The sequence below is a fragment of the Alligator mississippiensis genome, chromosome 5 (genome assembly GCF_030867095.1).
Source record: "Alligator mississippiensis isolate rAllMis1 chromosome 5, rAllMis1, whole genome shotgun sequence".
Taxonomy (NCBI): Eukaryota; Metazoa; Chordata; order Crocodylia; family Alligatoridae; genus Alligator; species Alligator mississippiensis.
Window position 1 is genome coordinate 209,800,768 of NC_081828.1, and position 288,358 is coordinate 210,089,125.

The following is a 288,358-nucleotide window of genomic DNA, read 5'->3' on the forward strand; positions in this document are numbered from 1 at the left end:
CAGCCTCCTAGTCCCAACCAGCTCTCCAGGCCAGAAATTTAGACAAATCTTCTCCGGTCACTCAGCGGTCCCCTTCCAGGACCCTCCCTCCATCTGGGGCAGAAGAGGTGTTTTGGTAGCTGCACATGCAAAATGTCAGGCTCACCACCAAGAGCTGGGATCCCAACCACCTGCTGGAGCCCAGGAGACAGCGGCAGCAGGGAATGGTTGTGGCAGAAATCTGCTCTCTGGCTTGTCACCATCCTACCCCCAGAGCTTGCCAGCTTGATGAGAAAGCACCCAAGTGTGCCTAGTCAGGAGGCAGCTTTTACCCTGAGTATAGTTAGCCATCGGCATGGTGGACCCTTGTATCCATACTACAGGCATGAAGGGAACAGGGAAACTGCAGGAGTTGTGGAAGTGACACAGGGAAAGCAGATCTGCAGGAAAGATGAGGCCAAGACTCCCATTTCAGGTTCAGATTTCAAAGTCCTACTAATCAGAGAGGGGGAATGATAGGTGTCTCCGGTGGGTCTGAGTTTATGCCTGGCTCTGGGCTGGTGTCAACAACTGCCCCAGTGGTAAGCAGGCACCTGCTCATTCAGTGCAGGGCGTTCAAGGCAGCTGGATGTGATGCTAGGCACACCTATCTGAAGTGGTGTGTGTTAATCACATGAGTGTGATGAAGTCTAAAACCCTAGCATCACTGGATATTTTTGTCACCCTTCACTGGATAGTGAACTCAACCAAGTGGTCATCGCTATCTTCCAGGTTACTGTGTACCCGCAAGTCTCCCACGAGATCATCCCCTGTTGCTAGGACCAGGTCTAGCAGGGCACTACCCCTGGTAGGACAGGACACCATCTGGGTTAGGGGAAGGTCCTGCACACAGTGTAAGAACCTCCTCAAGCGGCTTGTTTTCACCGCCTGTTCCTCCCAGCTGATATCCAGGTAATTTAGGTCCCCCATGACCACTGCTTCCCTTGCCTGCATGGCATCTGAAAGCTGCTTGGAGAATACCTTGTCTAGCTCATCATCCTGGTGAGGAGGTCTGTAGTAGACCCCATTACCAAGTCCTTCTCCCCTGGCCTCCCCCTGGATCCTGACCCACAATGCCTCAGTATTCCCCACCTCCACTCCTGCCTTGATGACAGAAGATGTGTACTGCTCCCTAACATAGAGAGCTACACCCCCTCCTTTTCTCCCCGCTCTGTCTCGCCTATATAACCTGTACCCCTCAATGTCTACCACCCAGTCATGCATCAAATCCCACCATGTTTCAGTTAAGCCGACTAGGTCATACTGCGTGCTAGCAAGCAGGAGTGTGAGTTCCTCCTGCTTATTCCCCATACTCCTGGCATTTGTGTAAAGACATTTTAGCCCCCCAATGGGTGCTCTTGGTGTCCCTTTTCCTTGATGGCACGTGTTTCCCTTAGTGCTTACCTGGTTAGGTCCAGTGCCTTGTTTGTGGCTTTCCAACCCTGGGTTCACATCAACCACTGGTTCCCCATCCCCCGTCGAGCCTATTTTAAAGCTCTTTGGAGGAGATCAGCCAACCTGCAGGAGAACAGATGCTTACCTCTAGGAGAGAGATGAAGATCGTCCCATCCTTCTCCCTGGAAGTGCTGGTCATGGTTGCAGAATCCAAGACCCTCCTGAAGACACCATCTCTGGAGCCGCCGGTTGACTTCCCTGATATGGGCATCCTGGTGTCTCCGGCTGCTGCCAACTGGAAGGATGAAGGAGAATACCACCTGTGCCCCTGACTTTCTGAAGCTGACCCCCAGCTCATGGAAGTCCTTCATGATGCAGTCAGGACTACTCCCAGCCACATCATTAGTGCCCACATGGACAAGGACAAGGGGTAGTAGTCGGAGGGCTTGATGAGTCTAGGAAGCCTTGATTTAGCGCCAGAGCTGGTTTTCATCCAGCATGCTTCTGCGGAAGTCGGGAGTTAGTTATGTGCAAGTCAGACGGGTTCCTGTTGTGGCTGCTGAGTTGATGCACACAGCTGAGCTGGCTGGTGACAGGACTTGCACACACACGCCCACATGCACACATCCACACACACATCTTTCGGTAGCATCCTGCATTCTTGTAAGGGAGGAAGGCTTTTCTGCTGCTCTGCCAACCAGCTGTCCACAGCACAAGCATATGCCTTTGCTTTTAAGTGTAGCAGGCTGACCTTTCAGAGCTTGGGTTGAGTCCCAGGCTTGAGATCCTGCTGTTTTGATTGGCGGAGCCCATCCACCATTCAGGAGGCAGCAGGAGAAATAAAGGCACGCCCCTTTCCTGAGGGGAGGGGGAGAAGAGCTCCTCTGGACCTGATTGAAGACTGCAAACTTTCAGGTCTGGAAGACTTCAGGGGCGGAGCCTGGAGCGTATAAAAGGAGCCACATGGAGGGGCAGATGTGGCAAGGGACTCAAGAAGAGCAGAGCCAAGGAAAGCTGGGGAGCTCTCCTCCTGCAGGCAATAGGCCCAAGGCTCTTGAAGCTGCCACTGGAGAAGCAGCCTTAGGAGTGACGAGAGACTGCTCGGGCTGTTGATGGTGCACAGGGACGGTGCACGGAGACCCGGCTCTGGGAGTGGTGTGAGACCCCATCAAGCTGCACCCTGCCCACCGCCACCAGAGGGAGTGGGAGTAATTGGGCCCTTGGGTCCCACAGGGGAAGACATTTGGGGAGGGCAAACCCAGAGAAGCGGCTGGGTGAGCACACTCACCCCCCCCCGCCTAGTCAAGACCCAAAGGGGAGGGGCCCCTGGTGCTTCCTGGACACCCCCCTAAGGGACACCCCCCCAAGGGACCCCATTGGAAGGAGGACTATCTCTTGCCATGGGTCAAGGACTATATTAAGGAAATAGATGTTATTAATAATATTGTTCAGGTTTGCACCTTATATTTTGCAATTGAAATGTTCTATTGTGATGTTGTAAATAGTGTAATTTAGGGCTGGACCTTGGTTATTGGTTAATGTTCACTGTAAATAAACATAAAACTAAATACCATATGCATATATGTATATTATAACTCAATACATTGTATATAGTTAAGAACTTTGGGCTTGTGCTAACTCTATAAAGGAAAGATGGATCTGCTCGAAATTCTGGCATCCCTCTCACAGCACCCCCTCCTGCCTACCCACCCATCCAAGTGAGAATAGAGCACACCCTTGGGCGTACCCGGGTTACATAAGCAATAGTTGCTCTGGAGGATGAGCCATGTTCTTCCCCTTCCTCCTTTCCACAGCACGGAGTAGAGCCTGGCACATGGTGCCAAATCAAGTTGAAACCACTGAGAGCTGGGAGCTCTCCTGCTAGAGAGCCGATGCTCATGGAGGCAGAGACAATCACTCATGAACCAGCCCCAGGTCAACTTAGTCCTGGAAACGTCAGTCTCAAAATAGACCCATCTTGATAACCCTCTTCGCAGCTCTGCGTGGAGCTGCTTTGTATGGCCCTTTCATGGCAAGAGGCCACTGGATTATTATGCTCCATGGATGCATTCGCATCACGGTTACTCAGTATTGGGTGGATGGGAGGGCTTGGGCTGAGCTGAATGGGTGCAAGTGTAACTTGCTGTTTTCACAAGGTTATCACGTATCTAGTCATAGAATCATAGAAGTCGGGTCGGAAGGGACCTTGTAGATCTTCAAGTCTGACCCCCTGCCTGGGCAAGAGGAAAACTGGGCTCAAATGACCCCAGCCAGGTAGGCATCGAGCCACCTCTTAAAGACCCCCAGGGTAGGAGCCAGCACCACTTCCCTCGGAAGTTGGTTCCAGATCCTAGCCGCCCTGACTGTGAAGTAGTTCTTACGGATGTCTAATCTAAACCTACTCTCCAACAACTTGTGGCTGTTATTCCTTGTTATTCCGGGGGGGGGGGGGCGCTGGGGGAAACAAGGTCTCCCCCAAGCCCTTCTTGTTCCTCCTAGTGAGTTTATAGATGGTCACAAGGTCCCCGCTCAGCCTTCTCTTGTGAAGGCTGAACAAGTTCAGGTCCCATAGCCTCTCACTGTAGGATCTGCCCTGCTGTCCCCAGATCATGCGGGTGGCCCTCCTCTGGACCATCTCCATGTTGTCCACATCCCTTTGAAGTGGGGTGCCCAGAACTGGACACAGTACTCCAGCTGTGGCCTGACCAGTGTCGCGTAGAGGGGGAGGATCACCTCCTTAGCCCTACTTGAGATGCACCTGTGGATGCACGATAAGGTCCGGTTAGCCCTGCCGACCGTGACCTCGCATTGTCAGCCCATGTTCATCTTGGAGTCAGTAATGACTCCAAGATGATTCAGGAGGGGGAACTGCAGAAGACACCAAAGCAGGGACCTTCAGCCTCTCAGAGACCTTTGCACAGCATTGACTGGACCTTCTCCAACAAACTGTCCTCACAGTCCCTTCACCTCTGTTTCCCCGAGATGTTCCCCTTTTACCGCCTCCTCTGCTGTGGCCCCCTCCATCCTTTGCCTCACTGTCTCCTCTCTCTTTCTATCCAGCTGGTCCCCCTAAATAAGCACATAAAATCCTGTTTGGTCTCTAGCCCGTACTGTAATAAACATGATTAATATAAAATGGGTCTGGTTCTATTTACTCATCTCAAGCACTCTACAGGGACTAGGTTCATTAATATTTACAAAGAGTTTTTTGATCCCTAGGCTTCTAGGATGATTTGCCTTCAGCAGGCTCCAAATTATTATTCTATAGTAAAATGCACAGCAACTAAATTCTCAGTTTTGGATGCTGGTCAGTCTACATCTCCAGGTCTCTGGCTTGCATTCCCTCCCTCAGCCCCGGTGTCAAAGGTTTCTTTTAGCTTAGACATTCCTGGGTAATGATTTCTGGCTAGAAGACTCTTTTCATGACAAATGCAGCAATTCTTGTTCATTATAAACTGCCCTTGGCGCACACGATATTAACTGCTCTTATTCAAGCGCTGACTTTGTTGCCTATATAGCTCTCCAGCATGAGCAGAACAAACCCACAGAAAGGACTTCAAGGAAGATAAATTGCATTTTGGGCTGATGTCCCATGTTGTGTGTGGACATGCAACCCCCATATTGCTTTCTGTAAGAGCAGGGATATTACCTTGGCCAATTCTATCACCATATTTTGCTTAAAAATTCCCATATCATATGCAGCTGAAAAAAACCTGACTGCTTTTTTCAGTAGTAAAAGAAGAAAAACTAAAGAACAAAACTACTCTTTTTCCTAAAGGTCACTGCCCGCAACAATGGAGCGCTGCCATACATTTAGCCTGAGCCCAACCTATCCATAAAGCCTGCTCCTTTGCATTACTACGCAGGGCAGCATATTCCCAAGAGCGGTTTTCAACCACAACTGTTGCACTAAATCTTTCCAGCAAAAACTGCTTTTTGCTGTTGCATTTAATCTTTCCAGCAATACTCCTGGCATGGATGCCTATGAGCAACCCTGGGAAAGCTGGTGGGTTTTAGAAATGAGCATGCTTGTCCAGCCTCTGCTTTTGTGGGGTCCCAAAGCAGCTTGAGCATGGGCTTTCCCGAGGCATTTGCTTCTGAAGTTCTGCGCAGGGAGGGCGGCACAGAATAGACCTAGGACAGGGATACTGCTGCGAGGTTTGGCAAATTCAGGGATCTACCTACTGAGGAACCAAAGTGAATGTGAAAAGCCTCTCGCTAGAAGTGGGAGTTTGTCACAACTTAGTGATCTATTAAAGGTGGACCAGCCGGTGAACCCAGCAAGTGAATTTTGCCCCTGGTACACTTGGACAGTTTACTCGCTCGGCTCTCACCCCCTCCCCTGCTAGCTTTTCTCCTCTCTTGTTTCTCATACGCTCACTCAGCATCACCCCCATTTATTCCCCCTTGTGGGACTGCTGGAGACTGACTGGGTTCCCCACTGAGTGCTATACCTCACCCCTGGTAGATCATTTCCCGGTAAGTCCTAAGGGGTGGGCTGAGGAGGAGGATGGTCTTGGGTTTGTAGCATTGAATGGGGACTCAGGAGACCTGTTTTATTTACCAGGTTAGGCACAGGTTTTTGGTGTGATGTTGCACAAGTCCCTTCGGTTTGCACTTCCCCCCACCTGTTAAATGGAGATGACACTGCTTTTTGTGCCACCCTTGCTTCTTCAGATAGAGAGCTTGCAGGGGCAGGAACAGTCTCTTCCTATGTGCAACCCCAGGCACCACCAGGCTCTGACTTCGGTGGGATGCTTCACTGCAGAGAGTTGCCAGGAGGTTGTTTCCTCCTTGGCATCCTCGGAGATTCCCCTTTTCGTTACACGGGAGAGCAAACTTCCAGCCCCTCTGGGATCAGCCTGGTGTCAGGGGCTGCATTGCTCTAATAAGAAGCACCTCTCCAATACATACTTCATTACATGGCATGTCAGGTGAGCAGACCACGTATCCTCCCAGCAAATCAACTTACTATTCCCCATGCAGAAAATGCACTCATTTAGTCAATGGTCCATCTCCCAGGAGAGGCATGCTTCAAAAATGGTAGAACAAGACATATGATGTATTTAATCCACTATCCTGATGCTAAGGACAACTCCCATATATTGCAACACCAAGCTATGCCTGGTAGCTCTCCTCTTCAACCATTGACCCAGTCTGGATGTCACTGATAGTTTGAGACCTGCTCGTACCACAACACAGCAGGATGGACCGGGTTGTCAAACTGTCTCAATCATAGAAAAATAAGGCTGAAAATGACCTTGAGAGATCCATTAGTCCAACCCCCTGTTCAGAGCAGGATCGGCCGCATCTAAATCATCTTAGCCAAGTGTTTGTTTAACCTGCTTTTAATGCCCAAGGATGGACACAACCTCTCCAAGTAATTTGCTCCAATGCTCAGCTACCCTCATAGTAAGAAACTTCTTCCTAACATCCAATTTATATTTCCCTCATTAAAAAAATACCATTATTTCTTGTCCTGACCACGGCAGCCAAAGAGACTAGACTAACTTGCCATGGTACTGTGCTACTAACACACAAGATGTCATCATTTCAGACTTCCTGGTACACACAGAAAAGGAGAAGGTATGGCTGGTCCCTCTCCCACGTCCTCTTCAGCTAAACCTCGCACCTCACAAAGTAGGGATGGAGTTTGCTACATACTAAACTGTAATCCCAGATTAGGAACTGAACTTCCTGGAGTGGCCAATTCCCAGTGTCTGGTCAGTCAGAGAAAGCTACTGCCCACCAGGCTTTTGGGCACAGGGGTGGGGACAGGAAAGGCAGAAATAGTGAGGAGTACCCCATCCGTGTGATTTCTCATAACCTAGAGAGACAGTATATCCATGGTATAGATTCTGATACTGATGCAAATCTGGAGTAACACCAGCTAAGTAAGCCTGGAATTGATATCTGAATTTGCATCTGTAGGGTTTTTTAAGTAAGAAGACATTATGGGATAGGAACAGATGCACAAGGCTAGGCGTGGGCATGCTCTCCTGTTCTTTACTGCTGACTCCCTCGGTCACCCTGACCCTTTCCTCACCACTGACTTTTAATATTTAATTGCAGGTTTGCTGGGAGACTTTGCCCACCTGGTTCCTATAACCAAAGGGAAAGGGAAGGAATAAGGACTCTGATATGTGGTACGGGAGAGCCGCGAGAAGCGTATGAGATGGCACACAGGCTCAGAAAAGTGCACTAGCAAGTAAGTGACTTAATGCTGAATCCTCCCCAAAACTATTGCCTTGTGACAGGGTGGGTCAGAGCTAGCTGCATACGTCCGTCCTAATAATTTCCACTCATCCCAGGCAGCTGGAAGCTGCGTTGCAGATTTTGGGAAAGAGTTCAGACTGTCCAAAGAGACAGAGCTTAAACAAGCACCGCTCAATGGGACTGACTGCAAGCATGTGTTTAAATCATGCTGCTTTGTTTTCTGAACCAAGGACTAAATCCATGCTCATCACCACAACATGGGAGTGCACATGACCGCTCCTACATACTGTCCTGTAGAATAGCACAGTATATATGTACCGTCCCCTCCTACCCCCTGCTGACTTTGCTCAAATCAGGTGTACAGAGGTGTCACGGAAGGTAGAGTTTGTTCTTTACAGCATAAATGGTTGCATGGAGTAAGCAAATGAAGAAGATCCAATTTGCTTTGTGAACACTTCCCCCAGGCATGTAGGTATTGATTTTGTTTCTCTGTTTTGAAGGCAGCAGACAGAGAACATGGCAAGCGCTGACAAGCTGAGGCAGCCTCCGTCCTTTCATACAGCACTTGGTTCTCCGCAAAGCGGGCCAGACCACAGAGCTTCACGGTCTCTAAGAAACTCTGTTTCTGTCTCCAAGCTAGTAGCCAGGTGAGCAACTAGGTTCCACAGGTCCTTAACTATTTCATAGTATCCACGTATTGAGATCCGCATTGACTGCATGAAAAATCATCCGTCCCACACTCTGGGCAGTGTTGACAAACTCTTAAAAACACAGTGGATGCCAAACAAACTCTCAGCAGAGATTATGGCCTATAATGTCCTAAATGGCCTAAAGCAAGCCCACTTAAGGGATGCGCTCTCTCCCTGGGCCACTCTACAAGAGCTATGGTCAGCAGAAGCACCCAAGAGGTGCTTCAGCTTCAAAGAAAAGGGAGAGCTGGGAAGACAGTGAGAATCTCTGTGAGAACTCAGAAATATCGGGAATTTGGTAACCTAAGGGCATACTGCAAAAGTCATCTGTTTGAGAGGGTATTTGTGCTTCCCACAAGGGTAGAGAGTTGCTGCAGAGAAGTGATTGCTTTAGTGCTGCTGCGATTTCATTGACCAGTAATGGTGCCCTAGGGCAGCTCGAATCTTAAGGATGCATTTTTGCATTAGGGTCAATCTATACAAATACACCAGCAAGTGAAGGCCTGGAGAACTTAACCCTCACAGCAGTCCAGATCCAGCTAAAATGTGAAACACCAGCAGAGCCCTGTCCATGCTTAGCATGGAGCATGGGTGCCTATTCATCACAGACAAAAATCTTATCCAGTATTAGGTAGAACTAAATCTACAAGGTTTATACAGCAGACCAGGGCCTTCTCTTTGGAAGGTCTTTCTAATCTTATAGACTGATGATTTATAGTATCAGACTCTTCCCTCTGACACTCACTTGAAACTGCCCTGAAAGGCAATATGAGTTATAGGCGCATCCCTGAGGCCAGCCTGCACCACAAAGGGTCCTCGACCGTCCTTCTGTAAGGCTGTACCCACACGTTTTCCTGTAAGATTTATACATTCCTCCAGAACAAAGATTTAAGATCGTCACATGCATGCGTCCCTAAACTATTGCTTGCAATCTCCTTCAGAAGGGGCTCATTATCCTGGTGCTAGTTCCCATGTACCCTCTTCTCGTCCCCCACTTTCAACATGGGGAGACAGTACTCGTCTGGCATGTTCAGTGGCACAGCATATCAATCCTAAGAGTGAGATAGAGCCTGAGGAGCAGCCAAAGGAAGGATGGGATGAGGCTTTCAAGCCTGAAAAACATGGGGAGATAGACAACAACTGAGATGGACAACGCAGACAGGGAAGAATGCAGTGAAGAACATCTAGTGAGTGGTGGTAGTCACTTCAGCTCTATTATTTTACGACATATTTAGAATAACAGTCAGCTGCTAATACTTGCAGGACAATCAATCAAACAAAATAACCATTCAATTTATCTTGCTAAAAAAAAAAAAAGACCAGGAATAGATGTGGAGTATTTGAATATGTCATTTGAATATGTCAAGTGGGGATAACTGGGACCCTGAAGGCACACAAGCTACCTAGCATACCAAAAGCACAGTTAAAAAGTGACTTGATCCATCTGTAAGCCCCTCTCTGTAGAGAAGATATCTGAGGAATTTAATCTATCAGACAAAGGCATTGCGCAAACCGGGGTGGGAGAAGTGTGGGAAAGTCCGACTCAAAATTAAGCATTATTTTTAATGGCCAGAGTAACTACACATCAGAGGAGCGTACCAAGAGCTGCAGTGAAACCTCTACCTCTCAATGTTGTTAAATCAAAATGAAATTGTCTTTACAACTGGTTCAACTGCAAATTGCTTGGTTCAGGGGAGGAAAGCCTGGGGAAAATCTACAGCCTTACTTTAGGCAGGAGGCCAGACTGAACAACCATCCCTTGTGGGCTTTAAATCAAGGGAGTGACATTTCCGACACACTTCAAGAATAATAATCTCGTTTGGCCAAATTCAGATCTATCCCCACGTCCAAAATTTAGATCCAGATCAGAAGTAGATTTTTAGTGAAACCAAAGGATTCAAATGGCCCCCAAGAGCTTTGCAAAACATCTGGGATTCTTCTTTAGGTAAAAAAAAATATTGTAATGCTTGAATGCGCTATCTGGAAAGGGGGTGAAGCATCATCTTCTGTCTCTCGTGTAGATATCAAAATTTACTGGATCATGAAAGTGGCACATCAACGCAAGAGAATCACAAGGTGAGTCCAAATTGACTTATGCAAGATAGATGGAAGCTGACATCCTTTGTCATCTTAATAAATAGTGAGGAAACCAAGCCATGTGTAGGAATCAGCAAGTGGTCTGAAGAAGACTCAGGGCAGGGCAGGTATCATTGGCCAGACTGTCTCAGTGCATCAGTAGGAACTGAACTGAGAATCAGAGCAAAGACACGAAGCACACCCCGCAGCATTCGGCTCGTGTATGCTGAGCCACTCGGGGCTGTTTTCAAGCCTTTTATTCTGCTTACTTGTTGGTCTCTGGTAAGCCAGAGCAGGAGCCAGGAGAGCAATCATTTTGGGGAGAGCAGTCCCAGAGTCAAGAGCATAGGTGCCAAGTATGTGGGGGCCTGTGAGCTCTGGCCCCCCTAACCACCCATCTCTAAGTGGGCAGGACAGTCCTGAAATGGGAACATCAAATCCCAGTCCCAGGCTGCATGACTCCAGGCCAGCATTTGTCCCAGATTCCCAGTATTGTGCAGGAATCCGGGTTTTCTGTTCACTGCGGAAAAAAGTGGGAAATAGTGGGTTTTCCCTTGCAAGCTGGCAGCGCTGCAGACTACAAGGGACTGCAGGAGCGGGACACAGGGGACACTGTGTATATGTGTGTGTGCGCACACATGCACGTGGCCAGGAAAGTAGCCCCAGGCAGTGGTGGAGAGCAGCTCCCCCAGCTGCCTGCAGGTAAGTCAATGGCAGGGCAGGGTAGATGAGTCAGCCACAGCGAGGAAGAGAGTGGGGCAGGGGTGCTGCCCAGGCAGGGCGGTGCATGAGGCCCAGGGCCAAGGTGAAGAGCAAGACAGAGCTCAGAGGGTGGGACAGGGGGGCTGGCCGCCTACTGAGGAGGGGGGCATGGGACCCATGTGCCCCCCAGATTTGTGCACAGGGCAGGGATGGATGCAGGCTGCCTGCTGCTCCCTCTGGGAGCCCTGCACTGGCTGCTGGCAGCCCACGTGCACCCCTCGCCTCCCCCCACCGCAGGCTCTGCTCAGCTCTGCTGCAGCCCTGCCATGGAGAGAAGAGGGGGGGTATCATCGTAGGACCACCCCCACCCCAGCAAAAAAACCGTTGGCTCCTATGGCCAGGAGGAAGGCTGTGCAGACAAGTCCTTCCAAGTCTAGGAGGTAACATAAGTACTTTCTTGAAACAGAGAGAGGGAAAGGGGGTGGGCTTGGGGACCGTGTTGCACAATTGCAGTGGGTTCCCTGCAGACAGAATTGTGTCGAGTAGAGAATAAACCTCTTGACGGATCTCTTTTAGAGGATGGCGAGAAACCGTCTACTGCACAACGAACAGGATCCTCTGGGGGCAAAAGCTGCGGTACCTGAAGGCCCCACCAGCAATGTCTGCAGGAGCAGGTCCAGCACCACCCACCACGCCAGTCCCACTCCAGTGAATACCAGGAGGCGGCAGACCAGCTCTGATGCCAGCAGAGTCACTCCCATTCCCCAACTTCTGCCTGTCTCTTCTGACCCGCTCCTCACAAGCTCTTCCAGTGGCAGGTTTAGGAAAACCAAAACCGAGTCCAGCACACAGACAACCCTCCAGCCTCTGGCCAAGGGGGCTAAACGCTGGACAGAACTGCCCTTCTCTTCACCCCAGAGCAGCAGGAGGAGACCGCAGAGGAGTCCTGCCACGTCCACAGCAGGGGCTTCGGCCACCAAGGTTGGTGAACTCTCTTCTCCCATACCCCAAAGCCTGGTTGCTTTTGGGATTAGGGCCAGTTTGGTGCTGGTGAACTCAGCGGTGAAAAGCCCCCTGATTTCAATGGGGTCAGTGTGGGAATGGCAAGGAGAGCTGAGAAGAGGGCATCGCTTCTGGTGGGTGTGTATTGCTGTGAGACCGGAGGCTCAGCAGGGTAGGCTTACCTGTAATCCTTGGGTTTGGCTTAGAGGCAAACAGCTGATCTTGAAGCAGGCTGCGCTGGACTCCCGAAAACCTGGTTCTCACCGCTCACCTGCTAATGACAGACACAGCACCAGCTTCCCAGCATGCACTGGGCTTCCACTGGGCCAAAGTCTGCCACCTGCACACACCAGCTCCATCAGTAGCCTCCCTGCACTCAGTGAAGCTACCCCAGCAAAGCGTACTAATTAATGTGAGTAATTAATGTGGCAGAATCTGGCCCTCTATTAGTAGCTGATGGGTCACGACGGGGGGCAAATTGTCTGAATGTTAATGCCAATACACACAACCAGTTCACACCATGGACTGGAATCAGGGAACATCCACTTGTGAGAGTAGTCTCACCTAGTCTCACCTAAACTAGACTGTTTGTGCCCATCTCTCCAGAGTGCACAAAACCAGCCTGTGCAGGAGACTCCTCCTTCCTAATCTAGGCCCCTGCCCTTCCTTGCTCTCAAATGCACTTCTGCTTGAAGCCAATAGTGATTTAAAACCAGGAATGATCAAGAGCAAGGGTGTGAGCCCCAACCTCTATGAATTGTGTTGCTAATTGTCCAGGAAACACCAGTGAACTGGAGTTGCAAAGGGTTGGCTTGTGCACAGCAACATGCAAAAATGGCCCTGTGAGCTGGTCTCAGCTCTGCAGTGCTTATCAGAGCACAGTATACATGACAGAAATGTAAATTGAAGGGGCTGATAGGAATAGACATCTCTAGAGGAGAAGAGGTAGAACTTCTCCCCCCTGTGAGCTACACAGAGCAGATAAACACAGCGCGGTGCCTAGGTCATTACCATGGGGGGAGAATATTGATCAGGGTACTGCTGCAAAAAGCCCTTTTTTGACTGCACTTGGACGAGTAGGCAACCCAAGGGCAGGGTATAATTCTCCTGATTGCTGCACCACAGGGAGGATATGATTACCTGGCTAAGGAAGCAGCCAAGGGCCACAAATCATAGAATCATAGCAGTCAGGTTGGAAGGGACCTTGTAGATCTTCAAGTCCGACCCCCTGCCTGGGCAGGAGGAAAACTGGGCTCAAATGACCCCAGCCAGGTAGGCATCAAGCCGCTTCTTAAAGACCCCCAGGGTAGGAGCCAGCACCACTTCCCTTGGAAGTTGGTTCCAGATCCTAGCCGCCCTGACTGTGAAGTAGTTCTTACGGATGTCTAATCTAAACCTACTCTCCAACAACTTGTGGCCGTTATTCCTTGTTATCCCGGGGGGCGCTAGGGGAAACAAGGTCTCCCCCAAACCCTTCTGGTCCCCCCTAGTGAGTTTATAGATGGTTACCAGGTCCCCCCTCAACCTTTTCTTGTGAAGGCTGAACAGGTTCAGGTCCCGTAGCCTCTCACTGTAGGGTCTGTCCTGCTGTCCCCGGACCATGCGGGTGGCCCTCCTCTGGACCCTCTCAATGTTGTCCACATCCCTTTGAAGTGGGGTGCCCAGAACTGGACACAGTACTCCAGCTGCGGCCTGACCAGTGTCGCGTAGAGGGGGAGGATCACCTCCTTGGCCCTACTTGAGATGCACCTGTGGATGCACGATAGGGTCCGGTTAGCCCCGCCGACCGTGACCTCGCATTGTCGGCCCATGTTCATCTTGGAGTCAATGATGACTCCAAGATCCCTTTCTGCCTCCGTGCTCTCAAGATGGGAGTTTCCCATCTTATAAGTGTGCTGCCGGTTACTACTGCCCACGTGCAGCACCCTGCACTTGTCAGTATTGAAACGCATCCTGTTTTTGTTAGCCCACCCCTGCAACCTATCCAGGTCTTGCTGCAGTCTTTCCCTCCCTACTAGCATGCCCACCTCACCCCAAATTTTGGTATCATCAGCAAATTTGAACAGGTTGCTTTTCACCCCATCGTCCAAATCACTGATAAAGAAATTGAACGCTGCGGGCTGTTCACTTCCCCAAGGATTATGCCAGCCCATGGGGGGGCACATGACCCTGGTACCCACCCCAGTGGCAGGGGAGGGGGGGTCCCCAGGGCAACAGGTGCCACTTCCCTGTGCCCCCCCCAAAAAGAGCTCCGAGTCCCCCCCCAGCTCAGCTCAGCTCATGGCCCGGCTTCCTCCCCAGCCTCCATCGTCTTCATCATCAACCTTTTTGATACAAAGGTTGTATCAGAAACATGAGCTCTGAAAGTTATGGGGACAGATTGAAGAAAAATGAACAGGTTAGCCTAAGTCAGAAAGAAGACACTTAAGGCAACCTTAAAGTTTAGCAAAATTATGAGAAGGGTGGAAGGCAGATAGAAAAATACAACTCCTCATTGCAAATGGCCTAAACAAGAAGAGATGCAATCTCAGGGCTTGTCAACACTGCTGCAGCTGTGGGTCCTGATACCATGAGGACTAGACCCCATCTTGCATACATCCCTACCTGAGCCTACAGGCATGCTCCAAACCCCAAAATACATGAGCGAGGCTGCTGCAGGCTCATCCTTCCACGCCCGCTCCAGTTCAGAGGATGCTCTGGGTAAGGCCCAGTCAGGTCCCCCCTGCCGCAGAGCTAGACCCCACTATTGCACTGCTGCAGACAAGCCCTCAAAGGACTGGTTTTGGAGAGCTTTACTCCCGTGGAATTGTACCTTCATCTCAGACCCTCTAGGGCAGAGGTGGCCAACCCACGGTATGCCTGCCATAAATGGCAGAGGCAGCCTGTGTGCATGGCATATGGCACATCAGGGAAGGGGCAGGGAACACAGCAGCACCTAGGGTAGGGAGCAGGAAGCAGAACAACAGATCAGACAGAGAGCAGAAAACAGGAAACAGAAAGCAGAGCAGTAGAACAGGCAGGAGAAGGGGATCAGAATGGCCCTCAAGAAGTGCTAATCCTGCCAAAAAGGGATCTAGATGCCTACCTCGCAGGCACCTTACTCACTAAATGAATCGAACGTCTCCTAGAGCAAGGCACTGCTCATAGGAGTAAGAGGGACATAGTCAAAACCAAGATCAGAGGTAAATAGTGGACTTGTGAGACAACTGAAACTTAGAGGGTTCTGGGACTTTCTTTAGTGAAGCCTCAATGGGCGCCTGTACACACCACAGGTTTCAATCCTCATTAAATTAAATAGGTTTATAAAATTTAAAGTTGTTTATTTTGGAGCATTGCATCTATGTTTGCACACACTAGGTTTTTGAATTAAGCTGGGTCCCTGGCAGCAGGAGAGCAGGATAGTCCAGTGCTGCCCCCCTGGCCTGGGGTCCTCCACCCACCCCATGTCCACGCAGCTGTGGAAGCAGGGAAACTGCAAACCACACAAGAAAAAACAAGTGAAGCAATTAGAAAGCAAGTCAAAGGGGTGAACTACAAAAAAGTCACAGCGCCATCTGGTGGACAAAGAGGCCCATTACATGTCTTTGAGTACCTTTTGTGTTTGCACGCATCAAATCCATGGACGGGACGCTTTAATTCCCGGCAAGCCAAACTAAACTACACCCAAAAAGTTTTAGTTCAATGCACTGGAAAGACTTTTAAAGAGCCTGGAAAACCCGCTTGTGTAAATAGTCATGCAGTTGTAGCGCAAGAAAGGGCAAAAAACGTGACATGTACAAAGGCCCAATAATGGCAACAGTTTAGAGTCCAGCCCATGGCACAGGAGCACTGCCTGAAATCAGGGGATTGTCACAGCTTCATGGAAGACATGCAGTCTCCATAGTATAAAGCAATGCAGACAGGAATAAGACAGACCAAACCTAATAGAAGGACTATCACGGCCACAACAACATGGAGAGGGGAGGAGATGCTCCTTGATCCTATTGCCTTCTGTCCATCAGCATTCCCATCATCTCTTTATGGAAATACAACTGTTTGACCAGCAGCTCACAGACTTTCTCATTCCCACACAGGAAGGGAAGCTCTCTCAGAAGACAGAGTCGATGACCCTCACCCTGCCGGACCCGGCTTCTGACTCAGCCACACTCAGGAGCTGTGAGTCTGATTTATTTTGGTGACTGAGCGATTACTCCTCCTCGGCCTCAAATTGCAACTACCACAAAAGCAGGGCCATCTCCAGGGACTGGGCAAACCTGCTGATGCCATTGAAAGCAATGGGATTGCTTGAGGGTACCCAAAAGCAGAGTTCAATTAGGGTCGCTTTTGCCAGCACTGCTGGCAGCTTGCATAGTGAGAGGATGTAGTGAGATGGTACTGTCTTTCCCTACAGGGAGAGGGACTGGGCAGATACCTCTACTGAAGAAGACAAAAGAAAAGGAAAAACATACTTAGCAAATGAGATTTGGTGCGGATTATCCCCACACCCATAAATCAGATATAAATCTGTCATTTAAGTGATCTGTCATAGACCCAGGCAAGTTTCTAGCCTCTTACAACTACACAACTACCACCTCAGTTCAGAATGGAGGACATTGAGGTACCATTACTCTTACGGGCATAGCTCATGATCAGCAGGGATGGGAAGTCAAAGGAGCTGGCTCCTGCGTCAGGCCCAAGGCTGTTAGAGTGCACTGACCTTCCCAATCCTGCTGGCCTAATGGTTAAAAATAACTGGTCTCAAAAGAGATGGCAGCATGTCCATGTTTAGCTTGGCTAGATTTGCACTGCATTGGAGATGAGTAATTTCTTCATGCTACACAGCTCACTGGGAGGTTTATTTTGCACATAAATAATGCTTGGGTTACAGCACTCTTGGCTCAAATCCATTGTACAGCTTGCATGGAGGATGAATCAGACTCGGTCATGACTGGCTTTAGATAATCTACGTGTGCGTTCTTAGTGAGATGATATTGGTAGAACGAGAGCTGCTTGGCAATTTTTCAATGAACCAGGTATTCAGCAGAAAAAGCCAATGCATCAAAACCAAACTTTTCTCAGCAAATAGTGGATTTCAACAAAATGATTGTTGAAAAGGTTTCTTGGGTCCGGAATAAAATATGAATGAGAAAGAGAGACTCTCCCAGCACTGGAGAGCCAATAGTGTGCTAATTATGGTACTTTCTTGGGGTGCAGGAGACCTTAGCTTGAGTCTCTGCTCTGCCAGTTTTGGAAGGCAACTTGCACCTGAGATCTCTCACGCTTGGGCAAATGCCCTCAGCAGCCAACTACTGGGTATTTGAGGTTGGTGTCTATTCCCTCCTCTCCCACCTCAAAAAAAATTAAAGGGTAATTGTCTGAGAGAGCTATTTTGAAAGCTGGAAGAAATCACTATCACATCTTGCTAAGGAGAAGCTACAGTCTTGGGACACAGTACTAGCTTACCCTTAATTTTTCAATGGCAGATAGAGGAACAAAGCTCATCATCATCTGGCTGACGAATGGTGATATACTACCAGTCTTAATGTTAAATAGCCAAGTACCTTCCATGCAGAATTCACAGCAAAAGTAAAATCCCTGTTGGATCTAATGAATGCCATTAGGTCTCTGGCACTTCTTCCTTTAGGGGGTCAGGCCTTTGTTTGGGAAAAGGGGTTTTTGGGGGTGCTCTGTTGGGCAGGATTTGGACTGCAAGCATCACACATGGTAGAAGGCTTGTCTCAAAGAAGACATCCAACGTCTCCTCAGGATAGTCAGACTCCAGGTTGCCTTGATCAGTTCTGTGAGGAGATAGCACCATAGCTGGGTGCCTGCCCCAGGTCCCACACCTTGGGCTGTGTGCCCTGCACTGTCCCAGAAGAGTGCACTGATATCACTGCCTCACTCTACGGTAGTAGCACCATTGTACACCATGAGTGACAAATCCCATATTGGCTTTCCACATCTCACATAGACCACTTCAAATATCACCAGTGGGCTCTAATGAAGGAACACAGAAACTGGTGATGCAATAGCTATCACTGTTAGTAATGGAAAATTGGGGAAATGGAGTATACCGGACGGTTTGGAGTAGCATGGAGTTAAGCCAGGCCAGATCTTTGGTACAGTTTTTACTCATTCAGGAGAACTACTCTACATACCTCCCTCAGGGACACAGCAACACTGGAGGTTTCTGCTGATAGGCATTGCACTTTCAAATACACTCACACCAGCACGACCATCCATCAGATGCACATACGGCATCGTAGTACCTGTTGTTTCATTACTCTACAAACCTACAACACATCTACACTGCCCCAGGACTAGCATGGCAGTGCCTGCAAGAAGCACCCCCTGCCCACACACTCCCACTCTGTCCACACCAAAGCCTAGACATGAGGAAGTGTAGCACAGCCCTGAGCATATGCCCAGAGCCACACTCAGGCTCTCTGCCTAAAGAAAGCTTACAGTCCTAGTATGGCTGGAGGGGACCTCAGGAGGTCATCTCTAGTCCAACCCTCTGCTCAAGGCAGGATCACCTCAGCTTCTTGGTCTAGGGCTATATCTATACCATCTACACTTCCTTATTTCCAGGCTTTGGCAGGAACAAGTGAATAGGCTAGCAGTGTGGCTATATCCTTAGTTTCCAGCCTGTTTCTTGGCTTCACTCAGAAAGAGAAATCTGGATAGAAAATAGCAAGCCTCAGCTTTACAAGATGGCTAGACCGTCACTAGTCAGGAACAGTCGATGCAAGGACTCTTTGGACCAAAGACTTACTGTAGTTGGCAGGGGCATTTTCAAGCAAGCTGTTCTGCTCCACACGTACTACCCCCAATTGACAGCATATAGCCACATCCATGTGGCACAGGGGTGGGTGAATCAGAATCGCTGAGGGAAGGAAGCAAATGCAGAAGGGCAGAGGCGTCATTTGGATTGGTCCAAGAGAGTACAAATTAAACAAAAGTCTTGGTTGCCCCACGATCCACGCCAATGTAACTGGTCTTTACATTAGCGTGAAAAAAGTACACACGTGACATATAGCTCTCCTCTAACATAACTTATTAGAATCTGGTGTAAAATTAACACAGGGAAAAATCAACGCAGGAGAAAGCAAAAATACAACTACAGCAGTCCAAGTTACCCCAGTGTAAGTGATGAGTATCCAGGGGTACCATCCTGGAGTGGGTGTTTGCTTGTGGCAATCAGGATGTCTATTCCCCCAATGCCCAATGTCAAGGTACTCTAATAGTACCTACTGCATGCTGCCACCCTGAGAGAGCTGGTCATTTGTCCACTCCAGAGTTTGGGATAATTTACATTGGTGTCAGTGGCAGCGGCAGTCCCTTGGTCCAAGGTTGACAGTCTTGCAGTAGATAGGGAAGTCATCAGTGAGTCCAGAGATGGCTGAAGTGGCCAATCTGAGATCTGTATATTTGACTGCAAATACTGCAGACAGTTTCAGCAGGAAGGAGTGGATCCTGGTGATATCAGGTCACAGCTTCTTTCCCTTTTTTCTCTCTCTCACTTGTCTGCCACCATAATGAGCAAGTTTGCTCAGAATGGTTCATGCCTTCTCATACTTGATTTTGGAGATGTCCCAAGGCAGCATTGGCAGATTTTACCCACTGTTGAATATCATCATCTATGCTTACTTTTTGGGAAAGGCGACTACGCAGGTGGGGAAATTCTTAACGCTCTCCAAAGACTGCCTGCCTTCTAATTGCAATATGTGGGGGAGCGGCTGGCTGGTTCGGGGTAGGCTGGTAAAGTATCTTGGTTCTCATGAGGCTGGCAGTGAGTCCAAGTATTTCATACACTTCACAGAAGCAGTTGAGAGAAACCTGGAGCTCCACAATTGGGTGGGAGCACACAGCACAATTCTCAGGATACTTAAGCTCTGTAACGGAGGTGTTGGTTATCTTGGATATGGATATCTTGGAACGTAACTGGTTGATGTTAAAGAGATTCCTGTCCATGACTTGAGATGGAAGTCTATCAGCAATTAGATGTGGAATAGCCATGATATAAGTGGAAAAAGTGTTGGTGCAATGATGCATCCTTGCTGGACTCCAGTTTGAATGGGGAAGGGGTCTGTTTCCAAGCCATTGCTTAGGATGACTGTTGTCATACCATCACAAAAAAGTCTGATGAGAGTAGCAAATTTTGGCAGGCATACAAATGTTATCAGGATTTTTTGCAGGGCCTCTTCAAAGGCCTTAGTCAGGTCAGTGAAGGCCGTGTAAAGATTTCTGTGGTGCTCATGGCTCATCTTCTGCAAAGATCATGCCTAGTGTACCTCTGAATGATCTGAAACTACATTGGGGATCAAGTAAAACATACTCTGTGAGAAGAATGAGTCTAGTGAAGAGAACGCAGGCAAAAATCTTACCAACTATACTCAAATGATGTAATTTATAGCAGCATAAACCTGTTGTGTGTGTAGGAGTAAAGGAAGATTTAGACTAACCATAGCCACAGAGTTGGTCGGCCACTTTAAGCTAAAATCAGGCAGAAGTGGCACCTTAAAGGCTAACCAGGTCAGAGAAGCATGGACTTTTGCAAACAACAACCTCTTTCGTCGGATGCTGTGAATGGTATGAGTGTTTGTGCATTAGTAGCATTGACAACAGAGGTTGTTGCCTACAAAACTCATACCTCTCTGAGCCAGTTAGTCCCTAAGGTGCCACTCTGCACTGCCTTCTGCCTGACTAATGATAAGGAACACTTTCAAAACAGTGAAGCCTGTGAGATCTTGAAATACTTTCCCAAAGGAAATGGTGGGAAGCCACTTGTTCGAGTCATTTAAAATTAGACTGGATAATACACTGGAGAATAGTCTGCAGGTGCAGACACTTAGTTTAAGGAGATATAGAAACCCTGCATTTACTCCTGCCTGAAACCTTGACAACGTGAGAGAAGATGAATAGCAGACAGGAAAGCAAAGAGGCTAGCAAGGCACTGGCATGTGTGTGCAAAAAAAACCCCCCTTAACAGACCACAAAAGTACACAAAGGCACACAGAGACACACAATTATTGCCACTGTTCACCATTTTAGCTGAAGAGAAAGGCAGGATGCTACCCCCGTGTAGTGCGAAGATTAAACTGGTGTCTGACATGACTACAAATTACAGCTCGTTCAGCTAGACTCTCAAATACTTTTCACATCTTTCTTCCTCATTTGGCTTCAATTTACAAATGTGCCTACGGGAAATTTTCAAAACTCGGAGGACAGAGAGAGTCTATGCAGATAATAGAGATAGATTAGACATTTCTTTCCCTATCATAAGATTCACAAATCCTTAGCCCAGTAATACGGGGGGGATGTATCATATTAAAAACCCAGCAATTGTTGTTTTTTTATATTTGCTACTTTAAAGCATGATTATTAAAGCAGCCAGATTGTGTCTTCTCCCAAGGTGGTAGGTTCGATGTGACTGGAAGATAGTAGGTTTGGTGTGACCCACAGAATGGCACGCTGTGCCCATAAACTTGTCCAACTATACAGCTGGTCCAACAAGAGATATCACCAAAAGAAAAAGGTCTTGCTTCTTCTGCAGAGCTCGCAGTTTACTCTGCGAGGGGCTCCAGTGCCATCTAGCGGCAACTTGGCTTTTCCCTTCAATCCAACCCCTCAGGTTGCAGGTTTTAAACTTGTACAAAACAACCGTTGCATGGAGAATTAGCTCGGTCTCAAGGGGAGGGAGCCCCGTGTCCCGCTCCAGCAGGTGAAGGTGCAGCACTGCCAGGCTGGGAGGATGCATCTCAGTCATTTTAGCAAGGTAGGAGGGAAAGGGGACTGGGACTGAGGCTCCAAAATGTGGAGAGATGAAAAATGAGAAACCTTTGAGGGAATTTCCAAACCACCACCAGGGACACAGTCCGCGCTTAACTCCAGCCCCACTGAGAAACATATGGGGCGGGTTCAGTGTAGTGATGAGAAAAATGATGTGCATAATCTCCTCAGCCGGCATAAAGCAGCACAGAGCCACTGAAGATGGTGGAACAATGCTGTTTCACACCACCAATAGGTCTGGCCCATGTGCATTTAAAAATGTTTTTAAAAAACTCTGTACTTGTATTATAAGTAGCTCTTTACATTGAATATAGCTCTGACACTGGCAATAATGCAGACTATTACAATGGCAATGATCCAGAAAAATTCACTGTAGTTTCTTCAGCTCCTTTGTGTAAATGTGACAAGAGAAAATTGAATGTGAACGCTCCTCTAACTAGTCAGTACGTCTGGCTTTCAGGGCTCTACAGTCAGGCAGGTCTATTTTTAAGTCTAGGATCCAGGTGCCCATTGAGGACATACCACTCTATCCTGTGAAAAGTTTAATAGAGGCTCCCAAACCCCAGCATGAGACCCAGCCTGACCTTCAGGTTCCTGGTCCTCATCCATAAGCCAGAAGAAACTCCCGGCGAACATGTCACTGAGGGCACTGGCAGATGAACTAGGTACCGCAAGGGAAAAGGTTGTGGGGGAAAGATTGCTCTTACCTATGGAAGATGTAAGCTAGGCCATGGTAGCCCACCCTATAATAAAGAAGGTGTAAGCTATTGCAGGTTAGCTTTCATCTACCATACGTTAACAGCAGGCACACAGGCAGTCTCCACGGGAGGTACTGTCATGCTGGAAATCCTCATCCCCTGTCAGCATAAGGTAACTAGTTTGAGTGACCCCGTCTTGAAGCTCCCACTAGGGTGAGTATTTCATCCAGTACTCTTAAATATGAATCAACCTTGATCTAGAGAGGCAAAGCAGGCCCTGTTGCCTGACCCGCTCTGGCAGGTACCCCAACCTGGCCCTCTCCCACCCCAGGCTCTCTTGGATGAAGGTTTCCCCAAGGACTCTTCCTTGAAAAAGCAGCTTGCTGGCCTTGCTGGGAGGCACCTGACTAGTCACATGCGCTGCCCTGTTCAGAAAGGTGAATATCCTCAGTCCTACAGGGCCAGATTCAGCTTCACCTATTGCTGATGTTATCCCTCGGTCCCTTTACTTTCAATGCCCCAGCTAAGAGAGGAAGAGCTAATCAGAAATCGGGTGGAACAGGAGGTAGTGAAGAATCTGGCCCTCCTTTGCAGGGCTGCTAGTTGCAATCGGAGTACCTCTGATCAGAGTTACGATCAGAGCACCTGGCTGCTGTCTACTGCTGCCATGAGAAACCCATTGCCCTCTATGCATCTGTACACACACACGCACGTGCACACACACCACAGTTACTGCATGCCAGTGACGGGCTCCATCCTTGATCTCCTATCCTTCCTGTGTTGAACGGCTTTCCATCATCTCCGCATACCTGCTAGATGAATAAGAGACTGCGCTGCCGTATGCCCTTGATGCTCCCAAGCCAGCCTGTCACTCCCTTTACTGACTCTTGCCTTTTACGAAGTGTGTGAATAATCCAGTTAGCTGAGCTGGTAAACATATGACAACCCCTGCCGTCTCCACTTCCATGACTCAGACCCTGGCTGGTAATCAATGAAGTGCACATTACATGCTTAATCACATCCCTTTGCCTCTCTCTTCTGGATATTTAAGGTACTCAGTGTGCAAGTATTTGATAAGCCCCTACTCCTGCTGAACCGTGTCTTGCTCAGCGACCACCTCTGGCCTGGCACACAATGTCTCCTTGACGTGGCGGATGAATGACTATGGTCTTTATACTATATTTTGTCTGGGGCTCTCTATGCAAGTAGCCAGATCTTAGCCCATTCTGAGCTAACTTTCTTCCCTAATTCTAATTTCTTGAAGGAATCATTAAACAGATCATCGGGAGGGGCCATGCTCTCTTGAAGCACAGGTTTGAACCAAAGTCCTGGCTCTCCGCAAGTGGCTGGTAATGTGATGCTTACGTACGTATTTAAAGCACTGGCCCAAATTGTTGAGGGAGAGTATCCGAGGCATTTCACAAAGCATAGCAGGGGAGGAGAAACACACAGGAGTCTTAGCACAGTCACAGATTGTGAGCAGCTCAGGGAGAAAAAGTGAGATCTGCAGGTGATTAGGGCCTTGGAACAGAAAAGACAGGGTGTCAATCAATCAGAGACCCAAATCTGCCCTCACACGCTCAATACAATGAACCTACAAGCTCTGCTTCCCATTTATGATACTATAGTGCCAACAGGCTCCAGCGGAGATGTAGGCCTGTACAAATACAGGACAGAGAGACAGTCATTGCTCCAAAATGTTTATGCTCTAAGTAGTTAATAGCAAAATGCAGAACTGAGACCCAAAGAGATAACGAGACTTGTCCAGCATCAAAGAGGAAATCCATAGCACATCTGGGCACCGAGTGGAGAGTACTTAAATTGCAACCAAAGCTTTCATCACAAGAGCTTGGGACATCCGCCTCCTCCAAGCCGCTTCCTCCTGCTCATCTTTTAGCTCTCACTGATGCTGGGTTTCTTACCTACACTTCTAGTTGCACCAGGCAATGAGTAAGCCTACCTCTTCTTACATTTCCTCAGCCACAAAGTTCTTCCAACTGAGACTTGCTTCAGACGTCCGCAGAACGTACGTGGAGCAAAGGGAGTCTGGGCGAGTACAAAGAGTCTCACAATACAAGAACTAGGGGTCCCAAAGTTAAACTAGTAGGTAGTAAGTTCAAAACTAACAAAGGAAGCTCTTTTTCACACAGCGTGTCCTTAAAGTGTGCAACTCGTCGCTACCAGATGTTGTAGACACTGATAGTTCAGCTAAATTAAAAAAGGGATTGGACACATTTTTGGAGGAAAGGGGCATCAGTAGCTATTGAACATGAGAATTAGGGATTCAGCCTCTGAATCAGAACTTCCTAGACCCTGAATGCTGGAGGCTGCAAGTGAGACAGGAACCACGGGAAAAAAAACCCTGGTCATACCTAGTTCACTCTCCCTTTTAGCATCCACCCTCTGCCCGTGTGTGACACAGGAAACTGGGCTAGATGGACCTATGGTCTAACTCAGTAAATGGCAGTTAAAGAGGTCTAAGCTAGTGGCAGTGGATCTGACTGAGCCAGCACTCGTGAATATGGCCCATGGGCAGAACAAGGCTTTTAAGAGTGGACTGTTAAAGTAGATGTTATCCCCCCACTCCCTTTAGCTCCTACTCTCCTAGCTGGGGAATCAAAGTAATCGGGACTGCATAGGATTAGAGTCATCATCATCATCATCATTACCATCTCTGGCCAACGCATCAAAGCACAGCACCCACACAGAGCACCTCCCTGGGTGTATCATGGCAGTGGAAGGGTAGGAATTTCTTCCTGGCCTCAGCTAGGGACCGTCCTGCGCTAGGCACATGGTTTGTTGGCCCTGTGTTTCTATCCCAGCCAGGGTAACAACACATGCCATTGCTATGGTTTACACAAATAGCCCTTTCCTGCAGCCTCTGAAGTACAGAGCAAAATTATAGGGCAAAAAATCTACAATCGTTAAAAGCAATGTTGTTGCGGTTTTTAATCTGTGGAGCTCACTATCACATGATATTACTCAATGGAGAGGACAGCCCAGTTAGTCTTCTCTGGACCATTCCTTAGCCTGTTTTCTTCTCTCTCATCTCCTCATGCTTTTCTCTCTTCCAAACCTAAGGTGTGCTAGAAAAAAAATGTGCATTGCGTTCAGAGCTAATTACAACTCTGATTATTTTAGTGAATACCCATCACCTTTCCTTACTTCCAACATAGCAAAAACCTCATGGCCGCAGAATAAGATGCAGGTGGTCAGAGCCTAAGGACGAGAGGATGACTCAGGAAAATGCCCTTTCCCCGCCGCACGGTGCTTGGAAGGCATACAGCTCCCCATACTGAATTACCACGGGGATGTCCTGAATGAATAAACCTATCGGCATTGCAAAGTCCGATACCCAGCTAAGGCCTGAGACCTCCCCCCGACCCTTCCCCCAGCCCATAGTTGCAGGAACTCATGATTGACTCAGCCTGATGGAATAGCTACTAGCATGGCCCCTAAATATAGACCGTTTGGTTCATCGTCTTAACATAGCTCGGCGCGCTGTGATAAAATCAGCTGTCAGAGCCTGGGCTGAGGCAGAGCAAGGATCAAGAGAGACACGGTGGAGCAGGGCTCCTTCCTAGGATACTCTAAGGGCTGCTGGGTTGTGATTTCCAACACCGACAGATTTCCTCTGGGACTTTCTGCAGGAAAGACACAAGTCAGGAACACCTGGTAAGTCCTCTTTGGCTGGATAGCTTGGTTAGATTTGAATGATGATTTGCATGTCTCTGAATGATATACCACCAGAAAGGGCCTGAACTCAAAACCCATCAGCCGATGGGTACTCAGTCTCTCCTAGGCTGAAGCTCAATGAGTTTGCTGCCATCTAAGAAATGAATCTTGCCAGCCTGATGCCCTTTCCCTAGGGCAGGCTGAGTCTTGCTGCACCATCCCGTTGTATTTTCTGTCTGGTTCAGCAGAATTTTGGCTTAAGCATTTGGGGAGGCTACTGGAAATGGAGAGAGGGCTTTATACATGGGTGACAAAAAGCATCCTTGCTCCCCCTATGATCAAACCACCAAAGTTGTCAGGCCATTTTAAATTCACTGGGACACACCCTCGGCTATAGTCACTTCACCAGAGCTGTACCGATTTCCAGAAGGTGAAAGTTTGGTCTGTTGTAGCAGTTGAAGCAGGTATAGCATTCACAGTACAGTACCAGCTGGCCAGATGTGTGGTGGAGAGGGCCACGGGGATAGCACCTTAGTGCTTGGAAGAGATGGGGGAGCCCGAGCGGTCACAACAAGGGGCAGTGACTTCTTTTTTCATGTTCATGTGGCATTTGCAGACGGGGAAGGATGAGGTGGGTCTTGCAGGAACTGATGTCCTTTAGGAAGAAAAGTCCGACTAGAGCTTGCTAAACATGGAAACTGCCCCCCTCCCACCCACCATCTTGTTACCCCTAGACTTTCGAAAATAATGAAGGAAGTGTTTGTGCGTCCATGCATCATTCATGGGGCTTCCTCTGGGGAGGTGCACGGCACCTATCTGAAACCGTGGGGAACAGTGGTTGCCCAGCACCCTTCAGGATCAGGCCTATAATTTAGGACTTTGGGAAATCCTTTTAGCAGTGCTGTTTAGTTGTGCAGCCCAGGAAGGGCCTATAGAAAGGCCCAGAAACCTTTCTAACCCATAGCAATAATAGTGTACATCCTGGCACTGCTGAATCTATTGCATTTTATGTATTCTGCCTCATTTGCACCAGAGATGTGGACATTTTATCTAATAGATGGGGCAGAGCACTGAGTTGGGAGTTTTAGGGTCCACTTTCAATTGTGCCACTGAGCAAGTGGGTGACCTTGAGCAAATCACTTAAAGATTTTTGCTCTCAGCCAACATAAACCAGCATAACTCCATGGATTTCCATCAGCTGAAGGGTTTGTCTATGTGTTGCCCTAAAGGAGGTTAAAATGCTGCTAAAACTGCAGGCAAGTAGTCTGAAACCCTGAGGTGGAAAGCGCTGGTGAAATGCAAAGCACGTGCTCATTCATTTATTCTTGGGTTGTTCCTATTGTTTCCTTCTGGATACACCCAGTGAGCTCCAGCCATCACCTGGGAGGACAGCAAAGCTGTTTTTCCTTCCTAGCCATTGCCCTAAAAACTCTTATTAAACAGCTTCAGGCTCCTTTTCAGTAGAAAAAGCAAAACTAGGGAGAGTCCATATGTTAGAAATGCCAGTTAAAAAAGGGAAAAACAAAGTTAGAAAACTTTCTAAAGCATCTACTACTCACCGCTGTCAGACATCAGACACAGAGCTGCATGGCCCTACGTCTGACCCAGTATGGCACTTCTTACACCCTTCAGAGAAAAGGCTACCAGACCCAACACAAAGTAGTGGGCAACCCTTTACCCTAACTAAATAAGAGCAAGAGAAATGATAGGGCATGTGTGTAACATGCCTATTCATGCCCGTAAATGTCTTGGACTATTCATTATATCCAAGGAAATGAAACAAAATAATCTTGAGGTGATAATACAGTAGTAAAAAGGTTTGTCTACACATAAAAGCCGCACTGGTGTAAGTGTACTGCTTTAGCTAATCCCTGGCCAGAGGATTATATTCCTTACTCAACTCGCTTGCTCCTGTATGGGAGGAGGAATAAGATGAAGTAGTACTACACACCTTCAGACCACTAGAAATGCAACCATACTGAAGGTGCAGAGGCATAATTACATTGGCAAATAGCCAGGCATAATTAATTATACTAGTACAAAATGTGTGTAGGTCAAGACACAGGCACATGCAGGTACCTGGCAGGGGGGCTGGTAATGCTGTTTTCACCCCACCAGTGTTATCCTCTTTAGCTCACCCTCTCTCAGTGAAGGAAGGGAATGCCTTTCAAGTTCAAGGAAATGCTCCAAGCAGATACCCCATAGCTCCAGCTACTAAATGGGGCCTCATTCGCTGATGATTCCCTCGGTACCATTGCCTCATTCCTGGTCTCGAGTGCTTTTTACCTGGCATGAAGCAGGGTCTCTTTCTTTCCTCACTCAGAGCTGGGTCTCACAGAAGATGTTTCTTAGTGTTTTTCCAGCCAGGTGCTCTCAAAACTACATTGAGAGCAGCTCGCTTTTAAAAAGGGCAAATCCATTCTGGATAGGTAGCAGCTGAGGTGTGTGTATGCATCTTTAGTCTCAACCACCTTCTGCATCAGCCTCCTCATAATGCAGAATACCCTTGACACTGATTCTTGTTGGGCTGGAAATCATGTCTTCCATGTACAGCGCCTAGTGCAATGAATAATGTTGTGTGCAGGAATCATCCTCAACAGGTTTCAGTGTGCGCGCTGGAAATGGTGCAACAAAAATAACTCTGTTGTCCAAAGCTGCATACTAACACTTCCTCTGAATGGCAGAAAAGTTTGGGTCTGGACCCTGAAATGACAACTTGTGCCTTGGGCTCTTACACTCTTGACAGAAAAACACAGTATTTTTCCTTCTTCTCTTTAAAAGTCGACCCTTCTTTTCTGCACCTCTGAGATCCATTCACTCTGTTTGAAGGAGCCAACACTTCTTCAGATTGAATGGGAAATGCTAGTGGTTGCTTTTTTAGGAGGCTACTGGGCTTTTTCTTCCAACAGGGTTTTCCAAAGAAGAAGTAAGATCTCTTAGCCTTGATTCATTAAGAGCTTTACATAATCTATGTTAGAATTTACCACCACCCTGTTAATAGGAAGCCATGAAACAAGTGGTTGTGAATTCCCTGGTTGGTGATGGTCAGCGATAGCACGGCAGAAAATCCCCACTTGGCTAAATTATACGGTCAACAGCATCAAAGCAAATATAGGAAATCGGGTCTTTGCTCAGCTTGAGTTCACCAAGGCACCATCCAAGGGAAAGCTGTGAATGCAGTAGGATGAAAGTCCCTTCTAAACAAAGCTCATTCCCCACAGCCAGACTGATCCTGAATTGACCCTGAACTGGTTTCAGCTGCCTGCCCCGTCACAGACTGCCTGTTTGACCTTGGGGGAATCACTTAATCTGCCCCTCAGTTCCCCTTCTTGACGATGGGGATAATACCCCTTTCCCTCACCCGCTGCCTCATCTACTGAGATGGTGAGTCCTATGGGCAGGGATTGAATCTCTTCATCTGTATGTACAGCCCCTGGCACAAAAAAAGTTTTGATCTTTCCTAAGGAGGGAAGCGCGAGACTAACAGTTAGTGGGTTAGGCATTGAGGTGATAAATAAGGCAGGAAAACACAGAGCAAAAGGGACCATTCAAATGACATCCATATGGCTCACTTGCAATCACGCTGTAGATTACAATTCCATTTATAAAGCTTGAATGAAGAGCCATTGCACGAGTGCTACAAACACAGAAATACAAGTGAGAGAGGGTTATAAAGTGATCAGAAGAAAGTGGTAGAGGCAAGTACAGGCCACGGTTACAAGCAGCCTGTCAAACTCTCTAATAACTTATTAGCCCTCTGGGAGAATATCTGTGAACCATTATTAAGCCTTTCTATAAGGAGAAGCTGAGTATAAAGCGGGACCCGACTGTGAGTCTGCAGCTAAATCTGCATCCTGCTTCGTCCAGCCCAGTAATATGGCGAAATGCTTGGGAGGTTTCCCTGGGGGTATTCACAGTCTCTTCCACCGCCCTTTACAGGAAGCCTCCTCCTCCACCCGGCAGTGCCACCAACAGCTGTTCCTTGGGAAACCTTCCTGGCATTTTTGCACCAAAATAGAGTCTGCACATTCCACCCAGCCTGTCTTTCTGCAATGACTAAAAATAACAGCCCAGTGCCTCAGAGTGGCCCTGGTATCTGTCCAAGCTCTGTCTGCAGTGGTATTAAATTGTGAGGTGTCACCTGCAGAGAACTATCGGATTAAAGGTAAACAGCCAAGATCTTTCACAAGTGGCTCGTGATGTCCCGTGTTTCAATGCGGGGGCACCCAACCTGAGACATCTTATGGGGTCCTAATTTTCACAAGTCAAACCTTCATCATGTCCCCTTTGAAAATCTTGGCCCTAGACATATACTTGTTTCACAAGTAACTCGCTAAAAATGAAGCGTATTTTAAAACCGAATTTCCTTTTAACTTCCTTTTATTGGCTGGGTGGGCATTTCACTCCATTCTTGCACTTTAAAGTCAGAGCCACGTTCCACATTCAGGTGTTAGCCCTGTGCTTCAATGTGGTTCTCGCGGCTGCCACATCTGCTGGGCAAACATCTCCAGAGAAGACGAGCAGATTTAAACCTTGCATTGTCAGCTGTTTGTGTGTATGACTGAGCCTAGTTAGCCCAAACTGAGATTGGGCACATGCCATACAAACACATCAAGGCGACTGTCCTAAACCATATGCATTTGCAAGCTGAAAACAGTGTTACCAATCCACACTAAATGATTACTAAAGATTCCCTTAATGTCCCATTTATAGCAGTCATGCAAGTTCCTGGCTGGGATGATGTAGTTGGGGCTGGTCCTGCTTTGAGCAGGGGGGTGGACTAGATGTGACCTCCTGAGGTCCCTTCCAACTCTCATTTTCTATGACTCTATGATAAAGGCACATTTCTAAATGGGCACACTTCTAGCCTGTTTTGCTGTAAAACAAAAGCATGAAACTGTGACTTGACTGCATTCCTAAGGGTCGAAAACCCAGAAAGCAAATTAGAAAACACGGCATGGGTTATTTTTTCTTTAAATCCCATCATTTTAAGCCATTGTTATGATTTTCTGAAACTGGAGTCATCATTTTTTAATGTCTGGAGCTGACAACACTGAACTATCCCATGAGGCTGGCTGATCCTTAGAAAGAAGGGAGCTTGAAAAGCAGATCCCAACCACACTTTGCAGCATTGAATGTTAGGAAAAACGATGGCGTTTGTAAGTGAAGCAAAAATATTATGCAGGAGCAAGAAAGGATAATTGAAAAGCTTCCCAGCATCATTGTTCTGGATCCTTTTTTGACCATGGCTTCACTAGAAGCAGATCTTTCATCCCTGCCAACACATCCACCCTTTTTTCCTCATGCTGGAAAACTCAGCCCGGAGCCCTGTAATGTTTTTTATCCTGCGCCCTGGTTGCAAGCAGGCAGGCAAAGCTGAAAAAGCTGAAAATGCACTTTTTTAGCCACTGAGAGGGATGAACAGAAGCTGCCTGTACTCGCCCCAGCTACGGACAATCTGCCTTTCGCACCACTGGAAGCTGGACGGCGTTCTCCGCTCATCCCAGAGGGACAGGCTTTCAACCCAGCCTGCTCAGGAAAGGAGAACCATTCAGTCTGTCTAGTTGGCCTCTGACCTTCCTCCTAACCCACCCCTCTGCCTTCCACATATTTCCTAGCCACCGCAGGGACAAAAGGTCTCCAAGTAGCAGCTGTGAAGGTGTTGGACCTGGACAGACTGCCAAGAATGCCGCCCGGGCTTGGGGCTGAACGTAGCCTTGTTGACCTCCGCTAGAACAGATGGGATCAAGGCAGTGACGGCAGCACAATGGCCCATCGGAGCACAGGACAGGGGAAGAGATTTGAACATGTCACCATTGAGTTAGCAGAGCCAATGAGTGCCTGGGCCCCGGATTAAGCTGCCACCCCGGTTTCCTCTCCGGCTATTATTAGTGCTTACCCAGCTATGTGCATTCCACAAGAGCAGCCACACGAGTGGCGCCAGCCGTTCGCGGGCCTTTTGTCAGAGGGCTGATGAGCTCCCCGTGAAGCAGGGGGGAGGGGAGGAGGCCAGTGTGATTCAGTACAAGGGACTTTAATTTCTAATGGCAGACACATGATCCATTATAACGAGGAGGGGTGGAGGGAGGGAGCGGAGCAAGTTGTGACACCGATGCACCCATAGGAGTGCTTGTGTCGCAGCTCGGAAGTGACTCCATCCGCCGGAGGTTGAGGGTGAGTTTCCACCGTTTGCTCACCACCAAGGCCAATATATAGCAGGGCATAAGGCAAGACACCTGGACGTGCAGGTGGGAGAGGGAAAGGATGTGGCAGGATGCCCGTCTGTGCTACAAACATAGACACACTGTAGGGATCTGAGCCAGCAATTAGACTTACTGCCGCCTCCGGAGAATCCCATAGTTTATAGAGAAGGGATACAAGGGATTCCTGGTAGCAAATCCAGCCAGCCTAGGACACTGAGACACTATCCTGCCTCTTCTGTGACATTTCAATTACCCGGTCGCTTCAGCCGTTTAAAGACAAAGTGCTAGGAAATACAGCAGGGACAGCGGTCCTGCCTCAGCAGGCAGATAAAAGCCAGCTCTTTTCCATCTGGCAGGGGAAATACCATGATCACCACGGTGGTTTTCCCAGGGACAGAAAATAACCACTTTTCTGGCACGGGGTAGTATCTGTGGAGGTAATATATAGTTAACCTCCCACTTTCATTTCCAATGGGAAGATCTTGGCTTTACGCTCGCTTTAGGGAAATGGGAGACTCCTCCCTAGCTGGCTCCTGTGGCCGTACAGCTGAGGGCATCCGAACCCCAACCTCCGGGCTTGGGCCTGCACATAGGATGCCACCAAATGATTTGGAAACATCTGAAGCCCCAGGTGGGGGTGGAAGATGTTTGCCGGTAGTAGGGCCATACTTGAATGACTCATGGATTTGGAATTGATTTGGCTGATTTGATTTTCCTTAGGAAAAAAAACAACAACTCTGGTTTCCATGCTCCTGTGAAATAGCAAGACAGATCCCTTTGCTCTGAGTAATCCCTCTCCTATCCAGCTGAGAAAGGTACAATTTGTGTCCACACATGACGCACGGTGCTGGGGCAGCTGGCACAACCAGGGGACAGAATAGCCCACCTGTGAGAATAGCCATCTGCTGCAACAAATCTACATAAGGTAGCTGCTTGGCATCGATGGGATCTGCCTTCCTTCCCAAGTGTCTCACAGTTCAAAATAGTGGATTTATTCTTGTTAGAACCAAATTGAGAATGAGCTATCTAATGGCACCCTCACTTCTCAGCACACGTCAGATCCTATAGCAAGCCTACGTACAGCCACTGCTATCAGCATGGCTAGCGGGGGCTTCACAGGGTGACACAAAGGGCTTTTTGCTTAGCAGCTGTGTTTGTTCAGTGCAGATGATTTCAGGAGCAAAGTGATGACATGCTGCTGGCCAGCCACCCCAGAAAGACCGGGTGCTGAGCCTGCAGCTTCTTTTTTAAATAGATGATTCAGTCATTCGGTAGCTCACTGGGGATGGCGGTCTAGCAAAAGTCCCAGCAAGAGAGGTGATGGACTCCAACAGGTGGGTGGCATTGTTTCCTACTGGACATAATGGTTTAAATAGAATGCAAAGCTAATCCGCGGGGCTGCCGTCTTTGTAAGACAAGCTTTTTTTTTCTCAGAGGCTAAAAGAAGGTTATGCTTTCCCTTCGCTTGGGTTTTGGCTGTTGCATCTAGCCCAGCTATTCTCACTCAGACTGTTCTTAGGACAAAGAGGGAGGAAGGACAGAGCCCTTCGCATTCAGAGTTATGCTGTGCTTACCTTTTCCCTCTGCACCTCAGATGAGTCTCCGGTCATGCGCTAGTGGGACCTTCCTGAGAAAATGGTGTAGTCTCCTCCAGAAGGCTAGTTGTAGGTTGTAGGCATGGTGTAAAGTGGTTGAATTCTGGAATGAGGTTTCAAGATTTTGGTAAGGTTTCGGCAAGGGTGGCCAAAACTTGCAAAGGGCTTCCAAGGGAGGTGGTGCTCTCCCCTACCTCGGGGGTCTGCAAGAGGAGGCTGGATAGGCATCTGGCTGGGGTCGTTTGACCCCAGCACTCCTTCCTGCCCAGGGCAGGGGTTCGGACTCGATGATCTGTTGAGGTCCCTTCCAACCCTAACATCTATGAATCTATGAAATATCGTTTCTGTGCCTTCTGCACCTGAGTGGCATTGAAAACTTTACCAGGGAATACAAAGGATTGTAAGTTTTGACCCAGCAGGTAAAAACATAGCTTTCTCAAGTTTGGTGTTTGGCAGATGTCTGGGTTCCTGCTAATAATGAGAGATTTTGCAGAGCAAGCACTACACTCAGCTTGACTTTAACCACGGAGTTGACCATACAAGTACAGCATGGGCCAGCGCCACCACTGGTGTCCTTTACCTGACTGCAGGGGAGTGAGGCAAGGGACAAATTTTGGTTCTTTCTTCTGAACCTTTCCAGTTTGCTGCTTCTGTTAATCAAGACAAGCTTCACAAACTGGAACCTGTGTGTGTTAACTGACACCAGACGAGCTCCTGGTACCCTAGGAGAGGCTTTGGTTTTGGTTGCAATGTGCAGATCAGTTTTGCATTAGTGAAGATGACAGGCTAAATTACTGGCTGCTGGGCAGAGTGGGCGCTGCGCAGGTTCCCTGCAGATCCGCTTCACGGGCACCACTCAGCCCTGCCATGCAGTCCACTGCCAGGGCATCAGGGACCTTTCCTCGGGACTGCTCCAGCCTGCGGCCCCCCTGCTATTTCAATGCCAGACCTCTATTGAACTGAAGCTACCAGCCATGCTGGAGATGCTACCAAGCTAGGGGACAATGCATGTGTTGGTGTTCGATCTTAAAATTTCAGTTTCGTGGATTCAGTCTTAAAATACTTAACCAGATCCGGGGGGCCCTGGGAGTCCAGATGGCTGGCTTGACTCTCCTCCTGCATTTTTTTTTCTTAGGCAAAACTCCCAGTGGAAGTTCTCCTAGTTGGGGCCGTAGGATACAGCCTTTTTCTAAATTAGCCCGTGAAGATGCCTTCATGATCAGGGTATCGGGTTTAAAATCCCTAGACTGTCTGGGGCCAGGAACAATCATATGGTCACGTTTGTGTTGGTGGGAATCAGATAATACCAGGCTGGATGCGCATCAAGGCCATTGTAATAAATAAAATACATTCCAGCAGGGTCTGTCAGGTCTTTCATCTCTCAAAGGGAGACAAATTGCACAAACTTTGCCTAGCCTTTTCAGATCAGACATTAACAGTCAGTCTCATGTGCTTTGGGTCAGACAATGTGTAATATCTATAAGTTTGGGCCCAGCAGCCTCAGCCAAAATATTCCCTGACACCAAAGAGGTGGCCGCATTTCAATATTATGATGCGTGTACTGTTTGTGAAGGGCTCCGGCACTGTCTAAATGTCAAATATTATTCATCCTATGCAGTGCTGTTTAAGAATTGCAAAATCACTGCAGCCCATCTTTCTGGTCACTGGAATGAACTCTTGTTCCTTAAGTACATGGGTTCTTATCTATAATTAGCAATTTACAGGGTAACTGCTAAGCATTTTGTCACGCAAAGCTCTGCGTAATTGCATACTTTCCGTGCTTTCAGAGCACACAGTTCATGCTGCTGTTTTTAACTCCCTCTTTTGAAGGCCTGCTATTTTGTGAAAAGCGATAAGCAAACATCAGCCTTGCAAATACCATGTGCTGTAACGTTAAAAAAAGAGAGACAGTAAATGAGTAAATGATAGGGCGGGACTTCACTGAAAGGCCCATATCTAATTATATCTATTAAAAGAGCAGCCCACCAGGCTTCCCTTTTAGCGGATGGAAATGCTTTGTGACACATTTGGGTTCAGAAAGTTTGCCATGTGCTATCGATGGGAATAAATCATTTGTGCTATGCAAAGGATGTAATCTATTGTAAATCGCAACCAAGCTGTAGCAATCATGTTATCTATGTAAAACCTTTCCCTCTGGGGTCTCCTTTTTGTGCTGGTTTGCTCGGCCTCTAACACAATGGGGTTCAGACCCAGGACTGGAGCTCGGAGATGCTCCCACAAAACAAACAGCACATTATGTCAGGGCACCTAGGCACAAACCCAGGGTAACTAATGGGCGTGCAGTGCAGACAGACCATCTGTTGCCGGGCTTCAAGTTTCCATCCACACCTTTTCCCAGCCTGCTTGAATTTAACATTTGTATCCATAATCCTGACTCAGTCCGTGCCCCCTAGAACAACTGGCTGCCTTAAACGATTGGCAGTGAAGCAGTTCGCAATCTTGCCGTTCCTATTGTTGTTGGGAGCCCCATTGTCCGTACCCCACTGAGACGCACGTGGAGCGTTTCCATCCCTGAGAGCGACTTTTCTAAGCCATGCACTAAGCAACACACAGATAGCACTGCAGTAAACTGAGGCATACTGGAGAGGTTGCCTGTGCAACCAAAAGGGCTAGAAACTTGCTGGAAACTTTTTTCCCTAATCAAGAAGCTGCCAGAGCTGTCGGGTTATTGCTGGCTTGTAATATCGACCAGCTGCTGCTCAATCAGCCTCCTGTTCCTACCACTTGATCCATTTATTCTGGGACTCTCCAAGCCACTTTGAAATTTAGTGGGATTGGATCACCTCATTCCATACAACTGAGGGAACCTTCTTGGTATTCAGGTCCAGCTCCCTGCAATCACAACCCGATCATATAACCCCGCTCACAATGGTTTGCCCTCATTGCTCCTGTTGAAAGGTTGTTCCAGAAGCTCACGCTGTGATGGTTACAAACCTCCTTCTAATTCACAGTCTAAATGTATCCCCTGGGGCTCTGTAAGAGATTCCAGCCTTCCTAGGTATTGCAATGACAAGCAGAACAAGTCGGATAAAACTGGGATTTCCTATTGGCCAATAAGTGTTTTTTTTATGAGAAAACGTCCTGCAGCTAATTCAGTGCTTGTCTGTGCTCCATTCTTATATGATATGACTATAACAAAGAAGTGCTTAGCATACCAGGGCACACATTGTATTTCATTTAACAAGTGCCAGAAGCTAAATCCTTTGTCCCAAGGGTAGTCCATGGCCATCGCTTGTAAGTCAACACTGGACAACGGAAAATATACGCCATAGCTCAAGCCATGGGAAGTCACAGGGGGTGTTAACAGCCATCCTAGTGGTCTCTTCTGCCCTTAAAAATCTATGAAACTCAGTGCCTTCTTCACATTGCCTTACCCATCTCACCATGCCCACATGGCAAAATGCTGCATGTGCTTACATGGAAAAGCAGTACCAAGAGAGCACTTTAAGTGTTCTCCTGCAGGCTGTTAAGTCCTGTCTTCCTCCCGTATCCCTGTGACTCCTGGCAAACCCAGGTAGATTGAGTCCTCATTTCTGGCTGCTTTCCCAGGCATCCCAACTCCTTTTTTCCACTGACAATCCAGGGCATCTGTAGAAGCAGCTGGCACCAAGGACAATAAACCACCTGACGTGGCACCTCTCAGGGGAGCATCCACAAGCATCTGGAACGATCGTGGTCTGAGACCCACGCTGCTTTTGTTTGGGGGAAGCTGTCACCAGTTTATAGCACCGCACAGCACATGCTGTCGGGTGTTTTCCCTAAAGCTGCAGTGGCCGGACAGGTGTCATAACGTGAAGATATCAGCTTTTACAGTTTTCAAAAAGCTCTCACAAGCTCTCACAACATTTTCTAGCTCTCACAGTGTTAAAGAAAAGCTTGAAATGAACACTTAAATGTTCAAAACTCAGGCAAATTAAAAAAAAAAACAAACTACCCCAGCATTTATCATCTGCAAAAAATAGCATGATTTTTAAGCCAATCTCATGTTTTTTCAAGGCCTGTCTCAGTGCTTCTGGTTGGCCCCTCTACCTAATGAATAAAGATTATTCATATTTGTGCAGCCCTTAAATATGGCATTTGCCTCTACAAACCAAATCAACATTTACTGCACTGCAGTGGTTGGATTTATGGGCATATTTCCTCTATGCCAGTTCAAGCAGAAACCATTGCAACTACTGCAGTAAATTCATTAAATACATGTAAATACTACTGCAGATATGGTGGGATATGAGCAGAGAAGCCAATAAATAAAAGGAGAACCTGGGCACACTTTACTATGGATCTGTCCTGCTTTTTCAGCATTGACGGAAGAAATAAAATCCGTGTGTGAACATCTATCCGTATGTGTTTATAGACAGGCAATGTAAAGGGTGGGAAGTAGCGGATTTCAATGTCCTGATTGGCCATTTGGAGTATTATTATTAGTACTACTGCTAGTACCCATATTATATACTACTACGACTACTAGTAGTAGTCCTGCTACTAATAATGATGGCCCATCCTGTCCAGAAAGGCACTGGCCACATGAAAGACAGGCAGCTCAATAGCCACGCTTGTTGGCATACAGAGGGGGTGTCTCAAACAGCACCTGGTTGGCTTTCCCATTGCCAGCTGGGATCTCCCCTTTCTCTTTGGTGACCTCTTGTCTTTAGGATCAGCCCCTTAGCTCTGCACACATGCACTGGGCAGAGAGCAGCGATCAAAGAAAAAGCAGCCGGTCAAGGACCGGTTAAAGGAGAGGGTTACTGCTCACCGACTGTGCAATTGCCAGTAAGCAAGAGTGGGAACGCGGTTAGCAAATGCCGGGGGTAAGCCCTGATAGCTGAATGAGGAGACCAGCTATATCTCATCATGGAGGAAGGATGGTTTTGTGGTAAAAGGAATAGCCCAAGACACAGGCTTATTTCACAGCTCTGCTTCCGATTTCCCGTGTGACCGTGCCTCAGTTCCCCATCTGGAAAGCAAGGCATGCAATACCCTCCCGACCTCAGGGGGCAGATGTGAAGATGAATGAACGAATTGCTGGGTCATAAAAGGAGAAGAGGGGGGAACTGGTTGAAGTTAAAAGTGAATAAGTTTCATTTCCGGGTACCTTCTCGTCCCTGGAAATTGAACTTCATTGTGCAAGTGGCATCACCATAACCTGGTGAGGGGCGAGAAAAAGTGCCCCTGGCTGCCTCCCTCTCCTGGCCTAGAGCAAGCAGTGACCCATTCTTGGGGCGGCAACTTTTTGCCCTGACCCCTAGTATAACTAAGGGTGGGGGGGTCACTGGGGCACCAGTCCCAGGCACCAAGTGAGGAGGAGAAGGGGGCACAAAAAATAGCCGCCACCATTGTGGCCCTCCCAGCTGCCAGCAGCCCAGCTGCAGCCTCTGCCCTGCTCACTGCCACTGCCCCGAGTGCAGAAATGCCCAATTATGCCCCTGCTTCACAGCCCAGTTCCCTCAGCCACCGTGCAGCAGGGAGCCCAGCTGTGGAGGGAACTGGTCCTGGTCCAGGAACTGGGGGGAGCATCGGCCCATCATTTGCCTTGCTTGTGCTTCAGGCCGGTTGCCTGCCTGTCCCGTGGCACACTGGCACGGATCTCAACGCACACGTCTGTCTCTGTTTCAGATGAGAGGACCTGGACATTTCTAGACGGGTCAGACAACTCCAGCCACATACCTCCGCAAGGGCAAGGGAGAGTGAAGGAGCTGACGGCTCGCTATCTGTCTCGGACAGCTGCCCCCGCTGCTCACAGAGGCCTGGCACAGCCTGTAAGTAGCTCATGCTTTGCATTCCTCGCCTGCCTGTGAGTCACCAAAAACATCCAAGCAATGTCCTCTCAGCAAAGGGCTGCAGCCAGGGCAGAGGGAATGTGTGAATTTGATGGGAATGTGGAGGAAGATGGGATCAACCCTCCTACAAATCACCCAGTTTCTCCTGCCGAAGAGCAGCCAAGCCAATTAATTCCTCATATATGCACATGCAAATCCACTGGCAAACACTTATATATTATATATACATGCATGCCAAGATTATATATGTATGTATAGAATACATATCCCTGATCGCATGCTCGTGCACACACACACATGCTATATATTCATATATATACTACATATACACATGCACTTAATTCTAGATGTTTTCTTTTTTTCTTTTTTTAAGTGCAGCATCTACCTACTTCCAGCATCTGCATTTCCCTTGCATTTTCACCTGCACTTCATCTATCTGGCTCTGGTCCATGAACAGTTGTGCCCCCTTGCTGCATACAATGAAGTCACTGCCATGCCCCACCCAGATGTGACAAACAAGGTGCCACCCTGCCCTGCTTTTTGCCTAGCCCAAAAAGAGTGATCCTTGGACCCTGTTGTCCGATGCCGCTCGGTTTAATCTACAGCAAAACTCCAGCAGACTACAAAGGAGGCAGGAGCTCAAGGCAGCGTGATATAAATATGGTTGATTGTGCTGGGCACTGAAGCTTGTAAAAGGTGGCAGCCAAAGGTCAGATCCTAATGGATCTGTTCCCATTGACTTCAGTGGGAGTTGTGACATAAACTGGGAATAAATCAGTTCCAGGATAGAAGGAAAAGAGTGTCTGTGACATTTCATGGGACTCTTTTTCCATCAAATCTTTATCAAGATGCGATCAAGCAATACAGCGAGGCCTGAGAGCACTGTACAGTGAACACAGCAGCGCGCACAAACCATTGCCCTCCGTAAAAGCAGGGCGAGGGGAACCTACACATGCACACAAGCAGGGTTTGGTCTCAGGTGGAGGCCTCTGAAGTCCCTTTCTCATAAGCATTCAAGGCAACAAATAGCGTCAAGCTGTGGGTAAAAAGATGAGTGTGTCAAAGACAATAATGGCTGGAGTGCTGGTCTCTTAATACTAACACGGCATTTAACTCCCTGTTCTGCTCTTGGGCCTCACTCCTGCTACTGCCCCAGCATATCGTGGTGACTTTGCCCGGTCACCTCAATAAAGCATGTTCGGGCTCCCCTGAAACTCTGCACTTGCATACGGGATATCACACCTGTCCGGGCAATGAGCTGGGAAACTTCCAAAAATGTTTCACATATTAGACACTCCTTTTGTGTTTGTAATGTCAGCATTTGGACTTTTCAATCACAGAGTACCATTTTCAAAGGTATTCCTAGTTGTTTTTTTTAACAATAAAGCTCTGCTAAAAATCCTCAAAACATCCTATTGCAAGGGGGGCGGTGGGGTGGCGGTATTTAATTCAACCTGAAACACCTTTTTTTCTGTTTCCCAAAACTTTTGAAACATTTCCATTTTAAGTCAACCTGAAAACAAATTGTTTTTCCATTTTAGAGACATCCCAATGAACCAGAAGGATAAGCTATTTTCAGTGTTCAACTTGTCCTCAACAGAATCTTTGGGTTTTAATTTTAATGGCTTCTTTCAGGTTTTCTGCCTGAAAAAGTAACTCTAAAATAAGACACCCAATATAAGACCACACAGGACATATGTTAGCATATATCATTATGTTTAATTGCCGTTTGTGCCTTTTTTCAGCATACCACAAAGGCTAGCATCATTCGTTCTCCTGACAGCCAGAAAGCAAGCAAGGTATGAAATGCTAAAAACATGTGTGGTCACCTAACCAAATATTTGTGTACTTGCACACAGTGTGATTTAACACCTAGCACATGGCAATGAGTAATGGTGTCGCGCTGAATCTGGAGGTCTGACTCCCCAGTGATCTAATTTCCAAGTTGTTTGCTGTGTTTGAAATAACCTTGCATTAAAATGGTCCAGTCACTTAAAAATACGTTGGTTCACAAGAAGCTGCACCTTTTCTGCAATTTGCTGTGAAATATAATGACCGCGGGGTTTCTTTTGTTGCTTTATTACTAATGTTCAGCCCAGATTTTGTTTTAAACTGCAACTATTTATGTTTAACTGAATGGAGTTATATTGCACATAGCTGATCTCAAGCCAAAAAAGTTAAAATGTCTTCCAAACATAATACTAGATGCTTGCAAAGAGTCAGCAGCTCTGATTGTACTGGGATCATCACTAGCTAGTAGGCCTCCAGTGGTTTCCACACAGCTATATACATATGTGGTCTTCATTGTTCAGTGGCTGAGTGTTGCCTGGTCAGTGGGTCCTCTCCCACTGGATTACCAGGAGACTGCATGGGCTTTCTTCTGAATTCCTGACACGGCCTTCATTCCCCAGACGCCATGCAGACACCACCCTGCACATCTGGGAGATAACTCAATGGGGTGTTAACTCCCTGCTTGCTGCTATTTGACAAGGCCCTACTAATATTATCCCAATGGTTGTCCTTCCTTGCTAACATTGCCCAGACTATCTCTGTTGCACTTTAGCTGAATTTAACCACGGGAATGTTAGTGTCTAAGAGCCTGGATCGAGAGACTTTCCTTGACACATGTATTGCTTTGCGAACCGATTTAACCACGTAAGCGTTTGCAGTGGTGTGATGCTTTTGAGTGTTGTGTGCTGCTGAAGCCAAGATATGGAATTAATATTCAGTAGACGCATGGGTTTTCCCGGCTTTTTTATTTATTTATTTTTGCTGTTGTCACTACTAATGGCCACCGGTCTGAATGGGGAGAGACGATGCTGACATTTAAACTGTTTCCCTAAAGATGGCAGAGGCTCAGAGCCAGAAGTCAGCTAAGGTGAATGGCAAGAAAACAGAAGAGGGCTTACCTCCTCCTGCCACCCAAGACACCCTTCAGGTCTCCGCTTCCCCCACGGGGAGCCAAGATCCAAACCCCCTACCTCCACCTCCTACAAAGGAGTCCTTATCCAAGTTTTACCAGCAGCGCCAAGTGAATGAGCTGAAGAGGCTGTACAGACACATGCATCCTGAGCTGAGGAAGAACCTGGAGGAAGCTGTGACAGAAGACCTGGCAGAAATGCTCCACACTGAAGATCCCAACACACAGGCCTCAGTGAATCAGGACACAGTAGCCCCTAGTGACGTCCAGTCCATGCGCTGGATCTTTGAAAACTGGACACTGGACTCTATAGGGGATCATGAGGGCACCAAGAAGCTAGCCGACGAGGAGACGAGGAGCGGGGACGTGAAAAGTACATCCATGAGGTTTGAGAGTCAGGCACTCAATGGGGACAAGTCATGTGCATCGATCAAAGTAGCAGAGACGGGACAGGCTAAAGGGGATGTGCGGACCGCCCGATGGCTGTTTGAAACCCAGCCACTGGACTCGTTAAACAAACTGTATACCGAGGAGGCAGACGTGCAGGAGGCAGTCCTCAAGGAGCCTGTTCAGAAAGGAGATGTGAAAGGTGCTGCACAGCTCTTTGAAACCCACTCCTTGGATGCCCTGGGACGTTGCTACTCCATGGAGGAGCAGAGTATCCTGCAGCTCAAGTCAGAAATGCAGGAGCAGAAAGGTGACGTCAAAAAAACCATCAAGCTCTTCCAGACTGAACCACTCTGCGCAATCAGGGACAAAACTGGGAACATTCACGAGATCAAATCTGTCTGCAGAGAAGAAATCCAGAGTAATGCCGTCAGGACAGCCCGCTGGCTATTTGAGACCCAGCCACTGGATACCATCAATAAGGACACCTCTAAAGTGCAAATTATCCGGGGGATTTCATTAGAAGAGGCAGGAAAGCCAGATGTCAGTGGAGCAAGGTGGATATTTGAAACTCAGCCTCTAGATGCCATCCGAGAGCTGACGGTGGAAGAAGAGGCTTTCAAAGCATCCATGGATTTTGTCCCAGGGGCGGATGTCAGTAAGCAGAGACTGCTCTTTGAGACTCAGGCCCTTGCTTCTCTCAAAGGAGAAGCCTCCGACAGTGGTCCAGCCAAAGAAGAAGTTGTCGGCGGTGACGTGAAATCAACACTCTGGCTATTTGAAACCCAGCCCATGGAGACCCTGAAAGATAATTTTGAAGTGGGGCATTTAAAGAAAGTGAACCTTTCAGAAGAGGAGAGAGGAGATGTGAAGCAGAGGAAGCACATCTTTGAGACCTGTCCCCTGGGTAGCATCTCCAAGGCATCCTCAGAAGAGGTCTCCGCCACCAATGTACAAGAGGTGGTGAAAGGAGACGTGAAATCATTCAAAACCTTGTTTGAGACTCTCCCTTTAGACAGCATTAAGCAGGCTGATGCTGAACCTGTCACCAAAGAGAAAGAGGAGATCCCAGCTGGGAACGTCAAAGCCACCCAGGTGCTGTTTGAGACAACCCCTCTGTATGCTATCAAGGACAGCTTGGGCAATTTCCACCAGATCACCTCCGTCAGCAGAGAGCAAGTCATAAGCGGTGATGTCAAGAACTACAAATGGATGTTTGAAACCAGACCTCTAGACCAGTTTGATGAAAGCACCAAGAAGGTGGATATCATTAGAGGGATCACCAAGCAGGAGGTGATGGCTGGGGATGTCAAAACAGCCAAGTGGCTCTTTGAAACCCAGCCCATGGATGTCATCCACACCCAGGTGAACCAAGGAGAAGAGCACTCATCGGTGAAAAGGGAGGTGTCCCAGAAGGGCGATGTGAAGACCTGCAGGTGGCTATTTGAGACACAGCCGATAGACACGCTGTATGAGAAAACAGAGAAGAAGCAGGAAGAGGATGGCTCTGTACCACAGGCCAACGTCAAGTCATACACGTGGATGTTTGAGACCCAATCCCTGGACTCCCTGAAAGGCCAGGAGGAACAGTATCTGCAGGTCAGCAAAGCATACTGCCAGGATGACTTACAAGGGGTTGATGTCAAAACTGTTAGCCACCTATTTGAGACTGAACCCCTGGTCAGTGATGCCTCCGGCGAGCATGACTCAAAGAAGCCTATCAGGTATTCCAGCCGTGTGGAGATACAGTCTGGGGAAGTGTCCAGGGTGAAGGAGTTCTTTGAAACCAAGCCCTTGGATACAGCGGATACACCGACTGCGGCCGTGAAAAAGAGCGATGTGCCCACAGCTGAGAACATCGAGGCTGGATCGGTGCACAAGTTCACCTGGCTCTTTGAGAACTGCCCAATGGATGCTATAAAGGACAACACTGAGGGCATCCAGGAAATCCCTCCAGAGAAGGATATCAAGGGCGGAGATGTGGGAGGCAAGAGGTTCGTTTTTGAGACCTACTCCCTCAACCAGATCCATGACGAGGTGGACGAAACAGAGATCAAGAGGATCCAGCAGGAGACTATGAGCAAAGCGAGTGTCAAGTCCTACACCATGCTGTTTGAGAGCCAGCCACTGTATGCCATTCAGGACAAGGATGGGGACTACCATGAAGTCACATCAGTGAAGAAGGAGGAGATCATGAAAGGTGATGTGAAAGGTGCCCGGTGGCTGTTTGAAACCAAGCCACTGAACCAGATCAAGAAGGAAGAGGAAGTGTTTGTTATTCGGGCTGTCACCCAAGAGGACATCAAGAAAGGGGACATCCAGGCTGCCCGATGGAGGTTTGAGACGGAGCCCCTTGATTCCTTCTCCCGTGGGAAGCGACCTGTGGTCAGGACAGTAGATGATGTGCAGAAAGGAGATGTCCAGTCCAACAAGCAGCTTTTTGAGTCTCAGCAAGTGAGCCAAAAGAAGTATGTGCGGATGGTCAGCGTCAGTGATGTCCAGCAAGGTGACGTGAGGACCTCCACCTGGCTCTTTGAGAACCAGCCCATTGATTCTCTGAAGGGGGAGCCTGACGGCAGCACCATCAGCACTGTGCAGAGAGAAGACAGTCAGAAAGGGGACGTCAAGCGCTGCACCTGGCTCTTTGAAACTCAGCCCATGGATAGCCTCAAAGACTCAGAAGTTTCTGCCCGCCCAGATGCCCCAGAAGCTATCCCATGTGCTGACGTGAAGAGCACAACGTGGCTATTTGAGACGACCCCCTTGGACAAACTCAGCTCTACTATACATGGAGAAGAAACAGAGGTGAGAGAGAGAACTGTGAGGGAAACTTTGCAAACCCTCTGCACCTGCCAAGCCATCCAGCATGGTGGGATCCTCATAGAAGCCAATGATGCAGAGAGCGTGAGGATGGCAAAGTACCAGCTCAGCAGCCCGGGCACTCCAGAGATCCAAAAAGAAGAGACTGTGAAAGGCAATTTGCAACGGATCATCTTGCAGCTGCTGTACCAGACCAAAGTAGAGGCCCAGGGGGTGCTGGTGGAGGAGGATAAGGAGGGCAAGATTAAAGTCAGCCCACTGCAGCTACTAGATCCAAGCAAAGCCCATAAAAGCGCAGAGGACTTGAGTGATGATGTGACAAAGGTTCTCCATGACCTCCCTAGCCAAGACATCTCCATCAAAAAGGGAATGGTCATTCAAGAGATGAAGACGGGGTCAAGGAAGATGACCATCTACTCCCTCCTGCACCACTCTGTTCAGCAGGAGGTTGTCAAAGGGGATGTGAAGTCAACCATCGGAAACCTGCTGGCTTCCTCACAAGAGCAGAGGACAGCAGCGACCATCAGACGGGAAGACAATGAGAAGGGAAATGTCCAACTGTACACCAGTTGCATTGAGAAGGGAGACCTGGACTATCTAAAGACCCTGCAGCATAAGTCAGAGTTTGAGTCCCTTGTCCAATCCCAAGCTGAACAGGAACCAGCTGAACCTATCCCAAGAGACACGCAGGGGGCTAAGACACATGTCTTGCAAGAAGAAGAACGAGCAGAGAAAGCAATTGCAGATGTTGTCACAGGGGATGTGAAGAGGGCTACGAAAGTGCTCATGTGTGAAGGAGTAAGTAAAGAGGGCACGTTAGAGAGAGAAGCAACGGATGCAGGTGCCGCAAGCTCCACTGTGCAGTGTCTTGGGAAGCCCCTAAGCCTGCCCACAGTGGTGGAAAAGAAAGATACTAAGCGTGGGGAACTTAAGGTGACCATCAAGTCACTTCGAAAGAGTAAGGATGGTAGTGAGAAGGTGGAGAAGGAAGAATCGGTCATAGAGGGAGCCAAGGTTGCGCTGCAGGAAGAAGCCTCTGCTGAAGCGATGGCTCAGAAAGATGAGGCGGCCAAGGCAAGCCAGTGTCTGGTGGTGGGGCAGCCCAGCCAAATGACAGCAGACGGACAAGAGCAGGCTCTTGGAAGTGATCTTCAGGCCGCCATGCAGAGTCTGAGGCTGGCCACAGCCGAGGCGAAAAGCATTCAGCACCATGTCCAGAGCAAGCTCCACAAGAGCAGTGAGGAAGTCCACATGGCCTCCAAGCAGCAGGCCGTCAACACGCAGAAGAAAGTGACCCTCCAGTCAACGGTACGCAAGCAGGACTGTACCGCCACCCAGCAATGTCAAGCTCGCAGTGCCACCACCACCACCACCACCAAAGTCCACAAGGCCTCCAAGTCCCAGTCAAGCGTGTCACAGAAGAGCATGACGTCCCACAAAAAGGTCAGTGCTTCTGAGGAAGTACGGGGAGAACAGCAGTTGAGCCAGGAAAGTCAAGTTATGCCTAGTGCAGATGTTAGCATTAAGGATGGCCTTTATACTGCCAAGCCAGTGAAAACCTATGTAAATCCTTTCCTTGAGTCTGATTACAAAGAGCAAGCAGTGCAAGAAGAAAGAGAGCAAGATGTTATGATCAGAGGTGATGTAAAGACAGCTATCAGAGCACTGCAAAGTGCTGCGGCAGAACAGAGACCGGTAGAGAAGGAGGATGTTGTTCGAGGTAACTTAAAGGCCACGCTTCAGTCACTGGAAAAGTCTAATGTTAATGTCTCCAAAGGGGATTTTAAAGCTGCTATGATATACAGAAATGCAGGGCAGTCGTATACCACATGTAAAAAGAAAAATGAGGCTCCTGCGGTTAGTAACGAGGCAGCGGGAGTGGCTTCGGGGTCGCAGCCAGATACTGACTTTCCTCCTCCTCCTCCTCCTCCAGCTGCTGTGATGAAAACAGAGCATTGCCCACCCTCAACCAAAGCACCAGAAGCAGCCCCTCTACCACCAGCCAGCAAGGACGAAGGCCTGGAAGGTCCTGCACCCACACACAGCTCTCTGCCACAGACCCTTGCTCCCATCTCCACCCAAGCCAGTAATCAGAGCCCCCCAGGCAAGCCAGAGACTCTCCCCAAACCACAAATTACTGCCCCACCACGGAAGAAACCAGTCCCACCTCCAAAACCTGAGCGTCTCTTACAAGAGGCACGTTCACACCATGATAGCAACAGCAAAGGGAGGTTGACCAAGCCAGTCCCACCCCCGCGGCCTCCTAAACCCCCAGGCCTAGGCAAGCTAAGCAGACCACCCATGGATGAGGCAAAGGGCACATGTGATGCAGAGGTATCAGAGCAATCAGGTTGTGGGGAACATCCGACAAAACGCTGTACTCCACCGTCACCAGTAGTCAGCACTGCCAAGGCAAAGGACCAGACCTGTGAGACAGCAACACCAAAAGGCATTGCTAAAACACCTCTTCAGATAGCAGAGGAAAGGTACAAGGCAAGCAAGGAAGAACAGGGCAAGGTGGAGTCCAAGCATTCGAAGACATCAGAACCACTTAAAAATGAAGTGTCCGTTTCTGAATTGGAGCAGACAAACGAGAAAGCAGCAGTCCTGCAGGGCATTCAGGGATGCACGGACACTTGTAGCCCAGAGAACGGGTGCATATTCGCATCCAAACCAGGCTGTCTGGGTGGATCTCAGGCAGCTCTTGCTCACTCCGAAGGTCAGAGTAAGTCAAATGTATCTCCGAATGGTCAAGCCACCCTTCCAAGGAAAGGAGCTGCCTCACCCAAGGCAGAAAATGCAAGTGTGCCTAATGCTTACGAGTCATGGGACAATCAGAGCCATATCCGGAAAACGAATCAGAAGAGAGCAGAAGGGAAATCAGCATTTGCCCATCAGCAGGTGACTGAGCAACAGCAGGTGAACAGCAGACGGCCGAGACCATGTGAAGTGGAGACGGAGCAGCTTGCAGAGGAGAAGCCAGTGGTGGTCATGCGAGAGAAGCCCGGCCGGGAAACGGAGGATGAACGGCGCAAGCGGCTGTCTGTTCACAAGGAGGAGATCATGAAGGGCAACGTGAAGGAGGCCATGGAGATCTTTGAGAACCTGCGGCGGCAGGAGGAGCTGCAGGAGATCCTGACGCGGGTGAGGGAGTTCGAAGAGGAGACGTGCAAGGTGGACGTAAAGGCCCTGAGGAGTTTCTTTGAGGACGTCCCCGAGTGGGTGGTTCGGCACAAGTCTCGCCAGCCGAAGCAGCCACCGCAGCACAAGGCTGAGAAGGTCGAGCCAGCGGTGAAGGAGGACTCCGACAGCGTCTCCTCGGTGGAGCTGGCTTTCGAAGACCTGGAGAGAGCAAGCGCTGAGATCATCCACCTGAAGGAGCAGACGCTCGCCAGGCTGCTGGACATTGAGGAGGCCATCAGGAAAGCTCTCTACTCAGTCTCCAGCCTGAAGTCCGAATCAGACATAGCTGGGCTCTCTGGCCTCTTCAAGGAGTCTCTGGGGAATGCCCAGAGCCCCGCTACTAGCAACAACATCCGCAAAATCAGCATTGTGTCCAGCAAATCCAGGCAAGAAAAAACAGGACAGGAGACGTCAAACGCAGCCTCGGCAGGAAGTGCAAAGGCAACAGAAAAGACTGAGGTGTCCAAGGCCGAGTTAGCGGTCCCCAGCTTGGTTCAGCCCCGTGTGAGTTCTCCCTCCTCTCCTTCCTATATCTCCATCGCATCTGCTGCCAGAAAGCCTGCAGAGTCTCCCAGGGCAGCGCACGCTGCCTGGGATCTGCCCTCTCCGGACGTTCCTGACACCCAAGACAAAAGGGATCCCTTTTCTCTGGACAGATCTAGCTCATTAGTCCACAAATCAGGGGGGGCAGGTGGATGTGACCTAGCTCCAGTGGAGAACGAACAGGAGCCCATCCAAATGAAGGCAGGAATGAGCTCAATTAGACAGCACTCTCTTGGCAACCCAGAGCACCAGAGCAGTAGCACCAGTGACAAAGAAAAGTGCTCACTGGACACATCCAAGGGCAACTGCCATGGTGCGCTCAAGGGAGGCCTTTCTGATTTCAATCCTCAGGCTCCCCTGATTGTCTCCAGCCCACAAAACCCAAAGAGGCAGAAGAGCATCTTGGAACTGCAGACCGGGCCTAATGGATCCAAGCTCTACGGGGCCACCAGAACCGTGACGGAGCAGTACGAGGAGGTGGATCAGTTTGGAAACAAAATCATCACTTCGTCTACCACCGTCACCAAGCAAGCGGAGACCCAAACTTCCACCATGTGCGACGTTGTCTCTCCCCCCCACTACGAGGTCACCGCCTCGCCTCTGCTACGGAGGTATCTGCGCAGCCCAGGGGAAGAATTTCACTCCAACGGCAGCCTTCAGGACCCCGGAGTGGTCTTTGTCACTTTTGGTAACTCCAAACCCAAAAAATAGGCATCCTGGAATAGCAGGAGGTGCGAACTGTGTACAACACACCCAACAAATACATCACACAGGCAGGAACTTTCCAAGTCTTATGAGCCATGCAAGGACATTATCCTAGTGTTTGTGTATGGGAGGGGCATCTGGATTTAGCTTTTGGGACAAACGGCATCCATCTGAGCAACCCTACCGACTCAGCATCAACCTGCATCCAAAGACCTGACACTCTGATAGAAACACGAGTGTGAAAATTAGCTAATTGTAAATGGTGGTTTGTTCCCTTCTGAACAGTATTTCCAGGAGCATCCGTGGCCTCCCTGAACACAGGCAGAAGACGGGAGGATTAGAGCCAGCTAAAGGAGCCACTCATTGGAAGCAGACTAGTTTTTCCCGCCTTGCCCTCGTCTTCCCAATATCAGTGATGATTTCCCAATAAGCATATTTTATTCCACATACTACACACACATACAGGTTGAGGGTGGGTTGGATTAGTTTTCTCTTATTTGCTAAAAAAAAGAACATTCTCAAAGTGTTTGTGTGCTAAGCAGAAACTTTTACAGGGAAAGGATTTAATGCTACCTAAAACTGTTTAAATCAGGATTTCCAGATTAATCAGTATCATTCCCCTTAAAAGGATATAAAGAACAATGCTGTGGTTAAGACTGGATTAAATAAGCCAAAATAGATGGTTTTTTGCTTTCCTTTCTTTCTTTTTTAGACTTGTAATTTATTATTCATTATATACAAAACTGTATCTTAGACTCCAAACTTTCTTAAGTGTTTAACGTTTAAAAACATTTTCAAACTTTGTAAAGCTTTTTTTTTTTCTTTTTACAATTACTTTTGTTTTGTACATTCTCAACTCAAGATTTTAGATACTTTGTGGCTTTTTTTTTTTAATTTTTATTGCTGCATTCTGAAGGTAAACATTGCCTCCAAAAAGACTTTGGTCTGTGTGATTTTGTTTTGCCGTGCGTTGGATTCATTTCAGAGAATTCAGAAATCGTATTTTAATGAGCCAGTTTAGCCTGTCATATTTGAGTGTCGACATTTGGATCGTCTCTGCAATTGCTTCCTCTTTTGTAACTATCATTTTTGACAATTCAAAGGAAAAAAATACTTTTCCCCTACATTTTGACCACTTCTAAAAATATCCTTAAAAAGACAGTAAAATTAGCAAAGAAGGTGTCTAAGGTTTGATGAATTAATGAGTTTAATTAGATCTAATTTGAGATTTGTTCCTATGGTACTGGAGCAATTACTCGTAGGGCATTTCATAGTTCTCTTGGCTGGTCAGTGCCCCGGTCTGAGCACCTGCCTTGGCTCAGTCGTGCCCACACTAGCGTGGCACTTACCTATGACACTTTGTTACTCATTGCACTGTGAGCCGCACAAATATTGATCACCTTAGTGCTAGTTTGCAATCACACCTTCAATTTAAGCAGCACATCGGTGGGGAGTGGCTACACCCTAATGGGGCAGAAGTAGGGTTATGTGGATCAAGAGATAATCCTGCCTTAGAGTGGCGTAACTTTGAACTGCATAATAAGTGCTTTAAGCCACTTGAAAGGTGTTAATGTGTGGACAATCCAGGGGTTAAGAGCTCCAGGAGCCACCCAGAATTAATGTGTAACAAGGACTTTGGGGGTATAGCCCATCATTTTCTATGTTTCAATAAAATGAGCTTCTTTTCTAGTAGACCGTGGGAAGAATTGTTTGTCTTTCTGGATATACAGTGTGTGATGGCATTGGAAGATTATCAATATGTGAACGGTTCAGGATGCCTCTCAAGGCAAATTATTTGGGCTGACACCCAGGTTGTAAACAGCATTTGTACTTTAGCCGATATTCCTGGCCAAGCCAGCTAGCCCGCATGTGAAGTACCCCACATTCAGGCCAGATTACTCTGTATGGGGACAGGAGCAGGGTCAAGGAGGTCATCCTAGCAACAGCCGGAGTTTACTTTACAGTGAACAGAAGCCCTTCGAGATCTGGACAGGCCTTTCAGACCTTGAGTCCAGTCCAGTCATGTAGGAATAAGCAGGCTCCATACATGTGCCACTACTTATTAGGCAACACAGAGCTAACTGCTGAAGGCCGGCAGCAAATTACCATATTTACATGCACACCGCTCACAGCCTTTCCCCCAGAACCAGCCTTCCAAGTTTGGGGTGCATGTCTTCCGCAGGAAAGCTGATATTTCTGCCTTGAAGGGCAGCCATGGCATTTCTATTCAGGCAGAGAGAGGTAAGGTAATTTCATGGGTCGTTAGAATCTACTTGATTTCTACTAATTGCTCTTTACTCAAAATGTGTTAACAACACCTCTCCTTTATAATGGTCATGATGTTCCATTAATCAAAGTAGCTTTCTTCATTTTCGCTTCCCCAAAACAAGGTGCAGGTCTTATTTGGGGTGCTTCCATGTGAGAAAATACAGTACTTCCTCTCTCACAGAGCATGGAGGAAGCAAAAGTACTGCACCCTGGGAGAAGTATCTATGCTTCGTGGGATTATACCTGGGAAAGGGACAGCCAATGCAGCTGCCTTTGATTTAGGGCTGAGTTTAAAGTCACAATTGAGCCTGTAATCTGGAAAGGAGAAGAACAAGTGAGTTTTTCTCCAGGTATATGAGATCATGAAGGATCTGTTAAAAATTTAACCACTCTATAAAACAGAAGGACCTTGATTCTGTTCCTGGTTCTGCCCTTAGTCTTTCGGGTGACCTTGGGCAAGTCACTTTACCACTCAGTGCCTCAGTTTCCCCTTCTGTAAAGTGGAAATGAGAATTCTGACCTCGCTTGCGGAGTTACTGATGAAAAGTGCTGTCGAACAGGTATGTGTTACTGCTCTCCTTTCTGCTTCATTACCTCTGGCAGGGAGGGGTTCAGCTCCACTCAGGATTAAAACCCAGCAACCTTGTAATAAATAAAAGAAAATATTTATTTCTGCAGTGTGTAATTAAACCTGTGGCACCTACTGGCTCAGGAAATCCAGCTGAGTTCAAGTAGGTGTGCTTTAAAAAGACGGGGTAGTTTTTGCTACTAAGTGGCAACTAAGGTAAAGAGAGAAGGCTAAAATCAGCACTTATGCTGGTTGGCTGTGGGGAAGCCAGGAAGAAACTCTTGGAGCACTAAAGCCCTGGAAGGAGGCCTAACACTTTGTACATCATTCTCAAGTGACCCTGCCAGAGGTCAGATGTAGAAATCAGAGGCCGTTTGTAGATGACACTTTAAAGAGAATTTAAAGGGGGTTAAATGCCTTTTGCACCACTTTAATGGCATTGCTGTTTGCACATTCGGTGGCATAGTGCATATTAATTCCAGCTGCTGTAGCATGTTCGGCAGTGTAATGCACCTTAAATGACTTTAGGATGCAGCAAATGACTTAGGGGCGCTGCAAAGTAAAACACGTCCTAGGAGTTTTAGTTTCCTACCCTACAGCCGCAGAGGAAAGCACCCGGCTGTGTGTGGCTCAGGAGCTGCGCAGGCAGACCATGCAGGCAGCCCAGCAGCAGCCTGGGAAGGCAAGCTCCATGGAAGGGGGAAAAAAAATGGCAAGCCTGATCTTTATTTTTTCTCTCCCCCCCCGGAGCCTGCCTGCCTTCCTGAGCTGCGCAGGGGCCCGGTGCTTCCCTCCGTGGCTGCGGTGACCCCTGGGACTGCCCAAGCCACTGTGGGGGGTGGGGGATGCTGCCCCAAAGGGAAGTACCAACCCACCCCCCCAGACAGCTCAGGGACCACTCTGCCTGACAGCAGCAAACTCTCCCTTCCCCACCGCTGGAGAGACAGGTAAGTATCAGGCTCTGACACAGATGTAGGCAAGGTTTACTTCATCCTAAACTGAAGTGGTGTTTTTAAAAAAACACCACTTCAATTTCGGGAGAATTAAACCCCCGTGTCATCCACAAGCGGCCAGAGACAGCCTTGCCTACGTTTCTCTGACACATAAGGCAGGCCCTTTCAGAAGGAGCATGGAGAATGAACCAAGTGGAACTTGTCCATCCCTCGGATAAAAGGCGCACACCGCAAAGAGTGACTCCACAAACTTGCAAGATACAGAATTGGGCCCTGGACCGTGTTACATTTAAGCTGATAGTGAGATAGCCAAGAGACATCATCAGCAATGTAGGCAGCACAATGGTTTCAATTCTGGCCAGAGCCCAGAAGAGTAGGGATACACTAAAAAATAAAGCAATAGGCAAAAACACCTGACACCATGAGAGCCACTTTGCACGGACTATATCTGGCGGGGATTAAAATAATAGTCAAGCACGGCAGAACTTCAGGAATCATTTTGTTTAGGATCAATTCCACAAGCAAGGCAATGGGGTTTGCTTCCAATTCTGCTTTTGAGTTGATTTGGGTTTTTTTTAGAATTACCATCAAAAATATTTCCACCACTACTTTTCTAATCCCTGATTGATGCAGGTGTTAATTTGTTTCAGGTTACCCGGAATTCTTCTTTCTTTTATTTAATGTAAAAGATAAGTGCAACGATTCTTTAGGAAACGGTGCATCAGGTTGTAATGGTTCCACGGGACTGCAAATAAACCCAAATATCTAGCCCTGCCAGCACTTAAAATAATGATCTTCTTATTTGTATTTCTCTTTTCCAGGATGTTTAAACGCCTCAAAGATCCATTTATGAGGCTGAAATAATTTGAGATGTAATTCTTTCATGGTATTTCCATTATCCAGGAACTAAAATACCATAAGGAGACAGATGTTGTATTATTTCAGCTCCATACATGGCCCCTTGAAGCACTGAAACAAATATAAATTGAGGTATCAGTATGTGCCTTTTGCTTGCAACCCTGCAAAAACACTGGTATTTTTTTTTTCTTTTTTCTCTCAAATCCCAAGTGTGCTTGTGAATTATTTGGGGCCTCTGGATACAACATATCATATTGTTTATATGTCCCAGCATCCCTGCTCTCCCTTCATATGCATTTGCAACCTGCAGAGAGGTAATCATGATAAATGTCATTTTATGGCCTGCTTGCAAGTACAAAATCAATGGGAGAATTAAAGGAGGTAATGTGTCAAACTTGGTATTCAGGGACCCAGAATGAGTCACTTGACTGTGTCTCTTCATATGATATTATAGCCACGAAACAACCAAAGCCTGGTGGAAGAAAGGGGCAGGCTGAATTGCTGGGGTTTATTCCCAGAGTGGCTGTAATATGTTCAGAGAACGCCACGTCACCCATCGATAAGCTATTCCTGTCATCCCTAGAAACACTGGCGGACCTTCTTCTACCTGAGCTTTGAACTTCTCAAGCATTATGTCCCATTACCATCTCACTATGTCTTAGCTGGAGTTTTGTGGTCTCTGAAGTAGGTTTGGGCCAAGAAAAGAGGTTTTGAATCAGGCTCTGGGCCCCAAACTCAGATCTTTTTGCTCTGCTCTGAGTTCTGTAAGCCTTTGGAAAGCTGTACGTGCACATCCGATAAGAACCGACATGCCCCAGATCATTAAGATGCTGGACCAGCTTCATGAGAGAAGGCGTCTGAATGCCCCAGAAACCATGCTGAACATCATTTCCCACTGAATGCATTTGCTTCAGTCAAAAGGCCCGATTTGAACATAACCTATCAACTTAACACCAGCTCTTGCTCACAGGCCGCTGGCATTTCTCTTATGGTGACTGGAAGAGGCCATAGTAGCAGAAAATTAAAACAACCAACCATTCACTGAATCTCCCCATTCAAAGGCAAGATGGTCCTTTAATAATAGAAAATATTGGCTAGCAAAATGATACCACACTTCATCTTAACCAACAGGCCAGTGCACTTGCACCCTAGCAAGCTATAAAAGCTTTGCATAATTATATGACATCTCATTAGTTTTCTCTGTTAATTTTTCCCAGTAAATGTAACGGTGAAGAGCAGTATCTTAGCTCTGTTACTCCATGTTGTGCTCAGGCCAGTCCTTCAAACCAAAATCTCTATTATGTGTACTTTTCCTGATGTCCCGCAACCTCTGTGATCAACAATTTACTGAAAAATTACAGCTACTTGCTTTCCTTTAATCATATTTAGTCTTGTTGCTCAAAAAATGGTTGAAGAACATGAATCGTGATTATAGTACCTGAACTGCTTAGTAATGCTTTTCATCTTCCCTCTATTTCAGTTGTATGCAAAGCACACACGCTTTACTAAACCTGTGCAGGGGAGGATTCACACAAGGTATAACTGGCAGGGTTCGCACCCTGGGACAGCAGAGAATAGCTGCTGCTATGAATGGCAGGTGCCGGTACAGCTAGCAACTACGGGGTTACCGAGACAAATCCCAGATGTGCCCCCCTCCTGCACCTGCCACTGATTGCCGTCCTAAGCAACTTCAAATGCTTAATTTGGAAGTGATGAAAAGTAACTTCAGGGAAATGAGACGGTCTCTATGCAGGGTGGCCCTAATCTGCTCTGTGCTGGCTATGCTGATACTTCTCCTGCTGTGGCAGGAGGGGTGGGCAGAAATGCAGTTAACAAAGGGATTCCTGCCCCTGCTTCGCCAGAGCCTTGAGCCCCATTGTTCCCATTCTGGTGTCCCTATGCCGCTGGATTCACAGGACACACCTAGGGTCATTAGCTACTGCATGTCACCTCAAGCCACCCATTTCCTCCGATACCTGGCTGTCTGCAACAGAAGCCCAAAAACACATGCACATGGTCACTCCGTTCTCTTTAGCATATCCATTTGGCCTGAAGCAGCTGCAAACTTTTCCCCAAATAATTTTTTTTTAATGTTCCTTCCCCAGTTGGACAATGTGTATTGGGCATGAGCTCAAACCAGCCTCAGATGGATGCTCTGAGTTTGGGAAGCGTCATTGTTGGAGCCCAGGTGCTATAATTTTTTTAAAAACAGACACTCTAATTAAAGTGCCAGGAGCATCTCGTGTATCAGCGTCCCCATGGTTAAAAATGGTGGCAGGGTCATTTTAACTAAAGCTCATTTGATGAGCTTTAGTTAAAGCACCCCCACCGCCATTTTTAACTGCAGGTAAACTGATACACGAGACGCTGGAGTCTGCTGGAGCAAGGTAATTATCACTCTGCCAGACTTGATTAATCAAATCTGCTCCACACTGGAATTACAGCGCATCGGAGCAGCCTCGCTGCTCATGTATAGGCGCCTACAGAGATTAAATAGATACCATATTTAGCTGCATATTATATGCACCTTTCCACCAAAAATAAACACTTCAAAACTGGAGTGCATGTCTTTAGTAGGGAAGCTGATTTTTTTTTCTTGGCTGGAAGAGAAGCCAAGGGGAATAGAATAGGAGCTAGGATGCCACATTTCCTGGACAGTCTATGGTTCCAGTAGGACTTACTCTAGGTCACACAATTGGCCTTGACTCTGAAAAAAATATTTTTTTTCCCCTACGTTTTGCTTTCTGAAAGCAAAGTGTGCATCTTATTTGGGGATATTGCTAATGCTCTGTGTTTCCTAGTCATAACGGATGGCTAATTTCAAACAGCTCTCCTTCACCTCTTATGGTTCTCCACTAATTATTCTGATAGCATCCCTAACATGACAACTTTTCTGTGCTTTGTGTCTGTAGTGCACAAGCTGCAAGTTGGGGCTGAGATTCCCCTCTCTAAAAGTTGTTTTTTTCCCCATCTGAGCTCTGCTAGTATTTTCAGCTATAGGTACCCACCTCTCACCCATGCTTTTCTGAAGCCCAGGGTCCTTACTTTTCTGCTCTCCATCCTTCCTTTTCTCAGGATCCTGAACTCAATCATCTCATGGTTGCTGGTGTCCAAATTGCCATCCACTACTACATTCCCCACCAATTCTTCCCTGTTTTTGAGCAGCAGGTCAAGAAGAGCATGGTCCCTAGTTGGCCTCTCCAACACTTGCACTAGGAAGTTGTTCCCAACATTCCCCAAAAGCTTCCTGGATTGCCTATGCATTGCTGTATTGTCCTCCCAGAAGGTGTCAGGGTGTCTCCAGCATCATACTGGAGCTCTGAGCAATCATATGGCTCTTTTACATAAAGTGCAAGTCACCCTCCTCCTCTTCTCCCCTGCCTGTCCTTCCTGAACAGTTTGCACCCATCCATGACGGTGCTACAGTCCTGCGAGCTATCCCTTTGTGTTTCATCAAGAGGCAAGGATTTCTTTGGATGATACCATACGTTGGCCCAACTGTATAGTTGGGATTGAGTTAGACAAGCTTTTGATGCAAAACATTTTTCTTCTGGTCCCTTCAGGTGGTCTGATAAAAGATGTCACCCAAAAGAATCGTTGCCTCTCGCAGTTCCTGGACTATCACAGCTCAACATCATTCAAACACCACCACTGTATTTCATCAGCATTATCTATGTGATGGCAAGACCATCATGCTCCAGTAACTTGCTCCTAGTCATTTTTATCACACCCCTTTCTACTTGCTAAAGTCTCATCTTTGGAAATGTTCGAGCTCTTTGATATGGTACTGATCACAACCCTGCATCCTAGCAATGTATAATAAAGGAAAACACAAGGATAGTCACAAACTCACTTTTGGCTTTTAATTTAAACCATATAACATATAGCGATATACCTGAGTTGATTTACTGGTTTACAAAAATTGCTATTATCTAGTTCTACTCTCTGGGTGCATGTACATGTGCATTTAAGCACAACTAAATTTAATGTGCATTAAGCAATTTTTGGTAGGTGTCTACATGTGCAGGGACTTCGCACTAAAGTTAGTGCCATGTGCCCCTAGTGGCTGGGCAGACCTAGCACTAAAGTTAGTGCCAGGTCACGTCTACATGTGCATTAATGCACTTTAACTAATCGTGCCTAAATTCGATCCCTGCAAATGCATTTGCAGGGATCGAATTTAGGAGCAATTAGCCTAATTTTGCCATTTTTAATGTGAATTAAGGCCACGTACATGTAGATGTGCACCCATAATGCACATTAAATTAGGCTAATGCGCATTAACGCATCTCATGTAGACACTTCCTCTGTGAAGACCTACAGAACTAATGGGAATTAATGCATCAGTGGGCATGGGCAATACAGAATTGGCTAGGATTTTTTGTTAAATTATTCACAAATTTGTCAATCAACATCTCTGTCCCTCCGAAAGTTTCCAAATTGTAAAGACAGGCTGAAGAACCTCTCAGTCTGGCTGTCCTGTGCCTCCAGTCATCCAGCAATAGGCAAGTTTGACATTCCCTGATATTTTCAAAGTAAAGCAGGAGATTTTTAAAAGTCTAGGTACTTTTAGACATTAGTTACAAATGAAAAGCACAATATTTTTCCCCTTAGCATGTCATCTCTAAAGGCATGTTGTGAGTGTAGTAATGGAACCGTTCTTTAAAATGCCTGGAGTGATGTCAACATAAAAATGTGGCTGTTGACCTGTTCCAAGTAAGGGCAGAAAGTATACTCATCTCAGTCTCTTGCAGGCTCCCTAGGAAATTGTGTCCAAAGCTGCAAGCAGACCTGTAAATGCACTGGATATAGAGACTGAGTGATCAGAGAGCAACAGCAAAACACACGGCTAAAGAAATGGAATGGCTTTCAGGAAGAAAAATCAGATTGACGTTCATTTGACCAATGGCTGTTGGTTAAGTCAGCGAAGCAAACGAGATGAATTGGTTTCCAGTGTGGTCAGGGGATGATCTCATCTCCACCACTTTGTGGCCTGTGCCCCTGGAAAATTAAACTGGCCAAGCTTACAAAAGGATTCATCAAGGTTAGATACGTAGAACTGGGTCACTTTGAAAACTAGATCCAGTGATCTACCCACACGGCTGTAAGCTTCAAAGACATCCCGCTTGCTTAACCATGCAAACAACTCATGGCTATTTCTGCAGCTGAGCTACAGCCTGTGCTTCTTTGCTGACACACTCTCACACTCACTCTGTCGCGCTCTCTCACACTTGCACTCTCCAGAATCAAATTGGCTAGGGCATTCATACCACAGTGATTCGCTGCAACTATTCCCATGACTTGGTATTAGCTGAATCCCATCACATTGGGAAATGCGGCCTACAAGAAAACACGCTGGATGATCAGACCAGGCAGATTACTGTAGCTAGTAGAACATTAACATTTACATTTGCTGCCTTTTCTGGTCTGAGCTGCCCAGTTTCTGTGAGCATCTCTAGGGACATTGCTTCCAAAGACCTCCATAGGTTTGCTCATCCAGTGAAGAGTTTACAGGATAGTCTTTCTTGTCTCAGTTTGCCTAATTTCATAAAGGGGCAAAGGCCCAGTGCAAGTCTTCTGTTCTGCAAACCCATTCCTGTTTGGACCCCAGACTCTGATCCTATACATGATGGCAGATGCCTTGGATCAATCCTGAGTTTGAAGCTTTTAGAAAAGTGACATTAATCTTCATTTTAAAATGGCAAGGAAGTGAAACTCCTGGAGCAAGTTTAGCAAAGCTATGCTACCTATTACATTTTGGTTTAATTGACTTTGGTTTCTTCTTTGCCATTTCAGTCCATGATGAAGGAAGTATGTTCCTCCTGCCTTCAGCCTGTCTATTCTATGGAGCGAGTGGTTGTTGATCGGGCCCTTCTGCACAGCTCATGTTTCACCTGCAAGGTCTGCGGGAAAGAGCTCAGGTAAGTAGTAAGACCTGGTGCCACTTTCTCTTGAGACAACTCAGAGTGGCTTACAGCATAAATGGTCCTCCTTTAGCAGTGCCAACAAGGAACATCTCTGCAGTGGGCGTAAACAGAAGAACAATGTCTCGGACATGATTGCTCTCCCCATCACTAGGGCTTGAAGCCTTCCAATTGTGAATATGCGGTGCTAGGACTCTCTGAACCAAGACTCATGGGCTGGGGCAGAAGAAGCTGAGGCCGGAAGAAGCTGCATCCCTCCCAGGTCCCACTCCACATCCTAAAGGAAACCTGCATGGGATTTAGCACATTGTTGATTAATTTGAGACACTGTTCAGTATAGCCCTATAGTGAAGCAAACACAGTAAGCTTCTTGTTCCTCTAGTGGAGGCCTTTTATGAGTCAGTCTACCCACTATTAGTATCTTCTTCTGTACTTGTCTCTAATTAGATGCAGTATAGACAGGGAATGGGGCACAGAAAGGCTGGAAGCCAGGAGTGGAGCACCTGGGTAAACCCTGAGCACAGTCCTGCAGAGGGAGGTGGCATAAGAGACAGCTTCACCTCAGCTCCTGATGCTCAGCAGAGCTTCTGGGGTCAGGATAAAGATGCACTGGGGTTGAGCTAAAGACTTATAAACATGGATAATTGGTCTGGAGGGGTTGGAAGGAGGCCCAGAGGGACACCCCTAAGTAGAGGTGTAGACATACACAGACTTTCCTCGAGACTGTCTCCCCTTAGGATGGTCCAAAAATTCATTGTAAAGGAGCTGTTTTATTACTGACTTGAATATACTTCTGAGATGGAAACTGGCAACCAACCAGCACACAATGCACTATAAAGTGAGAGGACATGTTGACCTGGAACATCAAGGACAAAGTCCTGGGACCCTTAACAAAAGTAACAGGACATCCATTTCTAAATGTCTCTCACACACACCCCGCAGGTTGCACGAGGTTCAGTTTATTGATTTAGAGACCTCATTATTAAGGACAATAGAGGCCATTGTGATGGCATGGCCTGACCTCATGAATGACTGGTCATAAGATTTTACCCAGCAATTTCTTCATCAAGCCCATGACCTGTGGTTGAGCTAGAGGTTATCTTTTAGAAAGGCTCAGCTGAGTGACTTCAAGCAAGGAAGACTCCACCTATGTGCCTTATTAAACAGCGTGCAGTTTACTGTGCATAAGAGACTTAGAAATGAATGCTTTGTGGAATCACTAGGGGTTTGAACCAGAGTGCCTAGGTATTTCATTAGCCACAAAGGTAGCCCCATCAGCTCTGAGCAAGACTCGCTGAGAGTTTGCTCTGAGATTGTCCTCATTCCCAAAGGAAAATGTGTGTCAATCAAATGCAACTCCCTAACAATACAGTGAAGATGCCCAGGGCAGATTGTCCTTCACTGCCAGGGATCACATATGTTGTTCCAGATTCTCTTTCACTCCTTGCTGTTCTTCCTACTCAGCGTTACTCAGAAGTGTTGATATGCCTTGTTATGATGTTAGGCCACATTCAGCCCAACCCAAGATGTCTGGAGAAGATAATACAAAGAGCAGTTTTTCCTGCCTGCAACCTTTGCAGATGCCAAACACAGTCTTGGCAAAGACAAGAGACATCTAACCACCCCGGGGCCCTTAGACTCCCTGAAGAAGAGTCCAAATGGCATCATACTCTTGACCACATCATGTTAGTTGGTGCTGGTGCAAGATACTTTACAGACTCCGGATTAATTTGCACGAGGAGGAATGAAGTTTGTTGGAAGTCTCCTTCCCTCCATAAATCCACGCTTGCCGCTTAATGACACAGTGCGTGCCAAAGGCAAACTGCATGTATTGATCTTTGGGGGTGTTTTGAAGATCAAGGGGAAAGCATCATCCATAGTAGGGATGATCCTGTAATATCCAAATATGAGAAGGGAGAGAGACCCTAAATGTATGCACCCGGGAAGGCAACAGAATCGCTCCTATGCTTTAGTCAAGTCACTCGGTGTCGCTCGCAGTTGCAGTTTGGTCGTCCCCTACGTGAAATGAAATTCTGGACCGGGCGCCCCGTGTTCCCCTTCTCCCCTTACAGGCCAGGCTCCATGATCAGATGACATCTCCCCATGCTATCTCTTCATTGTGAAGGGAGTTGGTCACAACATGGGAGTCCCTGGAAGTAATGAATAGATCAGTGGTTTTCAACCTTTTAAGACTCAAGGCACCCCTTGGAAAATGTCAGCTCTTAGTTTTCACTTGTTTTTTGACTATGGAGAAATAACAGAACAATTCTTCTGTTGCAAAGAACTCAGAAAGGCCGCAGTGGGTCAGAATGGTTTTGATATCATGGAGTCCTATTGGAAATCTTCACGGTTATCTTGTGAATCATGTGTAAATGTTTGCACATCTAACAGTGCTATTATTGTATGGCACCCTATGGTATCTTTAAAACAGGGGTGGGCAAAATGCGGCCTGTGGGCCAAATGCAGCCAGCCAGGCCATTCTATCTGGCCCGCGGGACCCTTAAAAAAATTAGAAAATTAATATTTATCTGCCCCTGACTGCCTGTCATGCGTCCCTCGATGGCTTGCCAAAACTCAGTAAGTGGCCCTCAACCCAAAATAATGGCCTGCCCCTGCTTTAAACGGATCCCAAAGCATCCTGGCGTACTGCAGCACGTTGGTTGAAAATCACTGGTATAAAGGGAGGTGGTGTCTGAGAGCAGAGCCTGGCCCAGGAGGAGAAAGGGGCCATGAGAAAACTAAACTACAGCTCCCATGAGACACTTCTGTGGGTAATGGGACTGATTTATTTTATTTTTTACATGTTTACTGATCATTAAAAAAAAAAAAAAATCAAACCTTTCTAAAGTCAACAGATGTTTTTCTGGAAGTTTTGTTTAATTGAAAATCAAAATTTTCCATCCAAAACAATGTTGATGGGGATTTTTCCATCCATGCTAATAATAGGCCTTTTCATGCCAAAGAGTATTTAACTGCTCTGCTTGATGTATGTTTTGCAGCCTGCATAATTACACTGCCCTCCACGGTGCGCTCTACTGCAAAGGCCATTGCAAGCTGCTTGCCAACGCTAGAGGAGGAAATGAGAAGGAAAGATTCGTTTACAGACATAAACACCAGCCACGGCAGGCAATGGTAACAGTCGGTCGAAGGTCAGAGCCCCAGAGCAGATATAATAGAGCTGGAGAAGAGACAGTGGAGAGATCATTTGAGTCCCATTCAGAGCTCAGCTTGGAGCCAGCTGGCCAAATGAAAGGACCCAAGAGTGAATTTGCCTCCTTGAGACACCAGCTCGAAACTAGCTGGCCACCCTTGGGAAAAGCAGACAGAAGCATCCACAAACCTAGGAAGAGCGAATGGCTCTGGGAAAAGACTGCATTGAACTGGCGAAGCCCGGAGGCACCAGAGGGAAAATCCATTGCAGATACAGCAGCGAGAAAGCAACCAAACCAGCTACCTAGCATCGCCGTTTCGGAGAGGGAAGAGCATGGGCCCCCCTGGAGCAAAGCGGGAAACCTGAGGGGCAGTAACAAGAAGATGGGGTGTGTGGATAGAAATGTGCCCAGACATCTCGAAGGGAAGCAAGGGAGCAGAGTATCAGAGAAGGTGGCTGTCTTCCAGCAGGGCAAAGCCAAACCAAAGGAGAGGAGTGCTCCCGCTGTTTCGCCTTCAGCACTGCAACCTGTGAAACCACCGGTTCACGGCTCATCCGTCTCCCGGTCCAAGGCGCTGGGAGCCACTAAGGGCACCAGCTGGGCCTCTGCAATACCTCTCGAGGCTGGTGCTCTCTCTGCAGCAGAGCTTGCTCCTACAGGTAACAAGCTTCATGTCCCAGGGTCCGGCGAGGGGGTCTTTTACGCAGGACCTGCAACTCTGAGCAGTCGGGGCACCAGACCACTTCCCCGAGCGACAGGGAATTTGCCAGAGCAGCCACCATCCACCGTATCTACCCCACAGGACAGGCAGCACCCCCAAGAAGGGAGAGGCGGTAAGTCGGCTGCTCATGTAGCAGGAGAGGCTGAAGCAGGCAGCATCAAAACCATGCCACCATGCGGAGGTACCCACCACCCAAGCAGAGCTGAGGGCTCTCTTTCCTCCTGTTTTGGAGCCCAGACGTACGTAGCTGAGCATGATGCTGTCCAAAGTAACGAAGCTTCATGCCTCTCCGAGGAACCAGCAACACCTCACACAGAGGTCAGCTCACTCGAGCCTGAAATTTCGGTTCAGTTGTACCAGGCAGCTGAGCAGGTCAATGAGGATTCAGAGACGGACAACCAAGAGCTCCCTGGAGTGCTTATGCCAAGACCTTCCGAGACAAACTTGCAAGGATCTAGGGAAAACGTGTTGGCTGGAATTAAAAGCAGCGAGCCAGAGGTTGAGAACAAAATGCAGCCAGAGAGCACATCAGAGTCCTACAAGATCCTGAAATATAGTCCTGGGCATAGATCTCAGGAAAGGAAACCAGAAGAAAGAGCCATTTCTCCATCTGGACAGGCACAGGTTACAGGGGATGAGACTGCACCCTGCCCACAAGCGGCAGAATCTCAATACACGTGCGGCCCGCTAACAGACAGCCTGCAAGGGGATGCTTTGCCAGGTCATACTGCATTGTCTGCTAAGGACATTTCAGAGCCAGTGGACACACATCCAAAAGCAGTCAGTGCAACGGGGGACTCGCATGACAAGACAACTGGAAAAGAAGAAACAACACTCAAGTTACGGGGTCCAGATGATATGCGAGGGGGCATCCTTCTTGTTTCTGAGCCACCCAGCAAGATGCTTGAACCTTTGTCATCGAAGGAATCATCAGAGAAACCTGAATATCATTTAGCTGGAAATGGTATTGTGGGTGTGAAACCTCAGTATGAAGGCAAGTCACGCTTACCTGCTAGTGCTCCCCAAACCAAAGACACCGGAAATGGAGAGCCTGGGAAAGAGACACCAGCAAAAGCTTCCAGTGTGGGGAAAAATCACTTTGCTAGGCTTTTTGCTTCTGAAAATAAAAGTAGCACCCCAAGGAAAGAGCTAAAAGGAAGAAAGAAACCCACAAAGCCCCAGTCTGCCTTGGCCACATTATTTGGCTATTGCTCAGATAAAGAATGGAATCAAAAGGGAATTCTCACCCCAAAACCCTCACCAAAGCTTTCAGAGGAAAAAAATGATGGAGAATCACGGTCACAGATCACCAACTCAGCCTCATCAAGCCAAAAGGCCTCCAAGGATGAGGCTGTAGCTCCCATTGGAAGAGCAGTGGCAATTTCCAAAAATACAAAGCAAAATTCAGGGGCCCATGTGGGATCTGGGCAAAGAAAGAGTCCTCCACATTTAAGCAGCACTGAGGTCTTAGAGTCCCAGGTGCTCTTGTCGATGCCTGGTGAAAGCAGTCCAGCCAGCACTGGAAATGTTGATGAGGTCCCTGGGCTTGGAGTTGAAAGCCAACCTGATTTCAACACGCAGTCTCTACAACAGCATGGTGATAGCTATCTGCCTGCAGTTTGGTTGGCAGCATCTCAGAAAGGAGCTCCAGAAACCTTGGAGGGCAGAGCTAGCCTTTTACAGTCTCCTCTGGCACCAATTGCCCCAGATGACACTAGCCTAAGTCTCACCAGCTAAGGAAGTCTCCATGACACATGTCTACATGAAAAACAAAACCTAACGGGCTTGGGTGATCGAGACTTGGCACTAAAGGATGAAACCGTTCCTTCGTCGAACCACTTAAAGGAATTGTGTAAGGAATCTGAGCTTCACTTAGAAAGCAGGGATCTTTTAGAGCCCAATAATCTCTTGTTGCCTGTAGCAGACAGCAGTTCAACAAGCATAAGCACAAATGTTCCTGGCATCGATGACACAGATGTCCAGTTCCCACCTAAAAGAGCCCTGCAAAATTCACAAGATAAGGAACAACCGTCTTTCAGCATAAGCACCTCAGGACTGCACAAGGAAAATCCAGGGCAAAAACATGACCTAGCGGAGGAGGGTCAAATTATTCAACTTACTGGTGAAATTCAGAGCTCCCATCTGCTACAACAGCTTGATCTGCAGCCCCAACTCCAGAAGGATGCATGGGATCCCTTTGGACTGAGGTTCAATGCTGGAGAACCCATTACTGACCCTTTGCTTTCTTGGGGAGCCAACTTGCAACCACCGTCCACATCAACTCCTGAGCCCTTTAACGACCACATCTTGGAGATGCAGGATGCCGAGATGACAGCAGCAGCAGCACTCCTGCAAGCTTCAGTGATGGTAGAAAAAAGCAAACCAGCATCAGATCTCCCTTAGGACTGCGTGACATCCTGCCCTATGGTGAATGATAGTTTCAAAACCAGAGACTTTCATATGGATGTGGACCGCTGGTTGAAAACACTGGCATGTCCAACGCAGTTTAGCTGACATAGGAAACATTCTGCTTCTTGAAATGAGATCACAAAATCTACCCACAAGATGCCATAAGCATCAAATTTGAATTCAATTGTGCACATGATGATTTTTGGAGGCATGGGGAGATTTCACGGTAGGACCTAAGGGTATGTTTTTATATCTCAAACTCCTCCTCCACCACCCACTGATCACAGCTGGTACCCTTGTCAGCAGTCTCCAAAGAGACTGGCCACAGAAACCAGCCAAATTTTCTCTCACTGTACATGTGTGTGCACATGCATGTGTGTGTGTGTGTAGAAGCAGGGGAGAGGGTCTCCGCACTCGAGCATACTGCCATGCTTCCCCAGAGGAAGTCGGCTAGGTTGTGGTCTCTGCAGTTGGGGGGAAAGGTTTTCCATGCCCACGGAGAGCCATCCAGCAAGCTTTCATGATCAACTAGTTCAGACAGACACTAGAAATCAGAAGCAGAAAGGTATATTGTCGCTACAAAACCTTATCAAATAGTGGCTAAGGAAATGCACAGCTGAAGGATGAAGCAGGATTTCAGATAGCTTTGCACGGCCTGTAATAATCCAACTCAGCTGATATCCTGTGCTCCTAGCTTGCAAAGCACTTTACCGAGCAGGCCAGTACCATCAACCCCATACTACAAATGGGGAAACTCGGCTGGAAAGAGGTGAAGGGACTCACTGGTGGTCACTCAGCAGGCCAGTGTCAGAGCTGGGGACAGAGCCCAGGCTTCCCTGAGCCTACACCGATTCCCTCTGCACAGTATTGCCCCACCTGCCACCTCTTGCTGCTGCCACAATAGAAATGCTGAAGTAATTACCTTAAAAAGTTATATTGGCAATGGAAATTTTGTGAAGCATAATGCCTGGCACCAAAGCACACACACTCCTGTCCCCAAACCCCACTCGGTGCAGATCCTCACGCCTTTCTAATCAACCTCCTGAGAAAATGGCATGAAGATGTTAAAGCAAGAACAAACCAGACAACACTGAGATGATATTGGTGCTATCAGACCTGCTTCCTTTCCTTCCTCGTGACAAGGTATTCGACAGCATTCACAGATGCGGTGCAATCAGGCCGTGCCGCAAGGCCTTTTGCTGTGGCCTCAAACTTGCAACCTCTGAGCTGTCAACCATGCCCCTTAGCACCCACACCGCCCAGCCCCCATCAGACCCGCTGAAGATATAAAGCTGTTTAATGAGCATCTCTGCCATGAACCAGCATGTCAGAGCCCTTTGCAGAGGGCATCTTAAACCAATATAGGTCAGAGGACAAGGCAGAAGTACTGTAAAGTGATGCGACTCCACTAGGCTTAGGATTCTCCTCTGTCCTCTGGAAGTACTTTTACAGACACCATCACCAGGGTCCCAGGTCGTCATCCACACAAGGCCTATGTGAGCACATGGGCATGCACTGGTGTGACTGGCCTCAATTTTGTATGTCAAAGTATCTTTGCACCACCCTGAATCTGGACTTCCCCAGGGGCTGGAGTAGATCCCAGTGTGGTACAGGCAGCCCCCGCAAGCCTGGTACAGCAGCTTCCCCAAATCTCAACAGTGACAGTGCTGCAATATGCAGCTTCATCCCCAGTGAGCCCCCTGCAACAGCAGCCCCATCTCCAGCTCAACCCACCCACCCACCGGGGACACTTGGAAGACACCCTGACATCACTGAGCCTGGGAAATTCTCCCCCTGCCAAATCAGGGGATTTTAGTGCATGTCTACACCCTTACTCAGGGCCACCATCAAGCCCCTCCATGCCAACCCTCTATACCAGAAATCCCTAACCTCAACCCCGCAGGAGCAGTCGAACCGGACCTAGCTGTCCTTACATGGCAATGTGAGGATACTTACAGAGCCCGTGCCCTGCTCTGCTCAATTCACCACCTGGAGAGACCAAAACGGGGGTGTGGACCAGACGCCAGCACGGGTCTGATCTTAAAGGCCTACTTCTAACCCACACCCTATATTATACAACCAGACCCAAACCTGCAACTTGCATTAGCAACAACTTCTTACCTGCAGACCGACCCAACCTGCTTTAGGCAAACCCATGACCTGACCCAAATTCTGTTCAAATGCTGACGGACCCAGGGGAAAAAAAAACACATGCTTTCCTGGAAGATGCAGCACGTTAGTTCATCCCGGTTCTGCAGCATCTATACAGATTGGGCACTTCAGTGGGGCTTTTTGGCGCCGCGGAGGTGGCACATCCTGATCTATCTTTTGTTTGATCTCCTTGGCAGACATTCATCCTTCTTTGTTTGGTCTCATTCATGCTGCTTCTTCCACTAAAGTGCTTTTTTTCCCATAGATTTCATAGACATTAGGGCTGGAAGGGACCTCTGGAGATCATCGAGTCCAGCCCCCTGCCCCAAGGGCTGGAAGTCAGCTGGGGTCAAAGGATCCCAGCAAGATAAGCGTCCAAATGCTTCTTAAAGGAGTCTGGAGTAGGTGCTTGCACCATCTGTCACCTTTTCACACCTGTCAGCAGCCAGTGGTGAGATCTCCATTCCGACCTGATTGTAACCCAAAAATCAAATTTCAGACCCACACCCAAACTGCAAAATGTGAAGTAGTTCACATTCCCACCCAAACCCTACTCACTTTGCAGGTCACCCGTGGGTACCTGACCCAATGCAGGACTCCAGTGTGGATCTCCTCCTCCGTGACTTGCTCAAGGTAACGCGGGAAGTCAGCACTGGAGTCAGCAGACAGCTCTGACCATAAAATGAGCTTTCCTCTCAAAGAAACAGCTGCTCTGACAAACGTGGCACTAGCCCTTCAGTTTGCTTCTTTCTCCTTTCCACTTATGTTTTATTGTTACACCAGAGTGACTTACGATTCGCACAACTCTACCCGGCCTCGATCTGCACCAAAAATCAACACGCATCACTAGTTTAACAGTGACAGTGACTTTTCATCCTCAACTTCAAGATTCATGGCAAAGATCAACTAATCCAGCTTTGCAAAAGCACCAGGAACAGTTACTATCCTAAGCAACCACACACTTAGCACAAGAATGATGATAGCAATAAGCTAAGGAAATAAATAACATACCCCTGGCAAGCAAAGATTTGCAACCTAGAGAGAGCATGGAGTCTCTGTCGCTGGAAGTTTATGCACGTCTGGGATGGTTTAGACAGGTATGATCCTGCCCTGAGCAAGGGGGTGAGCTAGATGATCTCCTGAGGTCCTTTTCATCTCTCTTTTTCTCTGGGTCTGTAATCTTTGTAATAGGCAAAGCCCAACATTAGACTCCCTGGGACGAGCACAGACATTTGTGCCACTGCTATTTGTCCCTGGGGAATGCCCATGCCACAAGCACTCTGGTGTCCATGCTTGCTGGCCCCAGCAGCCTTACCTTGGCTCCCGGGGGTCTCTGGGAGCTGCAGCCACAGAGAGTGGATCTGGCTGGCCAGGCTCCACTTTTGGGCAGCGCACACTGCTGCCCCGTGCGCCACCCCAGTTTTTTTTATTGTGAGGTTTTTTTACTCCAGGAGATCCTAGCGTCAAAAAACACCCATGCTGCAAAATAGCAGTGCAGGGGACGCTTGCCGGTGCGGTGTGTGGCACTGCAGACGGGTCTGCGGCACTGCATACCACACGTCTGCACTCGTCTGGATGCACCCCCTTAATCCACAGGGCATAGAAACTTTGAAAGTACCCATTAAAGGATCAAAGTGAGAAGGCAGTCACAAGAGCTACCGTAAATAGAAAGCAAGCACCTGAGATGGTGAGTAATAGCTTTACTCAGCAGTAAATGAGAGTCAAAAACAGGGGTGTGTCTGAATAAAGCATCCTCCTCATAGTTCACATCTATTACAATCAAAGCCGTGTCTGTTCTCTACCGTGAGAAATGCTACACCGTTCCTGGGCAGGGAAAGGAGAGGAAGATGGGGAAAGTAACAGCTTTTGGCCAACAGCCCAGTCCGATAGGGACCCCTAGAAAAGATTAAGGCACTTTTTGTGGGGCACCAGCCTATTCCTTGGGAGATATTGGTTCAGTTCCCTCCTCCACAACAGACATACTTGGTCCTGCGACAAGCTCCCATTTGTTACAATGGGGCAAAGAGCTCCCCTCTTGAGATAGGAAGCTCTAAGAAAATAAATTCATCCAAGGCTGCTAGCTGCTTGGATATTCTGCAATAATAGATGTGCGCCCTTGTCTGTTTAGGTGATGTTGTATTATGCTCATTCAACAAGCATGTGTCGTCCCACCTTTTTCACCCCTTTACTAATCTTAACAAAGGTCCAGATGTACAGAGGGGATTAGGAGCCCAGCATAGGCACTGAGTGTTTGCAGGCTTTGCACACATGCCTCTGACAGGAGACAACAGGTGAAGAGATTAATAGTTGAAATATCCTTCCTGCCACAGTGAGATCAGCCAGGAGAGTCTTGTCGAACTGTGCAGGAAATATTGATAGCAGAGGGAAAATCTGCCTTTCTAATTTAAAAGACCAAAGCCATAAAAAAATACTTGGAAAAGCTACCCAGGGGCCAGTTCAGCCCTGTAGAAATCTATTTACTGATCCTCATTGAATGATTTCACCAGCTCAGATTACCCTAGCCTAATAGTTTCTTATCCCTCTGAAGTCTTTTACTGTGCATGTGTCTGTTTTATATTTATTAAGGGGTTGGCACTTAAGAGACCTAAATCCAATTGCAGTTGATCTTTCTCTCCAAAACTCTGTAGCGTTCAGGTCTGGAATATGTGCATCAATACTTTTACCAAGGGAGACACCCTGAGCACCCCCAGATCTCGGGCTCATTTCTAGTCACTTTATAACAGACAGTATATAATGCTTCTTCAAGGTAATACCAGGCACTGTTTGCTGCTCCCCTTACCAGACAGAACGGTAAATCTGTGAACTCAACAGGGAGAAAGGACAACTCAACATGTGCCAGTTGCCTCGTCTGCTTTGGAAAATTCCCAGTGAACATTACTCCATAGGAAAAAAAAAAAAAGACTTTGCTGTACACCCCAGAGTGGCCACAAACCTTATTTCCTTCCTCTGGACAAAGTAATCACAAACTGGAAGGGATCCAAAAGGTACGAATGACCAACTAGAGGCCTAGAGGGACCTCAAGAGATGCTTCTCATTCAGCTCAAGGGACATCCTGGCTGGGAGCCCCTGGACAACTGTCCAGGATCAGTGCAGTGATTTCCTCCAGCTCTGAAAGAGGGAATCGCGTGCTGCCGAACACAGTCCGCTCTCTTCCCAGTCATCCCAGAGGCAGTCCAGGGCATGGAGGAGAGGGGAGCGCCCGAGACTGCAGCAATGAGGGTTCAGTGGTGAAGCCCTAGCTGGGTAGTTTCTCCCACGGTCCTTCTGAGTCTTGGGTCGGGTCATGAGACAGCCCCTTCCCATGAAGCTGTAAGGTGGGGCAATGCAGGCGAGGAATAGGGACCCCTGAAGATGGATGGTGGGAGAGGTAAGAACAGGCATCTCTAGCACTTGGGAGCATCCTTCAAGGTTCAAGTGGCCCTTCAGGAGTCTAGCCTGGCTGTGGAAAGGCTTTGATGATGAACCTCATGGTTGCCCCAATTTGCCAGTTTTTCCCAAACTTCATAAGCCTCCATCCTCAGAGGAAGGGGCTATGAGGACCACCAAGTTCTCAGCTCATAACCCAGCCCAGGAGTGAAAAGAGCCTTGAACAGCCCGGTGGCCTGGCTAAATCAGTGCTCCCTGCAGCCTTCCTCGGCACTGGCCAGGGCCTTTGTAGCCTGCACCTTGGCATGGGTCCCTCGGGGAGTGTGCCCTTCTGGACTGCCAGGGTTTATCATCTCCCAGCTGGCCCTGCCTGAAGAGTTACACTTTAACTGCTCAGGCTAACTGAATGGGCTCATGTTCACATGCACATGTGTGTTAGCCCTCACATGAATACCTAGGCACCAGCTGAGCTTAAGGCTCACGCAGCAACTTGGCATCACATGTAATAATTCAGCAAGGCTCCGCAGCAGAAGGCCCTTCCTCCCAGACTACTCGCCGTGCTTCCTCCTGGATGTGAACTGCCCATCCCTGACACTCCTCAGGCACGGCACAACCAAAACCCCCAGCAGCCCTTCTGGCTAAACCTCAGCGTCTCCACTCTGTCCTCATCCTTGACTTTCTTCTTCAGCCCTGCTAAGCTCTCCCGCACAGTATGCACCGCATGTACATGCACACACACGCTCACACACACTTGACTTCCCCCTCAGATGAGAGTCAGGCCTGACTGCACCCTGTGCTTCTGGAGAGACGGATCCCAGTACAATCCCCTGCTGCCCCAGCAAATGTCTTCAGGGCCGCTGGGTGCAGCCTAGTAAGAAATGCCTTCGACTCCTTTGTACCCTTGGTTACACATCCAGCCCTTTTGCACCCTTGAGCACCTAGGGTGTAAAACCACAAGACAACATCATTCTCCTGGTCTTCCTGGTCCAGTCAAATCCCCAGCAAGCTGTAAAGCTCATGGGATCCCCAGCCAACCATCCAGATCAAACCAATAGAGACACGTGAGAGTGAGCGACTGCAGCAACCTCTAGTCCCCCTGAGGTAGTAGGATGCTGAATTAAGACTCCAATGATAGGGTCTGCCACAGCCTTTCTGTGCGACTTTGGGCAAGTCCCTTCACCTCTCTCTCTGCATCCTTTTTTTCTATGTCTGTCTGCGCTATACTACCTGTTTGTACAGCACCTAGCACTGGGAGGGCCTGATAACCTATAACTACTGCAGAAAAGCTCAGTAGGCTCCAAATCCTACTGTGGCGCTCATGCTCCCAATACACAACTGCCAACCCCAGCCCCCGCTCCCAACTTCACAAACCCCATTAAACACGGCCAGCACGTGCAAATCTCCCACCAAGCATGCATGTGCCAGACGTGTGCACGTATTTCTGCCACCATTTGCAATCCTCAGCTTGACAGTGGTAAATACTATTGATATGATGTAGAGACTGTCAGTAAGATGGAAGAACAATTGATATTCCAACATACTCGGATAATTTTTATTTATAAAACAAGCTGAATCCAAGAAGCTGGTAGTAGGTGTTCACAATTGTCCATAATTAGTCCATGATTTCCCCTCTTCCAAGGCCTGCACACGTTCGTCCTTCCCCTCACTCTCTTACACAAAGGCTTGAGGGAAAAGGGGGGCCCTTGAGGTCAGACAACACCTGGCATGAGAGCACTCATCCATACATCTCCTGACAGATGGCAACATGGCATCACCCTCCACCAATGGACCCCGTGCACTAGAGTTCACTGGCCACAAGGGATGCCTTGCAGGCCCCAGTCCCAGGAAGCAGGTGAGGTTGAACCTGCACCCCCATGTTGATGTTCTTCCATCGCATCTGATTCAGTTTAGCCACAAAATAAGCAGAAAACTCGTCACAAGGGAAAACTGCCAACAGGGGCTTCACAGGGGGCCCTGATGAAGCAAAATTGAGTCTTCTTTGAGTTTAGGCAATGGCAGCGCGACTGGCACCGAGCTGCAGGTGGTCAAGCAAAGAACAGGAGGGCTGCCTCTGCTCCAAGCTTTGCCCAGAGCAAGTGACTGGTCTGACCAGGCGGTCTGTGAAGGTGCAGCACAGGGAGGGGAGTGGCTTTTCTTCACTGTGAAGATAAATCACAAGCCCATCCGTAACAGTGAGGGGCACTGTACGAACAAGCAAACAGAACCCAATATCCAACCAGATCATCACTCGAGCGGGATACGGTCTCTCCAGAGACCTCAAGTTCCAAACAACTCATTGATTTCCTTGGAGATTCAAATTAAACTGGTCCTGATGATTGCAGAACATCTTGAGCAGGAAAAAAATTGCCGTGTGAAGGGAAACGCTTCTTTCCAGCACCGTCCTGCACACAAGGTGTCTCCAAAAGTTTTCAGTTGCTCCTGCAACAAACCGCTGGCTCTTTCTTCTTACTTGGGTAGCTCGGAGCGAGACAAAAGGGGCAGGGTTTTGAAGCTCCGGTGGAGAAGAGAAGGAATGAGAGATGAAAAGACTTACTAGATGATCTAGCAACATGCATCCCCCTGTTCGTTTCCTTCTGCTCCATCCAGTTCAGATATACATATTGCAAGCAATGCATTGACTTTGCAAGGCTATTCCACAATTGAATAGGTCTCATGCCTGGGAAGGGTTTCCAGAGGTGGCGCAGGTGCTGACAGACGAGAGGGAAGGGAAGGGAAGACTCAAGTATTCTGCTCTAACTTCTGATTTTTTTCCTGTAGGTGATTAACTTCTATTTTCTCCATATCAGACTATTCTGTCCAATACTCACTAAACAAAAGGGACAACATGTAGTGTGTATTAGGGAACACTAGAGGGGGCTTGGAGGAGACAAATGGGGGAAAAAAAGAAGTCAAGACCTAGTGAAGGAAGAAGGAAAATCCCCTGACTCCTTGTGGATCTCACACCCCCGACAGCACTGGTTGGTCTTTGATTCCTCTGGATCTGATAATGGCTCGCGGCTTCCTCTAGAAGCGCGTGGTCTTTGTGCCTTCCACCTCTTGGCTGTCCTCTTTTTGTTTGAAGTGCCCATTAATACTAGCATCGTCGCTGGACCTAATAAAAAGAAATAGGGTTAGATACAGCAAAAGGCCCCTTGTCTTTGAGCATACTTGAAGCACAAGATGCCTCTCCCAGGGCTACCAAGGGCTTGTACACTTTCTCTCAGTCGCTGTGCTGCTCTCCCATCCCTTTACCACCGTGGAAGGAGACTAAGTGCGGATCCAGGGGGGTGCACCAGTGCACTTGCACCCACCTTTGATTCTTGCTCCACCCAAAGTTTAACATGAACTTCCTGGCAGCGTTTCTCATCAGGCAGCACTGAGGGAATCACTTGACTTCATGGCTTATGAGAATCACCTGATTCCTTCTCAACTCTTCATTCAGGTCTTAATGACCCTGTCCCCGTTGTAATGGTCTTGATGTTGCACCAACCAAGCTACTCTTTGTTCTGCAGTTCTGCTGTCTGTTAGCTGCTCCTGGTAATGAACCTCCTATTTCCCAGCCCTGCAGTTTGTTTGCAATTCATTTCAATGAATTTATATTTGCTTTTGCTTCAATCTTAAACTGAATATTACAGCTGTAGGCCCCTCGCATATTAGTAAAGCTTCTAGCTCATTTTTAACTAGAGAAAAACCCGTGTTGTTTTATACGGGACGATGAATGTCACCCTCTGCGTGCCCCTTTTCAAAATTTTAGACCCACCCATAGAGCAGCCTCATTTTTCATCCCCAAATGTCATTACAGCCCCTTCTGCTTTCTTCCCCCTACCTGGCAAGGACTCCCTCCCTCAGCCCTACAGCCAGATAGCTCAACTCTTCCAGCATTGATCCCTTTTGAGCTGCCCCCTAGGATGCGACAGCCCCTGGCATCGTCCTGAACCTCCGTGCACTTTGTGCATCATATACTACATGTCGGGCCTTGGCGTGCCTTGAATTACACTGAAGAGGGAAGCAAGGAAGCTGTCACCATTTATCAGAAGGGCAAAGCAGGAGGGGGACAGGAGCGACTGCGGATACACGGCAAGGACCCACCACTGGTTCTCCATGGGCTCCTCGGTGCCGTCCCGAAGTTCTTTCCCACGTGTCTCTGGAAGCAGGCAGCAGAGGATTCCCCCAATCACCGGCGTGCTTCCAAATATTGCCATAGGGATCACGGAGTTGTAGGTGCTCAAGAGAGCAATCAGAGGGGAGATGATGCCACCAAGTCTGGCTGACATTGAACACAGCCCTACCCCGGTCTGCCTAGTAAGGGAACAAGGCATGAAGGGAATGAGGAGGATGCACTAGACGGGTTGCTGATGGCTTTGTCTCCAGTGGTCCCAAGCCCTGCTCTGCTCTACAGCTTGTGGGATATTGGTGGCCAAAGGCAGGTGTTTCCCAAAATCATTAACTGGAAGGAACAGAATTAAGGGGCAGAGGGGGAGGACAACTTACTAATGACAAAATCCTTTGGAGCTAAATAGCCAGCTGAGTGCCTGGGCTAGCCAGAAGCGCTGCCTCTCGGACAGGAGAGGACAGAAGTGATCACTCAATCTGAGACATTGCTTCAATCCAAAACCATTAATCCACCACATTAACACAGATGATCTCTCTCCATCTGGGTATGTCCAAAGCCCCCATCTCCAAAGCACTCGACTATGGGGGTCAAATTCATCCACCAGATTCTAGGTTGGCAATGGATCAGTGCTCACATCGCACCAACCGCCAATACCTGGCTCACACCAGGGAAACTAATGAGCCTCCAGGCCAACCAAATTCTGCGAGTTTTTCAAGGAACCTGGTGTCATTGTTGCTGACCACCCAGATGTCATACAATCCTATGGCTTTCATGCCATTTGGCCTCTACTCCAAAACTTACAACTTAATGTTGAGGGTTTGTTGGCTGCCAAGCAAAGCCTAATCATTGTTCTTGCTACTTTAGGAACTGCACGTGGAGGCTGAGCTCAGGAATTACAGACACACTGACCAACCAGATCCTCAAATAAAAGTGGAGGCTGACACCTGTGCATCCTAGCAGTGGGGAAAAGATGAGACTACTGCACAGGCTCTGTGGTTGCTCAGAAGTTTTCTGATAGAGCTAATTGTAACAGATGGGGAAATGTTTTTTTCCAGAAGGGCTTCATCCAAACCCTCTGCAATCATGTCAAAATGACCTTATTTTTTGTACTTTTTGAGCCAACATGAAGTTTCCTAAAAATTGCCCTTAACAGACAAATGAAAAACACGCACCCACTGATGACAAAGACACAAGTCTCATCCTTGCATTCAGCCCAGTCACCTAAGTGGAGCACATAAAAAGTGGAAACAAAGAGAGATCACCAAAGACAAATATACCTCCTCTGCTCGCGCTTGTAGGGAGGCAGTTAGACGGGCCAAAGCTACCATGGAGCTGAGGATGGCATCCCAAGTAAAGGATAACAAAAAATTGTTTTTTAGATATATAGGGAGTAAAAGGAAGGCCCAGGGAGGAATAGGACCACTGCTAAATGGGCAGAAACAATTGGTGACAGATAGAGGGGACAAGGCTGAACTCCTCAACGAGTTCTTTGCCTCGGTGTTCCTAAGCGAGGGGCACGACAAGTCTCTCACTGGGGTTGTAGAGAGGCAGCAGCAAGGCGCCAGACTGCCATGCGTAGACCCTGAGATGGTGTAGAGTCACTTGGAAGAACTGGATGCCTTTCAGTCGGCAGGCCCGGATGAGCTCCATCCGAGGGTGCTGAAGGCACTGGCCGACATCATTGCAGAGCCACTGGCGGGAATATTTGAACGCTCGTGGCGCACGGGCCAAGTCCCGGAGGACTGGAAAAGGGCCAATGTGGTCCCCATTTTCAAGAAGGGGAGGAAGGAGGACCCGGGCAACTATAGGCCGGTCAGTCTCACCTCCATCCTTGGCAAAATCTTTGAAAAAATTATCAAGGCTCACATTTGCGAGAGCCCGGCAGGACAAATTATGCTGAGGGGAAATCAGCACGGGTTCATAGCAGGCAGATCGTGCCTGACCAACCTAGTCTCTTTTTATGACCAGGTTACGAAACACCTGGACACAGGAGGAGGGGTGGATGTCGTATACTTAGACTTCAGGAAGGCCTTTGATACAGTATCCCACCCCATACTGGTGAACAAGTTAAGAGGCTGTGACTTGGATGACTACACAGTCCGGTGGGTGGCGAATTGGCTAGAGGGTCACACCCGAAGAGTCGTGGTGGATGGGTCGGTATCGACCTGGAAGGGTGTGGGCAGTGGGGTCCCACAGGGCTCGGTCCTTGGACCGATACTCTTTAATGTCTTCATCAGTGACTTGGACGAGGGAGTGAAGTGTACTCTGTCCAAGTTTGCAGATGACACAAAGCTGTGGGGAGAAGTGGACACGCCGGAGGGCAGGGAACGGCTGCAAGCAGACCTGGACAGGTTGGACAAGTGGGCAGAAAACAACAGGATGCAGTTCAACAAGGAGAAATGCAAAATGCTGCACCTAGGGAGGAAGAATGTCCAGCACACCTACAGCCTAGGGAATGACCTGCTGGGTGGCACAGAGGTGGAAAGGGATCTTGGAGTCCTAGTGGACTCCAAGATGAACATGAGCCGGCAGTGTGACGAAGCCATCAGAAAAGCCAATGGCACTTTATCGTGCATCAGCATATGTGTGACGAATAGGTCCAAGGAGGTGATACTTCCCCTCTATCGGGCGCTGGTCAGACCGCAGTTGGAGTACTGCATGCAATTCTGGGCGCCACACTTCAAGAGGGATGTGGATAACCTGGAGAGGGTCCAGAGAAGGGCCACTCGTATGGTCAAGGGCCTGCAGACCAAGCCCTACGAGGAGAGACTAGAGAACCTGGACCTTTTCAGCCTCTGCAAGAGAAGGTTGAGAGGCGACCTTGTGGCTGCCTATAAGTTCATCACGGGGGCACAGAAGGGAATTGGTGAGGTTTTATTCACCAAGGCGCCCCCGGGGGTTACAAGAAATAATGGCCACAAGCTAGCAGAGAGCAGATTTAGATTGGACATTAGGAAGAACTTCTTCACAGTTCGAGTGGCCAGGGTCTGGAACGGGCTCCCAAGGGAGGTGGTGCTCTCCCCTACCCTGGGGGTCTTCAAAAGGAGGTTAGATAAGTATCTAGCTGGGGTCATCTAGACCCAGCACTCTTTCCTGCCTATGCAGGGGGTCGGACTCGATGATCTATTGAGGTTCCTTCCGACCCTAACATCTATGAATCTATGAATCTATGGAAGTGAGGGCACCAGAGCAAAATCAAAAGATCCTGTTTTGTCTCACCTGACCACAGTGGGAAACAGCTCCGCAGAATACACATAAGAGACAGAAAAAGAGGCTGCAATGGAAAACTTCCCAATGACAGCCAGCGACGTGGTCACCACCGGCAAATCTGGGGGCAGAAAGAGATGGTGTTCTAACAAGTGTATGGAAATAGGAGTCTTATTACCCAGACAGTAAAGTTATTTATCAGAGCCCAATAAGTGTGTACCAGGAGCTCCACAAAAGCCTCACCTCCCATGGGCATCACCTTGACCCCTTTCAGAGGGCAGTTCTTCCCTGGAAAGCCACCCTGTAGAAGTAATCTCTCAAAACTTCATGTTCTTCCTGCTTCATTAATTTTGAGATCAAACACATTCCCAGCACAAAGGCCTTTCCCCCTAATAGCCAGCACTACACTGTCCCTTTGGTTTCTGTCTGCCAAGCTGGGTGCTATTGTGCTAACCATTATAACCAGTGATTGAAGGTTCTGCACACCAAACAATGCCCTTGGTGACCCCTGTGCAATGAAGGACTTAATCTGATGGAAAGCCTGCAAGTCTGCTGGTGATGCATGAGCCGCATTAGAGTCCTGCTTCTGGCCCTCCAGCTGCCATGGGTCAGGAGAGCTACCAGGAGAGAAATCTTATTGCTGACAGTGAAGGCAGCAGACAGAACTTGGAAAGCAGGCAGGGAGCACATCCCTCGAGTAAGAAAGCATCTATTTTACACAGTGACCTGTCAGTAAAACCAGACTTGGGGAAGCTCCACAGTTTCCAGCACAGTTCTACTCCACTTCCAATTAAAGACCAACCTTTATTAGCTGATCAATCAGTTCTGTCCCCTGCAGGATTTGCTCAAGATCAGTTATGATCAGTTATACCCAAAGAGTGACTTGCCCAGAGGAAGTCCAGGGAGTTACACCAGCAGATGACTTTGGTGGTGTTGCAATGGAGCTGAAATGAGCTCATAAGGCTTATGACAGAGTTTTGCAGGAGGTAAATGACAGCTAAGCCACTTGCTTCAATGGACTCGCAGTGTAAGCTGGGTACAACACTGCCAGAGGTGACTCTGATAGTCCAGTTCACGATGCCCCCTTTGCTTAATTAATACAGGGCTTTTCAGATGTTTGACTCTGCTAGTAGGCAATGTTTTCAGGTGGCAGGCTGGAACAACTCTGTTCAAGTCTGACTTTGGCCAGCAGTGGGACTCAGTGCTATTGCTGCCACACTTCTCCCTGCCACCTGACCATGACGTAGGTGAAGCTCCCAGCTGCCAAACACAGCCAAAGCCCCCCAGCTTCATGGGATGGATCCAATGGCTCTTCAAGCTGACCCCCTCTTCTCATCTCATCTACCTAGCCAGGGTCCAACAGGCAAGTCTTTGTGCCTGCTCCTATAGACTAGGGACAGAAGTTACACAAAGTGGTTTAAGTCATAAGAAACTTGCTTAAACCTGTAACAGAACAGAAGCTAAGTGCAGATAAACCAGTTTTAAATGGCTGAAACTGGTTTAAGATAAAGTTGGTTAAATGTAGTATCCGACTTAACTCATTTGGGTCAAACCAGTTTATGAAGCTTCTGTCCCAGACCCCTTCCTGGTTCAAGTTAAAGCAGAGTCCCCCGGCATCCCAGTATGCTTTCCAGCCTTGGGCTGGGCTGTGCTGTCTGTTCCAGCAGAAAAGGGTTGGTGGTAGGGCAGGGACTGCCCCCCAGGAAAACCCCAGCTGGGGTCTGGGGTGAGGGAGTGGGGGATAAACCCAGCTTCCCCCGAGTACAAAGCTGCCCTGCTGCTAAACTTACTAAAACTTACTGCTGGCTGCAACTGTGGACTACAAATCCCAGAGGTACCTGGAAGCAGGAAGAGGAAATGATGAGCAACCCTGGAGAGTCCTGCTGTTGTGATTCTGGACTGCAAATCCCAGAGACCTTGGGGGCAGCAGAAAGAGGAAGCAAACATACAGCCCAAGCTGGCTGTGTGTCAGAGAGGTGTGTTCTAGTGCCCTCCGGCTTCTGGCCTGAGCCACTGCAGGCATGTGGCTGCATTCCCCGAATCAAAAGTAAATGGAGGTCCAGTTTTTTCTCAATTTAATCTGTAGCTTAGACTAACCTGCAAAGACTGAATCAATTAAGCCTCAGGTTTTTTGACTGTCTGTACTTAGCCCTAGGGTGCAAGTCTAGATGAAACAAACACGAGTCGCACCTACGTGTCTCCGTCTTTGGAAACCTGCTGGTGTAGAAATATATTTAAGAAGCATTTTTTTTTAATCTCTTCACCTAGATTTTCTACAGGATACTGACCCCCTGCCAGCACCTCAGAAAGGAGGCAGCAAAGACAGTGAAGACAGAGATTAAAAACAAAAGGGAAACGCACAAAAAAGAAGAGGGGGCTGGCCCTCTAAAACACCCCTTTAGCCAGGCAAGAAAGCAGCCGAGGAAGGCAGGGCTGTTCGGGGGAGCCCTTCGGAAGGCCAGATGGATTTTAAAGGGCCAGGAATATAATTAAGAAGAAAGTAGCACTAAGGAAATTCAGTCTGTCTGGAATGAAACCACTTGTCCATTTGTCCCCAGAACAGGCCGCAGACATCTGGAGTAAGGGGCTGAGGGAAGTCCCCATTCAGCTCAGCTATGGATGGAAAAGAGCTGGAGCGTAAAGCCAAGTGCCTGGGGCTTGTGCATGGCATATAACAGGTAGGCAGGGTGGGAGGTAATGAGGAAGGCCCTGTACCTTTCGGGATGCCGGTGACGATCAAGCACATAATCCCACCCAGTAGCAGGCAGCCGCTCTGGGATTTCTTCCTCCCAAACCACTGCATCAGGTAGATGCAGCTGAAGCGAGCTGGTATCTCGACAGCCCCAAACACGAGCTGCGTCAGGTAGATGTCCAGGCCAAAATTCCCTATGTTGAGGCTCAGTCCATAGTACACAAGGCTGTTCACAAACCTGCAAGCCAAGCAGAGCACAGCAGGTTTATCTCCAGGAGGGTTGTTAGCTTGTTCCATGGGGAGGAGAAGCAATCCCTAACCACAGCTGTAGCAGCAATTAATTAGCCACTGTTAATTAGCCATCCAGCTGGGATCAGAGAGATGAGGAGGGTTAAAAACAGTCAGGAAAGGGCTCGAGGGAGGCTGCTAAGAGAAATCAGGCAGTGCCGGAGATGGTGCTTTTGGTTCAACAGGCAACTGTCTGAATCACCACCAGATCAGCCTGACAGTAATACTCCTCAAGGCACCTGTAAGAGACAGTTACTCTCTCCACTTCATAGATGGGAAACTAAGGCAGAGAGAAATGAAGACTGTTTCCACAGCACAATGTAGCGCCCCGCAGGCATCATTAAGCTACCTCTAACCAGGCTGGAGCATTGCTCAGGTAATCCACCTCACTTAGGAGCAGGCAGAGTCCTGACACAGAAATACTGTGTCCACTACCCAACCCAGCTCAGATACCTCTAAAGAGCATATGGACATACCCGAAGTGACTTGGGTAAATGTAACATGGAGAGTTTTTGGCAGAGTTGGAAACCAAACCTCAGTTGTTTAGCCCCCATCCAGTGCAAAAACCATACTGCCAGCCTTCCTGTCTATTCCTTTTAAAAGACACATTCTTTAATCTCCCAGTGTAGTACATTTGCTCACCAATTTCTTAGGAAGAAAGGACAACCCAGATATTAACCATAGGAAAGTAGGGCTGGAAGACACCTCATAAAGTCATCTAATCCAGCCCCCTGCTCAAGGCAGGATCATCCCTGATTAAACCGTGCCAGCCACTATGGGGGTATAAGCCATATACCCACAACCCCTGCTTTTTTTTTTTTTAAATAGTTGATATAAAATGTAGTAAGATCTGGACAACTTACCAAGCAACTGACATAATTAAAGTGACTTTTCTCAGATGCCGCTTCCTGAAGAGATCCAGAATATTCCCAGACTTGGACTTCTTTTCAGGGGTCAGCTTCAAAATTCCCAAACAAGAAGGTGAACATACAGAACAGAGCCCACCAGCCCAAGCTCACTCTTTAGGAAGTCAATGGAAAAACTTCCACTGACCAAAGGGACAGAATAAACTGAGCTGTTCACTGTTATGAAGTAGGAGGGTTTGGTGACTACCAGGGCTTTGAGAGCAGCTTCTGGAGCAGTAGCCAACACAGCACAGCACATCACAGGAGCATTAGACACTCTTTCAGAGCTTTCTACCAAGGAAAATGTTTTGTGATGTCCATAGCAATGAATAAGGCCTTGAATTAGATGATCCATGCTGCAGCACAGCTCGTGCGCAGCACAAAGCATGTTTTAAACATTATTAAAGGCTGATATCTGATAGCTTAAAATGGTATTTAAAGGTTTGCTTTTGGGGAATTGGCTTATAGGTATAGGTACATGTATATGCACTAGAATGGTTCAGGATGAGCAGCAGGGGTTAACTGATTTTTAAAAGCCTGGGTCACACGCACACAGTTTCACACAGCCTTTGAAACAGGCTGTCTAATACAGCAAGGCCAATGGATATACACACAGTCTGGGAAACTGGGGGCATGTACCACACTGTTCCATAACATGAGATGAGGTGGCACCAGCTCGCAAGGCCAAAAAGGGGGGCCTATGATTCCTGTTTTTGGAAGGGTGTGCACGTGATGGGCCTGGAACGTGTTGACAACACAGGATGTGGACAGTGTGATGACAACACAGAGAGACCAATCAGTGATAGCCATGGATGGGGAATCATCAGGAGGGAAGGAGAATACAAATGCAAAGACTTGAGAGTAACAAAGGGGTCCTGCCTGGGTCCCTCCTCCCCAAGAGAGTCCCCCAGGAGCAGTCCCCAAGTGCACCACGGACAGAGGGCATGCCACCAACCCATCTCATCCAACCCACTGGGAGGAGGGGGGCGGCCTCAGCAATTGTTATCACTGTGTATCGATAAATTTGCCTATTATCAAATGGAAAGGTTGTGGTCAATCTAAGAATGGGTCACCGCCTGGAACAAGGCATCTGGGTCCTAAATCCAGAGCCAAAAAATGGTGCACAACGTGGGGCTCAGGACTCTGACTCAGGAATGATTAACACCTTAGTGCCCATTACCTCATCAAGCAGTTCTGGTGGGATGGTACGTTTATTCATAACTGCCGCCTTTTGAAACAGTTTTTTTGCTTCCTTTATCCTCCCTTTTGCCATGAGCCATCGAGCAGATTCAGGAAAGACCCTAGGAGGCATATGAGATCTTCGGTCTTGGTTATCAGCCTTCTTATTACACACTCAACTTCATCTATTTGGTATCTTCCATGCTGCTACAGGAGCTCTGATGGCATGTATGTGTGAATGGAGACCATGAGGGGTCAGGGGAGATGTGGTCCAACCAGGGAGCCTGGTCTCAACCCACGTGGGTTCTTTGTTATCAACCCTCTTGTAACACGCTAGACTTCATCAATTTGATGTCTTCCATGCTACTATAGGAGCTCTGATGTCAAGCGTGTGAAAATGGAAATATGCTTAGCTTGGTGGGTATTTGTGGGTTGCTCTGGTTCAAGAGAAGTGTTAATACGGTAACAAGGGGCAAAATTTAGGCTCCAACATCTACATTTAAGCACCCAAATAAAAGCCTTTCCAGATATTGAGGATCTTGAGCACCCAGAAGCTTCACTCAATGCAGAAACTTTAACACTGTCAGGTCTTTCCTGGGAAACTCAATTCTTTCACAAGGGGATGACTCCACTCTGGAGCACACATATAGCCCCTTTCCACACACAGCACTGCTGTGCCCAGAAGGAGCACTCTGCCAGATACACACTTACCATATGTAGAAGAAAAGAGCAAACACGGGAGCAGACCCAGCAATCTGCAGCATCCTCCAGTTGCGAATGCCATAAGCCAAGCCAGCCAAAATCATCTGTCCAAAGGCAAACCAGCAGTGGGAAATTATCACCGCATGCGGCCGATAGGAGATGCCAACCCATTCAGTGGCTAGAAATTTGAATACAGATTAAGTCAGGACTGTTGAAAAGACTTCGCTGCTACTCTGAGTGAGGTCAGCTTTTTGTGAGGACAGTGGTCTTGCAGGAGAAAACAGAATTAGCAGTCAGGAATCTTGGGTTCAAGCTGTCATGTCATAGGACCACAGGAAAGTAGGGCTGGAAGAGACATCACAAGGCCATCTAGTCCAGCCCCTTGCTCAAGGCAGGATCATCCCTGACTAAACCAGCCAAGTGTCAGTTCAACCTGCTTAAAAATTTCCAGGAATGGAGATTTCAGACCTTCTCTATGTAGTCCGTTCCAGTGCCTGACCACCCTCATACTCAGAGAGTCCCTCCTAATCACCAGCCTAAGTTTCCCCTGCTGCAGCTTGGGGCCATTGTTTCTAGTCCTGTCCCTTATGGCCTCAAAGAAAAGCCCTTCTCCATCCTCTCTATAATCTTTATATCATCTATATAAAAGTATTTGAAGACTTATCAAATCTACCCTCAGTCTTCTCTTTCCCAGACTAAATAACCCTAGGTCTTTTGGCCTTTCCTCAAAAGCGATGCTTCCCAGTCCTCTAATCAGTTTGTTGCATCAACTGGACAAGCCAAGTAACACTGTCTGAGGCTTTCAAAATGAGCCTGTGGTCTGGGGCATTTGGATGCTCAGCTGGAGGCACCTTGAAAGGGTCTGATTTTCATTGGATGAGTTCCCAGTGCTTCCTAGAAAATCCAGTCCCATTACACTCTTGTAGAGTACCAAAGATCCCTCATTGTCTTTGAATATCTCAGCCTCAACTCACTCATCTGTAAAGTGGATGTAATAATCCCCTACTTTTCCCTCTCAACACAAGCCTTGGTTAAATAGCCTTTGTGGGCCACCAGTAAGGAACACCACACAGATGAAAAATCACAGGGCTTTTCCAGGGAAAAGGAACATAAAGACCATTTTACTCTGAGACATTCACTTGATAGGAAATAATGGCATTGAATTTTTATCCATGGGGCCTCTTCCATTGCTTTCCATAAGGCCATGCATTGCGGGGAGCTAAACCTCCTAAGAGTGAAGGGATCTTACCTAAGGCGAGAGTGCCGATGGCGACTCCTGACAGAGCAGCGCCTATAGCCCATCTCAAGGCCACATAGACATAGAAATTTGGCGCAAAGGCTGTTCCGATGCCAAACGCTCCTTGTATGAGCAAGCAAACCAGTGTTGTGGGACGACGACCAATGCTGGGGGTAGAAAGAAAGAGGTCAAACTCTGGGGCCACTGCCGGCTCTCCCCACTAATGCAGCAAGCCAGACACCCAGATACTGAGGCAACGGTGAGCCACGCAGGAAGCTGGATGGATGTAAACCATGGATCGATACCGTCCAGAAAGAAGCCTTCACATGCTATCGCAGAAGAATCAGCAAAGTTCTTTCAGATTGACTGATGAAAAGTGTTGCATAAGTACCCGGCGCTCAACACACAATGTGTATTCAACTCACTAGTCACTTGAGAACATCTTGGACGGTGTCACCTTAAAACCCAGGGACAGTAAGCATTTGGATGGAAAGCCCTTAGCCCATCTACTTACTACAGTAGGGGATATTCATAGATTCATAGATGTTAGATGTTAGGGTCGGAAGGGACCTCAATAGATCATCGAGTCCGACCCCCTGCATAAGCAGGAAAGAGTGCTGGGTCTAGATGACCCCAGCTAGATGCTCATCTAACCTCCTCTTGAAGACCCCCAGGGCAGGGGAGAGCACCACCTCCCTTGGGAGCCCGTTTCAGACCTTGGCCACTCGAACTGTGAAGAAGTTCTTCCTAATGTCCAATCTAAATCTGCTCTCTGCTAGCGTGTGGCCATTGTTTCTTGTAACCCCCGGGGGCGCCTTGGTGAATAAATACTCACCAATTCCCTTCTGTGCCCTGTGATGAACTTATAGGCAGCCACAAGGTCGCCTCTCAACCTTCTCTTGCGGAGGCTGAAAAGGTCCAGTTTCTCTAGTCTCTCCTCGTAGGGCTTGGTCTGCAGGCCCTTGACCATACGAGTGGCCCTTCTCTGGACCCTCTCCAGGTTATCCGCATCCTTCTTGAAGTGTGGCACCCAGAATTGCACGCAGTACTCCAACTGCGGTCTGACCAGCACCCGATAGAGGGGAAGTATCACCTCCTTGGACCTATTCGTCATGCATCTGCTGATGCACGATAAAGTGCCATTGGCTTTTCTGATGGCTTCGTCACACTGCCGGCTCATGTTCATCTTGGAGTCCACTAGGACTCCAAGATCCCTTTCCACCTCTGTGCCACCCAGCAGGTCATTCCCTAGGCTGTAGGTGTGCTGGACATTTTTCCACCCTAGGTGCAGCACTTTGCATTTCTCCTTGTTGAACTGCATCCTGTTGTTTTCTGCCCACTTGTCCAGCCTATCCAGGTCTGCCTGCAGCTGTTCCCTGCCCTCCGGCGTGTCCACTTCTCCCCATAGCTTTGTGTCATCTGCAAACTTGGACAGAGTACATTTCACTCCCACGTCCAAGTCACTGATGAAGACATTAAAGAGTATCGGTCCAAGGACCGAGCCCTGCGGGACCTCACTGCCCACACCTTTCCAGGTCGAGACCGACCCATCTACCACGACTCTTTGGGTGCGACCCTCTAGCCAATTCGCCACCCACCGGACTGTGCAGTCATCCACATCACAGCCTCTTAGCTTGTTCATATGAACGAGAATGAGGAGATACAACCATTGTGTGGACCCCCTTAAAATACCCGTCAAGAAAAAAGAGGTAAAAAAAGGGGCAAACAGATTTCTAAACAGACCCAAGAGACACCCAGCAGCTATTTAGGGAGAGACTAGCATAACAGACTCACACCCCCACTATCGAGAACATGGGGCAGAATCAAAAAGGAGCTTGCAACTTCGTTCATAATTACACAGCCGCCACCAGATGTATGTTAAGTTCTTCCCACTTTAGACATCCCCCCTGCATTTTTGTATCCGTCTTAGGGACGCTCCGCAGTTTGCTCCAGGGGCTAATTTTTATTGTGTGAAGTGATCCGCAAGCAATAAATAATAATGCCATCATTACATTTCACAGCTCCATATTAATACACAACAAAGGGCCAAAGCAGCATGGGCCATTACCCAGGGCTTTCCCTACTATTGTTGTAGCTAGAGGAGCTCCTGTTGTGACCTAGGGACCCCGGGTCAGTGCAACACAGAGACAGTCCCTTCTCCAAAGATCTTACGCTCTAAATATAAGACAAGCCAGCAGGGAGATGCCTAAGCACCAACACATTTTGGCCCCAACCATAAATTTTGGATATACTTCGTTATTGCCTTCTGGGGGTTATAATCCACTGTTGTTTTCTGACCAAGCTGTCCAGCCGCAGGGCGTTTCATCTCCTCAACAGTGGAGAGCATGATGTGTCAAGGGAGTTGTGGTCTAACCAGAGAGCCTGGCCTCAAAAAGCAAAAAGGAGGCACGAGGCCCTCCAACTGCAGCTCCCATGAGGTATCATGGCAGCATTATTAAATCCAGTTGCTTATGTTTCCATCTGAAATTTTTCCGGACTGAAATCCCATCTCCCTCCTCCCCACCATATAAAACACTTCCTTGGAAATTTTCCTTTCACTGTCAACTCTCTCCACAGAAATATCTCCATCGCCATATTTGACCAGCTTTCATTATAAGCAGCCACGCAGAGGTCTGAGTCACATGCCCAGGTTTACACCGCACTTCACCTGAGGCTCTGGCGTCCTGAGGACGCTGTCTCCTGCCTCTGTCCTGCAACCGTCCCAGCCCCTGTACAATGCTCCCCAAGCAGGCTTCTGCTGTTGGCCTTGCACAAGTCCATCATCCCATGTTCCTTACCTGTCACTTAATGAACCAAAGGTGAAAGCCCCAATGAGAAGTCCCAGCATGAAAATGGACTGGGAGATGTCCGTTTGCTCTTTTCTGTCGCACACCAGGTCAAACTGAAGGAAAGAAACACATTTCAAAGGGCTGTTTATGGATGGCTGAATTCACGACCTGCCGGCAGCACAAGCATTCCTAGAGAGAACGGGCAAGCTAGGTAAACTGTCCTCCAAACCCAAACCACCTGGCGTTGGTGGTTGCCAGTAGACAAGGGTTACTCCAGTCTCAAATGTGTTTGTGGATAGTACTGGTCAGAGGTCTTCCTCCCAGGGCAGGGAGGAAGCCTGTCTTCCTCCAAGGGCAGACCCCATATATCCCATGAAACCACCCCACTGTCTAAAGGATTTCACGGTCAGGAGGGTTTTCCAGGTGCTGAAGCTCCAAAAATTCATCCCGATACCCTGACACAGTGTCCCCATTGACTGGTCCTCTCCCCTCTCAAAATTAGACCTCTTCAGGCCAATGTGGAACAAGTCACACTTTGTAGCTCATCACCAAGCTATTCGCGTTTTGCTTTTTTATTCTTTCCTTCATACATTACACCACTTTCATACTCCTGATCCTTGTCCCTTGCTTGTCCTGGAGTTTCCTCCATCTTGTTAATGTGGCAACAAGAAGAGCTCGCGAAAAAGCAGGAGCACCACTCTGCAAATGTTTTGGAAACCCTTTTTTTTGGAAGTTTTCAAAAACAACTACTTATTTATCCAAAGTTAGCTGTGCCCTTCTGGGACCTAAGCTAGCGGATTTAAAGGTAGCTCGGGTATGCCAACATGTGCTGCAGTCACAGTGGTGACACTACTGAAGACAGACCTACAGAGAGAACTATCATCTCCCAGCTCCATGATGTGATGCTTCTGCATACCCAAGTACATCTATGACATCTAAACACCCATGTCCACTCTCACTCTCAAATGACTTCCAACTCTTTTTCCCAGTAGTCTAGGTGCATTGAACATGTATGCATATTTCTTGCTAGCTGGGGCTAAGAGGGCTTAATTACATCATTATTTATAGAATCATGAGCCCATCAATTGAGCCGGTGGGTGCACTTGCATCTTTAACAACATCCTTAAACATAAAAGATATCATAGCATATGGTCTACATTGACAGCAATCAACAAGACTTTTCAGATAGAAAATCTCAATAAGAGGATGCAGAAGGAGACAAAATCTAACACACTCCATGGCTAATTAAAGCCTTCATATACAAAGATCTCTAAGAAAAGGAATGGCTCCACTCATAATAGACTATAGGCAACCCCCACTTAGCGCTCTTAATTGGTTCCCGAAAAACAGAGCATTAAGCAGAAATAGTGTCAAGCGAAACCAAAAGTTTTGGAAAAACCAAGATGGCGACCGCAAGCGTTATAACGAAACTCGCCGAGCGCTAAGAGGAATCAGGTATCGATGTAAAACAAGCGAAATAGCGCTAAGCAAAACAGCGTTCAGCGGGGGTGCCTGTACTTCAAGCCAGATGTGTGATCCCAAACCTGTGACTTCCTAACAGTGGTGGGTGAATCTTCATTCTTTGAAAACCTCTTATAATGAAAAGCTGAATTAGAGCAGGAAGGGGGGTTCCTAAAGATCTGGATTCGTGTAGGTGCCCATTTAGAGGTACCTAGAAGAGTATGTCAAATGTCGGTAGTGATTCACACGGTGCTCCAGAGGGCTTTGCGGAGTCCAGTTCAAACACCGCGCTAGAATCCATAGTCCTGGTTTACACTTCTCAAAGAACAAAACCAGTGGCACTCTCTATAGAGGACCACGATGGGCCCAACAACTGCATTATATCAGAAGTCTGAAGTCAGAAAAAAGGCAGGGACTAATAGAGAGGCACGAGTTTTTATAGGCACCAGTCTACCTCATCAGATGCCATAAATGGACAGGAAGAAAAAGAAGATTTTACACGGAAGGAATAAAGGATAAAGAGTTTCAGATTGGTCCCTGCCCTGAGGAGCATCACAAAGGGGAAGGCGAGTTGGACTTTGCTATCATCAGTCAGTGCTAGAAGGCATAACAGCATGGAGAAGGTCATCGCTAGACACAAGGGGCACATCTACTTGTGCTATGAAATGTGCCTGAATAAACTCCAGCATAGTTCATGGCAGGGAGGCCTGGGGATCAGCATGCCAACCCGGAGCTGCTTCACCCCAGCTGCGTGTGCTGCGGAGGGGCTGGTTAGGGCACAAGGGGTATTTTTACACATGCAAGCGCTGCAGTGCCAGGCACTTTAAAAGCACCCAGTGCTGCGACGCACGCAGTTGTAGAAGCTGTGAAATGCATGTCAGTGCTGAGCAAATGGTGGCGGTGTGTTTTTGAACTAAAACATCTCAGAGGTACTTTCATTCAAAATCACGCCGTGGCTATTACCTGCACGCTGCTACAACTGCACGCGGCACAGCACAGTTCACCTCGGCTCACGTGTGGAGCAGACTCAATTAATCAAGGGTGCTCTGAAGCGGCATATCTCCAGCGTGTCACGGGGGAAAAAAATGTGTATAAATGCCCAAGGGTCTACAAATGCAGGGGCTGCCTGCCAGCTAGCCCCGCATTGTAGCACCTCATGCCGCACTCAGCCCCAGTCACTGTCTACATGTGCGTTTGAGCGCATGCAAGTACTCAGCTGTAGGACAGTACTTGTGTCAGGCAGTGCTATCCTATGGCAGAGTTAATTAGTTTACTGAGGTCTAATAACGCCTTATGCGTAGATAGTGATGCTCTACTGTGGAGCTAATTAATCACCTCTGCAGTAAAGCACACATGTAGATGCACCCAAGTAGGCTCACCCACAGCCCCAGACTTAGTTGAAACCTTCCCTGTCATCAACTTCAATGGGTGTGCAGTCAGAACCAGCATACCTTGTGCTGGGAACTGCCTCGACCAGTCACCAGTGGAGACCTTTGTTAATGAGACACGTCTTCCACGGCAAACCCTCACCAGTTAGTCCAGAAAGTTTGCAGTTATGATAAAAAGCACAAGTAAAAAATAGACGCTTGTTTGCAGACGGGCTAATGAATAGAATCAGCAGGGTTTTAATTATTTTGCACATGCCTCTTTCCAACAAAATATGCCCCCCACCCCTCCTGAAATTGGACTTCCTGCCAAATTATCAAGTGTTTTGCACAAAGCAGCTGTTTCTTATGCAACACAACGCTTTCAATAAACTGACATTTGCAAAGACAATGGACTTAGAATGGTATTGAAGAAAATACTAAAGAGACTAGGATCCCTTTCCAGCTCTGCAAAATGGAAATACTTCAACACTGGTCACAAAACCATTTTCCAGCCTGCTTTATTAGTTGGTAATAAGTGTGAGGATGGGAAGCTTTCCATTAACTTCAGTCACACTGGAATGAGGGAGCTTTCAGTATTTAACCCTGTATGTAATTGTAGTTTCTGGTTTGGGTGAAAAATAGGTACCAAAACATCCCAAGACAAGCAGTTCTCAGGATATTCATGCCTGCTTTCTACATCCAAGTGTCTCAGATAAACATGAGAGATACAATAAGAGTCAGAGCAAGACTCCTCCCAACTGGATGCTTCTCCCAAATGATATTTTCATTCTTCAACCATCTTTAAAGGCTGCTTGTTTGTCAACAAGGCAAATTCCAGATTTTAATTAGAAAAGGGTGTGACAATATACAATTTTCTAACTATTATTACATGCGTTTCCTGTTAGAAAAGTGCTGTAGATCTACTATGGACATCACGAGCGTACAAGAAAGCATATAACAATGACAAAAGCCCTAAAAAAATATTGGGACAATTTTCAGAAGGCTGTGGCTGGTGTCTCTTGTTTTATTAAAGCCCGTTGTACTCCCCTCAGTGATGTGGTTTGAGAAATCTCCTTTCATTTCCAAACACATCCCTCCATGGAGACAAGGAGCAACAAAACCCTTGACAGTTTATGAAAAGCCTTAGAAGACACAGGTTTTGTCACAGAAATCGCGGGCATGTGAACACACAACCTTATTCCTCACTGGGCTTGGACAAGGTCAGGATGCAGGCTGGAAAACTGGAACTGGCTCCGGTCCTTTCCACCTCTCGGAGGTCTTTATAAAGCCTCTCTCACCAGAAGCAGGGGAGCGCTTCACAGTCAGTAATGTAGTTATCTTCACACCACAGCTATAGGGTAGGACAGAGCTGTTTTACCTATTTTACAGATGGGAAAATGAAGAACAGAGAAGCTAAATGCCTCACCCAAGGGCAAGAAAAGAGCTGTGATATAGAAGAATATAGACTCATCTCTCCCCCAACCTAAGCCTGAGCTCAAACTATTGGTATAACCTTGCATGTCTTTACCTGGCTGCACTTACTCTGCAAGCAGAGGGCTGGTCCAGACATATAATGTGGGAAGGATACACCTGAGGCTGTCCTCTCTCACCCTTCCCCTCTCCTGCCCCAACCCCATACCTTCTGGGCTCAGCATAAGGCCATGTGCAGGAGCAGCAGCAAGCAGCAGCCAGGCAATGTATGTCACAAAGTGCAAGGTGTTAAAGGGAATTGTAGTTCTCTAGGGGAGCAGTGGTGTTTGGCAGCAAAAAAAAATGGGGTGAAAGTCTCCCTGCAGCAGTAAAGTGCATGCTGGGAGGGCAAAAGACAAATATTGATGTTGGCAGGAAAAAACGGGGTTAATTCTGCCCCTTGCAGCAGCAAACTCCACTGCCACTCTACAAAAGTGTGATTCGCAGACAGCCTTGAACTCTATGACACATTCTCTGCTCCCTGCAGCTGGAAAGTGCAGATGGAGAGAGGGACAGGAGGGCAAGGCACCTCTTTTCAGGTCCTTCTAGTGCTCCCCCACAACGCTTAAGAGGTGCCTGGGGCATGTGCTCCACCCACCCATGCAACATTACACTACTGGCCTGGTCTATCCCCAGCTACTTGCAAAAGGTCAGCTAAAATCCGAAATAAACAACTGAATGAAGCTAAATCAAAGGAAAGAAGTTAGCATTGCTGTAAAATGATTTACAAGACAGTAAAACTTTCCCAGGTAGACAACCCCCAATGCGCACCCTCTTCATATCAGAGAGTGATATTTCTCAGCAGTAAAGGTAGCGTCCAAATTCAGTTACACACACCTCAGTCTGCAGGGTTGGATTTTGTTCTGCAGGATAAGTCCAGCCACCTCAGCTCTTCTCAGTAGCATTCAGTCCATAGTCTAGGATGGAGTCAACATCCCAGTCCATGGGCATGAGCACCCCTAGGGAGAGTCTGCTCTTCTTGGGTCAGGGTTGGGTTGGCTCCAGCTCATGTTACAGTGATGAAGCACATTTATCACCATGAACACTTGGCAAAAAATGGGGAATGTAATTTAAAAAAGCTGGGAGGCAGAAGAGCAGCACCAGCCAGTTTTTTAAATCACCCTAAATCTCTGATAGCTTTTAAAAACTCTGAAAAGTCTGCCATGGTGGCTTTCCCTTGAGCCAGGCTGCACTATGGCATTTGGCTGTGTTAATCACATGGTATAAAATTAATATTAAAGTGCAACGATTGCTCAGAAAAATAATCAGCTAAGAGAAGAAGAAAAATATCAGGGGGTGTTCTCCTGTCAACCTCATCAGTAGTACATTTTAGTCTGCAAGGAAGTATTTTGTAACCTGCCTAAGTACTTTGCAAAGTCCCTACCTGCATTCATCCATACAGGTTCTTCAATGTCCCCACAGGCAATAATGCCAGGCAACAAGTGTTTACCTTATCCTGATTTCAAAAGTCTTTTAAGGGCAAAGCAGATGCCTGCCAGGGAGCACTGGTTGATAATGATGAAGTAAAAGAGCAACTTAACCACTCATCTAGGGGACTTGGGAGACACAGGTTGAAGGCCAGACCCTCATATTTGAGTCCCTATCATTAATTTCTTTAGTAGTTAGGTCTAAATACTTTTAAACATCAGACCCTTCAACTCTTGGGGTCTCAGTTCCCATTTTCAAAACAGAGAGAACTATCCTACTTCTCAGGTGCTGGGAGGCCAAACCATGAAAGGTCACGAAGTGATCAGATGCTGTGGTCATGAGTCCACCCTGTCTGGTAGATAACCTGAACTCTGAGAGACAGGTAAGAGATGAGTCTTGGGTAGATCTGAATTGAAAAAATACTGCTAAAGCCCCAGAGCAGCTATGAAAATCTTTCTGAAGAAGGAGGGAAGGGTATAAAGGATTTTATTTATACAAATTAAAACACTTTCCAGTCATTATCCAGCCAGGGGAGGTCTTTATTTCTGGGTCTTCTGCTGGGGATGGGCCTAAGAGGGCGACTGAGGCCATGCACTGAAAAGTAACTAAGGGCATGTCTACATGAGATGCGTTAATACGCATTAACCTAAGCTAATGCACATTACGGATGCATGTCTACATGTGTGCACGCTTAATGCACATTAACATAAGCTAATTGCACCTAAATTTGATACCTGAAAATGCAGGTAGTTAAAGTGCATTAACACACATGTAGATGTGGCCCAACACTAACTTTAGTGCCAGGTCTGCCCAGCCACTAGGAGGCCAGCCTGAGCCCAACCCCAGAGCTTCTGCCTGGCTGTCACTCATGGCTTCAATTTAGGACTAAAGTTAGTCCCAAGTGCTGGCAGCCATGTGGCTGGAGGCTGGAGCTCCCCCCCAGTGGCCACAAGGACACATGGCAGGACTGGAAGGACTTGGGACTAACTTTATCTCCAAGTCCTTGCACGTGTAGACACCTGCCAAAAATCACTTAATGCACATTAGCTTAATGCACATTAAATTTAGTCACACTTATTTGCACATATAGATGTGCCCTAAGTGTGGCACTGAGCTCTATAATACCCTCTTTTCAAGTAAAAACGATTCAGTTTCTTTCCCCCACCCCTCTGTCTCATCCCTGCATCACACACCAGCTGAGTTTCTTCAGCCACGTGCAATACCGGTTAGTTCTGAAATAGTTAAGGAGCTCCTGGAGGAGCTGGATGGGTACAAGTCAGCAGGCCCGGATGACCTCCATCCACGGCTGCTGAAAGAATTGGCCAGTGTCATAGCTGAGCCACTGGCACGGCTGTTTGAGCACTCATGGTGCTCCTGCCAGGTCCCTGAGGACTGGAGAAGAGCCAATGTGGTGCCCATTTTCAAGAAAGGGAGAAGGGATGAGTCGGGTAACTTTAGACCAGTCAGTCTTACCTCTATTCCTGGGAAAATGCTAGAGAAAATAATCAAAGAACACATTTGTGCAGGCCCAGCAGGGGAAACGATGCTGAGGGGAAACCAGCACGGGTTTGTCACAGGTAGATCCTGCCTGACAAACCTTGTAGCCTTCTATGACCAGGTCACACACTGCCTGGACACGGGAGCCAAGGCTGATGTCATCTTCCTGGACTTTAGGAAGGCCTTTGACACAGTTTTGCACCCTACCCTCATTGGGAAGCTAGCAGACTGCGGAGTGGATGCCTACACAGTCACATGGGTGGTCAGCTGGCTTAGGGACCGCGCCCAGAGAGTGGTGGTAGATGGTTCCTTCTCGGCCTGGAGGGAGGTGGGAAGCGGGATTCCACAGTGTTCAGTCCTCGGACCGATATTATTCAATATCTTCATCAGCAATTTGGACGAGGGCGTGGAGAGCACCCTCTCCAAGTTCACTGATGATACCAAGTTACTGGGCAAAGTTAGTACACCGGAGGGCAGGGAGCAGATTCAGGCTGACCTGGATGGGTTGGATCAATGGGCAGAGAGAAATAGGATACAATTTAATAAAGATAAATGTAAGGTACTCCACCTGGGAAGGAGGAACCCCCAGCACACCTATAGGTTGGGGAGTGTCTCCTTCTCAGCAGCTCAGAGGCAGAGAGGGATCTTGGAGTCATAATTAACTCCAAGATGAACGTGAGTCGGCAGTGTAACGAGGCCATCAACAAGGCCAATTGCACCTTGTCATGCATTAGCAGGTGCATGACTAATAGATCAAAGGAGGTGATGCCCCCTCTGTGTGGCACTGGTCAGGCCACAGTTGGAGTACTGTTTCCAGTTTTGGGCGCCGCACTTCAAGAGGGACGCGGGGAATCTGGAGAGGGTCCAGAGGAGGGCCACTCGCATGATTAGTGGCCTTCGTGATAGACCCTGCGGTGGGAGGTTGAGAGAACTGAATCTCTTCAGCCTTCACAAGAGACGGGTGAGGGGAGATCTTGTGGCCGCCTATAAATTTATTAGGGGAGGTCAACGGGGAATAGGGGAAGTGCTGTTTACTAAGGCGCCCCAGGGAGTGACTAGGAATAACGGGTGTAAACTAGTTGACAGTGGATTTAGGTTAGATATTAGGAAGAAATTTTTCACAGTAAGGGTGGCCAGGATCTGGAACGGGCTTCCAAGACAGGTGGTGCTATCACCTAACTTGGAGGTCTTCAAGAGGAGGCTAGATAGTCACCTGGCTGGGGTCATCTGACCTCGGTCCTCTTTCCTGCCAGGGGCAGCGGGTCGGACACGATGATCCATTGTGGTCCCTTGCGACTCTACAGTCTATGAATCAATGAATACCTCCAGCTAGAGGGACTCTACTATCCCACTCCTACTGCATTAACTGCCTTTTAGCAATACATTGCCGGTGGGGGTTTAGGATCTTGTCTGCTCACTTCAGTGTCCACAAAGGGGAGGGAAACCAAAGGCCAAGTGATTTTACTGCAAACAGCTCACCACTGCTTCCCAAGAAATTAAGCCTAGGAGTTACTGGTAGGGGTACGAGATACCGCAGCTGTTCTGAAGCACAGGAAAAGAACACAAAAGAGTGACAAACTCCAGATGACAGTGTATAGGGGACCTCAGAAGTATTACATACCACCTCTCCCATTGAAGCTGCAGCAACTGGTTTACTTGCAAAGTTAAACATGGACCCTGCCCCTTAGAAAACAAGAGTCAAAGCCTGGATGTAGTGAATGTTTTACAGCTTTGCACTTTTCCTCCCTCTATAAGCCCCCCTCAGTATCCTCCATCCTTCTTTCTACGACTAGGGAGGAGAAAGGAGAAGGAAAAACCTATCAAGTTGGAAAGAGAAAGAGAAAAAATTGGACCTTTACATTTTATAAGCCCTAGCACACCCCCTCTCTACTGCTGGGTGACTCTGAACAGCTGAGCATAACATTAGCTGCCAGAGAAACTACTACAGGTTGCAGTCAACATGAAAATGATGAACATGGCTCGGCACCAAGTTGCTTGTTGAAAAGTTCAAGGTTCGGCTGATTGGGCTGAGATGATGCAAGCAGGAGAAGCACATTACAAGCAAAGCCTCCCACGTAGCTTAGCTTATGACCACAGGGTGCACTGAGAACACGCTCAGACCCTGGTTGGACTATGGCCCACCAACAAGGCCTTGTCCTCTTTGGCTGCCAGGACTCATGGCAATAGGCGACTGCCACAGTGCATGCCCTGCCAGGCACTCCCGACAGCCCCCCTCCACAGCAGCACTGGCCACTGCCCCTGAGTCAGTCCCCATACACTTGATCCTGTAACCAAGGGTGCTAGGCTAGATGACTATATTATGCTTCAGTTATGCAAAGCCCCATGGATTGCATAAAGATGCAATTCTTAGGAGCACTACGTTAGCATGTTTCTCCTATACACCGCACCCACCTTAGCTCCAGTCCCATTTGACAACTCCTAACTTGCTCTATCCACAGAAGTCGGTGGACTTTAGTCAACATTAGTGCTACTGTACTGAAGCAGTCAGGTTGTAGGAGGGACAAAAGAAGGTTTACAAACCTTAGTTATGAGCGTTTCTTCGGAGGACAAATATACCCAGCCATCTCGGCACTTCTCCGTGGAATTCAGCCCATAGCGCCGGATGGAGTCAAGATCCCAGTCCACTGGAGTATACATGTAACATTCCTCATACGAGCCTTGCGTGTTGCGAGGAATAGTTACATTCAACTGCTCTTCCTTGGTCAGGTTTGGATTAATTTCCAGGATCCAACTTGTATCGCAGTGGTGAGGCACATGCTGAACCATGAAAATCTGGCTAAACAGGTGGAAAGAAAGGCTAGGGCATGCGAGAGAAATCAGCACCACTAACCATTTCTGAAACCGCCCACAGTCACCAGCAGCTTTTAAAACTTCTGCAGTGTCTGTCATCTTGAGCTTGGTCTGTGGCTGGACTGTCCTGCAATCCCCTTTCATACAGGTGGGAATTAATGTTTAAACACAAAGCACACTCCACTGAAGTACATGGGAGTGGCAAGAAGATAATTTTTCATCAGGACCTGTGCTATTCAACCCTACTGCATGATTGTTTTACATTTCACAGACACAGCGTGTAACGTATTAATCACCTTTTACCTGAAAAAAATAGGCAAGGGACATTCCCTTTGCATGGCAGCATCAGAGATCACAAGTTCAGAAGAGAGGACCTGGTGACTACTGGTGTCGACAACATTGCTACATGACCCGGGATAAGATGTTGAGGACAATTTTCAAAACAACCTCCAGTTCGGGGTACCCAAGTGCTGATGCCTAAGTTTCTAAGGTGAGGACTCAGACGCCGCATGTTACATTATCAGGAATGTTGAATCAAGCTGGTTTCGGTGAAGTCAGGCCCAGACCGAGTGACCACGCTTCTAAAACCCAGGTTCAAAACCCTGCTCTGCAAGATCTTGACCAAGTCTGATGAGTTTCCCACCTGATGCCAGCAGTGTCCTATCCTATCTCATGGGATACTACAGGTTCCAGATACTAGAAGATTGCGGCCTATGAGAAAGACTAAACACCAGAGTGGTGGATCCAGACCCTGTGAGTCTCAAATATGAGCATCCACAATATAGAAATCAGTTCAGTAAATGTGAGGCTTCAGCTATCGGTGTCCACCTCAATAAAGCATGTATAACATGTATCCAGCCCAGCAAGTTGCAACCAAATGGGGCAGAATAAAATTGTCAAGACTAAGGAACTCCTGTGATACAAGAAGCCCCGTTTTCCTCAAACACTTGGGCATCTCTTCAGGATTTTATTAGCTAGTAAATGCAAAGCGTACTATTAGGCCTAGGAAATAACTTGTTTCCTTCCTCTAAAAACTGAATCTTCCAACAGTTTGAAACTTGGCTGGAATGAATGTATCTCTGGTGCAGTCTTTATATAGGAGAAAGTTATTTTTAAATTAACAATGGGGGGAAAGAGTTTGGCATGGACTCACATGGCAACTACATTTGTAGAAGCAAAATGGAAATGGTTATTTTGAAACAAAGCCTTGCTCGACTTTTTGGTTTCAACAGTAGAGGCTTGTTCAAACTGACTTAAAGCTGTTCACTGAAGTAACGTTTCTAATCTTCCAGATGGCGTACATTATCACGGAGGCTCTCCAAACACGAAGAGGTACCCACAGTGTCCCAATAAGAAAAGAGGTGCAGTCTTATGTAGAAATCCTTCCCCCTACCCAACACTGCAGCATGTCAAGCGGAGTAGTTCTCAGAACCTGACCAGTCAGACCAGTCCAAATGACCAGGGCACAGCACTGGGAGAACGGGCACATGCCCTAGGACCTGCCAAACAGGCCATATGTTGTAACGCTAGTCTTTGGATGTGAATAAGTGCAATTTTGCACATGCATCTGGGCTAGGGACAGACATTACACATAAACCGGTTTAAGTGATCAGAAACTGATTTAAACCTGTAGCAGAACATAAGTTCAGTGCATATAAAGCAGTTTCAAAAGGACCAAAACTGGTTTGAGATAAACTAGGTTGAATGTAGTATCAGACTTAACTGATTGAGCTCAAACCTGTTTATGCAATTTCTGTCCCAGAGCCCTTCCTGGTTTCAGTTAAACCAAAGTCCCCCAGCATCCCAGCATGCTCTCTGGGCTGGGGTCTCAGCTCCACCAGAGCAGGGCTGGCCAGAGCAGAGCAGGGACACACAGGAACAGGCAGGGGTGGGGGGTCTGGCCAGACGCTGGCCCCAGGAGGGAGCAGGGAAGAAGTTTATTCCCTGCATCCCTCCCCCGTCCCACCAGCACAGACCCGCACTTCTCTGCTGACTGCTCCAGTAGTGGGGGCATGGCCAGTCCCAGCAGTAGCCTGAGCTGAACTGGCCAGGAAGAGGTTTAATTCCCCTCTCCCTGTCCCACCGACAGCAACCCAAGCTAGGGTCCACCAGGCACTCCCCCCTCGCTGCTGCAGCAATGGAGCCAAGCATAGCCAGATACCAGTTGGCATAGCTCCTAAGGCAGAGGGGGCAGGGAGGGGGATTCCCCCCTGTACCTCTGGGGGACCACAGCCAGGATCTGCCTGCCCTGACTGCTGTGGGGCAAGCAGTGGAATAGACCCCCTCCTGCCCGCTCCAATGGAGGGAGGGAGAAATAACTACCCTCCTTTCCTCCTCACCTAAGCAGCCCTGCCAGCTGGCCTCTGGCTGCATCCCTGCCCAGCTGCTGGAGCAACGAGGGGACAGGGCTCTTGATGGGGGCAGCAGCCCCTATCATGGTGTCCAGGCAGCACCATCCTCTTGCCGGCGGGGGGCCACTCTGTGAGGCAGGCATTCCCCCACTGGGAAGGGGCTCACGCTCTGGGAAACTATGACAGGGACTGCTGCCCGTCACGGTCACTCCCCGCTTGCTGTTCCATCAGCCAGACGGGAGCGGGGCTGGATGCCAGCCAGCAGATAGCCATGGGGGTGGGGGAGCAGGGTTATTCCCCTGTCTGCCCCCAGGGCACCGCAGCTGGATCTGCCCGTCCCAACCCCCACTGCTGTCGCCTCTTGCTCCATGCTCGGGGCAAGCAGCAAAATAAGTCCCCTCCACTGGATGCTGAAGGGAAGGGACGCCAGAGGGAGGGGGCATGAGGGCGGCTTATTCCACTGCTTACCCTGGACACAGAGCAAGCGGCAGTGGGGGGTAGGACTCCGCTGTGGTGTCCCAGGGGCATTGGGGGTGAAGGGAGAAATAACCATGGGGGTGGAAGGGCTATGCCAGCCAACCAGCCCCACCACTGCAGCAGCAAGAGGGGGTGCCCGGTGGACCCTGACATGGATCCCTGCCAGTGGGACAGGGAGAAGGGAATGAAACCCCTCCCTGGCTAGTTTACTTCAGGCCAGGGATTTTTAACCATTTTTAATCAAAGTAGCCCCAGCGGCTGGATTTGGGGGGGGGGGGGTGCACACGCAGCCAAACATGGGGGGAGGGGAGAAGGGTGCCACAGGGCCAAACAGGGAGGAGGGAGGCTGGGACAGAGCGCCACACCTCCCAGGGCTGAGGTGGAGCGGGGAAGCTCACTGTGGCACCCCTATGTGGGGCAGGAAAGGTCACCAAGGCTGGTGCCCTCATTTCGTTTCGAAGCTGTTTCAAAGCCTTTGTTTCATTTCGATTTCATTGTTTTGAGCTCAAAATAAGTCAAAACAGCTTTGAAATGAAACACCCAGCGAAATTTTGCACAGCGCTAGTGCCAGGCCGGGCTACATTCAACCTGCTTCCGAAGCACAGAACAGTGAGCGCCACTCAAGGCAATCCTTTCCATTACAACTCTATGGCCGTAATTCATTCCAGAAGCTCAATACCTGCACCTTCATGGGATGCACATGCATACCTTAAGCTACCCTACAATCACATTAAGGTTTCGAAGTATACCTTGGACTCATAACTAGTTAAAGGCTTACCTGTACTAGAAAACTAGTTTTTGCTGGCCTTGCATGTGACAGCAGAGAGAACCCTGCAGGAGAAGGGGCTCTGGTTATTCAATGCCAGTCTAAGTCATCGCACCTTGACAGTTGAAATTAATGGCTACCAGAGCTGGAAGACTCAACAGCAGACTAAGATGTGCTGCCTTATACACTTTATGATACAGCAAACTTGGTCCAAACCTGGGTGTGGTGCAAGTGGAAGACACATTTCAGCACACAGTAGCAGTTTAAGACACATTTATGCCTTGGGTGTACCGTAGCTGGTGTCATCCAGCTATATGTAGCAGCAGACAGAGAGACGAGGTGGGAGCAGTTTGCCCTGGAAGCACGTGCAGGCTGGAGATTGCAGAGGACGCAGTAACTACGACTCAGATGCCTCCTCCAGGTGGTAACGTTCTGGTGCCAGAGTCGCTCCAACTTTGGGCCAGGGGCACCGAGTGGAAGGAGTGTAGTTACAGCTCCCCACAAGCTCTGGCATGAACAGCTCTGCCTGGTCCTAGACCCCATGGAAGAACAGTGGTGGCTGATGCACACTAGCCATACCGTTGTGCAGAAAGAGAAGACCCACGGGACCCGATACCAATCCAGGCTGGAGATCTCACAAGGAAGCTACAGCCAACAGCCCTACCCCATGGCTGAGATGATCTAGTTGGGGACAATCTGCTTTGAGCAGGGGGCTGGACTAGAGGGGGTCTCTTCCAACACTAGTTTTCTGATCCCATTCACCTAGGTTAGCACTTTCTTGACCAAGTGAGAGATTGTAAGTGCACCCATTACCCTCCTGGTGGGGTGAGAGAGGGGATGTTTCCTGACCTGGTACATTTTCATGCCACCTCAAGGACTGCAAGAATTGCAAGGTGGCTGCGCACCCGCTACCAGAGCAGCTTGGGGAACAGAACCCAAGCACGGACCAGCCCGCTTGCCTTGAGTTGAGCAGTCACCTCTTTGTCGCTTTCCTTCCATCTTGGTCTATTTAGCCAGCAAGCTGCTTGAAGCACCAATATTATTTCTGCCCATGGATCTGTACAGTGCCTGACACAATGGGGCGAGGGTGAGAAATGGTACAAGGCAGATGTAGAGATGAGTTTGTCCAAATGAAAAATGACCCCAGCGGACAAGACAGCACAGCTGGAAGGTTGCTCAAGCCAATGTCCCAGGGAGCTCAGTATGCTGGAGCAAAGCCTTAGGGTCTGATAAAACAAACGTGAATGAGCTCCTCACAGATAAGGAAAGCTAAAAGGAATGCCCTCTTTTCCCCAAGGGCTTCATACCTCCATTTTATAACACCACTTTCAAACAGAGCTAGTTAATTTAAATCCTCCGCCTTCCCAACCTGCTAGAACCAACTCCCCGTCGGATTCTAGCACAGCACAATAGCGTATACTGGACCCTTCAAAGCCAAGCATAAGATGGTCCTCAGAAATGCTAAGAGCCAAATTCTGCAGTGCAAGGCTCAGGGCCCCTTGGACCTGGGAGTCAAACCATTTGAAAAGACCAGGAAGGGGATTCTCTGGGGTGCCCGCAAGTCCCTGTTGTGATGCAAGGGGTGGGCGGACCTGGGGAGCGAAAAAGCCCATCGGTATACACGGGGTTGACCTGGGGAGTGAAAAAGCCCATCGGCATCCATGGGGTTGACCTGGGGACCGACAATCCCCATAGGCTCAGGGCCCCTTGGACCTGGGAGTCAAACCATTTGAAAAGGCCATGGAGGGGATTCTCTTTTGTCTTCTTTGTAATCATACTTTGAAAAATTACTGATTTTCCAAACTTCAAGGAACAAAAACAAAACCAAACCAAAAAAGCAACCCGCCCGCCCCCATCTCTACCCCGAGATGAAGCGGTATGTCCAAGGAACTGGATTCTAGTTGGAGCCCCAGGGTTTGCAAAACCAGACCAACACTAGGAAGTCAACTGCCATGTCTGCTCCGTAACAGAGCAATATCCCTGTTATTCAAGCCTTAATTTTCTGCTCACTAGGTATTTAATGCAAGAGGGTGATAACATGAGGTTTATCTATCCATAGGCAGGTACGACAGGACACTGTTAAAAATTGACTGGTTACACAAGGCTGCCCAGGCGCTCTGTTTAACCAGCGTCAAGTCACAGTGTAAACTATGACACAATACTAGTTACGGATGACAACGGCTGTGGTGGATAATCGTAACAACTTTAAACTGTTACAATAAGATTTTTATTGACCGGCTGTCAAGATTGCCACCTTCCTGGCAATCATGCATTCAAACAAGACCTTTCACAGCAGACATCTACCGCTTTTGCAGTTGATCACGCTGGAACAATTGTCAGCGGAGACCCCTGCCATTAGGGGCTAAAGAGGATGGATTACATGATTAAATGTAGCTGTACATAGTATGGTACAAACAACCTGGCTGCTGCATGCTTCACAATAGGAGGATTTTACAGAAAGGAGAGACTGAGGGAACTGGGCTTATTTAGTCTGCAACAGAGAAGACCGAGGGGGGATTTAATAGCAGCCTTTAACTACCTAAAGGGGGGCTGCAAAGAGGATGGAGCTGGGCTGTTCTCGGTGCTGGCAGATGACAGGAGCAAGTTGCAGCAAGGGATGTTTAGGTTGGATATTAGGAAAAACTCTCAGTAGGAGGGTGGTGAAGCACAGGAACAGGTTACCTAGAAAGCTGGCAGAATCTCCATCCTGGGAGGTGTTTAAGGCCCAGCTGGGATGGGATGATCTAGCTGGAGATGGTCCTGCTTCGAGCAGGGGGTTGGACTAGTTCACCTCCTGAGGACCCTTCCAGCCCTCATTTTCTGATTATATGATTAAATTTTAGGCAAAGTCAAGACTAAAGGGAAGCCCTCACACATTCCTCAGTCAGATCTCTACCGTGGAGGGGGCCAAACAGTGTTTTAAGGCAGAAACAGAACAGAGATGGCTCGTGAAAGTACTCTGCAGGCTTCGAATAGTGTGAACATTGAGAACATGCTGCAAGTTGGGATTTAAAGTACCCTTGATTGAGGGAGGGAGATGAGAGACGTGCACAACTGCATAGCACTTAACATGGAGCTAGCTGTTATGGCTAGGACTGGACACCCCCAGGTAGCCTGCAAGTCTAGGCTGGATTGCAGATGTGAAGCCTTCATGCAAGGGTACATCCTTCCCCAGCCACCTCCAGTGAAGGTTCAGGAAGGAGAAAGCATACTCCGATGCAAACTGGAGTGTAGCTATCCGGTGGAATCCCATTACCCAAGACTGCCGCGTACCTCAGCTCCGAGACCAATGCCCAAGCCAACTTCTCTGGAGATAAAATGGCACCTCGCTCATGGCAATGGACAATTTGTTCTTTATTGATTAAAAATTAGAGATACATGCAGTAAAATACAAAGTCAAATCAAGAAAAAAAAGGCGGAATATTTTACATCTTTCATTATAATCTACAATACACCAAAGTTGTGAAGAGGAACCTGTTTCATTAATAGAGCATTATCCTTAGAGTATCGACTAAATTAAAAAAAAAAATATTGCCTGCTTCTAGGTTTGGAATTTAGCAAAAAAGCCTAAATCCATTTGTGACGTTAGGAAAAAAAAATCTTTTTAAATGAACAGCATTGGCACTTACTTTAATTACCTCAGAAAACAAAATAATCTAGCACTGTAGTATCCCAAGCAAAATGTTGGGTCACTACCAAGAAAAAGGTCTAGAGATCTAATATCAAATACACTAGAGTTGCTTTTTTTCTTTATTCATTTAGAAAGAAAGGGGGGGAAAGGAGACCGAGGGGTCAGTGTGAACTCGTGCTCTTTACTAGTCTTAGATCGAGGTGGGGCAGGATTCATTTAATAAATAGATACTGCATTGTTTCATTTGAGCAGTTTGACTCCTACATCTCTCAGCACCAGTGCGCAAATGAACAATGAGGTATGCATGGCATGCAGGCATAAGTAAAGTAATACTGTACCAAGACTATTTGGTCTCCATATTCCAAGTAGCTCTTGCCCACTGGGCTTCATGGAAGTGTAGTTTGCAGCCTGCTCTTCCAAAGCCAACAAGTACTTAAAAGAGAAGCCATTCGGGTGCTGTGTATCACACAAAAGGCGGCGAAAGTGCCGGAACTTGTAACACGCACACACACATGCACGCGCACACTCGAGCCCCAAACTAGCCACCCGTTATTCTGCAGAAATCTGTGCCGTGTGCTTTCCACTCCGGTGATAGGTCTCAAGCTCAGAATCTGGAGGCTGATGGGGGAGGAAGGGGTCTCTCTCACCCTCTTCCCCTCACCCCATGCCGATGCCCTCCCCTTTGCACTTAGGAAGTAACAGGGTTGTGCTTAACTGGTAGTGCCAGTTGGGAGATCTCCGATTTTAAACTACAGGTTAAAGAAACAAGTGCAGTATAAAAAACCATGCAAAATTTAAGAAGCTTCCATAGCTGCTCATAGAGAAAATATATAAATATATATTGTTCAGTAGAAGACTTGGAAATAAAAAAAGTCCTAATTGAACCCAGTTGTCCCATTTTTAACACTTCATTTCTGTATGGTTTGCAATGGATGGAAAGAGAAATACATTTCCATAGCTGTGTTAAATTACAGGCTTACAGTTTCATTGTATAAAACACTTCTAAGCCAAGAGCAGATACAAAGGCCAAATGTGAAACAGTAGGAAGAAGGGGGGGGGAAAAAAAAAAAGATCAATACCATTTATTATTCACATATTGCATTACAAGTGTCTCTTTTTAAACTCAAAGTATAATTTATATTATTTATGTAGAAATTCAAATTCAAAACACCACATACAAAGAAAAACCTAAATGCGAGTTAACGTGGTTTCGGCAACATCCTGATCAAAACTTGGCCGCTTGGATTGAGAAGTGATCTGAAAACCCAAGCAATTAGTGCAGGAGGGACGCAAGGTCCAGAGATTGCTTGCCTAGTACTATTCTACTGGCAGTTTTTATTGCTGTAAAAACCAGAACAAGGATGGTTCCACATGTACCTGTTTGCAAAGAACACGGAAGTGCATGGAGGATTCTCATCATCAAGCAAAAGGTATTATGTTTTAAAGAATAAATTCAACACGCATGCTTTCCAAATGCTGAGTGGTATGGATTTTCTTTTCCCCTGTCACGTTTTGGTATTATTGATCACCTGCAAGATCAGCCTGTGGAGAGCGCTGCCTCGCAGCTCTGCTTTAAGAAGGATTCTACAGCCTCACACGTAGTCCAAGGACACCCTCTGAGCGAGAACCAGCATGTGGGAAATTAAGATGATCTGCCCCATGCCATATATGACGCTAATGTGGAACAAAGCAAAGAAAGAAAAATTAAGGCTATCAGCAGTTTACAAAGGGGCAGAAGAACTGATGTTTGCTCCCAGGACACTGATTTCAAGGAACCTCTCAACAGCGCGATTACAAAAAAGGAAAATGTTAGCCCTCTTACAGTTAAGGCTCGGCTCACTTTCTTAGGCACCAGCATTCAGACCAGCTGGGTTGCAACAACACAACCGGCCAGAAGCCAGATTTCTAGCATCCCAAATGACCAACCAACATTTACACTGGTATTTCAAATGCAAAGAGAAGCAGGTCTAACAGCAACATAAAAAGTCCCTTCAGTGTTAAGCGTGTGCAAAGATAGCAAAGGACACACAAGAAACCGCATGTCGGCAAACATGGAGGCTAGCTAATTAGAGCAGTGGAACCCCTGTTTCGTACTCAGTAGTATTTTCTTTTTCTTTCCTTTAAAGTAAGGCAATAATAAAATGAACACGCAGGCAATGAAGTGTTGGATCTGCACGTCTGAGATGAAGGAGATTCAAACACGGACAAGAGTGGTTTACAAAAGCTGTAAACGGCATTGGTAATTTCAGGAAGGTTTGCGATCCTGTTTAGGAAAACTGTTAAAGCTCCTAGAAAGGGGGCTGCAGTTCAATTCTTTGGCAGTAGTGGTTTGTTTGTTTTTTTAGGCCAACAGAAGCATTAGAAATATGCACATGTGGATTCTCAGTAGGGAAACTGCCTGGCGCTGTAGTTTAGCTGATGCTGAGCTGTGCAAATCCTATAAGTTTGCCATCATCAGGAATATCAGAGCCTTCGACGCCAGATGCCTGGAGCACAATGGGGGAGAAAGTTGAAGAGTATTATGTTATCCATTATTTATAGCACGATAAAGCATGTTAGAGTCTGGGGAGGGAGCAAGGACAGGGAAGCCCTAGGATGTATTCAGCAGATGGCAGTATTTACATTTAAATATGTGCATCTTCTGGTGCTGAAGAGCTGGGACAGTTTTGCCAGGGCTCACTCACTATGCAGCTAATGTTTTAATTGGGGTGAAACATGCAGCCAGTACTCCTAACAATCCCCTGTATTTAGTGGCTCACCTTCACACTTTCATCAACACCCTTTCTTCCCCCCCCACATTAGCCATTCTGGATTTCATCACCTCTTTGCAAGAATCCTTCGTTGTTGCCTTTGTAGGAAAATCAAGGGCGTTCCTAAACCCCAAAACCCCTCTTCACTTGGCCTTTCTTACTCTCTCTTCTATCTCAACACGAAATAGCCAGTAACCTCCCCATCTCCTCTTGTACAGGAGCCCACAGCACCTCTAAATCCACCTCCTTGGCCAAAACCTTTCTGATCTGCCTGGACACGTGGCTTTTTCCTGAGCAGATAACACCAACATAATATTTCAATGCTCCTAGTCACTAGGATGAGGGAAGTTTGCCATTAAATGTGTATACACGTAAACAACAATTTGCTTAATAAGGGAGCGGGAATAAATACCAGTCTGAAAGTGACGGATCTGTTTGCCTGGGGCTCTTCCACGATTTTCTGCAAATTAGCTGCAACTGAAAGCACACACAACCACAGGCAGGCGTTAGGACAGTCAAGGTTAAAAACAGCCCTCATTCTTATCCGAATAGACCAGGGGTTTCAAACATACACAGTCCACAAACTAGTGCTACCTGGCCCGCGGGGCTTTTGGACGGGTCAAGATTTCAGTGGCAGGGTTAGTAGGGGTGGGGGTTGCTGCTGAAATCGGAAGTACAGAGCCCCACTGGGGATGCGTGACGACAGCAGAGGGCAAGTGATGGCTGCATTAACCTCCACAGCTCCCTGACCCCACTCAGAGCAGGGGCCAGATCCGGCTCAGGAGTGGTGATCTGGATCCAGTGTCGGGGGCCAACCAATATGACACCCCTGCACTGAATCCTTGTTTCTTCAATCTTACTCATACTAAGCAAGCTTTAAAGATACAAGGGCTGGTGTATGAGATAGAGTCCCATAACTATGCCAAGGAATTGCCTCATTTACATCTTTCATTTGTACAACTGTTGTGGCTCAACTCTGAAAAGCAGTATCCTTCTGAGGGGGCAGTTTTGTGCCCATTTGGGGTATTGAGTTGTCTGAACTGTACCCGTAACTTGGGCTAATGTCTCACTGCCAGTATTTCCAGATGCTGGGGTCTGGGGCTGGTGGTTCAGAACTAAAACAGTGGACTGATAATATTCACCAACAACCATTAGGGGTTAAGCGAAGCCACTTTTTCCTCCCTAGTGACACTAGCAACTGTTTTGAGCTCAAGTTCCTATAAACGAATGGTGTCCAAACCCCGGCTTACTTTTATCTGTCCTGAAGTTATAATACAAAGACCATTTTCTCCAATATTTTGTCTGAACAGGTTATGGTCTTTGAGAGCCATGGAGCTCAAATCTGCCCAGTGGCAAAATTCCTTTGGAAGTAACACTGAGCACAGAATAGGGAACAGAACAATTGCAAGAGAAGCTTTCCCGGAGGCCTTCTGCTTTCCCTAGCCTCTCTCTTCTCCACATGCAAAGATGGCCCAAGACAGAGAAACATTACAGGAACACTTGTAATTAATTACCTATGACTAGATCTCTGCCATCCACAAGACCAGCCGAGATGAGTTCCTGGGACACACCGTCTGCAGTATCTGTCAGGGGCAAAGTTAAGAACCATTCAGTTCACTGTACAACAGGTCTTGAACACCATATACTGAGTCAGACAAGAGGAGTACAACTACATCACTAAAAACAAGTTTCTCACTAAGCCATACGAAGTAGGAGGCAAACATCTGGAAAGAAGCTATGGTCTCTAGTTAAAGGAATGGCAAATATTACAATTTATGCAAGACAGACATGATAAACATTAGTTATGTGAAGACTGTTTCACCAAGTTACATTTTCTAGGTTGCTAATGAAAGCTTTATAATTTAAAAATCCTAAAACATGTATGTCAGAAGAAAAATTTGTGGCATCAGAGAAGCTAGAAAAGTCACTATCTGGTCATATTATGAAACAACAGCAATGAGTCTGGCTTCATTTCTAACCCGAACCTGGAACAGTTTAAGACACACAAAGCAGGCTTGACTGTCAGCCCGGCGACCGACTGACACGTGTAGCAGTTGATGAGTCCTGCAAGCCCCGAGGCCGAGAGCTTTCCTTTTCCCAGACATGGTCTGCAGCTGCAAATGTTTACCAATCTCCTGGGCAGCACAGATATGAGTAACTGCATCTACCCCAGTTCCAATTAACAAGGAACAAGCCTTCATACAGTGCAAAACAGCTAGCAAAGCAGACTACATCTTGCCTTGGAAAGGTGAGAACAGCTAATCCAGGCTGTTCAGCACAAACTAGCTGAGATTTGGAACACACAGTGCTTTTAATGTAGAAATCAACTGTATTTGGCAAAAAAAAGTTTCACCATTAAATGGCTGCCCAAATTACCCACAGGTGTCCGAAGCAGATAACACTGTAATGGTAGGTATTCAGGCAAGTTCAAGGTCATTGCAAGAGTTCAGTCAATGTGCCCCTTGCCCCTCAAACCTAGGAGGCAGATAGGTATTATTTTACCCCATTTCAATTATCCTGGGGTCTTATGGGAACACCCAGAACTGTCAAGCTTGAGGGAGGTAGCCTAGCAGCCTGCAAAGTCAGTATTGAGGCACAAGAAACCCCAATGGCTCACGTTATAGTGGTTTTATCTGCGATAAGGAGGCAACTGCCCCGGAGAACACCAGTGCCAAGACATTTCAGGGGTGTGGGTTGTAGCAGCGTTGGTCTAAGGACATAGGCAGATAAGGTTCTTTGAGTAAATCTGATATATCTTTTATTAGACCAACTCAAATAGTTGGAAAAATTCTTCTTTGCAAGCTTTTGGGTATAATTACCCTTTGTCAGGCTAAGGACACATCTGCAGTTGGTCTGTGTTCTTCCTGGATGGACTGAATAGTAAAGAAGCCAGAGGCTGGTATTCATTCCACCTTGATCCAAACAGGCCGACTGCTTGACCACATGGTCAAACGCTGTGCTGGGTTTTTACTGAGGGTCAAACTTTCATGGTTTTACAAGAAGAGATTTACTTTAAAAGCATGTTCCTTTTCCGTATCATGGATGTCTGGATATAAAGTATGCTTTTAACAAAGGTGGGCTCCACCTTCCCATCTACTCACCTCTCCCTGGGGTAAACTCAAACCGAATGTCGTTGAGTTCTTTCTTTGAATTTCTATGGAAAGAACAGAGCATTACAAGAATAAGGCATGGAAGCAGACGTTATGCAGAGCTCATTCCAGACTGCTGAGGGGCTCTGAAGTCCAGTTAAAAGGCTTCTCTTTCAAGATTCAGCTTTTAAAAAATGGTAAATGGATGTTTTCATTTCAAAAGATGCCAGCTACCTTTATCCAAAACCTTGAAGCACACAACCCCTGCAGAGGGTGGGGTGGTCATCTCCTCCTCCCTGAGCCCTGCCAAGCTCCGACACAGCCAGAGCTTCTCTCCTGTATCTGAACCTATTCATGTGGGCAAGGGAATCATCCTTGGAGTCTATCCTTGTGAGGTAAGGAAGTACCCCCCATTTTGTAGGAAAGGAACTGAAGCACAGAGATTAAACCATCTGCTTGATGCTGTCACCAAGTTTGTGCGAGGGTTAGATCTCAGAGACCACATTTCTCCCAGCTGCCTCTCAGGAGGCAAAGGAGGTTCTTTACTGATGTTGTTAATATTGCCAATTTATTTCGTGTTTTAAGTAGGTCTTTCATGTTCCCAGAGCTCTAGAGGGGCTCCATCTACATTAGGGGAGGAAGCTATAAATAAGGTGATATTGTCATCTGCTGAACTGGAGAAAGGTTTTGTTTTTCAGGCTTACCAGAATTATATAGTCATGTTTGGATAAGCCAAACAGAGCAGTTTAATTACTCCATGTCGGGTCTCTTGAGCAAACTGCTGGCAGCTACTCACGCGAGTCCCAACAGGGCAACACAGCATTCCACCGCAGCTGAGACCCTCCACATGAGCCGAGGTGCCAGATGCCATCCTCTTTAACAAGCGAGGCACACAGGATCCCAGGACTCCCTGAATCCCAGAATTTGTTCTTACCTGATCTACACAGTTTGGAAAGGATACAAAATACCAAGGTACCTTTCAGGCTCTAGAATTCACAAAGCTTATAGGAGGGAGCGTGAGTACGGAGAAATTTGGCCCTCCCAGCTGGGAGTCAAATGATGCTTTTCTGAGTCCCAGTGAGCGAGAGAGGATAAACTCTAAAGTAGCAAACAACATATGGCACCAGCCATCCACTGCAATCAGGGGAGAGGCAGATAACATGACCTCCTACAAAGATCAATGACATTTTAGAGCACTTTGTAAACACTCCAGTTTCGCTGCACCCATCTGAGTAGGTAGGCACACTTATCCCCGTTCTACAGACGGGGTTCCCTTGACAGTCATTTAACCAGCTTCCCCATTTCAGTGATAAAGCCAAGATTAAAACTCAGGGACTCTCTAGCTTTGCAGCTCGTGCTCCATCCACTAGTTTACAAAGCCTGCTTTTTAACAGCTCCCCCAATTCACAGCAGTGAGCTTACCTTAACCTTAGTACAAGACTGATTGGGACGTTTGTATCCTCCTGTGCTGGGGCTGGAACAGGAGCAGGTGGTACCTACAATAGGATTGGATCATTTTTAAAGCACACACACACGCAAGTACTGGATACCATACAAGTTTCAAATGCCACACAACACCGGAGTACTGACAGCACAATGAAAACTAGAACAGTGTGGGAGCTAGAGGGCCGGTGACCTGTATCAGAGCAATGTTTAGAATAAATGGCCTTGTCTGGACTGTTTCCAGACAAAATCTATAGTACAGCATTTATTTTCCTGTTAGATATACCAGACATAGACTAGAGGCTTCTGGAATGGTTTCCAATGCTTTTCCTGCACAAGTCTGAGATAATTTTTAAGGCAAGGTTGCAGATTTAAGGTTTTTGAGCTCGTGACAGATTCCCCATCCCCTGGTTCAAATTCTCTGGCAGATTTTCTTTAAAGATACAGGGCAAAGTTTTACAACATGCCTAGATGACTTGGAAACCCAGCTTGCAATGGAACCTCTGTGCTCCTAAACCAGACGGGGTGTTATTTATCTACAACCCAGAGAAAACATTTCAACATTATTAGGATGATGGTTTGCTTTTATTTGAACACACCGTGCCGAATGTCCGATTAAAGAAACCCAACTGAACGGATTTAAAAATATTTCAGAACTGGTTTGTATCTGCCTGTTCTGTATTCTGAAAAGACTGAGTAATAATTGGTGTCTGCCGTCTGGCCTTATTTCACCCAGTTCAGTCATCTGTGTCCAGATGTTTATAGTCCTAGTGGTCTTTTTCTTTTTTTTTTTAAGCAAAAGGATATACTGTTTAATAATAAGTGGCTTGTTCTTTCATTGTTGAAGTCTTGGTCTGTATTTCACATGCTGAGCACGAGGCTTTAACTTGCAATGGGTGACAATTTAAGCACAGAAAATTTCCCCAAGTCCTTTTCATATCTCAACCACGCTCCCTCATTTGCATAACATGAAAATTAGCTCTTGGCTGAGAAATGGAGAGTTACACCTAGCTCTATCATTGACATATGCAATGAATTAAATTAAATTAATTTAAACTAAAATGAAATTAGATGGTTTCACTGCAGTCAGTCGAGAGCTGTTCCTTTAGACTAAGGGCTGCGCTCACAGTGATCAATGGTGCTTCCACCAGCCCTCAGCACTCCTGAAAAACCAGAGTCTAAATGCCCTATTGAGAAGGTGTCCATGGCTCCGATTCAAGCACCAGAGCTGTAGTGCAAGGCAGCCAAGTAAACATCAGCTCTGAACACCACTATTTTTATAGAAGAGTAACAGGCTGTCGGTAATGGGTTGTACTAAAATGAGGACAGGGGTTGAGTGAAAAGTCTCTAGGGAAGAGAAGCCCAGAGTGCTAGTTTTATGACTAACTGCCAAACCTCTTCCCCATGGGTTGGCCCACAGATCATGCCAGATTTACCTTCTCCAACATTAAATGCCTCTTTCCAACTGCAAGCACAAACATTACTGTCTTTTATATGGATGTACCATTGCCATTCAGTAGTCTGGCAAGCTCAGCTGCACTGCAAGCCAGCCAACCACAAGACAAGTTCCAAGTATCCCAGGAATGGTTGGTTTTGGCAGGTCCTCCTCCTTGATCTAAGAAATCAATTTACTTCTTTACCTCCTAGACAAGTTCTTTTGACTGGGCCTTGCTCTGAAGCCTCCTATCTCCCCTCAAGGCTCTGATGCTACCAAGAGGTCTGCTCAATTCAGAGCCCTGTCAATGTTCCTCTTTAACCACCAGAAACAAGGCAGTTGTTCCTCCGCCATCTGTTATTATCTTATTCCTTCCTCAGAGTCTAACAAAAACATGACCCCAAAAAGAAGGAGCTCCAAGGAAAAGCAAGCCCCCGCTGCACCACCCGCAAAGCCATCAAGATGAGTTATATAGCCCATAAGCAACAAAAATGCTATTCACCATAAGGCTGCTTTCATGACGTTAGCAAGCTCTTTGGGTGACTGACTTCGCACACATGGTCTACTACTAAAGAGCATGCTGGGATGAAAGGTTTTCAGCCTTACCTGCCCCGCTGCTGGAGCTGCTGTGGGAGCCTGAGTAGGTGGAGGGGCAGCAACTTGAGAAGGTTGTGCAGGTGCTTGTCCTGCTGCCTGAGGTAGTTGAGCAGGGGTCTGTGCTGGAACGTGGAGTAAAGGACCGGTGGGCTCGGCTGATGGGAACAGCTACAAGGAGAAAGGGGCTTAAAATTAGAAAGAACTGCATGGGGAGCAGGCAGCTGTGCAGGGACTGCATGGAGGCCCCACTGGCTGAACCAACTACTACAGGGTTTATATCCAAAAGGACTTCCATGCCTTCAAGGCATAAAGGAGCCATGCAGACGGGAGGCGAGGGGCTCTCTGAATCTCCACATTCTGGGAGAGGATTAACCCTCTCCACCCTGAAACGTTTGGCCGCTCTACTAGTGTAGACTTTGGACAAGAAAGTGGTGTTATAGCCACTTTGTGCAGCACCCTACAATACAACCTGTCATCATTCCTGAAAGACAAAACCACATCCTTTAGGATCTGTTTTCTGGGAATGCAAGCAACATTGCCATTTCCCAAATGCCAAGCCATCAGGTCAGCCTCGTGTGCAACTCTATGAAAAAACTGGTTTGAAATTCCTCTAAGGGAACACACATGCAACAAAGCAAATTTAAATATTTGTAGATCATTATCTGCTTCCAAACAAACATGACTTGAGTATTTACCAAGATGTAGGAGTCAGGCACTCAATGGAGAAGTAATTCAAACCAAGGACACTTTCAGAGTACAGCATCACTGGGACTGGAGGTATATTTAACATGTTAGCCCCTAGCTGGTTGAAAAGGAAGCGGCAAAAACCTGAATCAATTCTCCAGGGGAGAATGGCAAATGCAACGTGAGTTATTGTAGCTAAAAGCTTTTTGAGAAGCTCATGGGATTTCTTCACAATCGATTAAAGTTCTTGGCTACAACCAGAGTTAGAACAGGAGCATATAACCCTAGATAGCCCGGTGTGTGTTGCAGAACTATCACCCTGTATGCCTAAGAAAGGAAATCAGTAGTACTAGGAGAAAAAAAAGAGAGAGTCAGCCAGAAAGTTCTTTTGCTACTAGATCAGAGATCCTAGTAACACTTATGCACAGCTCCAGCTCCATTCCTTCCTGGACACAAGACACATGGACGCTCCATGCCCAGCCACGCAGCAGCATCCCAGGACTGGAGCTGCGGCTATGGCCGTGGCATGGCTGGTCAGGAGCCTGGGCTTCCGTGTGCTCCATACCCAGGAGGGAAGGGAGCCAGAGCTAAGACCACCTGCAGCCCTGCTGCTTTCCCTGCTGCGGCAGTAGGAGGAACGCATTTAAGACAACCCTTCAATAATTAGATTCTATGAATGGAAAATGATAACAAACTAGCCAATTGCCCGTCATGAATGACAATATATTTCAGGGAGGCCTTACATGCCCCCACCACTCACCCTTTGGGATCAGCCATGTAAAACCAGGGGCAGGCAATTATTTCGGGCGGAGAGCAACTTACCAAGTTTTGGCAAGCTGTCAAAGGCTGCATGGGTAGCTCCGCCCCTTGGCAGGTGCCCCACCCCTTGGTCACCATCTTGTGACCGGAAGTCCCCATCCCCTAACCCCTGACCTTGGCCACCAGAAGTTCCTCCCCTTGCCCCCAGAAGTACTCCTTTCAGCAAGGGGTTGTGCCATCTCAAAACCAGCAAAATACCAAATTGTATTCTAAAAAGGAGACATCTACAGCATTCATTAATTTGATTTCAAAAAATATTTCTGCCACGATTTACATGCGTTTGTGTAATGTCCACAGAGGTGATCACACAATAGCTTAACACAAAGTTTTACTCCTGTATATTGTGGGGGGTGGGTATAGGTATGTGGGGTGAAGGAGCATGTGAATGTGTGTGGATATGTGGGGTGTGGATGGGTATGGGGTGAGGGTGCCTGGGCTGTGTGAGGGGGTGTGCATGTGGGGGTCAGCATGTATGGCAGTGCAAGGGGAGTGTGGGTGCATGTGCATGGTGGGGACAGCATGTGGGACTCATTGTAGGAACACACGCACCCACCCCCAACCACTCTGCCCCTGGCTGCCCACACACATCCAGCCCCTGGGTCTACAACCAAACTCACCTGTGCACTCTGCCCCTGGCTGCAGGCACACGCACACCCACACACACTCTGCCCCTGGCTGCAGACAACACACCCCCAACACCAGACCCCCCCCCCCCCCCCCCCACACCTGCCCATCCCCTGGCAGCTCCATGCCCCCGCTCCTCCAATGCAGCGGAGCCACATGGTGCCGGTAGGCAAGGAGTTCAATTGCTGGGGTGGGGCGGGCTGCACTGATCAGTCCTGCTAAGGCTCTTCCTGGGTCCTACTGCCCCTGACCCCTATCAGCTTTGACAGGAGCTGGGGCAAGTCAATACATTTTTAAAGCCTAAGGGCTCCCTCTGCCTCCGGCTCCCTGCCTGAGGGGGCAAGGCCCATGAAGCCAACTGCCGCCTGCCTTCTCCAGGGCGCATGGGCAGTTGGCCCCCAGCGTTATGGACAGATGGAAGTACTAAGCCTTTTATTATCTTAGAGTTTATAAATCTTCCACATATAGAATCTAATTATTGGGGGGTCATCTGAAATTTGAAGTCACCTTGGTTCAGGTAAATATGGTACTTACTGAAGACCTCTTTTAGTGTCTCTGACAATTAGTCGGATCAGCTCCTGAGAAACTGTCACTTTCTCTAAATTGTGTGGATGGGAGGACAGAAATAATAGATTCAAACTCCAAACTGGAAAGCAGTGACAATCATCTTGAAGACCTTGCTAGACTAGAAAACCTGAGAAGATGCTCATGAGAGACGTTGGACAGAGCAACTAATCCACCATCCAATACCAAATACCTCTGGGATGTGATAAGTGAAATTGAAGAAGATATTTCCCATAAACATTCATTCAAGTTAGTGGAAAGAGGCCTCTTAGAATTAAATCGCCAATGACTCAACATCTTGGGAAATTTCCAAGGCTTGGTGACATTGCTTTAGAAGTCAATTAAAAAAAACAAACAAACAAAAAAACCCCCACATTCCTTGTAATACTACTAAAGACTAGGAAGTCCAATACAAAGAAAAACATTTTTCAATTAGAACATCTTACCTCAGAATTCTGTAATGATTCTTTCACTCTGGGGGACTATAAAAGAAAAAAAATATCTGGTATTATCATCAATGGTTTGACAAAAGCCTTATTGGCTAGCCAGGAGCTATCATGCATCCATGTGGACTCCACTAAATGCACATCAATGTGTCTGTGTTTTTACTTTTATCTACATAGTAAAATGCAAAACACCAATAAAAACACATCATTTGTCAGCATCCTCGTTGCAATGGACTTCACAGAAACACATTGCCATCACGTGTTACTTATAGAGCAGATTTCTACACGATAACAAATAGAAACCATAACAGTTCTTTACTGGCAAAGAAATCTACTATTAACAAAGACTACTCTGTTCAGATCCGGACTGAATTAAGTGCACTAGGATGAAAGTTTGCTTCAAGCAACTCCAGCTCCTAAAAAGATATGCAAGGCAAATCAATTTGGAACTTCACTAGAAAACAAATCTCATTCGCTTCCTGATGTATAAAACCTGCCCTCCCAGGAATTAGTTTGTGTAAAACCTGCCTGCTTAAACACTGCCACGTACAAGCACAAAAGGATAAAAGTGTATACATGTGCACAGGATTGTATTTGGCAGCAAACAAAAAGAAATGCAAAACTCTAGAACTCTTGGTTCAGAGAAGATACATTTTATTAGACCAACTAAGAAATCACAAAAAAGGGTCTTTTCAGCAAGCTTGCAAAAAAAGATATCTTTTATTAGACCACATTGAAAAAAATTATCATCTCTGAACCAAGAGTTCTGCACTTCTACATGTGCGTGCACACACACACACACACACACACACACATATGCACACCCTTATACTCCCCCTCCCTAGCCTGGAGGCTCTGTATTAAACTTTCCATAATGGCAAGGCAGAAACTCTGTAATTAAATGTACAGATCTGGTGGCTCAAGAGGATGAGCATGGACCATACTAGAACATACAGATAAAGCAGTGGCGGGCAATTATTTTGGACAGAGGGACGTTTACCGAGTTTTGGCAAGCTGTTGAGGACCGCATTTCCGTCTCCAGCACAGGGAAGCAGGAACAGCCCCACAGTCCCAGACTAGAAGCCTCTGATAGGCAGGGGCTTCTGGTTGGGAGGGGTGGGGCTGGGGGGTCTTTGCTGCTGGGCCCTGCCGCTGGCTTCCCCTAGTTCCTACTGCCCCTGGCTCCTGTCGTCTTTGACAGGCAGCCAGGAGTAAATAAATATTCATTTTCTACATTTTTTTTAGGGGCCCCATGGGCTGGATAGAACAGCCTGGTAGGCCAGATCCAGCCCCCAGGCCATATTTTGCCCACCCCTGAGATAAAGGCAGCAGTGTAACTATGGGTAGGCAAGCAGGGCACCAGCCCCAGCCACCTATTTAGAGGGAGTATCAGAATGGCAGCCTCAGAGCAGCCTGCACAGCTACAGAAGTGGCCAGCATTGCTTGTGTGTGGAGAGGCCAGGTAGCAGCAGTGGCAGCAGAAGCCTTCAGAGTCTGAGTCTGTGGCAAGACTCTCCCCACTCTGCAAGGCCCCCTTTGCCCTCCTAGGCACTAAAATTCCGTTATGCCTCTGGCTAAAGGTGTGCTCTGAGCAGAAGAGGAGCTAAGTCTTGCCTGTCAATAACATTGAGGTAATACTCATTCATTAATCACACAGAAACAAGGCCGTATTAACATGTTCATCAAGATTTTAGAAAAGATGAAGTACCCTAAGGCAACCGCTAAGCTGTGAAAAGTCTGAGCAACGGGCACCACCACCAAGCTAAGAGGACAAACGTTCCTAGGAAAAAGCACCTCACTGTTCTTAGCCACAGCTGAAGCAATGGACACATTCCTTTTTTTTTACTCTGCTACTGGAAAATAAAACAATTTTTTTTTCTATTTGTGCTGTTCACATTACGATTGCCTTCAAGAAAAGACTCAAGCAAATGTCTGTGTCAGGGTGTCAAACTCATCAAGGCCTATGGATCAGATGAGGGTTGGTGGATTGGGACCGACCCCCCTGTGCTGTGTGCGGCAGTAATCACAGTCCTGGGCCCAGCTCGTGCTCCACATGCAGCACATGCCAGCCCCACAGCACAGGGGCCTGGGAGCTGGCTCCAGATCAGGCTCCAGGTCACCCATGCATGCCAGAACCAGCACACAAGTCCAGTATGGTGGAGCGCTGAATGCAAGCTGTGCACCAGACTCCCTGTGCTGTGTGCAGCATGGGGTGCAGCCAGGCACCAGGGGAAGAGAGAACCCTGGGACTGATGCGTGAGGGGCTGGGCTGGCCACACATGCTGCACTGGGTACAGGGGACCAAGCACAAAGCACACTGCATGTGGCATAGTGTCGCATTAGCCCTGTGTGCAGGTTCTGACACTGCCTGATTTGACTGTGCCTAGGAAGCAGCGTGCAGAGCTGGTCTGGCACAGGTGCTGCATGCAGCATGTGCCCCAGACTGACCCCATGCAATGTTGCATGAGGCAGAGCATCCTGCACACGTGGGGCCAGGGACTGTCCCATGTCATGCGTGGAATCAGTCCAGAGACCCATAGCCTGGATAATATGGCTCCAAAGGCTGGATCGAGCCCAGGGGCCCTATATTCAACATCCCTGGTTATGTGATAAACATACCAATAGGAAAGAATTGGTTAAGGATGCAATGGTGATGGGAAACTTGGGAGTAAGTAACCATGACATACTAGAACTCATGATTCAAAGATGGATAAAGCAGGAGGTTAGCAGAGTTAACACTGGATTTCAAGAGGGTGGATTTCAACCAGCTCAGAAATAATAGCCTAGATATCATGAGAGGACAAGCTGAAGGATAAGTGGGGCCCACAAGGCCTGGCAGTTTCTAAAGGGCACAGTATTGGAAGCTCAGCAAGAAGCTATTCCAACACAATGGAAGCACAAGAATGGCAGGAGACCAGTGTGGCCATACAGGTTGCTTCTTGGTGCCTCAAAATCAAAAGGAAAAAAAACATACAGGCAATGGGAGGAAGGGCAAAAATCACCAAGAAATCATACTGAGAAAAAGATGAATTTCCAGGAACAGAATCAGGGAGGAAAAGGTACAAAAAGTGAATTACATCCAGGAAGGGAAGCTGAGGACAACAGGAAGAGGGTTCTATAAATACGCTGGTCAGAAAAGAAAAACTAAGGAAAGTATGGGTCCACTGATGTTAAGGGGGTGAGCTATTAACAGAGGATGCAAAAGGCAGAGCTACTAAACAACTATGCTGGCTCAGCCTTCACAAAAAAAAGCCACAAAGAGATGACTAACAAAAATTATATAAACATGGAAAGGGAAAGGCCAAGGGTCATGATAATGAAATGAAGCATTAGAAAACTTTTGATGCATTTGAACAAACTTAAGCCAGCACACCCGGAGGCACTTCCTCCCAGGGTTGGCAATCTAATCAACTGACCACACATTTTTTTGACTGGGCAAAGATTATAACAATTTTATGAAAAAGCTAGTAGTTTTCTTAACAGAGATAAGATTTTTAACATTTCTTAATGGAAAATTTGTGCTTTTTCTGTGTATTCTTTGGACCCACTGGGCCTTTGTTTTTTTGGGGGTTTTTTTTTTTTACAGGTATCTTTTACTGAATTTTTGACCAGTCAATTAACCAAACTGTTTGATTGGTCAAATACCCAACTCTATTTCATCCCAGGGTTGTAACAGAACTGGCAGAAGGGATCTCAGAGACCCAGACAATATTTACAAAGCTGTGGAAGATGGGTGATGTTCCAGAGGACTGAAAAAAAGGTCAACATAGTGCCCCCCCTTTTTTCTTTTAAAGGGGAGTGGGGCAAACAGGCAGATCCAGGGAATTATGTACAGTCAAGTCCACTTGGGAACTTACTGGAACAAATTACAAAGAAGTCAATTTGCAAGCACCTAGAGGGGGGAGATTGATCATGAGCAGGCAGCATGGAATTAAGAACAAGTTGTATCATAGTGTCATAGTGCTTAGGGTCAGGAGGGACCTAAACAGATCATCAGGTCTGACCCCCTGCCCCAGGCAGGAACAGGTGCCAGGGTTATATCACCCCAGCCAAATATCTGTCCAGCCTGTCCTTGAAGACCCCCAAGGTAGGAGAGAGTACCACCTCCCTTGGGAGCTCATTCCAGAGCCTAGCAGCTCTGACTGTAAAGTAATGTCTCCTGATGTCCAGCCTGAACCTACTCTCTAACAATTTGTGACCATTATTCCTAGTAACCCCAGGGGAACAAAGCCTCCCCCAATTCTTCCTGGTCCCCCCTGGTGAATTTGTAAACGGCCACCAGATCCCCTCTCGGCCTCCTCTTGTGGAAGTATAAGTTGTCTACTTGTACTTTAGCGAGGGTTTTGATAAAATCCTACATGACCTACTCAAAAGCAAGTTGAAGAACTGTGGACTTATAATCATTACCCATCTTGTTGTCTCAACCTCAAGCAAAGAGTAATTATAAATGAATCCATGTCAGAATGGCAGGTTTCAAATGGGGTCCACAGGAGTCTGTCCTGTGTTTGGTGCTATTTAACGTGTTAATTATTTTAATGCCAGGATTGAGAGTTTCTGGAACCAATTTGTAGATGACAACTGGGGAGGACTGAAGACATTGGAGGAGAGGAGCAGAATTCACAGGGATCTTGACTGGTTGCAAAGCTGGGCTAGAAGCAACAGGATGAAGTTCAATGTAGACAAATGCAAGATGCCACACCTAAGAAAGAATAATTAAAAGCAAACATATGTAAGGGAAGATAACTGGATGGGGCAAAATTGCCAAGAAGGGCCTTGGGGTTTTGGTAGATCAGAGGTTAGCAATGTTTTTTTTGGCAGAGTGCCAAAACCACCCATAAATAAAGGTGTAAAATGCTGGTGTGCCAGGGTGGATGGCAGAGGAGCCATGAGGGGCTTGATCCTTGTTGCGACAGCACAACCCTGGCCCCCTTCCCCGCTACCTGCCCCGAGGCTCAGGTGCCAACCAAATGCTTTCACATGTCACACTGGTATGTGCTGAAGGCTGCCTACCCCTGTGGGAGATCATGAACTGAACATCAGTTAGCAACAGGATGCAGTTGCAAAAAATAAATAAATACTTTTAATTTAATTTTTTTTTAATTAAAATTAAAAAAAATATATAAAAACATATATATTTGCATGCTCTGGGCAGGGGTGTGCAGACAGAGGATCATAGCTCTGAACCACACTGTCACCACTGCAAGGAGCCGAGGCAGAATCACGACCCCCTGTCTGCCCACCCCTGCCTGCAGCATGCAGGCTGAAGACTGACTTTGCACTACCTCCGGTCCACGCTGCCACTACCACAAGATCCCAGCCCGGCCCCAGAGGAGCTCCCCACCTTGCCACATGCCCTGCCAGTACTGCTGGGGCCGATCTCCACAAAAACCCTGGCCCAGCATTATCACAAGGTGGCTGCTGCTGGGGTCTCCATGGAAACTGGCCCCAGTGGCATGAGCACGGGCTTCTGGGAAATGGAGTCCACTACCAGACAGACTTTGCTTTAATGTTGTAGAGTGGAGATGGGCATTGAACTGGGATCTAAGAGATCTGGATTTAGTTTCCAGCTTTGCCACACACTCCTTGCATTACCTTGGTGTGTTGCAAGCTCTGTGCCTCAATACAGCTGTGTCAAACTTCTCTCAGACAAGGTTACCTTGTCTATTCAGATGTAAACTCTTCAAGGCAAGGCTTCTCTCTTACTAAAAACAAATAGCACTTAACGAAACAGCTGTGGCCTCAAGTGCTCCCACACTGCAAATACAAGCATCGCAAGCGCTGTGTGCTTACCCTGAGCTGTGAAATTGCCGCTCTGCCTTCCTCGCTTTCTTCATCTAGTTCATCATCACTCCACTCCCAGCCGCCATCCTCAGTCTTATGAAGCCGCCCGCTGGAACCAGGGACTCGCCGGACCTGCTCGTACAAAAGACAAAGAGTTACCAGACAAAGCAGATAGTTTGAAGTATTAATGTTGCTTGGAAAAAGCGGTCAGAATATCCAAGGTGGTGCATAGCTTGGATAAGCTGTTTGAGGACTTGACAAAGGATGAGTAAGTATTAGGCTAGACTAATTGCCATGCTAACTAATAATTGGTGCAAAAAATTAACCTAATGAAGCGTATGAACTGAAACATCACTGCTCAACAGAGGCAGTCAATTCCCAATGGCTGCATCTTGGTACCTTTTTGGATCGTTCAGTAATTGTTGGTGCTCTCTGCAGCATCTTTTCTTGTAGAAATTCTTTATTCTGAAAGAGAAAAATTTCAGTATCAAGTTCACTTTTTTACTGGTATAGGTCATTTATGGCTGAACAGGCATAACTGTGGCAATTAAAACAATTTTGCTAGAACCAGGAAGCATCTTGCATTGTTTGGAAGCTAGCATACCCTTGTCTTAAAGTGTCCAAGGGGTAAATAAAAAAAATTTAAAAATTAAAAAAAAAAGTTACTGTTCCTTCTCTAGCACGTTAATTTCCCTAAAGTGCATGTTAATCCCAAACAATTGCGACCCATACTAGAAGACCCAATTCTTAAAGAGATCTCCCCAGAAGCACCCATGCTAGCCTTTAAAACAAGCACCAAACCTGTCTACTCTCAAAGAAGCAAGAAGCAAACTTCCTATGGCCCAAAACACACTGAATGGATCCAGACCATGCCAGGACAAGAAATGTAAAGCCTGCCAACACATCTCCACCACTCCCACAATAACTACACCCCATAACAAAACCATCACCACTCCTGGACCTTACAGCTGCACCTCCAGAAATGTAATCTCTCATCCACTGCACTAAATGCCACAATATATAGGACAAACCAAACAACTGTGTACCAGAATGAACGCACACCGGAAATCTATCCAAGACAAAAATACCCAATTACCTGTGGGTGCACACTTCTCACAAGGCAACCACTCTCTCTCCAATCTCTGTTCTAAACCTCAAAGGGAATTTACAAAACACCTTTCACAGACGAGCCTACGAACTTCACTTCATAAATCTACTGGGTACAAAAAAAATCATGGACTAAACCTAGACACTGGCTTTATGGCACATTACAACCTACCTGCCACCCAATAACCCCAGGTAACCTGTCTGCATTTTACCAGTTATGTTCTATAACCAGGTCAATATCCCCTTCCCCACACCACCACCACCTACCTGTCTCACGCCTATTGTCTCCCATCCCTCTGATCCTCACTGCCATGCATTTGCATTTTCACAGACCCGCATTTTGCATACTGGCTTGTATTCCATTCAGGAGAACACAAAACAACAGCAGACTCTCCCTATGTCTGAAGAAGGGTGTTTGTGCCCAAAAGCTTGCAAAGAACAATTTTTCCAGCTATTCAGTTGGTCTGATAAAAGATGTTCATCTACCCAAAGAACCTTGTCTGCCTGTGTCCTTAGACCAGCACAGCTATAATCAACACCTCCCGTTAATCCCAAGTACCTTTTCATCAGTGACTGACAGTGCCTCCTGTAAAGTGACATGGGATTAAGTGGAAAATGCCAGGTTTGTGTTCCCTAAAATTCTACTGAATCCCTGCAATACAATTTGTCCCCAGAAAATAAAAGTGAAAAAAAAGTTGCAGGAAACAAGTCGGAGGTCTGCAGAATTGTATCTGGTATAGTCCATACCCTCAGTTTTCAAAGGCTTCCTATTTCCTCATCTAACACTAAACTAAATTTAGCTTCCGCCCTCCTCCCCCGACCCATTTTCCTCTGTTGTCCCAAAAGGGTCCCTTCTTGCTAGCAGATATCAGAACAATTCAGTTCAATTCTGACCCAGAAATTGCAGCAGGAAAAAAGTTACAGCAGCACTGGAAACAGCAAAAGTCATTTATAATGTGCTGCATACTGCTTGCAATTTGGACAAAATCTGAACTACATCTTGCATTAAAATGCCTCTCTCTAAAAGCCGCATCTACTTCACCCTCAGGACACAAAACACATGATTATAATGATTCTGATTCACTCGACCACCACCAAAAAAAAAAACTGTCCAGCTTCACATCCAACGATGCTTAAATATTTCACATACATAAAAATCAAATCAACATACACATTTCACTTGAGGTTCTGGTGCGAACATTGCCCTCATGTGTGGAAACACTAATTTTCTATGATGTACATTCCTTCAGAGCAATTCAATAAAAATATGGGTGAAAGTTTTACATGCGATAAATAACAGAACAATCAGTCTTAGTCAGATATGGAAGATTTAAGAAATGCACAACCCAACCAATGAACAGCTTCATTAGGCCTTTTCATAATTAAATGATATAGCTAGAGCTGAAATACAGGGAATGTTCTCCCTGAAACTAGAGGCATTCATCATTTTGCCACCTCCACATGCACTCTGCCCATCAGGCCATATCATTTGGGACAATGAACAAGCCAAAAATTGAAGTTTGAAAGCAACCTGAGAAATATTGCATCATTTCCATCCATCTCGGGAATTCTTCCCTTTAAGTGTTGCTTCCCACAAAAGTTACCTTTGCCCAAAGTGGGCAAGAAATACATAAATATTCAACCATGACGCAGAGGCAGAATTAAAGTCTAATTTCTAGCAAGTGAATTTTCAGAGCTAGAAATGGGAGTCATGTTATTCGTATGGGAGGCACAACATTTGCTGGCAAGTCTTCGGCAGTCTCATTCCTTACATTACTTAAAGAGGGCATGGCAGGCTGGTTTTTAGAGATTTCTAAAATGTTAGTCTTATTTACTGCTTCCACAGTGGGACCTTCAGAAATGTGCCATTATAAGCAGAAGGAAAGGAAAGAAACCCAGGGAAGATGTTAAATCTCTTAAGATTTTCTGCATCATAACTTTCAGGAAGGGCCGTGATGAGATATCAGGTAACAATTTTATTGTACCCATTTCCCTTACTCAGTCAGCATACAAAATCAGCCATAAATGCAGACCTGCAAAGATTTATACCACCCAACATGCTTCCTCCTACAGAGAGCTCTCACCAATTGGGAATAGCAAGTGACAAAAAGTTAGGAAGTGTTTGCCTACCTTTGCTTTCGTGAAAAATTTGTGTCTTAAAAGTTCAGCAGCTGTTGGTCTATTAATAAGAGGGAGAAAAAATGGTTATAAAAGCTGCTTTTAAAGGCAACTGACTTGTGGCTTGCCTCACGATTGCAGCCTGTTTACAACAAGGGTGTGAGCTTCACTTGGCTTTCCTTAGAGTTGGCCTGTTCTTTAAACACATTTCCAATAGCACAAGGCAAGCTGTGGCTCGGGTTTACCCTGCTTTAAAAAGATAAACTTGTCAAGAAAAAAAAACCTACTCACATTCTAATGCTGAATTCAAGTATTTTTTTTGAGAGACCATAGAGAAATGACCTGCCTCAAGTGACAATGAAAGATCAGGCTGCCATGGGAACAGTGCAGTATTGATGTTGCACCAGTAAGCAAGAACTTTTTTCTAGTTTCATTAAAACCAAATGAGATGATCCATCTTCGCCAAATGGAAAAGGTCAAAAATCAAGAGGGAAAGAAATAAGTTAAGCATATTAAGTGCTTGAGACATGGGAAAGCAAAGATGTATTCAAGGGTTCACAGGGATTTTCGAAAGCTGAAAACCTCTATGAAAGGATAATTTACACTGCTAAAAGAAATATCAGCAATTAATGACATGCTGAAGTTAAATCCTTACTAGCATTTTATTAATTATAGTATTACAATTTATAATATGCTAAAAGAGAGCTGAATTGGGGAGCTCCTGTACCTAATTATAACAGTTTTAAAAAACTCTCCTCTCCTGTTCACTCTGGGTATACCAGGCTTCAACAGCTGCAATGCGCTCTGCAATGGGGGCGTAAATTTGTGCTGGTACTATCTTTGCCATACAAGTTGTTTCCTGTAGGCAGACCTCTAGCTTCCCATGAGAGCAGTGGGTTTATACCTGCACAGAACTGGCAATATTAGAGCCTCAGTTCCTCGAGCGAACACCAAGCTGTTGATTACTGGCTGCTAACCTGCATGCTCACTTGGACTGGTGGGTGTTTGTGGCAGGAAGGAGAGAAGAGTATGTGATATGTGAAAAAGCGGTAACGTTTAATCCCAGTCCATGCGAGCTCTAGCCCATCATGTACATGATCATGCTGATAAAAAAAAAAAAAGGAAGAAATGAGAGTTAAACCAGGAGGAACTGGTACCACCCTCTGCCTGGAATCCCATCAGGTTCATTAAGCATGCCAAGTTTAGTCAGTTATAAAAAAACTATGCCATTTATATCAAGGCTGTACAAAGCCCTAAAGCAAGGCTCTGCTGTACTGGGGAATCAAAGAGAGCCTTAATTATAGTGCTGTATGAAAAGCCTAATCTTCCCCAGCCGTGACCTGCTGACTCCCAGGATAAAGAGGGTTTATTTTTAATCTCCATAAGTGCTTCTGCTTCTTTACCATGTGGTTTATTAAAAATCACCTTCATATTTTGGAGAATAAGAAAAAAATTGTATGATTCTGTTTGAAAAAAACTTCTTTCAGAGCAATTCATGGAGGATGTAAACCCAAGGGCTTCACCTCAAAGATGCACTTCGGTTCAAACCTTCCCTTTAAGATGGGCTGTTACCAGCAGCCACTCTGCACTGAGCTAGCAAGCTAGGGAAAGGTTGGGGGGCAGAGGAGGCAGGGGACCCAGAGCTGGCTATGGTTAGTGAGCATGCCTAGATTAGAGCACTGTTGTAGTTTTACCTGTAGAAATGTGGCCTTGTACCAGGGAACTTGACTGAGGCTTTAAAAGTTACCACCAAATAAGCCAACAGTAATAAACTGGGAACCATAAGTTCATGTTCTGCTCCACTTCCTCCACAATGCAGAACAAACTTGCTTATTTGCAGCGAGTATGACTTAAAACCCAGTGCACCTGGACATTTAAAAAGGATTTGTATAGAGAGAAGACCAAGGGAAATCAGCTGCCAACATTTTACCTTGCTACAATCCATAAATAAATACTCCTCATAATTAAGCTAGTCGATCCATCCCTGTTTTTATGAATTTAAAAACAGAAATTTTATCTGAAAAGCTCCTCAGGTAAATATGCAGCAAGCAACCTGTAATTACGGAGATAAAACTGCAGTGGGTTTTTTCTAACTGGATGCAAGACAGGAACTACAATCAACTCTCCCGAGGGTATGATACTGGGGAACGGTGGCCTAGATGGAGCCTGTGTTACTTTACCAGGGACGTGTGCGTGTCTAGCCACTTGCACACAGTGCTGAATAGTCAACCTTTGTTAATCAATAAGGATAGCAAGGAAAATTTACCATCACACAGCAAGCCTTCTGCATTAATCTGCAGCTCAGAGACTATAGAGGTATCTCGGGCACAACAGCTTTAAAGACCAAGATGTGCTGGGTTTTTCAATTATGTGCGTGTGTGGTGGTAGCAATGGGGACACCCTTACCTTTTCTCCGGGTCCTTCTGCAGGCACGAGGAAATCATCTTCCTAAACGATTTCCCATACTTTTTCAGCATTTCTTTATCTTGCACTCCAGTCTCCAAACAAGGTGGATCGTTCTGTAGCGTCAGCATTAACACCTGAAAGAATCGAGTCCACTGTAAACATCTGGGGGGACCAAACATTTTCCTGAAGAGCCAGGTGTCGGAGATGGCACTTGTATAAACTCCCTGCGAAAAGGCAGAGTGAGGCTTTCTGCCGATGCTCATCATGACCCCTTACATGTTAAAAAGATCCAGGCTGCGGGATAAATGCCAGGTCCAGGCAAATTTCTAGGTCAGCCACACCAGCATGGTGCAGCCTCAAAGGAAAGCAGAAGGGCATACTCATTTGTGCCTTGAGATGGTTCAAGCAAGACCTTAGATTCAAATGTTCTCTCCTGATCTGCCTGGAGGCGTCTCTTAGCCATAGGACGAAGCAGGGAGCGAGTCAGAAATTGTGTTAATTATTAATGCAAACAGAAAGGCCACATGGATGATAAGATGAACTTGTGCTCTCACCACCCCCTGCACCCACCAGGTCAAACTGATTTCTTCTGTTCAACTCAGAACAGCAAAGGCATTTGAAACAAAAGAACAAAAAATTGCCATTGCTTCCATTTTCCCTTGTCATTACTGTTGTGCAGACTATACCAATTTTAGAAAGAGAACCAGCACGCAATATATTTGAAGACGTTTCTACAGCTGTAAAACAGCAATGGCCCATCAATTCAGGCAGAATTATACAGGCTAATGAAAGTGGAAGTTACATTTTCTAGTGACAATATGGAAATAGAAATTGCTGCCTAGTGACATTTATAAACAAAGTCTGAACTTGCAGTTTGAATGCAGCGAGCCCAGTCCAAAATAACTGGTGTAAAAATGTTAGCAACTATCTACAGTCGCATGGGGAAATACTACTGAAAACAGCAGAAGCGACTCGTCTGAATTCATGGCTGCTTTGTTACGAACATTAACTTCATCTGCAAACAACGAAAGTCGGAATAATAATAAGTGCATATATTTTAATAGATGTATTCAGAGCAGTGCAAACACCTGTGTAGACCCTCTTAGTTTAAAAGATGGGCTTATTCTAGTACGGCTCAAGTCAATTAGGAATCTGTTTGAGTTAAAATAAAACTAGCCATTTGAAAATCGAAATAAGACCCCCCCCACAAAGGGTTTTCCACCTGTTTAAATGATTTGGTTTAAAAGCTGAAGTTAAACTTGGCACAACGTCCATAGTAAAGAAGGTCTATTTTCACAGTACTCAATCTTATTAAAAGTACTGATTTTGAATAAAATGAAATTGTTCTTAGGAAAATGTTTGTTTCATTAAATACCACCTGACAAAACCTGCCTAATTCAACACTAATCCTGCCATTTTTACAGAAATTTGACCAGCACTGTAAAGCAGCAATACAATTTCCAACCACAGATTTGACAATCTGGAGTGTGTGAAGCGGAATAGGCCTGTCTTTTGTTCACCAAATGCATCTGACAAAGGGATCGGCCTGTTACTTGAACAAAGCGCCCATCACAAAGAAATATTCTGAGGTCCAAAGGCTCCAGAAGCACAATCCATCATGCTGTAAAGCAAGAGGCAGCTGTTACAATGCCAATGCCACAGATCAAGGATGAAGAGAAAACATTTTTCAGACAATGCAAGCAGTGGGAAGTGAGAGAAGAGTTTGCACAGCAGGAACACAGGAAAAGAAGGGACCTCCTGGACTAAAGTCCAAAGGCCCTAGGAAGCCACGTTGTGTAATCCCTTCTACACACTGAGTAAGGTGCATCTTAAAGGTGGTTAGTTTGGTCCCCATTCCAGACAACCTCTCTCTCTTCTAACACCTTCCTTCTGCATTGCTTCACTTACTTCTATCATACCTTTCCTAAAATCAGATTGCATGTAGAAATGCCTTCCTGTTTTGTAAATATGGATTTAAACAAAAAACAAACAAACAAAAAAATCAAACCCACTGCTCTCTATCCAAGCTGCTCCATTACTGCACAAGAGCAGGTTTGGAGCAAATCTCCCCCAGCCTTCAGCAATCCCACCTAAAAATATATCAAGTACGCAGATCCTGGACTCCAAAGATGCTGTTCTATGTCACCCTTCAAACTGGTATCCAGCAACAAGACCCGCCAGAACATATAACAGGAAATAACACCTCTCCAAGTAAATGGACCCAGTTACCTGTCTGGAATACCCAAGGCTGAGACCATCAGCTCATCTTACTTGGGCTACTCAACAGACACAAGAGCAACTTGCAGCCTCTAGCTAGGCTAATGCTCAAGCCAGTCACGTCTACAGCATTATGGTGGGCAAAATTCAAAGTTCTGAAAACTAAGATATGAAGAAGCAACCTTTACTCTGCCCCCCCTGGAGCTGACGACAGCCTATGGGAACGGTCAGCAAGAACTCAAATGGCATTCACTCGGTTAAGGTCTGGGTGTGTTGAAGTAGAGAGGGATTACTGGAAACAGTTTGGCAGGACTGCGATATGCGTTCATCTAGATGGGCCGTGTCCTTCTCTGGTGGTGTGAGTCCTAAGACCTCCTTCCATGTGTGGGTACCTGGAGGAGTCCAGTATGCCTTAGCTCAGGAGTTTTCTTGCCATGCCACATCAACCGGTACGAAGAAGAAAGCATTTAACAATGGGCAGATGAAAGAACAGTGGCATCACATACATAAGAGTGAAGGGATTGTAAAAGTTCATTGTCTCTGTGGAGCAGGCTAAGTGTTTGGCTGAAGAGCAGGTGCATATACAAGTCCTGTTCAGTACAGTTCAAAGGCAGAGTGAGCATGTGAGCTTGGGGCATTGCTCAAAGTGCAAGTGTGGCAAGAAGGTACACTTCCCCACCACACTCAGGTGTGCCTTGCCTTTCAATTTTGCATGTCCTGGTTTTCAGAGCACAAGGAGAACCTTGCATTGCATTACTGGGGCATGGCTCGCATGGGGGGGGGAAGGGCGCAGGTCTTGCCCATCCTTAGAAGGACAGTCTTCCAGAGCCCAGTGCATATCTGGGGGTAGGGAGTGTGGTTCAGACACTCCCAGACAGGCAGGGACCCCATGATGCGGGCAAGGAGGTGTGACCATACTTGTCCTCCTTTGGGAGCCGTGATTCTGGTTGTTTCCAGCCCTCTTCCTTATTTTTGTGCATCAATGGTGGGTGGGAAAAGAGATGCAAAGGGACAGGGTCTCGGGTCCCAGCAGACACTGTTCTACTCCTCCTATTTCCCCTATAACCCGTATCAACCCCTCCTTCCTTCCGCTATAACCCACCCATTCCCAAATACCCACTCCGCACGCCCCCCTTTCCCTCAACATTACCCAAAACTATTCTTCCTCATTCCCCTATTCCACTGACCCTCCACTAAGACCCCCTGCACCTCCCCACACGTCATTCGTTCTCTTTCCCAGAACAGTTTGATTGCCCTCTCAACCTCTCGTGCACTCAGGTTACAATTGTCCTAAATAATAAAACCTTGGATTTGGGGCAGTGGCAGCAAGGAAACATCTTGCTTTCCTTCCCTCCATCTCCACTTGCCCAGTTTGTCCCAAGGGTTAGCTCTGAGGACGACCTGGCTGGGCACACACAAGGTTCAACGGCCACTGCATTTCCCCTTGAACCACCCAGCTCAAAGAAAACAACCAAGCAACAAAGCCTCTTATTTCATGATGTTGGGACCGCACCTGTATGGAACATCTTCTCAAATGTCTCTCCCACAAATGCTAGTGAGGTGAAATGTCAAGGGACTGAGGTCATATTTTGGACAAAACCCAAGCCATGACTTCATTCCCATGCCAGTGCAAAAATGGCAGAATCTGTTTTAAGAAAAGCTGGTTTTCGAAGGATCTGTCTCTCAAGAACCATCTGTTCACGTCTGGCCAAATTCAGAGCACATACCCCACCCTGCATGATCCTGAAGCACTCTAAAATGTCACAGTCAGCCGATTAAACACGGGGATTTAAAATGACTTAAGAGGCCACCTGTTCACAGAGAGGGTTTCTTCACTAACTACAGCAGCATCGGCACTCTGCTATCAATCATACCTAGGCTTGACTTCAGTGGATCCCCTACATTATTTTATACCAAAAGTATAATCTCTGCATATATCCTATACGGACACTTCAGTGCTGGTGCAGAGAAGTTACAAGCACCTTAAGAAACCTGTCTATGGAAACCGATGCCAGATTTTACAGGGAGATGACGGGGAGAAATGATATGATAGGGAAAGAAAAAAAACAAGCTTAGTGGCTCCTTATCCAGATGCCTTATCAGATGCTGTTGATACAACCGATTGTTCTCTAGTCCACCAAAACCTGCTCTGCCGTTTTTGAAGAAGGCAAGTGCGAGACGGCGCAGTACTCATGAGCTGTGCTCTACAGAGAAAACATATGGATCTGAACAGAACTATTCACTGTTGGAAGCCCACACACAAGTAAAGCAGTTTGCTTAATTTTAGAAACCACTTCCCCATATGCCTTGAAAAATACTGTTTTCTGGTGTGTCACACGTACAATCATGAAGGCAAGTCTAATAAATGGGCTGACAGCTTCCTTTAAGACAGCCTTGGGAAACGCTAATAATACTGCTTTTTGTCAACATGAGTAATTGAACATCATTGCTCACCTTCATTGGTGGGTATTTATGATACGGAGCAGCCCCCGTAGCTAGCTCGATAGCAGTGATTCCAAAACTCCAGATGTCGGCCTTGAAATCGTAACCTCTGACCTGAAAAAACACAACAGACATTACTACACACACCTTTCATTATCCCCCCCCAAGGCTTGCAATGGAGCTTGGACATTTTTCCAGTCTCTTTTCTTTATCCTCAAGTGCTCTGGAAGACGCACATCTCCCATTAACTCCAGCTGGTGTTGCAATCATACCCAGAGCAAAGACATGCCTTTCTTCCTCCGAGTTCCTTACTGGCTTTAGTCAAATGGCACATCAGGTCAACCACATTTGTGGCTCAAAAATGGCTCAAGTATCACCATACAAACAAAATGGTTAGAGCCATGTGGTCCAAAGGCATGGCCTTCAACTGGGCTTTGGTTTCTGCACCACCCTGGAGAATCATTACACTGCTCGAGTTGGACCAAAACAGATGGGCGCCGCTAGGAAACCTATCGCCAGCCCCCGGTCACATGCCTCGCTAGCACCTTCGAGGCAACCGCTAGAGTAACTTGGCTACAACCACTTCCACTCCAAAAATCAGTCTGAAAAATGTTGCATTGCAAGTCTGTGCCAGCCTCCTGACAGATTCCTCCCTTCTGTTTAATAGAAATCATTAGAGACCTAATATTTTGCCTTCTATTCAACTGTCTTCCACTTTAGTAGGCATTAGTACTTTCTGCACTTGAGGATGCGCAGGATGGATTTGTTCAGTAAAGCTATCTAGTGTCTGACCCTCTCTTTTTTTTTTTTTTCTTTTAAACACGCACATTTCATATGCCCTCAAAAGTCCTCACTAGGAACAGATTAGGTGTTGACATCTAACTAGCTTTCTCCACCGCAGAGAAAGAGACACTGTACTGACTTCAGCCAGAGCTATAAAAATCCAAGCATTTTGCCCAAACGGAATGGTTTCCCCTTCCTGCTTACTAGACAAATGAGAACAAACTGGAAAAAGCCAGTAGGCTCAAATTTCTTAGCACCAGATAAGTCAATACTGTATAGACCCAAATCCAAGATGACTTTGGATGTAAGCCAACCCCCCAGTTTTTAGATGGGAAATCTACACATTTGTTATCATTTTCCATGTTTAGAACCTAATTATTGGAAGCTCGTCTTAAATTAATCCTCCCCACCACTACAGCGATGGACAGCAGTGACAGGGGGACAGGCAGCCCCCACCACTTGCTCCCATTTCAGTCCGTCTCCCCCGACAGTGTCTATGCCCCGACTGCCTGCTCCCTGCAGCCTCTGCCCCGCTGCCTGCTCCCCAGAGGTGCACAGCTCTGGCCCCATTCCCTCCTGGACACTGAGCACATGCAAGCTCCAGCCCTTGCCCAGCTGCACAGCAACATCCTGAGCTGAAGTTGCCACTGCCACATGGCCAGGCAGGGACTGGAGGCTGCATGTGCCCCATGCCCAGGAGAGAATGAAGCCAGAGCTGTACCTGACAGCAAGCAGGAAGAGGGGGCAGAGGCTGCAGAGAAGCAGCTAGGAGCGGGAAGAAGGGAGCTGTACAGCAACTGCTGCAGCTCTGACTCTGGCCCCAACCTGGGCTCAGGGCCAGTCAGAGCCACAGCAGTTGCTTGCCATCCAGGCCTGTGCTCAAATCCAAGACTAGGGACTTTTTTTTTTTTTTTACCCCATGTTAAAGGGAAGTAAAAGAAAAAAAAAACACAAAAAACTTGCCTTGGATTTTAGTAAATACAGTACTTAATAAGGAGGAAGTGCTTATTTTGATGACTCCAGATATTTTGTTTAATCTTTAAGATATGATGCCAATTTTTTTAATTTTGAAAACCTCTTCTGGCTTTCAAGTTCTGGGTGATCTACATTCATATGTTGTTAAATTACCAATTCAAAAGATTATCAAAAAGTATGCTATGTTCTAACTTGTCAGTTATCCCATTTAACAATGCCAACACTGCTTCTGTGGAGATGTAAGATTAGATTAGAGAAGAAAAAAATTTGTTGTAAACTTCTGTGCCATGAGCTGCCTCATGCTGCATATGGATCAATAAGGTCAAACAATTAGATTTAAACTAGCATCAAAAAGAAAACCGGGAGCAAAGTGCAGCGCTAAACTTGTAATCGTTGCACACATCCTGCAATATGTTAACCACTTGCAAGTTTCAAGCGTACTATATTAGGGGTGGCCAAACTGTGGCACGCCTGCCACAAATGAATGGGGGCGGCCTCTGTATGCGATGCGTACTGTACGTGGCACAGACTGGCGAGGGAGCAGGAAACAGCAGCAGATAGGGCATGGAGCAGAAAGAGGAGTAATGGACTGGGCAGGAGAAGGGGATTGGAGTGGCACTCGAAGACGCAGTGTGGGGCTTACTTTGTGGCATGCCTAGCATAAAGCGCTGGCCCTCCACTGTACTATATAATCCCTGTGGGCAAATGAGGCACTAAGCAATTTTTCAGAATTCTAGAAACCTTGATTTTTACCCAAAACACAACAATAACCTTAATTTTTTTTTATATTTTATTAATTTAGGCCAGCAAATTTTACTCCTTATCTACAGCAAAACTTGACTATACTTGATAACTGCATATTTTGACTGACAAACAGGGAATGCTGGGGTATCAGATGTCTACCTGCTATTAAGGAACATTTATGACCTCACAATTAATTAAAAAAATGGGACATGTTTTTTCTGTGCAATCAACTACTTTTATTTCTGCCTTTTAGCTGTAATCCCAGATATAATGTTTCACAGTGACACCTGCTGGAAGACAACAACAGGATGCTCCCAAGAGCCTTTGAAAGTCCATCCCCTACTTAATGACTTGTTTGCCATTTAATTTCTTGCGGCACACTTACACTAACAGCCTACACAAGATCTTGCAAGCCTCCAGGAGCTGTGCCCCAATAAGAACCACTAAATATTTGCAATCAAAGTCTTTTCACTGTCATTACATGACTCTCCAGGGTAAAGACCTTTGTAAAACAACTTTATTCTTTCAAGTTTCCCCTCTTAAATCTCTTTCCGTGACTCTCCACCACAGACGCACGTGGGCAAAGTCAAGAGAAGCCCAACTGAGTGCTGCTACATTTGGACGTGCTATTCTACATCCACTTAGGGAAGGGCAGATATTACTTCCAGTACCTGTTGATTGGCAATTCACAGAACAGCAGGGAGAAACTAGAGGTACCTCTTAAGGCCTCCACAGCTGTGTCAAGATATACAGATCCCAGCTAGGCCCCCAGCAGGGCTGGAGAATTTACCAGGCCAATGAGTTCCAGGTGCCTGCATGTGCACACATGCACTCTTCCTCCCACACCAAACCAGAAGCAAGGAAAACAGACCGCCACTTGTTCCAGGAGCAAATAGAACCTTCCATCCTGCCTACTAACCACCATTTTAATTGAGCATATATATTCACTGAATCAAAACTATCACCACTGTCTGGCTGAGCAACAGCCCTGGATCTTATCAGATGCTAGTTTGAATAACAGTGGATGCTAACTTGCACATAAATGATAGGGTGGCCTGCAACCGAGAGTGCTCAAATTTGTCTGGAATGTCAAGGTGGGTCCAGGATTATATTGCACTTTAGTGAAACTACCCAGGCTGAACTGGATATGGGCAGTGGCATCCTCAGAAATATTAACCACGGACATCCGTGTGAAGCCAGCTTCCTCAGCAAGAAAGCTTTTCATAAATAATGCAGATGTGTTGCCTCTTTTGCCACTTAAAGTGTTTGATCCCTCTTAGAAATGTTTACCTGTTCCATGACTTCCGGCGCCATCCAACAAGGCGTGCCCACAAAGGTTTTTCTCACTTTATTCCTGGTAATATCACCACCGGTGGCTAAGAACGCGCTAACACCGAAGTCTGAAATCACAAAGGGAAAGAGGAAAATCTTTAGCAAAGAAAGCATCCTGAAGGGAGGACATATATATTCTCAACTGTGGCTTACATTCAAGATAGTAACATTTTACAAAGAGATTTCCAAAGAACTAAGAATGATCAACTGAGGGAGGTTAGCTAAAGAACAAAAGTTTCATCATCCAAATGATGGAGATACATGATGACATTTACTCCAGGATAAAAAGTAGAGGGGACAAACAGCATACAGCCTTTACCAGTATGTCACCTTATTTGGGTGTAAAGTTACTCCTCAAAAAATGAGAAGTGAATCAGTGAAATCATGCTGCATCTCAGCTGTATATCTGCTTCTCCAGCCTATTTTTTCTACAGTAAACTAGATCCTCACTGCTTATTGATTAGGAGCTCTAATGTCACCTAGCTTGGAAGAGCTGATCACTTGTCTGCTCTTCACTACAAAGCAAATCCAGGGCATGTTACTGTAGTAATTGTGCCAAGTGTCCATACCAGAGATGAGACCCATCTGTTCGAGTCCATAGGGTACATAAAATTCCCTTTTTCATTGTGGCTGGTGAGCCAGAGTATAGTGCGTTTTCTCAGTCTGCAGCAAATCCACCAGCAATATGAATAGCAGATTCACACAATGAACAAAGACAAGGTGGCCCCTACACTGTAACTAAAATTCAGATATCACGCCTCCAATAATCTTCTGTACGTCTATCAGCAAGTACAGGTAGGATCCCAACTATATCTGCCCCTTCCCAGTCCTCCTCTGTTTCTTTTCCCTTTCTGTGTCTGCCCCCATCTTCTCTCAAGTAACTCCCCACCAGCTAGGATTTACTTTCACCAGCTTCCTTGAGCACCTAATGATGAATAGGGGCAGACATGGAGCATATGCCTATTAATTTTCTTATCAAGGAATGCAACTCACTTTAGTCCAGATGTCACCTGTATTCTAGTTGGCATCGCCCCTCTCTCTCTTTTGAGGTCAGTAATTCTCTAACAATAATGAGGCATGAACTCAGGTTACAAAAAGTTATTTATCCTAAAGCGTATGCCCCAGACTTCCTGAAAAAATATGCACCCCTCATTTTGGATCTATCCAATATCTGAGCTTCTGCAACCTGAAAGATATAGCTAGGAGCTTTATTTTACGCCGTGTGCAGAGTCAGTAGGACGATACAACTCCGATTTGTATCCTATCATCAGGATCACCAGAAAATTACATGTCTGAATAAAGGATTAGAGGTTGTAAATTCTGAAAGTATCACTGGGACCGCATGATTTCATCATGCCAACTGAATGGGCAACACTTTTCTTTTAAATGCAGTGCTCTCAAGCTAACTATATTGTTAATTACTCATAATGTCACTTTAATTAGGTACTTGGGTACCTGGAGCTAACAAGCAATTCCCAAACCAGTGATAAAAGCAATGGTGTTACTGGAATCGAACAGCATTTCCTTATAGCCATCTTGGACTGGCACAGGAAATTCTGTACTGAGAGCAGGAAAGGGCTGCTACAAACAATCTTGGCAACATAACAGTCGCTGGTGCTAAAAGATCTGGGAAGAAATGTTCCCTGGGATGAAGGGACCACAACAGAGGCAGAGAAGAGCCTTCCTAAGCCCTTGCTCCAGGCTGTGTGTTTAGCTTTCCTGTTCTGGACCACCTGGTAACAGAGCACTCAACCACACCGAGAGAGAAAGACATACAAGAACTGCCTCGATTGGTGCAGTCTCTACATAGGAAGACTAGACCCAAACGAAGAAAAAGCCAGTTAATGTTCCTTCAGACTATGCTCGTCTGTTTATTCCACAGCGCCTCAAAAAAGGCCAGCTCACTACACGGACAGAAGTGCTGCACTGACAAGGAGGTGGGGTGGGCCTTGCTGAAGTATTTTGGTCCGTAGTTCTACCTTTGCTAGCTGGGAGTTGGCAGCTCCATAGACCATTGATGCCGTTTCGATTTACTTTTCATGTAGGCAAATTGATACACACTCTTGCTTGCCTCCCACCATACCCCAGACACTTTTCCAGCATTCTGCACCATTGATAGGTCCCAAACTCCAATAGGACAAAACTCCAAGTAATTTCAGCGATAACTTGGAGTGTATCAAGACCCCCCACCCACAAAAAAAAAAAAAATCCACAGGAATTCTCTCTTTCCCCACTGAAAGGCATTACAATCACCTCTGGGCTGAAACAGTCACCTAAATAAGAGCACAAAACCATGAGTGAGGCAATGCAAGACCACAACCAATTTTAAGTGCAGGGGGCTTTTACACAGCAAAGAAAGAGTTACCCCAAGACTCACCAGCTCCTACAGAAGGTGATGCCTGGTTCATATTTGCAAGCGGCCAGCATCCTGGGTTTAAGACATATCCTTACAGCTGACCCATCCTACCCAGCAGTGTCCCCATGCATCGTTTCAAAAAACTTTGAGAGAAGAACATCCCATTGCATAGGAGTTTCTAATCTTTGTTCTCTCAGTCCTAGACTACTAGGGCAGGTGGTGACACCAAGACCAAAAAGTAAAAGCTTTTACCACAACTAATGGTGTTGCAAAAAAATTGCTGTATTTTGAGTTACTCAAGGGCAAAACATACACACAGCCCAAGATTCACAAAAGGAGTGGACAGTTATATGGATATGAACAGTCCTGCTTATATTAAATTGGGATAAGAAGTCTCTATACAAAAGGACAAGTTCATCCTACATGGCCTTAACGCCCTGCCTAGCACTAGGATTTAAATCTACTCGTAGGCAGGTTATTCTGTAATTGATAGTTCTGAGATTTCATGCCTTTTCTGAAGCAGCAGATCAGGGACTAGCTACTCGTGGAGTCCCTTGTGCAAATGGGCCATTTATTTTGTTCCCGTATAAATCAACCCCTATTCCCCTGGGCAGGGGCAGACAAATTTGTGGCACAGGCACACTATGTATAACATACCGTAAATTGGGGAGGGGGCAGGTGACAGCAGCACAGTGGCAGATGGAACACGGAGCACAAAGCAGAGCAGCAGATCAGGCAGCAGAAAGGGATTGGCATAACACTTGAAGAGGGCACAGAGCTAATCTGTGGCACATCTGCCACAAAACGTTGGCTCCCACTGTCCTTGAGTTTGGACATATACATTTGGAGCCGTTTCCAAAAGGTACCAACGGTTGTAATTGTTACATAGACAAGCCAGGATGGCAAATGTTTCAGAACCGTTCTCATTTTAATACAGCTTCATCCAATATTAAAGCTGGACCAGTTTTGCTATATTTGTATCATTCACCTCCTGTTCACACATAGTAATTAGAAACTGATTGCTATTGCCCTTCTGAAGCTGCTCCAGTATGTGTGTCCATAACCCTAATGAATCACCTACTTTGCAGTCTATAACAATGCTTCCCTTTGATATCTTCCAACCAACTATTGACCAGTTCCTGCTCTGCTTAACTTGAAAAATCTGATACGGTTCCACAACAAGACATGATAAAATTAGGTGCATTTAGTTTAAACCACAGGATTTCAAATAGGATAAAATCATCCTGGTAAATCACTTGCAATGCCACATATGCAAATCAGATGCTTGTCCTTTATTCAAAGGGTTCTTATGAAACTGTTGTTTCCAAATGCAGTAGCAATTTAAAATTCTAGCAATAGAGTTTTATCTTGTTTTAGATAAGTTTTCACGTACTCTAGGCACGCATTTTAAATAAAGCACATCACAAAAGGGTAAGATTATCTTAGCTCAAGTTTCCATGCAGTCATTTTGAGGGTAAAGGAAATGCCATTCAAGGCAGAATTGTTCTAGCTTTAAAAACGCGTGCTCTTTAAAGCAGTGTGCAAGCACACGCACATCACTCGACACATTTCAAATCAAATACAAGACAAGTTTATAACGCCCAGCTTGGAATTCTGCCTTTGCGTTTGTCCTTTGAGGTCACAAGAAAGTCTTAGTGGAATTAAATTGGATTCCATTACATGGTTGATTTATTCAATGTTTTTCCAATCAATTTTACTCATTCCCAATTGGCTGAAACAGGCCAGAGCAAAAACTGTGCGCGCTATTGTTTTAAAGCCACCACCATAAGCAATCAATTTCCTGAAATGCCATCTTGCTACTTTTATTCAGTTCCCACATTTAAAGAAGAGTGTGTACTTATTCAAGAAGCATCTGTAAAACATTAACTAAAATCCTGCCCACAAGCTAGAATTTTATTCTCTCTCCCGAGAAGGGAGCAGCTGCATCACTGAATCTGCCTGGATTCCTGTAAAACAGACTTGCGACTGGATTCATTTCACTGCCAATGTCAAACATGCACCCGGAAGGGATGAAATTGAACCTGAATAAAAGTCTATTTTCAACGCCAATGCTGTCAGGGCTCAAGGGAGCCACAGGAAATTCACGGAATGCAAGATGCCTGACAGACTAAGACAAAGGGTAGATAAAAAGGACAAGATATATGGTGCCAAGATTTTTTCCCTTCTTTAAAAAATGTAAGTAGTAGGGCAATTATTGTAGGCTGATTTTTTTTCCTTTAAGTGCTGCTGCTTTTACATGGAAGTGGAGGAGAAAGTGCAGAGCTGTAAGATGCATTCATAGTCTACATATTTAATAGTCTGCATAAATAAGACCTTTCCCACTCCTCCACTGTCCCACCTGAACCTTCCATAAATAATCTATTAAAACTTCACAGGCAAGCAAATACTTAGGAGTTGAGCATCACAAAGTCCTCACGTGACCCCCAAAATTTCATTTTTTTTCTGACCGTCAGACTATATGACAGAGATTGGATAGGCATCTGGCTGGGGTTATTTAACCCCAGCGCTCTTTCCTGCCTGGAGCACGGGGTCGGACCTGATGATCTGCCAGGTCCAGTCCAACCCTAGAAATCTATGCAATCTACGACCTATCTTTTGGTTAAGAACTTTAATTATGGAGCCTTAGTGAGGGATAGAGGGACCTCCAGTGATACAACTCCTTCATGCCTCTACCCCCAGCAATGTACCTATAAAAAAAAAAAAAAAAAAAAAATCAGCATAAAAGCCTCTCATCTCAGACACTGCACAGGGAGGGTTTCAATTTGCACAGCTGTGGAGCTTTATAGCAAACTAGTCTATTCTGGAAATGAACAGCACGAGCCAACTGGGTTTCATGGAAAGTAACTGCATTAGACAAGCTGCTGCATTCTGCTGAAGCTAAAATAGTCTTTAAGGGCTTCAGCAGAGTTCATCAATATTGTTCAAAGGTTGGAAAGACCTGGATTACTACTGTGGACAGGCCCAACACCTTTCCACTAACTACTTTCTAAATATCAGCAGCATCAGTTACCACAGTTGCTGTGGGGATCCAAATGCAATTTAAGATCCAAAAGGACATCAGCGTTTCCACACTTCTTTATCAGTGATGCCCCTTGCATTTCTTAGTCCGAATCTCCAGGACTTCCGAAGAAGCCTAATTAACTAATCCCCTTTCTCACCATCCCTTGGCTGCTTCTGTGGAAGCAAACTTGGAGATGGCCTACTCAACTGGATCAGATCAACAAAGTTACTCAAAGACCCTGGCAGCAAGATAAGCTTGGATGTCTTACAGAGCAAAGATATTGCTGATGCATCACATAATTCACTAGAAGCAGTTCTGTTCATGTGGGTTTATAGACAAAACAGACAAAAAGATGCTCCAGATTCTGCCTAAATTATCATTATATAACCAACATCCTACTGTTACTCAACATCACATCTCTTTTGAGAGATTATATAGTCATCAATGAAAGTGTAGGCTTATGTTTGGAAAGATGCCTAGCATTCAGACACCCAAACTGTCAAAATATAAATTGCTGTGGCAAGTCTAGCAAGCCATACTTTTTTTAATGAAATAAAAAGTCTAACTAAGTGCTGGAGGGAACAGGAATCAGTTTAAACAATTCATCAATCCAAGTGGGAGGTGCTATGACTGAATTGCAACAGGTGCCGGTGTTTCTATAAGTGAGTCACTAACTGAAATAGATTTTGACAGCTTAAGATGCTGAGACGGTTCATTCAAGGCACAGGAATCAGCTAGTAAAAGCATCTATCCCCTGAAATGCCCATTCCCAGCTGAAGTGTTATCTTAAAGTAAAAAAAAAATATATATATATATATATATTTTTTTTTAAACTTATATATATTTATTTTTTTTACTTATATATATCTCATGCATCTAACTTTGAGAAATGGCCACAGCTATATTGAAACTATATCCTATAACAACAGTAAACTGCCATTGGAAAACATGGATTATGCGCTAATTATGATGAGATCTGAAGTCCAGCACCATAAAGGAAAGGCTCTCATTGACTTTAACAGGCTTTAGATCAGGCCTAAAACAATATCAGATTATACTGGAGTGTAATATCTTAATAAACGTATACTGCCATCAAACTAAACTGAAACAAAAAGAGTTATTTCTAAACCTGGGCAAGGAAGATGTTATTTCCTAAGGAAACAGGCAGAGGTGCACAGCTGGAAATATGGGGGTATAAGCATTTTGAGAGAGATAACAGCTCAAGTGCTTCCCCTCTGCTGCCTTGCACGGTTGATGCCCGGGGACAAATAGCTCTGGTCTTATTAAATGCCTTCCTGTTACAACCTCAGAACTTCGATCACTGGAGATGATTAAACCTGCCGAGCGCAAGAGAAAGCACAATTTACAGATGGAGAATCAAGTCTGGAATGGTAAAAGGCAAGCAGTTAGGCAAAAGTTGAAGTTTGTTTTTCTGGCCCATCCTGACCACTCATCTGTCTTTAAAAGGACAGTAAAAATGTGTAGCAGAACTTGATTTGCCAACATGAATTTGCTTTCCCAATACTGCAACAGGGGAAGCTGGGAACTGACAATTCTAGTTATTTCCATAAACTGAATTTCAAGGTTAAGCACAGCTAATCACTGCTACGCACAGTATTTTCAATGTGAACTGTTTTTGCAATAATCTCAAAAGTGCATCCACTGAAACCAATCCCATCCCTACACTGCTCACCCCGCCCAAAGAAGCTTTGGACCATCTGATTCTCAAACAAGGTCAACAGTACTTTAATAGAACGGACCTCGATATTGCACAAGTTTTAGAGAGGGCACGTGCAGCTAACAAGATGAGGTACAAAATGTGCCCTGAAAGAAGTTGACTACAAAAGATTGGCTGTCTTTGTAACCACAATTATACTGCACTACATTAGGCAGGCATAACGCAGGCAGATCATTAAAGATTTTCATATCAACGGCAGAAAAGATCTGGAGGCTAAAGCAGATCACAAGCTGAGTATGAACCAACACCATATAGAGATGTATAAAAAGTAGTGTCATGAGAAAGACGTACAAAAAGTGACTCTTCTGCTCTACTCGGCACTGGTTAGGCCTATACCATAGCTCCGTGTCTATTTTTGGGTACCACGCTTGGAGAAAGCTGAGATTTAGCTAGAGAGATTTCAGAAGAGAGCAACAAAAGACATCCTAGTTCTAAAAAGCATAACCTGCAAGAAAGACTCAAAAAATGGGTTTGTTAAATCTAGGGAACAGAAGACGGGGTAGGAGGGGGTGGAGGGGAGCAGCAAGTCTTCCAACATATCAAAAGATGACTGCCAAGAGGAAGGTCATACACCGTTCTCCACATCCACTAGAGACTGGACACGTAATAATAGTCTTCCATCACAACAAGGGAGAATTAGGAAAGGCAGCAGGTAAAACTTTTGAGCTGTAGGATAACTTAACACTGGAATGGCTTTCCGAGGGAGATGGTGGAATCGGTCAGTGGGAGCTAAGAGCGGGTGAGACGAGTCTGTCTCGGGAATGGCTTAAGTACAATTGTTCCTGAACTGGGGCAAGCAGTTGAACTGAAGGATTTCTTTAAGTCACTTCCAGGCCTGTTTTCTATGATCTGTGCATCATTTTATGCTCCTCTGTGGCACTTTAGAAATGGCTTGAAGGCAACAAAGATAAGAGTCTCACTTTACAAATGGGGAAATTAAGACTCAGAAAACTTAATCAAGGCCAGGGTCACATCAGCCAATGATGAATTAGGTCTTAAAATCAAGATGCCGGACAGTTGGCATGGCCCACTATCACAAGACCTCTTGGACAAGTCCTTAGCTTTTCCAAGCTTCAATCTGTTAAGATAAAAAACGGGGGTGGCAATGTTGACAGACTGGTATTTTAGTGCAAAGGATGATGGGCACTCAGAAACAGACTCGTCGTCAGTGAGCTGGCATGAATGGATGGAAAGTTGCACAAGTGTTGCCCGGCCCTCTATTTTATATATAGAAAGCAAGAGGCTGGGCAATTTGCTGAGTATCAATCGGATGCTGCCCAGGATGTTTGAAGGCCAAGCCTACTTTAACCACTAGGCAATGCTGCCCTTCTAATCCGAATTTGCACAAAAGTTGCATTTTAAACTGCTTAAAACATGGCTTAGCTAAAAAGTCTCCGGGGCAACAGCTAAAAAGTCTCCGGGGCAACAGCAGTCTGAAAACGAAGGCATGCCAAATGGGAGAGAGAGAAACATGTCGTCTTCACTATAACATACACAGCTCTTCAACATACTTGACTCTACTACGGTTCAACATTAAGAGATGTATGACAGTTTTACGTGTGATAATGCAATAAAGAAGAGCAAGGGGAACGATGAACGCTGAACCTGCAGCCTCTCTCAAATGTGAGCACCAGATGTGAGTTCAAGTAGAGATGTCAAACTCATTTGGCCCTGTAGGCTGGATCTGGACTATGGGGCTTCTCACAAGCCAGACAGCCCACCTGAATACAGGCAGCCCTGGAAGTTAACACCGCTGCTGCTCCCCAGGCTGCTGCACTGAGATCCGAACAGAGATCTCAACACAGAAATTCAGCAGCGAGGCCAGCACTCAGAGTAATGCCACAACCCTGCACCCCCCTACAAAGAAGTGCCACAGGGCAGATGACATACCTCCACAGGCCAGATCTGACACCCAGGCCGCATGTTAGACACCCATAAATTAGAGCATTGGTAAAAGATTCTGGGTGTTACTCAGGCCTACTTCTACTCTACATTGGGAAGAGGTTTGCCACTACAGTTAGAGCACCGTAGCAAGATGCTTCTGCCTGCACGGCTTACGTTGGCTCCCTGGAGTCTAAATGTCAGTGCAAAGACACTGTTCCGATAAAAATACAGTAATTACTTTGGAAAGGCTGGAATATAAAAGAGCGCAGCTATCTCAATTTATACTACAGCCATGGTCAGAAGACTGGCAAACAATGGTATCTAGGAAAGCAAAGCTGTGTTCCCGTAAGTAGACTGATATCAATCCAGTATGCAGAACACGTGCAAACCTCAATGTGTTATAGCTCCCAAATACCCAATGGTTTGCCACTGGGTCCCAGACCCATGTTAATACTTCTTCAAAAAAAATAAAAATAAAAAGTCAAGTTTAGGCAAACTGGGCATCTTTGTATCTGCTACTGGCAATGTTATGGCACTGCAATGACACTTCAGAGGCGAAAAAGGGGTGGGCAGTTAAAATTAGCAGATTCGCTTACAAAACAGAGGCTTTGTAAAGCTCCATGTTTTTGGAGGTGGCCATGGAAATGTATGGCAGTCATACTTCCATCCAATGCATCTTGCAACTTCCAGGCTACACCTCTAATCTCCCATCCTAATTCTATTACTTCAACTTGCACTTTAAATACAATCCGCATTTGGCAACTTAAAATTACAAACAGAATCTGGTCAATCCAAAAAGCTTCAGCCTCAAGCTTTGTGCAGCTGCATCAGCAAAAATGTGCTTTTCTTTGGATGCTGGCTGCTGATACCAGTGGTTAGAAGATGCTCCTACTAGCCAGGATACCAGATTAAAAATAATTAGATTTTGTATGAGGGTAGAGGCTCAGGGATCCAGTAGGTAGCAGGGCTCCATCGTGCCAAGTGCCCCATGCACAGAGACAGCAGCTGTTCTGCCCCACCGAATTTACTGTTTAAGCTAAAATGAGATGCAACAAACTTCCCTCCTACTGTTTGACGTGAGACAACGGGGTACCAAAGATTAGGCCATACCTCCTGCACAACCAGAGATTTATTTGTGGGTTGACTGAATGTTTTTGGAGGAAAGGAAGAGGATTAATTTGTAAAATAACTGAGATCAATTATCTCCGACTGACCATTATTATTTATTGGATGTTATTTTACGGTCTGTGAGCCATCTTCCACAGGGGAGTTGTACAGGTTTACACTGTCTGTATATTCTTTGGCTGCTCAACACTTTCTAAATAAAAGCAGTTTTCTGTGCAAAACTGATGAAATGGTGCCAAAACTGATGCACTTCACACAATTTAGTCAAAATTGGACGCCAAAAAGTCAGTGAAGTGCTTTTCTGTTTACTATCATTAGTAGTAGTAAAAAATTAGAATGATGACTTATGCTTTACATTGAAAAAAAAAAAGTGAAACACTTATGTGGCTGAAAAAGCTGTCTGATAAGGTTTTGATGGCATTGAAATTATTTTTTTTTTTTTTTTTTAAAGATGAAAAAAAATGGTTGAGAGAAACGCAGACATTTCATTCCAAGACAGGCTGGAGGGAAATCCAGAACTTTGGAATTTCCCGCAGAACTTTGTGTTTTGATCAGCTCAACAGCATTCCCAGCATTCACAGTCACAAGTGAGTTTTACTCAAATGCATCTGCTTTCACAAAATGGAAAAGCACTCCCCGAGGATGACCTTGCACTGCTTAGCTGTTGCCGCAAGTTTATTCCACGAAAGGTCCTAAAACGGGTCCTTGCATCTCTTTACAGCTACACCTTGTAGGCCAAGTACAGACAGTCAAAAAGCCCAAGGCTGAATCAATTTAATCTCTGCAGGTTAGTCTAAGCGATGTAGACTGAACCACTAAGCAAGTGAATGGACATTCACTTTTGATTCTGGTAATGCAGCCATACATGTCTGCAGTGGCTCAGGCCAGAAGCTGCAGGGAGCTAGAGCACGCCACCCCGCTCAGCATTCAAACTTGGCCAAGTCTAGCCTGACCACCCGGGGGGGGGGGGTGCAAAGCATCCTGGGATGCTGGGGGACTCTTGAGTTAACTTGCATCTGGAGGGGGATCTGGGATAGACATTCAGTAAACCAATTTAACCTAAATAAAGTTGACGTCTGATACTACGTCCATCCAGGTTCATCTTAAACTGGTTTTGGCCACTTTGAAAGTGGTTTATGTGCACTGAACTGCTGCTGTGTACATATTTGAACTGGTTTCCGTCACTTTTACCAGTTTACGTGTAATTTCTTCCCCTAGTCATAAAGGATATTGCAAAGAGTCAAGTTTGTATAGCATACACAGAACTAAATTCTGGATTTTAGCGTGGTGAAGTTGGCCTTCTCAACACACAGATGAATCCAAAAACTATTCTACAAATATAGTTACATCCAGATGTCCCATAAAACACATCAAACCCTATAATATCCTAGGCAAGAGATTTTAACATAAAACTAGGGCATCTGCTCAGCTTAAAAACTGCCTATTGCTCTATTGAGAACCCTCCAGCAGAGATAAGAAATATATCCTTGAGGCACCTATCATCTAAGCACTTTATAAACATTAAGCCTCAATAGCCCTGTGAAGTACGTAGAAGTTAAGCGACTTGCTGTTCCACGGGCCAGAAACAGAAGTAGCAGCTCGTTCCCAGGGCGCAACCACCATTGGCAGCGGCTCCCTGAATAAAGGGACTCTCACATCCTGCGCAGCAATGATCCAAACTGCTGCATCTCAGATCATTACTGAAATGTATCATAGGCTTTTATTAAATAAGTAGCTTGTTCACTCAGATGCAGACAAGACCGCACCCAGTCTACTATCAGCTGCCACATGGGATGAATTCCTTGCACTTTTTTAGGAACACAATAGCGGGCATTAAAAGACCTGGGAGCATTTAAGGAAAAGCAGAGCTACGCCAGGTTTCACCTAGAAGCCCTGTGTTTCAAAGCACTGGGCTATTTTGGACCCAGGCTTCTCTTCTGTGCAGAAAAACAGTGCTCTGCAATACTGCATAACACCACCTTGCAGCAGGGGCAACAGCTAAGTAACACACTTCTAGGTGGAAAACCTGGGCATATTGCAGGAAGATGCAAGCAGCTGAGGGTCTGTCAAAGAGGCGATAGGTTAGAGAGGTCTTAAAGTGAGAGGAAAAAAAGGGATATTTTCAGGTGAAAAAGGAGGGTTAAGAGTCAGCTGTGCATCTCAGAGTGCCAGGTCTGCACCCTTACCCCCAAAGGTAAGTGTTAAAAAGGTTGGGTAGGCATTACAGGACAGTGTGGTTCTGGAAGGACAGGGTCAGGGAGGAGCTCACATCTGGATTAGAACATATTTTGGCTTCCTCCAAGGGGAAAAAAATAGCACACTGGAGCAAGATGAGTAAGAGCAACCATACATTCTCTAACTTCACCCTCCAAAATCAAGTTAGACTAAATGCCTCCCAAGAACAGTTCTGAATTTCTGGAGAAAAACCCAAAACACTAAAAGGTTCAAGATACCTCCAACCCTTTTGTTTAGAAATCAGCTCACTTTATCTAACAAAGAATCAAGGTATTCCCCCATTAGTCTCAACCAAATCTCTTTCCATCCCTGACACTGCTCCCATGACCAGCTCACAAAGGTTATATAAAAGTAGCAAATTATTTTGGACAGCTCTATCCACCAGCTAGGGAACATTTCAGCATGGTCTTGTACATCAATACTGCACATCCTTTAGATCCAGTGCACAATGAACCTGTTATTTTATGACAGCCTGGGGGTTATAAGCCAATAAAGCTGCTGTTTAGTAGCTTTGTCCAACTCATGCAAAAGGCCTCAAAATCATTATCTGAGCTATCAATTTGAAAAGGAATCATTTTTGTTGTACACTGAAATGATGCATTCAAATGGGCAGAGAACTTTCCCAGCACAAGGACTGCACTATGAATGATAATATGGAGATAAATATTTCTGAAGAAAAGCTGCCTTGAGAACTCAGATCCAAAACATGGGACCCCCAGAAGCGTGGCATTTGCCAGCTGGGTTTCCGTTTGCCATTGAAAGCCATTGCAGCCACACATCAAGCAATGCCCACGTTTCCTTTGCTCAGGATGGATAAGAAAGTTACCTGCAATCTGCACGGAGCCATCTTCTCCAAGAAGAATATTTCCTGCTTTCACATCCCTGCAGGAAAACAAAGCAACAGTCAGTGCTATTTGTTCATCCTCCCTCCTGCCAGCCACAGAAGAATTCATTGATGAGCTTTTACTGTTTTCCCTCTGAAGCACCAGATTTTACCATGTTGTTTCTTCATGCTTTCAACTACGCAGACACTATATAGATTTAATAGCTATCGTCATAATGTCAGTGTGTGATGCACATTAATGTTTTTATACTCTTTATTGCTAGAAAGGCTTGCTACAGAACATTATACCCCGGACAGCTTTGTGTAAAGGGTTTCCCCCTTCACCACAGAGAGATGCTAATCAGAAAGACTTGTGGTTACAGTACTCAGATTGGGAGTCTCCCATCTTTGCTGCATCATTTCCTTATTCCTTTGTGCCATCATTTCCCCTTACGCTAGCTGGAAATGATACTGCTTCTTCTACATTGTCTCCCTTGCCTCTTAAGAGCTGAAGCTCCTTGGGGCAAGGACTGTCACTTCAGGTACGGCCATCTAACCGATTAGCGAGTGCAACTTGCACTTCAGCTACACCACAGTCCGTGTCCCCGCTCTCATCCTGCTGAAAATGGAAGCTAAAATCAGGGCAGTTTAGCCCACAATGAAATACAAGCTGCAATACTACAAACTATTTCTCCGCCACATCCCTAGTCATGACATAGGATTGGAACAGGAGTTCAGGCATCTTGTCCTTCATGGGATCCATTGGCATTAGGTCCTCTTGACCTTCAAAAAGGCCTGAAAGTGGCTGCAGCCCATAGCCAGATTACTTCCATTTGGCCACTCCCAAGTTAGCGCTTACAAGGTTCTTTCAAACACCGGCCTGAGATAGTTGGTTGATCCCATAAAAACACATATCAGAACAAAATTAGACAAGAGAATGCCCAGGATTGCAAATATGTTTTTAGTAACAGGCAATTGGAGTGGACAGCATCCCGTTAACAAATATTTGTTCATATATTTCAAACCCTGCCAGCTCCGAGCCTGTTGCTAGTAGTGCGCATCTTGAGGCACGATATTGTCTCAACAGCGCAAGAAGCCAAGCAAAGCAAGGTTCGATTCCAGCCCACCTTACCCATCAGGGCTCCAGTACATACACGCAGAAGAATTGCATTTGTAGTAACATTAAGGTCTGCCTTTTGTGCCAAGCCAATTTTATAGCCCAATACGATTTGCACCAGTTATTTAGGCATGTTATACTGTCACCAGACACACGCCCCCACCAAAAGCTTAGTCCTAAAAGGAGGGCCCATATTCTAAAAGCCACAGATATTCACATGCTCAACAACACAAGAGCTTCAAACATATTAAAAACTCAGAAGAAAAAAAAGGTGATAAAGCCCATCTTAGCTGATTACCAAAAGGTAATGGTGAGTAAAGTTGGAATATTGCAGCACGTAAACGGGACTTATTGAATAAGGTGCTCTCAGGAAGCAAACTAATTGCTGATCACAGATGCTGAACTGATAGCAGGCATAAATCAGTGTTCTGGTTACACAAACCCTCCCCCCCCCCCCAGACTACAGCAAGGCAATGATCTCTCACGTGTCTATGTCCTCACTTTGACAGGCTCTCTCAACTTGCATTCAGTTCTTAGTACCAGCCATGTGCCCCCCTCCCCGGTTATGGGATGAGTTTGCATGAACAGGTGGTCACTACAGGCTGGACTGAGATCACTGGCTCCCATTACACAGCCCAGAAGGCACACACATGGTAATGTAAGTATATGCAAATGAGTTCTCTCAAATCCAATACAAAAAAGAAAAAAAAAAAAGCCCTTTCTTGTGGAGGATGGGCATTACTCACGTACTTCTCCCCCTGTAATTACATGTGCAGACAACACAGTCGAGAAAGCAGAAGCGTAGGGGTGGGAGGGCAGGGGAGGAGCACCAGCGGGTTAAGTGCCACGTTAAACATACAGCTATGTCATTTCCCTGCCAACCCCATTAATCTATTTGTAACCCTGTGATATTTGGAATGAGGATTTTAGAGATTTTCCTGCTGTGTTAGAAAAACAGACAGAGGAGCGTAAGGAACAGCCCCTTTCTGCAGTCTCACCCTGGCAAGGCTCCTTGGGGCCTAAGAAGAAGGGAGTGACGGCACCCTGCATCTGAGTACCGTCAGAAGTACCCTCCAGGCTGAACAAAGAGGGACAGTGGGTTCCTAGCCAGAGACGATGTCTTTGTACAGTGAGAAGTGTGCTGGGTCCCACACAATAAGGTCCTGGAAGTCCTTCTCGCCTTAGCACGTAGGCAGCAACTGCTAGTCAAGATTTGTTAGGGCCAAAACAAGTCACTCATCACAGCAAGCTGTCCCTGGCCGATCCTGCCTGGCTGCTCTGGGGCACAATGGATGTGCCTACATTGAGATCCTTCCAGCACTAATCAGCAATCAAACAGTCCTCTGCCCACTATCTCAGACTCCCCAAACCTGGAAATGCAATGATGAAGCCACTCCGGTGGGAGGGGCTGGAGGACGGTGTCCCACATAACTAGCCTCCCCACTGCAGAGACGGATCAAGAGCAGCCAGGTGGTATACCCACAAAGCAGCTGCACCACTGCATTTCTGGGTTTGGGGCATGAAAGAGAAAGAAGTTAGACAGGGCGTGCTTGAGAGCAGGCACCAAAAGCATTGCTGGGGACAGGGTGCAGACACACCAAGTTGTAAGAGGTTGCAGTTGTAGTATGCTATTGCCATGACTATGCATTAAAGCAGAAAGAGTGCAAGAAGGCTAGATGTGCCTCCATGAAACGCAGCTGCAGGAACCCTCGCTCCTCTGGGCCTTGACTTCACGAAGACAGGTGCAAATGAAGCCCTCTAAGCTAAAAATGACCACTAGAAGGCTGGAAGGGACCTCAAGAGACCATCTAGTCCAACCGGGAATTGAACCTGTAACCTTAGCGTTATTAGCTGCACCCTAACCAAGCTAAACACCTGGCAACATACTGAGCATTTTTCTAACTAAGTTTGGCCCACCGCTATGCAACGGGCAAAGCTTTCCAGCATCTACCCCTTGGCCACACTGCATCAGTGCTAACTTAACCCACTCGGTAAAATCTGCTGACTGCTCAGTGAAATGCTAGAGATAACACTTGGCTGACACTCATGAAGCATAGCCAGCTAAGGGAGAAACGCTGACCATCATGTGCTGCATTATTTGAAAACTAGTTCAGTTCCTGTTTACACTAAGATTTGGCCAATGAACTCCACGAAGACTTCAGAGATTGCCAGACAGCCCCACCCTTGCCAGGATATGATGCACTTTAAATGCATCCAAGAGAATAGGCAGACAAGGTTCTTTGGGTGAATCTAATATCTTTTATTAGACTAACTTAAATAGTTGGAAAAAAAATTTTAGCAAGTTTTTGGGTTCAAAAACCCTTCACCAGGCTGAGGAAGCCTCTGCAGTTGGTGTGCGCTCTTCCTGGATGTCAGCATAAAAATCCCACTACTCCTTGAATCCTCCGACAAGGTGAATCTTTGTTTCTGAATTCATCTTGTCAAGGTTAGGCCAGATGCTTATTAAAACATCCATTAAAATGTTAATCTCGTGTAAAATAGTATTAACACAGAATTTGTGTCTACAATTAAAAAAAATACCCACCGGGCAAACTATAAGCACCACTGAAAATGCAAATCAAATCTGAGAATTAAAAAAATCACAGCTTGACGTGGCATTTCCTCCCCGTGACAAATGTTATAAGAAGGCTATTACTCATCCCAGTGGGGTATACTCCACCCTGATAGCTGCAAACATGGCTCAGAGGCGAGCTATTCTTGACCTCTGCTTCTGTTGTGATTTTACTGTACTACAGAAGTAGTCACCCACCTTTGCATCTTCACTGCTATACGGCAGGGCAAGTTCACTGAAACAACCTTGGAGCCATCTTCTGCCTGACTTCAGACCTACATGACTAAACTACCTCTCAGAGCTATTACACCACCGCCTTCCTGAAGCATCAGAGCTCTCTGGATTAGCACAGCAATTCACTTAAGTGGAGATTATTTTCAAATCAGACCTTTTATTTTAAAGGCAAACCAACAGAATGAGAAATGATCACTCCAGGGTCCTCCTGTGTACACGCAGCTCCTGAGCTGCACGAGTGCAGGAGCTGAATGCCGAGGAGTTCAGTACTCCACGATATGGCTATTGCCAAGTATAATAATTGAAAGGCACTTCCTATTAACACACTAATAGCCATATCCTGCACTAATAAATTCTTCACCATTTATCCAGCCCGGGGTACAGCCATTACCTTGGAAACAGGAAGTGCCTCCAAGTTACCAAGAGATCAGTAATTATTCACATTGCAAATACAAAACACAGAGCTCAAAGCGAACAATTTACTTGTCAATGGAGGAAAAAGAAGCTGACGGCCCCTTGGCCCCTTTTCCACCAGCCCCCTCTTGCTCCCTCCCTGGCATCCATGAGCTCGTTCCCAAAAATAAAGAGCGATATTTTTCTTTGCATTGTGTCGTAATGAGGAGGAGAGCCTGGGTCCTCTCCAGGACAAACACAGGGGTTTTCTTCTCTGTTATGCTTCAGAAGATTTTCCAAGGGACAACAGGGGGGGTAGGTAGTGTCCCCTGCATTAATCACAGCTGATATGATGGGGTAAGTAAGGAGAAATCTTAAGGCTTTGTCCACACTGCCTGCCCTGCACTTTCAGGTTGAGGGTCACCTCTCATGGTCCTGCCCATCCAGTCCAACTTGCATGAGCCAAACTAGGGAACAAAATGGAGTGACGCCAGGGGCACTGTGGGGACAGAGGGAGCCAAGAGCAGCAGAGGCGATGCCCCGGAGAAGCCTTGCTCCCTTCTTTCTAGGTTTGACATGTGCACGGGGAAGCAGGAGGGCAGGTGTGCAAGACGGGAGCCCTCCCCAAGGAGCCCTGGGGCATAGTGTAGACAAATTGCAGCAAGGGAAGTTTAGGTTAGATATTAGAAAGAACTTTCTCACTAGGAGGGGAGTAAAACACTGGAACAGGTTACCCAGAGAGGTGGTGGAAGCTCCATCCTTGGAGGTTTTTAAGTCTTGGGTAGACAAAGCCTTATCTGGGATGATCTAGATGGGGACTGTCCTCCTTTGAGCAGGGGATTGGGCTAGATGTGACCTCATAAGATCCCTTCCAGCCCTCATTTTATATGATTCTATGCCCTTAAATACAAAGCAGTAGCCAACTAGTCCCACAAAGCACGGAGTTGCTTCAAAGTAAATGGAGTCCCAGGTGACATGAGTACAAGGTGTGCAGGAACTCGCCCATCTGCATTCCTCACAGGTTTGCCTTCCAGGGTCACTCAGTCCTACATGGTTATTTGTATTATTGCAGTGCCTGCAGGCCACAATACACTAGGCACTGTACAAAGAGAGGGCCTCTGGCACCACTGGGTTCACAGCCTAAGTCAGCAGTTCTCAACCTTTTTAGACTCCAGCCCCACGCCACCCCATTTCACAGTCTAATTTATGACAGTACTTTTCTCTCTGCACTCAGTGAGCACTTACACCTCCTCGCAACCTGCGGCACCCTTAAAAGGATCTCATGGATTCCTAAGGTATCGGGGTACCCAGCTGACTATCACTGGTCTAAGCATAAGACAACAGCAGACAGGAGCAGCATGAGAGACCACAGAGGCAGTGCTGTTTGGCTGTGACCTCTGTGCTGCACAAGTGCTTGAATTTTGCTAGGCAAAATCCCACTTCTTGATACAGGCTTCCCTCCAACCCCCTTTCCCCCCCTATGTTACCATAAAGGATTGGTCACAAACAGCTTATGCCTCCTCTGCTGCAAAGCAGGCTTTGCTCCACCTTAACTCCCTGGTGAAACGTCTTTCAGATAAAGCTGGAATGCTCCCTGCTGGTTTATTGCTTCCGGAAAACTGGCTGGGATCATGGGCTGAGAGCATCTAAGAGCGATGAAGTTCCTACTCACCCTCCTTACCCAGCGACAGCATGTTCCCAGACCAGAGGACAACGGGCCACCAACAGCTCCTAAATCGAGGATCATGCTGCAAAAGCCCCATTTACCTGTAAAGCTAGTTAAACTTAAAACATTAAAGTGTGCGGGCAAGGCATTATCAAGAAATGCAAAGCAGTAAAAAAAAAAAAAAAAAAAAAAAATCAATAAAGTAGTTTAAACATACTCAGCTCTTAGTTAAGGAGCAATTGTCTTTGGGAGCTAAAAAGAATTAACCTTGCCTGTATCTGGGTGGGGCAGGAGTAAGAAGTTGGGCAGGCATGTCCTGGAAATCCTGAGCTAAGGCCACTAAAAATGCAGTATAAACAAGCAACCTGGATAGACAGAGGCTTATCCACAGAGGAGAATTTGTTCCTCATAGTCTTCTAGGAGCACCCCGTGACATCCCAAGGCTTTTGTAATCTACCACAGAAGTAACACAAACTCAGTTTGCTTCCTTCGAATCATGGGAACCCTGGCTGTGTGCTGCCTGTCTGCCCAAAATGCTCTCTATGCCTTTAGGATGCAGGACCGGCTGTCAACACAGCCTTGAGCCAATCGGCCCACGAAGCATGATTTACATCAGCTGTAACAATCATTTTTCCCTGGCTGACCTCTAGGGTGCATAATTTGGCATAAGGAAGGCACAGTGAACCCTGCCAAGTTTTATTTTTAAAAAAGGGTGCAATAAGATACAAGGACTATTATTTTCTTCTAATGGTAATAAATACCTTCAAAAAACACTTGCATTGAATATGACCAACTGCGGCAGTCAACACTAGTCCAAGCAATTTGCCAACTGTTGCCAGTACAACATTTCTATCCGCAGTTAATTAAAAGTATGTGAAGCAATTTGTCTGTGTTGCACAACAGAACAAGTTATTCTCTGTCTCTGCTACCAAGCAAACATTCATCCTGTTCCAATGTTATGTTTTCCCCTGTATTACCTCTTTCGCCTTTAGCCTCAAAAGCCGAAAGAGTCTGGTTATAGGCAGCAAGGGTCCAGTGTTTGAGATGCAACTGCTGTTTGCAAAGTAGGCTTATGCTGTACAAACCATGCAGAGAAATAAGGTTTGGCCACAGGAAGTCATTTGGATTAGTATATATTGTGAGTTCATATTTCGGGTGCACTGATAAAGATTTTCTTGGCATTTTCTTGAGGCAGGGGCTGTGGACACTGCCCCCAAGGCTAGTGCATGGGACCTGGGGCCGGGGCAGGGAGTGGGACAGAGCCGTGGGCAGCTTGTCTGGGGATCAGCATCCCGCCCCTTAAAAATGGCGGTAGGGACACTTGAACTAAAGCTCATCAAATGAGTTTTAGTTCAAGTGTCACCACCACCATTAAGTGCAGGGATGCTTTGAAGTGGACCGGAGCCAAGTGGGGGCGAGGGTAGACATGGGCTGCCTGCTATGGGCTCAGGGATCTCCACTCTGCTGCTTTTGCCCAAGGAGCCATTCATCAGCTGTGCAGCCCCTGCCCACCTGGTAGTGGGAAGCACAATTTGCCGCCCCCACTCCTGCGGGGCAGGTGGACAATATGTGGCCGGTGCAGGACTCCTGGGGCAAAGGCAACAGAGCGGAGAGGCCCAAGGCCACAGCAGGCAGCCCGCATCTACCCATTGTACAAAGGGGGGGGGGGGGACACGACGACACATGCCCCCCATACCTACCCAGGGGGTATGTACAGTGGCAGGATTAAAATTTGTGTCTGTTTTGAAAAGGTGGTGAAAGCATTAAAATGCTGGGTCCTGTAAGGGAAACATAAGAAGTGTATCCTGGGAGGTCCATTTCAGTTCCTCTGGTGCAAGCTTTACATTTCAAATGCTCGGATGAGATGCTGCTGCTGGGTGCTATCCTGATGATCTTGACACTGCAGCTGGACAAGAGGAATCGCCCAAAAACATGGAGAGATCCTCCAATGGCAGAGAGCCAGTATTAGCAACACACAGATCCCCACTTTGACTGCAAATATGAGCAGTGGGACATGGCCTCCACTTGCTTTCTTTTCTACTGATGGCTACCTACCTTAGTAGGCACTTGGGCCTGTCAGCAGCCAACACAACTACAGCAGCCAGAATGCTCTGAATTATGGCAAGGAGCTGGTCAAGCAGATGCTCAGGATTTATAAGGTCCGCAGAAACCACCATTACACTAGTTATTTCTCACAGTTAAAGATCTGAGCCTAGAAAGATTTATATTCAAGGCAGCCAACTTTTGATTTTAACATGAATCTCACAATAATGGGTAATGTTCTTAACGCTCCACTTCCTGAGTCACACAGATAGGTAAGAATCTCTATTTTTAAAATCTTAAAATAGTTACAGCCATACGATTGCAATGAAAAGCTTAAAAAAAAAAAACCAAAAAAAAAAAACCAACAAAACCCATGCAGTCCCCCAGGGGTCAAAATTCAGAAGAGAAAACAGAAAACACACCAGATGGATCATGAAGGAGCAACGTTGTCGGTCATCTTGTGGCTCAGCGGGCTGGTTGCCGAGTTAGTTAACAGGCAGGTTGTGAGCCCAAAACTGGGTGCAAGCCTCAATTTCAGTCTGAAAGTGCAGCTTCAGTGGGCTCCAGAAACGTCACAACTTGCAGAAAGGGAAGTTTAGATTAGGAAAAAGCCACCCAAGAAGGGTAGGTAGTAAAGCACTGGAACGGACTACCCAGAGAGGTGGTGGACTCTCCATCCTTGGAGCTGTTTAAGACCTGACTAGGCAAAGCGTTGGCTGGGATGATCTAGTTGGGGCTGGTTCTGCTTTTAGGAGGGGGCTAGGTGCAACCTCCTGAGGTCTCTTCCAACCCTCATTTTCTATGATTTTCTACGCATGAGAAACTGCTTAGAGAAGCAAGCTCTTTTCAAATCTGTTGAACATCCTCTGAGAACAAGCAATTAGGGAGAACTAGTTAAAGTAAATCTCAGAGCTACTAGTAAGTCTCCTTGAGAACTCTTTGAAGACAGGTGAGATTGCAGAAGACTGGGAAAAGGACAGACAGTATGCCTCAGAAAAGGGAGAAAAGGAAGAAGTAGGGAACAGCACCTCAGTCAGGCTGCCCTCAATTCCTGGAAAGAGACTGAGCAATCTTGGAAAACGCTGCAGTAGTAAGTTATAGCCAACAGATCTGTCAATGACAAGAAATATCAAATCAATTTAATCTCCTTCTATGACAGGCAACAAGCTTCAAGGATAGAAATGAAACAGTAGATGTGATGCGTCTGAATACTGGTAAAGTTTCTGATGCTCTCTCCCATGACATTCTGGTAAGCAAACCAGCAAATTGTGGTCTGGAGAAAACCACTGGAAAAAGGGAATACACAACCGATTGGAAAACCGCACTCAAAAAGTAATTATTAACATTTCCCCCCCTCAGACTGTAAGGATGCATCAATGGGGTTCCACATTTGTCCTGATCCTGTAGTAATCAATATGCTCATTAATGGACTTGACCAATGTAATCAAGAGCACACTTACTCAATTTGCAGATATCGTATTTCCCTGAATCCAAGACAACCCTGCATTTAGGATGACCCCCCCAACAACTAGATTCTAGGCATCGATAAATTAATAAATTCGTTATAAATTTTCCATGCCTAGCACTTAATTATTGGAGACTCATTTTAAATCTGTCCCCCTCACTGCTGCAGCAGGGAAAACAGTAATGAGGGGGTAGGCAGTAACAAGGGAGCAGGCACTAGGATCAAGAAGCTTGATTCTTACCCCTTGCTCCCCTGCCTCTTGCTCCCTGTCGCCTGCCTTCCAACTTACCCCCTCCTGCTGCCTGCTCCCCTACCGCCTTCTCTCCTCCCATCTCCCCCACCACACAGCCTCTGCACCACTGCCTGCCCCCAGTCCTCAAGCCTAGGGCTTGTAGCTCTGGCTCCAGTCTAGCCTAGTAGCAGCAGCAGCAGCTCTGAATGGGCAGTGTAGCTGGGGCTGGAGCTGTCATGCCCCTTGCTTCCAAGACAAGGGGCTTCTCCCCCATACCCAGTGTTATATGCTGGGAGGGGAAAAAACTTTCTTTGTCTTGGAATTGAATAAGTACAGTAATACCACTGGAGAGGGGTTAGGTTACAAAGTACTTTGGAGGACAGGATTAGAAACCAAAATGGATCTTGACAAACGGGTGAAGTGGTCTGAAAGAGCATGAAATACTTTATTGCAAAAAAAAGAGCAAAGTACTACATCATGCTTCAAGAAACATGAGCCAAATGGAGACAAAGCCCAGAGAAAAAGCAACAAAAATGTTCAAAGACCTAGCAAACCTTTCCTTAAAGATAAGGAAAGGCAAAAAACATTGGGTTGTTTAGTCTAAAGAAAGAAATTAAGGGGAGACATAACAGTCATCTAAAATGTCAAAGGTTACTACAAAGAGGAATGTTATAAACTGTTCTCCATACGCTCTGGGGATAGGGCAAGAAATAATGGGCTGCAACAAGGAAGATTAAAGTTGTAAGTAAGGGAAAAAAAGCTTTTTAACAATTAAGCACCGGAACAGATTATCGAGGGATGTTGGGGAATCTCCAACATTGAATAAGAACAGGTTAGACCAGTATCTGTCAGGAACCGTTTAGGCATAGTTGCTCCTACCTGGGGGATATGGGGATGGACTACACCTCTCAAGATCCCATTCAGCCCTTTTTACTACTAGTTTCAGTCTGTTACACAAGCACGTAAGAGTAGGGTTTGAATTATGCTTTGACTCATGGAGGGGGCCTTCAAAAAAAAAAAAAGCCAGTTCATTGGAAGGAGCAATCTGATTGGAGACTCCCCTACGCCCCGTTACAATTTTTAAATCTTACAATGGGGCTCTTGTCTCTTATGAGCTCCCCCATAATTTGCACCTTGTATAAGAGTCTAAACATACAGGAAAGGCTTCTTAACTTGCAACAAAGCAGGCTCTGTAGATAAATAAAACATTTTTCTTCCTCCCACTCCAGATCACAGTAGGTAGGGAGAGAAGAGACTTGTCAGAGGCCATGCTCAAGCCCACCCTCCCTCCAAAGGCAGGCTCTAACCCCAGAAAGAGGGGACACAAGAAATTAAATCCGTTATCATGGTTTATTTTAGCTAAAGTACAAAGCCTCCTTCAGTGGCTCCATGCTGGGTTATGCAACTGTTTTCTCTCTCGTACTTTACCAACAATTTGGATACTATCACAGTCAACTCTATTAAGTGGTTATTAAGTGCACAATTTCAGTACAGGAGGCTTTTCAGTCTACCAGAATGCTGAGAATAATGGACAGATGTTATGGAAATCTGAAAAAGGAAAATAAGATTAAATGGAAAGTGGCTGTTGGTTATTATATCTAAAAATAATACAAAAGGTCTCAAGTCACAATTTCTTTGCTTATTAAAAAAAAATAAAAGGAAAGAACCACCAAGCAAAGCTCCTGAAGCCGTACCAAAATACACAATACTACTATCTCAGGATTATTCAAGTAACTCCAAGTGGTAAGACTGCCAGACTATTCTAGTAAAAGTGGTAGGCACCGGATAATAATTCAAAGTGCTAATGTCACTCCTAGCTGATGAGCCAAAGGGATGCACCCAATGGCATAGCGCATGAACAGTGCAAAGTGCGTCAGCAACTCCAGTGCAAAGCGATTGCATGGGCTCGAGGGATAGGTCGGGGCAACAGGAAGGAGGACAAAACGCCACAATTTCACCACTTGCATTCAGGGACTTCCTGCAGAATCTAAATTCTTCCCCTTTTTTATCCCCAGCTCCGATACCGACAGTTTGTGAGCTCGGAGCAAGGTGCTCCAACCCTTGGCACCTTGCTTTCTCCATAAAACCGGTTACGGTACTCTCACCGAGGGCAAACAAGACATACTTGGTTGAAAAGCAGTGCTCTGTATCAGTACACAGCTGCCACTGAGATGCAGGGAGGGGAGAGGAAAAGGGGGAAGAACATCAGACATTTTCATCGTTAACAGCCTACTGGAATAATCAGGCTATTTAAAATAAAATGGTGTTCCCCTGGAGAGGAGAAATTTCACATCCACATACAGATGCCAGAAACGGACTGGGGATTTTCTCTGGTGCGTTCAAACATTGAATTCTTCGTTTCCAGATCTCGCTTCCCCTATCGTAATTTCAACAGAGGTTGAGCACAAAGCTCCTTTAACAGCTGTTACATAAATCAACAAGCAGTGCATACGGTGGAGTCGCAAGGTCTGTTCCTCACCTCCAGAGGCCCAGATATCTTTGCAAAGCGCAGCCTCAGACAGTCAGTCATAATGGATGAGAGAATCCAGGCTTGAACTTGGTCTCACGTGGATGCTTCACGTCATCATTATTTAAGCTACGTACATGGTCCTTCATTCCTTCCTTCCGTCTCATGTCCTTGTGACAAGGTATTTAGCAGAATTCGCAGATATCTGACAGGACAGGATCAGCACTGTGAGCGCTTCTGCTGCGGCCTTGAACTTGCGACCTCCAGGCTGTCAACCATGCACCTTAGTGCCCCCGTGTATACAGTAGGATAGCTGGGATGTAGCAATAACGATGACACATTCTGCATCGCTGCACTCTTATACCCTCATTTAAAAGTTTTTCCTGATGTATGTGCATGTCAGATCATGCAACAGCTTAGGAAGAGGAAGTAACAGGAAAAAACCAATGAATACAAAATCGCTTCTTGGCCAAAGAAAGAAACTACATCTTGATAAATGAAGAGAAACATCAAAATGGGAGGTGTCGTAAATATGACAGAAGGAAAGTGCAAAACAGCCAGGGAAGATTAAAAACCAGATGCATGAGAACAGGCAACACAAGTTCATTTTAAGAGTGATAAAATGCAGGAATGAACCACAGAGATGTGGGAGACAGAGCTAAGCAGTTGCCCCCATTGTGTTTAAATAGGCTTGCTTCAGTTTCTTCATGTATTCAATTACACAAAGAAAAAAAATGTTATTTTTCACGTAACCAAGTAACAGATATCCTGCAGGAGCGGGATGGAATCAGAATTGGTAAAAAGAAATCCGGCAACCAGAGAATAACATTAGGAACAGAAACCATCCAGAATATGCAGGATCTCATGGGACTACAGCGCCCTGATTTGGAAGACGTGTGCGCACAATGCCATGAACCTCAGTCTCAGAAGAAGAATCAAGTAGACACCGAGCAAGTTACTTCCCTCACCTGGAAGGAGGAGTATCGGCACTTTTCCCATCATTTCAGAAACCACACAGCATGTCAGACCATCAAAGCTCTTGGCCGAGATTGTTGGAAGTGCCTAGTAATACAGGGCTCAGTCTGAGATGGCTGAAGGAAGTGCTCAGTCCTTGCCTTCCAAAAAAGAAACCCAGACCTGTTTATAGCTTTTGGGGACATCCCAGACATAACACCACCTATTGCCATTTTGTCACTTCTTGGCCACTCACACTTTCAATACACTGCAGAGAAGAGCTGTAATATGCAGGAAAGATGGGATCAGGAGGGAGAAGTAGCAGCCCTTCCAGGTCAACTTCCTTCCCCCAAAGTTGGAAGTAGATAGCACTTGGCCTAGCCAAACCGCTCAGATGGGAAGGAAGTTCTGACTTTTTATAATCTTTGCTGTGGCTGCCTGTGAAGAGACCTGTAAAAGGGTGGTTCAAAGGATGACTGCATCCAATCTTATCCCAGGGCCACCTTCCAGGTTTCCACTGCCTGTTAAATTCCTCCCTCTGGCACAAGGACCAGGGGCTCATGAGCTGCAAAGTGTCCTTTTCTTAATCGTTTATAGAACGTCTATTTTTAAGAGATGGCAGGGACTATTATACATTTACACCTTCCCTCTAAAGCTGCTTTTGCTGCAAAATTTAAAGCATATTTAGTAAAGTTGCTAAATAAGTAGGGTAAGTGAGGCAAGACCACTTTTTCCTGCTTAGAAACAAATTATGCCACGGACAGAATAAATACAAATGCCATTTTTTTCCCTGCACTGGAAACACTACAGTCCAGTAAACAGATCCCGCAGGGAATACTGGCCAAAACAGCTCAGGAACTTGAGATGCCTTTGGGTTTTAGGGCTCTCCAATTAAGTAATTACAAGATACAGTAAGGCTAGAACAATCTTTTATTTTTTTTTTGACTAGACAAAGGCATTATTCACCTAAAACTTTTGCATTCACTTTTTAGACTTTCTACACTGAAGAGGAGCAAGGAGCTAACCCACTGATTTAGTTGGATACTTCTGTAAGAATTGTGGAAGGACTCGTATGTAGCAGGGATAAGTTGAGATGTGCCTTGAATAGGGCAGGTATGAATTACAGAAGCCAAGACCTTCAGTTTATTTGAAATCAAGAACTGGAAGGTATTTCATCTCTATTAACTAACTATTGGTGGCTCTGATTCAGGAGGTGCATAGAGAAGGTCATTTTAAGGTAACTTAACACCAAATAAATTTAGCAATACCCCAGCAGTACCTGAAAGCCACCACTATTTTTACATGAAATTGTGCACTCTGTCTGCTGGCAGGTGGTGGGGCTGTAGGTAACTAGAGCTGTACGTACGTAGCATCTTTGAAAGCTGCCCTCATTACTATTTCCTGCTTGTCATAACACATTTCCCCCCACTCCTGACTATAAAGGAAACTAAACTAAATTTATTTGCTTTTAAAATTTCCATGCAACGGCACCAGCAAAGACCACGCATGCACCCAAGATGAACACAACTTTCATACTGCTGCAAGCACAGCTCTTGGAGCAAAATGGGTGATAAATGTCTGAAGCAAAGAACAAAATACACAAGCGAGCCATCTGAGGGCCCCTCTACCCATGCAGGTAAAAGGTGTAATGGGATCTAATGCATGAGCCACACAATCGCACCTCCTGTCTTGCCGCATATGGATCGCGTGTTAGATGCGATCTAATGTATGATTCAATTGTATGCACTAGACCCTTATTGCCCCTGCAGAGGGAGACCGATCCCAGGCTCTCCCTGCATCACCTGTGCCTCCCTACACTGCACAGCAGGCACCCTCTGCACTCCCACTGCATTGTGCCTGCACCCCACAGGGCCACAGCGCAAAGCAAGTGACTCCCTGCATTACCCTTTTCCCCACCCCACAGGGGGTCCGCTCAGCCTACTCGCCACGGGCTCCCTGAGCTCTGTGGGCCATGCTGCTCCTCTCCTGCAATGGTGGGGAACAGTGCCTGGATGCCCACCGGCTAACCTCTCTGGGGCTGCCAGTTGAACAGCCCTGATTTAAAGTAAATTCCTAGAAGAGATAGCACAAGATGCAGCCACCAAGTCAAACCACTGATTTGCCATCAATATGACCCAATTCCTGCACAAAGCAATCAGATACACCATCAAGGTGCAAGAGTGGTCCAGGGCTCTCAGGGTGCCGTGCTGGTCAGCAAGTGAATTATTGCACTGAACATTTTGTTGCTCAGGAATGTTCTTCCCACTTCCAATGCATATGGATTAAAGTAAATATCCTGATCATTTTGGTTGTGAAGTTTGCAGATAAACTGACCTCAGCTCCCTATAAAGCACTAACCAAAAAATGGTCTCTCCACCCTGCATTCTTGCTGCAAAACTACTCAGCCTTAGGTGGGGATGGACTTAACTAGGGCTCCTTTCTGCAAATGTAAAGGTCCTTGAAAAGTTCCCGATCAATCCACAGTGCTCTCAATGGTCTACTTGTCCACAGAGCCACCCCCCCACACATCATCCAGCAGTATACTTCCACAAAGACCTTGAGCAACTGGTAGTACAGTTTCTAAACTCTTGTGTCTCTCTCAAGAATGACTGTAGACGTGCCAGTTGTAGTAGCTTTTCATACAGGACCACTCGCCCACCAGAATCTGGGGTTTGAAGGATACCAGCTCATTTCATATAGTTACAGAATGGCTAACTTTCAATCACGAGTGGCTTGGCCTACGTTCAAACTGGCAATTAGAAATAAAAGGCTCCGTATCCCATTACCAATCCCTTAAGCTGTCCAATTCCCAGTGGCTTGCTTTTTTTTTCCCAAAAACACTCCTTATGACAAATTTGTAGCATTAGGGGAAAAAAAGCCCCGTTACAATGCAGTTACTAAAACAAAAGAATTACAGTACTTGACAGTCTCCATAGCAATCGTAAGCATACTGGAATCCAGTCTTATTGCAACATCTGTCCAAAAAACTACATGCATTAGTTCGCTACATGGAAACTGAGCCTGAATCTCAGAAAGCAGCTGTATTCTATCCAAAAGCTTCCAGGTCCATCATCACGTTAATCCATAAGCCTTTCACCAAGAAAGTTTATCGTCAACAATTAAAATATTTGCCCTGTTTATTGGGCAGCTGCGGTCCACTGAAGAAGGCAATGTTATCTAGCCGCCGCTTGCAGATGAGGCCAGTTGTTCAGCAGCGATTTATTTCTGTTACTGTAATATGGAGGAGGTTGTTGAAAGGCGTTTTAAATCCAGTGTCTCTTCAAGCTCTCCAAAGCGTGTATACCTTTCACAACCTCCACCCCAAATTCTCCCATCCAGCCAGAAAGGAAGTTGTTCTGGATTTTCTAGGATAGAAATAATTGCTCTGTTTGAGGGCACAAGCAGCTCAAGGAGAAAAAGGTATTGCCTCCACTGCCCCACAGGTATGCCAGCAAGAGACTCCCTAAACATACCACTGCCTGGCTCCAGTGCAAGACTAATATTATTAAAGAATTTTGCATATTAAGAAAACATTATTTGATCAGAAAATGCTTCCCTCCGATTTGGGAATTCCATAAAGCCTTATTCTACATGTGATACGTATGAGCATTTAGCAATTTATCATTTATTTTGGAGAAACTGAAATATTCAGTTATGCAGCAGCTAACCATGAACAGAAGATAAACTCAGAGATAAAAAAAATAGGGAAGGGGAGAGGGAGAGACCTAGTAGCAGTTTAAAAGCATGATTCATTTGTGGGACTGCCATAAAAAACACCACCTGAAAAAGCTTTAAACTTCACTTTGACAAAGTCACTGTAAGTTCAGTCGCATCAAAAACTCTTGTGTTACTTTTGCTTTAGTTACACGTTGCACAGAGTCATCCATCAGTCTCCTGGACACCTAATAATCCCTGATCAAATATACAAAGGAATCAGAGTCCAAAGCCAGAGAGCTAAAAAGTATTTTACATGTTGTTCAGCTGCAGTCACTCGTAAGAGCATTATCTGGGAGTGGCCTTGTTCTCCAGAGTCATAAAATGGGTTAATCTTGCTGCTTTGACTTCAGGGGGAAGCTTTGTGGGGTGTCATCCTGAAGGACTGCTGCACACAAAGGCTTCAGGATTCAGCCTTTAATCCTTAGCCCAGGGGCTGGTTCCAAGGACTTCCCAGTTCCCACTCTGCACCCCGGTCAGATTGCTTGGGTTACTCGCGGCCACAGGGATCTCCGAGCTAGGAAGGACTGGGTGCAGAGCCAAGTGGAAATAGCACTGGTAGGACAGCCAGCCAGGAGACATGGCCAACTACAGATGGATGAGTTATGTGCAAGGCTCAGAGGTACTGAGGATGAGGCCTCCAAGCAGGAGTTCGATCAAATCAAGAGGTAACTGGAGAGTCTGCATCTAAAATGTGGTTTATTAAAATCTAGCTGTGGAGCTGCCAGACATGCACAGTAACAGCAGAGCCAGGAGAGGTAGGCATAGCCTTTGGCACTAACATGGTTATTACCATTAACAACTAAGCCCCTCACTGGGTTTAATGTACTTAGCACTTCCACCTTTCTGGGATGCCATGAGGATATTTCCCACATTAAAAAGAAAGTGTGGGACTGAGGAACAGAGCCACAAAAGGTCCTCCATGGTCATGGGGGAATTTTGGTCATTTAAGCTAGGTCTCCAAAGCCCCAGGTTAGCACCCTACCCACTCAGGACACAGCTGCTGGAGGAAAATATCTTAGATAAATATCAAACTTTTTCTAATAGAGAAGCCTGGGCCTAGCTTGGGCTAATAAGAAACAGAATATAAAAACACAAGGAAACAGCACTGAAGCCATCACCGCATTTTTGGCTCCCCCCACCCCGAAAAGGGCCGTCCAAGGAGCCTCCCTGCGCAAAGCAGACATGCTCTATTACATGCAGCAAGGGTTGAGCACCTCAGCTGGAAGCAACACCAACTCCCTGACTAGTGTTTGCAGGGCAAGAAGAGTCAGCAGCAGGATTTCACTATGCAGGGTTTCCAGGTGGTACCTTGCTTCCCCCACTCAGGCAGAAAGGTACATTATTAGGTGTGGCATCAATCAAGAACAGCCAGAGGTGCTGCCACTGGACGTAAGCCCATGTCCTTACTGCAGACCTACAGCAGGACCTTCTTCCTTCTCTGGTCCCAAGCCCCCGTAAAAATCAGTCCGAGTTTAAAAGAGTGATCCAGGCTCTACCAAAAGCCTAATGTCCAACTCAGACACGATAACTGCATTCATTCTACCCATACTACGTTCCTAATTGTACCCGGACAGTTTTCTTTCATGGTGCGAGGTATGGACTCCAGGATTGCTCTTTGGTTCTGGTGCCGATTTGACCAAAAGAGTACTTTGCAGAGATAATTTGGTGGGGTGGAATAAATTACTACGTTTGTATTTCTTTGATACAAGTGATAGTTCTGATAAACTCTTTGCCAACAGCTGACGTAAAAAGAAAGTATCATGCCTCAAAAGCAGCAACACCATGACCCTGTGCACTTTCCGACACAGGTGGTTTGCTGAAGTTGGAGCATCGCTGCTGCTGCTAACTTCATATACTATTTTCAGTGTGCATTGAAGATAATTTCATTGTCTTTAAATGCAAGTTACACTCGCTTAATGCTCTCCTCATTCCGTTTCTAAAGAAAATGGAAGCCTAAACCCCAAGGGAGGGTAAAATGTTTGCTGGCCTAACTATGACCAGGAGCAGCCCTGAAGCCCAGACAGAGCTCCACTGGACCATCCTAAAAAAAAGGAGATGAGAGACCACAAGGAGTTTTCCTTTAATCCTTTGTTTACAGGGAGAGAGAAAGTTACCCTGTACTTCTTTAATCATTTCTATGCATGATATGAAATAAGACTGAAATGCATCAAAGTTGCAACTTTTTTTTTTTTTTTTCCACTTATAGGTAGGGCAGACAATGGTGCTTGTTAACACTGCCCAACATCTATATTAAGATCCTATTTTCCACTGCTAACATTTTAACCATTTTGGTGGAAGCTTGCCATGGCAGGGTTTCTGTCTCAAGCTGAATGTTTTTCCCCTACAAAAAAAATATTTTTGCCACAACAGCTTAGCTGTTTCCAAGAATGAGACTAGGAGGAATTAGGTTTCACTCCAGTGAAATTAAATTCCTGGCTTTGAATAGCTGAGGTGTCCAAAGGCATACAGGAGAGGGAAAAAAAATCAGCCCAAATTTGGCCACTTTAAGCCTTACAAAAAATTAAACAACCCTCATTATTTCCACATGCTCAGTAGACAGCTTGCTAGACTTTAACAGCTCAAATCTCTGAAGATATTATCTGCACTGGTGTTGTATGATGATACCTATGCACGAAGGGAGTTAAATTCAGATTCTACAACCAACCTTAATGCATTTCTTAACTCAAGTATTCATTTCCAACTTAAGAGGTTTTCATACTCAAATGTTCCACACCATTTCTCCTTGTCCCTCAGACTAGACTATGGAAATGCTATTTCAACAATACCCTTTTGCCTTGGCACACTGGATTTTTTTCCATCTCCCTACTTTCTGCCAAGCCCTTTATACATTTTTACAACCAGTTAAATTGCACGTCAAACACCCTTGCCACGTAACTCCAGATGTGGACACTTCCACAGTAATAGAAAGGACTTGCATAAATGGAAAGGAAAAAGGTACCTATGGATTTGTCCGTTCTTATGCAGGTATTCCAGCCCCTCCAGCACCTCCCTAAGGATCGTAGCAATACAAGGTTCATCCAGGACTCCATTCTTGTGCTCTCCTTTTGCCACAATGTGCTTTATAATATCCAGGACAGACCCTAGAAAGAAGACAAAAAGTTGACAGAGTTCTTTAGCTTAACACTAGACGGGATTATTCTACACAATTAAGTGCTAATATATGGTCTCCTTGTGCTGAAATGAAAGCAGCTTGGGGTGAGGGGATCAGCAAGTGTTTCCAAACCCACAGACAATAAAAATCTTTACCTCTCCACTCGGAAGGGAAAGCACCGGAATTACCCAAAACATTTCAGCGTAACTTGAAAGCCCTCATTTTTACCTGAGGTGGTGAGGAGTGTCCTACAGATCCTCAACCACTAACTTGACTTAAAAAACCCAACCCAAGGCAGATAAATGGACAGGAATAGTCTGTCGTTGGTTCGTATGAATACTAAAAAACACCAGTGTTAAGAAGGCAGATGTCCCAGCATGGAATTCATTTAAGAGAAAGGAAAGGAGAAGAAATGGAAATGCAGATGCTGACAACTCGACAGAACCTCATTTATTTTTCAGTTGCTAAAGGCATGGTAGATAGGAATATTAAATGTTATAATAGTTAACGACCAACATTCCTTTATAAGGGGAGAAAGGGAAGGGATAAAAACAAAAAGGGAGTTAACTTTTCAGTAATAAATTACTTCCTTGCCATTTACAAAATTGGAATTGAGCTCAAATCCTTCTCCAGATGTGTCCAGAGCAGGCCTGCTCCCAACAGGGGTGCGAATTACATCATCTTGGATGAGAGACAATGCTCTGGAGATCAAGTCTGCTCTCCGAATTGTGCCCAGGAACAAATGTGGACTTGGTATAGAGATACAACATCATGCAACATCCTGAACAGCTGACAGGCTTCTGCAAACAGTCTCTATATCTGCAGCTAGGGACTAGGAGGAAGAACACTCGGAGAACTTGAATTTTAACCACTGGCTGCAGCAAATACGACCTGCAAGTCTATTCTCTTGGACTAGGTTGTGTTTAGCTAGTAATTTGGGAAGCCGATTGCTTCCAGCACTGGCTTTGTGTTCTTTAACCCTGCAATACAATGCAACTGTTGGGTCTTTTAGTGATACAGGTGTAAGAAATCAAATGTCAGCAATGATTATAAAGTTTTGGAAAGAAACAGAAAACCAGGTGTAATTGCAAAACATGTCAAATTCTAGTCCCAAGCCACTTCATCTTCTTGAGTAGTAAGCTTATAGACAAAGAACATTTTAATACCAAATCAGCTCGTTTTGAACAGTCAAGAGTTCATTTTGCCTAATGCATGATTACAAATCACCCAAAAACTGAACATGTGCTGACTTGTTAAAGACCAGTAAAAAGTCCTGAACTTGTTTAGGGTTTAAAACAGGCATGTCTTAAATAAAACCTCAGACTTAGTTGCATGAACTGTGATTAGTAATGGAGTTTCAAGCATGTGCCTGTTAATACCTGCAGGCAAATGGAAAACAAAAGACTACCTGGGTTTTTGTTTGTCCCGTCCCCCCCCCCGCCCACCTGCCCCCAAATTGCCCATCTATTGTTGTTAGCACCCAGGGTCATTAAATGGTAACAGAAGTTAATTTATTTTTCGCTATGTCTTGTTCTTTCTAAGCATAAACGACAATGCAGATTTGTTTTCTTCTCAGGGCCTTGTCCATTAACAAGTATGGTGCAATATTTGGGTAACACCACTGGGGAATTTCATGCGTGTTTGCATGAAATTAAAGTTTCACTGAAAGCACTTATGTGGATCCATGGTTTAAGCCAAGGTGGTTTCTATCATTTAGCAGTGGAAAGCATACAAGACGCAGGTACCAGGAAAAGAGCAAGCATAACGGATGCCTGAAACAAGGGTTGAATTGGGGCATTCATATTTCCCCTAAACACTTTTCCTCCCAGTCCTCTTAACTCTGGTGTCCAAGATTTTTAGGGCAGTCTACCTCTTTTGTACACCACTATACATCACATAGCATAACGAGACCTTGTGCAGAGCCTCCAAGTGCTTTCAACCGATGCACTAGACCAGGGTGCTCATCTTCTGGTCCCTGGGCCAAATGCAGCCTGCAGTTAACACCGACACCCCTCCCCACTGCCAGTCCCAAGCCCCAACACAGCAGGTCAGAGACAGCCCATAACCCCCTTCCCCCACAGCCAACTGGAGCTAAGCCATACCCCCTGTCCCTGTGCAGCCCACCCATGCACCCTTCTTCTTCCACCCCCCGTGGGGCTGGCCCACACATCCTCCCTACTGTGCAGCTGGTTCAGGGCTGGGCCATCCCCTCTACCCTTTCCTCCTACCCAGAGAGGTTGGAGCTGGGCCACATTCACTTCCTCCCACTGGGGCTGGATCATGGCCCCCCTCCTGCCAGGCCGGAGCCAGGCCAAGCCCCCTACCCCGCCGTGGCTGGATCAGGGCTGGGCTGCCCTGTTTCCCCTCTGCGCAACTAAATGGCACCCTGCTGAGCCTACCATGGGCACCAGATTGGGTCCACTGGCTGGATCTAGTCCGCAAGGGGAACAAGCATTGCCCATCCAGTTCGCTGAACAAAAAGAGGCTGAGCACCACTGCACTAGACAAGAAATGCTCAGCCAGCATGCCTTGAGGTCATTTCAAGGGTGTCACAAGGTGCCACACAATATTTAGAGCTGTGAGGTGTGCAACCATGATGGACAAGATAAACCCAGAGATTTCAGTAAGAATCCATAGTGTTAAAACACTGACCCGATACTGCCCGGAGCAAACAGAAGCCCAGGGCAAACAGGGCTTAGCTCCCCCCCAAACTAATTTCACGGCAGGTGACAAACAGCAGCAGCACCATGGCACTGGTGTCCCACAGCACCCAGAGCCACTCTGTGTGTAGCCAAGCCAGCGCCACACACATGCTCAGCTCCACTACTCCAGTGCCACCAATTCACCCTGCCACCACAGTGCCGCACCCAGCGCCCCCACCGCACACTCCTCCAGCCCCCGAAATAATATTTTCTCCCAGCGCCTATGCTCAGAGCCTGCAAATTGCTCTATTTTTTTTTGTTATACTACAAAAACAGTAAAAAACTAAGCCACAGCATTTTCTGAGGGGTGCCTTAAGTCACTTTAGGGGTGCCTTAGGCCTAAGGTTGAGAGCCAGTGCACTAGACAGAAAACAGGCGACTTTAGGAAGCATTCATCTGGAAGGAAGTACCCCATGTGTTCACATACGGAGCAAGCCCCATTTTAGGGAACAGCAAGTCGCTAATGCTGGCCAGTCACCAATTATGTCTCCCTCCTCAAATGGTTCTGTGGACAGCAGTGTAAGAGCTAACTGGAAAAAAACAATAAAAATACAGTAGAACCTAGATAGCCTGCAGAGTTAGGTCCCTTGCAACCCAGAAAAGATGTGGGTTAGCAAACTAGCTGGGCTTATATGCAGCTGCAACCAACAGCTGCTGAGGATCCTTAACAAGCTCCACCTGAGCACAGAAGTAGTCCCCTTTGAAACAAAAACCTCAGCAAACAGCTGAGTGGCTCGTTCTTAATTCAGCAATTTGTTGCAGATTAAAGATCTGGTTTCTGCTGTACCTTGTCCTCTGGTTAGCTTCACCCTCAGGCCACTCCCACCTCTGTCCAAAGACTTTCCAAAAGGATTTCCCAGCTCAGCAAAAGGAAATCATGGGAGAGGCCAGAACACAGAGTTTAAAAAAAAAAAAAGTGTATTTTTGACCATCAAAGAAGTTGAGGTAAGTATAAATTCAGAATAACCTGAAGTTTTCCGTGCAGCCAACACAGGCTCATAGTGCGCACTGGGTACTAGGCCTGCGCAAATAGGGAAGTATTCGATTCGGATCACTGTCCTGAACTGATTTGGCTGAATCAGCTTTGGAAGATTCGGCACCGATTCGAAGAGATTCGGTGGTTCGGATCGGCCGGGGAGAGGCAGGCACAGCCAGGCAGCTACAGGTTCTCCCGTGGCTCCTCTGCCTGTGCCTGCCTCTCGCCGGGCAGGGCGGGGGAGGCCCGCCGGAGAAGCACCCATGGCTGCCCTGCCCAGCCCCAGCCTAGTCCCAGCACTTTACGGGTTTGTTTGGTTGGGGGGGTTTTGTTTTGTTTTTAACTCACCCGCTGCAGAAGCGGCAATTGGGGCCTCTGGACACTCCTGGCAGAGCCCCCATGCACAGCACCGGGCAGTGAGGGGCAGCAGGGATCACCCCCCCCAGCACCTGCGCATCAGCTGCCCCATGACAGAGGTACAGCATTGCTTGGCAGGGTGCTGCATGCTGCCTGAGAGCTGGGGTGGCTGGGGCTGAGCACTGCCAGGGGCTGGCTGACTGCTGGAGCCACCCCAGCTCCCAGACAGCGTGTGATGCCCTGCCAAGCCGTGCTGCACCCATGCAATGCTACAGCTGCCATGCGGGTGCTAGGCAGGGGGACCCCACTGCCTTGTGGGGCTCTGCCACAAGTAGCAGGAGGCTGGGCCAGGCAGGGCAGCCATGGGGGCTTCTCCCGCGGCTGTGCCTGCCTCTGCCCCAGCACGTGAAGCAGCAGGGGCTCTGCCTTGCTGCCGCTTGCCCAGCTGGCACAGGGTGGGGGGTGCAATGCAGGCAGGGTTCGCTCCAGGCAGCAGCAGGACATAGCCCCCACTCCCAGTGCTGCTGCACCTGCATCAGCACTGGGAGCGGGGGCTCTGCCCTATCACCGATTGCCAGCTGGCACAGGGGGTAGAGGATGTGGGAGTGGCAGCACTGGGAGTGGGGGCTCTGCCCTGCCACCGCTTGCCAGCTCGCACAAGGGGCACAGGATGCGGGCATGGCAGCACTGGGAGAAGGGACTATGCCCTGTTGCCATTTGCCCCCTTCCACCTGGAGCGAGTCATGCCTGCATCCTGCCCCTAATCTGGACAACCAGCAGCAGGGCAGAGCCCCCACTCCCAGCACTGCCGCACCCTGCACCCCCCACCCGCCTCCCCAAGTAACACGCCCTCCACCCCAGCTGGGCAGCTTGTCCCAGCCCCAATCTCTCCCTCCCCATGTCCCTTCCCTCCCCCCAGCCCCAACAGATTTATCAGCTGGAGGCAGCTGTCAGCTGCCTGTTTAGTCTACGGCCGAATCTCTGAATCAGCCGAATCGATTTGGATGCTTTGAATATATTCAGTGCTTTTACTTAGTCTCCCAATTCGATTAGGAGATTTGGTCCCCAGATCAGGCTGAATTTCCTCCAAATTGAATCAGCTACTGAAGCTTTGCACAGCCCTATTGGGTACCAATGCAGCCTCCTGTTTTACATGCACTAGTATATATTTTTGGACACCACTCTCAGACTGGCCATTTAGAGCAAATATGCTCAACCCCCAGCCCACAGACTAAATCAAGCTTATGGAGCCACGGCATCCAGCCCATGAGGCCCCCCACAGGTCAGGAAATTTGGTGGGGGGAATGGTGGCAAGTAACACTACCATTGCTCCCCCACTGCCAAATTTCCAAGCTCTGTGCAGCCAGATCAGGCCCTCACTGCAGGCTGCTGCTAGACCTACCAGCTGGATCCAGCCCTTAAAGCAACCCAGCTTTGGCACTCTGGCCCTCAGGGCAGAAAGGTTGAGCATCACTGGTTCAGAGCAATGCAGGATCTTGCAAGAGATCTAAGCAAAGAACAAACAAAGGTTAAAGACAGCGAAAAGCCTCTCCCTGCAAGCTGAAGACAGCTGACAGCAGATAAGCGACTAAAAACCCACCTCCTTACTGAGCAAAGTGAGTCATCCCCATCTAATCTGCCGAGAGAAACATGTTTGTACTACTGTCACCACAGCAGAGCAAAAGTCATATTTATTCTACTTCATCCACCAACAAAATTGCTACTTATGCTCCAAGTCTGCACTCTGGGTTGCAACTACATGAGACAACACTGCGGGGTAAGGAGAATGAAATGGAGCTGCATCCCCACAGGCGGTTCCACTTGAAGTGGGAAATCTTTCTTCTGACATGGTGGTTAAGCAAGTTCGAGACGAATGCTATTCTGCTCGGGGTAGCTTAGAAAAACCAAACCCAGCATCTGTGCAGAGAACTGGGCTAGGCAACCACTGGGGCTCATTCCAACCCCATGAGCTGGACTGCAGCAACAAGAAATAAAAGGATTCCAAAACAGAGGGAAATCTAAAAATTTTTAAACTAACGGTCAAAGGGATTTCATTAGTTGGACAAATGTTTTCCATTAGAGGTTAGATCATATTTTGGCACCAACCTGGTAAGTTCAGAGCAAAGCCATTCCTGAGCAACCAGAGCCAAGTATGACGCTTTTTCTTGGCCGAGGTCTTCACTGACAAATGCTGCGTGTTGTACGTTACAAAGCATTTTTGCCCTTACCCCAAACAGCCTCCCCAGTGGAGCATTCTCCTGCTAAGTGGGCTCCATGTTTTTAAACTATCTGAAATAATTGAATGCGCCCAGTTTATTTACTCCAAATTAGCCTTTTGTGGGATGGAGAATCTGCTCTATAGATTGGGTGCGCTAATTTAATTAAACATAGTCTGACAGTTTCTTTGCATGCCAGTGCATCCCTGTACCAAAGGACTCTCAGTCTAGAGGTGCAAGTGAGGATAGTGAAGTATACCAAGTCGTATCTGGTCATAGTTAGAGAGGGGCTAAAGGGCAACTGCTAGGCTTTAGGCATCAGAGTTTTGTTGTGCTGGTTAATAACCATCAGACAAAGCTATAGCAAGATCCAACGGCTAGAAGTTAAAACTAGACAAATTCAAATTAACACAAGGGACAAGTATTCAAGAATAAAGGGAAATTAAGAACTAAAACAACTTACTCAGGATTATGGAAGATTTTCCATCACTGGCAAACCTCCTTTTAAAACCAAGGATGGATGTTTTCTAAGATGCACACACTCTAGTTCAACCAAAACACAATTTAGTGAAAACTGTGGGCTGTGCTATCCATAAGGTGGAACTAGATAATCTCACCATGTTTTTTCTGGCCTTAAAACCTATGACCAATTTATAATTAACGCTGATGGTTCACAGCGCTGGTCTGTTTTAGAAGCTCTTTGGAAGAAAGGGGCAAGATGGGTAAATGTCAAATGAAAGGCTCTTCCATGTGCTCAAGGCAGCATGAAAGGCTCTACAAAGTCAAAAGAGAACAAGCCGGGCTAGCAACAGAGTCTAAACTTGAATTCAAAGTTACTTATCTTTTTGGTGCAATATTGTTAAGAAGGTTGGATGGAGAGCCCCGGAGGGATACAAGTTAAAGACTCCAGCAATGCAAGGCAAAAAGGAGACAACATGCTGTTCAAAAGAATTTTATGTGACACTTATTATGAAAAAGCCTACAGTTACAAAGGGGTGTTTAAAGCGCATCAAATGCAAACAAAGCAGGATGAAGTCGCATGCAAGATACCATGCACTGTAATTTAAAAAAACCTGTTCATTATTCCTTGTTATTGCTCTTGATTTCAAGGTCCTTGCTATCATCAATGCCAATTACAGTCCATCAGTAATTATATTAGATCTATTTAGCAAAGTACAATCCCATAGTGGAAACTGTGCTATAATTGAAAGTTGAGTGATTTTGTGATCAAACTTGCATACTCCGTAATCAGCTCTGAAAGCTGCTAATGCAATAGTTCGCAATACTCCCGAATGATAGCAGGAGTCTCTAAGGGAACCTTTGTGGGATACAGATTTCCCCTCAGCAGATAGTTCCCCACTCCTAACCACCGTAAGCCAAACGCAGCACAAGCAAAGCAAACAAGTTTTAGGGGCCACACACCCTAAGTCAGTCCTACAACCAGCTAGCTGGCTTGACCTCTCTCCAGCTGCATGACCAAAGGAAAAAGTATTAACTTCCCTCCTTACTGTGCTGTAGGAGGGAAGAGAAGGAAGCACGTGGCTTCATTTCTGCCTGTAACGAGTTCGTGGTATAAGGGGAACTGGAGTTCTTCAAAACATGTTGTCCGCAGGCCCGTTCTCACTTGTGGGTGCGTCTCATGCCCGAGAATGAAGACTTCTCTGCCCCAGCAGTGCCACAGTACACCCTAACCTTGTCTCTCCTTGCAGCCCCACAGCAAGGGGATAACGGGCTCCTTGGTTTCCTCTCAGCTGCAGAGCCCCATGCTAAGTTGACTCCAAGGAGCAAGGGGAGAGTGGGACTCAAATTAGTATATGGAAGGAACCAGAGTCACTGGCAAGTAACTTTGTTTTCTGCTTTCCATGGCTACCCTCATATACATCCACACCGGTGGATGACTTCAAAACAGTGCCCAGTAGGCCTGTGCGAAGCGGCTAGGACTCGCTTCGGATTCAGCCGATTTGGGGGACAGTGATTCTACTTGGTGATTCGAATCACTGTCCCGAATCAATTCGGCCACCACCGAAATCAGACGAATCTCTGAATCAAACAGGCCCCAGACCCCACACACTCTCCCAGCCCCATCAATGGCTGCCCTGCCCGGCCCCAGCCTCCTGGCTCTTTAAAAAAAAAAAAAAAGTCCCACACACACCAGCTGCTGCCAGGGAGAGGATGATCCCCATTGCCCCACATTGCATGGGGGGCTCTGTCACGAGCCCCCAGAAGCCCCCATGCCCACTGCTGCAGCTGGTGAGTGCAGGGCTTTGGGTTTTTTGTTTGGTTTTTTTTTTAAAGAACCAGGAGCCGGGGCTGGGCGGAGAAGCCATGGGGGGCAAGAGTCAGGGGATGGGACCTGGCAGGGGTCCCTCCATGGTTTCTTCTCCCCCCCCCCCTTACTGGCATGCATCTTTTTATTAGTGTCCTGAGTGAACTAGGATTTGGAGATTCAGCCACTAAATCTGGCTAAATCTCCTCTGAATCAAATCAGCACCCAAAGCTTCACGCAGCCGTAGTGCCCATATGCCTGGAGAGAGGTTTGAGTCCCTTGAGGAAAACAGCAATTGGAGAACTGCTCTGCTAATGGCAGCATCTTCCCTAGAGCCTTCTGCAACAATAAAATGCACTGCAAAAGGGTGGATGGAGCCTCAGGGCTTTGCCCTAGAGATGTCACTTAGGAACATTACGAAGGGATGCTGTGAAAGTAGCCGGGGTTCTGGTGGAACAGGCCCTTATCACCCGAGAGGTCTCAAAGCATAGTTTTATACAGCCTGAGATTTGACTAGACAACCCTTTTACCAACAACACTATGCTGTTGGAGCCCTCAGTCATCAATACAAAAAAATGGTAGAGAGTGAGCAGCATGGTCCTATACTAAGAATCGATTCCATATGGACTTAAAAGCATACCAACATTTCTGCATGTGATGCACGGGGCTTTAGAAAATACACCAATAAAGTTCACGTGTTGCCCCCAATGAAAGTTAGAGACAAGCCTAAGCAGGAACTTTGGGTAAGTATTTAAGGCACAGTTGGCAGGGTCCTTTCTGCTGGAAAGGGGAACACCAACCTTCTTGCTCTAGCTGAAAGAACCATCCAGCATCCACACTGTAAGATGGAGGAAGCAGTGATCTAGGAGGATTCTCCCCCTAGAAACGTGGGGTTTATAAGTCTGGAACCAATAGCGGCATCCTGGGATCTCCAATGAGGAAGAATAAGAAAGCTTAGTGCCCAAGCTACTCCTGGACACAAGCTCCTATTCCCCTACAAACAAGCCATTGAGGTAGACATGAAATGCACAGAATCACAGGTTGGAGAACAAGAACTGAGCTTCCTTCTGGAGCGAGAAAGGCATTTCCCTGTTGGGCTGGTTTGAAAATAGGCCTATGGGAATATGAGATACACTCACACATGAGAACATGTCATGCAGACAACTACTGGAGAACTTGCAATTTAGCCTGCCCTACCTGCATAACACTGCAAGGCTGTCTCTCATTCCAGAATCTCCCCGCAGGTATTTACACCTCACCCAAAGTAGCATCTGCACAGCTGAATGCACAAGCTTGAGGAAAGAGCTTTCCATGACTTACATCTAGGCCAATGATTTCCAACCAGGATGCTGCAGCACCCTAGGTGCCTTAAGAGCCTTTCAAGAGTGCTGTGGAGTGCCACACAATGTTAGCACCGTTCAGTGTGCAAACACGATTCACACAATAAACCCAGGGATTTCAAACAGAAATCCATAGCATAGAAAACACTAACCGGCTGTAGTTTTTCTGAGTTCTTTGCAACAGAACAACTGTTTCATTTTTTTTTATTTTTTTTTTTACTACAAAAAGAAGTGAACATGAAGACTGGCATTTTGAGGGGTGCCTGAAGTCCAAAAAGGTTGAGAACCACTGATCTAGGCAGACTGAGTCAAGTAGCTTTTATACATAACCTTTGCTAGGACTGTAGTCTACACTGAACATCTCTTCAAAGAAGGAGGAACCAATATCTAAATATAGGACACGCACATGTGATAGCCCTGCCGCTGTGACACATCAATACAAATTCAAATCAACAGCGGTCAGCATTGTAAATCATGCAGTTTCATGAGTTAAAGGAGCAACTCTAATAGTTGCTCAGGGCTCCTACTCTTCTGCAGATAGCGCCGTTGAGGTGGGCATGAGACGCAATCACAGGATACAGGTTTCTTTGGTTCCACCTTCTACAATGAGTGTTTCTTCGAAGACTACAGTGCTAGTGAAGGTTATGAATAAAACACATTTGACTCAGTCTGCCTCAACCTTTTTGGACTCAAGATGCCATTCCCTCAATAAGAGCTGGCATTTTCTGAGGGGCGCATCAAGTTTAGGGTTCACTTGTTTGGGTTTGGAGGGGGTTGGGGGGGCAGGTCGCTATTGCTGGTTTGGTTGTTTTTTGTTTGTCTTGTTTTTTGGTTTTTTACTGCAGCAAAATAAATACAGCAATTCTTCTGTTAATCGGGTGGGGAATGGAAATCACCTTGTATTCGAATAAATACGAGTTTCGACAGTCAAGCAATAGGTGAGTTAGGAGCCACCTTTGAGGGATTTTGAGAGGTGCAAGATGCCTCGAGTCTAAAAAGGCCGAGAACTACTGCCCTAGACACGTTACTAAAGTACCAGAAAGAGGGTCCTGCCCCACAGCAAGCACTCCAATCATGAGACTTTAATATGCTTTAACCATGCCACATATTTAGGCTGCAAATCAAACTTGAGCACATACCAAACCACTAAATCCACAAGGGTTTGTCATTGTGCCACGAGCCTGCGCTGCTGCATATCTTTCCTGCCACAGGTCTACCAGGATTGCCCCCAAAGCAAAAGGATGGATATGTGATCAGGAGTGGTATTCCGTAGCTGTACAGACAACGCAAGGCAACGAGTCACTAGTGGATTCACTCTTTCCACTATGCTCCTTCCAAATGGGAGTATGTAGTAGTTAAAGCTGCAGGTTTAGAGGATGCACACTGTGCCACCTATCTAAAAGCTGGAGACAGAGCACCAGACCCCACGAGGTATAAAAGCAATCTTTACCCGTATCACACGTTCTATAGTAGGGACGGCAAATCCATGGCTTGTAACCTGCTAGCACCTTTCAGGCAATTTAAATGCAGTTCCTGAAACTGGGGTGTTCTGTACAGACCACTGACTCTACGACACATACTCAAAAGCTGCAGGTCCTGAGGCTCTAGGCCACGTCAAGATTTTGGTCTAAGCCTAGACAAGTTAAGTCTAGCCACCTCTTGTTATGGAGAGTTTTGCAACCACAAGGGTCAAAACTCCCTGCTCAAATATGCCTTATATTCAGATCTCCCCTACATGCAGTATGTTACACAGGAAATTTGCATGCAATATTTCTCCTTTAAGAGAGAGAAAGAAGAACCAAGTGATAGTAAATTGGTCACATGGTTTAATGCAGAAGTGGCCAGCTTGTTGTACATGTCCCAAGTGGCGTGGGCAGCCTGTGCATGTGTCACACAGCAGGCCAAGGAAGGCATAGGCTGCACAGCAGCAGGTTGGGCAGGAAGCAGAAAGCAGAGCAGCAAATCAGGCAGGGGAAAGGGATCCGAGTGGCACTCAAGGCAGGCTAATTTGTGACGGGCCTGCTTAAAAGGTTGGCCACCCCTGGTTTAACGCATTAAGGGAATGTGCCCAAATATAATGGGCACTGTGTAGGAACCTGAAGAGATTGAAGGGGAGAGGTAAAGAGAAATACAAAAAGCTAGAACATGGTGCTCACAGCAACCAGCTCAGTTACACACTTCACGCTACACCCTACACTACTGAATGGGAATGTCTGAGAGCATTACACATGCCTGGGACATTAGACTCAAGAGAAAGACTCCCTCTGAATTATCCCAAGTTAACATGAAAAAAAATCCTCCCCAGGTCACCACATTAGCGTGAACAGCCTGCAGTCAATAAATCAACTATCAGTCAGGCAGAGGTTTGGCACAAGAGAGCCAGGAAAGCTGCTGTTATATTATGTGGACAGCACTCTGATTTTTGCAGGATCAGAAAGGCCTGAATAAAAGCTATTCTATGTGTTGGCTTAGGATCTTCAGAGCCTGCTGCAATGGAGTATTCTGCTGCATCAGGCCCTCACAGTTTCCAACCTGGAGGATCCTTAACCGTTCACATCTCAGCAACAGAGTACAACAGTCTCACAACCACCCCCAAGACATACATCCCTGTTTTGTTAGCCTCTGACCAGATGAGAAGCTGCCACATTTCTCCGATTTATAATACGCAAAGCCCTAATCCAGCAGGATAGGGATAAACAAAGACACCAAGCAAGCTTCCAGATAAGGAAGGCATTATGCACAGCATGGAAAAAAAAAGAAAACAAAAAAAAAACCCCCAAACCACACACTCCTGAATAAATGCTGTGCTTCATGAGTTTGAAATACATTGGGAATGAATGTAAGTTAAGCCACATCAGAGCCAAAACGGTCATAGCAGAATTCATGCTGGATGCTTCCTTCTCTTGTTGCATATCCCGGAGGGGAAGGGACATCTTTGGAAAGGTGTAAAACAAAGCAAAATTAAGGCTAGTAGAAGGGGGAAATGATACAGTGGAGAAGGTCACAAACAGTGGAGTATATAGCATCAGGGTTTTCAGATAAATCCTACTTTGACTTCTAACTTCCTTTTCCCCCAAATGCCTACACTAAGTGAACTGGTTAATCCATTTATCTCGACCTTTTATATTTACATTTTTTTAAATGTAGTTCCCAGCATACAAACATTCCTCACACTCTTACAACCACAGAGATCCTATCAGACACCTCATCCCATCGTTATGGGGAACTCCAACTTATTACAGTGCAATTGCTATAATGCATCTGTAGGCCCACACCTATTATTGTTTAACAGATCTTTACCCTGGAGACCGACTAACCTTGTGCTCTCTTGGATCCTATTTCTGATAACAGAAGAATTCAAAAAGTTAAACATAGGCCAAGAATCTTTGCCCAAGCTGTGACCTTAATTCGCTGCTTGGCATTAGGGAAGCCTTAGGAGTGATTAGATCAGTGACTAACAAGGAAAGAGAACAAGATCCCGCCCCTTGTTGGAGACTTAAGAGGCACCTACACAGGAGCGCAGAGGCACTGAAAGTTTGAATGAGCTTTAGTTCAAGTGCCCGCACCGCCATTTGCAAAGCTCAGAGATGTGATACACAAGACATAGCAGCGCTTCAGAACGGCTCTTGGAGCCAATCTAATTAAAGTGCCGCCCTCCCACCCCCAAAGCATGTGTAACAGCGCCCAAGGATTCTTTCTACCCCTTCCATTTTGCTCCTTTTTCCTGAACTGCTGGCCAAGGACTTCAGAGGATAATTAAGGAAAAAGGACAAGGCAAGAAGTTGATTAGGTAGGAACTTCTGGAAAAAAGAAAATCGCATATGAATAACTGTTTCAAAATGCTGATCTCCTACACAGATTCAATTATGTGCCTCGAAGGAGACAGAGAGGCATTGAGTGCATGATCAGCTGGCAGGTCTTCAACCTCTGAAAGGCTTGCACCATTTGAAAAAGCATGGAGGCTTCCCAGGCTGCAGGCTGGGATGGTAAAACCTACTCTCTGCCATAAAGACAGGTTTTCAACAAGCAAGCGTTTTGCAGACTTAGCCCTGGCTTTGCATTGCAGGGTCAAGACGTGAACTCTGCTAGAGCCAGGAGTACACTGGAGGAGCTAGCAGGTTGCAGTCTGAGAAGGCACGCAGGCAGGGGCAGTGGCTGCTCACCCCAATTACAAATAAAGAAGCAAGCCACGTGCTTTATACGGTCAGACCACGTACAAGGGTTGCATGGTGGCAGAGAAAAAAAGAGAAAGAAAAAAAAAAAAAAAAAATCAAGCCTCTTGACTATGCCAGGGCTGCAAATTCAAGCCTTGCTTTTCCTTGTGCGAAGGCACCCACAACAGTGTATAAATAGGAGTCTGGGCATGTGAGCTGGGAGTCACAGTTTGCTAGATGATGCTATCTGCATTGCACTGTCCACTGGCAATGGCAACTGGCTTGCCCAAGCTGCACTATCGAGGGGCTACTAACCTCAAGCAGACTTTTTCAGATGCAAGCAGTTACCTTAGAAAGGCATGACTAGACCTCACGACAAGGGCTGAGCAAGCCTGCCCTCTTCTACAAACAGAGGGCCCTAACTGGGCCAAGATGTCAAGTCTGAAGTGCTGCACTTGGGTTCCTGAAAAAATATGAAACGTTACCAGTACAACAACATCAGCCCAAAAATCAATGGAAGCAACAGTTACTGGCAGACATTAAACTGCATGGCTTAGTTAATTAACAAACAACTGCTCACAAAGCCAGGCCCATTTTCTCAGGGGAGCAACTCTAGGCACCTACTTTTAGAAGCCAAAATTGCCCAAAGGAGATTACATCCCTAGCGCAGTCGGTTGGCAACGAATAACAGAAAGTAATGTTACAAAGTAACAGGTTTAATTTTGAAATATTCCTAAAGGAAATAACCTATTTTATATTGATGGAGTCTTGCATGTATACTGCCGCTGGTGCCCCGGATGGAGTGATTAAAGTGCACCGACGTAATCTGAAAAATAAGTCACAGTGAATGCTTGTACTTATTTTTTGTGGATTGATTGTTTAGTGATGTCACTAAGACACTGAAGACTAAAATTAAGCTAGTTTTAGCCTGGAAAAAAACAGGTGAGTAAAGATTGATGTTGATAGAAAAGGAAGAAATGAATACCTGAATTTTTGCCCAGAAAGGAAGACTGCCCTGCTATTTTTATATCCAACTGAAAATATGACTGCACTGGTCATAAGCTATATAACATACATACTGGGCACATTTTGAGATGTATTTTCAACTTGAACATACACACGATTAATGAATGTTACGGTGGATGACCAGCCAAAGGGGAGGACAATTAGGTTTTGCCCTTTCATTGTTTCTTTAATTTATGAAACTGCCCCAAGGCTTTAGCCTGCTGCAAAATTTAAGTCTTGTCTACATTATTTTCTCCTGCAAGACTAAGGACAAACAGGAAAATTAATAAGTTATTACCTTTGGGATCGAGGAACCAAGGCGCCTTCCAAAAGAAAAGTCATTTGAGGCAGATGATATTTTAGAGAGAACTTGTTTGCCACCACAAATTCAAAGCAGGATGACAAAGTTTGTTAAAACAGAAAGAAAATGGCACTTCAATCAGAAGGTTAGAAAGCCCCTTGCCACCACAGGAGGTAGCTCTGCAAAGTGTGGAAAAACAGAAGTTCAATCTAATTTCTGAAAGAGAAGAGGAACAAAGAAAATCCAAGGAAAAGCTTGCCTTCCAAGCTACCTCCTCCTTGCTACTGCTGTGTAATACCAGACAAACCAAACATTTACAGCCCACTCAGAAGAGCACAAAAAATGTCTCTGTACCCCTTAAATTCAAGCCACCTGGACTCATCGCTTGCTGTTCCTCATTTTTCATAACAACGCTTCCACTCCAGTCTGCCTGGATTTTGGCTCAAGCCCAAATTAAAGGTAATATATACTTTAAGACGCACTTAAATCAGAGTTCAGACAAAAATCTTCTCATATGGCCTCACATACATCACCCTTTTCATTCAGCAATGTGATTGCACAACAAAGCTAAGTACAGACAGTTAAAAAAGCTCCAGGCTGAATCCGTTCAATCTTCACAAGTTAGCCTAAACTGAGTCGATTGAACTGAGAAGCAAATGGACAGACTTACACTTTTGATTTTGGAAATGCAACCACATACCTGAAGCACATGGCCCAGGCCAGAAGCTGGGGGGTGCTAAAGCATGCCTCCCTGCTAAGACAGGGCAGACGGTTTGGGCCAAGGCTAGCCTGCCCACCTGGAGCATGGTGGGGTTGTGGGGGAGGTGCAAAGTATCCTGGGATGCTGGGGGACTGTGAGTTAACTTGAATCTGGAGGGGATCTGGCACAGAAGTTCAATAAACTGATTTAACCTGAATCAGTTAAAGTCTGATACTATGTCCATCCAGGTTTACCTTAAACTGGTTTAAAATGCTTTCAAAATGGCTGATATGCACTGAACTTCTGTTGTGTTACAGATTTGAACCAGTTTCCAATCACTTATACCAGTTTATCTGTAACTCCTATCCCTAGCCTAGAAGACCGGGTACAAACAAAAGGTTTTATACAAACAGGCCTCTACTTGAGAAGTACAATGTTGGGATCTGATGTACAGCACAGCATTGGTGACTGATTTCTATAATGCTGTAACAACTCAAAGAACATTCAAAAACATTAGTCTTTTGTTCTCCGCGCTACCAAGGTAAAGCCAGGACACATCAGAGCAAGCAACAAAGACTGATCCTCTCATTTCAGTCTGTAAAATGTAGATGGGAAAGAGGCATGAAAGCAGAAATGAGTGTGCTAGACAAAGTTCTGGCTGGTGCAGCACTCAAATGTTTGTAGCTGTTGCTGGACAACAAGCATTAAGAGCAATTCTTAAATCTTCCTCCAGAATCGAGGGTACGGGTAAAATACACGCACAAGTACATGCAAGCTTCTCCACCACCGTTCTTTGACTCTAAACCCACCTCCTAGTCTGAATCTACCACAAGTCCTAATCTAGTGGGATCAAGTGTAATGTGGTTTGTGCAATGTAAGCACTTAACCACAACCAACTGCACAACTTGCGACCAATGAGCTAGCTGCAGTTAGTGGACAAGGGTAGATTTGAGCAAGCGACAGAAGGAAAAGTTCCCTAGTTTCTCACCAATTCCCGGAGGCATCTACTCACACTTTCAGTCTAGCAAGGTCTGTGCTCTACATTACACTGTCAGTTTGTGTTCAAGGTACATAGGCCCTGCTTCTTATGTATGTGGTATGAATCCTGAATGGTTAACCAATGCGGGATGCTTATCCACACTGTAGTCTGAAAAGAAGAGGGTGAGAATAAGGCATTTAAACCCAGACGGCATGGCTGATGCTCAGCCACTCACTTAATAACGGAGAGGAAAAATTAGCAGATTTTTAAACTCATTTAAATTCGCAACATTAGCCCTGTATAACACTCAGTTCCTGAAAAGCGCTGTGATGACTTTCTACAGCAACTTTTATCAAGGACACACACAGAGTGACTGTTGTGAAGCTCCTGTGGAAAAGCAAGTTTGGCCAGATTTTTCCATATAGTCAAATGATGCAGCAGGATGCTCTCCTGGCGATATCGTTACAGATTTAATTATTGCCCTATTGAAAAAGTAAAGCAGAGGCCTCTGATAGCATGATGATTTAATAAAAGTGCACTGCTCTATCACATCAGATCGCCATCTGGAGTCAGAAATGCCCTCCAGACCCAAGAAGAAGAAAGCATATGGGCAGGGTAGGAGCCTAGGCAATAGCAATGGATTCTAACAGAGATCCTAGTCCAAAAGTATAGTTGCTTGACACACAGATGCTTAATATTAGAGCGACGGGGATGCGGAAACGTTACCTTTTTCTGAGCCCAATAGGAGGATGATTAGAAGCACATCCAGTATTGCTCGAGGACAAACAGCTAAAAGAACCCAGCTTTGCATGGTGAAAGATGAGGCAGATCAAGCATCCATCTGCACAGAAGCTCACTGCATGGCCATACCACAAGCCTCCTTCCACCTGGGATCAAACACCTGCATTGTGCAAGAGCTGTTCTACCGATCACAGAGATTTGGGGTCTTAAGTAGGGAGGCCAACAGATAAAGAAAGTCAAATCAATGTATTGTCCAGTTAACAACAGCCTATCACCAACAAGCAGCAGGCTTGTTGAGAGACAAGAGAAGGTGAAACTACTGACTAGGAAAAAGTCAAGCTTCTCCAGGGGCTGAGGCTTGCTTACTGCTGGGAACAATACCACTTTTTGCATTGACATCCAGGAAGACCTGGGAGGCAGAGTCACCTTTAAACTGGACCCATTTCCAAAAGCTTCACTTGGTAACTGGAACTATACCCAACACCAAGTTTCCCTGTCAGTTTTTATGATTTAAAAACACACATTTTCCACTTCTCAAATGTATGAGAAAGTCTTTTGCACAGCAAAAGGGGAGAGAAACACAGAAAAAGTGACTATGCAGGGGAAATCAAAGGTGCATATCCAGCCTGCTCTCTAGATGAAGCACTATCAAATAAATAGAAAACAATTTATTTTTAAACTCCAACCTTTCAGTTACTGTCATCTTGGGTATTACTGGCAACGGACAGCACTTCTGTTTGAACTCTCGGTATTTTCATGTTGATTGTATCCCTTTAACTTTGAGAAAAATCAAAGGGAACTCTTTGAACCATTATTTCAGAGTCTTCAGCTTTGGGCAAGGGGAAACAACGGGAGAGAAGGGTACAGTACAGCAGAGAAAGAAGGCTATTTACACCAGCTTCTTCCCATACTCTTCAGGGCATCTGACCTTAGGACCACTCACCTCCACTAAGTAATTTCATCACCAGCCAGAGCTCATCTTTCACCACAAATGATGTGTAGTAAGATACAATGTTCGGGTGATGGCACTGGCTCATGGCTTGAATTTCTTTCTGTGGAAAGAAAAAAAAGAAGAGTGTTAGTCTTTATATGCCATTCACTACCTCCCTACTACTATCTGCCTCAAGTCAGAGTACTTGATGAGGGGGAGAAAAGGACTAATTATAAGTAATGATGAAAATCCTGAATTGTAATAACCAGGCCACCTGACCTGCTCAAGTTAGACCATGAAATTGTCTAGATACAAGACTAGTCAACCTACTTCTGGGTAGTAAACAGACAAGGTGGGAGGCCAGACGGTTGCAAAAGGCCAACTACAGTACAGAGCAGAAGAATCATGCTGGAGATTTTTGCTATACCGCTGCCCTTAAAATTTCCATGTTGGCTTCCTCTTAGATCAGTCTTTGACTAATTGGTTCTTAAGGAGTTTGAAGCTATCTAGAAACACCAAGAACTTTACTACCACCACCACCACCCTCCCCACCCCTTCTCCTATCCTGGGAGTTTCCTCGCTGTTTGTAAGGATGGCTGGGATGGGAATAAAATGGACTTTAAATCCGTACCCCCCTCCCAGTCTCGGTTTCCCCAGGCAGAGGCAGGCAGCTGAGGAAAAAGAGGAGATGCAGAGGCAGCAGTATGGAAACAGACTCACTGCTTCCCTACAGGCTTTTAAACAGCAGATGCAAAACCAACCAGTCTTGCTCATTTCATCATGTCGGGGCATGGCAAAGCTACCAGCCCTGGAGTCTGCATCTGCAGAATTAAAGGAACTACAGAGTCAAATCAGCACATGGAGTCTGCACAACAAAAACCCTGAAGTTTCTGGAGCGTACGAGTTTCCCCTGCTCTAGACAGAAATAGAACATAAACGTTTGGGGGGGGAGTTTCCATTGCAGAATTAAGAATCCACTGAAGTTAATTCTATAGTACTGTGCTTTAACAATATATGCATATTTAGAGCTTCCTTAAAATAAAAAAAAAGCTGGTTTCACTTTGCCCATGATGCAAGCACAGTTAGAACAGATCTTTACATAAGTATCAATAAAGCACTTCACATCTGGACCTGGTCCAAAGGAAAAATTGGCCTTTCAGATTATATCGAGAGAGACGTGGACTGGAAAGCTGGTGTTAGCCGAGAAACTTTGATAGAGCTTAATACCAGAGCACCCAAAGTAACTGGCTCTCCTCAATGCTCTAGGAGTCTTTGCACCCCCTTAAATATTTGCTTCACTTTCCAGAATGGGGAACAAGGTTGCTTACCTAGCCCCATCAGTGCTTCTGAGAGGTAAAAGAGCTAATTAGATGGCTTACTCAAGGACACCCGCAGTCTGTGTCCAGTCCAAGATCAGACCTCAGGAGGAGTTCTGGGTCCTTTCTCTGGATACATCAAGGGGCTACCCCATCCAGAAGTAAGGATGGTTGATTAACAATGGGCAGGAAAAAATACAAAAAGTAGATGGCACTATACACATAAGAGCAAACAGGCTGTACAATTTAGCAAATGCCATGTTCTTCTGTTGGGAAGGCCGAGTGTTCGACTGCAGGGTGGGTATAGGTAGTACAAAGGAGGGCATATCTACATGTGCATTAATGCACAATAGTTACTGCACATTTAGTTTAGTACCTGCAATAACAGGTACTATTAAGTGCACAGTAACTGGTATTACTGTGCAATAGCACTGTGCGTGCATTTTAGGTGATGCTAATGCGCAGTAGACTAATTCTACTGCACATTAGCATGGCAGGCAAAATGTGTGCTAATGCGCAGTAGAATTAGTCTACTACACATGTGGCATTTCATGTAGATATGCCCAAGCAGAACAAAACTATGTGTATTAAAGCATACAGTTGCATTCATTGATCATGGAGGGCAGAGTTAAGGTTTAAGCTATCTGCCAATGTACTCTTCACTTCCTAGACGTTCAAGTAGACAAAACTCGCTCTTCCAGAGAAGAGCATGTTACTAGGCAAACTTCCTAGGTCAGGGGTAGCCAACCCATGGCATGTATGCCACGAGTAACATGGACAATCTCCATGTGGCACGAGGCAGATGTGAGGAGAGACACAGGAAAAGATAGGGCAGGGAACAAAAAGCAGAGCAAAGTTCAGGCAAGGGAAGGGGATCAGAGTGGCACCCCTCTCAAAAAGGATGGCCCCACTGTCCTAGGTTTCTGAAAAGAGAGAAGTGATCTTTGTAGGAGTTAGCAATCAGGTGGCTGTAGTTATCAAGAGAAGCAGCCAGTGGCCACTGTTTTGGGGTGATTTCCAAGCATTGTGTGGAATGGCTTCTGCCTTGAAGTGTCTGGGATGCCTAGCTGCTAACACACCCACTGAGAAACCACAGAAGTGATCTATGTCCCCAAGAGCTTGACAGCTTTATTACACAGTAGTTACAGTACTTTAAGCATATGACAAAGCAGGGCAGGGTGGCACCTAAGGGACTAAATGGCAAGTCCCCAAGGTGCCACCCTGCCCTGCCTCTGAACTAATAAGGCTATTTACCTCTTTTTAAGCCAGGGGTTCTCAACCTCAGACTCAAGGCATCCCTTGGAAAAATGCCAGTTCTTAAGTTTTCACTTATTTTTTTACTACAAAAAAAATAATGGAGCAATTTTTCTGTTGCAAAGAACTCCAGAAGACCACAACTGGTCAGAGTGTTTTGGACATGATGGATTTGCATTTGAAATCTCCGCGTGCTAACCCCTACATGGCACTCTGTGACACCCTTCAAAGGATTTCAAAGCAAGCCAGGGTGCTGCAGCTGGCACCCTGACAGTCTCTCTCCTTCCCCCTCTCCAACCCCATTTCTACCTCACCCATCCCATTAAATCCCTTTGCCCCACTCTCCACTCCCCCTGATACTTCAGTCCCCCCCACCTCGGGAAATACCCACCACATGTCCAGCTCCATTTGCAGAGTTCAGCTCTGGGTTCCTTTCAGGCCCCCCTGCCCTACTCCTGACGCACAAGGTGTTGCACAGCTCCCGCAGATCCCTGCACTTACTGGGTCCCTCCCAGAGAGACAGGAGCCTGTGGATGCTGAGCACCTGTCTACAGACTTAATTCTTCATTCAACACTGGGCTCAACCTTGCTTCCTCAAAAGAGGCAGTGGATGTCATGCACCACCAGGGGCAAATGTCACACAACTGAGCCACCTTCAGGTCTAGCCAGACTTGGTTCGACTCCCCAAGTCTACACAAGGATGCCCTGGGAGAAGCTGACAGCCTTAAATACCCTGCTCCCTGCCTGGATCTCAGGACCCATAAACTCAAATGATCCCAACTCTGGACCTGCTGCTCTGCTCCTGCCAGACAACACATTTCACAGGAAATTCAAGCAAGTGCCCAGGTTTTAGAGCACTTAGAGTTGACCTTTAAGCAGAAAGGAGTTTGGGGGAAAGTGTGAAGTGGCCTATTCAACTCACTGCAATGGTGTGAGCTGAACTAACCCCTACCCTCTCCCTCCCCATAAATAAATACAGATAAAAAGGCAGTTATTCTGAAAGCTGTGAACGGCTGTATTCATCCCTTGGGAGCAAAAGTCCTTACCCCAGCTCTGCTGCCAGGACTTGATCTCTAATGGTCTGCATCCAAGCATGCACTACTGTACTCACACCAGGCTCAGTCCTGAGCCCTCAGTGGAGGCTGCCAGCATGCCTACCCCTGCTCGCCCCATGGAGGCAGACATCCTCATACCCTAGTGTCACAGATCCACCCCAGGGAATTATGTGCAGAAAGATTCAAAAGATATGCAAAATTATATTTAGTTTAATTTGCAAAAAAATGTAATACTATTCAAACCTTCTTTAGAAATATTTGCAAGTACTTGTGGGGGGGGGGGGGGGGGGGGGGGGGGAGTACCCCCCACTGCCATACCTATGCACTGCCCCCACCACCAACAGGCCCTAGGGCACTCCTGTCCACAGCAGGCAGCACCCCTGGCAGCACACAGCTCCAGTAAGTCCTGGGCCCTGCACGTAGCAGCACAGAGCTGGCCCAGTTCAGCCCACTGGCGGGAGCTTTCAGGCCAAACCAGGCTGGCTCCGTGCCAGCACATGGGACATACAGCACCGCAGGCAGGAACCATGTGCAGCACCAGGCACTCAGCTGCCATCACATGCCACCAGCAGCTCTGCCTGCCCCAGCCAGTATCACCCCACGGGCACTACTGATGGCAGGGGCTGTGCACCATAAAGTGGGGGGCATGTGGCAGGGGGAGCCCACAACCATCCATCCCCCTCCCCTGCAGGCAGGAGCTCCCCTTTCTACTCACCACCTACACCCCTGGGAATTATGCGATTATCCACAGTCATATGTTTTTATGTGCAAAATGATGCGGGTGTATAATTGCATAATTCCCTGGGGTGTGCATAGGGGCAACTCCTGCCTTCCTAGAGGGATAAAGTCTGCCACATCTCATCTCACACAAAGATCAGGAAAACAGGCTCAGACGCACCCAGAAGGGCAGAGACCCACCAGACCTCGGCTCACATGGAATGGGGGAAAGGAAGGGGCTCCTACCCGCTAGAAGGCTGGGGGAAGATAGATCCTGAAACACACAGGGGATGCCAGGGGGACAGGCAGCTCTAGAAGAAAAGGGTCCCCCAGAACCTGGCACATACCCAGGAGAGGAACACGTGATGTTAACAAGAGCCCATACCTATAATGCCCCACTTTTCCTGCCATACATACCCCACCCCTACAACCCAAGACCCCAAACCCCTGTCCCTTCCCTTAGTTCATGACTTCACCATAACCCCCCTTCACTCAGTCAATATACCCAAGTCCCCTCTCAACCCCCACCCCCTCCAAGCAAGCATTTGCATGAGTAATTTATTCTCTTTTGGAGAATTTGCATGCCCCCTGGATTTTTGGCCAGACTGAGATCACAATGCCCTCAATACAAAAAGCCCTTTGACAGAAGCAGATCCAAGCAAAATGCTCTCCCCTTCTCTCCAGCTCCCAATCGTTGCCAGGGGTCAGATTCCAACCAACACTTGCGGGTGTAGGTCAAGTTCAATGGATGTTGCCCATTCCTTTAAATCACGCAGCTCATATGAAAACTGGCAGGCTAGAAAGCCTTTTAGCTACTCTGTCCATGCCCACCAAGTGTCATTCATTCAATCCATAAGCATCAGGCTTGTTCAGAAGCATTAACACTTGACTTGAAAACTGAACTTCTTTCTTTTGAATGCTTGGTTTCAATTTTGGTTCCCCAAAGCAGGAGTGGGTGCCAGGTACCAGCTGGGGGAAAAAAGTCAAGCAAATGAGTTGCTTCTGGACACGATCAGAGTTGTAGTTTGATCCCCAGTTGTGTCGTCCCCAGAATGACACTGACAGAATATAGGAGCCCTGAAAAAGAGAGGGTAATTATGTGTGGGGTGGGGGGGAGAAAGAAGAGGACCATCTCTTGGGAACATTTTGGTCCAATGACCACACGCCCGGTGTACAAACCCTCCCATGAGATGCCCCAAGTTTCAGGATACTATGATAAGCATGTGGATTTTAGAGCATTTAGGAGTCAACTTTTAAAACAGAAAAGAGCTGTTAATCTTCACAACAGAACAACTATTTGAATACAACTAAGGAAGAAATATTAAATTTAACGCGGACGGACATCCGTACACTTAAAACTCCTCTTTCTGGGAAAAGCCATAGATAGGAAAACATCTACGATGTGAACGGAGCCAAGCAAGAAAGGGGCGAGAAAGGAGCCACTACCTGGAGACGTATTTAATCTGCAGTCAGCTAGCCCTTTCCTATCCCTCCGGCTCTTTCCAATAATAAAGCTAGAGATCTTCAATAATAGGTTACAGCCTTCAACTGGGCTACAGTGCCATTGTGAATTGTGCAGACCGAACACAACAAAAGTGTTTCAAAAGATGCATGAAAGAGGGAAGTCTGTGGAGAATACTATTTCCAGATGCCAGGCTGGGTTGCACAGGTAAATGGAGAATTTAAAAGTGTCACTTGCACATAGAGGAAGGGGGGGGAAGGGGAAATCATGTGCCCAATCTACATACTACCCATCAGCCAGTTGATTGGTAACAGGAGCAGACTAAGCCATCCCTCATGTGGTGCACTGAGGCAATGAATAATTAACAGCATCACAGCTCATTATTTCCAGTGCACTTGCCATTATTAGAGAGGAAAAGGTGGGGAGGGGATGACGGGGACTTAACAAAAGCAGAGCTTCTCTTCCCCTCCTCCTGTTCCCAGTCTAATCTCACATTGGCTACATAAGGGTTTCTCCTCCCCTCGTGCCCACAAAGGATGCCCATATCCTTGGAGGTTTGCTGACACACAATTGTTTTAATTGATCATCACAAATCACAATGGGCATTGTGGTTAAAGTGCTTCCCCCACTTATAACTGGAACCAAACACTCTCATCCACACAACAGCCCACACTAGCAATACCAATACAGCGCGAGGGCACTTCCACCAGGACCCCTGTCCGATAGCTACCAGAGGAACTCTATTTAAAAGCATATGGGGGAGGAAGGTGGACAAATGAATTCAAGGGCTAGCCTCGTAACCCGCAGTGTTTCCTGAATACACAACAACTTTCCAGGGGGCTTTGACAACAATAGGAAAACAGAAAGGCAATTTCAGTGCGGAAGTGATAGGGAGAGGCAGTAACAGTTTTCAAATTTTGCTGTCTAATCTCGCTGGGAGGGGTGCTTGTACATGTGATGGGGGTTTAGTCCTCAGGGTTTTAATATATGCCCCCTAAATTGAAAGAGTGGGGCATAGAATAAAACCCTGAGGACTAAATCATTTCAATTTTTCCGTCACGTTACAGCAAGGGGCCTGAACCTTTTTGCCTTATTTCCTCAGAGCTGGAACCTGCTCGTGGCCAGGGATCAAGCTGCTGGTGGGCCGTGCAGCCCCCACCCCCAGCTCGGAGGCAGCACCCAGCCTGATCCAGCTATTCCCCAAGTCCACCTACTGGGAGCCCACCGGGTGCTGCTCTCCAGGTGGGCTCAGGGAAGAGTTGGATTTCCGGTCACCAGAAAACCCAGCCACCTTCCTGTTGCCTTCCTGCGCTGCCCCAGGGGCAAGCCAGCCCATTCCCAGATGGCCCCAGGCATCCTGCCAGCTGCAGGAGCCCGCTGAAAGCAGAAGTGGCGAGGGGGCCCAATCCACGTAGCCTGCCCGCTTCTCTTGCAACTGGGGGCAAGCTGACAGCTGCATCGTTGCAATTTGCAAAGTTGCAAACTACGTTACATCTGGGTGTCATTTAATTTGCACTATGCAAACTCATCTAAACCCCCCCAAACTGGTGCACGTGTAATGTGTGATGCCATTAAGCCACACAAATAACATTTTCGTCATATGTACACGTGATGGTCATCACTATGTACTAGTGTGACTGGAGTCCAGTCACACAATGGAGAAGAAGCAAGTGAACAACATATGCCATATATCTTCTCTCTTCATTTTGAAGAAGTCTGATGTAGCAGCTGGTCTGGCCAGTTCCACACATCCATTTCCCTACAATCTGCCTTTGAGTGCTTTGCTCTAGGAAGAAGCCTATGATTAAGACTACCAGGGAGGGGTTCCCCTAAATGCCAGACATGCATCTGGGGCAGTCCTTACTGAAGCCCTGTGTAGATAAAGAGGGTATCTGAAGCAGTCTCAAACAGATGCCTTATTTCCAATTCACAACCCAGGAAGCAGCATTCAAAGTGTTGCCTTTTAGCTACCAGTGATGCATTACTGATAAAAAAACCAAACATTTGGCAATGGACAATCCTTTGCAGGGGGTTGCATGCTTACCCTGAGCTGCATATGAAAACAGACACCTCAGATTCCGGGAGCTTGCAGCCAGACTTCTGTTTTAATGGCTCTTATGTCCTCCCTGCAAGTGTCATGACAAATGTCTTTGCCACTTCTAAGACAGTAAATTGAGCACTTTAGAGCTTTTGAAACACCCGTAAAACTGCTACAAACCATTATTTTGAATCAGAAGATATCGAATGGCCCCTTTATGGAAGTGTCACAAACGCTCTGATGGAAGGCAGCATATTGCATCTCATTCTGAAAGCATGTCCATTTACTCATTGGTACACGACTCAAAGTTGAGAATTAAATCGGAGAGGGGATGTGAGGCTACCAGCCAACAGCTGACCTACCAGTTAAACCTGAGTGCAGGTGCATGCGTGCATGCAAAGCCAGTCCGCTCCTGAGGCATGTCTAAAGGACTCTTGCTCTCCAACCACTCAAAGCAGAAGCCAGGTAAATTTGAGTTTAGTCCTTGCATACTGAAGCTAGCTCAGTGCATGAAGTGCTTACACAAACACCTGTGCTTTCAAAGGAATCCAGAGTGCTGTTTAGTTAGGAGCAAAGTCAATACAGTGATTCAGATGTGTTTTGCACTATTATTTGGGAAGCTCAAATTAAACGAGGTAAGCCAAAGCAGGTCAGATATGGCCTACTAACACTGCCCTTTGACCTGCAGATGTTCTGAGTACCGATAGGACAATCTTTCTCCCTTGGCTGAAATCCAGATGCAAACTTCCAAGGTTTTGCTCCATGAAGCATTATACAGGATTGCATCACAAGAAGTTGCCACGTTCTGCTCTGTGTCATCCTAACGTTTTAGTTAAGAAGCTATAAAATGAGAATTCATTCATTTCCTTTCAGAGAGTGGCCATAAGTAAATTTTCCTTCATCCTAATCAATCTAAAGCCAGGCTTCAAAAAATAAAAGAAAGCATGAAAACCAGGAAGCAGGAACTCTGTTTTAGCCACAGAATGTCAAAATTAGCCTGTGGAACTCATCAGCACAAGACACGATTAAGGCAAGCTGCTTGGCAGGCTTTAAGGAAAAAAGAAAAAAAAAAAAAGGAGGGATTAGACAAGAACATCCAGAACTTCATTAAACAATGTTAAGAAGTTTGGAAAAGACACGAGCCTTCACCCCACAAGGCAAGGGTTTTCATCTGAGATTGGGAGGAAAATGTCCCTGGGGCAAGATATTCTATCTACTCTTATTCTTGGCATTTCTTGAACCTTCCTTAGAAGTTGCTGGTCCTGCAAACTGGACTGGCATACCACCAGGCTGAATCGAGATGGCCACGCGTACGTTCAATTTTTTACTTCTCATTCACTGCGTGACCTTGGGCACCTCATTCAACATGTTTCCATTCTCCGCAGCTCCAAAATGGGGATTGTACTTCCCCAGTACTGTCAAGATCAAGGTCTGTAAAATGCTCTGCAGATATTTGTGTTGGTACATGTCTCACTAAGCCTTACCTGCCCTCCATCCCCCACAATCATCTGGGAGCCAAATGACTAGCCTGTCCCTCCAGCGTTACAAGCCACATTGGCAAACTAGTGAGTGTCAACATGCTCTCACTAAAACACCTCCAATATATAGGTAATTGCTTGTTATTAGTTATGGTTTGGGGCTGGTTTGTTTTTCTTCTTCACTGGCACCATCATTTCACCTGGATCAAAACAACAGGAGAAAAGTAGATCACTGTTTTCTTTTAGCCACCAGACTTTCACATTCCCCTTGTACTGACGTCCAACCTGAACTATAATAAGATACGACATCAATCAGTAAAGTCATTAAGACTGCTCTGCTTCGCCTCAGCTGCTCATGTATTGAGGAATTAGATGGCAGAGCACCATGCCAGCTTGCAGCGACCACAGCCTTCAGGCTTTCTATTACTTGAGGTCCCATGATACAAGGAGTGCGAGTTAACCCTGTGCCAACTGTGGGCACTTGGTATGTCAAGTTGCATACTGAACTAGAAAACCTGGAAAGTTGGCAGATTTGGGATGTTTACACATTTCCACCCACTCAATCCATCAAAGCCTTTAGGCATTGGAAGAAACAAAACACCCCTGTGAGAAAAACAGCCAGATAAGACATCCGGGATGCTTCTAGTCAACCAGCTTGCTGCTTTTATACCAGATATATGGCACAGATAACCCACCCATGGAAAGTGTCCTGCTGGAGCACGGCAGTAGTTCAGGCAGCTTGGCATCGCCAATGATTACCTGATGCCAGGCTAGTCAAAAGAAGATGCAAGAAAAACAGTAACGAGCTGTTACGGACTAAACTGTCCACATGGGAAACTTTGATTAAGCCTGGACAGTTGTTTTTTGTCTTACAGCATGAGTTTATACTTTTATAACTGCAACTTGAGCCCATTGCTCCCTGTTGTGTCATCTACCACCACCAAGAACAGTCCAGCTCCATCCTCTTTCGAACCCTCTGCAGGGAGTTGAAGGCTGCTATTAAATCCCCTCTCAGTCTCCTCTGCTCCAGAGTAAATAAGCCCAGTTCCCTCAGCCTCTCCTCATAAGTCACGTGCCCCAGTCCCCTCACCACTTTCGTTGCCCTCTGCTAGACCCTCTCCAATCTGTCCACATCTTTTCTGTAGGGCAGGGCCCAAAACTGAACAAAGTACTCCAAACGTGGCCTCACCAGTGCTGAAGACAGGAAAATAATCACTTCCCTTGCTCTGCTGGCGGCACACCTACTAACGCAGCCCAGTATGCCTGTTGCCATCTTGTCAACAAGGGCACATTGTTGGCTCATAATCAACTTATTGTCCACCGCAACCCCCAGGTCCTTTTCTGCAGAGCTGCTGTCCAGTCAGGCAGCCCCCAACCTGTACCGGTGCATAGGATTGCTCCATCTTAAGTGCAGGACTTTGCACTTGTCCTTGTTGAACCTCAAGGGATTCCTTTTGGCCCAATCCTCCAATTTGTCTAGGTCACTCTGAATCCTAGCCCTACCCTCCAGTGTATCTACTACCCCTCCCGATCCCCGCTTTGTCTCATCTGCAAACTTGCTGAGGGTGGACACTATGCCATTTTCCAGGTTGTTAATGAAGACATTGAACAGAACTGGGCCCAGGACTGACCCCTGGGGCACTCCACTTGATACCAGCTGCCAGCTAGACATCGAGCCATTGATCACTGCCTTACTAGCCCAATGCTCCAGCCAGTTTTCTATCCACCTTACAGTCCATTCATCCAGCCAATACTTCCTTAACCTGCCTGCGAAAATGTTGTGGGAGACCGTACCAAAAGCCTTGCTAAAAACGAAGGTAAGCCACATTCACCAGTCTCCCCGCATCCACAGAGCCAGTTGTCTCATCAAAGAAGGCAATAAGATTGGTCAGGCATGCCTTGCCCTTGGTGAATCCACGCTGACTGTTCCTAATCACCTTCTTCTCCTCCTCCAAGTGGTTTGAGATGGATTCCTTGAGGATCTGCTCCATGATTTGTCCAGGGACTCAGGTGAGGCTGACTGGTCTGTAGCTCCTTCGATCCTCCTTCTTCTCTTTCTTAAATATGGGCACTATGTGTGCCCTTTTTCAATAACCCAGGACCTCTTTTAATCACCATGAGTTTCCAAAGGTGATGGCCAATAGCTCTGCAATCTCATCAGCCAACTCCCTCAGCACCCTCAGGTGCATCCCATCCAGCCCCACTGACTTGTATATGTCCAGCTTTAAGTAGTCCCAAACCTGTCCTTTCGCCACTGTTGGCTGCTCACCTCCTTCTCAAACTGTGCTGCCCGGTGCAGTAGTCTGGGAGCTGACCTTGTCTCTGAAGACTGAACTGAAGAAGGCATTTAGCAATTCAGTCTTTTCTGCATCCTCTGTCATAAGGTTGCCTCCCCCATTCAGCAAGGGACCCACACTTTCCCTGATCCTCCTCTTGCTACCAACACACTTGTAGAAACCCTTCTTGTTGCCATTCACATCCCCTGCAAGCTGAAACTCCAACTGTATTTTGGCCTTCCTGACTTCATCCCTGCATGCTTGAGCAATACTCTTATACTCCTCCCTATTTATTTGCCCAAATTTCTGCTTTTTATAAGCTTCCTTTTTGCAGTTTAGTTTACTGAAGAGTTCCCTACTAAGCCAAGCTGGTCTTCTGCCATACTTGCTAGTCTTCCTGTGCTTTGGGATGGTCTGTTCAGGCACTCTCGGTAAAACTCCTCTGAAGTATATAGCCAGCTCTCCTGGACACCTCTTCCCCTCAGTTTGGCTTCCCAGTGGATCCTGTTCATGAGTTCCTGAGTGAGTCCAAGCCTGCTTTTCTGAAGTCCAGGGTCCTTACTCTGCTGCTCTCCTTCCTTCCTTCCCTCCCTTAGGATCCTGAACTCAAATCAGCTCATGGTCACTGTTGCCCAAGTTGCCATCCACTACGTTCTCCACCAATTCTTCCCTGTTTGTGAGCAGTGGGTCAAGAAGAGCATGGCCCCTAGCTGGCTCAGCACTTGCACCAGAAAGTTGTCTCCAAAACTCTTCAAAAATACTTCCTGGATTGCCTGCGCACTGCTATATTGCCCTCCCAGCGAATGTGGGCATGATTGCATCCATCTCAAAAATGGCAAGGACAGTCCCTTTCTGAGGACAATGACTTGGTCACAGCGTGCTCTGCCTCTGCTATTTGGTGGCAGATCATGTCACTTCGGCACTTGTCCAGAGGCACTGGAGTTGGCACAATGCGCTGGGACGATGTTTTCAGTGAGCCCAGCCATGAAATTCTCTGCAGGTGGTGGCAGAGACACTGGGGAGAAGCCCCTGAAGATGACCTAGAAATCTTCATCCCACCAACTCCAAGCAATGTTTAGGATCCCAAGAGCACATGTCACTTCTGACAATAGGCAACAAGGAGCAACATTTTCTGCACAGACAAGGCAACGTTCTCCCCCCATCATAACCACATCCTAGACAGTGGGAAAAGCTGGCTGGAAAAATCATTACGGAGTACTCTGCCTTTAACATGTGTATTGCCAGAGGATTTCAAAAGGTTAACAACCCTCCAGTGGAAAAGGAGGTAAAAATGAGGTTGAAAAACAGAGGTACAGATCTGGCCAGTGACTTCCAAAACCATGAAAGTAGGAGGGCCAGAAATAAATTTCACATGTCTAAGCTGTTTGCTCTCTATGTTAACCCCCACTTTTTAATCATATCCCTGCTTGCAGACTTCCTTTACAGCAATCACCACTTCTTCTGCCAAACTACAGTATCTTGGATTTATTTTGCTCTTTTTTCTGTACCGATTCTTGAGGCAAGGCTGGTATTTTATAGTTAAAACTGCTATAAACACGCGGAAACACCACTCCACAGCTCTAGAGCAGCAGTTCTCAACCTTCTGCACCTTACGCCCCACCAACCATTTTGTCAAAAAACCCTGGTCCCACCATGATAAAAACAAAACCCCACAACACCGCACTGTTCAAGATATCTGCCGATTCATCTATTTAAAGTGCAAACAACTGACTTTTTTTTCCTTCAATAAGGCATTGAGCTGAAGTCCCACCTACATGACCTTCGAGTAGCTGAGAAACACTGCTCTAGAGGAGTGCCGAGAGAGCTTCCAACCACCGCGGGCGAGGTGCAGGTGCTACACACCCAGACACTCGCATGGCCCGTGTGCATTTTGAGACCTAAGGATCGGGAGCCTCAACCAGGCAAATCCTATCATTATCCCTGCTTACTCATACCTCTCCATAAAGATCCTCCATGGGTCCTCTCTTGGACTCCCCTTCAGTCAATCCCTTTTCAAAGCTTTGTATTACAACACAGTTGGAGTAAAACTCCTTGATTCAACTGGTACTGTAAAAGCAACCTTCACTTCTTTTCTTCCCCCTCACCTTCAGCAAACTCATCACCAAATATTAGATCTGCAAAAATCCCAACTCTCTACTGGGCCAGAGGGAAAAAAAAAAAAAAAACAAAAAACATGCTTGTTCATTCAGAAAACCACACAAAAATGCAGCATGGTTCCTCTGATCTATGCTATTGCACCCACTTTGCCAGGCAGATCCTGGGAATAAGCATTTCCCCTTCCCACTCCCAGTGAAGTCTAACAGTCCAGAGTGCTCTACAAAATTAGAGTCTGAAACCTTTATTCCCTTTCTGTCCCAGCTCACAGAGTGGGCAGTACTTTCTAACACAAAACCATGGATTTTGCTGCCTGGGGACAGACTGGAATGCTTGCTGTAAGCTGGCTTTTGTGCTCAGATCCCCTCATCGGTGCAGCAGAAGGATAATGGAGCTAGTAAAACGCCAGACTGTTTATGCTGCTATGAACTAGGGGTATAGGGTAGGGCAGGAAAGATTTTTTGCATTTCTTTTCACTGTATTTATGCCTTGAGTCCATTTCAGCCTGCCAAAACTTCAGCTGTCGTGCTAAAGAAACCCTACAAATACAAATGTTGACGCTGCATAACTAAAGTTGTTCAAGCAAGAGCTACTAGACTTCTAAAGGGGGTAGAAATAGCTTATCTGAAAGACTGAAAACATTGGGACTACTAACACTAGAGAAGAAAAACGAAAAGGACGCACAAGATAAAAAGCAACAAATGATATAAAGAGAGTGATGGGAGTATCTCTTCTCCCCGTCTCAGTCATAACACACAAACAATCGGACATTTAAAGGTCACAAATTCAAAGCTTACAAGTAAAAAATCCTTCTTTACAGAGTGGGACTATGGAATTTGCTGGCACTGAAGATCACTAGAGCCAAGAACTTAAATGGACAAAAGGGATGGGACATTTATAAAGATAGCAATACTCTGAATGATCAGAATAAAACTGAAATATTTTGTAAGGAGACCTTTTGTGAAGTGCATGTTACCCCAGATTTGTCTACCCCTTGGTAGGTCCTTGCTCCAAAGACCTTAGAAAGCCTAAAGATATCACATGAAGGACAGAGAAAGGATGAACCCATAAGAGAGGAAGAGAAGGCAGCCTACATTTTCAGCAATAAGAGAGATTTTAAAAGGGGTTCAGCTTTTAGAGAAAACTGAGAAGCCATCTAAGTGTGGGGGGGGGTCATACCTTTTTAGGGGTCTCTACTTAACCATAAACCTCATGGGTCCTTCATGATTGTGGAGGACCATCTTCTCCCACTGCCATGGGACACAGCACTCTCCACCCTACTTGCCATCTCCTGTAATGAGCAAGGAGTGCTGAACAACATCTTTTTCTGAATTTGACACTTTAAGAGATTTACTGTTCCCACCAGGGAAGAAATGTTTCTTTTGTTATCTACAGCTTTGTTCTCACCCAGGGACATAACTGCATTCAAGCAACAGAACGTTATGCTTAAATAAGTCTACCCTCTTTCACAACATACAAATTACTGTCCTCCAGATCCATTTTGATGCCTGTTTTCTTAAATACATGTAGCTACTAGCTGCTGACCTTTTAAAGTCTGTTTTTTCCGTTTACAGGTGCAGAAAGAGGTCCTTTCATTCCTGTTTTTACTCAAAACTATCCACCCAATTCATCACTACATTTTATTTTAAAATGACTGAGGTTTAGCGACATCTTGAAACATGAATTTTCATCTTCACAGCAGTCCTGCAAACAAGTCTGCAAAAGGACTGGCACCAAATCAGGTCACATAATTAGAGCCCTATGAGAGAAGAAAACGGCAATTCATTGCAATCCTATTCATTATAAGATAAAACAGAGGTATTTTGAGGAATGGGTCAACTGGAGATTAAGATAAGTAATTAGAGGACATTTTATCTAAAATTGCATGCCAAGTCTCCAATGCAGCGCTTTCGAACATGACCCTTTTAGCTGAAATTGGCAATTACGCAAACATTAATAATCTCACTTTCTAGTCTGTGACAAAGGACTTGGGAAGACTCACAAGGACTGGAAGACAGGGACCACCAGCTGCACAGAAGCTGTTAAAATGAAGAAAGGATATGGTGCCAAGATCATGGCTGTAGAAGGGGAAGAGAAGTCAAGAACCCCTACACTAGCAAAAGCCATAATAAGGTTTGTTTGCAGCTGGTCATAGGCAGGGCCCAAAAAGCTTTACAGTCAAATTGAAAGCTTCTTTCCTTGTACAACAGCATTTTTTGTCTCTACAAAGATAAAAATCGACAAAACTTGCAAGCATTGTTCCAATTTTACCTCGATATTGGGAGCACAGAATCTAAAATGAGTTGCCCAAGTTCATGCAGCAAAAGCTAGAAACAGAGCCCAGGAATCTGTGTCCTAATCACTGCACCCCACTGCCTAAAACAGAAAACAATCATCATTCACCATGAAGAGAAATGGGAGCTGGTGATTAAGGCTATTGTTACTAGCTACCAAGACCTAGGGTTGGCAGGGTAGTAAGGGAAAGGGAGAGAAGGAAAGGAGAAAGAAAGGCTGGCCAGATTTTAAGTTAACTGAGGGGAAGTCTGCTAAGGTCTAGGGACAGGGGATGTAAGGTCCTTGGGAAAAAGGGAAAGAATATGAAATCACTGAGCCTCAATGGGCTTGGCTCAGTGTTAAGATTATATGTATGCAATGCAAAACTGGGAGGGAAATCACTAGTATGTGTGGAGACAGAAATGAGGACACTGAGCCCACCAATATATCCTGTACAGTAGAGAAAGACTAAGTATGAATTACAACAGTAGTCCAGTGGTCTCTTCCAATTTTAAAGTATTAAGGGGTCCTGGTCAATTAGAGCACAATGGGGCAAACATGGCACATCCACTGCTGCTCTGTAGCAATTTATACTCTTAGGAAAACTTCTTCACAGTCAGGGTGTCCAGACTGTGGAATAAACTCCCTCCAGAGGTGGTGCAGTCACCTACCCTGGAAATCTCCAAGAGGAGACTAGACAGTCACCTCGCTGGGATCACCTGACCCCCAGTTGTCTTCCCTGTCTGATCCAGGAGGCTGAACCCGATGATCCTCCAAGATCCCTTCTGGCCTTACAATCTATGAATCTCTGCTCTGAACAGAGTCAGTGGTATGATTTGCCATACTACTAACGTGTTTCTATGCTGCAAACCATGGCATCCTCTAGATAGGTCTAACATGGCTCTAAACAAGCTGGTATTCTTGTTGCAGCATCCCAGAGCTCGGCACAAACTCATTTACCCTTCCCCTCAGATAAAGAATTGAGGGAGAGAGATTATAAAGACGATAGGGACAACGAGTAAGCTAGCCAGACTACAGGAACAAACTCCTCAATATTTTTAAGTTTCCTGTATGAACTATTTTGCATCCCTCCCATTTTAGGTCAGATTGTGGAGCTCTCACCTTGTATTACTGTCCAATTAGTTCCACTCCAACCATGGACACTACTTAAATAACTGTTCAGTGCAAGGCCAATTATCTGATTCCTTTCAAACTTAAGGATAGAGTAGGGGGGAAGCCTACTGCTTGGGAGTGAGCATTAGCTGAACTGATGCAACACGGGGAGCACGGGACAGACAAGAGTCAGAGCAGCGCAGCAGACAAGTACTGTGACTGTAAAGAGCACTAAGCTTTTGGTCCATCTACAGCCTCTTGGTACTTTGTCACCTATCATGTGCAACATTTGGGGTTTTACTGGGAGGAGTGGGAGAAGGTCTGAGTATGGGACAGCACAGTGCTTTGGGCCCCTCGTGCCAATAAATGGCCCCTTCTGGAAAGTTAAAAGCAACCCAGGGCCAAGCAGTGGCTTAGGCCAACTGGATCACTGCTTTCCCAAACCCATTCACATCACTGTTTACCAGAAGCTCATCCATGCTGGTCTGACATTTCTCAAGGTTGATTCGTTTAATTGCCACCTTCTCCTTTTTCGGGATACAATAGGCAGCTTGCACCACAGCAGTTGCTCCGCTCCCTGGGGAAGAGAGAAATGCACACAGTCAACACCTGTTCCTATACGCCCATTGCAGGAAGGCTGAAAAGTCAGAGATGCCAAAATTACAAACTCCAGCCACTGCTAATTAAAGATGAAGACCTGATGAATTCAGGCCCTTGGAAAGAAGTTCCATGGTGTTAAGCTCTGCATAAAATCAGGATGCACATATCAGAAGTGCTGGGTTAGCAAAACAGAAATAATGTAGAAATTCAAGATCATTAGAACAGCGTTGACAAATGAGGGAGAAACCTTGCCTTTACTCACCCAAGTAGCCCAACTCTAGCAGTGAGAAGGGCAAGACTGAGCCCTTAGACTGGGAGCAAATATTGTCACAGGATCTCTTTAACCTAGTCTGTCCCACCTTATATTTTAGAAGCAATCTTTATTTATTTTTACTACCAACACTGCAATTAGAGACTTTTCAAATATTTATAAGTTTCTTTTCACAGCTCCTCCTGTTTGGGCAATGAAGACAATACCAGATTGTTTCATTAGAGCCTATTCATTCATTCATTCAGCTCCAATTGTCTGATACCAGCACAAAGCCTTAGGGTCTGGGTTGCACCACCACAGGAGAACATTGAAATTCAAATAAAAAAAGCTGTTTACAGCCATTTAATGTAAAATTTGTTTAAATTCAGTTAAATAGGGTGATTAAAATTCTGTGTCTAAGCTACTAAACAGCATCCTTTTGGTATAAGAGAGACAGATGGTGTTAATAAGCTCTAGACAGATTTATAAGAGAACCGTAATAAGACAGGAGTTATTTGCTGGTTCCCAGCACTAGCTGAAATAACAGGGTTTGTCCATTAACGGGGCACCTGGACTATTTTACTTTCAACCCAACTCTTGGCTGCCTCCATTGGCGTAACAATCCAAATTCATGGGAAGAGCAGAAAAAGAGTCCCAAGATCTTCCCATTTTGTACAAATTTAGCGCACAAAATAAAACCGTAATTCCAGCTGTGAAAAAAGTTTGTTTCGTTCGACTAGCTCGTTTCGTTCACAGCACTTGAATGCTTTGGGGCTAGAGGAAGTCTTGAGAGTTACATGGACTTAATGACAACCAAAACCATTTCAATTAACCCCAAAAGAGCAGCCAAACATGCATCTGCCCAGAGCTTTGGACACAAAGGAAACAGCCCTCTTCTTTTCCCACAGACTTGGATACAAAGTGCACCAGGAAAACATCCTAGGAAGAGATACCAGGAGACTGTAGAGTTCATTAACCACTCAGTCACACCACCACCTTCATGTACCAACCCTCCCCATATACCCTCTCGCCTTAAAACTAGCCTTGTGTTTCCTCTCTCAGCTGCTCACCTCTTTGCTCTCCTGGGACCTTTGCAGGGGAGGAGGACCTTGGGGATGGGAAGGCAGAGTGCTCTCATTGAGACGCACACTCTGCACGCGCATGCACACTCTCGCTGCACACACTCTCTCTGCAGGCAATAAATACAGTTCATGAGAGATACAGCCAGCGATCGCAGCTGCTGGCAGCTCAGCGGTGGGAAAGAGCCGCCTCGCAGCAGAGGGAGGCCATGATGTTACAGCCTTCAGCTGCATCAGCTGCGCGCGAGAGCCAACTGCAAGGGACAGTCAGTAATTTCAGATTAAAAAGGAATATCCAGGAAACACAGGCGAGGTTTATTTCATCCACGATTCTGTTTGCACCTCTCCTCTCCAAACCAAGCATGCCCGGTGCTTAAAGCTCTCCTAAAAGCTCGCTCCCAGATGCACATTACCACCCCCCACACAAACCAAATTGTGCTGCTCATCTCTTGATCTTTGCCATTTCCATCACATCCAAAGCAGGATGATAATGCAGTGTTCAAGGCAGAGGTGTCCACAGAACCTGGGGCTTGCTCCGACCACTTGTTATAGCAGCCTTGCCATTTGAAAAAAACATTTTGAGGGCCAGCTCCAGTAAGAAACTGAATGAAACTGGTCAGTTTGGGGGGGGAAAAAAAATTAATGCTATAGTGGGTTTTTCAGTTTGGTGGCTGCTTTATTGCATCCAGAAGCTTCCTTTTTTTTTTTTCCCCCCCCCACCGCCACAAATCCACCCCCTTGTTCTGTGACACCATTCAAACACAGAGAGCTTTGCCTCCCTTTTTTCTCCCCATGTATTTTAATTAATGCACAGGAAGAAACAACAACCTAGAGCAAGCCTGAGTCTGATTGTTAAACAAAGGCTGTTGAAGTCATCCACAGGCACAGCTAGTAATAGCTTCCTTGAAGCAAATCTTACAAAAGACAAACCTGAGCACTGGGTGCGGGAGGAAGAATTTAAATTTGGGGGGGTTGGGGGGGTTTTTGTTTCGTTTTTAACCCCAGGGGACTGAGAGGGGCGTCCTCAATCAAGGTTTCGTGGAAATGCAACATCAGTGGCACAACCCAACCCATGGAGCTCACCGTTCTGGCCCTCACCAGAGGTCGAGAGCATGGGGAGATGCACTTTCTGGGTTGCCACTTGATATTAACAGGTGTATTTTGCCAGCTGAGCCCTAAGCCCAAGAGTTTACTGTCTAAAGCTGCCAGGAGGTAGAAAGCCGAGCAAAGAACAGAGAAGTCACCAGCTGGGCTGTTTTGTGGAGCAGCTGGCTTCAGAGAAATTTAAGGAAGAGGTCATTTATTACTTGCAGGCATTCGTTAATCCATACCGTTCCCTAGCCCAGAGGGCAAGATCAAAAGCTGCTAGAGACACTTAGGTGGAGCAGGCGGTAGAGGGCATAAGACAAGAAGGGTAACATCGGCAAGACTCTTCCTTCAGTGCTTTGAAAGTGAACCTGAAGCGACATGCGCAGGGAGCAGTGGGAAAGAAGAGGGGAGGGAAAGAGACAGTGCAGACAATGAAAAATAAAGGATGTAGGAGAGGAAGAGCAGCCAAAACACAGCTGCAGAGACGAGAGGGAGAAGGGATGTGAAGAGGAGAACATTAATTGCATGGCAGGCTTGTAAGAGACAGCCCCTGCCATCCAGGCCTGGCACTCAATCATCCCACTTGGATACAACCTGCCTTCGATGCCCTTTCACCCTGCTGGCTTGGCCTTGCAGTGCTTTGGGCAGGCTTACAGATTGATTTTGGATGTGGTGCAGCTGCATGTTTCAAGCCTCTGTTCTTCTCCAGAAGAAAACAGAAAGCATGCAACAAGCAAGTTCAAGAGCGAGGGACAAACCCTGGAGAAAGCAATAAAGTCAAGGGGAAAAAGTGCACTAACATGCAGGTCCTGCTACTCCTGTTCTCCCCCAGAGGACCACCCTCTTGGAGGTGAGCAAACATCCGTGCCTTCACCTGGCCCTTGAGAAAGTGTCCCCAATTCTGGGAGAGATTTGCCTGCTAGCTTCTGACACATTAGAAAATCAGAGGGTCTGGCCTTTGCTGGACGGCTTGAAACATATCCCAGCTGAAGGTCAAAACACACAAGTTGGACCGACTGCCAGAGTAAAACTGGACATTGTGCTGCCTGTCCTACAGGGACTAACACAATCCCTGCCTCGCTTTCTCACTACCTCTCCAGGTAGAAAAAGTTATTGCCTTTGGGCCAACGTAAAAGCCAAGCAAACAGATGTCCATACCCCTTGTCGCACCATAATTGCCAAAAATGTGTCGGCATAAAAGGTGCTAGTAGTTTCTGCCACTTTCTTGTGGCAGACATCTGTTTTATGGTGCGAAAGCACGGCAGACCCGAACTGTCAGCACTCTCCAGTTACCCGTTGATGCTCTGGTGTGGTCCTGCGGCAGGGACCATCAGTCAACCGACCGGCAGCCTCAGCCCTGGGACTGCACCACTTAGAGATGCACCCCAGAGATTTCCCTGGTTGCATCTCTGCAAGGGGAGGAACGTGATGTCCCACAGGATCGATGGGCAGAGCAACAGACAACATCCATTTTGCCCAATGATGTGGATGCAGGACACATCTGATCTGCTTCATTTGGCAATATCTATTTAGGGCCTCTGTGATAGACCTGCTCACATGACCCTGTTGGCTAAGGACCATGCCCCTGACTGATACAGCTCAGACAGCAGAAGCCTCCAGTCCTCCGACTTTCGGCACAGCTAAAGTCACACCAGCAAAACTGCACTTTTACCAGCGTAGACTGTTGCACTCATAGGTCTTCTTGCTGCAGGTGCTTTCACCTTCAAAGGAAATGTAGCTTGCCAGTGTTTCTATACTGCATAAACAACCTTGGCCTGGCAAGCTTAACTCGTGGCTTACAAAGGTGCCGCTTAAATTTGCAGCTTAGGTTTAAGAATGTGATATTATAAAATGGCCATGGCCTCCAGCAATAAGAGCCCAGGGACTAAAAATGCAACTAAGTAAAAAAAAATAATTACTGGGCTTTGCATTTCTCCTTTATGGATGGAGAGCAGCCAGAGGCATCATTTTTGTTAAGTCTCTTCTGCACACCCCAAACCCACCCGGGCCCAAACATATGTTCTTCAAGGGGCTGAAGAGGGCTGTCTCTCTGGACTTGTCTACACTACAGCCATAAGATCAGCAAAGTCTCCGTCACTACATGCTGCATCTTCACCAGGAAGGGGGTTTCCGCCAACACAACCACAACCCCTCCTGAAACAGAAGTGAATCCAGCAAAAACCCTTTTCTGTCCACACAGACACACCCACACCAGGGGTGTTGCTGCTGGAGTTTCTTCAGCAAGGGGGTGGGATCTTTGCACACCCCTAGTCAACACAGCTGCTGCCACACCCATGTAGCACAAAGCTTGCTTCTATGGGTACATCAAGATGGCCTTGGCTGAGAAATAAATCCCACCCACTTGTACCCAAGCCTGCAAATTAGGTGGTATAACCTACACTTCAGCAGTCCTGAGCATGTGCCCCACCGTGCACTCGGGCTCCCCAGACAGAGACAACCAGGAGGTGTGCTCAGAGCTGCTCAGGCCCACACCTGAGCAGTCTCTGCTGCCTAACCTGCAAGCAGCAGGTGTGCACAGGTGGGACTGATCTCTGTGATGCTCCTGAAGCTACATAGACTTAGCCTGTGTATTTAAAGGGTGCCCAGAACAACAGAGATGTGACATCTATGGGGACTGCCTGGCAGTCTTGGAATAATATACTCCAAATCCCAAAATGAAAACCTTCTTGGGGAAAGAGAGGGAATCACCCGGACTGAGCCCTAACCCCAGCAGCTCTCCTTACAGCAGCCACCACCTGCTCGCCCCACCACCCCACTCACTTCTCTTCCCGGCTCCTTCGATCACAGTTAATTACAGAGAAACAATGAGATCTCAGAAGCGTATCAAGCAAGGATTAAACCGAGCTGCAGAGGGATGCGCCACAAGCAGAGCTGCCCTTTGATAGCAGCAGCAGTCTGCCATGCGTTAGGCACTGAACAAAGACAGGTTTCCAGGCTTCTCTGGAGAGTAGTGAAAACATAGCAACATCGCCACTTAAGGAATCGCAGCGATGTGATTTATTTGTGAAATTCCTCGGGGGTGGGGAAGAGCCAGACAAGAGCCTAAATGCTGTGGATCAAGGTTAATGCATACGGTAGATGGGGGAAGGGGGGGAGCAGAGAATAAGATGTTGCCTGGGAGGGAAAGCTATTGAAGGCTTAGAGGCAGGGAACAAAAAGTTTTGAGAGAGAAGAAAAATTCCCTGGCAGGCCATTATAAATCCCAGACTAATGAACCTTCCAGTCCCTCTTGATAGCATGTCACACGGCAGTCCAGTCCCACTCCCAACGTGTGACCCATGCATCGTGAAAGGACCCAACCACCAACTCCCATAAGCTCCTGGAGAGTGATGGATCAGTGTTTCTAGCTTCAGCTCCGAGACGCACACCCATTGTGTGACCTGTTTCAAGCAGCAAGGTTGTGCAGGATGGGACAGCTAGATGCTGGAACCGGTCCTTCGTCCGCTCAATTCCCCAGTCACTTCCATGTCACTCCCCCCAGAGACCACTGGGCTCTGGGAGGTCTGGCTCCTCATTCACCCCATCAGCGAGCGTGGTGGTAACACACACTGGGAACAGGAAAACATATCAACTATAGACATGTTTTAAGCATAATCTACTCTGAAATAGAGTAAGAAAATGTACATCTGTAGAAAAAATCCTGAATGCAATCCCCTCACGTGATTGCATCCCCATTCTTGATTCTCTGGGCTTGGTCCAGGTCTTGGGAGGGGGGGTGAAGCTGTGTTCACTGTCCCACCCATCTCCCCCTCTCCAGACGGTGCTCTGTTTTAGCCTCCCATCTTAAAGGGAAAAAGAACAAGCCTAATTTTATAAGACAGCCTCTGTCACCACAAAGAGGTGGAGAAATTGCAGCTCCCCCAGACACATGCACAGAAGGAAGGAGGATGTCCGCTGCCTCCCTTCTCCCCAGACAAGTTTCTCTGAAAAAGTCATAGGACTGGAGGGAGCCTTTCATTGCCAATTATCCCAGACGGCCTCTCCCCTACAGACTGCAGTGTCTAGTCCAGATCACTACTTCAAACCCTCGCACGCAACCACAAGGAACAATATCCAAAATGCCACAACACCCTATATAGCATGCCACATGTCAAAGAGCAGTGGAGCCGAGGGTACTGCCAATGCAGCGGCATAGAAGTAGTTTGTTAATAAAGGCGTAGCAGTTTCCAAGAGGACCATGCCCCAAGACAAAGGGGGGCACACCCCATAACCTGTGACAATCTGACAGGAGAGAAAAATTCCTTCCTGACCCCAAATTTAGTGAGTCACAACCCAAACTTGGCAATCAGTGTGAGCAACTAGCTTCAACAGTAGGGGAGAAGCGAAGATTGTGCTGATGTTTCCTTCAACATGGATCACCTCCATATCAATACTGACTTGGCATTACAGCCTTCCCACATGGAAAGCATGCTCTTTCCTGGTTTGATTAACAACAAAAGAAAAAAATAAATCCACACGAGTCAAGATACGTTTCCAACCCCTGTAGTTCATTCAGTGAATACCCTCATAATTAAACCAACACACTATGCATAAAACAGCACAGCGTGCTTCCCAAACCTGTCATATCACCCCTTCCCATGTATGTACCTGGCTAGTATGATGGGAAGTCATCACATATCTTCATTCCCCTTCAACCTCCAGATCTAAATCATGCTTTTAAGCACTTGGGGTGAAAGCAGTGAACAATCAATATGCTAGCAACAAAAACAATGAGATATCTGGAAAACACAACGTATGGAAAGAAAGGTTGGAAGAACTGGGATGATTTAGTCCAGGGAAGAGAAGATTGGGGGAGAAGTTGCAGACTGCCTACAAATGCAATAGGTTAATATAAACAGGATGGCCATCCTCTGGATCCGCACACAAAAATAATAGCCGTAGGCTTAGATCTCAACAAGGAAGACTTAGGTTAGATATTAGGAAGACCGGTCTAACTATAACGGGGGGTTAAACATGAGAACAGATTCCCTAGAGAGGTTGCAGAACCTCCACTACAGGTTAAACAAATATTTGAGCAAAATGGTTCTCACAGGGATGTTCCTGCTTCGGGCAGGGGGGTGGACTAATGACCTCCCGAGATCCCCGTCAGCCCTGCTTCACCACAATGCTAGCTTTGTGACCCTCACACACACACACACACACACACACACACACACACACAGTGCAGACCCTAATGCACTTTAAGAAGCGAGCCCAGTTACCTACATCCTAGAACGGGTACTCCCACCTCCCCCACGCTGCAAATGTCATTCCTTTTGCAAGTGCCCATCATTGGTCCAGGTCTGTACAGGAAGCAAAGTTCCTTTCCATCTGTAGCCTAGTGAAGAAGTATCTTCCTTTCTTAGGAAAAAAAAGGAAGTGCTATCACCTCTGGAGTCAGCTGAAGACACTGCAGCTCTCCATGCCACATGCTTGCATGAGAAGAGGTTATACCAGCCTTACCCCATCATCACCAGACAGGTTCCTGTGCAAAAGAGAAGTCAAAGACCCGCCTGACAAGTGCCCAAGCAGCAGTCGCACGCTGCTGACATCCCTTGAACTCTGGCAGGACTTCCCAACAACTTGCTAAAAGAATGGACGATCAAATCCACAGTGACAGCTACACAGGGCATTCATCAAACTACAGGAGATTCCCCACAGAGAATGTCACCGGGTGGCTGAAAAATGCACTTATCCATGGCAAGAAGGAAGCTTTCCCAGGCCAGGGCCATCACCTCTGCCATTTCAGCTCTCATTTGTCAAGCAGCAAGTGCCCAGCACTGAAAGCAGAGCCTTCCAAACCTGGCCAGCATCGCCTGCCATGTTACAGTCCCGGCCAGCAAAAAGATCGCTCCAGTGGTTCTGCTGCCGCTCAGGTCTCACCCAAACAGCGAGAAGATCAAAATGGATCAGGCGTGGCTGCTTCTGGAGACACCTTGAGCAGAACAAAACCAGCAAGAAAGAATCAGGACAACCACTTTGCGGCCAGCTGAAAAAGCTATGGGGAGGAGGAAAGGCCCTGGAGCCATCCAGCTGGGAGGGAGGAAACGACAGGACAACACAAAAAATAATAGGGGCTAGAAAAAGCCCCTATTGATCAGCAGAGTCCACTACCACCTTCCATGCAACTGGGAGGCTGCTACGTGGGGAATTACTATGAATGATATTACCATTAACCCAAAGGCTAGTGGGGGGGGGGGGAATGTCCTCAAGCTACAGCTAGTGACAGGACCCAGACTGTAATCCCAATATTCTCCCATTTTCTAGCTGTAGGGAGGGGATAGAAGAAGTGTGGCTTTAAGCTGTGCATTACCTCTACATTTTTGCTCTCTAGCCACGTAGTGTCCGATATACAGATTAGGAAAAGAAAGGGAAAAGGGGGCAGGGGCAAAAGCGTGTGCTAATAAGCACAATGCAAAAAGGAGATACTATATATTACAAAGTAGCATGAAATGAAGCCAGAAAGAAAAATGCAGAGTAACTAGAAGAAAGATGATGGGAAGTGATTAGAAAAGAAAAAAAAAACCTGGAACACAGACAATACTACAGTATATCTAAATCCCACATGTACCTCTTATATTCACTTAAATTACGAGAGTCTCTGTAGCCACCTGCTGACACACTTCTCACTCTGCAAGTTGGGCTGGGCCCTCCAGTTGCTTAACATCTGGGAAATTCATCAAGCCCCAAGTATTATGGCACCGTTTCTAACTCTGCATAAGTGGTAGAGCAGTCTTTGTTCCAACCAGTCTTCAGACAAGAGGGAGACTGAGGCCTGACCTGGGTTTTGCTGTCAGAATTCACATTTTGCCAAAAAAATCTGAAAGTGTCTCTGCACTCGGGACTCCCCAACCGTGACAAAGCCTCTTCTACCTGCCAGCAGAGTAACACGACCTATCCCAAAGGGAAGACTGCCTGTCGCCACCCAACAGAAGACCTGTGTGGACATGCCCAAACCCTACACTGGCTGCTGCAGTCCTTTAAGCGGGCTGGTACCTTCCCCAAGGTGGGCTTCACCTCTGACCATACAATGCTGTATTTGAGCTGCCTGGATCAGCCAGAAGCCAAGCAGATGCAGACTCCCCGTGGCAGGTTCCCCATGGCAGCTGTCCAGCATCAGAAGCAACCTTCTGTAGACAAGACCTGACACTATTAGGATTAATTTACAAATTCCTGGTTGTTCCAAAGCTCAAGATCTCCTTCTCATCTGTTAGTATCTGTAGCATCCAATGCATTCAGCTAATGCTTCAGTATCGACCCAGCAGGTTCAAAGAGGAAACCTATATGCATGATTCACAAAAACTCAACTGTATAACAGATGAGCTGTACCTGAAATATCTGAACTGCCTATAAACGTGCTGATAGTGTATTATTCAGTACCTCAGTGAGAGCTCTCCCGTTTATCATGCTGTTCAACACCAAGCATCATGGAGTAGAGGATGGACGTTTCTGCCTGAAGAAGAGTGTTTATATTCAAGATACTTCATGCTCAGCTGACCCAAAGGGAAGTGCCCATAGGAGAGTAAAAATGATTCAACCCATGCTCTCTCTCCAGTGTAGTATCAAACTGAACTTGACACAGATTATATGTCAAATTAAATAGCTGGGCAGTAACTCTTTCAGATGTAAGAGTGAACGTAGAAGTCACTTGGCAAGAAGACATTTTTTTCTGAGTCATTGCCACTCATAGGCAATAGCTCAGTTTTGGTACTTTTCCCCCCTTCAGTATTCAGCACTGTATTAAAGGGACACTGTTCCTGAGCTGTTGGGAAGCTAAGCTGGAGTACTCAACTTGCTGCAGACACAGAAAGATCTTCAACAAGGAAAGGGCGTTGGGGGTTGTTGGATGTAGCCCACTGACCTAAGGACATAGGCAGGCAAGGTTCTCTGGGTAGATGTGATCTCTTTTATTAGACCAACTAAATCGCTGGAAAAATTGTTCTTTGCAAGCTTTCAGAGGCACAAACACCGTTCCAAAGAACAATTTTTCCAATCATATAGTTGGTCTAATAAAAGAGATCACATTTACCCAAAGACCCTTGTCTTCAATGAGGAAGGGTGTTTTAAGGGAACTCCCCTGCTGCCAAGTGCCTCACGCTCATGCACGTTACTCCAGGACCCACCGCTCTCCGATTCCTCAGAAGCTTTTTACTATTGCTTGAACACCAGATGTCAGAAAAACATGGTCCGATTCCCCACCACCTTCTCCATCTCTCCCCAACGTGAGTTTATGTGCTAGGCCTACTGCAGTGGCTCTCAGCCTTTCCCAGCCAGAATCACAGATGTTAGTCTAGCACATGCCTATATTAGAAGAGAAGTGGAAGAGACGGCAACCACTCACAAAACAGTTCACACCGAGGATCTGATACGTTACCATGAAACATATGGCAATATATGGCGCTCTGGCCAGATTTCCAGTAAAACCAGGCTCACAGTCAGCCATAACCAACAACCTCTCCCATGCATTTAAAAGAATTCAGGTCCAGCTTAGGTGGTCAAGGGATTCAATTCTGTTTTAGATCCGATTTCCTGCCATTAAAAACATACTGCAGAGTAGATGGGACTGCAGCTGCATGCCCACCATAATCTGCACGGACACAACCTACACGGAGAGGCCGACAGAGGAAACTTGCCAGACCACCCTTGTTCCACTGACCAGCAGCAAGTTTCTGCTAATCTCTAGGCCTGCCAGGCAAGGAGGGACAAGAGGAGAAACATGAATCGGTGGAGGCCATCTCCTCACAAATCAAACCAAAAGGGACCACTGTGATCGTGACCTTGGTCGATGATCTTCACCTGGGTATCAACAGGGGAAACTGCCTTGCTGAGCCATCCATACAGCTGACCACAAAGTGCTCATTTTACAGGACAGCACTAATAAGGTTTAACTCTTTCCTGGTGGGGTGGTCCCAGAGGGTGCTGTTGGGCTAGGGCTGACTTAAGGGAAGAAAGCTGGGCCTGGATCACCCACCATTGATGGGATTCAGCCTCCCCTTGTCATACAGATTCACAGCTTTGGGATGCTCCTGTATCTTCAGGTAGCAGCTGTGGCTAAGAGCCCCTTTCACCACTCCATCTGGCAAGATGGCTGTGACTTTTTCATATTTGGATCTCGCCATTAATCACCCATGCCTTTATCACTTCAAGGCTAGACAAATGCAATGCACTCTACGCAGGACTGCTCTCGAAAAGCATCTGGAAGCTGTAGCTGGTGCAGAAGGCAACAGCCTGCCTACAGGGGTGGGTCACGACAAGCACTCAACTCTAGTCCTCCAGCATCTGCACTGGCTCTCAGTAGCTTTCCAGGTATAACTGAAGGTGCTGGCTTTGACCTATATGGCCATGAATGATCTGGATCCTACATACCTAAGGGACTGCCTTCTCCACCCCAACATGATCCTTAAGGTCAGCTAAGAGCAACCTCCTTCAAGTACCATCAAGTCTGCTTGGCAAAAATCACACGGGAGGTTGTTCTTGGCAATTGCTCCTCAGCTCTGGAACGCCTTCCCCCTCTTAAGGGTCAGCAGAGTCCAAGCCTAGACATTTTCAGGTGTGCTGCAAGACCCTCCTCTTTGGGCAGCTTTTTATTGAAACAAGCCTTGGCCAAGATGCTGTTTAGTGGATCTGTCATATGTTAATATTATAGTTCCCCTTGTAAGTTGGTCTGTTCTCTTACTGTCAGCCTGAGCCTTTGTTGGGAAGGGCAGCATATAAATTGCACAGACAGACAGGATTTCCCCGAATTAGTTCTTGACTGAAGTGGCACACAAAAACAGCTAAATATAACTCGGGTTCAATTCCTTATTCTGAGAAAGACCTCGGGTTCATTCCTTTCTCCAACCCAAGAAAATCAGAGGAGCACTCTGCTGAAGGGACAAGGGATTTTGTAGGGGGAAAGTACTTGGGATTACTAAAATAATAGGAGTCACAAGAGTATGCAAGGGCTCTCCAGTTACTCCAGCACCTGGGAGTACTTACAGCAGGTTGGTCAACCTGCAGCACATATGCCACGAACGGCAAGTGCGACAGATCAGGGAGGGGACAAGCAGCACAGTGGCAGATAAGGCAGGAAATAGTAGGAAGAGCAGCAGATCAGGCAGACAGCAGAAGGCAGAGCAGCAAGTTGGGCAGGGGAAGGAGATAAGAGTGACACTTGGGAAGGGTACAGGCTAATCTGTGGCACGCCTGCCAAAAAAGCTGGCTCCCATTGACTTAGAGAGTGGTCTTAGGAAAGGGTTTCCTTCTGTTAGGAACTGGTAAGCACCAAAGCCTAGTTATGCAAGTCTTTTGTGATCTGAAGATGCTATTAACATGCCCAAATTAGATTTGCAGTTTGAAACCAATTATATTTATTTTGTTTCTTGCCTGCCTCCCTGACTAATTTAAAGGGCACTGGAGCTATGCGGTGTTAATTCTTCAGGATGGAAACCAGGCTCAGATGTCTCATTTCCAAATGCAGCAACACAATCAGAGAAAGTTCACCCGTTGCTTTTAATCACTGTCAGCTGTCCTTAGGGTATAGTCTGCAACAAATGCCATGCTCACTGTGGCCAGTCCTCCTATTACTGTGGCTCCAAACACAGCACTGGTACAGGATCCAAGCCAGTATCCCTCCTTCTAACCCATCTCTTACTGTTCCAGGCCCAGTTCATTTCCAGCTATAGGAGGATATTTTGTTTAGCTGGTCTTCCCCTAAACCAAAGGGGCAGTCTGTAGGCAGTGTAGTTACTTGCTAGTAAAATACAGTGATTATTTTTGGTAAATCAGCTTTCAAATGCCAGATGATCAGGTACCCAATGCACTGTCTAGTGGAGAGCATCGTCCTTTCATCGCAGGAGACAGGCCTAACCCAAATAGAGATAGAAAAGACCTATTAGCATGTTGTGCAGGATTTTAGCTGAATGATTAGAAACAACATTCTCCAAGCAGAAAGAGAGGAGTTATTCTGGATCCTATATATGGAATGAATAATTTTATATTCCAGTCTGTTGTGCCCTCACAGCTGTTCAAATAAAGGCCCAGACTGAACAGTTTTACAAAGGGAAAGGTCAAACTAAAGACACTTTTTTCCACTCAAATGCAGTGCACTGGATGCTAATGCCAATACTCCTGGTATCATTTTAAGACAGGCCTCAGCTGCCATCTTCTGAGCAGAGATACCAAGATATTTGGAAAACATGAATGTGTCAACAGCAAACCGTTATCACCTCTTGTTCTGCAGCTCCAGAATAAGGAGGAAATGCTCTATAGGTGCTGCTAACGTTTTTAAAAGCATCTAGCTGGGCTTTTGTTATCCAGATGCTCCCAGTGTCATGCAGATCTTCCAGCAAGCTAGGTTAGGGTCTGCAGATCAAGCACTGCACTGCATGCTGTGTACAAGCAGCAGTCGAGACGTTAAAGAATCAACAGTGTCATCTCTGTATGTTGGAGAGAGGTATATGCTTCTTCCTAGTGCAGCTTACCTGTAAGTCTCCTATCAAAAATGAGCAGAATAAGCAATAAAGAGAAAAGATGTAGGGATTACTCAGTCAGGGTCATACCAGCAAAAAGTGCAAGGACACCCACTTGTTTAACAGAACACATGCATGCAACACATGTGCATAACTTGGGGGGGGACAAGAAAAGATGCAGCACACTGACTGGTCAACTCTGTTTAACGTAGGCCCTTTGGGAAGATATGATGTGGTACTGAGAATAGCATGGGACTGCACTTGAGATCTCCCTTCCAGTATGACGTTCCTGTGAAATCAAATCCACAGACAGCCTTCAACAATAGCTCCAATGTTTGAATTGCCACACCTGTCTCCACCAGGCCAACAATGAAGCCTACAGACAACTGTCAACACTGTTGACCATCTCACTGCTGACTGCAACACAAGAACATTAGCTGCAGTAATCAATCTCTCACTTCAGGCCCAAAAACATTATGCTAATCCTTATGCGTTTATCAAAAGCTTCCTGTTCCTTTATCTAGGATCAGCAGTACAAGAATGCATGGCTTACTGAAAAAATGTACAATGCCTTGAGTTTAACATGGGGGGGGGGGGGATAGCCCTATTGTACCAATTGCACTCTTAAAGAACATTTACAAAGAAAAATCTGAAGCCGCTACAGTTCTACCTACGGTTACACCTGTTCACTAGGGCTACTCAAGGCCACTGGGACTTGAGACTAGTTGACAGCTCTGTGGATGGACAAACAGGAAATACATACACTATAGTTAGCATTTAGGGTTAAAAGGAGAGCAATACATTTATACGGAAGCAGCAGCTTGGAGTGACCATAGCAGGGGATGCGCTGCAGCTGAGGTTTCAGTCTGTCCTATTCTAACATCTTCCAGTTGCTCACAACTTCCTGAACCTCTCCCCTAGGGAGATAAGCTACCCAGGCTTGTGCTCTGCTTAAAGTGGAATTTACCTTGGGGGGGAAAATAATTGGTAAAACCAGCTTAGTCTTCCTAGCGTGAAACAATACAGTTTAGTCAGTAAAGAATTGTATATCGTCCCCTCCGCTGCCAGCTCTTCAGCCAAAATGCATGGGTCAGAAAACTGAAGTCTGGCAAGAAATTAGGACCTCGCTGAAAAGAGCCTTTGTGTGTTCTAACAATAACTCAATTTAATTTGACCAACTTATAAGCCTTTAAAAGCTTCATTTCATACACAGCCAGTACAATTACTATGAGTTTTCAGTGGCACTTGGAGCGAAGGTCAGTAATGCTGAGAAGTAGAAGCTTATGGTTAACTTAACAGTGTACGGCAAAAAAAAAAGCAAAAGTGCGGCGCGCACCCTCGGTTCTTACCTCATTCACTGATCTAATCTGGGCAGCTTTTAAGGCATGCAGGAGACAGCTGTCTCCTCCAAACTTCCTCGAGTGCAGAGCAAAAGAGCTCTCAGGAAGCCTTGTAAGGCGTGTGCAATTCAGCACTTGGTGGCAGAGCAGTACAGATCCAAGTCTTTCCTTATTATAGGACTTCTCTTAATTACAATTAAAGCTACATTCACCCAAATCACGTTGCTCTGAATTGGAACTTGGGAAGTCAAAAAGGTTAAAGACTTTCAAAACACACATACACAGGAGTAGGATTTTAAAAGTGGTCTCTTAGTAAAAGCCTAGAAGGACTGCAACTGGAAGAGAAGAAAGCCTTCTGGGTCCCTCCTGCACTAGAAAGCGTTCCTGCCCTATGAGCAGTTCATACAACATAGAAGGAAAAGGTGTTTTAAAAGAAAGGCGAGTGTCATGTTAAAAGCCACAAGAGCTGGCAGTGTCCCAGAGAGGTTTTAGTATCCAGAACGCTTTCAACTGCCTACATGTCAGTTGGAGAGTATGCCCGCATGGCTGTATATCCAGTACTATCTCCACTTCCTTGTACATATAAATGATGGTATGGTATTGGTACATAGTATTTTTCAAGCAATGAAATACAGGTTGTATCCAAGATCCATAGCACTTAAGTTTTCCATGCAGGTAGACTGGCAATACTTGACACAGTCGTCTGTCTAGCTGCATCCACTCGGACTTGATTTTTAAATACAACACTCTCTTTGCTAACGTACCAAAGTCCGCATATTTTGTGAGCAGTCAGATCCTATACCTTCTTTTCAGGCACAAGCCCAGCCATCTTCAAGGGCAATTCAACCAAGAGAAAGGCCACCCTGTGGTGCAGGTATTGGACTGGCTGTCAAGAGAGCTGGGATTTAGTCCCAGCCCTGTCAGCCAAGTACAAGGCATAGATCCTCCAGCTGAAATAAAAAGGGGCTGCAGCAAGACTGAGAAGTAGGCTCTCCACCTCTGTGCATCGGCCACTCAGCTGTAAGAGGAGGGCAAGATTTGAGAGATTTCATAGACATTTGGGCTGGAAGGGACCCCGGAGGATCATCAAGTCCAGCCCCCTGCCCCAGGGGCAGGAAGTCAGCAGGAATCATAGGATCCCAGCAAGATAAGCATCTAAATGTGTCTTGAAGGCATTCAAAGTGGGTGCTTGAACCACCTCCAGCAGCAGGCTATTCTGAAACTTGGGGGCTCGGACAGTGAAGAAGTTCTCTCTTACATCCAGCCTGAATCGGTTGCGGCGGAGTTTGTGACCGTTTGATCTTGTCATCCTTTGGGGTGCTCTGGTGAACAGACGTTCCCCCAGATCCTGATGAGCACCCCTGATAAACTTATAGGTGGCCACCAGATCACCCCTGAGCCTCCACTTTTCCAGGCTCAAGAGTCCCATGACTCTCAGCCTCTCATCATAAGGTCTGTTTTCCTGACCTCTGATCATGCACGACTCTCTTCTGCACCCTCTCAAGCTTCTCCATGTCCTTTTTGAATTGTGGAGCCCAAAACTAGACGCAGTACTCCAGCTGCGGCCTCACCAAGGCCGAGTACAACGGGAGAATGATGCCCCAGGATTTACTTGAGAAGCATCTGTGAATGCAAGCCAGCGTTTTGCTCACTTTACTAGCTGCAGCATCACACCGGAGGCTCGTGTTCATCTTGTGGTCAGTCATAACCCCCCAGTCCCTTTCATCTGCTAACCAGCGAGAGGTCACTGTTTTGACCTGACTTGGCCAGTCCTGCATTTCTCATTTTGCGAAGACTTGACAACTGCCAGTCGAGGATTATTCAGTAAGTGTCTTCTACGCTTGCAATGTTCACAACCTTGGCCCTAACTAAATCTAACAGTGGTAATGCTCCTAGCCAGTCTGTAAGCAGATTTGTTCGCATAGTAAAAATATTTTGAAAACAAATACAAGTTTTTAACCAGATGCTGTCAGGTATTGCTAGTTCTGTTCCAGGGCACTCGAACTGTTGTTACCACGCACTGTTTTAAAGGTTGAGATTTACATTCCCTGAGAGCACACATCAACACCCAGAAACTTCAACAGGGCAGCCTCTGCGTCTTAGCCTCCCAGTTTCTGCAATAAAATAGACGCTGCTGACTTGAAGCAGATGGCATGACTTCCGAGGAGAGGCTGAGGGAACTGGATTTATTTAGTCTGGAGAAGAGAAGGCAGAGGGGATTTAATAGCAGCCTTCAACTACCTGCAGGAGGGTCCAAAAGAGGATGGAGCTGGACTGTTCTCAGTGGTGGCAGATGACAGAACAAGGAGCAATGGGCTCAAGCTGCAGCAAGGGAAATTTAGGTTGGATATTAGGAAAAACTCACTAGGAGGGTGGTAAAGTCCTGGAATAGGTTACCCAGAGAGGTGGTGGCATCTCCATCTCAGCTGGGATGATCTAGTTGGGGCTGGTGCTGCTTTGAGCAGGGTGCTGCACTAAATGTGACCTCCTGAGGTCCCTTCCAACCCTATTTTTCTATAAGTCCAGGGAAGAAATATAGCTAAGTCTCAGAATCGGAAGCAATAATGCTCCAGAATATGCAACTGCCAGCCCCTATAGCACATTTTAATACTGACTGAGAATGTATTATAGTGCTCAAATAGAAACACTACTCCTTGCTGTGGTTAGTTCCCAGATGGCAGCTTATTTCAATGAAACTAGTTTCTTGGACAAGCTAATACTCAAAAGTTAAAGATTTTTTTTTCCTCCTAGAGACACCTTTGTATCCCTGGCCATACCCCAAAATATGGGAAAGAAACAGGAGCAGAGCGTCTGCTGTGCCCACAAACCAACGGGAGAGGCAGCCGTGCTGATCCAATAACGAGATGTTCTTGCCAGCTCTCCCCTTTGGATGGGAAGCACCCACTCGGCTCGACCTCGACTTTAGCGCCCTGGATTCATTTCCTCCTTCCTCCTCGCCAGGAGGGAGTGAGAACTGGCAACAAACTGATACCGCATTTAAAGAGATACCTGTTTTCTTTCATTTCCCAAATGAATGATCGAGAGTCAAAACTGCTAAGCGACAGCAGTATAGCTCACACTGCTGGTCAGATGAACAGGCAGGCTCAACAGGGCCTGGAGATGAGTTTTCAGCCTGTGCATTTGGATTCAATGGGGGGCACCAACATGGAGATGGTGGAGAAATCCAGATACAATGGTGGCAAGAATCAGGCGTGTAAGTACCTACACATTCAGAGGTACATTGGGCTACAAGCTGTCCATGATTTTAAAAACAGGAGGGCAGGGGGGGAATCGTATGCTCAAAGTAGGTTTGGGACAAGCTCTTGCACAGTCTAAAGCCAATAGAAAAGTTTCCATTAAAAAAAAAAAAAAAAAAAAAAAAAAACCTGCATGTAGAAAGTCTGACTTCCTCTTAGAGAGGCTTGTCTATACAGTAGATGCAGCCTGAACAGAGAACCTGAGATGGAAATGGACTCAGCTCAGCCAAGGATGAGGGAGGAATCAATGAAGAAGTGTTTGAAGGCAAGCCTGCAGCATGAGGACTGAAAGATAAATTGAAGTTTTAGAATTTTAAGTCATCAATAATTTATGTCACGGGATAAATTAACTGGTTTAAAATATTTAGGCATGTGCAACTGCTTGCAATTACAGGTCCACAATTATTATATAAAGGTCACAGGTTATGGCGAAAAAGAAAAAAAAAAAAAATCAATTTAGCTCTCCCCGTCACCCTCAAAAAGAATCCATAAAGCTTATTGTTGGATAAGCTTCTTATGTAAAAGAAGAGCAACATACAGAAGACTCTCTACCTGCCATTAAAGGGTAGAGAGATTCACAGACAGCCTGTTTGTTGCTATTATGATTTTTAATGCAAGGGATTGGTGCCTACAGATACTCTGGTAGAATTTGGGGAAGTGGCATACATATTTTCTAAGAAGTTCCTGTATTCGTCACAAAATATAATCAGTTTCTTGCACCCAGGCACTCACCTCCTTGGACAAAGGGCTTGAAAAAAGCATAGCAGAAACCTAACAGACAGAGGATTAAACTGCAAAGGGACCGACTATGCCCAAATAAAAAGCTGCGCGCATGCATGTGCGCACGCTCGCGGAAGGGAGAAGGATATGTACAGCCATCCTATTCTTTCTACCCCACAGCTATGAAGGCAGGAACCTGGGGGGGGTGGGGGGGAAGGTGAAGGAAATTCCCTGCTAATTTAGTCCTCGGCTGTCAACAGCTTGCCTCAATGGCTGCATCCCATAGTGCTTACACCTCCCTGAAAAGCCAGCAGAATAACAGCAACCTGATTCTAAAAATTTAACTCCACAGTTGTTGAAAGCATTCCCTAAAGCGGCTCTAAGAACAGGCACAACTCGAGTCACTTTTTACTCTGTTGCAGACTGAGCAGCAGCTAGGGAGCTATCTTCCTGCAGACTTCATGAATAGATGCAGCACAGATTTTACATGCAATTCACATTCGGAAGGTTATCACCACAGCCATGGAGGGGCGGGGGGGGGGGCAGACTACTTTTTTTAAATGAAGTCACATTTCTACTGCAAGATCTTTCTGCCCAACGGACAAATTCCACAAACGCGTTCCCACTTCAGCACGGACGGACTTCCCGAACCCCACCCCCTTTCAGACAAGTCAAGTTTTGATCCCGAATAAAAATGCTCTGCAGCATTATGGTGAATAAAGGAAGCCATGTCTCAGAAACTACTCAGCTGTTAGTCACTAACGCTAACCCCTCGTAATAAATATAAGCATTAATCTACACCTTGATAATGGCTTAAAGTCACAGTCAGTGCTGAGTAATAGGTTTTTAGTTATGGCTGGAAGGAATAAAGCATAAGGGAACTTCTTTCCCACTTCTTTTTGTGTTCTCGTAACTGTTAGACCAAGATGGCACGCTGCCCGATCGAGCAAGACACGACTCCTACGTGGATATTTCCAGGCAAAAGAATCAGCTTGAGGAAATCAAGGGAGCAGGGAGTCAGAAACGGATTTTCCTTCAATCAGGTACCAAAAATAGCAGAGCTTGCTTGCATGCAACCTACGGCTGAAAACTTGGGAGAACAGCGTTTACCATCACCGGTGAAGTCAAAAGATACCGTCAAAGCATTTCTGCAAAGTTTAGCAATCCCAGGCTGGATTCCCCCTCCGCTCCCCTACCACTTTCTGCGCATAGATAGATACGGGCCAGCTTGTAGCTCCCAGATGGAGTCACAGGGACCCAGCGGGCCCCTGAAGTGGGGGACGGGATACACAAGAGCAAATCCAGCTGCGGAGGCACCCCGGTGACATTTTGTCCCACAAATCAGATGAGCTACGCAACGCATCCTAGAGGCTGCCAGACCCTTTAATGCTTAAAATGAGCGAAAGTGCCACGGGGAGAATCGCGCACGTGTTTCTAAACAGGCGCGTTTTGCCGTGCGTTACCGAATCCCCACGAGTGGGACAGAGATTTCAAGCAGGAACTCGGGCCCTGGACCGCAGTTTGGGGGAGGAAAGGAAAAAAAAAAAAAAGAGAGGAATGGAAGATCCTTTTCCTGTTTATTCCCCAGGCTCAGTAAGTCACAACTGGGCCCCCACATAGCCACGTCCTCCTCGCAACACGGCTCCGCTAGAGGACTAGAGAAAAGCGCGATCTCCCTTGGAAGCGGCTGCAGGGAATAAGTCTCCCTTTAAGAGACGGTAAAATTCCCGTTTCCCCTCCGCCCGCCCGCCTGCCCGCCCTGGCGGCAACGCGGGCACGGACCGCCGCGCGCCGGGGCACGGCCACGGGCAACTTCGCAGACGTCCCCGCGAGCCGAGACGCGCCGCGAAGCCCGGCGCTGCGAGTCCGGAGGACGGTCGGTCGGTCGGTCGGGTTTTAGCCCGACGGCTTTCCCGGACCTGGCGACTCGGACACGCAGGGCGACGCGGCATCGGGGACGTCCACGATTTTCCTCCTGTATCCGTCCTCCGAAGCAGCACCGAGCATCGTCCCCACAGAAAGACGACGACGACGCGGCGGCCGCCCCGGACAGCCACCTGCCTGCGCCCCGCGCCCCACACCCGCACCGCGAGCACGCGGGGAAGGGGCGGCACCCCCAAAAAAGGGGGCACCATTTGGAGGCAGCAGCCCAAGGGGGCGGGGACCTGCCACCCCACGCACCCCCCCACTCCCACGCACCGATGACCTCCTGCAGCTCGTAGTCATCCTTGTCGATGGACCAGGGCAGCGCGCTGGGGTCCTCGGCCATGGCGGCGGCGGCGAGCGAGCAGCGCAGCGGTCGGCCCTGCCCCGCGGCGGCGGCGGCCTCCCCCGCGCGCGCCCGCCCGCCCTCCGCCCACTAGCAGGGGCCCGGAGCGGCGCGGCCTCCTCCACCTGCTCGCCTCATCACGGCGCGCCGCCCCCGCCCGGCGCCATCTTGTGCGACGGCGCGCCCCACCGGCCATCTTGAGCGTGGCCCGGCCCTTGTTACGCGCGGGGAGGGAGGCGGGGGAGGGGGGGAGGGTTGGTGCCACACACAACATGGCAGTTACAGAGCGCGCCGCCGAGGACACGCCTTCTATTGAAGAGTTGCGGCCGGGATTGGCCGGCGGTTGTGGCTTCTGCCGCCGCCATTGGCTGACGGGCTGTCAATAGCGTAGAGCCCCGCCCCATGAATGGGGAGCCACGTGTGCTCCAGCAGGCCCTGCAGGGGCTGGTCCTGGTGCCCCAGGATCTCACCTTGCTCGTGGGGGTGCCGGCCCGGGCCCTGCAGCAAAGGAGATCCAAGTGGCAGGGCAGGGACAACATGAGCCCTCGCCATTTGGAGAGTCTCAGTCGTGGACAGAGCGAAAAGCAAGGACGCGACTCGCCCCGGCACGAAGAGCGGTGTTTCAACCCAGCGTGGTCTGGTGCAGCTCTGTTATAAACTGGTTTGACCCAAATTAGTCACGTCTGATACGATATTCAATCAGGTTTATCTTAAACCAGTTTCGGCCACCTTGAAACTGTGTATGGAGCTCCTGTTCTGTTACTGGTTTAAACCAGTTTCTGATCGCATGAAACCAGTTTTTGTGCAACTTCTGTCCCTAGCACCGTTGTGTTACATTTTTTAACTGGTTTCTGATCACGCCAGTTTGTGTGTAATTTCTGCCCCTAGCCTCTACGGCTAGCCAGGAGGTTGAAACATCACTGTTAGCACCAGTTAGGGCTGTGCAAAATTTTGCTGGCTCTTTCATTTCGACACTGTTTCAACCATTTTGAGGTCGAAACAGCAAAATTGAAACAAAACAGCCCTCGAAATAGCCTCGAAACAAAACGAGGCTGGTCGAAACGTTTTGAAAGTCGAAACTTATTAACCATTGGCTGGAGATGGGAAGTCAGGCCAGCTGGGCTGGCTTCCCATCCCCAGCGCAAGATCCGGTAGGGGGCGGTGAGGCAGCCCAGCTGGTCTGACTCCCCATCCCCAGCGAAACTCGAAACAGCCTTTCTGTTTCGATGGAACGGAACAGAACAGCTGTTTCGACTCAAAATGAAATTCGAGACGAAACGCTGTTCCGTTGAACCGTCGAAACTCAAGGCAAAATGGAACAGTGCCGTTTTGCACAGCCCTAGTACCCGTTTTGTCCAGCCCTTGCAGCCACCGCTGCTCCAACATGAGTGTTTCTTTACAGCAATAATTCAGTGAACAGGTGTAACTGTCTAGCGCAAATGCTCCACGGGGCTCTACATTCCTCATTTAAAAATAGGGAGAAGGGTTATGGTGGGTATGAAGGGATCATGAAAAGAGGGAGGGACCCTTTCCTCTCTGTCTTCCTCTCCCAAAGGCCAGCACTCCCAAGTTTCCCAACTGCCAAGTTTTGCAATCCCTTCCCTCGTCAAAAAATGTCAGCGATACATCCAGAGATTTCGTTATTACATCCAGGATAATCAGGGATACATCCAGGGCTTTCTAATTCAGATACCAGATCAAACCTGTCAGCAGCCATTATAATCCCTGCATGATCTCTTGGGGATTCCAGCATGATCTCTCCTCTACCATTGTCATCTGTGTTGCAAAATGCCTCAACGCCCTGCAGCAGAACTGGGCTCTCCTTTATGCAAAGTGCTCCACAAGCAGAGAGTAAAAAAGAGGCTGAGCTCTGGCGAGTCTCCATCCCGCAACATGCAGCGCATGGATGCGCAGCTCAGTCTGTGTGGAGCCCTAATAACCTGCACAGACTCAGCAGCAGAAGCAAGGCCTGACAAAAGGAAAGACACAATAAGTGCAGCAGTGTAAAGGTAAGGGAGAGAGACTGGAAGCTAATGGTAATGCCATGAATGAACATAGGGGATTCTGCACGCAGGTAGAGCATTTCAATATACGTCGATAGAAAATAACGTACATCAGTTACCGGCAGGTAAAACAGTCTGGCCTTTGTTACTGCCTGGGACAACAGAAAAATCAACGGGAGAATCTGGCAAAGTCTGTGGAATTTCTGCATCAGGTTTTATTTTCCCTTTATCGTGTAACACCAGATAACACTGCAAGCCACAAAGAACATCAGTCATGAGTATTTTTTATCTCAGAGTAAATGCATGAGGTACTGGTGATAAACCAAAATGTACAGAAAAAGCACAAAACCTGCAAAACAAACAGTATACGTCCAACATTCATAGCATGACACCATGACAGGGCTACCTGATGTACTGGGCAATGACCCGCCCCCTCATCCTTATATTCCTACTCTTTGCCCCAGTCCAAAACAAAGATCCTTTAGTACCAGATGCTGCATGACCAGAAACCAAAAGCCATCACTGTCCCCACAGAGCTTACAATTTAAAACCATTTTTCCCTTCTTGCCTTTGTGCTATGTATCGCTGTGCCAAGCAATTTTTTAATGCTTGTTAAATATACTCTAGTTATTACTCCAAATTCTCTCTGTAATCATTACTCCAAATTATCTCGGTAATCATATGAATATGTTAGGAAAGCAATTGTCTATACCATTAGCACAGTTAACAGTATGTTTCTTTCTGATGGCTAATGGCAAATGGCCAAAATACATCCAAAGTGTAGATCAACAGCTTACTAATGCATGCCCTCCTGCGACTGACTTTTGAATTTTCTGATTTAAAAATCCCATTTGCCAGGAAGCCTTTGGTGTTATTGTCAAGAAGCAAAATTATAACCTGTTGTATAGTAATCACCATTAAAAAGGCCAGATTAGTCGATAGGTACCCACATAGCTGCCAGATTTATCTTCCCTTCTATATTATTTCCTGTTCCAAAAAAATACAAGTTGGCAAACCTTGATGTCAAAGGAGAACAGTCCAGCCATAAGAGTGCCAACAACCGTTTTATGCGGGGGGTTAGCTAATGGATTTATAGCACTAGGCCATCAGGTGGCCAGAGACTTTGATTTAGTTACAACCGTCATCTCACCTTCAAATAAAAGACCTGCTATTTACCATCAAAGCCCACTGGAGCAAGGAAGGAGTAAAGCCTTCATCCTGCAAACTTATGCACAGACTTAGTTTTCATTGCCATGACAAGATTTGCAGTGTTTCAAGGCTCAGGGCACTGCTTTGAACTCTTGCGGCCATATGGGCCAGCCTTTACCCCGAATCAACAGCAAATTCCTATGGACTTAAATTGTCCAAGATCAGGCTCATAATAAATGTCATTCTTTAAGATTTAGTGACATTATTAAAACATGTTCTGACACAGCAACTGATGGTCACGTCAACATACGTAAACTAAAGGAACTGAAAAAATAAGCACTTTTGGAGATTGATTAAAGCTCTTTACTGAAAAAAAGATCAACTTGTATATAAAACCTGGAAAACTCAATGTTTTAATTGAACAGAAAAGAATCAGGATATTTAAACCCGTAAACAGTCTGAAGTATCTGGCTGTTTCAATAGGAATTTGATGAAGTATTTAGAACAAAGTTGGCCTAAATAAAAAGCAAATTCCTTCAGCAGTTTCAAAACTTCGGCCATCTCTTCTCCCTGCTCATTAGCATTCTCCTCATCCCACTTCTGAGGTCTTCTTCTGTGTCTTCTTGAATCTTGTCTCATTTTATCTCTATTTGTTAAGCTTCCTGCAAAGTGAGGCTGCTGGATAAGTGTTTTGTCCTAGCAATAACCACCTTATATTTTAGCAGCAACATAAAAGGGAGTATCAGCCTTCTAGAGCTGTGCTTCCATGCTGGACTATGCTTTAGGGAGCACCAAAGGGTGGTTCATTGCCGACAGGAAGGCCACAGTCCACAGCTGGTCTCATACCTGTGCCTCTCATGCTTGGGGAGCTATATGATAGGGAGCAGGGAAGGACTATGGATGTTAATAAGAGCAGAGGACCAGGACCCAGTATACCACTTTGGCCAACATGCTGTCTGTAAGGCTTCCAGAGCAAGCCTAGGGCTGCCACTGATGAATAAGCTTCAGTCACTTAGGCCTGCCCCTCCCTTTCCCAAATCCGTTGGCTCAGGAGTATCTCGGAGCACACCTGAGTGCATTCCCCTGGGCTTTCCCAGCCAGGGCACACACGAAGATCTTGCTCAGACCCATTTTTCCCCTCAAGCGATCTATGCTGCCTCATTTGTGGGCTCCAGTGCATACAGAGCTGGCCCAAGTTGGTTCCTGTTAGCTGCCCTGGGTTCTCTTGAGAGGCCCTATAGACAAATGCTGGGTTATCTTTGTTCGCGTGTGCAGAAGAATAGGGAAAACAGCATCTCCCCTCTTCTCCCAAGACACAGCACCTCCCGCCAATCCCCCAGGGGGACAGTTCCATGCGAGTCTGTGCTGTAAGGGTACAATTCAGATTTGAGCTGCCCCAATTGCCCTATCTAGTTATCAAAGATCACAGGCATCATAAAGGTGGAATATTTATCAGGTGCAATAGCAATTCCAGCATTTAAACACGTGGGATTTCTAGCTGTAAAACACTCAGGGCAGAAAGAAGAAGTCTGATCAGCCACTAATGCACCTGCCATCAACTTCCCACTTGTACAAAGATTATTTCACATCACTCTAATTTACTTCCTCAGGTATCTCAGATTTCAACCTGCTGTTCCTACACACTCTTACAGAGTTTCATCTCCATGGAGCTAAACTTTAAGAAAAGCCACTTTCAACACAGCCCCACAGAGACACCTGTTGTTACAGTCCAGTTGTGTTGCAGATCGTGGAGTTTCTAGTTAAAAGCTTTCCAAGGCACCATAAAGACGTGTTTCAGCGACTGCGCGTTAGCTGCCAGAGTGCTCACAAGCAACAGGAGTTAACGTGCTCCTTGAACGGCTCCATACAGGCATGCTTTGGTAAAGCAAGAGGGAACCTAACCATGCCTGTCTCACTGCGTCTGCAGTAGACTGTGAATCGTATGTGCTGTGAATGTGCAACAGAAAAGGTGGAGGGAGCAGACTACATTTTCCAGCAACCTCAGAGGAAGTGACTGAGCCCTATTAGCTACAATTGGCTGTGACTGACCACATTTCCTAGCGGAAAAGCATCCAGCCAGGGACTGCATGAGTATGACCCCCGACCGAGAGACTGTACGGGGTTAAAGCTGGTCTGTGGGAACACCTCCCAAGGTGGGGAAAGGGAACTCTAATGTGCCAAATAAATGTGTCGTGCTCTGATGTTCATCCCCCGAATGCATGCTGTATCCCTTTTGATAGGTATTCACCTGCATTTATCTTCTTTCCTTGACCTGTTGTCTGGTGACCCCAAACCCTGGGGTTCCTATCGAAGTGGGGAAAACTCTCCTCCCTTGGTTTGGACGAGTCCTGGGGAACTCTGGTTACACATCCATAATAATGTAGGTGTGCCTGGCCTTGTTTCAAGACAGAAGTTGCCTTTGCTGATGGAAACACTTCCTGGCTTATTGAAGGGAACTGTCTCTATAAATTGTGGTTGATTATATCAGTGAATTACCCGGCAGATTACACAGTAACTAACAAAACCAGGAATGCACTTTATCTCATGGGATCTCTCATTTGTGCTCTTGGGATCTGCCATTTGTGCTTTGAATCTTAAGGAATTGATAAAACAGGGACTGTGGAGTGTAGAAAAGAGCAGTGCTGTAAAATCCTCCAACCCATGCACAGACAGCTCAGCAAAATGCTTTCAAACCACGTGCCAGATGCGAGCTGAAATAAAGCCAAATAGGTTTTCACAAATTATCCTATGTAATACTCAGTACCTCTAACACAGCCATTCTTTGCTTTGTACGCTGGTGTACCAAGCACATTTAAATTCACCTTTGAAGTCACTTTGAGCCGAGTAGCCAGAGGGCTGGTTCCAACAGGCGCATGCTGGCTCTCCAAGGCTGTTTAGTGAATCCAGTTTTTCCTCCACAAACCCTGCTTCTCTTTACCCCCCAACACCACCTCCCAGTTTAGAGAAACATTCCAGTCTGCTCCTGCTTGCTTTACTGAAAATACTGCCGTGGTTTTCAACATTAGGCAAAAAGCTCCCGAATGGCACTGTTTTAAACTACTTCTTGCTTGTTCAATTTTGCAGCAAGCATTCACTCGTCTTCACCCTGTCCAGCATAACAGCTGAACGCAGATTCACCCTCTGTGCGCAGAAGGATGCTTACTTCAGACCAGACATTTAAAAAATGATGTTAGATTTCAAGGGAAAAATAATTAGACCAAAATCTTCCAGGGTATCACGTGCCTGAATTGCCAGGAAACAAAGTGGTCTGGTTTTGAATGGAATGCAAGAAGACTTTCTGTATGTTTGTCCTGAAAAAGACAATTTCTGTCTAATCCAGAAATCTGTGTGAAAGATATCTGCATGTATCCCAAGGAATCGTAGCCCCGGGTCTAGTTGTCTTTGGGACAACTTCCCAGACAGAAGGATTTCTCTAGGATTATTTCCAGCAAAGCAGAACTCTTTATAGCAAATATATATTCGCTATCATTTTATATATTATAGAATTGATCTATATTTTTTATATATATACATTTTAGCAAATGCATTTTCCGGACAACGGCATGGATTAGCAGTACTGTGAATGTACTCTGGCACTTTTCCCCTCTTGCTCCAAGGCAAGACTTTTATCCTGACACTTGTTTCCTTTTGATGGCCTACGTGAGTTGCACCAGGATTGTGCTATTGTTTAGGAGTGTTCAAAAAAACCCAACAAAAAACACATCCACACCAGTTTCTGTCAGCAAAAGCCTCAGCACACCCATAACAATACTGGCAGAAGCTTGCTTTGGTCAGCTGAGTTAATATTGTTCAGGAAGCCGATAGAAACATGTCCCAGGAAAACACTAGCTATTCACTGTGTCTCCAGTTGAGGGCTCTGCTATAACCTTACATTGAGGGGAAGCCCTGAACAATCTTCTGAACCCTACTACTGGTTGTTTCAGGGCATTTCAGAGACAAAATGTAGGAAGCACACCTGCAAAATAGCAGGCTGCAGCAGAACAAAGGTGCATTCAACTTCACCATCAATCAGGAGCAGGACTATCATCATCCACATTAAATGTCCTAAACCAGGGACGGGAAATTATTTCCAGTGGAGGGCTGCTTACTGAGTTTTGGCAAACCATCGAGAGCCGCATGACAGGCAGCCAGGGCCAGATATATGTTAATTTTCTAAATTTTTTAGGGGACCCGTGGGCTGGATAGAACGGCCTGGCAGGCCGCATCCGGCCCGCGGGCCGCATTTTGCCCACTCCTGTCCTAAACCTTTTTGAGTCTTGTGCAACTGAGGCCAAGAAAGGAAGAAGTCGTCCTCCTCAGAGCGTACAAACAGGTTGCAGGATTCAGGTCAATGATACATGTTGAATGGGTCTCTGCAACAGTGACTCGTACCTTATCACTACAGAGATAGGAATGCAAAGAGATCCCATTAAAAACGTTGCATAGTTAACATCCTTTCCTTCCTGCTCATGAATTCTTATTTCATTGACTGCTGGTTACTTAAAAAAATGGATAGTTGCTGTGTATAGGAAGTCAAAGAAAGATTACAATCAGAGAAACAGTAGGAGGATGTCAGACACCTGGTGTACTGAAAAAGCAGGAAATGATTATAATGAAGGGCTTGTAAGATGAAAGCAATGCTTTAAAAAAAAGGTCATTTTACCTCTTTAAAGGACTTCCTGCAGGATTATGTGGAGACATAAGAAACTCTGCCTAATCCTAGCTTTTGCATTTTGCAGGGGCTGTATTGATGCTGATTTGCCATGAGGGGAAAACCAGATTCAGTGCTCTGTACAGCAGCAGTCTGCATGCACGTCAGGGAGAGGTCTCCCACCTGCACCTGGAGAGAGGCTTTGCTCCCAGGAGAAACTTTGCCAACTCACAGGCAAACAGAGAGCAGCACAGAAAAGTGAGAACTTGCATACAGATAGCCTTTATCCTTCCAGGAGATCCTCAGGATCCACAGGAATCTCAGAGGATGCGGGCAGAGGAGCCATGTATGCCTGGACCCCCTGAATCTCCCACAGGGAGCGGAGGGGGGGAGCAGTCATGCTATGCATTTCCAGCCTGTGTGCAGTTAAGTTGTGGGACTCCTTGCCACGAGATGTTTGAGAAAGATGATTTAACCAGATTCAAATGGGGGATTGGATACATTCACTCTGGGTTGATCCACCAGTGCCTATTAACCACGACAGTAAGGGATGAACAACCAGACAGGTGACAGCACCGCACATCAGATGCCGATGGCTCACCTGTGAATCATGCGGTAAGGAAAGTTGTCACAATGAATCAGAAGTTAATTTACTAGACAAAAAAACAGAAACAAACTGAAGCCTGTATAAACTTGTGCAGCTGGCAAAAAAAAAATAGACATTGCTTCGTGCATATACGCCATGTGGGAAAATGAACGGAAAGTGAGAAGCTAGCATTAGTAATTCTATGTGGACTGAGTGCTTTCTCCCTGACGCAGAGCAATTAAAATCAGTGACAAGACACTGGCTGGCAGAGGAGAACAAGTGCTCAACGTAAGTGTCTTAGAGCAGAAGTAAAATCATGACCTGCCAGCCGCAGCTTGTTGAGCAGAAAAGACTTGCAGAAGCGGGCACAGAACAAGCTCAAAAGCTTTTATTCCCAACCTGCAATAAAACACCAGTGCCAGCTGGATGACACATTCATTGCTGAGAAAGGTTAAACCAGGGAAGAGGCTGAAGAATGGTTGCGGTTGGAAGACTAGGATGCATTTGCTATTAGCCTTATTGCAGTTACATTACAACCATATGTCTTTGCCTTTCATTTAATTGATATTGATAAACTAGGGCTCTTAATACCCATGCAATGTTGGTCTTATCCTCAGTTTACAGATGGAGAAACTGAGGCACAAAAACATTAAGGAAAACACTTTGAGAAGAGTCCATTACTTTTGGAGACCCACTTAAGGTCTCATATTCACTCGGACTGATCCTGCCTCTCCTATTGACCTCAGTCAAGTGCAGTTGTTAGGGCTTCTGGAAGAAAAAAATCCCACCTTTTTTCTTCCACTGACTTCAGATTGGGTTGTGTCTCAAGCCGTGCACAGTTTGTGGATGTGTTGAAAAGTATTGGCTTAAAACAACTTGCAACGTTGTCCTAAAGCAACCACTTTTGTGGGAGAACTAGGAACAGAACTTAGATCCGCCAGTTCCTGACCTTACTGTTACGGCGTGGTTGCTTCGGAGGCAGCAAAACCAAAATGAACTGGCACAAAAGCCATTGCGGATCCTAGTTTTGAGGCAAGGCTTCAGCTGTTGCATTAGCTGAGCCAGCAAAGCTGGAGGGAAAACCTGTCTGAAGACCATGGGTAGAAAACCACTGCTGAAGGCATCTGTAAAGGTTCATTCACATGCAATCCACGCGTTGGCTCTAAGGGGACTTGCTAGGCACGTATAACTGCTTTTCTCAGCCTGTCATACAGTGACAGTCCACAAAGTCCAATCTCAACCCTGCCCCAGGTTTGATTTTGCTACCAGGCAAACAGACATGCAATTAAACTCAAACGTCACCAGGCGTGGCTGTGACAAGCATTCCCCCTCCCTCGGGCCAGCTCAGTCCACATCCTCTATGGCATGCTCCGTCCCCACACAGCCGCTCCCAAGCAGCAGGTGAAACCATCAGTCACCTGTCAGCAAAAGCCACTTCACCATTCCCAGCACCTGCTCACTGGGCAAACACCGCCAACCTGTTCGCCTCCGTTTGTTTTTTCACAGTAGCACCAAGCTAAGAAGGGGGAAAGGAGTTGCTCTCAACCACGCTTATGGAAAATAAGTCTCATGAACTCTTGTGCAAGAACAGATGTGCACCCAGGTCCACAGCAGAAGCACTGAATTCACGGTAGTTTAATTGCTTTGCTATCGATACTTCTTCTGGCTTAAGGATGTGCCAGTCATCCAAGCTGCTGAAATGAACCTGTGCAACTTGGGTTTATTATTGGTCTGCCACAAATAGCTACAGCCAGGGTTTCGTGGATAACCCACTGCCTGAAACACATTCACCTGAAAGGGTTGGTGAGTAAACTGCTGTGGTGCAAGCGGCGTGGAGGTGTGCCAACCCGACATTGCTGAATCAGTCCTGTTCTTGCTGCGGTGCCACTGGCTCCTCTTCCAGGAAGGAGGGATCCAAGCATGAGAGCGCAGGTATTAAACCAGTAATGGTAACACGGGTCCAGCTAAAAGAGGTTACAGCCATGTGCGGGTTGTTCTCAACCATCACCTTCTCCCCATGATCATATCCAAACGAAAGGCCTTTAGCAGCCATCTGCCTCCTGTTGCCTCCCTCCAAGAATGCCACGCTGGTTGAAAACCAGTATTGCCAAATCTGAGAGACAGCCGTCCCATGTGTGAACCCCAACATTAGCATATTCAGCAGAAGACTGTCATACGTCACAGAAACACGGGAGCATCTGCAGACACAAATGTTTTCCCATCCTTAGTGTCTGACTGTCAGTAGCCAGTAGTTTGATCGTTTCTCTCCCTGTCACCCTGCAGGACATTAATATCACTGCTGAATTGATCCACGTTACACTTGCCATACATAGCTGGGCCTTTGGAGTATAGCCTGCCTCTAGGCGAGCCCATGGGCACAAGGGAAGGTACCAAGGCAATATAACGCTGTGCAAAGACAGATAATTAATCAAATACAAATGCTCTCTTTCACATGCAAGCACTCACTGGCTTATTGTGTATTTTGACCACTTGGCAATCATCGCTCATAGGAAGTGCAATGGCCAGATATGCCATGCAAATACAATAATTTCTGAAAACCAGTTCTCGGGAAAAGCTGACCATGCTTGCTGCCCTCAGACTCCTGTAGCTGCTACAAGAAATCACTACATGTGACCCTGCCCTCAGCCTGGTCATCTTTTTGGCTGGGGATAAATCCAGAAGGGCTTGAAGTCATGAACATGTAATAGTTAGGGCAGAGGGAACAGTCCTTTGTGGTGTACACAGGTTCATTTCAGCAGCTTGGATGACTGGCGCGTCCTTAAGCCAGAAGAAGGATCGGCACCAAAGCAATCGTCTCCACAGACCAAATTCTGCCTTCAAGTACACCTGTGACTTGCTAGGACTGTAAATGAAAGGAGTTAGATTTTCATACCCCAGAAACTGCCCACTCCCCCCAGTGTGTCCTGGCCCCATGAGAAAAGGCCGAGACACTGGAGAAAGTTAATACACGGTGGTTAGTGCAGGTTTTTCCCTCTGTTGCAGGACATGCAGGGAGCAAAGGGAAAAAGCTGGAAATAGATGGCAGAAGTAGCAACTGAAGAGGCACATGGCCCTGGCTGCAGGGCTGGTGCCCATGGGAGACATGTCTTCAGCTGTAACAAATGGAAACGCATGGCAAACACCGTTGGCACTGTTACTGCAAGCAGCAGCGAGCAGCGGTTCACCCCAGCTAGTACATTAGAGAGAGTACTGGTGCTCAACCTCTTGGTCCCACAAGCCAAGTGGATGGTGCAGGGGCAGTTCACCAGTTGGATCAGACCCATGCACCAGGATCAGACCCACATACCTGGATCGAGCCCCACACCACTTCTATGTAGCCCCAGGTGCTAGATTGAGCCCTGGGACCCTATGCTACCCCTGCCCGTGGTGGGGATCAGGGCCCACAGCCCCATATTGACCTCATGGGCCAACGTCAGGCCCCTAAGCCACCTTTCTTACCTGATATAGCATACAGAGCCAGCCCTTGAGATTCCCCACAGACCTGTGCAAAGCCCCTAGGATGGATGACATGGTGCCAGGACCAGATCTGGCCCACAGTCTGGGGTTGAGCACCCATGCATTTGTGCAGTCAGTTTTGAAACCAATCTGGTTGGATCATTGTGCAAGGTGAGGAAGGACAAGCCTTTTCCTCTTTCACACCAGCCCCAGCAAGCTCAGAACCAGTGGCCCAGGAGACTCCTGTTTCTCCACCAGCTGCACAGGCAGATCTATGGACTTCAGTAGGAGTTTGAAGCGCAGGCAGGTTTGTTGGCTGACTGGGACCTGAGCTGCTCAGAATAGAGAGCATGTTGTTTCTTGGGAGAGTGTTAAAAATTAATTCATTTTAAAATCAACATCCTTTTTAAAAAAAAAGCAGAGGAGAAACGTTAGAGGCAGCCTCAGGACGGACACATCACACCACACTGCAGCCTGCTACAAAAAGAATTTGTTGGGCACTGCTCCAGTCTCCTCATCAAGAAGTTCAATCAGGCTTCACTCTTGCACGGAAATCTTGATGGGAATCGGCTAACACAATGGCATCTATAATTTAGCACGGAGAAGCATTCCTGCCAATGGGGAAGTATCTGTATACAACCCACGACTGGTGGTTTTATATGTTGAAACCTCTCTCATTCCAGCAGATCTTTCTCTTCACTAAATTCTAATCATGTGTTTTCAGATGATGTGTCCTTTGGACTTTTTCTTCCTTTCTGGTTTAACATTTCCAAGATGATCAAACAGCATTTTTTCCAGCTGCCTTTCATGCATAATAATGTCCCCTTTCTTTGCAATCTTCCTTCCTGTAAGTGTACCCTCTGGACCAAGTTGCCACTATATCACACTAAGGCAGCTTTATTCATCTCAATGGAAAGGTGTACTTGAAAGCAGGATTTGGTCCGTGGAGAGGACAATAAGACATAAATCACCTCCCTGCTGAGAAGCACAGAGCATTTTATGCAAATTACTGAATTATCCCACACAAAATATTCCTGTCAGGTAAATATTTCTGTTCAGCAGATGAATGCAGAGCTATGACTTGCTTAGAGCCACAAGGAAAATATCAAGATAGGATTGGAGATAACTCTCCTGACTCCCAAGTTTTGGCCTTAAGGCACAAGACTTTTCTCTTATTATTGAACAAACCTACAGAAAGTGAGATCTGGTGACCTAATCCTACTGAGTTATTCTCTGGCAACATTTCAACTAATGGCAGAAGTTGTGTTTCCAAAGCACCTAAGTGACTTAAACATCTAAGTCTCACAGATGGATGATGGAGCTTAAATGCTTTTGAAAATGTCACCCTCTGGAGTTGTAAGTGTATTCAGTTCCAGCTTATCTTGCACCGGTCTTTGCAGGCAAACTGTGTGCGTTTGTACTACCCGCTGCTGGGTACTACTTTATAGGATGCAAGAGGAAGCAGACTAGGTAACAGCACCATGCAAAATGCTCAAGATGCATTTGCTCAAATGTAAAGCAGAACTGCATTCTTGTCTCTCTCCCTCAGTTAGGCCTGGTCCCGTGCTGTGCCGTGTTTGGGTAAGTAACTGATAGCTTAGGGTTAGACGGCTCTGTCCCTAGGAGTCTGCATAGAGGAGTTAGGCTGGCAGGCCTCAACTCTGCGCAGCCACACAGGGTTTACTTGGATCTGTGGGCATGGGAAGAGGCAGGACCGGGGCTGAACATCTAGTATGCTCCCCCCCAGGGCAAGTGGGTAGGGAGCAGGTAAGGCCCTGGCTCTACTCTACCGCCTACATGCCAGGCAGTAAAGCAGTAGGAAGAGAAGGCTCCCTCTTGCCAAGAAGACCTGAAGAGGAATCCTACCTTTCTGAAGCACCATCGTCACGGATCTCCATGGGGTGGAGAAGGACCTGCACACCGCTCCATGCAGGGCTGCTTCAAAAGAATATTCCCAGGTGGAGATTTGCAAGTAAAATCGAAGCACTGTCCAGTAACGTCTCCCAATAACATATGTTCCTATAATACCCAGTGCTCTGATACAGAAGAAGCAGACTCAAGCCCATGCTTTTCTTTTGTCTTTATTTTTGTCGTGTTTCCAAAAGTAGCAAAAAAAATCTTTTTTTAAAAAAGGTGACAATTCCTACAATGGCTAGAAAACATGTCCCTCCTTCAGAAGGACTGACATCAGAATGGATAGAAAATAATGCAAATATACAAACTAGTGCATGGTTATTAACAGGCCAAACCATGATATTTTCATATGAAAATGCAGAAGAGAACAAGGTGCAACGTATACAATTTATTGGTTATTTTTTTTAATATAAATTCAGGATTCAAATCTCCTTCTGAATAGAAAAAGGGGAGAAGAGACACCCATGTCAGTGCAGGTGACTGCATTTAGAATAAATATGGGTATATGGCTTCTGTCAACACCGCACATGCAAACAAATTATGACGAAACAAGTCTGAGAATTTCACAAGTGCATAAGATTGGGAGGTTACTTTAGTGCGCGGTGTGTGACAAAAGCAAACTGTATGCAGGCACTTCTATAAATATCCAGACTTTCTATTTCTGGTATTATTATTTCTCCATTTACAAATATGTTGGCCCACTAATGAATTTTTGGTCTGATTTTAATAGCTGATGTGTATGTTAAAATCCCATTCATAAGCAATGCTGTGTACTTAAAATCACAGTGGCTTTCTTCGGAGATGGGAAGGTGGAGAAAGCAAGGCACAGAGATATTAGGTGACAACATGGTCTTGCTTCAGCCCATGAAGTCCTGCCCAGTAGTTCTGAATACTGAGTTTGTCTGGATGAACGCAAAATTAAGATGCTGCTGTTTCTTTCCTCTGGGAAGCAGCAGCCTGCAGCACCCCTGCCTTTTTAAGCAGTGAATATTTAAACTACTATGAAGAAACCCCAGGGCAAGCAGCCACGTGGCATTTCTGCAAGGGAGCCCTGGGGAAAGGGGACGTGGAGATGAACCAACTTTGACACAAAGCAGTCCATTAAGCTTGGCGTACCCTGAGGAGTTCTCCCCTATTCCCACATATCCTCATGGCCCAAAACACTGATCACGGAGTATGCTGTGTTTGTAGGAAACATATCTGTTTTGCAGGCCCACCCAAAAATGTCCCATTCCCGCCCCGTACTAATGCCAGGAACATTAACAAGCTCTCATTAGGGTTCAGAGTACCAGGGCTGGCCCGAGACCCAGCACGGACAATGAAGTGGGTAAAACACAGCCACGCATTGTGAATAACCATTATTGTCCTATCAAAGAGAAAAAATAGAAAACAGAAGAGATAGACATACTTCCACACATACTTCCACCAAAAGAACTCAACACTGGCAACATTGTAAAGGAAAGCAGAGGAACCGATGATTAGACACTGTCTGAAAAATGTAAACTCGTCATTCCTCGACCTATAAAATGAATCACAAATCCACGGGTGAATGGAACATACCTGCATGCAGGGGTCAAACAGACCGATACAGATACATGAAAAGCCCAGCCATCATTTTGGAAAATAAATGCTTGATGAAATCCTAAGGCTCGAAAGGTTATTTCAGAAACGTTATCCCTGGGTGGGGATGAGGGAGCAAAAAACATGGATCACATAGCCTCTGAAGGCTGCAGTCACACACAGTGACAGGCAGCAGAATAGGCTGCCTAGGGAAGGTGCCGAGTCTTCATCGCTGGAGGTGTTCAAGAAGAGGTGGGACAGGCACTGGTCGGGGATGATCTAGGTGCAGCTATGCTTGTTTTCCTACACACATTTTCCTTGCTGCTGGGTTTAGCTGGTTGCCGCATAGGGATGGGAGGGATTTTTCCCCCCCTCCTTCTGCTACATGTATTAGGGGTTTGGGGTTTTTTAACCCTTTCTTAGAGGCATTAGTGTTGGCTGCAACCAAGGCTGGGGATTTTGGGCTGTGCCAATGCTCCTGCTGCGACTTGCCGGAGGTTCCTGGCTAGAGGCCCTTGCCCCTCTGCTCAGGGTAAGACCTATCGCCATATTTGAGGTCAGGAAGAAATTTTACACCATGGTCAGATTGGTACAGTCAGTGGGGCATTTTCCGTTCCTCTGTAGCAGGGAGCATGGCCCTTTTCCTGGGATTTCTCAAGCCTATTTTAACAACTTTTATAGCAGCGGTATGTTTGCAACCACGGCCCCCTGCTGCTTTCCCTTTAGCAGATTACCGTGTTGTCTTGGGTTGTGTCTGGTTTGGTTAGGGGTGATCCTGCTTCAGGCAGCAGGTTGGACTAGATGACTCTGGAGGCCTGTTCCAGCCCTACTCTATGATTCAACAGCAGCACTGCACATTTATGATGTCTACACCGATTCACATTAGGATCATGAATTACTTCTAATATACTTCTTCAGAACAAAACAACTTTCCTATGTATTTATTATTTCAAGGCGCTTCTTCAGACATTTATCTTTTGTCCCTGAACCAACATCCCTTTGCCAGGCAATAAATCTACACTGCATTTGAGGCAGATCTGATTTTGACCCAGATCAAAACAGGCGCAGCATTGCTGCTCTTCCACCAGTGGGTGGCCAGCAAGAGCACGCCGCTTGTAAGGGAACAACCTGCTATCACCTTACAAGCAAATGTTTCAAAGTCCAGGGAAAAACCGATAGCACGCTGTCCTGCATATTTCAGGGACGGTGGATTTGCACATGTCTAGGGCAGTGGGAAAAAAACCCTTTCTCCTAGGACAAATGCAACACCGATTTTTAGTCTGAAGGACCAAAATGATTTGTCATCCGATGCTCTGAGGTGCTCAGCTCGACTCCAAGTGAACCGGGCACAGAGAGCAATTTAATAATGGGCAAGGCAGAGAAGACTGAAGTTTTGTGGTTTTTTTACTTCAATCTTCACAAATAAGATCAGCAAGGTGACAAAAGCAGTTAACAGCAAGGACAGGGGAGGGCACTCAACACCTTGGTGGCAACAGTGACCTGCTGACATGAGGATCATCTACTATAAATATTTTAAGACCCATGATTTCACAAATATTGGCATAAGAAAGGACTGAGAGATGTGCTTTGATAAACACAGCATCTCTGGTCAGGTTTGGAGGGCTAAGGGTCTCAGAGGAGTTTTGATAATCAGGGACTCTCTATAGCCAGCTTGGCCTCCAAAGTGTTTAAAGGATTGTGACAAAGGGACTAGAAAATAAAGTGGGTTCAGTTATTTTCGACAATAGCCAACGCTTGATAAAATTTAGCTACATTCGTTAATCTTTGAGGTGCTTAAATAGTTTAAGTTTTCTGCTTGTTAAAATATCCTTCACCCATTGAGTGCATGGCCTGGGCACGAGCAGTACAAACTGCCCCTTGCTGTCAGGGCAGTTGTGGTACAGGGCTGAGTGGCAGAGGCTGTCTGTAGGGAACAAATGGGTTAGCTTGGCCTTAGGGTCCTCTCCTGAGAAAAGGGCTGACCTTAATGATTGCTCATGACATTAGTCATTTGCCCAGTAGGCTGAGCCCCATTTCATGCAGATCACAAAAAAGCCATTGGATTCCATTAGACCAGTGTTTCTCAACTGCTTCAGACTTAAGGTACACCTCTAATAATGCTTGCTCAGTTTTCACTCAGTTTTGGACTATAAAAAAAAAATATTAGAGCAATTCTTTTGTTGCAAAGAACTCAGAAAGCCTAAAACAGGTCAGGATGCTTTGGACCCTAGATTTCTATAGGAAAATCTCAGGGTTTACCTTGTGAATCATGTGTAGGTGTTTGCACACTTGTGTGGCACCCTTAAGAGGATCTCATGGTATCCTGGTTGAGAGTCACTGCACTAGGGGCTAAAAAGTTAACTATCACCCTGGCAGACATTACCCCAGTGTCCCGTTACAAGCCCAAATCTGTGTTTAAAAAAAAAAAAATACAAAATACCAATTTGACAAAACCCCTGGTTTGTGGCTTTCAGCATGTCATGTTATTCCCCTTGGAGGGCTTGTGATTACCCGCTTTAAGGCAGTCGGATGCCACTACCGATCTTCACTTGCAGGCTCCCAGCACAACATGGCAAGGATTGAATTCCAGAGCGCTGATGATTTTGTAATGGCTCGAGCCTCAGAGGCTTTTTTCTTGAAGGTGCAGCAGAGTTGAATCAAAACGCACTTGATTATTTAGCCCTGCCTTATGGGAGCATGAGGGCTTTTGCCAGTCTTATCCAGAACCACCTTTTGGTGCATGGATTGGTGTAGTCGCAAACTGTAATGAACCTCAGGATGCTTGGGAATTCGTTCTCCATAGATTTGCACTTGACTGGAATCAGCCGTTTGTGGCGAGCACCTGAAGGAGAGTCCACACAGGCCCATGGTTATTCAAAGCTGTCTTGTAACTATAAGCTCCCTTCCAGCCCCTAACAACTATGAAACTCTAAATCGTTTCCCTCTTCCCTCTCGCGACTGGAAACAGCAGCACACAGATCTCCAGGTCCAAGCCCTCAAGACCTGATCTCAGTCACTCCAGTGCAACCCGGCTAACCCTTATCCTGGAGAGCTTAAAAGATTTACTCAAGGTCACAGGAGTCAGGAGGAGATTTCAGTCCCATGCTTTGACCACAAGCTCACCCCTTTCTCTCTTTTCCAACAAAATTTAATTTCAGACTGGGGTAAGTCTCTTCTTTCCTCGTGAATGTAAGGCAGTATGGTCAATGGATGGGTCACAGGGCAGAAACTCAAGAGATCCAGGTTCTGCCACTGGCAGATCATTTCACTTTGCCCCTCCCTCTCCATTGCCCCCTTATCTGTCTTGTCTGTTTAAAGTCTTCAGGGTAGGGACTACAGGGTAGGTTTTATTATGCATTTGTACAATGACCAGTGCAATAGGCTATGGCTTAAGTTGAGACCTTCAGATGCTAGTATAATGCAAACAGCATCAATGACTGCACGCTGTTGGGAAAACACATACCCTTATATGGCTCGCATGGATGACCTTACCTGGGGAAAGGCTAAGAGCAAATTTGGTCTGGAAGTCACATTCACTGCTGTTTAGGTAATCATCAGAAATGACAACTACCATCCTTCGGCACCTGAGACAAAACAGGGAATGTGGGACATGGTTAACAAAGATACTTTTCAGACCTATTGGAGCAATATGTATCATACAGAACTGTTCTCCTGCAAACACGCAACTGCCAGCTGTGTTTAGCAGCAACTTCCATACAATCTAAAAAAATGCTGATATTTTACAGACACATATAGCATATACCCAGCACATTTAATCACTGGAGCATTGCAGCTATATATGAATTGCACAAAACAAAACTTTGTTAAAACAATATTATTAAGGTTACAGAAGCCAAAGTTTTCAAAAGTTAGGAAATGCCAATATGAAGCTTGTCTGTGCAAAACAATGGAGTCTTTCATTCATGAATGCAAGCTCTACTACTGGCTTGGCATCGGTCATACTTAGGAGTATGTTTAAGTGTTAAAGGCTTGGAAACACCAAGTTCTGCAACAGCCAATGAGCCAAGGAACCACCAAATCTCATAATGGTTAAGCTCATCCTCATTCTACTAATTACACTCGCTTGAAGCGTCTTGCCTTAAACTGTCCATGTGTCACCAGAGTGCCAGGGAGGAGATAAGCAGGTTGTGTTCCTAAGCTATCCTCAGGGTCCTGCCCTCTATGCAAGTAGCTAGACTAGTCATCCAGAAAGATAACGGGTATAAGAATGCCCCATGGGGAGGAAAATTAACTGGATAAAGTTAGTGAGCCAGAGCTGTTCGATGACCCATTGGGTCTCTCTCCAAGCAGGTCTCCTCCTGTCACCATGAAGCGAGGAGTTCCCTTATGGTCCACCCACTCCTTCCTCAACCTCTGTGAAGTCTGTAAGGAGTTGTAGGGTCAAGATCAGAACCATGGACTGAAGTATTGCCTTTTGATTTCCGTGCGGGCAGAAGCCGGTGCAAGTTGGACCTGCTCTAACTCCTCCTGGATCACTGCTGCTTTGGAGCAATCACAGGCTGTACACGGCACACAAGTGAGGGCGGGGACCTGGAGCGTGATGCATAATATCTCTCCCACGGGACGGCCTAACTCCTTCTCTCTTGAGGAGATGACGAAGAGGACAGTCCAGCAGGACACCATTGTGAAGTGTCCCTGCCTCGCTGCCCCATCCCGCATAGTCTTCTACATGAGGGTGCTAATCTGGCCCCCAAAGGAGCCAGTCTTTGGTTTCACCACAGCCCTGAGCTGGAGAACACGAACTTCTCCAGTATCCCCCTTGGCAGAGCCGGCTTGCTTACCTTTTCTCTATGAGCTCACTGGTAATGGACCACACACACGACCCTGGCAGGACATCCCGATCAAAGACGCACAGCTTCAGCTTGAACTCTGTTTGCTCCAGCTCCGTGATCATCTCCTGCACAAACCCAATGTCCTTCTGACAGTAGCAGATAAAAGCATCGAACAGCTCCGGCTCGTTCCCTGGACAGAAGGCAATTTCAGTACGGAGTTAACTCAACCCACCTCCTGCACTCTGCACTGTGACTGGAGCCCTTCATTCATCACTCCATACCCCACACTAGCGCAGTGTAGTCTAACCTTGCCCTCAAGTAACTTGTCCCTTTTTAGACATTTATATGGCAGTGTTTGAGGTCCTGAACCTGGGGTCAGATCCACAAAGTTACGCGCTGATCTTGGGGGTGCCTGATGCCAGAAGACACCGAGAATCAGAGCCCTCACTCTTTAGCTCCGGCCACAGAAACTCTTGCTTCTAGACCCACAGATCAACAGTTCAATCTCTGCAGATGGCTCATCCAGGGAAGTCAGTCATTACACTAACTGTTAGCAGTGGTGTCAGGTACATCATGCTTGCCTCACATATTATGCATGGCTGGCACACAAACTGGCTCTTTCAAACTTCAGGACCTTCAGTGAGACATCTAAGGAAGTGACCCAGTTCTTAGAAAGGTTGGCCAACAGCAGGTCTCACTGACGTGTATGTACTTCCTTGACACCCAGCTACAGATCCAGGTACCTTGTCTTAAAGACAACATTTTTCACAACTGGGTGCCTGAAATCTATTGGGCAGTTTCTCCACTGTTTTATACCAGCATGTTGGGGCCATTATGTCAGACCCTAAAGACAGAGTAGGAAAAAAGTAGAGTAGGAAAAAAGAAGTATGCAAGGTCCAGATACCAAAGCCACATTTACAGAGGAAGGTCCCTATGTCTTTGCTCATCTGTAGTGACTTCAAACTGTTGTGGATCTGCATCCAGGACCAGGGCCTGCTAACCCAGAAAAGGTCTCCTTCCAAGTGAGAAGAAAGTAGTTACATGCACAAAGAGCTTCTACACAAAGGGGACTCGGTTAAACATTATACTGCACTGGCCTTAGACTACCCTACTTGGCCACAAAGCCACTTCTCTAATCCCCATTGACACCATCCCTGGTACTACCCCTCCTTCCTCTCTTGAGTTATTTCAATGCTACCCCCCTCTTGGTCAGGATGGCCTATATGTGTCTACGTTAAGGGAAGGACACAGAGAATAAAGGGAGGAAAATGAACCCCAGCATCTCTCATTCAGACCTCCTGCATCAAAGGCCCGCTCTAGCACCACAAGTTATTATAAAGTAATAAACCAGTCATTTACCGAAGGGATCGTCTTGGGTTGTGATGCCTGATAATTCTGATGTCTTCGGGATGCTGCTGTCCACCGGTGGGTGCTGGATAGGTTGGTCTGCCTGCTGCTGTTTCTTTTCCAGGTACTTCTTACAGTCCTCTTCTGCAAGAAACCCAAAAGGCCCTTATGAGGCTGCTGAAAAGTGGAATAATTAGTTTTCAGGAGGTACTTAAAAAAGTCCCTAGGCCATCAGCTGCTTGGAAGCTGAAGAGATTTACAAGAAACTGAATTTATTAAGGAACATTAATTGCTCAGTAGTGATCAGTGACGGACTCAAGCTAAAGGTGCTGTAGGATGGATGGAGTTGCTCTTTTTGAGCAGCACCTGCCATGCTTATGAACATCATCCATTGGTCTCAGCACCCGCGCAGCCTGTGCTCATTGATGGTTACCCCAGGTTCACCTTCAGGTACTCGTGCAAACATCAAGTAGGGTAGGGCCGAAATCCAAAGCTTGGGGCGGAGTTTTAAGTCTTCATAAAAAAATCCTATCTGAGTTTGTTACTCTGAACTGGCTGCAGAATCAGGCATTTAGATGAGAAGAGTCATGTAAGAGCCCAGACAATCAGCGGAGCAGGGCTGAATGCAGTCTAGCAACTCCTTAACCATCACCTGGAGCTCACATCAAGAGACACGTGCTTTTGGAGCAGGGGGAGCCAGATGGAGCCAGGTTTGTGACAGACCAGCTTAGCTTTATTTTCAGAGTGAAAACCAGGTTTCTGGAGGGCTGATAAAATTCGCTTGCAATGGATGCAACCACAGTGCAGGGCTGTGCTAACGGGTAAGGGAATAAAAAACTACTAAATACTATCTAACAAGCTTTGACAATGAAGTGCAAACATACAAACAACTAGCACAACGTGAGACAAGCTAATGGATTTCAAATGCTGTTGTGCCACACAGGCAATTCATTTTATTGTTTCTATGTTAATTTGAACCAGATGTAACATGTCCCTTTCCCTCTGGAAGGCCCTGGGTCCCAGCTCTGACACGGTGGCTTGCTGCTGTTTGTAATGAGACTAATTGGTGAGGGCTAAACAACAGAGAAACTTCTGGGAACATTATTACTGGTAAGATCTAGAGTAATTGGGGGGCGGGGGGATTCATTGGAAAGCTATAAAATAGAGTAAAAAGCCAAAATGTTGAGATGGCAAAAAGAGAGGACTGGATAAAGCAAGTCTCTTTGGGTTATTGAGATGACAAATGCAGTATTTAAAGCATATTTCCTTCCCTGGTGTATTAAGGAAATATACAGTGATCTGACCTAAATGTCCTAGGACTGGCTTTTAGATCCTACAGGAACATCATTCATGGCCAGCACCCACAAGTCCATATGAAATAACTCTCGTCTATCCAGAGTTATCTGTAATGCTCAGATAAGGATATACTTTACACATTGCTCAGCCAGTGGTCCAAATATGCCCTAGTCCAATGCTTGAATATCTCTATGCAACAAACTTTCAACACTAGACAGTTTTCAGAATCAAATACCAGACTTGCTACCGAGGTGGGCAATTATTTTGGGTGGAGGGCCGCTTACTGAGTTTCGGCAAGCCATCAAGGGTTGCATGCCAGGCAGTCGGGGCAGATAAATATTAATTTTCTACATTTTTTAGGGGTCCTGGAGGCCAGATACAATGGCCTGGTGGGCCGCATCCAGCCCATGGGCCGCATTTTGCCCACCCCTGTGCTAACACCTTCACAGTTTTGCTACAAATGCAAAATGCAGGGCTACTGCACTGGACCTGGCATTAAGTAGTTCCCAGGGTGAGTTTTGGCAGTTTTGCACAGCTTAGACTCCAAAGAAGACATTCCAATTAAGTTTGAGTTTTTAGGCTAATTAGCACCCAAGAGTCAAAGTTAACCTCTTGGGATACAACACTAAGAACCAAAACCAAGTGGACAAGATTGCAAGATGCCCTGTGAAGCAAAACAGCCACGGCCCCCACACAGCCTGGACAGATTGCCTCTATTTCAGGTTTTTGCTTGGGTCTTCAAATAAAAGGTAGCCAGTGCGATTGCTTTCATTAGGGAACCTGAAGGAATGGAGCAAAAATGATGGACACATTAAACCGCAGAGGAAAAGGGTAAAAAATTCCCTCTGCTGCTTCAGTGTCAGGGGGAAAAAAAAAAAGAGAGCCAAGTGAGGGAGATGAATTATTAAGCAGACACATATCAGTTTTAGTCACTAGTCAGCAAGAAAACCAAAACTAATGAGGTTCAGCAGGGAAGGTTTGAGATAAACATAGCAAGGTAAATAGCTTTAGCACTCAAAGAACAGTTCGGGAAGTGAAGACCCTGCGAAGGCAGATCGTGTAGAATCAGAATGGCTAGAAAGGGAAAACTTCAGCTCTCCAGCAACGGCGACATGCATTACTGCCGTAACGCAGGGAGGGACTGGAGCATCTGCCCCACAGCGCAGGAAGGCGTGGGATTCGTGCTGAAGTACCAGCCACAGCCCAAACGCAGTCCTAGAGATTCAGTACATGAATCAGTTTTGTACCTGACTGCTCTCAAAGAGACAATCAGTCCCAGCACACAGCACAAGGCCCCCGCGATCAAGCAGCTCTAGTACTGAAGTTCAGCCTTTAGACACGGCTGCAATCCTTCATTCATTCTAATGAAAACGAGGGATCTGATCCCGAATGCCCCCATCTCTCATTGACCTCCGTAAGACCGAGGTGCTCAGTAAGTATCGCAGGATCAGGCCAGAGCTACAGACTCCAGAAAAACTTGCCAGTGTGATCCTGAGCTGGGCAAAGCTTAGGAGCTTCCTGAACTTAGGAGCCAGCTAAAACCACTCCATACAACATCATTTGTACACTTCAGGGAGGGATCTTTTCTGGATACCTTTTCCTGGAAAAAATATTGGACATTGACGTGCTGAGAAAAACCAGCAGATCATTTCCTACATTAAGAGCAGCAATAGAAATAAAAGCACTTGAAGTCCAAGATCTGTTCAGTTTTGAACGCAAGTGCACACAGCTGGAAGCACCTCGAAGGAAACAGAGGACACAACTGTGGACCATGCTGCTCTCAGTATTTATTTTAAAGGACAGATCAGACATGCGCTTTGAGGACCCAAAAACCTAGCAGGAGCCTGCCATCTTCTACAGTAGGTAACTGGTTTGGTAAGAGAGGCACCAGTGCTGGATAAAAGTGCTGAATAACCAAACAATCTTGATCCTCTTTTTTTTTTTTTTTTTTTAATCAGCATTCTCCATCTTGATTTTTTTTTAATGCAAGTAACAGGAAATGAAGTTTTCTACTTCCCCACGATTTACGCAACACACTTTATGTACAAGGCACCCGACTTCAAGGATTTCTTATGAGTCACAGCAGACTCCAGAAATATTTGATTACACTTCCGGTCCAGGGCTCTTACATTTGGTTTCTCTTTGCACTTAGAGTGTGAGTGAAGCATTACAAATGCTTTGTAAAATGGCTTTTGTGGGGCTCCAAGTTTCTTCCTGATTCTCTGATCTCATTTGCCAAGTTTATAAATAAAAGTTTTTTCTCCTGCTAGCCAAGCCCACAAACTTCTCTCCAAACAGCACAGCACCACCAAAAAAGTTTCTACCTGCCCAATTAGACCCCCCCAATACACAACATAAGCCCCTTACTTTTAGGCCATGCCCTATGTGCAGCACTCTCATGGCTAATGCTGCTAGAAGGCATTGTTTGAGCCAGAGAAACTTTATCCTGAGCAATTCTGTGTAAAACAGAAAAAGGTGAATTTGTGGGACCGACACTAACAGGAGGTTCTCCTTCCCCCCTCGACAACCAAGTGTGCTGTGGAAGCAGCCCCATAACCTGTACCTTTACCATGTCAGGTTTGGGGATCTTCTATGCTGCAACAGCAGCCCAAAGAAAGAAACCGTATCCTCCAAATGTCAAGGGAACGTGTCACCGATGGTCAGGCCCCAAATTGTCTCTCTCAAAAGAAAGGAAAATTCAACACAGCATCCCAAAAGGAAGCTAAGCAACCTGACAGAGGCGGTCGCCTCTCAGTTCAGGTTGCAAAGCCAGCCCGGCCCCCCCCGACTACAAACCATATGGAGGAACGAGCAGGTGAACCCCAGCTCAGCTTCTGCGGTTCCCATCTGACTGCGTCAATTTTTCCAGGGACTAATCTGGAACGTCTACACCGCGACGAAGCCAGACAGCACTGATACTGCAGTTACCCGCGATGGCAGAGCGGATCCTATCCCAGCCACAATGGAAACGACGCTCGCTGTTTGTGCGTGTTGTTGGACCAAACGCAACGGCTGTCTTTGCTTTCTGCACGTCGCCAAGAAGGTACTCCGTAATACAACCTACCCTCGATCTGAACGTAACCCGTCCTTCACCGAATCAAGGAGCACAGCTTTTGACAACGCCCGACAACACGGAGCGGGCTTTTCTACACGCCGCTCTGACGTGTTTAGCAGCTCTGCTTTTTCCAGAAGCTGAGGAAAGCAGCCCTCTGCTTACAAATGCTTGCGCTACACCTCTCAGTCCAAGTCCACCGCCGTCCAACTTCCAATGTCGGCGGCGCCATGCAGAGGAGATGCGCCTCCATCCCGCCTGGGATAAGGGGAGCAGCAGGTGGGGAGGAGACAGGGGGGCTGCGCAGGGAAGGACCCGCGGCCCAGGTTGGGAGGGATGGGCAGGACCAGGACCAGGACCAGGGGGCAGGGGCAGGCGGGCGCTCACCGATGCGGGGCTGCAGGTCGGCGATCACGTCGCGGCGGCCGAGCTGGTGCAGCAGGGCGAGCAGGCGGCCGACGGAGGGCGCGGGGCCGGGGGCGGCGCGGCGGGGCCAGGCGTCCAGCAGGCGGCCCGTGGGGTCTGGCAGCGCCTCGAGCGCGCGGATCTCCAGGAACTCGTAGCCCAGCGCCTCGGCCAGCGCCGTCCAGTCCGGCGCCACGGGCGAGCGCGGGTTGAGGAACAGCGCCAGCCGCCGCCGCACATCGTAGTTCAGCGCCTCCAGCGGCACCGCCTGCAGCGCCCACCCCGGCCCCGACCCCGGCTCCGGCTCCGACCCGCCCGTGGCCATGGCCCGCCGCGCTGCGCTGCGCCGCTTCCTGCCCGGCCCCGGCCCCGGCCCCGGCCCGGCTCCGCCCCGCGCGGGGCGGCCCCAAGCGCACACGCAGGCGGGACCCATCCACCCACGGGCAGCAGCGCCTGTGTATCCGCACGCACCGTGCACAGTCCGGCTCCGGACACCCTCAACCTCCTCCGGCCCCACAGGACAAGGGGAGCTTGTCACACTGCTGGGTGCATGGTGTGAGGCTGCCACAGCATGTGGCCCCTGGTGCTGAACCTGCGTGGGACCGGGCTGGGACCCACCCCCCGCACGGGCACCTGCTGCAGTGGTGCAGGACTGTGCCGTGCACACCGCCTTGCTCCAGGAGCCGCGCGGCGCGGCGCGCGGTACCACCCCAGCCTGGTGGGCAGCTCCCGTCCCCGGCCACGTGCGATGCAACTGGACCACCTGGATCCAGTATGCAGAGGGGTCCCCGACTGGTCCCAGCCCGATGATGTGCCTCCGTGGGTTGCGGTATATCTTTGACGCCCCTACTCTAACAGCGTTCTTGCTGCTGATGTCATTTGGATAAGGGACGAAGATCGGGGCCTCGCTGAGCCAGGCACTGCGCAAACGGGGAGAGAGGCCTTAGCACGAAGAGCTCCCGCTGGAAGGGAGCGTGCACACAGCAGAATCATTTATCCCGTGATTTGCATCATGCTAAGGAACAGACTTTCCCAAGCGTCTCGCCCGCAGTAGGCATTGTTATAGTTCCTGGCTACCAGGAGATAGTGCGAATCAATTTGCACTGATCAAAGATAGTCTGGGGTTAAAATGCCTAAGGAAGCAGACCCATGCCCAATACACCACAATCACTTAACACCGACACACAGTTATTCCTCACTTTCTGAGGAACTTTATCATGGATTGGCATGACTTGGATCACTTCAAGGCTGTGTGTTGTGTGTCCACTTCACTTGGAAGTCCTGTAAGATGGGGAAACAGGATCTATCCGCTTCATGCTATTGGTACAGCAAGGTCAGTGAAAGCTGTGACTTTTCTTTCAGAACATTTTTATACCATCCAAAACCTTAGAGTAGATGTGATTACACTGGCAAAAAGTCCTTCTGATTTCATTTGAGGAATCACTGTGAACTAGAACAAAAGACTGCTTCTGTCAATAAAAGTGATCTCTCTGCTAACATTTGCCAGTTGTAACTGGAGCGGTAACTAGAGCTAAACCAGCAAATCCCTTCTCGATGTAGACTGAGCCGTAGTTCATGGTCCTGCTAGTACTGTAATGTGCTCTGGTTTCACTAAATCGATTTAAAAAGTGATCTGGTTTAATTGGTGCAAATTCCTTGCAGAGATGCCTGTAAATTGGCTTAACTCTTGCTTATTATGAAGGTGCAAGGCTCCATAGTTACAGTTTAGCTCCTCTGTAGCAGGGGGTAGGGACCTCTTCTTTGGATCTCTCAAGCATATTTTAACAACCTTTGCAGGAACAAGGCAGTGGTATTGTCCCCCTGCTTTACCCATGGAAGGCTAGGGTGCTGTCTTGTGTTGTGTCACAGGATCAATTGTGGCATTTTAGTAATAGATTAGACGGGGATTTGTATGGGATGCTCTGGATAATATTGATCCTGTCTCAGGTTGGACTAGATGACTTCCAGAGGTCCCTTCCAGCCCCACTTCTCTATGAATCTATGAACTGAAAGCCAGGATACAACCTCTAGGTTACAAAAGGAAGATGTATGTGGATTTAGACTAAGGTGAGTTCTGCGTTACAGACTTCTGTCGACATGGCAGTATGGGTCAGGAATATGGGGAGGCTTGATCAGAGCCCGACACAGCTGTGCTGGCAGAAGCCTCAAGTAGAGACGCAGTTATTCTGAAAAACTTAGCAGCTGGCAACACTGTTAAATTCATGCAAGTACTTTTACATTCAAGACTTAAACTGGTTTAACTAGATTGCTCATACCCATAAACGTCATTTTACTACTTGGTAAAAGGGTGTGGGGCTCCCCAGCCTTAGCCTCCCACTGAGGATGCTGTGTCCTTACATGCCACAGGCTCCCCAGTGAATAAAGATCTCTGCTTAAGGTTTCATCAGACAAAGGATCTCAGATTTAACTGAGGCCTAGGCCATTTAAGGGTGTCTGGACAAGAACAAAAAGGTTTCAAAGGACCCAGCATTGGTTGGGATGCTGGACGCAGAGCAATGCTATGAATTCCTAGTCATTTCCAGCTGGCAACAGGGTCAAACAAATGACTCCAGTGATCTCTGACCAGATTCCCAGATGACGCAGTCGTCCAAAGCTCTGTGGACGATATGCTGCGGAGGTACGTCTAAGCAGGTACTGTGCTTACAGATCTCTATCACATCAGGAATACATTGCAGCATACAGTATACATTTGAATGAAAAAGTGCTTTGAGTAGCCCATGACTCAATGTTTTAAAGGAAAGTTACACCCTAAAGTACTTCCACTTATGGAAGTTCAGTACGGATATTTCTGATTGAAAATACACCTTTTCCAGTTTGGTACAAGAAGTAGAATGTAAGAACTCAAACCACAGTAGTTACAAGCAGCAATACAATACAAAAGCACTGGAAAAACAGCCTGACTGCTTCCTAATAGCAGGGCAATCAGGACTCGTCGTACAGATGGCATATACCTTTTATTAGACCAACAAGATTTTTGCAAAAAAAAAAAATCTTTAATTGCAAGCTGTCAGGAACAAACACCCTTCATTGGGCCTTGGAGAAAAGATTGTAAAAGTTCTCCTGGGAGGAAATGATAGTTCATATTTCATAGGATTTCACAGAGGAGTCAAGAGATGGAAAACTCCTCTGGGCAGGCAGTTCATAGCTGGCATGGAGCCTCTCACCTCCCGTGAGGATCTGTGATGATGCAAATTACCTTGACACAAAGGCAGGAGCAGGATCTCAGGTTTCAGGTGATCACAGTTGCTTAGGAAAATATGAAGATTTCATTTTAAAAAATCAGCTAAAATTCAATATCTGCCATGTGTCAGGTATCCAGGTTGGTCTAGAGGAAAAGGCAATCAGGACTTGTAGTAAAGATGATAACTTTTATTAGACCAACAAGATTTTTGCCAAAAAAAATTGAATCTTTAACTGTAAGCTTTCGGGCACAAACACCCTTCATCAAGCATTGCAGAAAAGATTGTAAAAGTTCTCCTGGGTAGAAATGAAAGTTCATATTTCATAGGATTTCACAGAGGAGTCAATAGATGGCAAAATAGCAGAGGCACTCTATTTTGGCTAAGAAATACTTATTTACAGCCTCTTTCAACCAAAATCACTTTACAAGAGCAATGCAGTAGATAAGAGAATCGGTTTTTCATCACTGAAAAGCAGCCACCTCTGCGTAGGCCATATTAGCTGTTTAAACAGCTCACAGCAACATTGCAGCTCACAGCAACCTGTTGTTCTTCCCTTCTCACTACACAAACCATCAGCTGATGTAAATTAGAAAACTTCTCTTGAAACCCACATTTTGTTGTCAGTGCTGACCTATATCAGCAGAGTATCTGGTCCCAGGATGTTAGACTGGAGTTGTCAGAAGCTCCTAGGCAGGCCAGATGTCACTTCTCAGACTTGAATACAAGATTTAACGCCACTGTGCACGTTAAACGCACTGTGCACAGCAGCCTCCATAAGCACAAATGACCAGTCATTTGCATTCCTTGCTGGATTTCAGTAAGCAAATTCATAAGAAAAGAGTCACTTTGTAAACTGGGTGAGCTCCTGCCCCTGCTGAAGTCTGTGGCCAAGCAACTCTGACTGTCAAGCAAGGGCCAGGGCTCCACTAGTCTTATTTAGGTGTTAAAGAGAGAAGTTAGCTCAGATGAGCAACCACCATCCTGGTGTCATCAGCTGGCAGAACTGTCGTTAGCCACATCCCCAGGAAGCTCAAAGGCTGCCTTGATAATTAATTTTTGTTGCAAGGAAAATAAAAATCTATCCTCTGCCATGGTGTTGCTTCTGTGTGAACAAGGGACCTTTCTGTCCCCAGGGAGGGGGCTTCTGATGCTCTGCGGCTGGAAGTGAGATAACTGCTGAGCTAAAGAGAAGTACGGAGCTGATTTTCATCTCAGAGAGCCATTGAGACATCCATTTGTTATTGGATCGCAGCTGTACCCAGGAGAGGAGCCAAGAGAAAAGCAGTTCTGCTGCTGTTCAAAGCAGGGATTTGCTCTGAATATTTGTAGATTCAGTACCAGGGGCATCTTGGGTTTCTATATGTGTATAGGCAGGGGGTCTCAGTAATGCCAGATCAGAGGAACTCATCTTACAAGGCTGTTTCTGCTCCTCCCCTTTAGCTGCCACCCTGCAGACGTTCTGGGCATCAGGGGATTGAGCTGGACTCACTTCTACTCATGTGCCGCCCTCTGTTATAAGGAGCTTGTAAGCTGGACAAGGCCAGTGACACCTGTAAAACTTCACGGATTTCAGTGGGTTTGCACAGGTGTAAAACCAAGTGGACCTGGGTCAGCAGAGCTGTGCATGGTGCCCTTGCCAGAACAGAACTGAGCCCACCATCTGCACCCTGTCAGTCCTGTAGGGCTTGCAGAAGCAGGTGAAACCGGTCTTAGTTGGGGAAGCTCTGACCCCACCTAGGCCCCAGGAGGGAGAAATGCGCTGAGCAAGAAACATCCGTTGTTACCTAATCCCTTTTTTGGTGCTGAATCATGCTTTTTTATGTCGGGGTGGAGCAGGCAGTTAGATTCCCAGTGAGGTCCAGTTCCACAGATCATGGGCATTCACTGGAGCGCAATATTGTATTCAGCCGCAGGCTTGAAGTGATGTGGATTAAACCCATTCTCTCTCCCCCGCAGCCGATCTCGCTTCTAAGGGGAGAAACTAATGTAGTTAGTTTGGGACAAACTTAATCAAACCAGGATGCCATGAGACAGGCCTTTGAATGCAGCTGTAGGACCGACCCTAAACATGTGGCCAGCTTCACCGAGGCCCTGAATCTCTTCATCTCCCATTAACTCCCCTGGGGAAGGGGTTCAGGGATTCCAGGGGCTCTTATCCCTAAATCAGGAATGTCTCCCACTCCCTACTCCAACCCATGAGGTAGCGTTGGCTGCTCTAGTGCAGGCTGGGGAGTCCCTACTGGATTTCATGAGGCTGGAGAATGGCATGGATGTAGGGCAGTGGTTCTCAACCTTTTTTTCATTTGCGGACCCATTTGGAAACTTTGAATGGAGGTGCAGACCCCTTTGAATTATAAGTGTGGGTATTCACATACTTTTGATTGATTGTAGTCATCTTTTGCGGACTCCTTTGACATAGTCGGTGGACCCCCAGTTGAAAACCACTAATGTCGGGTTATTCACCGCCAAGTTCCTGTCTAGGAAGAGATGTATTGATCCCCTCTCCTCCCATGCATTCAGAGCAAGGATCGGGAGGAAAAGAACGTAATTACCCTTTCATCTTGAGGCTGTAAGGTTAACCGTTTCCTCAAGCAGGAAGAGCAGATATGTGATACTGAGTAACGCATTGCAGAGTTTTAGATCAGATATGAAAGCCACATGGGGAACTCAACTTCAAGTGCTGTGGTGGAGGAATACTGCCAGTGGGAAGTGCCACAGGACCATGCTTTTTGAAGCTTAACACAAGGAGCGGGGAAAACCTCGCTCTGCTCCTGGGCTTCTGGCATTCGCTTGATTATTGGCAGCAGGACCCAGGAGCTTTTCTAGTAGTAGCATCTCTAATGCAGCCTATTCTACTTTATCTGCTGGGACTAAGCAGGGCATTTCATTTTCTTCAGTGCTCACAGAGAGCTCCGACTAGCATAGCTCAGACAGTACCCTGGAGTTACCCATTCTGGTACATCCGTTAGCTTTCCTAGGGTTTTATCCTGTGGCTATCACCTTAGCATCTGGGTCCCTAGTTAGCATGTCTGTTATTATAAACTCAGTGTATCCTACACAGATTCCAGCCTTGGGTCTCTCTGCAGCTCCATTCAGCCATGAAGCAGGTCTTCAGTAGAAAAAAGCTGTGTGCCTTTAAGTCGCATCCAGCCCAGGCCTCTGTGGGTGGAAGGGAGATACTGAGTTCCAGGCAGTAATTAAGCTGGCGGGGAACTGTGTGGAGAGTTCCTTCCTCATATATACATGCAAACTCTTCCCTTTGAATTGACTCACTGCATAAACTTGGGACTAAAATGGAGCTTTAATTCAACGTGCTGACTGAATGAGGCAGAGCAGCTTTTGTCTCCGGCAGACTCAAGTTATTGCTCACTGAGGCTAAGTACAGGAAGTCGAAGAGCCTGAGGCTGAATCAATTCAATCTTGACAGGTTAGTCCAAGCTGCATAGATTGAACCTATAAGCAAGTGAACAGACATTCACTTTTGATTCTGGAAATGCAGTCACATGCCTGCAGTGGCTTCGGTCAGAAGCTGGGGTGAGGAGTGCTAGAGCACGCCTCTCTGCTCAGCTGGAGCAGACAATTTGGGCCAAGGCTAGCCTGCCCACCCTGCGAGGAGGAGTGTGTGCAGGGGAGGTGCAAAGCATCCTGGGATGCTGAGGGACTGTGAGTTAACTTGAATCTGGTGGGAATCAGGGACAGAAGGCCAATACATTGATTTAACTTAAATCAGTTCAGTGTGATACTACATCCATCCAGGTTTATCTCCCACTGGTTTCAGCCATTTTGAAAACAGTTTATGTACACTGAACTTCTGTTGTGTTACGGATTTGAACCAGTTTCCAGTCACTTCTACCAGTTTATGGGTATTTTGCATCCCTAGCCTAAAGGACTGAAATTGCACTGAGTTCCCACTGGCTTCATAGGTTTCATAGGCATTAGGGCTGGAAGGGACCTCGGAAGATCATCGAGTCCAGCCCCCCGCCCAAAGGGCAGGACGTCAGCTGGGGTCATAGGATCCCAGCAAGATAAGCATCCAGTTTCATCTTGAAGGTGTTCAATGAAGGCGCTTGAACAACCTCCGGTGGCAGGCTGTTCCAGACCTTGGGGGCTCGGACAGTAAAGAAATTCTTCCTTATGTCCAGCCTGAAACGATCTTGTAGTAGTTTGTGACCATTCAACCTCATCATCCCTTGGGGCGCTCTGGTGAACAAACGTTCCCCTAGATACTGGTGGTCACCCCTGATAAACTTGTAGGTGGCCATCAGATCACCCCTGAGCCTGCGCTTTTCCAGGCTAAAGAGCCCCAGGGCTCTCAGCCTGTCATCGTAGGGTCTGCTTCCCTGACCTCTGATCATGCGCGTGGCTCTTCTCTGGACTCTCTCAAGCTTCTCCACATCCTTTTTGAATTGTGGAGCCCAAAACTGGACGCAGTACTCCAGCTGCGGCCTCACTAAGGCCGAGTACAGGGGGAGAATGACGTCCCGGGATTTGCTTGAGAAGCACCTATGGATGCAAGCCAGCGTTTTGGTCGCTTTACTAGCCGCAGCATCGCATTGCAGGCTCATGTTCATCTTGTGGTCAATGATGACCCCCAAGTCTCTTTCTTCCATAGCACTAACCAACATAGCACTGCCGAGCCTATAAGGATGCTGCGGGTTTTTTTCCCCAGGGTGGAGAACCTTGCATTTATCGGTGTTGAACACCATCAGATTCTCATCCGCCCACTTGCTGAGCCTGTCCAGGTCAACCTGGATCATCCGCCTGTCTTCTGGTGTGGATGCTTTGCCCCAAAGTTTGGTGTCATCGGTGAACTTGGCCAGTCTGCTTCTGACTCCAGTGTCCACATCATTAATGAAGATGTTGAACAGTATGGGTCCAAGGACAGAGCCCTGGGGGACCCCACTGGTCACAGGACACCTCGATGAGTGACTTCCATCAATTACTACGCTCTGGGTCCGACCCCGGAGCCAATTTTCCAGCCAGTGGATCGTGGGGGACCCAAGGCTACAATTGGCCAGTTTCTCCAAGAGACGATCATGGGACACCAGATCAAAGGCTTTTTTGAAGTCAAGATATATGACATCAATCTCATCTCCCTTGTCCAGGTGATAGGTCACCTGGTCGTAGAAGGAAATGAGATTGGTCAAGCAAGACCTACCCGCAACAAACCCGTGCTGGCTATCCCTTAAGATGTTGGCGTCGGCCAGTCCATTAAGGATGGCCTCCTTAATAAACTTTTCTAAGATCTTCCCCGGGATAAAAGTCAGGCTGATGGGCCTATAGTTAGCCGGATCCACTTTCCTCCCTTTCTTGAAGATAGGCACCACGTTGGCCTTCTTCCAGTCTTCAGGCACTACACCAGAGCGCCAAGAGTTTTCAAAGATCCGCGCTAGAGGCTGGGCTATGATGCTCGCCAGCTCCTTGAGTACCCTGGGGTGAAGATTGTCAGGGCCGGCTGACTTGAAGGTATCCAGCTTCTCAAGATGTTCCTTCACAAAGTCAGCATTAATGGAGGGCAGGGGATCACCCTCACTTCCCGGCCCCGTAGCGGGCACGGGTGTCCCATGGGGCTGATGAAAGACCGACGCAAAGTACCTATTTAATAGGTTGGCTTTTTCCTGGGCATCAGTTGTCAGTTGCCCCATCTGGTTCAGCAGGGGTCCAACGTTGCCCCTGCTTTTCCTCCGGCTCCCCACATATCTGAAAAAGGACTTTTTATTGTCCTTGATGCTCAAAGCTAGTTGGAGTTCAGTTGCAGCCTTGGCTTTCCTGGTATGCTCCCTGCAGGACTGGACCAGTGCAGAATAATCCTCCTTGGAGGTGACTCCCATCCTCCATCCTTTGTAGGCCTTTCTTTTTAGCCTCAGGAGGTCTGCTAGGTCCCTGGAGAGCCAGGGGGGCTGCTGTGCCCTCTTGCTGCCTTTCCTCCGAGATGGAATAGACTTAGTTTGTGCATTGAGGATCGCTCCCTTGAGGAGCAACCACTCTTCTTGAACTCCCCTCTCCCTGTGGTCACAGTCCCTTAGGGCCTCACTGACAAGCCTCCTGAGCTTGTCAAAGTCGGCTTTCCTGAAGTCAAGGACTTGCGTGTTGCTGACTGACTTGCCAGCTTTTCGGCGGATGGTGAAGGTGATCAGCTCGTGGTCGCTGTCACCCAGCTTCCCATCGATCGCTAGGTCGCCGACTAGGTCCTCCCCAGTAGCCAGCACCAGGTCGAGCAGCGCTTTGCCTCTCATTGGCCCATAGACTTCTTGAGTCAGGTAGAGGTCATCTACGCATGAGAGGAAGCTCTGCGACCGCTCAGACTTTGCTGAGCGATCCTCCCACGAGATGTCTGGGTAATTGAAGTCACCCATGACAACCATGGTCCTGGAGCAAGCTGCCTCAGCCAGTTCCTGGGCAAACTCCTGGTCTAGCTCAGGACTTTGGGTGGGAGGTCTGTAATAGACTCCCACCATTGTGTCCCCTGTGCCGTGTTCCCCATGGATTTTAACCCAGAGGGTCTCCAGCCATCCACCCTGGTCGCCAATATTGGCTTGCAGGGACGCGTAGCTTTCCTTAACATAGAGAGCTACACCCCTGCCCCTTTTCTCTACACGATCCCTCCTGTACAGGGTATAGCCATCTATCCCCGTGGTCCAGTCATGGGTGGAGTCCCACCAGGTCTCCGTGATCCCTATGACATCGTAATTGTTTGCACTGAGCAGGAGGATGAGCTCCTCCTGCTTATTCCCCAAGCTTATTCCCCAAGCTTTTTGGAGCTCATTTTGTTTTCCTGTAAGAATGAATGAATGATTGAATATGTCCAGCAGAGGGGGAGAACCTAAGGCTGGGATTTTCAAACTTAAGGACTTAAAGGCATCTAAAACATGAACAGTTTTTCAAAAGCACTAAGCCCTCTGCAATTCCCAGGGAAGTCAAGTCCCAAGGAGTGCTATTTTAGGTCATTTTTGACCATTTTGAATCCTTCTGTGCCATTTCCATAACCCCTGGGTTTTTATTTACCTGTCAGGGGAAGAGGAAGAGAAGATGAAGACAACACTGCAATATCTCACCAAGACCTACATTGCTATCACAATCCAGACCTTGTTTAATCATATTAAACTTCCTGTTTTCCCTTGGGTTGGTTCCAACGCTAGCACTGTGTAACCACTGTCGTAATTGCTGCAAAATCATAGTCCACCTTGACCAGAGAGGGAAAAAACCCAGTAAGGGCTGTGTTTGCTGTTGAAATGATTCCTCTCCTCACCTCTTTCTTTTTGGGAGAATTCATGACCTGGGAACCTATCAACATAGGCATCTGTGCACCAAGCTACACCAGTGAAGTGTTGCAATGCCCCATGTACAAAAACGCTCATGTCTGCATGTCTGTTTCTACACTGGATGGGAATAGACTGATCTTGTATAAGGGACTTTGATAGCAGGATTGCTGCATCCAGCCTCAGAAGCATGGGTTGTGTGGGTTCAACTATTTTGGTAGAAAAAGGTCTCTTAACTGGCAGGGATATACTGATACAAAATCTGGGTGAATTCCAGGCCTGGTGAGTATCTTCTCTCCTCAGCCTTCTCCTAGTGTTGCAGCACCTCAGAATTACCCCCATTTTACAGCAGACAAAGAGAGAATTGAGGGAATTGAGCCTGGCTGTCCTACTGTCCAGACATCCTACCCCATGGGTCCACCCTCTTCAAGTTCAATACATTCAGTGTGTGCATTAAACACTGAGTTCTCCATTCTCCTTTGCTATAGGCCATGGAGAAGATGTGGTTATAGACACTTGTGTGACAACCTGCTCTCATGGGGAACAGAGCATCCTGAATCCTTCAGATGACCTGGGAGGGCTGATTCAACCCTATGAGTCTATGGAAATTATACAGACTGATCTACAGTCAATTATCCATCTCGTCTAATGTCAGATATCAGTTTCCAAATCTATGAGCCACTGCCTGGTTTTCTCTCTCAATGTGCCGATTCCATCAACCCTGTCTGGGCATTTATAGAGATTTCAGCTTTCAGCTAGGTGCCATGCTGTTTGCTGGACACCACATTCACACGGGGGGCTAGCCAAGATGTTCCTCTTGTGAAGTGTTGTTTTGAAGTGTCTGTATCCAGATCTCCGTCTGTTCAGATTGGCCCATGCTTCTTTGTCAACATTATACTCAATAGGGGACTTATTTAGTGATGGTATAAAATGTTGTAGGAATGACCTTTTCCAGTGATTGACCCAGTCTGTTGCTGCCCAGTCTCCTCCAGAAGCTTGTGGGCTTTGTGTACAAACAATTTATGACTTTTAAGCCTCTTAAGCCTCCATCTGTTCAGATGTCTTCAGTTTGCAGTTGATGAAGCTTGCCTCTATTGCCAGTAATGATGTTAGAGTCTGGCTTCTTATACTGCTTGGTCTAAGGCCCAAGAGTACAGGGGGTACATCAGTGTGCATTTACATTTCTGTTAAATCAATTATACTGATACACAGGCAGATTTAACCTCTAGGATTGAAACTTCACCCGGATACATAGGGCGCCTCACTGCCAGGTGTGCCAGATCAACACCAGCCCAGCCGCTCCAGGGAAAGGTCAGGCCCAGAAGCAGGAAGATGTGAAGGGACTCAGGGCCGGCTGTGTGGCTGGGCTACCTAGATTGAATGCCCTCTAAAGCAGCCCTCTAATGACCCTGGCCATTGTACTTATGCTGGGACCACTGCTGTAACCTTATGGGTAACCCAGGCCACTTTGACCAGAGATCCCATGAGTATTTTTGGAAAGAAGTGGGGAGATATGAGGAAAAACCAAAGGTGCTGAAGGACAAGGGAATCGGGGAAACCTAAGTGCTTTCTACACAAGGGTGTACATCCTTTCTACATCCTTTCGTACAGGGTGAGTCACCTCTGGTCTTGCTGGAAGACTTTGGGGCTCACTGGGTGGGAGAGAAGGGAAGCAGGAGCACATCCCCAGGTCCCTGCTGAAGTGAGGGACTCTGGCACAAGAATACCACTATCCCCTCCCCTCCTGCCTTTCCCCACAGTATCCAGTCTGGGCTTGCAAATGGAAAGTCTGATAAGATTATTGCATTCAGAGCAAATCAAAGAAAGCTTACCCACCACACTTGGTCCTCAGCCCAGGTTCTCTGCTCCTCAAAGCCTGCTGACCCTGCCTCTCTCCTGTTCTCATTTCTCCTCTCCCCCCACCTACATCTCCTATAGGTTTTCCACCACAAAGTGTAAGACTATGAATAGCTTTGGGTGGCTTCCTAATTCCAGAACCACTTACCCAATTCATTTCCGTTTTTGCAGGACAGTCCTTCCTTAGCCCTCCGCCGAACCTACCAGTCTGGGGGGGCAAGAAGATTTTCTCAGTGAACTACAGTCAGGTGGACAAGACCAAAAAATCAGACTCATAATTAAAATATAGTTGGACCTTCAAGCGTCAGGTTTACAGAGGCTTAATTGGAATATGCAGCAAGCGTGGGGAATAGCAGCTGTTGAATTAAACAGTTCAGGAATGATATCAGCACCTTTGACCTGATGTAAGGAACTTGGCAGGGATGGGTGCACTAGTAAGATGATGTTCTCGTGACAAACTGACTAAATTGTTTAAGGGTTTTTATTTTTCTGCCCTTAAACATAAGAGGGCAGATTCTGCTCTCAGCTCCAGTGAAGTAAGCCAAGGTTGGCTCCATTGGAATGGGTGGACCGCTTCTGGATTTAGCCCCAGTCTCTGAGCGGGGTACCTGGTCCAATATGACATTTTCAGGAGGGCGGGATGGCTTGATACTCCCTGACTAGATTCAAAGCAGTTTGAATCTAACCAGGTGAGGAAAGACTGACACCCCGTTGGGTCATCTTGGAGCAATTCTAGAAGATAAGTTATTGCTAAATCTCCTCAAGCTCGGCAGGGAGGATTCACAGAGGCATCATTAGACAAGTTCAAACCAGCTCCTTCCTCCCCTATCCCATCATCACCCTGTGGCCAATACAGACAATGGGCACTTCTCCAAAATGCAGGCATTTCCTGGAATGGAAACTCATTATTAACTCAACCACCACCCAGGCTGGGAAATAAGCTTGGGTCAATCTCCCTTCTTTTTCCACTGTAAATGGCAACGGAGGCTGGAGATGATCCTATTGAGAGCCTAGCTTAGCCTGCATACAAACCTCTGGAAGCAACATTTTATCCATAGGGGATGTCAGGCAATAGAGGCAGCAGGGCCCTTTCCCCGAAGTCTCCCCCTTCCTGGAATGCAATTTGCTGCTCAGTTTATCTCCGCATTTTCTAAGGACCTGCAGCTGACACCCTCATGCCAGTGAATATCTTACTCTGCAAAAAATCCCCAATGCTCTGCTAGGTAACTACTGAATGCCAGCAGAGGTGGGCAAGAGGCTGTAATCTCCAGTTCAAGCCAAGACGTGACAGCCAGGCTATTTGAGTTTCCCATTCAGTGGAGGCAGTGATGTCCGGTGGTTGGAACCAGAACCACCGCCTCTAGAAGCCAGAATAAATAAAATCACAGAAAATGCGGGTTGGAAGGGGAGGTCACATCTAGTCCAACCCCCTGCTCAGAGCAGGACCAGCCCCAACTAGATCATCCCAGCCAAGGCTTTGTCTAGCCGGGTCTTAAAAACCTCCAGAATGGAGGCTCTGCAGTGTCTCTGGGCAGCCTGTTCCTGTGCTTTACTACCCTTCTAGGGAGAGAGCTTTTCCTCACATCTAACCTAAATTGCAACTTGAGACTATTTATTGCTCCTTGTCCTGTTTTCTGCCGCCCCTGAGAACAGTCCAGCTTCATCCTATGTGGAGCCCCGCTTCCGGTAGTTGAAGGCTGCTATTAAATCCCCCCTCAGACTTCTCTTCTCCAGACCACATAATCCCAGTTCCCTCAGCCTCTCCTTAGAAGTCATGTTCCCCAGCCCCCTAAACGTTTTCATTGCCCTCCACTGGACTATCTCCAATTTCTCCATATCCTTTCTGCAGTGGGGGCCCCAAAACTGGGCACAGGACTCCAGATGTGGCCTCACCAGTGCTGAAGAGAGGGGAATAATCACTTCCCTCAATCTGCTGGCAATGCTCCTACCAGTGCAGCCCAGGATGCCATTAGTCTTCTAGGCAACAAGGCCACACTGCTGGTTCATATTCAGCTTATTGTCCATTGTCACCCCAGGTCCTTTTCTGCAGAGCTGCTGCTTAGCCAGTTGCTCCTCAGCTTGCACCGGTGCATGGGGTTGTTCTGTCCTAAGTGCAGGACTTTGCACGTGTCCTTACTGAACCTCATGGGTGCATCCAGATGGGTGCAGACATGCGTTTCCCTGGGGATAGATAGCAGTGGCATGTAGTTGTTCCTGGTGGGGTTGAAGAGGCTGGAGCCAGCACCTGGGCTGGCACCAGCAGCCTTACCTGGGATCCTGGGGGTCTCTTGGGGCTCCAGTGCTGGTGATCCAGCAGCAGGGAGCCTGGCTGGCAGCCAGAGCATGGCTCTACCCATCCAGGCTCTGGTTTGTGGTGGTGCACACTGCTGCCACATGTGCTGTTTTGTGTTTTTTCACACCAGGACCTTCCAGTGTCAAAAAACCCCAATGGAGATTACTGTCTCTGGCCACCCAGGTATGGTGCTGTGAGAGGCTCAGGCAGGAGTGACTCAGTGCTAGATATCATCAACTGTTGTTCTGGGGTTTTTTTCGGTGGTTTACATCCAATACAGTCAGGGCCACTAAGTCGGTGAGCGGACAAGTGAACATGTGCATGTCTGTGTAAGTTAGTTATTCTGCATCTCTCATTTTATGGAATCAAACAATGCCACATTATATACAGAAGCTTTTCAAACTATCAGTCAATCCTATTAACATATTCCTATTAAACAGAAGTGATTGTGTAGCAGAAAGCCCCCTTTTCCTCTTGCCTGCATTTGCTCTCCCCTCTTTGGATATGTTTCTCTTTTTCTACCTTTTCTTCCTTCCTCTCTCTTTCACTTTAAGATAAGGAATTGTATTTTAAAATTTGTATGTGTGCATTTTGTATCTCCCCTTGTAGTTTGGTATTTTTATCTATTTGTGTGCCATGGCATTTGTAGCTTATATTTTATACTCCTCACCTTTCAACTTTCAACTAAATGTGTTTTAGTAAGTTATACATTGTAACATTGTTAACAAAGGCAGGAATCAAACTGCCCTTCTCTGTGTCAGGCTGGCCTCTGAAAGAGTGAGTGAATCAGTGATTGAATGTGTAACATGGAAGCAGGCAGCAATTATCACCTGGAAGCTGAACTCAATAGAAGACAGTGTAACAACCGGGAAATCTCTATACCTCACTGATCAAGGGCTAGAAGCCCTGGCCTGACTTAATCAACACCAGAGACCAACTTTTGGGCTGAATATCTCCAGATCGACCACTCCCAGAGCCCTATTCTAAATTCATCAACGGACTCCCAAACCTGCACGTACATGCGGACAACCCCTGGGGCTGACAGATGCTGTCCAGTAGCCACCGAGGGGGGGGAAGTCCCACGAGGGTCAATGACCCCTGGATTGGGCAAACCAGAAAACTGGGGAGTCACCAAAGTCTGCCAAGGACAGATAAAAGGCAGTGAAAAGTGACCCTCAGTGGCGCCCTCTTGATCTCCAACTCGACCAGACCTGTCCAGCCAGAAGGACCAGCCGGCGACCCCCTTCTGGAAGATAACACCACGCTGAAAGAAGCCTCAACGACAGACTTCAGCGCTTGTAGGATAGGTATACCTGACTCTGTAGCCTGCTACTGTGTGTGTGTGTATGTGTGTGCATGTGTGCATGTGTGTGTGTGGACCAGCCCCAAGGTTTATGATTACAGTGTTTCAATCTGCCTAATAAACTAGAATTTTAAGGATCCCGAGTTGGACATTTGTAACTGTTCAACAATTGTTCTACCTCGTATTTAGTTTAGACTGTGCCTGCTTCTTTCCCAGACCTAATTAAGAGAGCTAGTCTAAGATCTCTCCCAGCTATATAAGGTCCAACAAAACAAACCATCATAAACATTTTGCTTTTTTGTATTTTTGCTAGACCATCACAGCCACAACACCGCTACACAACATTCACACAGTCTGCAGGAATCACTTCAGCCATTTTGATGCAGCACTGACTAATGGGACCAATAGGTTAGCAAACTTTCTGTAGAGGTCCTGTTCAAGCATTGATCCAGCTTAAGCTTGTACGATGCTCATAACTCATGGTCCCAGGGCTGTGTTCCTACTCTCTATCGGGTCATGGAAGTGCAGGCTGCAGCCAAGACTATGCCTACTTGAGCTCCAAGCTTCCAGTTAGTCACCACAGAGCTAAGGCATTGTAGAGACAGCCCAAAGCAAGCACAAGGGGATACTTCAGTAGGAGAGTCAGACAATACATGAACATACATGAACTTTGTAGACATCTCTGGCTACTCTATGCCAAGCTAGCAAGACCCTCTTCATTGCCCACCTGCTAGTAGTTATGTCCTGCTGGGGAGGTGGGAAAGCTCACTTTCTCCATTGAGGCCACTAACCTCTAAAGCCAACACACCTGCAAGATGAAAGCTTGCCCCAGCCCTCACTTCTCAGGGCAGTGATAAAGCCCCAGATAAAAAACAGTGGAGACAAAGCAAAGCTCTTGGTGCATCTGAAGGGGCGAGGACAAGCAGAAATACATACTCTAGATCTCTTGGCTCAGAGATGATACCTATTGCAAAAAAAAATTTTCTTTGCAAGCTGTTGGGTGCACATGCCCTTCTTTAGGCTGAGGACAAATCCAAGATTTCAATTTAAACTGAAGTAAACCCTTGTACACAAGGGTTGGGCCCAATCCTTACCTGCCTCTCTGGTGGCTGCAGGAGAGGGTGAGCTGCTAGTAGGTGGAGCAGTCCCTAAGCTGGAGGCAGGGGGGTGGGCTAGTGCTTCCCTCCATGGTGGTGGCAGCGCCTCCCAGGTGGCACCCACCCACAGGCATCTGGCCTGGGCGGTCCCAGGGGGCACTGCAGTTGCAGAGGGAAGCACCAGGCCCCCACGCAGCTCAGGCAGGCAGGCAGGCTCTGGGGAGAAAGAAAAAAAAAAGATCAGGCTTGCCACTTTTTCTTTTCTTCCATGGAGCCTGCCTGCACAGGCTGCTGCCGGGCTGCCGCCAACAGCCCCTGGGCTACATGGGGCCCGGTGCTTCCCTCCGCAGCTACTAAAGTAGCAAACTTAAACACCTCGGACATATTTTATTTTGCTACATCCCAAAGTCATTTAATGCGCAATATGAGGCCAACAGTGTAAACAGCAACGCCATTGAAGGGGTGCAAAAGGGCATTTAAGCGCTTTAAAGGCCAATTTCGTGGCATGTACAAAGGCCCATACTCTCAGGGCTGAATCCAAAGTCCATTGCAATGGGACTCTTTCCACTGACTTCAGGGGCCTTGGATCAGGCTCTTAAAAGGGTCTTCCACATGGTGGATAAGGATGAACCACAACAGTATGTAGTCAGGTCACATGAGCAGTCAGTGGCATGACTTTGGGACGTAGCAAAATAAAACATGTCCAAGGTGTCCGAGGCATGTGGTTGACTTCAGCACAACAGCAACCCAAAAATGCCAGCTCTCACCCCCTAGCGAGCTGCACAGCACAGAGAGGATTTTGGTGCCAAGGGACTTAAGTGCTTGTTATCAAGATGAATTCAATAACTGCCATGACAAATCACTTCCCCGCTCAACGGTTAACAACAGCTGCAGACTTCCTGGCGGAGTTACCAGAATGGAAGAGCAGAAGGTGATCAGATAAAGGAAGAAAAGCCTCTATTTAAAAAAAATCCCAGCAGTGCAAGGATTTGCTTACAGAGGTCATGCTGGGCCAGGGGATCCTGTTCAACAGTGAGTGAATGAAGAGGAAGTTACTACAGGTAGTGCTCATCCCCTCCATCTTCCTGTGACTGTGCATCATTATTTACTTCAGATAAAGCTTAGCTCTTGATATTACCTGTACTACCCAGCAACAGTGTGTGGATGGAGAGGCTCCCCAGGGATTTCCCTCACCCTGGTTTCTCTGCATGGTGTCTGAGCAAATTGTTGCTTTTACAAGGTTGTGTCAGTCTCTGCCCAGGGACCACCCTGCTCTACCTTCTGACTAGTCCTGGGAGTAAATGTTTCCTAATGTCTTCTCTAATCTTTTCCCATCAAGCATACCACATTTTCTAGCAGTGTTGTAGTGAGGCTATGGCTATGACAGTACAGGGAAAATACAAGACAGAAGATCTGCTTGGAGGTAGCTTTAATCGGATCAACCATGTAGCTGGGAGAAATGGCAGACAAGCTTTCAGATACAGAATACCCTTCCTCGGGTAGGAGAAAGAAGCAGACACAACCTAAGAGAGAACAAATGGCTTTTGTTTAACCCTGTTACATTAATGGCATTTAAAAAGGGAACTGGCCTGTGGATCAGAGAGAAGTGATCAGGAGTAATTATAGAGCAGGTAAAGTGCAGCTGGATAAATCTAATTATGTAAAAGAATACGGCTATTCCAAAGGCAAGAGGTCCATGAGCGCCTCTAGGGCACACAGGGGTTAGCAGAAGGAGCAGGACAATCAGTTATAGTAGGCAACCATCAGCCCTTCTGGATCATGGTGTATGCATGAGAGATCTCCAGGACCTTCAACACATGCACCTAGGCAGGAGCACAGAGGAAGAGAGGCTGCCCAAACCCTCCTCCCCACTTTTAGACAGCATCCAAAGGCCAGACCAAGTCCAGGCATTTGGTGCCTCAGTAGCTGTAGTTTTGTACAGTACCTGGAATTGAACCCAGGTCTTCCACATGGTGAATAAGGATGAACCACAACAGTGTGTAGTCAGGTCACAAGAGCAGTCAGTGTTGAATCCCTGGTTTGCATTGTCCAGTTCATCAATACCAGTTATTTTATGGCTGTACCAAAGGTCTAACCGAGATCATGGAGAACAGGCAGAAGGAAAAAACAAAGCAATGGTTGAGGCAGGGAAAGGGGATTGGACTGGCACTTGGAAAGGGAGAAGGGCTTACTTTGCGGCACACCAGCTAAAAAGGTTGGCTGCACCGATTGAAGGAATACTTTTATTAAATGTGTCTGTATTATTTGATAACCAGGATTGCAAAACTTCTAAAGAAGTTGGTAAAACACCAATGCAGCCACTGTCAAGCAACAGAAGGGCTCAGCTGGACAAGCAGGTCACCTCAACACTACCAAACCCCAAAGCAGGGGACAGGAGCCCCAGCCCTGACAACCAGGCTGTCACACCTAGAGGCAAAAGATCCCAGTCAAAAAAGTGTGTTCTTCAACCCTGATTCCTTTAAGGTCGGCACAATGAGAGCACTGAGAGTGAAAGCCCAGCTGTTCCCAATTCCGACACACAGGCTTCCGGAGGCCAGCATGAGAGGGATGCCTGGAGACACGCGTGCCTGTTTTGCAGAATATCACAGGTGCCACGACTTATTTACTTCTATAAAAGACATAGGGTTGTGTTTTAACAAAGCACTGAGGGAATATGAAGAGTAGTACGTAAATGTGTGCAATACTTCTTCTGACCCAAACAGAGTCTTTTTCAAAAGTGTTGAAGAGTATTTCCACCATGCTAAGGCTATCCAAGGGAGTGCAACCAACACTGTAGCAAGAAAAGCCTCAACCAACAACTAGGGCTAGGTACAGAAATCACACCGGTGCAGAGAAAACTTCTGAATTTAAACCAGGCTGTAGTGGGTAAGAAAGCGCAATGACATGGTTGGATCAAGAACGTAATGGGTGTGCATGGGAAATGGCCGTGGGGGAAAAACCTGAGGCTCTGGCTAAGGCACAAAGTGAAGACAGCTGAAAAACTGAAAAGACAGCTGATTCACAAATCATGATCCCTAGAAGGGTTGGGTAACACAGAGTCGGGCGTGGAGGAGACGGACGCAGCGCTGATCCTTGAGAAGAGTCTGGTAATACAGAGGCCAAGGCTGCAGCTGGGTGGAGTGAACCCAGGAGTGATGTACAAGAGTGTGGTGATGTGGAGTCTGCTGTTGAGGATGGGGGGAGTGAACGAGGGAGCGATGCACATGAAGAGTCTGATGAACCAGAGCCTGACACTGAACCAGGGGGTGAAGCACAAGAGGAGTGGTGATACAGAGCCTGAGGCAGGCTGGAGGGCAGTGAGCTAGTGGGTGATATGGAAGAAGCATCTGATGATTACCCTGTAGAAAGAGAAGCGTGAGATTCTGGCAATGCAAAAAAACCCAACAACTCTGCAGAGGTTTACTTGGCATTTGTAGATCAGTGGTTCTCAACTGGGGGGGGGGCCGCAAGACCTTTTTAAGGGTGCCCCAGCACCAATACTACCATTGCCACCAGATATAACTGCCCCTTGAGCCTTTGGCCATTTGTACATGCCACAAAATTGGCCTTTAAAGTGGCTTGATGCCCTTTTGCTCCGTTTTAATGGTGCAGCTGTTTGCATGTGTTGGCAGCGTAATGAGTTTTTAATGGCGGGCTGTTTGCATGGGTCGGTGGCATAATGTGCATTAAATGACTTTGGGGCCAGCAAAGTAAAACATCTCCGAGGTGGTTTAGTTTGCCGCGGAGGGAAGCACCGGGCACCGTGCATCTCAGGGGCTGTGAAGGCAGCCCTTGCAGGCAGCCTGGCAGGGACTGCCAGCTCAGGGACCGCTTGACCCACCAGCAGCTTGCCCTCCCCTCTCCGCCACCGGAGAGGCAGGTAAGGGCCAGGCCCGACCCTTGTGTACACACCATGAGGGTTTACTTCTCCCTAACTTGAAGCAGTGTTTTTAAAGACCCACTGCTTCAATTTAGGGAGAATTAAACTGAAGTAAACCCCCGTGGCATATACAAATGCTCTTTGTTTCCAGGAGCAGCATGCAGGGCTGGATGGGGAAGCGGCTACAGCAGGAGTGGGTGCTCCTGCTGGCATTAGGGTTACCGGTTGTAACCATGTTGGTCTAAGGACATAAGCAGACAAGGTTTTTTGGGTAAATCCAATATCTTTTTTTTTTTTTTTTTTTAATCTGCTGGCATTAGGTTTTACTCCCTTCCCTTACCTGCTCTGCTCCCAGCTAGCTCTGAGAGACCTAGTGGCCAGTGACAGCCAGAAAAGGGGGGCGGGGTGTTTCCATTACAAACCTGTTGGAAAACGCTAATCAAAAATATGGTGTGATGCTAGAGTTGTGTGCCCAAACGGTGGTTCCCCCATAGCCAGTGCCATGTCCGAAACAAGTCAATCTGACAATGTGCTAAAAGGGCAGGTCATCCCGGTGGCAGAGGCTGGATGCCCAGATGGTCTGGATCTTCATTTCATGCTGCTGACACCCTTGCTTCAACATCTCCCCCACCTCAAATTCCTCCTATGTCACCTGGCACCAGGGGAAGGAAACATGCCAAAAAATCATCTGCAAAGCAACCGTTCACCTGGAAGGCAGCAGGGCAGTTGGCTCCGAGTGTCTGGAGCCAATCCTGCCTGCTGTCATGCCTTCCCCTGTTTCTACGCTTGGCTTCTCCCTCTCAGATATGCATGTACCAAAACACCAGCAGGCCCTAGATACAGCCTATAGTGCATGACTGTGGCCCCTGGGGATGCTCCCACAGAGACTTCACTGCTGCAAATGCAAAGGAGAGCAAGTCTGTGGGTCACTCTTGGGATTGACCCTGCATGGGACATGCTGGGGATGTAGTGCAGACAAGCCCATCAGAGCTGCTCAGTTGGAGAAAAAGGGTAAAAAGCCAGCCCCAAAGCCCATCCCAGTGCTTAGGCTTCTGCCCTTGACCCCAGTGAGCTTTGGAGTAGGCCCAGAGAGAGCTGCAGGTAACAGGGCCACATGGATGGTCCAGCTGGCTGTGCCAGTGGAGCTAGCAGCTGATGTGACGGGGGTAGATAGTAAAGCAGGGCAGGAGTAGGGTGCCCCCCTGTCCCTAATTGGGTGGGACAGTCCTGGAACGGGAACATTAAGTCCCGGTCCTAGGCTGCATGGCTCCAGGACAGCATCTGTCTTGGATTTCCAGTATCATGCAGGGATCTGGGTTTTCTATTCACTGCAGGAAATGGCAGGTTCCCCTTGCAAGCTGGCAGCTTTCCAGCCTGCAAGGAGCTGCGGGGAGTGGGACGCAAGGGGTGCACATGCATGAGGAGCTCCACACCAGCCATACCACCATGGGGGCAGTGGTGTGGAGTTGTGCCCCTTGCTGCTGCCGGGCAAGTAGGGGGCACCTCGCCATGGCCAGTGCAAGGCTCCCAGGGGAGGGCAGGGAGCCCTAAGCCTGCAGCAGGGAGCCTGCATCCACCCCTGCCCCGCACAGGCCCTGCTCCGCTCTGCTCCAGCTGTGCCACAGGGGGTGGCGGGCATGTGTCCTGCCATTCAAACAGCACTGGTCCCAGAGCACTCTGTAGCCACAGGCCACCGCACACCTCAGCCCAGTGCTGGCCTCTGAGGCATGGCAGACAGCTCGGATTCCAGCCCCTAGGGGTAATGCTGCTTCACAGACATGTGAGTACACACACACACACACACACACACAGTCGCTTCTGATTCCAGCCCATAGAGGGCAGTGCCAGCTCACATACATGTGAACACACACAGGCACACATGTGCATGCACACACATACACCCACACACAGAGGCAGTTCTGATTCCAGCCAGTAGAGGGCAATGCTGCTTCACATAGTAGTGAACATGCACAGGCACCCATGTGTGATCACCCCCCCCCCCCCCCCACACACACACACACACAGGCAGTTCTGATTCCAGCCAGTAGAGGGCAATGCTGCTTCACATACTAGTGAACACGCACAGGCACCCATGTGTGAGCACCCCCCCCCCACACACACACACACACAGGCAGTTCTGATTCCAGCCAGTAGAGGGGAGTGCTGATTCACATACAAGTGAACACACACAGGCACCCATGCATGTGCACACGCAAGCATGCACACACACACACACACACACACACACACAGGCAGTTCTGACTCCAGCCAGGAAAGGGCAGTGCCAGCTCTCTCTTTCTCTGGCTCACACACACACACATCGATGCCATCTCACACATTTCGGGGTTTCTCCGTGAAAACCTGGATTTATTAACCTAACAGGAAGCATGGCAGTAGCCCAGGGCAGCTCGGCACTAGCTAAAGACCCTCCAACAGGACAATTTGAAGTCCACATGCAGGTTCAGGGGAAGCATTTCTCTTCACAGGAGGGCTCTGCTAGGTTTGAGCATGACGGGCAAGTGGGGCTGTGGAAAGGGCCTTCCCTTCATTTTTTGCCGGGGTGTAGGAGGTGGGTTGTCCAAGTGGGAGCACCCCTGGACCCAGAGAGAAGGCCAGGAAAGGGGTGCAACCTGGTCTGCCTGTGGTCCTGAAATGAAAGATGCTCCAAAGCTGCAGAGAGGGAGCTCAGGTCATGATGAGCTTCAAAACCACAGGTGTCTAGCACCCGAGCTGAAGCAGCCTCTTGTCTGCAGTGACAGTAGGTCTTCATTGTTTTTGGCCATGCTGGGTGGTAAACTTGTCCCCAGCCATGGCTCCCTCACACAGGTGGGCAACCCCAAGGGGCTGCCTCCTAAACAGTGTAGCCATGCCCACGTGGCATCTGGGCATGCTAATTACCACTGCTGAGTGCCAGGACTAATTACCCAGTCCCCTGCTAATTATTGGGCCTGAAGTGCTGCTCAGTGGCAGGTACACAGAGGCAGCCTGCCCAGAGCAGCATGGTCTGCTGGGAGCACGCACGGTGGATTTACTGCGTCCGCCCGGCCTTTGTGAGTCAGTCACAGGGGTGCTGGTTGTAGCTGGGTTGGTCCAAGGACATAGGCAGACACGGTTTTTTGGGTAAATGTGATATCTTTTATTAGACCGACTCAATTGTTAGAAAAAATGGTTCTTTGCAAGCTTTCGGGGACAAACACGCTTCTTCAGGCAGAGGGAGTGTCAGAGGCAGAGACTTGATAAACTTCATTGCTGAACAACAAGAAAGATTTCTACATAGGGTGGCCATCATAGAGGACAGCCCGGTTTTCTGCTACTCTGTCCTCTATTGATACAAAACCTGACACCTTTAGATCCTCTATTTTTCTCTTCAAGCTTCAAGAGAAAAACAGAGGACATAAAGGCATCCAGTTTTGTATCAACAGAGGATAGAGGACAACCGGACTGTGATGGCCGCCCTATTTCTACACCTCCCTGCCTGTCTGCCCTCTGACACCGGCGGGGAAGGGATCCTACTTGACCTGCACAACAAAGAGCACCTCACAAAGACACTGTCATGGACCCAGAGGGACGGATTTCCAGCTTCAGCTTCCTCTGTGCCAAAATGAAGTTTATTTCCCATATTTGGGGACTTTTTACCATCTTTAACGTTCCCTGAGCCTGCTGAAGGGCATGTGAGCCCGAAAGCTTGCAGAAAAACATAATTTTTTTGTTTTGCAATTTCTCAGTTGGACTAATACAAGGGATCATCTCTGAACCAAGGGTTCCAGATTTTTGCATTTCTTTTTGTCTCAGACCAGCACAGCTACCAAATACATCCCTGAGTCAGTCACAGACACTTGAGCGGTTCTGGGTGTTTCCAGTAGAGAGCAGCAGTTCATGTACCTGCTAACCCAGTTCCTTACCCTGTGTTGTTCTCTTAAACCAGTGTAACCTTTGGGCAGACCACCGTGTATTGCAAACCTGCTGGGATTCATCTTGTCGCACGATCCACATGCTTGTGTCACTGTGGTGCTGCTAGCTGCTCTGCTAGCCACTTCCTTTGCTAGTCAGGGACTAACACTGTCAGTGCACGGAGAGAGAATAACAAATGCAATGCAAACGGCATGTGAAGGAACATTAACCTGGGAGTCCCTGTCTCCTGCACTCACAGGCACCCGTTTTTGAAAGGAGCCTCTTGCACACTGCAGCCACAAAGCCCCTGTTGAAAAGCAAAGCCCTACAAATCAGGGACTTGAACTCACACTTCCTACACCCACAGCTAGTGCCCGCACTAGTGTCCTCCCTACCAGGGCATGCTTTTAACTCACCTGTCTGACAACTCAGCAGCGTATAATGAGATCGCTCTCACCCAACCCACCTCTCACGTTTGCAAAGTGCTCCAAGACCCTTACATGCAAAATACTCTGCTATAATATCTGGTCTTTCCCCAGGGCTGTCCAATGGGGCTATGGCCATGAATACTGACCAGTCTTATCACAGCCAGGGATATACAGCACCCAGATGCCCTGGGCATCACATAGAAGTACCTCCTGGCCTCACTGCTACCTTTTCCTCCTACCCCATGCCACCCACTCCCAAGCCTGATGGCTTTGGACATCTCCCTTCCTGTGCCTGCTTCCTCCCCTGCACCCACCTGAAGCCTGGTGTCCCCGTATCCCTCAGGGATCCACAGCCTTTCTCCCCAACAGCTCCAGCTCTGGTTTCTGGCTGTCATGGCCCCAGGCACCTGGCAGCAGCTCCCCACATCTGCCTGTGGAAGGAGGAGCTGCAGTTACATAAAGCCAAGAGCAGGCAACATATGACCCAGCCTCTACAAGCCCTGAGGCATGCATCAGGACCAAACCCCCAGCCCAGGGTCTGCAGTGGCTGTGCCACTGCCCAGCATGCTCCAAATGCAGCAGCAGAGGGGTCCTGCATGCTCCAGCCCAGCTCATCCCTCCCTGCCAGGTGGGCCTAGGGGTCCGGGCACACATTGGCTCTACCCACCCCTACCACATTATTGCAGTAGTGCAGGTCACTACTGCAGCAGGCAGATCTCCATCCCTGGTGGGGTGTGGGGGTGGGTTGTGGCACTGCCCAGCATGCCCCCATCTTCTGCTCCCAACCTGGGTGGCATCCTCAGCCACTGTTGGTCTGTCTGTCTGCAATGGGATGGTTCATCTGGTCCCTCTGTGAGGAGTCTGACTGAAGAAGGGATATGAGAGCAGGGCTGCAGCCCCCATGCACTAAGCCTGTAGGTGTGATGGCCCCGAGTGGTTTCATCAGGCCTCACACTTAACGTCCTAAAGCCACCATTCAACAGGACGGGATGGCAGAAGTGCTGAGCCACTGTGGTCCATGGGGGCTCAGCACCCTCCAGATCATGGACTGAGGAACATTAAACTTTCAAATCCTGGTCCCCAGCTACCCTCTCTTGGGGTCACACAAGATCACACAGCACTGGTCTGTGCATCTGTTCTCTAACGTAGTTTCATAGTTTCATAGTTGGTAGGGTCGGAAGGGACCTGAGCAGATCATCAAGTCTGACCCCCTGCCATGGCAAGAAAAAGTATCGGAGTCAAGCGACCCCAGAGAGGTGTTCGTCCAACCTCCTCTTAAAGACCCCCAGGGTAGGAGCCGGCACCACTTCACTTGGAAGTTGGTTCCGGATCCTAGCCGCCCTGACAGTGATGTAGCGCCTCCTGATGTCTAGCCTGAACCTACCCTCTGCCAGCTTGTGACCGTTATTTCTAGTCACTCCCGGGAGAGTTCAGGGGAACAGGGACTCCCCCAATGCCTGCTGGTCCTCTATGACTAGTTTGTAACAGGCCACTAGATCCCCCCTCAGCCTTCTCTTGTGGAGGCTGAACAGGTTCAGGTCCCTTAGCCTCTCCTCGTAGGGCCTGTCCTGCTGACCCCTGACCATGCTGGTGGCCTCCTCTGGACCCGCTCCATGTTGCCCACATCCCTTCTGAAGTGCGGCGCCCAGAACTGGACACAGTACTCCTACTGCGGCCTGACCAGTGCCGCATAGAGGTGGAGGATCACCTCCTTGGACCTGCTTGAGATGCATCTGTGGATGCATGACAAGGTGTGCTTGGCCTTCCTGACCGCATCCCCACATTGGTGGCCCATGTTCATCTTGGAGTCTATAATGACTCCAAGATCCTTTTCTGCCTCTGCACTGACAGGAGGGGAGTTCCCCAGCCTGTAGGTATGCTGCTGGTCTTCCTCCCCAGGTGCAGCAATTTCCACTTGTCCGTGTTGAAACCCATCCTGTTCTCATCTGCCCACTCCTGTAACTTGTCTAGGTCTGATTGCAGCCTATTCCTCCCTTCTAGCGTGCCCACATCCCCCCACATCTTAGTGTCATCAGCAAATTTGAATAGGGTGCTTTTTACCCCCTCGTCCAAATCACTGACGAAGATGTTGAACAGCGTGGGTCCGAGGACCGAGCCCTGTGGGACCCTACTGCCCACATCCCATCAGGTCAAAAATGACCCATCCACCACCACTCTCTGGGTGCGGGTCTCCAGCCAGTTAGCGACCCATTTGACTGTGTAGGTGTTGATGCCACAGTCCCCTAGTTTTTTAATGAGAATGGGGTGAGAGACAGTGTCGAAGGCCTTCCTGAAGTCCAGAAAGACTACGTCCACTGCTACCACTGCATCTAAGGATTTTGTGACCTGGACATAGAAGGCCACCAGGTTGGTCTGACAGGACCTGCCTCTAATGAACCCATGTTGGTTGCCCCTAAACATAACCTCCCCTGCTGGCCCCTCGTGGACATGTACCAGGATAATTCTCTCAAAAAGCTTACCCCAGGATCGAGGTAAGACTAACTGGCCTATAGTTTCCTGGGTCCTCCTTCCTCCCTTTTTTGAAAATGGGAACCACACTGGCCCTTTTCCAGTCCTCTGGCACCACACCAGAGCACCACGAGTGCTCGTAAAGCCATGCCAGGGGTCCCACAATGACCTCTGCTAATTCCCTCAGCACTCTGGGGTGGAGGGCGTCAGGACCAGCTGATTTAAATACATCCAGTTCCTCCAGAAGTTCCCTGACTAGATCCTCACTGACCCTGGGCCTGGGTACACCTCCCCCGGGGCCTGAGGGGGTCCCGGCGGACGGGCTGATCTGGTCCCTGCTCAGGAAAATGGAGACAAAGAAATCATTAAATAGGTTAGCCTTGTCTGGTGTGACAACCAGATTTCCTAGTGTGTCTTGCAGAGGCCCCACGTTACCCAGTACCTTCTTTTTGCCCCCTATGTATTTAAAAAAGGACTTCTTGTTGTCCTTGATCCGGGTCGCTAGTCCCATCTCCACCTTGGCCTTCCTGACCACCCCCCTGCAGCCCCGAGCACCCGAGGTGTAGTCCTCCCTGGTGATGGCCCCTCCCTTCCATTGGGTGTATGCCTCCCTTTTCGCTCGGAGACGTTCCTGTATGCTTTTGGTGAGCCATGGGGGATTTTGCGCCCTCTTGCCCCCTTTGATCCTTGTTGGGATTACCTCCCTTTGGGCTTGAAGGATCATCTCCTTAAGGAACAACCACGCTTCTTGGACACCCGACTCCCCTCCCCTCCAGGACCTCAGTGCCTCCCCAATGATTCTCCTTACCTTGTTGAAATCCGCCCTCCTGAAGTCCAGGGCTGCTGCCTTGCTGCAGGCTTTTGCCACTTTGCGCTGGATGGTGAATTCCAGCAGGCGATGATTGCTGTCGCCCAGGTGGTCGAACACCCACAGCCCCCTCATGAGGTTGTCACCTGTGGCCAGCGCCAGATCCAACAAGGCATTTCCCCTGGTGGGACTATGCACCTCCTGGGTTAGATGGAGGTCCTGTACCTCGACTAGGAACCTACGTGAGCGGTCAGACCTGGCTGACTGCTCTTCCCAGCAGATGTTTGGAAAGTTCAGGTCACCCATGATGACCATGTCTTTTGACCTAAAGTGTTACCTGCAGTTTGAATAAAATAAGGAAACAAAAGCCTGAAGAAAACCAAACACATTGCAGGTTTTGCCCTGAAAAGAGAGAAGAGTCTGAGATGCTCAGACGTCCACTCGGATGTTCGCTTTTCCGATGCTCTGTGGAACATGCTGATGGGCACTAGGCGACGAGAGTCACACACACACTAGCAATGAGCACGTGGCTGGAGAGGTAACACGGCAAAGCAATCTCTGTCCAGAGGTACTCACAGCCTAAGATCAGCTTTCTGCATCTGTCTAGAGAAGATTTGGAAAAGGAGGGTGTTTTCCCTCCATAATCTGGGGTCTGAGGCTGCTCCAGCAGAAGAACATAGTGCCTGAACTTGATTGTTTTAAGCAAATTGGAGAAGCCCTTCAGGTTTGAAAATTGTCAACTTGCAAAATTTGGGTCCTCTGAGTTTCCCTTATGAAGGTCCTAGATTTTCATTGCTGACTATAAATAAATCAAAATACCAGGTACACTGAATAAAACCATAGAAAATGAGGGCTGAAGGGACCTCAGGAGGTCATCTAGTTCAACCCCTGCTCAAAGCAGGACCAGCCCCAGCTACATCAGTGGGGTCCAGGAGCCAGCTGCAGAGGGAGCTGCCAATGCAGAGCAATGGGTTAGTGGTCTCACTTAACAAGGGGAAATCATTGCATCTTCTCTGCCCTACCTGCTTCCCTCCCAGCCCACCAGCCATGCTCAGTGCCAGCTCATTTGCACAGATGTCCACATCCACCAATAAATGTGATTCCCATTAAGCTCCAAACTTTCACGCTGGCAGTCTGACCAGGCTCTGGTATGCATGCTGACTTTCCAGACTGGTCACCAGATCTTTATTAGAGCCATTAAAGGTTAAGAGGTCACTTTGGTTCATCTCTTTCCATCTCTAATTGCTCTCCTCACAGCCAAAGTCTTGTGTAATTTTACTGCTTCTGCAGTTCTGGGCCACCAGTCGTGACACAGTTCTTACTCAGAAGCCTGATTACTCACTGAATTGTCCCTGAGGTCTGCTTTGCATTCAGCCTTTATATTTAGAAACAAAAGGAAATGTAAAACACTGCATGCCCACCTCAAAGGAGAACCCAGTGAAATCCCTCCCTTGTGGAATCCCACTGGTCCCAGGATGAGAGCATCAGTGTAACAGAGCTAGAAATAAATCAGGGGATCCAGGCCCAGGAGAATGCATGGCTGCAGCTTACCTGAGCAAGAGGCCTGATCCCTGGAGGTTTGTTGCTTCCCTCAGTTCAACAGACAGCCAGATCCAGGCTTTGGATGCTCCGGAAAAATGCTAAGCTGTTGTGACACCCATCTAATAAGCTCCCTGCAATTGCAGGAGTCGGGCTTTGGTAGCACCCTGGTCTCCTCATGCTCCTTCCCTGTGGCACGATGTACACTTTTGCTTTTTTGGCAGGTTTTTCACAGCTGCAGTGTGCGAGAGGAGGCAGTGAGTGCAGGGGACATGAGTTTCCAGGCCACATTCCTTAACGTGCCATTTGCATTGGCTGATGGAAGGACGTGTGGCTGATTTTCCAAGCAACTCACATGACGCAAGGACAGCTCCTTTTCCTAGACCGCCAGCCTGCATCCCCGCATAGGAGCCACCAGAGTCATCTCACATGCTTCACACTTCATAAAAGTAAAGCAGGGCCAACATCTCTCCTAGCTTTAGAAATCCACCCAATTAAAGCAATGCCATCAGCTTAAAAGCCTATGCATTATAGATAAGACAGCGTCCTTCTTTTATAATGTTTGAGAACAGGAATTTTAAAAGATCCAGTTTGGATTCTGCTCTTTCACATTTCTCTCCATGCAGAAGAAGAGCTCCTGAAGAATATATAAGGGGACTATGCTCAGCAGGCTGGGAGAAGAGATGCAGCGAGGGACTTAAGAAGAGTGGAGCAAGAAAAGCTGGGGAGCTTTCCCCCTGCGGGCAATAGGCCCAAGGCTCCTGAAGCCGCCACTGGAGGACCAGCCTTGGAAGCGGTGCGAGACCGCTCAGGTTGTGGATGGCGCCCAGGGAGGGTGCACAGAGACACAGTCCTGGGAGCGGTGTGAGACCACTCAGGCCCATCATGGTGCATGGTTCGGCACACAGAGTCTAGGCTTTGGGAGTTGCAAGCGGCAGTTCGAGTCCGCAACCCCAGTGGGTGGGCAGATGTCACGGTGCGCATTTCAGCGCATGGAGCTAGGGCTCTGGGAGCTATGAGCGGTGGCTAGAGCCTGCAATCCCGGAGGGCCGGCGGGTCCCACGGCGCGCAGGGCAGTTCCCAGGCCTGGGGAGCTGCAGCAGGGAGGCTCAGGCCTATAACTCCGGCAGACAGCTGGGTAGGGAGGTACGCGAGTGGCGCACGGAGAGCTGGCCCTGGGAGCAGCTCAAGGCTGCTCGGGTCCCACACAGTGCACAGGTCAGTGCACAGAGAGCCAGCCCTGGGAGCAGCTCGAGGCTGGTCAAGTTAGCCCCGGCTCTAGGCTGGATAACCAGAGCCCTGCAGTGTGGCTCAGCATTAAACTAAAAGAGCCCCAGTGCCCAGAACAGGGCCTGGGAAGGGGAAAGACCCCTGGCATGAGGCTGGGGAACCGGAGCCAGCGAGGGCTCGGCTCCCATAGGAGCTCCCTGGGTGCCCAACGTGGGGTGCAGGACCCAGAGGGAAGGACCCTCAACTCAAGGCCGATGGCTCCAGGAGGCTTGAGATGGGGTGGGGACCCAGAGGCCAGATCGACAGCCCCCAGGGGAAGGACTGTGAGTTACCAGGAACCCGGGTCCCACAGGGGAGGCGCCCCCAGGCAAGGGACCCTGTGGGGAGTGGGCCTAGGGG

The 288,358-nt window shown here is 47.0% G+C and overlaps 4 protein-coding genes across 7 annotated transcripts; 1 reads left to right on the plus strand and 3 right to left on the minus strand.

The window, feature by feature from the left end:
* Nucleotides 1-5,733: 5,733 nt before the first annotated feature.
* On the plus strand, nucleotides 5,734-53,972 carry XIRP1 (xin actin binding repeat containing 1). Of its 2 annotated transcripts, XM_019499287.2 has the most exons (9): nucleotides 5,734-5,892; nucleotides 7,486-7,621; nucleotides 8,130-8,276; nucleotides 10,340-10,394; nucleotides 11,673-12,077; nucleotides 16,172-16,253; nucleotides 39,675-39,817; nucleotides 41,584-41,637; nucleotides 42,684-53,957. In XM_019499287.2, exons 2-9 carry the CDS (start codon nucleotides 7,584-7,586, stop codon nucleotides 50,400-50,402), a joined length of 8,643 nt encoding a protein of 2,880 aa, XP_019354832.2. In that variant the 5' UTR covers nucleotides 5,734-5,892; nucleotides 7,486-7,583; the 3' UTR covers nucleotides 50,403-53,957. The 2 variants fall into 2 exon arrangements, with proteins under 2 accessions (XP_019354832.2, XP_019354836.2); XM_019499291.2 differs by lacking the exons at nucleotides 5,734-5,892; nucleotides 7,486-7,621; nucleotides 10,340-10,394 and having other exon boundaries at nucleotides 8,193-8,276; nucleotides 42,684-53,972.
* Nucleotides 53,973-74,325: 20,353 nt separating this feature from the next.
* On the minus strand, nucleotides 74,326-100,062 carry LOC102560766 (solute carrier family 22 member 13). Of its 2 annotated transcripts, XM_006264578.4 has the most exons (10): nucleotides 99,665-100,061; nucleotides 89,910-90,013; nucleotides 87,124-87,278; nucleotides 85,884-86,052; nucleotides 85,174-85,294; nucleotides 83,952-84,046; nucleotides 82,824-83,038; nucleotides 80,121-80,229; nucleotides 76,877-77,086; nucleotides 74,326-75,899 (listed from the first exon to the last, which is right to left on the minus strand). In XM_006264578.4, the coding sequence occupies exons 1-10, from the start codon at nucleotides 100,031-100,033 to the stop codon at nucleotides 75,812-75,814; spliced, it is 1,635 nt and encodes a 544-aa protein (XP_006264640.1). In that variant the 5' UTR covers nucleotides 100,034-100,061; the 3' UTR covers nucleotides 74,326-75,811. The 2 variants fall into 2 exon arrangements, with proteins under 2 accessions (XP_006264640.1, XP_019354851.1); XM_019499306.2 differs by lacking the exon at nucleotides 76,877-77,086 and having other exon boundaries at nucleotides 99,665-100,062.
* Nucleotides 100,063-106,865: 6,803 nt separating this feature from the next.
* Nucleotides 106,866-230,568, minus strand: OXSR1 (oxidative stress responsive kinase 1). Of its 2 annotated transcripts, XM_014609069.3 has the most exons (18): nucleotides 230,421-230,568; nucleotides 208,901-209,013; nucleotides 191,351-191,459; nucleotides 172,518-172,659; nucleotides 152,702-152,757; nucleotides 139,474-139,583; nucleotides 135,694-135,795; nucleotides 131,023-131,156; nucleotides 128,629-128,677; nucleotides 125,791-125,856; nucleotides 125,401-125,523; nucleotides 119,611-119,646; nucleotides 116,483-116,641; nucleotides 114,421-114,494; nucleotides 113,011-113,063; nucleotides 111,424-111,492; nucleotides 110,322-110,386; nucleotides 106,866-109,645 (listed from the first exon to the last, which is right to left on the minus strand). In XM_014609069.3, exons 1-18 carry the CDS (start codon nucleotides 230,488-230,490, stop codon nucleotides 109,571-109,573), a joined length of 1,605 nt encoding a protein of 534 aa, XP_014464555.1. In that variant the 5' UTR covers nucleotides 230,491-230,568; the 3' UTR covers nucleotides 106,866-109,570. The 2 variants fall into 2 exon arrangements, with proteins under 2 accessions (XP_014464555.1, XP_059585206.1); XM_059729223.1 differs by lacking the exon at nucleotides 208,901-209,013 and having other exon boundaries at nucleotides 230,421-230,546.
* Nucleotides 230,569-244,400: 13,832 nt separating this feature from the next.
* MYD88 (MYD88 innate immune signal transduction adaptor) lies at nucleotides 244,401-257,042 on the minus strand. The gene is made up of 5 exons (XM_019497391.2): nucleotides 256,685-257,042; nucleotides 251,962-252,093; nucleotides 250,612-250,792; nucleotides 249,302-249,393; nucleotides 244,401-248,651 (listed from the first exon to the last, which is right to left on the minus strand). The coding sequence occupies exons 1-5, from the start codon at nucleotides 257,025-257,027 to the stop codon at nucleotides 248,497-248,499; spliced, it is 903 nt and encodes a 300-aa protein (XP_019352936.2). The 5' UTR covers nucleotides 257,028-257,042; the 3' UTR covers nucleotides 244,401-248,496.
* Between the last annotated feature and the right edge of the window lie 31,316 nt (nucleotides 257,043-288,358).

Coding starts and splice junctions, on each gene's coding strand:
- XIRP1 (XM_019499287.2), top strand. CDS start 7,584: ATGAGATGGCACACAGGCTCAGAAAAGTGCACTAGCAA. Junction 7,622..8,129: donor TCAGAAAAGTGCACTAGCAA/GTAAGTGACTTA, acceptor TCTGTTTTGAAG/GCAGCAGACAGAGAACATGG. Junction 41,638..42,683: donor ACAGCCAGAAAGCAAGCAAG/GTATGAAATGCT, acceptor GTTTCCCTAAAG/ATGGCAGAGGCTCAGAGCCA.
- LOC102560766 (XM_006264578.4), bottom strand. CDS start 100,033: ATGACAGACACTGCAGAAGTTTTAAAAGCTGCTGGTGACTGTGGGCGG. Junction 87,279..89,909: donor TTTGGTTCATTAAGTGACAG/GTAAGGAACATG, acceptor TTCTACCCCCAG/CATTGGTCGTCGTCCCACAA. Junction 75,900..76,876: donor GAGCCCATGGAGAACCAGTG/GTGGGTCCTTGC, acceptor TCTTTTTATTAG/GTCCAGCGACGATGCTAGTA.
- OXSR1 (XM_014609069.3), bottom strand. CDS start 230,490: ATGGCCGAGGACCCCAGCGCGCTGCCCTGGTCCATCGACAAGGATGAC. Junction 172,660..191,350: donor GATGAAATTACTTAGTGGAG/GTGAGTGGTCCT, acceptor TCTTCTTTCTAG/GGTCTGTCCTGGATATTATA. Junction 131,157..135,693: donor ATAAATACCCACCAATGAAG/GTGAGCAATGAT, acceptor CGATTCTTTCAG/GTGTTAATGCTGACGCTACA.
- MYD88 (XM_019497391.2), bottom strand. CDS start 257,027: ATGGCCACGGGCGGGTCGGAGCCGGAGCCGGGGTCGGGGCCGGGGTGG. Junction 250,793..251,961: donor AACCCAAGACGATCCCTTCG/GTAAATGACTGG, acceptor CCTTCTGTCCAG/GGAACGAGCCGGAGCTGTTC. Junction 248,652..249,301: donor TGCTCTTAGCCTTTCCCCAG/GTAAGGTCATCC, acceptor ACTCTCCTTCAG/GTGCTCGCCACAAACGGCTG.